Here is a 286,134-nt window from a genome sequence, read left to right on the forward strand (position 1 = left end):
AAGCTTGAGTTTACATCAGACAGACTTCAGACAATTTTATTCTTAACCAGATCCTGGTTATATACTGTAGGAAGACAATAGGTACGCATGCATATCCTGAGGGAACAAAGTTCTTATCTTTCAGTGTTCTTCCTTCGTACTTAAAATAACCATTTGGGGTAAACAAACATTCTCTTCCTCCTAGACTGTGTTACATAAATCAGATAACATAAAGCAGCTTACTGCCATGACCACCCTAATGCCATCTACTCCCAAGTAGTTCTGCAGGTCTTATGTTAATCCTGTCTGCTACAGGTGGGTCTTAATTAGTTTACTGGAGTCCTTAAAAGAGCCGATATAGAGAGTAGACACAGATGTTTTATAGACACAGACAGAAATACCCTGAGTGCTAAGCAAGGACTCACAGAAATAGCTATAACCTAGAGAGGACTGACAGAGAGAGCAGAGAGATGGAACCAGGCGACAGACTTTTGGAGATGCTAAGAGAAAAACCCAGAGTTGGCTCAGAGAAACTAAGTGAGGACCTACAGATGCTTAGAGAGAAAGCCACTGGAATCAGAGCCATTCAAAACCAGAAGCTGGGAGAGAAGGGCAGTAGATGTGGCCATGTGTCTTCCCATGTGACAGAGAAACATTGGCCTTTTCTTCAAGGTCACGTTATCTTTCTCTGGATGGTTAGTTTGGAAATTTTTATGGCCTTAGAACTGCAAACTTGCTATCCATCATCTGAGCCTTCATTGAGTTGTTATCTTTGCTGGTAGAGGGTCTTGTCTCAATGTTGATGCTGCTGATTGGCCTGGGTGGTGGTTGTTGAAGTTTGGGCTAGCTGTGGCCATTTCTGAAAATAAGACAACAATGAAGTTTTCTACATCGATTGACTCTTCCTTTCACAAGATTTCTCTGTAGCAAGCAATGCTGCTTGATTTCATTTACCCACAGTAGAACTTCTTTTGAAACTGGAGCCAATCTTCCCAAACACTGCTGCTGTTTTATCAATTAAGTTGCTGTAATATTCCAAATCTTTTGTTTCTATTTCAACAACATTCACAACATCTTCACCAGGAGTAAATTCTATCTCAAACTATTTTCTATATTGGATAGATGGAAATACTAATGGTCAATAAGAGGGAGGGGTAAGGGGTATGGTATGTATGAGTTTTTTCTTTTTTCCTTTTATTTCTTTTTCTTGAGTGATGCAAATGTTCTAAAAATGATCATGGTGATGAATATACAACTATGTGATGATATTGTGAGCCACGGATTGCACACCATGTATAGAATGTTTGTATGTTAAGAATGCTTGTGTTTGTATGTTGCTTTATCAATAAAAATATTTTTTTTAAAAAAGAAACCATTTTCTTTGCTCATCTGTAAGAAGAAACTCCTCATCTGTTCACATTTTATCATGAAATTGCAGCAATTCAGTCATGTCTTTAGGCTCTAGTGCTAATTTGAATTCTTGTGCTATTTCCACCACACCTGCAATTTCTTCCCCCACTGAAATCTTGAACCCTCAAAGTCACTATGAGGGTTGGAATCAATGTCTTCCAAACATGCTTTGATGTTGGTATTTTGGCCTCCTCTCATGAATCACAAATATTCTTAATGGCATCTAGAATGGCGAATCCTTTCCAGGAGATATTCAATTAACTATGCCCAGAGCCATCAGAAGGATCACTATCCATGGCAACTATAGCCTTATGAGATGTATTTCTTAAATAATAAGACATGAAACAAGAAATTACTCCTTGATCCATCGGTTTACAGAATGTATGTTGTGTTATCAGGTATGAAACCATCATTAATCTTGCTGTATATCTCCATCAGAGCTCTTTGGTTCCCAGGTACATTTGTCAATGAGTAGTAATATTTTGAAAGGAATATTTCATTTGAGCAGTAGGTCTCAACAGTGGGCTTAAAATATTCAGTAAACCATACTGTCAACAGATGTGTTGTCATCCAGGCTTTGTTGTTCCATTTAGAGAGCACAGGTAGAGTGGATTTAGCATACTTCTTAAGGGCCCTGGGATTTTCAGAGTAGTAAATGAGCATTGACAGTGACTTAAAGCCACCTGCTGCATTAGTGCCTAAAAGAGAGTTAGCTTATTGTTTGCAGCTTTGAAGCCAGATGTTGACTTCTCCTTTCTAGCTAGGAAAGTCCTAGATGGCTTCGTCTTTCCATAAGAGGCTGTTTCATCCACATTGAAAATCTCTTATCTAGTATGGATCAATGATCTTAGAGGGATTTTCTGGTAACTTGTTACAGCTCCTAGATCAGCACTTCCTTCTTCACCTTGTACTTTTATGTTATCGAAATGACTTCTTTCTTTAAATCTTATGACCTAACCTCTGCTAGCTTCCAATTTTTCTTTTGCAGTTTCTCTCAGTCTTCATAGAGTTGAAGAGAGTTAGGTCTTTGCTCTGGTTTAGGCTTTGGTTTAAAAGGAATGTTATGGCTGGTGTGATCTTTCCAGACCACTAAAACCTTCTCCTTATCAGCAATAAAGCTGTTTCCCTTTCCTATCAGTTCTGTGTTCAGTGGAGTGGCACTTTCAATTTCCTTCAAGAACTTTTCCTTTGTATGCACAACCTGGCTGTTTGGTGCAAAAGGCCTAGCTTTCAGGCCTTTTCTAGCATGCCTTCCTCACTAAGCTTAACTATTTCTAGCTTTTAATTTATAGGGAATGATGTATGACTCTCCCTTTCACTTGAATACTTAAGAGGTCATTGTAGGGTTATTGACTGGCCTAATTTCAATATTTTTATACCTCAGGGAATAGGGAGGCCTGAAGAGAGGGCAGTTAGAAAACACACAACATTTATTAAGTTTGCTCTCTTATATGGCATGGTTTGTGGTGCTGCTAACTATTACAATAGAAACATCAAAGAACATTCACTGATCACAGATCACCATAACAGATATGACAATGAAAAAGTTTGAAATGTCATGGGAATTACCAAACATGACACAGAGACATTAAGTGAGCACATGCTGTTGGAAAAATGGTATTGATAGACTTGCTCAAGGCAGGGTTGCCACAAACCTTCAATTTGTAAAAAAAAAAAAAAAAAGCAATATCTCTGAAGCACAATAAAGTGAAGCGCAATAAAATGAGGTTGCATTAATCCCCATTCCTGTGGGTTGTAAGTAGGAGTTCTTGAAGATGTTATAAGATGTGGCTAAGAGAATGAGGGTAGGTCTTAATCCACATTGCTGGAAGTTTTATAAAAAGAAGAAACCAGAAGCCAGAATTTAGAGAAGTAACAGAAAGAATTCAGAAGTCAGCAGAATGCAGAAAGCAGAAACAAGGAGAGAAAGGGATCTCCAGGTGATGGGGGGCAGAGATAGAAGCTAAAGACCACCAAAACTTTTGGCAAGACAGCACCAAAAAAAATGCTGCAGACTCTGAGAGAAAGCACGTCTTGCAATATTTTTATTTTGGACTGCTTCTAGCCTCAGAATTGTGACTTTAAAAATACTTGTTCTTTAAGCCAATCCATTGTCAATGCAGTCTGGCAAACTGAGACATCCATACAATAAAATATTAGTCAGTTATAAAAATGAATGAAGTTCTGATACATGCTACAGCATAGATGAACCTTGAAGACATCATCTTGTGTGAAATAAGCCAGACACAAAAGGACAAATACTGTTATGATTTCATTTTTATGCAATATCTAGAATAAGCAAGTTCACAGCAACAGAAAATAGATTAGAATTTATGAGGGGCTTTGCAGGGGAGAAGAACAGGGAATGGGGAGTTTATGCTGAATGGGTACAGAATGTCTGTTTGGGGTGATGGAAAAGTTTTGCTAGTGGATGATGGTGATGGTAGCAAAACACTGTGAAAGTAACTAACACCATTGAATTGTATACTTGAAAGTGGTTAAAATGGGAAGTTCTATGTTGCATATATGTTACTACAATAAAAATTTTTTAATGATTTTTATTTGTCCAGAAAGCCCTGAGAACAGAACTTTACAATATTAACTTAAAGCCTTACTGTCTCTATTTTCATAATAGTATGTCTTTAATGAAAGTGTGAAATAAAGCTCAGGGTTTGCCCATAATCCCACAACCCCTGATGTGCTATCCTCTTCTCCTGGCAGAGCTGAACTTCATTTCCCAGGGTCCCTGCAAATAGGAGTGGACTATGTGGCCAGGTCCTACCTCATAGATGTGCATCATGGCCTGGCCAGGCTGATGAAAAGTCACCCCATGCGGTCCTCCAAGATTTCCCTTTTGAAAGTCACTTGTGGAAGATGTCAGAGCTGTTGTGAGCCTGGCTCTCTTCTTATGTGACTGAATGGAGGAGTCTTGTCCCCTCTCCAGAACCACACATGGATGAACTTCTACAGAAGCTGAGCTGACATGTATTTGGGCATTAGCCATGGCAGTTAGCATATTCTAATGAACACGCCTGTAACACTGATCCATTAGAGCAGAGGCTGAAGTTTCTAGGCCAAATGGAAATCCATGAAATCCATGTATGGTCTCCTCAAGATTTTATGTTTTCTAGAACAATAAATATATGGATTAAAATTTTCCTGGATTTAAGATGCCATTCAATGCCAACAAAGGGTCAGCTAACAAGCAGCAGCCCAGGAGGCATCCTGGGGGTAGTCTGCAAGAGGTTACAGATAAACATGATCTATTATTACTGTGACCAAGTCAGGTAACTGATCCCCTTTAACAAAACTCCCTAAGTCCCACTTTAATTTATAACAGACACTGGGGATGTTTGGGGAGAGGAAGTTATCAATCTTGATCTTGCAACCAGAATCATCACAACTCTCCTCTTGCTTGTCTGCTTCAAATTTCATTTCATTTCTGGCTGTTTTAGTTTGTAAGCTACCAGAATGCACTATACCAGAAACAGAATGGCTTTTTAAAAAGGGGAAATTTATTAAGTTGCAAGTTTACAGTTTTAAGGCCATGAAAATGTTCAAATTAAGGCAAGCCTATAAAAATGTCCAAATTAGGGCATCCAGGGAAAGATACCTTGGTTCAAGAAAGTCCATGATGTTTGGGATTTCTCTCTAAGCTGGAAAGGCACATGGCAATAGCTGCTAGCTTCCTTTCCAGCCTCTGTCTATTTTGTTGGCGCTGGTGGTTCTGGTGTCTCTAAAGCTTTTTCCAAAATGGTGCCCTCTTAAAAGGCTTAAGTAAGCAAACCCATCTTGAATGGGTGGAAACACATCTCCATGGAAACCATCTAATCAAGAGTTATCACTCATAATTGGGTGGATCACATTTTCATGGAAACAATCAGAAAGATCCCACCCAGCAATATTGAATGAGGATTGAAGGACATGGCTTTTCTGGGGTACATAATAGCTTCAAACCTGCACACTGGCCATTCTAACCATGTCCAGGGAAGTGTGACATCTGAAAAGAAAGCTATTTTGGAAACCAAACAATTCACAGTTTTTAACATAAGCTAAAGTGATTTACTTGCAAGCACTAACTTCCTCCCTTAGGAAGACAAGTGAAACCCTTCTGTCCTTCTCAATAAACACCGACCGTTCACACCTCACTCATGGAGTGTTAGGTGTGTGAGGATTCCCTGTGCCTGCTTGACTCAGAAAACCTAATTTAAGCACAAGGGGGTGGAGTCTCAGAATCTCTGGCAGGAATGTGAGTGGCTCAGGAACAATTCCTGTTGAGACTCAGTAAGGCATTTTTGTCTCAGTGTCATGGCCCAGTGCAAGAGTGCGTGCTTCAGAAATGTTTGCTGGAGGAAATGACTCCTAATGAGAAGCTGCCAGCTAGAGGAGCCAGACGTACTTACTCGGCCCTTCAATGCTGTCTGATTTAAGCAAGTAACTTAACCTCTCTGTGCCTCCTATTCCTCTTCTGTACAATGATGAGTTGTTGTGAGGATTAAACAGTTAATTGATGTAAATAAGGTCATTATGACAGTGGCTGGCATTTAGTAAGGCTATCTAAGTGCTGCTATTGTTACTATGGCAATGATATTCATATTCTCCTTGAATATTGACTTTCAGAGTGCTGACATGATTCTTGAAGTCTTTTTCTTAACAATCTGAGAAGTAGAAAGTATAGAACAGTTACCACTTATTGTATTAGTCCTGGTTCTCCAGAGAAACAGAATCAAAAGGAGACATATACATGAAGAGACTTGATTTAAGGAATTGGCTCACAGGATTCTGGGGTTTGGCAAGTATGAATTCCATAGGACAGGCTGAATTCTCTTGGTCAGGGAAATTGCGGTAGGAGTGATTTTGTCCTTGAAGTTGGATTTCTGCTTTCTTGAGCCCTCAGTTCTTAGCCCTTAAGAACTCAGTTCTTAGCCCTTAAGGCCTCCTATTGATTGGATGAGGCCTACTCACACAATGGAATATGGTCTCCTTTCCTCAAGGTCAACTAATTGTACATGCTCATCCCACCTGCAAAATACCTCTACAGCAACATTAAGGTGGATATTTGACCAAACAACTGGGTACCACAATCCAGTCACATGAAAAATAACCCCCACACTTATCAAGATCATATTTTTTATGTACAAAAAGCATTTGATGTTTGAAAACCTTTATGTTTTTAAGACTATTTAACATATGGTCATGTACTTATTCTTTAAAGCTATTGCTTGGCAAATACCATGCTAAATACTGGGAAAGCAAGAGAATACAAGCCTAATCCATACTCTCTTTTTCTCTTGAGAGTTTGCAATTTAAACCCTGATGTTTAAAAACCATTCTTCCAGCCCCCCACATTCTCTGAAACCATGTTGACTCACTATTTTAAATCTTCAAACTTTCACAAGCTGACCCTTTCCTCTATAGCATTCTGTAGCCTTCTCACAAGGTACCAGGTCCTGTTTCCCATGAATTAAGAGATCAACTAGCACATAGTACATTTGTGTAAGAGTTGGTGGTTGTAGTTTTCCTTTTTTTAAAGATCAAACTTCTGGGTTAGTGACATTTGAAAGGATTACATCTACTTCTAACCTGTGTGCTATTTTGCATCCATTTCCTTTTTTCCTGTATAAAGTGCAAAAACAGAGGATGTTCCAACATGGTAGAGAGAAAGCGACTATGGGAGCTGCTCACCTGGAATGGGTGTAGGGGTGCGAGCTCCAGGAGGTGCCTCCAGCAGATTGGCGCTGCGTGGCCCGAGGCTCACCGCTCTCTGCTGGTCTGGGGAAGAGTACATTGTGTACACTAACCCTCCTCCCTGCTGGCCTGAATGCTGCAGCATCCTCCTCCACACAGACAGGGCACTCAGTGGCCCCTGTGAAGCATCCTGGACTGTCATTTGAGATGACCCTTATTTTCCATCCCAATTCTCTAGGAGGCCCTAGTTAGCTATGGATTTACCTTACTGGTTCTTTTGCTTTATTTTTATTATTTATTTGCATTTACCTTTAAAGTCTCTTTGCTGCTGTGGTTATTACAGTGAAGTATATCCCAGTCAGTAGTGATTGCTTTGATCCTGGAGGATAAGAAAAAGGATGGGTGGGGGGTGTTAGGTCAGGGGAATAAGGGAGGGCTCTATGGCTGGAATCATGAAGTCACTCCAGGATGAGAGGTGAACCATTACAATCAAGGTCCTTGCACAGCAAACAGCTATTCATGGACATCTAACCACCTGCTGCTCAACCTGCTAGCATAATAATCCTTTGTTTAATGTGCCACCCCTTTCATGTCATCACCTGACCCCTGCCCTTAAAAACTGCACTCGCCAAAGCCCATGCATGAACTCACCTCATCCCCTTTTGGGTTTGGTGAGCTCTGCCCAGGAGCACAGCCAATAAAGCACGCTCATTTGCAACCCTTTCGTCTGCTTTCCTTTCTCTCAATTACCTCAAATCTTAAAACCTTTCACCTTGGTGCCGAAACCTGGGAGAGGAGCACGGGTGCTGCCCACCCGGCCAGGGGCACCCCGGCTTCCTCTCACTTCTCCTCCACATTTCCAGAGACCAGGGATCCTTTGGCCTGCCACTACATCCATCACTCATTGGGTAAGTCCCTCCCCCTAGCTCAGCTGCCGGGTCTCACAGTTCCGAGAAGGAGAGAGCCTGTCCGCAACTTACGCTCCAAAAACTGTGAGTTCACGTCAGGCTCTCTCTCCCAAGGGCTGAGGTGAACAGGGACACCTGCAAGCCTCATACCCTTTTTCCGGGACTCAATAAGCTGTGGGGATGCCCTGCTTCTCGTTTCCCTCCCAAACTTGGGTCCAGGACCTGAATGGGACTTTAAACCTGTTCGTAAGAGCTTTAAGGACTCTCTCAGCATGTTGGGATGCTGATGCCCCTGGGGCAGTCCTTTGTTCATAGAACCATTCCTTTGTTCTGTGAGGCCTGTGCAGTTTTTAAGGGCAGGGGTCAGGTGATGACATGAAAGGGGTGGCACATTAAACAAAGGATTATTATGCTAGTGGGTTGAGCAGTGGGTGGTCAGATGTCTGTGAATAGCTGTTTGCTGTGCAAGGACCTTGAGTGTAACAGTTCAGTTCTCATCCTGAAGTGACTTCATGATTCCAGCTATAGAACCCTCCCTTATTCCCCCAACCTAACATTCCAGCCTTTTTGTGATAGTAAGGCATTGAGATCTTTCTAGATGCTTCCTGCTGCAGTGGGACAGCGTGGGACTATGGGCTGAAATTTTTAGGTTCAGGAGAGAGGAGAGGCTGGCTGCAGGAGTTTGGTGAGGTCGGTAGGAGGTGATGCAGAAGTATTTGGTTGACCGCTACTTGAGATAGCTCTCTTATGCGACCCCAGAGAAAGTTAAGGAGACAAGGAGCTAGGAGAAAAAAGAGACAAATTAAGATAATTGGACCTAGCAGTGGGAGAAGCCATGCTGCTAGTGGAGAGGAGAACCAGTTTAGAGCAGAGGAGGTTTCTTGTTTCCTGCGATTGAAATGTTCCTTTAGCTTGTTTAGGGTTTGAATATTTTGCTCTACCAGACCCGATTCATTGATGTAATAGCAACATTCTTCTTGGAGAAATATGCAGGTCCCTCCTTTTTTGGCTGTCAGCAGGTCTAAGGCCTGTCGATTTTGAAGAGTTACCTGAGCTAGTGAAGTGAGTTGGCATTGTAGAGATGAGAGAGATTTCACTGTTGACTCTAGAGTCACCTGTAGTCAAGTTTCAAAGTTTTGAGAGGTTAGAATATTGTGTCCTAGTGCCCCTCCTGCTGTGGCTGAGGCTGCGACTGAGGCAGTCAGGCTGATGCCTACTAGGATAGGAAGAAAGCAGCCCTTTTTGAGCGCGAGGGGGGTAGTAACCAAGCAAGCTCAGACTCCCCATAGAGAGTTAGTTGAGGCACAATAGTTACCAGGAAGCACGGTCCTGGGACAGTGGGGTTAAGGCACTTGATAAGAGTTTCATTACACCAGAAATATTGCCCTTCGGGGGCATGGGTGGTGTTGTAGATAGTGGCATTAGTTTGGCATTGGTTTTGAAGTTTGGCTTGTTTTACAGTAATGTGTGTGAGGTAGCAGGTTTTTAGGGGATAAGGAAGGTTTTCAGACTCAGGTTCCCACAGGGGGATTTTTTTTAGGATGGTGTGGCAGGAACTAGGGCTGTGTTGGTGTATTTGGTGTATCTGGGTGAGGTTTATAGGGACGGCTGCCAAGAGTGGCCTATTTAATGACGCACACAGGAAACAGCGGGATACTTCAGGAAATATTTGCATTTGGTTGAGGGATTGCAAGGTTTGTTGGAGGATTTGAAGCCATGTATGCGAGGTTGTTGTGGCGGAGGTTTGGGCAAGGTGATTGGAGAGGCTTTGCCCAGCTTGTACAATGTCGATAGACACCTGGGTAAAAGTAGCGTTAACAAGGACATATTCATGGCGTATTTCAATGGTGCCTATAGGGTATTGGGACCAGCTGCTGTAGTATAGTTTGCCTTGGACTCCTGCTACCCATTTCATGTCTCAGGGATCTACAATATTCATGTAAAATTGCTGGGAACTGATGTAAAAGGTACCCTTATGAGGTGCTTCATTGTGAGCATCGTGTATCCTGCATGACCAATAGGGGCATCCCCCATATATGATGTTATAGTTGTTCTGGTTACAATAGCTTTTGGTTTGGGCATATGGAAAGCAGGCATAAGGCCTTGGGCCCTTTTCAGCTGATTCTGAAGTAATAGGAATGGTTATAGGTTGGCTACAACCTGTTAACGGGCATTTTGCTGTGCCAATTACATGAGTGGTTGCTTTTACATTTTGGGTAAAGGTTTCCCTGATTTGGAATTCCCAGACATAGGATTTGCTTTCAGTGAGTGTTAGGAGGGTGAGTAGCACAAGTGATACGGACCCAAGTGGGCCCCAGAGGCTGGCAAGTGTAGGAGGGCTCATCCTGCTTATATAATGTGACCCGAGATAGGTGATGCCAAGAAGAGTTCCGCAATGGTTTTACCTACTGTAGGAGTGGTAGGGACCACTGTGTGGGGGCCAGTCCACCGTGGTTGGAGTGGTCCACGCTGCACCTGCTCAAGGAGTACCTCGTTCCCTGGTTGAAGGTTGTGGGGGGGGATTGGCAGGATCAGTTTCCCCTGGTTGTGGCAGGACTCAGTCAGCATGTTCCCACAGTAATTGCCTGATTAAAGAGAGATATGGCAGGTAAGAGCTTAAAGGAGGAGGCTGCACCGGCAACTGGTGATTAAGTAGGTATGGGCAGCTGTACAAAAGCTTGAAAGGACTTAGAAAAGTAGGTGCCCATGGGGTGGCCCATAGACGGGTGAGGGCTAGAGGAAGGAGGTCAACCCAGGATTGTCGTAGCTCAATGGCCAATTTGGTCCATTGAGTTTTGATAACACCGTTAGCTTGTTTTACCTTACCAGAAGATTGAGGTCAGTAAGGAACATGTAGCTTCCACTGAATTCCCAAGGCTGATGAGGTTTGTTGAACTACCTGAGAAATAAAAGCTGGGCCATTATCGGATTGGATGGAGGTAGGTAGTCGAAAAGTGGGGAATGATTTGTTTTAGAAGGATGTCTGCCACCACATCAGCAGTTTCCCGTGTAGTGGGGAAAGCTTCTATCCAGCCTGTTAAAGTGTCAACCATAGTTAGAAGGTATAGTAATTTCTTATGGGTGGGCATGTGTGTGAAATCAAGTTGCAGTCCTGTCCAGGAAGTGGCCCCTTAGCTGGTGAGTTGGGAAAGTAGGGCGCAACCCTCCCTGCGGACTTGTTATTTGGCAAGTGGGACAAGAGGAACAAACCAACGTTATGAGGTTAGTTAAGGACGGGTGGTGGAATAAAAGCTGGAGGAACCATGTGAGGGGTCTGGGTCTGATATGCAGTGATGAGTGTATCTGAGAAAGAATATCGTGAGCCTGCTTGGTTGGGAGAGCCACCTTGTTATTGAGGAAGATCCAACCTTCTGGTGTTGCAGAACCTCCTTGTGCGAGGAGGTCTGCACGTTCCCTGGAAGAGTAGGCCAGTTGGAGGGAAGGAAGAGTAAAGAAAAGAATTGGTGCTGGTAGGTTTGAAGTAGAGGAGTCTTTGGTTAGTTCCCGTGTGACTGCATCAGCCCAGTTGTTTCCGCGGGTGACATCGGAGTCATCTGTTTGGTGCCCCTTGCAGTGGATAATGGCCACTCGTGAGGGCAGCAGAAGGGCTTGAAGGAGGCATTGGATTAATTTAGCATTAATTACTGGTGAGCCCTTTGTGGTAAGGAATCCTTGCTCCCTCCAGATAGCTGAGTGGCAATGTGCTATTAAAAAAGCATATTTAGAATCTGTGTAAATATTAGCTGACTTGTGTTTAACTAAGTGTAAAGCTCTGGTTAGAGCAATTAGCTCAGCTTTTTGGGACGTGGTTCCCTCCGGGAGTCATATGGCCTCAAGTATTTCAGAGGGAGTGACTATAGCATATGAAACTCTGCGCCACCCCTGCTGGTTTATAACTGAACTGCCGTCTGTAAAAAGGGTAAGATCTGCCTCTGGCAGTGGTGTGTCTGAAAGACCCTGGCGTGGAGAGGCAAGCTCTTCCATGACTTCAGTGCAAAGGTGTGTGGGTTGGGGGAAGGGGTTTGACAAGGGCTCTTGAGGGAGAAGAGTGGTTGGGTTGAGACTAGGTGAGGTAGAGAGAGCAATGTCTGGGTTTTCCAGGAAAAGTAAATGAAATTCTTGGACATGAGAAGGAGTGAGCATAGACAGAGACTTATGGGATAAGAGGTCTTGCAGACAGTGGGGGGCAGAACTCTGAGAGGCTTACCCAGGATGAGTTTCAGAGCTCCACAGGTCAGGGTGGCCACTGCAGCTAATGCCCGGAGACAGGGAAGCCAGCCGTGGGCAGTAGGATCCATCTGTTTGGAGAGGTAAGTTATTGGAGTATAGGTTGGCCCCAGAGGTTGGGTTAGAACCCATCGCCATTCCCCGCTTTTCATCAGTAAATAGAATAAATGGTTTGTTAGAATTTGGGAAGGTAAGCGGACGTGATTGAAGTAAGGCATTGAGAAGGACCGAGAAGGCTTTGGATATGGCTGAGGGGTTGTCCAGTGGACCTGCAGGTGTTGCTTTGGCTGCATTGTAGAGGGGCTTTTCTAGAATGGAAAAATTAGGGACCCAGTGCTGGAAAAATCCCATGAAACCTAGAAAGGATAAAATTTGTTCAGCATTTTCCGGAGGCTGGAGTTCGCGGAGTGCTTGCTGCCTGTTGAGTGTGAGGTGTCGAGAGGTGGGAGTAAGGAGGAGGCCCAGATACGTAATGGGGGAACAGCAAAGTCGGGCCTTGGTTGGTGAAATCTGGTATCCTTTCTCCGCCAAGAAATTTAATAGGGTGGCCATGGCTTTTGTGGAGGCGTCTTTAGAAGGGCTGCAAATTAATAAGTCATCTACATATTGGAGAATAACACTGGGAGTTAGGTTGCATTGTGTTAGGTCTTTGGCTAAGGCTTGGCCAAAGATGTGGGGGCTATCGTGAAACCCCTGAGGCAATACTGTCCACGTTAGTTGCTGGGCAGCTAGAGAGTCTGGGTCTTCCCATGTAAAAGCGAATAGATTGTAACAGGCAGGGTCCAGAGGTATAGTAAAAAAAAGCATCATTGAGGTCCAGGACTGTGTAGTGAGCAGTGTGAGGAGGTATGTGTGAGAGAGGAGTATATGGGTTGGGGACCACCGGGTGGATAGGAGTAACAGCCTCATTAATCAGTCTGAGGTCCTGGACTAAACGGTAAGAACCATCAGGTTTTTTAACAGGTAAAATAGGAGTAATACATGGTGAATTAGTAGGTATAAGGAGTTTTTTCCCTTTGAGCTGGTTGATGATGGGTTGCAGTCCCCTTCGATGGGTTATGGAAATGGGGAATTGTGGCCGGGAGGGGAATGAGAACGGATTTTTTAGTCGGATGAGAACAGGTTTATGATGGGACGCTATGATAGGGGTGGAGGTATCCCACACTTTTGGGTTGACTAGGTGGGGTGGTAAGGGGTGAGTGGGAAGGATAGGGTCCTGGGCGTAGGTGGAGGCTACACACAGAGGCAGTAGTAGATTTGCAGGAGGAGTTTTTGTCGAGTGTAGTGATACCCCTAATTTGGTGAGACTATCCCGCCCCAGTAATGGGCTGGGGCAAGAAGGCATTACTAAGAAGGAATGTATAATAGGATGTCCCTCTATTAAACACATGAGTGGCTCAGTGGTTAAGGGGGGCAAAGGATGGCCATCTATGCCTGTAACCGTGACCCGGGAAGGATAAAGTTGACCTGAATAGGAGGGGAGGATGGAAAAGGTAGCTCCCGTGTCCATTAAAAAGGAGGTGGACTTACCCGCTACCTTGATTGTTACCCTGGGCTCCACATGGGTGATTGGGATCTCTGAGGCTGGGCGTCATCAGTCGTCGGTGGCCAAGCCCAGGACTGCCAGTGGTGGACTAGGGGTTGAAAGGACAGCCCCCTCCCCCTGCCATGGCCAGGCGCCGAGGGGCAGTCACTTTTCCAGTGTCCCTTTTTTCCAGAGAGGGTCCCTTGGGCGGTTGAGGATTGGGGCACTGGCGGGACCAGTGTCCATTGAGGCCACATTTGAAGCACTTTCCTAGCAGTGGATTAGTCATAGCTGGCTTCTTCTCCATTGCGGTAGGCTGCAGGGCTGCAATCAGGGATTGGGTTTGTAAGTTTGCCTTTCGGTGGTCTCGGGACTCTTTCTCTGCCCTCTCCAACTCATCATGTGTATTAAAAACTTTAAAGGCCAGGTTTACCAGGTCGCGAATAGGGGCCTGAGGACCGTCCTCAATTTTTCTAAGTTTGTGCCTTATGTCTGGGGCTGACTGGGATATAAAATGTGTGGCTAATACAGTCTTACCAGCCTCCGAGTCAGGGTCTAATCGGGTGTATTAAGAGAGGGCTTTTGTGAGTCGGTGTAGAAATGCTGCCGGGTTTTCCTCGGGATCTTGGGTGATTTCCCTCAGTTTATAGAAGTTTACTATTTTATGTGATGCTTTTTGCATACCCACTATGAGACAAGTAAGCATTTTATTCCACCTAGTTCACCCGTTTCTCCCTGCTGGAGTGTCAACCTGATATTCCCACCCTGCTTTTGATCTGGCACTGCTTCGGCTCCTACCGGCATGGTGTGGTCAGTATATGGACCTGATCAGCATGGGCACTGGCTACACTGAAAATATGGTCTCTTTCATCTGGGGTTAGGGAAGAAGAACAGATTATATGAATGTCATGCCAGGTTAGATCGTAGGCATTAGCTAGATATTGATATTCCTTAGTATAGGCGGTTGGGTCACTGGAGAATGAACCTAGCCATTTTTCAATATTAGAGAGGTCAGCTAGGGAGAAAGGGGTGTGTACTCGAACTAACCCCTCAGGTCCTGCAGCTTCCCATAGAGGACAGAGTAAAGAGTCCTTTGAGTGGGTATGAGAGCTTATAGGTGAGGAGGGCAAGGCTGTTGAGGACAGTGGGGGACTAGGTGGAGATGGGAGGGGAGGATAAGATGGTAGTGAGGGTGCAGGCGGAAAAGGAGATGGATAAGATGGCGGCTGGAGTGCCGTTGAGAAAGGCAGGGAAAGTGAGGGATAAGATGGTGGATGAAGTGTGGCTGGAGCAGAAGGAGGAAGTAAGGGACAAAATGGTGGCTGAGGCTCCGCTGGACTAGAAGAAGGAGGCAAGGGGCAAGATGGCATCTGAGGCACCCCTGGAGGGAGAGAGGGATAGAGTGAGGGAGGAGGGGATTGTGTGGAAGGATCTCGTGGAGACAGTTGTCGCTTGAAAAAGGATGAGTCAGGGGGTTCAGAAAAGGAGAAAATCTCATCAGAGGAGAGGGAGGGTTTGAGAGTTTCCTTGGATAGGAGAACCTGAGCCGTGGAGCAAGGAGTACAAAGAAAGGGACGGGAGCGCAGGAGAAAAAAAGCCTGGACATAAGGAATTTCGGCCCACTCGTCATTCTTTTAGCACAAATCACGGAGGTCTTTAAGGATCTTAAAATCAAAAGTCCCCCCCTCCCCCAGGCCAATGAGAACTGTTATCTAATTGGTATTGTGGTCAAGCCTTTTTACAAAAATAAGAAAGGCATTTTGGCCGGATGTCTGGAAGGAAATTTAGTGTGGATAAGTTTGCCAGTAGGCACCTTAGAGGAGTAAGGGGTTGGGTTTTAGAAGATTTATTGCCCTCAGATCTTAAAACCTTTCAGGGGGTGTCTTAGTTTGACAGGGCTGCTATGACAAATACCACACAACGGGTAGGCTTAAAGAGCAGGAATTGGTTGTCGCATGGTTTGAAGCCATTATGTACCCCATTATGTACCCATGTCCTTTAATCTTTCAATATTGCTGGGTGGTATCTTTCTGATTGTTTCCCTGGAGATGTGACCCACCCAATTGTGGGTGATAACTTTTTATTAGGTGGTTTCCATGGAAATGTGTCTCCAGCCATTCAAGGTGGGATTACTTACTGGAGCCCTTTAAGAGGGAACCATTTGGAAAAAGGTTTAGAGCAACCAGAGCCTACACAGCCAGAGACCTTTGGAGATGAAGGAAAATGCCCCTGGGGGAGCTTCATGAAACAAGAAGCCAGGAGAGGAAGCTAACAGATATCATCGTGTGTCCTCCCCACTGAGACAGAAACCTCGAACCTCATTGGCCTTTCTTGAGTCCAGGTGACCTCTTGTTGGTGCCTTAACTTGGACATTTTCTCAGCCTTAGAATTGTAAACTTGTGACTTATTAAATTTCCCTTTATAAAAGCCGTTCCATTTCTGGTAAACTGCCTTCTGGCCACTTACAAACTAACACAGGAGGCTAGAAAGTCCGACATCAGAGTCTCCAGACAGTCTGCTTTCTTCTGGGGTCCTTAGTGTTCCGCAATCCTCCATCACATGACAATCTCTCTCTCCTTATGTCTACTCCTTTGGCTTCCACTGGCTTCTATTTCTACTGATGACTGTGTCTGAATTCCCTCTGCTTATATAGACTCCTATCATATAAATTGAGGTCCTCCCTGATTCCATTTGGCCTCCCTTAAATAGGGCCTTGGAAGCATGCATTCACAGTTCATAATCATAATGCACACCTTAACCAGTAGTGACACCTTCAAAGGTCCTATTTACAAAAGAGTTCACTTCCACGGGTCTCAGAGTTAGGATTTGAACTTGTCTTTTGTGGAGGATATGATTTAATCCCAAAGGGGGGCATCTTAGTTTCCTGGGGCTATTGTAACAAAGTGCCAAAAGCTGGGTGGCTTGCAACGACAGAGGTTTATTGTCTCACAGTTTTCGAGGTTCCCCAAGGTGCTTGTCTGCACTCCATGTTATAACTGAATCTCTGCCTCTGTCACATGGCCCTCTCCCTGTCTGTCTGTTTTTCTGTGTCAACCTCTCCTCTGCTCTAAGGACTCCAGTCCTATTGGATTAAGATCTACCCTGATTCAGTTTGGACTCATCTTGACCAATAACATCTTCAAAGACCCTGTTTGCAAATATGGTCACATTAATAGGAACTGAGTTTGGGGTTTGGATATGTATTCATGGGGGGTGCGATTCAATCTGGAATGGGGAGTGTGGGAGGAGGCTGGACCATAGTTGAGAAGGGATGGTGAGAAGTCGTGCCAGCAGAGGGTGGCGAGGGAGGGGCAGGGCACCTGGAGAATGCACCTGTGGGGGTGGGTCACAAGGATATTAGGAAGAGGGACACATTTCGCAGACTTGCATCTTGGCTCAGGCTCTGGGACCAACCCAGCAACTGCATTCTGGGATCAAAAACTGCTGAAGGCTGCAGCTTCACCTCTCGGTGTGTTGAGTCTGGCTTGTCGCCTGCCCAGCCTGGCTGCTTTTCAAGGGAAAAATAGAGGATGTGACACAACAGGTAAATTAGCTTCTTACCCTGGTTCCCAGAAAGACTCCCCATTTATTGGCTCACTAGAATCGTGAATTTCCTAGACCTTTTCTTCTCTGAAATGATGACTGTGATTACTACTGCAGTGACAGTTTGGAATGTATCTTGAGGCTTATCTTCACTCATTATGCTCTGTCGCATTTCCAGTTTTCTGTTTAAAACCAGTTTTTGAGTTCATAAATGCTTAGGCAGCTGAAGGTCATCTTTGGAATATTTTAGAATTTTCTTTTTCTGTGGGCCAGGCAGCCAGGGCAGTGGAGGTTAATGCAATTTATTACTTATTCCACAGCTTATTGCTTTGCTCTCTGCACTGAATGTACTATGTGCACTTACTGTTCAGTTCATTTTCCAAGCTGGAGCGTGCTAGAATTGAGTCTGTTTTCCCAACAGTATGTATGCCATATACTGCAATAGATTTTCCTATGACCTTACATGTAGTAGCTAGAAAGAAATGCAATTCTCTACGTTCCCACAGTATTATGACTCCTAGAACTGACACAATTCTTCACCAAACGGTTTCGACAGACTCTACTCTTTTTTTTTCTTTACGTAATTAATTTTCTTGGAGGTATGATACATTTACTTATTTGTGCAATTAAGTAATTATATCCTGATCCCTTTATTGTTCTTTCAGCTAGGTGTTTTGACCTGTTCATAGAGATGCACTTTTTTCATATTTCAAAACAATTGGCAAATTGCCTTCTCTATTTCAAACTGTAGAATGAAATTCACTCTGGGGCTGAATAACCTGTGTCTATAGAAACTGACATATTTGATTAAGAACTGTGGGGAGAGTTGAGGATGATTCTGAGGTTTCGGTGGACAAAGCCCCATTTTAAAGGATATCTGAAGGAGTAGAAAAGAGCGGGAAAAGGCTGCAAAGAGAGGGCAGCAATCTGGGAATAGAGTTGCCACCCCCAAGAATCTGGAGCAGACTAGGTCCTCAACCATAGCTGCACAATGGAGTCACCCTGGAAGTTATATAAAACACCCACACCCAGCTAGAACCCCAGAGATTTTTATGTAATTGGTCTGGGGTGGGCCCAGCTCGGGTCTCGTATCTCCTGTGGCACGAAGAGCATAGACTGAAAGTCTAGGAGATTCTGCATTGATTTTAGAGGACTCAGTTCCCAAAGTTGCAGTATAATAAATAACTTGCATTTAGGGTGTGGGGCTTTGGGCCTCATCAAATCAGGCCAGAAGGGAGGGGGGCTATGGATTGAGTTCAACCACGTGGACACCGACTCCACCAATCACCCCCTACATAACGACATCCCAGAGAAACTTGGGGCACTCAGAGCTTCGGTGGGAAAACACGGTCCTGTACCAGGAAGGTGCCACTTCCCGACTCCAAATGGGGGGACATGGAAGTCTGCAACCAAGACCCTCTCATACCTCAGCCTATGTGTCTCTTCTTTCGGCTTTTTCTTATCTGTATCCTTTTACTGTAACAAAGCTATAATTACGTGTATCACAGTGAACTCCATGAGTCATTCTAGAGGGCTACTGTACCCTGGTGGGAACCCCCGAATTTGTAACCAGTTGATCAGTAGTGCGAGTAGCTTGGGGGCCCTGAACTTGTGATGGTGCCTGAAGGACAGTCTAATCCGAATTGTTGGACTCAGAATTGAGTTGCTCTTGGAAGTATTTGCAGCTCCTGCAGTCATTTACAATTGGTGCAAGAAGCTAGAGAATTGATTGCAGTCTATGTTAAAATAGAGAAGGGCAAAGGAAGAACTATCTTCATTAATAAAAGCAAAACTTGCACTTCCTAACTCGGAACTGGAATAGCAATCCTTGTGAGGGTTGGGTTCTCTCCCAATGCCCCAGGTCTCCCCATGCCGAGCAGAGTGGAAGAAGAGAGAGACTGTGTACCCACAACCCACCTCGGCTGAGTGTGGATTCACAGCCCAGCCCTAAAGACCCCGCTGCAGAACTGAGGTGAGGCTGGAATTTACAGGTGAGAGCTTACCAAAGACTGGGCCAACAGATAAAAGATAGGATCCCAGCTCCACCTTCTGTAAACCACAGGGTGGAGGTAGGGGGTCCTTTAGCTTCTCCTAGCTTGTGTTCCTTATCTTTCAAATGAGCATCCTAATTGAGATTGCAGATAGGTTATCATGCAGGATTGTGGGAAATTTAATAAGATATCAAAATGAAGTGCCTCACCCAAAATAGGTACCAGGGATGGGCAGCTTTCGGCTAGGTCTAACCTATCATGTACCTGGGTTATCTGCTCCCTGATGAGGCTTGCCCTGGGCCCCCCCTGTCCTAGTGGCAGGTTCACTTCCCCGAGGGTCCCATTGTGTGCTTGGTTCGGCCTGGGCATCTCTGCCAAGTCTAACCTGGAGGCACAGTCAGATCTTTACTCCCCCTTCCCACTAAAGTGGCAGCACCTGGGGAGTTGGTACTTCCAAGGATGACCTTCCAGTTTCTTCAGGTCACTGGCACTGGGAATGTCAGCCCCTTCACAGAAGCCCAGTCCTTTCTGCTGGAATGGAGCTGCGGTAACATCTCAGTACAATGCTTCAGCCCCCACAGTATTGAAGGTGCACATAGAAAGAGGGATGTTACCTATATAAAGAGTCTCCAGCCATTCTGCACCATCCATGGCAGGCAAACAGTACAGAGACCACCTGTCCCTTGTCAAGGTGGACACCATTCTGGATCCCTAGGGTCAGCTCTGTTTTCATGAAGCATCTCCAGAGGAGGAAATTTAACCCAGTATTGCATTGTTTTGTGCTCGAGGGCAATGCCCAATTACCTTTGCTCTTAATATCATTATTAAAGCTACAAGCCATTCATACATACAAAATGTGCCCTGCAGCCCAGTGCTTTGCAGAGGGTGGTTCTGAACCAGTGCCAGCTGGTAAATTGTCTATTGCTGGTCCACAGTAAGATAAGTGCTGAAATTGAGGGTCAGTGTTGAGGGGGTGTTATGGAATTCAGATGTTGCTGTGTGGCCAGTGGTATAGACTGGTTTTGCCAGACAGGTGTAGCCCAGTGTGCGTGCTATCAGGCTCACACGGAGAGCCAAAGGTGGCGAAAGCTGTAGATCCGTGTGTGTTGGTGTGCGCCAGCGGGCCAGGCCCTGGGACACAATAACCTGGGGAAAAACGGGTCCTTCCCCACATCCAGCCTTAGGTGACAGCCTTTAGCAGGCTTCCTGCTTTGTCAGCTCAGAAATCTCTGTAGAGATTCTGACTTGCTGGTGGCACAGCCACCTGGGGGTGGAGCTGGAATTACAATCTGATCTCACACTTGACTCCTCAGCCACTGTCTCATAAACAGGGGTGTAACCAAATACCTTGGTTCAAGAAGCTCAATATAGGAACAGGAAGCACTGATCAGAGATTCAGTTCATGGGAGAACTTGGGGGACAGTTGTTTCTGCTAAGGAACAAAGTAAGTGATGAGTGTGACTTCCTACTACTTAAAATAACCACCACCAGATTGGGTTCCTCTTGGAGAGAGGTGAGAGAGCTGCATTTTTGTCTATTTGTATCGAAAGTTCAAGAGAAAAACTAGGTAGGTAGCCAGAAGTGGACATGGTCTCATTCATTTACAAGTTTTTGGACACCCTCTGTGTGCTAAGTGCTGTACTTGTTCCTGGGGACAACAACTCTAGTGGATCAGCTCCTTTTCTCCAGGAGCTGACAATCCGGTGGCAGGTTCAGAAGGCCCGACAGACTCTGTCAATCAATAATGAGACACAGGTGCGGGGATTTCCTCATTCCATTTTAGGAACTGGAGAAACCCGAGGGGACAGCAAGATCCAGTCCCTGTCCTCATGAGGGAGGGGTATGTCCACGTCAACACTGCTGACGTCTCTCCTTAAACGACCATGAAGTGATGGGCTGCATGCCGAAAACCAAAAATACTGCGGGTAACCGATAGAATCCCAAAGAACAGAGTAAACATCTTCTCTGATGAAAACCAGACTTCAAATTACTTTTGATTGATCATTTTGCCTTATCAATCTTTCAGCAAATAAATATGGTGCCTTATCACCATATTTATTACTCAGGATATTTATATTCAGAATTGTGGGCCACAAGGCTATAACTGACAAAATTATCAAGGACGATTACCAGGTGTTATACAACTATTGTGACTTCTGGTCTTTAAGGGATAAAGGGAATTCACATCTGAGAGGATAAACATTACTATTTAATTCTGATTTCCCTGGTGTTCTAGTTTGCTAGCTACCGGAATGCAATATACCAGAAACAGAATGTCTTTTAAAAAGGGGAATTTAACAAGTTGCTAGTTTATAGCTTTAAGGCCGAGAAAAAGTCCCAATCAAAATAAGTCTATAGAAATGTCCAATCTGAGCTATCCAGGGAAAGATACCTTGGTTCAAGAAGGCTAATGGCATTCATTGTTTCTTTCTCAGCTGGAAGGGCACATGGTGAACACAGTGGCATCTTCTAGCTTTCTCTCCAGGCTCCTTGCTTCATGAAGTACCCCAGGAGACATTTTCCTTCTTCATCTCCAAAAGTTGCTGGCTGTGGACTCTCTGCTTTGTGGTTCCACAGCATTCTGAAGCTTTCTCCAAAATACTTCTCTTACAGGATTCCAGTAAACTAATCAAAACCCATTTAGAATAGGTGGAGACACATCTCCATCTAATCAGGTTTAATACCCACAGTTGATTGAGTCACATCTCCATGGAGATAATCTAATAAGGTTTCCAACCTACAGTACTGAATAGGGGTTAGAAAAACCATTGCTCCCACAAGATTGATTAGGATTAAAACATGGCTTTTCTAGGGTACATAAATCCTTTCAAACCTGCACACCTGGGATCTCTGATCGAGTCATCTCAGCTAATAAACTTTTGGATATAAAGGTCTTATTCACAGATGAGGGATATATATACTTTCTAGAAAACTTTCCCCCATATCAGCAAGCTATTAGAAAATGTCCCAACTAAGAAAACAACAGCTGTGAAAGAAAAGGGTATGGCCTAACTAACCTGCCCTTAGCAGGTAATACCTTAAGGTACAAACTCATCTCTTGCATTCTAGGACATACCCAGACCATTCAATTCACCAAAACTATTTATTGTTTTTGTTTTACCAGCATTTTATAAAACTTATCTGAACTGGTTAAAAATGAAAGCATTTGTCTTGTACAAATATATATTTATATACATACACAGAGAGATATGTTATAGTTGAGAAACATCTTTGGTTTTAGTGAATTTAAATAGTCTCTGGTGGCCTTGGGAATAAATCCATAATTACATTATTCTCAAATCTGTTGTCTTCAATTTTGGAATTCTGCAAAGGTAGTGTTTGTCAAGATTTGCACATAGAGCTGTAATTATTCAAACATTGAATTAAAAGTGTGTGTGTGTGTTTGTGTGTGTGTGTGTGTGTGTGGAGTGGGGAGGGAATTATGGTGATTACTTCAAATGTAAATTGTGCTCTGGGTAGAGCAAGTGGATTTATAGGAAGAGAAACTGTCACTGCTAGTCCAGCTCCTACTTGCAGAGTCACGTTGACTCATCTGGGTAGCTGAAGGCCAGCACACCTGCACGCAGACTGAATTCTCGCTGGCTAGTTTCTACAAGTTAAGACGCCTAAACCCTAAACTTCTTTTGAAATTTTTCTCAGTGCCTTCAGTTTTGAAGTTGTAAGTGAGAGCAGAGTTTAAGCACAGTCACAAGCATCTTAACTGCTGAGAAAAAAACTGACACAAGACATTCTCGAAAATAATTTCATGGACTTTTATAAACTTTAAAAAATTCTTCTAGAATGATTGAATTATCCAAAGACTCAAAGGAATCCCCACTGTCTGCCATCCTACTAGACTGCAGGCACCATTTTCAAAATAACTGGGATTGCTAGATCCCAGCCCCAGAATGAGGGTAGATATTTTATGTAGTTTTTCCTCCATTGACTACAATTTTAGTTGGTTTTGTTTTGCTTAAAATTCTCTGGATTAGTTCGGTTGGTTAAAGCTAGTGCTAGCTAATTTGGCTCTGGGCCAGATGTCTGCAGAGAGAAGCTTGATTCTGCGTGGGGGCCTCTCATTGAATCAATCTCATTGATTCCCTCCCTCCCTCCTCTTCTTCCTTGTGGACAGAGGCCCATTTCATTGAGAGTATGTGTTCAGAGCATGAGGATAAAGAGGATAACGATTAGCTGTCTCAGGCTGGTAGGGGTAGAGGCAATTTAGGTGGTGGTCTCCAGGGGCCAATTATGGTCACTCTAGTGCCCTTGTCCACAATAAGTTTGTGAGAATCTCACCTTCTAAATGACACACTCCTTCCACCAGGGCAGGTCTTCCAGCTTGAACCACTTCCCCTAAGGGTGGAGTCCCAGACCCTCTTTCACACCCCCCACCCCAACTACATTCTTACTTTTCACAGCGGAAGGCTTGCCCTGCTCTGAGAATGAGCTCCAAGCATTCAGCCCTCGGGAAAATCCCTACTCAGGCATGTGCAGGAAAACCCCAAATCTAGGAAACAAAGGCGAACCTTAGGTAGAATGAACCAGCACATAGTTGCCTGCAGAGCCCAAGATAGGGCAGGAGGCTCCTGGTTACTTCTTTATTTTTAGTGCCTCTGCGTTCCCACAGCCTCCAAGCTGGAATCCCAGACAAAATCTTCTCATGGTACAAAGTTTTCAGAGACCACTTAGCTATTTCATCTCTGAGAAATTTCCTTGAGTAGCTGCAAATTACTTATTTTATTTTCAAAGAGAAAAGATGAGATGACCTATCAGCCCACATTCATTTATTTTTTTAATTAAAAAAATGTAATGGTCATGAGAACTCCTACATGTATTTGAACAATTGCAGTATCTTCCGGTTTCTTCCATAGACATGCATCCTTATGGACAACGAAATGGATTAGGGTCTCCCTATAATTTGATACCATGCATCCACAGTTTCCTAACTTCCCTCCCCATCTCTTTGCCCCGAACCTTATAATAGGCGCATTCATTTGTAACCATCTGGGTTATATGGTTTTTTTTTCAAGTAAAGGTGGATTCATGCAGTTGCTTTCCTGAGTAAAAAGAGGCTGTTTGGAAGAGGTATTGACAGAGCGGAAAGCTGACTGTGCAGAGAAGGCAACACTAGAAATGTAAAGCTAGCAAACTGTCACAGATTCTTTCAGAGAACCCTTTACTCTCCTGGTGACCCCAAGTCTTTTGTCTTTTGTCATAACAGCATCGGAATGCTCTGCCTATGATGTAACATTCACTTTGGAAGGAAAGAAAAAGTGGCCTGAATACGATTCCTGAGGCGTGGTGACTACTGTTCACACAGAACCCTCCTAGTCAATTTTTCTCACAGTCCATGAGTGGCGAGGGCAGCAATTGTGGCAAGGATGGGAATGTGCGTTTGGGGCGGTGGGTGGGGCGGGGAGGACCTCTCCGCCCTCCAGGGAGGAGGGAGCAGAGGAATCTCCGGGAAGAACTATCTCCCCCCACCCCCGCACCCCCCTCATGCTGTCGTGTCGAGAGGACTGGCGGACACCGGGTGGAAAACCGCCGCTGCCCGGGACCCAGTAGGATCCTTCCACACGCGCCCACCTGCCTCTGCACGCACCTCCCGCGCGCCCTCTCTCTTCGCGAGGCAGGTGAGCCGAGGGTCCGCAGCGTCTACAGGGTGGTCATCCTCTCGTCTCTCCTCCCGTTTCCCCTCCACTCCCTCCTCTCCACGCCCCTCCCTCTCCTCTCCCCACTCCCTCTCCCCTTCCTCCTCCTCTTTCCCCTCCCTTTTCTCCTCCCTCCTCCTTTCCCTCCTCCTTCCCTATTTCCTTCCCTCCCCTACTCCTCCTGGTCCTCCCGCCAGTCCGGATCCTCGATCCCCCACCAGCCGCTGGCGCGCGCAGAAGGAGCAGGTGCGGCGGCCTCGCAGCCCGGCCGGGCGGGGTGGTAGCCCCGGCTGCGCTCCGGCCACCCTCCGGCCGGCAGCGCGGACATGTCGGTGGCGACCGGCAGCAATGGGGCCGGTGGAGCCGGCGGCGGCGGCGGGGGAGCACGAGTCTTCTTCCAGAGTCCCCGGGGTGGCCCAAATTCGAGCCCCGGCTCCCCGCGGGAGGACGCGGCTCCCGGGACCCCGGCGCCTGGGGCCGGGCCGGCTCCCCAGCAGCCGCCGCCGCGTCGCCACCCGCAGGGCAAGGTGACAGTGAAGTACGACCGCAAGGAGCTGCGGAAGCGGCTGGTGCTAGAGGAGTGGATCGTGGAGCAGCTGGGCCGGCTGTACGACTGCGAGGTACCGGGGGCCGGGGTTGGGGCGCCCTCGCCCTCTGCGCAAGGGGATTCCGGCGCACAGCCCTGTTCCGAGACCCGGAGGACTCACTGGGTGCCGGGCGTGCTCCCCTGGGTGCCATGTGGCGCCGGGCGCAGCGTTGGGGACGCGCTGCTGGGGCTAGAGCCGGGGCCCGGGGCGCGGCTGCTCGTGGGCAGCACGGTGCTTTCGCGGAGCGGGGTCGCCCTGGTTCTCCTGTTGCTGACCTAGGCAGGTCTCGGAGGGGCGGCGGCTGGGGAGCGGCAGCCAGCGGGCCCTGCACTCCCAGCTGGGATTTGGTAGCCCGAGGTTTTGGAGAAAGGCGAGGGGAGAGAGCCTGAAAGCTGCAGACAGGAGAAGAGTGTTTGGGGTGGGGTGTCTCAGAGACCCCCTTGGTTCCTTCAATGCCACATGGAAACCCTAAGATGAACACCTTCCGCTCTCCAGGCATCCAGACGTCTGTCCCCACAATTCGTCCTCGCATCACCAAGCAGCACACCTTGGGGCTTTGTAGAAAGCAGCTTTCTTTTCCCTCTCCACGCTCAGTTCTTCCGCGTCGAGCTCAGAATGAGAGTCTTGGCAACCCGGCGGGGTGCCTGGGGGAAGAAGGGAAGGGCCCTGGGAAGGGCGGACGGGGTGGGGGGTGCGCGGGATGAGCCGGATCCGCCGACTTCAGGCTGCGCTCTGGTATCCCTTCTGCGGCGTCAAGAGGACTTACCACAATTCAGAGCTGAGAATTTACACCAGTCTGACTTGATGGTGATGCCGTTGAGATCGAACATAAGCAGCAACTAAGGTATGCCAGAAAAATGAAGGAAGTCAAAATGATCTCCCACGAGAGTCTTCAATAACAGTACTTCTAAATGAAATATTCTCCTCTTAAAGGAGTAGATATAGAAAGGCTGGGCCTTTCCAAAGAATTAAGGATAAATTATTAAGGATGTGGCTTCTGAGTAAAAGCCAGGTCTGTGCCCATATAACTGCCATGCTTTTGTGTAAAAGAAAGGAAGCTAAGTGAACTAATTGGCTTTACCTACCAATGGTTTTCAATGTTAAAGGGATTATTTCTCTGTTTCACACATTTTATGGTCTCTTGTGAACAAACATTTTCTTTGACATTCTCATTGCACAGGGAAATAACGTTCTCTTTATTAACTACTGATGAATGATTGCGATATAATGAAGCTTGACTTCATGACTAATGGGCTTGTAAAATATATTGTTTCTCCAGCCCAGCTCTTCTAAAAGGCCAACTTAATTGCATAAATAAAAACTGGCAAAAATAGGACATGTTCATGGGATTTTTATAGGAAGTTGGTGAAACTCTTTAAGGAAGCACCATATTTGGTTGAGATGGGATTACTATTAGAGTACCCGTGGATGTGCTCGGTCTTGCCTGTCAGAATCCAATTAAGCAAGATTATGGTACTTATTTCATACTGGCCTTTATACTCCATTTTGAGATTGGAGAAGATTTGAGTTATTGGGAAGAGTACTGTTGAAATGAATGCTTCAGCATTGCTCATTTTATGGGAGACTGATTGTGTAGCTGAGGACACTAGAAAGAGTGTCAGCCCCTCTGCAGGTTGGCAAACCAGATATTTAAAAAATTCTTCAGAATAAATGGGAAAAAATGACGTTTGAATTTTCACTATATTGAATATGTAGGTTAAGTCCCTATTTTATAGGGTCAGTATGACCTTGAATCTTTTCCTTGTACTTTTTTTTCTCAGGTCATTAGACCTTCAACCCATAACAAACCCATCGAGATTTGGAAGAGAGATCGTGTGGTGAAATAATACGAGATGCTCTTTAAGTGCTGCCTGAATGTCCTTAAAATGTGTCAGGTTTTTCTCTTCAATAGTTTGTTCTGTTCTTTTAGGCTGAACAAATAGGGATCATTGAGAAGGCTGTTGGCAACTTGTAAGCAGATGGTTAATGTGCTGATAGCACCTTATCAATTAATAATAAAAAAAAAAATGGGGGATCAATAAATAAGTGGCAAATAGAGAAGTGTCTTTCTGATCTATTTCTCCGCTAAAACCAGGGTCTGGTTTTAGCTTTGAGTCCTCTTGGCTGCCAGCCTTTCCTTGCTGAGAGTTTTGAGTATTCAGCTTCTGGCTTGTAAATCTAGAAGGACCTACCCTGGTTTATGACTTTGTACTTTATGAACATGAAAATTAGGAAGTGCTCCTTTTACATTTAAATTTGGTAATGTTTTCCATTGTGTATCAGATGAAATTAGTTGCAGAAAACCAATTTGGCAAAGTTCCAACTTCAAGTGGCCCGGGACCTGAGTTCTTGGCTGAGTTGGGGGAGTCGATGGACACACACTTAATTCCAGAAGTTGTCTCTGGAAGGTCAGCAGTCAGATGACATGTCCTTTTCAGATTAGAAAATGATCATCTTCCAGAGGGGTATGTAACATGATATTTAAAATTAGAAAGGAGTGGGAAAGAAGAAATATGCAGAACAACTTCTTGGCTGTGGTCTTATCTAGAAGGTTGCAGCGCCCACCAGCTTTGTATGGAGAATGGTCTAATAATAGCTAACCCTCTGGAGTACTTATGATATGTCCCGGGTACTGTTTACACACTCTGCACGCACTGGTTCATTTAATCTTCACAATGTCCCTCTGAGAAGGGTGCTATTATTATCTCTGTTTTGTAGATAAGGAAACTGAGGCACAGAGAGATTGAGAGGCTTTGTCAAGCTCACGTGGCTGGTGAATGGCAGAGTGGGCTATGAATTCAGGTTGTGTAGCTCTGAGCCCACGGGCTAGTTACCATGCCCTGTAACTTTGCAGGGTCCCATGCACGAGAACAAATAGAAGACCATGTACTGTGTTTCTCTGTATTTAAAAGTTATGAATTGAACTAACAAGTGTTGATATAAAGTTGGCTCTGTCCACTTGTCTTGACAACCCTATCTTCATCAGGACCTGGAAAGCAGGGTATGCATTTAGAATCCTCAGACTTTCCAGCGTTCTGAACTGGAATGGGCAGGGAGAATCTGCCCTGTGCCCACTTTCATGAACACCCTGCTCCATCCATGTGCTACCTATAGGCCATCCACACCCTCCACTGCTCCTTACTCATCCCTCCAGCCTCAGGCTGCTTACACCAGTGGCCAGGACAGATCTGAGTGGGGCCTATTCATGCTCTGGAAATGGCTTGGTGGTTGATCAGGGAATTCTTGGGCCCTGGGAACCTGGAGCAGAGCCTAAAACGAGGTGGAGGTACCCATGTTCTGGAGGCAGGTCCACTTGTCCCCAGGGAATCTTCATGCCACTAGAGGAGGGTGGTGTGGTGAAGATGAGCCCGGGACTACAGCACCTCTTGCCTCACTGTACATCCTTTTGGATAAATGGATACATGTTTTTATTGGATTCTGAAATGATTAGTTATGGGTTTAGTTATCTTTCAATTTCTGCATCTCACAGGAATGCTTATATAGGTAGTGAGGTTTTCAGCTAGAAATTGTATTAAATGAGGTTTAATCTATGCCCACACTCAGGGATTCCTGTTTTAAGACATTTTCATATCTTTTCCGAACACTGATGCTTTTGAAGACATTTGAAATCTGACCATAGTGTCTACTTCTACAAGTGTTGCCAGGTTACCTACTGGGTAGGGCATATCAATTTTTCTAATCTTGCTTGGCATCAAGATAACATCTATACTTCCAGTTTTGCAATTTGGTTTGCTTTGGAAATGAAAGTATGTTGCTAGCCTCAGATGGTTGAAATGCCAGCAGCCCCCTAAGTACAAAGTGTGCACCTGGGGTTACTGCTGGGTGATCTGGAATGTTCACTGAGAAGGTCTTTGCTTTGCTTCAGCTGTCTGCTTTATAAAAAGTGATTTCTGTCATTTCATACCTTCTCAGTCTTCCCTGTTCCTCACTATCCCTATCCTGTAAAACAGTATTTTTAAAAGTTTTTTTTTAACGGTGACCCTCAGAAAGAAATATACTTTACCTGGCAGCCTGATGCCTCAGCATATGAAAACAGAGATTTGGAAAGCAATACTTCATATCTCAATAAAACTGTGTAGAAAAAGAAGCTTGCAGACCAGAGAGGGAAAGAGACAGAGCCAGAGACACAGAGGAAAGAAAGGAAGAAAGGAAGGATGCTCAATTCCAACAAACATGTCTGTGCTAATGTAATAAATTACATCACCAAAGTAAAAAAAATTTAATCTATTTAAAAAAACATAAAAGAAGCAATACTTATTTGTTGCTATATATGCTTAAGAAAAAATTATGAAAGTAATATAAAATATGACTTCATTAATATTTAGATACAATATTCCATTTATTTGCCAAAAATGCTGTTTGTGATTCTATAAACTGCTTTTAATGTGACCTGCAATTAAAAAAAAAAAACAAAACTGCTCGATAAAGGGAAAAGCCTAAACATAGGTAACAGGATTAGCTGACATTTGAGCACTGTAGTAACCACCTGCTGATAGCCTCTTTTTCTGGATGGGGGAAACTGAGACTCAAAGAAGTCTCAGCTGGCTGTGGCTGAGCAGGGCAGTGGCCAGAAAGTCAGGCACACCTTGACCACTGCTCCGTGCTGCTACCTGAGGCAGGACAGAGCCCAGCCCCTTCTGGGAACCCCCCAAATTGTCTGCTCCCCAGATGCAGCTGCTGTGAGTTTTTCCTTGACTGCATCCTGTGTAGGTGTATTACACCATCAGAGGGTTTGTCCTTGTACTGTTAAGTCCTCTTGTTTACAGCTCTGGTCCTTGTTTTCTATGTAGTTTCCCAATCTGCAATATCAAATGAGCATATTTTCCTTCTCTGTTCTTAGCTTGGGGGAAGCCAGAAACTGCTGCTCAGACCTCCTCTTGTGTATTGTTTGGTGGATCCTCATTTATTTGGTATTTGAGAACAGGCTTTTCATCAAAACCATGCTTCAAGTTTTTTCCTCTTTACAAACTCAGTCTATGGAGTATTAAGGAATAAAAATTTGAAAATTAAGGCTGTGGACAAAAGCACTGTAAATTACCAAAGACAAGAAAGCTGTACTTGGCACAGATCCCCTTGGGGACCTCTACAATACCCTCACAGACTCTCAAGGTCTGGGACATAATTTTGAAATAACATGTGATATGGAGTTTTTTTCCCACTCTGAATGCTTACACTTTAGTCTAAATGCAATTGGTGGATCCTGGAAAAAGCAAAACAAAAAAGGACATCAAAATACTGGGGGTAGGTACGAGGGTGGTTCAGTGGTAGAATTCTCGCCTGCCATGCGGAAGACCCAGGTTTGAGTTCCAGTCCATGCACTTCCCAAACAAACTAGCAAAAACAAACAAAATATTCAAGAAATGGTGCTGTAATAACAGGATATTCACATGGAAAAAGAATGAAATGTGATCCCGTCATACAGCATATGAAAAAAAATCTATGGCCATTAAAATTCCTTATCTGGATCTACTTCTGGTCAATGGGCTTCTCTCCAATTCCATCAGGGGCCTCTTCACCTGGGTGATTTGGGGTGCTGGTGGGTTGTGCAGAGTACACCTGCCTGCCCTGTGATCTGGCAAGGATGAGCTCAGTGAGCTTATAGCCACGAGCTTCTGAGGCCAACGAGAGCACCTGAACAGTAATTGTTTATCTGTCATCACCATCACCTAACTTAGACGTTATCATTGGTAGACCAATGATAAGGAAATTCAGAGCAGCAGAAGCTAGATGAGCCTGAATTTGTATCCTGGCCTCATCATTTAGTAGGTGCATAGATTAAGCAATTTCCTTAACCTCTCCAAGCCTCAGTTTCCCCATATGTTTAATGGAAATCATCCTCACTCTGTGCAGGGCTTTTGTGAGGACTCCCTGGGACATAGTGGGGTGCAGTCAGAGTAGTTTTGTGGCTGAAACCTACTATTAACTGCTGATTGTTCTCCATGATATGAGGAAAAGATGGTGAGAAAACAAGGCATTACATCTTCTTGGGGAAGGATGTATGAATACAGGCATACCTTGTTTTATTACACTTTGCAGAAATCGTGTGTTTTTACAGATTGAAGGTTTGTGACAACACTGACACATGCAAGTCTGTTGGCACTATTTTTCCAATAGCATGGTGCTTACTTGGTGTCTCCGTGACACATTTTGGTAAGTCTCATAATATTTCACACGTTTTTACTGTTATTATATCTGTTGTGGTGATATGTGGTCAGTGGTCTTTGATGTTACCATTGTAATTGTTTTGGGGTGCCACAAACCATGCCCATAAGATGGTAAACTTAATCAATAAATGTGTGTGGTCTGACTGCTCCACTGACAGGCCACTCCATCTCTCTCCCACTGCTTGGGCCTCCCTATTCCTTGAGATACAACAGTATTGAAGATAGGCCAACTAATAACCCTCCAGTGGCCTCTAAGTGTTCAAACAAAACCTGAACTTCTTGCACTTTAAATCGAAAGGTAGAAATGGTTAAGCTTCATGAGGAAGGCATGTTGGAAGCCAAGACAGGCCGGAAACTAGGTCTCTTGTACCAGTTAGCCGAGTTGTAAATGCAAAGGAGAAGTTCTCAACGGAAATTGAAAGTGCTACTCCAGTGCACACAGGAATGATGAGAAAGGGAAAACAGCCTTGTTGCTGATAAGGAGAAAGTTTTAGTGGTCTGATAGAAGATCAAACTAGCCACAGCATTCCCTTAAGGCAAGCCTAAGCCAGAGCAAGGTCCTAACTGTCTTCAATTCTATGAAGACTGAGAGAGGTGAAGAAGCTGTAGAAGAAAAGTTTGAAGCTAGCAGAGGTTGATTCATGAAGTTTAAGGAAAGAAGCCCTTCCTGTCACATAAAAGAGCAAGAAAAGAAGGCAAATGCTAATGTAGAGCTGGAGCAAGTTATCCAGAAGATCTAGGTAAGACAACTGATGAAGGTGGCTATACTAAATAATAGATTTTCAAGATGAAGCAGCCTTCTGTTGGAAGAAGATGCCGTTTAGGACTTTCCTTGCTAGAGAGAAGTTAATGCCTGGCTTTAAAGCTTCAAATGATGTGCTGACTCTTGTTAGGGACTGATACAGCTGGTGACTTTAAGTTGAAGCCAATGCTCATTTACCACTCTGAAAAACCTGCGGTCCTTAAGAAGTATGCTAAATCTAACCTGCCTGTGCTTTATAAATAGAACAACAAAGTCTGTATGACAGCACGTCTACTTACAACATGGTTTACTGACTATTTTAAGCCCACTGTTGAGACCTACTGCTCAGAAAAAAAGATTCCTCTCAGAATACTATTGCTCATTGGCAATGTACCTGGTCACCCAAGAACTCTGATAGAGATATACAATGAGATGAATGTTATTTTCATGCCTGCTAACAAAACATCCTTGCTGTATCCCATGGATCAAATATCAACTTTCAAGTCACAAGAAATGCATTTTATAAAGCTATATCTGTCATAGATAGTGATTCGTCTGATGGATCTGGGCAAAGTCAATTGAAAACCTTCTGGAAAGGATTCACCATTATAGACGCCATTAAGAACATTCATGATTCCTGGCAGGAGGTCAAAATATCAGTTTTAACAAGTGTTTGGAAGAAGTTGATTCCAATCCTCATGGCTGACTTTGAGGGGTTTAAGACTTCAATGGATGAAGTAACTGTAGATGTGGTGGAAACAGCAAGAGAATTTGAATTGAAGTGAAGCCAGGAGATGGGACTGAATTGCTGCAATTTCATGATAAAAGTTGAATGGCTGAGAAGTTGCTTCTTATGGATGAGCAAATAAAGTGGTTTCTCGAGATGAAATCTACTCCTGGTGAAGATGCTGTGAACACTGTTGAAATGAAAACAAAAGATTTAGAATATTACACCAATTTAGTTGATAAAGCAGCATCAGAGTTTGGGAGGATTGACTCCAGTTTTGAAAGTAGTTCTACTGAGGGTAAAATGCTATCAAGAAGATTGCATGCGACAGAGAAATCTTTCATAATAGAAGAGTCAGTTGATGCAGCAAATGTTGTTATTGTCTTATTTTAAGAAATGGCCACAGCACCCCAACCTTCAGCAACCACCACCCAGATCAGTCAGCACCACCAACATCAAGGGAAGATATCCCCCACCCCCCCACCCCCACTGGCAAAGAGATTATGACTTGCTGAAGGCTCAGATGATAGCATTTTTTTCTCAATAAAATATTCTAAAATTAAGGTATGTATATTGTGCTTTAGGCATAATGCTATTGCACATTTGCGAGATGACAGTATAGTGTAAACATAACTTTCATATGTACTGAGAAACCAAAAAATTCATGTGACTCACTTTTTTTGTGATGGTCACTAAATGAGCCTGCAGTGCCTTCAAGGTATGCCTGTATTTTGGAGTCAGAGGCATTGGTGTCTGTTTGAATTTGAATATGGGCAAATATTCTCTATTATTTTCCTTTTACTTAGAACATTCCCCATTCTAAAATGAGGAATTTCATTTTAGATGGATTTTCATATACAATTAGAAGAAAGGAATGGTCTTAATTTTCTTTGTAGATGTCCTCAGAAGAGCACATTTCTTTAACCATTAAGCATTTGTATGAATGAATGAATGGCTAAAGAAGGATTAATCTTCAGAAAGCCTTTTAAAAGTCATTGCATTAATATCATTGAATTCATTGGTATTTTTTTTATCATAGGAAACAAATTGATCTGTGGTTTTGTGACCATACTCCATATTATGTCCTTGTATCACCACTGTTTTGTTTCAACATTGTTGAAAAATACACCTACCTTCACTAATTGATTTTGTTATGTTTTCTTTTCTTTACTTTTTTGTGAAAAATAATGTATATACAAAAAAGCAATAAATTTCAAAGCACAACACAGCAACTAGAACAGGTTTCAGAGTTTGGTATGGGTTACGATTTCACAATTTTAGATTTTGACTTCAAGATACTGAAGACTAAAATAAATATCAATATAATGATTCATCACTCATACTCATTTGTTAAGCCCTAACTTCTCTGTATAACTCCACCAGCACCTTTAATCTTTCTCCCACTCTTTAGGGGTATTTGGGCTATGCCCATTCTAACTTTTTCATGTTGGAAGGGACTATCATGATATGGGATAGAGGGATGAAACTAGTTGATGTTCTGGAGAGGCTGGGCCCTCTACATTTCAGGACTTATCTGGTCCAGAGACCCACCTGGAGGTTGTAGGTTTCTGGAAAGTTACCCTAGTACATGAGAGCTTTGTAGAATCTTATGTAATGCCCTAGGAGTTCTTTAGGATTGGCAAGAATGGTTTTGGTTGGGGTTTGGCAAGTTATAGTAGGTTTCACTAATTGATTGGTGCAACCTACCAATCCATTGGATGTGGAAAATTCTTTTGCAGATGTTATCTTCCTAGATCTTCCACACACCCTCTTTTCCTTTGCTTGTCTGGTGCCCCCCCCCCCCCGCCCCCCTGGCTCCACCTGCTGCTCCCATCTCTGATACATATCTGCCCTGTGCGTCTTCTGTTTTCTCCCTATTTTGGAACCGACTGGCCCCATGGGGTGTGCCAGGCTTTATCTTGCCCTGCTTGTATCTCTCCTAGTGAAGTCATCTCTTTTGAGACAGAGGGAGGAATTAAGTCCAAGTTGTTTTGTTTGCATGCATGATTTTATTTTGCATTTTACATGCCTTGGCTGCTTCAAACCTTCATCAACTGTTATTTCAAGGGAATTTTCCTGTGATCTCCCCTATCCTACAGCAGCACCCTCCTGTTTGTCCCTCAGGGTCTGAAATTCTCCTGTCTCTTGGATTTCTTCCTCTTGCTCCAACTACCTGCAGGTCTCCTCCTCAGTAGTGCTGATGCCAGAGTTTGTCTTTTGGAGCCCCTACTCTGACTTCTCTGTTCTTTTCATTCCTGCTGGTGCTTTCTGGGTGTTATGATTGTTCCCAGGGCTTCAGCTGCCTCCAAAGCTGACAATTTCCAAAGCTGTGTTTTTAGCCCAGATCCGTGTTCTGAGTGCCAGGCGTACTCAGGCAGCTTTGAGATGAACAACTACCCTTAGTTGCCTCAGCGTCAACTGGTCTGGAAATGAACTTCGTCTTATTTATTTATTTATTTATTTAGGTGTATGGTCCGGGAGCTGAACCCGGGTCTCCCGCGTGGAAGGCGAGCATTCTACCACTGAACCACCCGTGCACCCCTTCCTTATTGTCTTTTGCAAACCTCTGCTCTTCCTGGATTCTCTCAGTGAATGGCAGGCTGCTAGCCACAGCTGTTGAGCCAGACTTGTTGGCACCCTTCCCTCTGCCTCTCCTTGCCTGCCACACCCAACCCACCTGCAGGCCTGATACGCCCACATCTCATAGCTGTGCAGTCTGCCACTGCTTTCCTCTGGTGCTTCCTGATTCACACCTGTATTGGCCCAATAGGCACTTTGATCTGGTGTCCCTAATTGACCACGGCTCCTTCTGCTTCCACCTCCACTGCCTCCACCACCACTATAATTGCTATGACCACGACTTCTACAGTTTCTACACTAATATACCTCTGAGTTGAGGGCCAGGTGGTCTATACATTTTATCTCAGACAGTCCTCAGAATCACTTCGAGAGGTGGCTGGTGTCGTCATCAGTTGATGGTGGAAGAAGAGGTTGTTACCTGTCCCTGTCCAAGGTCACCCTGATGGCAAACTCTTGCCCCTTGGCTGCATTTATTAAGCTCCCTCTGTGTGCCTCTCCCATGAGCTCCCCTCCATCCTCACAGTAACCCCACGGGGAGGTAAAGAGACCGAGGTGCCGAGAGCTTAAGCTGTGGTCAGTGCCCACAGACTCTCAGATGGTAGAGTCAGAATGGAGCTGCTGTCTGGCTCACTGCCTCCAGCCGCCACCCCAGAGTGAGCTCCTAAAACCCAGATCCATGTGGTCATTCTCTGCAGCCAGCCTTCAGGGCGGAGTGCAGTGCCACCTGCTTCTCCGGACATGGGTCAGGAGGGAAGCCCTTCGCACCTGCTTCTGCTTCCACCAGAACCCCTTCTGCCCCGGCGGCCCGCCCACCCCCCATCATTACTTGCCTCCTCCTACCTGTTTCAGGCTCACACTAGGGGGCGCCTCCTCTGGGAAGCTGCTTGGAGCCAGGCTGGTTGACAGGCCCGCCTGGCACGTGCGGTGTAATCCTCCATTTCCTCCCGGAGCTGCCGCGACCTGAGTGCAGGACCCCCCCCGTGCGTCCACGGTGACTGTGCTCAGGCGCCCACACCTGGTTGTCGGTCTGGTGACAAAGCCCCTGGCCCCAAAGGCAGCAGCAAAGGTCTTTCCTCCTCATGCTGTGCATTTCCAAACGATGGACGCCAAATTAACTGCATTCTTTCGATTTGACTTTGCTTGTATGTAAATCTGCGCTTTCGCCATTGACTCGAACTTACGGTTCTTCTTTTTGGTTATGAATTATATCCCTGCAATCCTTCGAGCCTGTGAACTGGAAGGAAGATGACATGAAATGAAGCACAGAGGCCTGGGTGCCGAGAGTCTGCATGGGAAACCTTCCCTTGTTCTTCTCTGTATTTTTACATTTTCAGTCTATACAAGAATACTATCTTATTTAAACAGAAATTGCCCATTTCTTTGGGAATGGAAATGCTAGCTTATACTGTGAAGCATCGAGTGCTTTTCCATCTGTAGATGAAATTTGGAGTGAGTGCCAGGTTCACACAGGTCTTAATGGAACAGGAATCGAAAGCCAGGATTCTCTGCTTCAAAGTTCTGGCCAATAAATACCTCCGGGTTTTTCATAGTCAGCGCTGGCATTTGGGAAATCTGTTCCACTGTATAAAAGCTTAGAGAATCCTAGGGAGAGACTAGGGTGTGTATTAGTCTCTAAATCAATCACTTTATAGGTTGGTTGGGGGGGGAATGATAAAGGACGGGACTTTTCCCTTTTGGAAACTGGAAGGAAGTGTGGAGGGCAGGAATAGTTAGTTATTCACTCACTCATTCAACAGATATTTACATAGCTCCAGAAAGGCGAATAAGAACCTTCATCTTTTTAAAACGTTTAAGAAAAAAAGTATGAGAATGAATGGAGCCTTCTCCACGGTAGAGAAGGGTCAGAAGTGTCCCTGTGACTGAGGACAGGGACTATGTCCCATTCAATAAATTCAGTAAATCCATTCAGTGCACAGTGTGGGCCAGGCTGGGTCTTAAGGACTGGGGATACAGCTGTGAACCGGCTAGGTTTGGTCCTTGCTTTTGTGGGTTTCAATTCTGAAATCTCCAGACAGTTCTTGGCATCTAGTGAATGCTCTATAAATATCCGTGCACATCTGAAGGATAAAGAATGCTCAAAAAATGGTTTATTTTAGCACCTATTAGAAGAGAGGGAAAAAAGGATAATTAAAGGATGCAGGTATGGGAAGGATTGGCCAAGAATAGGAGGTTTGGATCAGGGTTATTGGACATGTGGAGAGTAGGTGAATAAGAAATAGGCAGTTTGTCTTCAGTGCTTTATTTACCTTTTGTGCTGACATTGCAAACATTCCCCGCACCCGATTCTCTGCATACCTGTGGCTATGGAAGACGATATTCCCCGCCCCCCCCCATCCTTGAAGTTAGGGACAGCGTGCCTCCTCTGATGGCCAGTGATATGTGAGTGAAAGTGACAGGCCATTTCTCGACCAAAATATTTAATTATTGGTGCTCCATTTTTGAGTTTCCTTTTTCCCCTGCAGGAGTGAACCCCGAAAATGTGTGTAGAGATGGCAGTATCATAAGATTGTGTAACCTCTATCAGCCTGGAACCCTGAGGGGTTGGGATGCTCAGAGCCCTGTCAACCTGTGTGTACCATGTAGCAAAGGCACCTGGGATTTAGAGTTACTTCTTATGTATTATAACCTAACCTATCCTGACTGGTAACACCCTGCATACTCTGTCACATTTCCCTGTTTTTCTCCGACTGTTTAAATGTATGGTTGAGTACTGTGCCGATTTAAATCTGTTGTGGACCCCAGAAAAGCCAAGTTCTTTAATCCTCATTCAGTATTACTGAGTGGGATCTTTTTGATTATTCCCATGGAGCTGTGACCCACCCAGTTGTGGGTGGTAACTTTTGATTGGATGGTTTCCATGGAGATGTGTCTCCACCCATTCAAGGTGGGGTAGCTTACTGGAACCCTTTAATAGGGAACCATTTTGGAGAAAGCTTTAGCGCCACCTGAACCAACAGAGTCCACACAGCCAGAGACCTTTGGAGATGCAGAAGGAGAACACCCGGGGGATCCTTATGAAATGAGAAGCCAGGAGAGAAAGCTAGCAGACGTCGCCATGTGTGTTTCCAGCTGACAGAGGTGTTCTGGATCCATCAGCCTTTCTTGAACCAAGGTATCTTTCCTTGGATACCATAGTTTGGACAGTTTCATGGGCTTAGAACTGTAAACTTGCAATCTGATAAATTGATGTTTTTAAAAGCCGTTCTATTTCTGGTATATTGTATTCTGGCAGCTTACAAATTCTGTCACTTTTCCCTATTTTTCTCCTGCTGTTTAAATGTATGATTGAGTACCTCTTCTTTTACTCAAGCCTCTTTTCAGGGAAGGATGTGATAAATTCATTGGCGTATAATGTAAATCATTATACGCCAATGAATTTATCATATAATATAATTATCATTCTTTTTAATAGGAAATATAATTAAATTATATGATAATTAAATATCATATAATTTAATAATCTTTCATTTTAATAGGAAATAAGATCTTAAGTAATAGAAAGTAATCTCTTAACAGCTAGAATTCAGGAATTGGTAAACCAGGGCGAGATTTATGGGTTAGGGGATCTTTTTGGCTCTGTGAAGTCAGAATGGTCTGCCCTCTGTCTGATGACGTGGAAAGGGGCCTGGGTTGTGTAACTCAGGGCTAGTCTGGCTATTACTTACCGTCTATATGACCTTGGCAAGTCATATTCATGGTAGGGTTTTAATTTGGGGCGCTTTTTTCTCCTCTGAAAAAATGAGAGAGGTCTAAGACTTTTAAACTGTAACTGTCAGAGCTTCTATGGTAAAGCTGGCCTCCAGTTGGAGAATGTGAGATTTATAAAGAGAGCTTGAGACTGAAAGCAGAAATAGAAGTGTCTCTTTCTTTCAAGTTAAGCCTGAGACAAGAACTGCACTACCTCATGAACATGTCATTGAATTGACACAGCTAATTTCCTTTAGCTATAGTAGGAGTGTAGCCATCCTTCACTTGAGATGATAGCTCATGTATTTGTGACTTGGGGTGGGAATGTAAGGATCAGATTGAGAAGCTTTTTTTTTTAAAACACTACTCCTCCCCTTGCTTCCTACTCCACCCCCTAACTGTTGGCTTCCAAGTTTAATTGGAAATCCAACATTATAAAAACTCATAGACGCCCTTTCTGCTTTTTTTTTTTTGCATTTAATTAAAAAGTTTGAGAAGAGCTGGCATATTTGAACTAAAAATTTCAGTCAAATAATTTCTAATATTGGCCATTGAGGAACCTTTTCTGTTCTTATTATTTGCCCTTTATCTTGGCAGCTCGTAATTAACTAATGGTGTTATTTAATTTAACTTAAGAAAGGTTTGTGTTGAGATGTAAAATGAGCACTTGAGAGGGAAAATCACAGCTGCTTTAGAGAATTAAAAAAAAAAGTGTGAAGTGTACAAATTAGCCTGAGTAAGAGGCTGAATAAATCTGTGCTAAACAAATTAGTTTTCACTGGAGAATTTATTCCTGGATGTCACATTATAGTTAGTTTTAGAACTAACGTGACAGGATAGAAAAAAATACCAAGATTTTTCATAGATGGGTCTAGTGGGAAGTAGAAAGCAGAATATTTTGCTTTTTATAATATTTGCTTATTGTGTATAAGGATAGAATTGCAAAGTATGCCAGATAGTCTCATTCAATCCACACAAAAGCTGTGATGCAAATTGTTACCCCATTTTAAAGATGAGAAAATTGAGGCTCAGAAGATGTGCTGGTCTGAAAGGATTATGCACCCTAAAAAAAATCATGTTTTAATCCTGGTCCATCTTGTGGAGGCAGCCATTTCCTTTAATCCCTATCCAGCGCTGTAGGTTGGAAACTTGATTAGATTATCTCCACAGAGATGTGGGTATTAACCTTTGATTACAGGGAGATGTGACTCCACCCATTACAGGTGGGTCTTGATTAGTTTTCTAGACTCCTTTAAAAGAGGAAACATTTTGGAAAGAGCCAGGAGAACCACTAGAACCCATGTAGCCAGAGACCTTTGGAGATGAAGAAGGAAAATGCCTCGGGGGGCGCTTCATGAAACTAGAAGCCCAGAGAGAAAGCTAGCAGACATCACCATGTTCACCATGTGCCTTTCTAGTTGAGAGAGAAACCCTCAACATCTTCAGCCTTCTTGAGCCCAGGTATCTTTCTCTGATGCCTTAGGTTGAACATTTCTATAGCCTTGCTTTAATTTGGACATTTTTACAGCTTTAGAACTGTAAACTTACAATTTAATAAATTCCCCCTTTTAAAAGCCATTCTGTTTCTGGAATATTGCATTTTGGCAGCTTGTAAACTAGAACAGAGGACTTAGTAATATGTCCAGGTTTAAACAACGGAGAAGGAGAAGGAGAAGGAGAAGACGCAACTCTTGGAAACAGCAGTCTCAGCCTTTACATTGATTTCCTGGTCACTTCCAGCACTTGTATTTTAGCATGCCAACCAGTACCCTGGGCAAGCCTTTTCTGCTTCATTTATATGGTGCAATTTCAAATATACTTCATTGTAATTGAGCCATTTACAGTTTTAGGATATTTCTTAGATGAATCATTTACAGGATTCAGTTATTTCTTTAGAAAAATCCAAATCCATTAGTTCAAGAATGTATCTCAGTGGGTGTGCTATTTTTCCCTTGGATTGTGGTTGGTAAGGGGGTCCTTATGTTCTCCATCCATCTACTTAGATGGAATTGGCTCCAATTCAATCTCGTGGAGTTTGTGTTAGAAAGTGACTCTAAATAAGCTATAAGGAGACAGCGCACATTCTATCCTATGTGTTTGAAAGTACCAGGTATTAGCTTTGACATGATATGTATAGAGTAATAAAGCTTATTCTAAATAAGATTTGAAAAAGCCTTAAAACTTTTGCTTATGCCAAAGGATGTCTTTGTTCAAGTTTTAAGTTGCTGTGGCCATTCACTTGTTAATATCATTCCTCCTGTATTTCGTTTGGCAATAGTACAAACGAAGTAGCTGCTTCATTCGTTTCTATGAATATCAATTGAACCAAATCTGTGTCAAGCCAAGCAGGTAGGGTGCCCAGTTTTCGATTGGCAAAGATGGCTGTTATAATAAAATCTTGTGAGCTGATACTCTCCATAACAATACTAATTGGTCACCTGTTTTTTCTCATGTTTGGGTTGGGGTGTGGTTGCTTTATAACAAGTCAGAAGAAAATGAGTCATTGATTTGGTGCTGAATCATGATTATGCTTGCTATAATGAAACAGCCTACAAGTATTACAGCTGAAAAGATAACATGTATTGTCATTCTTAGATAAGTGGATTTGTCAAGCCAGAATATTCCATTTCTTCATCAAACCCAGATGGTTCAGTATGTATTCATCTTATACCAGGAGCAGTTTATATGGGTGGATGTTCAGATAAAGGAAACCTGTGTGTGTCTAGGTATACAGAGGAGCTGTCCCTTCAGCTGGCCTGAGGTGATATAAGCATTGAACTGACAGTGACACCTAAAACCTGACCCCCGTGCTAAACTTCTAAACTTCAGAGAGGGAGGGTGGGCTGCATTTGATGAGTGAACGTTCCCAAGGTTGAGTTAACTCATCATTCTAAAGAAAATGAGGCGCTAGGTTAATTATCACTGAATTGCAAAGTATGCCAGATAGTCTCATTCAATCCACACAAAAGTGAAGTTTTTCACTATAAATTGCCTACATAAAACAATTTCAAACTGTGAAGCAGGGTAAATAATGAAATACAGGTACTCTGAAACATTTAGTAAAATTAAATTGAGATTTACATGGTGATCGTTAGGACTAAGGCATTTGCTGCTCCCTGGACTGGGGATGAAAGATTGAGTGCTCTGCAGGGGGACAGTAGGCATGGGTGATGGCACCTTTTGGATCTCTTGCCCCTCTCAGGGAGTTCAGTCACTTGGATATCTTCCTTCTCCTGACCTCACTTTGAAAAATCAAAATAAATGGTAAAGTTCCTAAAGATGTTTTCGTGCTGGTTATAGGAAATAATTTGTCTCATTTCTGATCTTCTGGTGGTTGTGATCACAGATTCTTTAGAAGGTAAGGAGATCGGCCTCCCACTTCTCTGGGAGGGTGGTTGTGATGGATAGGTTCTGGCGTCAACTTGGTCAGGTGATGATGCCCAGGTCTGGTCAGGCGAGCACTGGCCTGACCGTTGCTGCAAGGATATTTTGTGGCTGGTTGATAAACCGGAAGGCTGGTGTATTAAATCATCAGCTGTATGCAGCTGTGGCTGACTGCATCTGAGATCAGCTAAGGCATGTCTCTTACAATGAGATAATCCAATCAGTTGAAGGCTTTTAAGGAAGAAGAGAGACTTTCACTCCTTCTTCAGCCAGCAAGCCTCTCCAGACCCTTCATTGGAGCCTTCAGCTTTACAGCCTGCCCTAAGGATTTTGGACTCTTCCATTGCACAGTTATGTGAGATGCATTCGTAAATCTCATATTTACAGATCTCTCCTGTGGTTCTGTTTCTTTAGAAAACCCTGACTTTAACACAGCAGGTGAACCCCTTTCCTGCCAGGAAAGATGGGACAGGATCCCTCTCAACCTCCACCTGTAATTCCAGAGGGGTATGAGCCAAGGTCATCACCCTTGGCTTACTTTAATTTCCCCTTTTATAGAATACATGCTTTTCAGGGATATTTTGAGGATTAATAACATTAAAAATCATGTAAGGAAAAGCCTAGGATATTTATGAAAGTACTGTTAGCAATGTCTATCTTTTTTTTTTGCCATCATTAATCTGTCTTGTAATACATATATTAAAATTAAAGGTGCATTCTTTGATACAAAAGGGAGCAGAGGCTTTATGAAGTTTTTGATTTTGAAGGTTTTAGGTGGGGTTTCTGGTTTGAGTACACATTGTGGTTACACACCAGATTTTATGAATATGGAATAATAAAGCCAGTACCTCAGAATGGACAATCTTCTTGTTAGGTTGCTTCAAGAGGATTACTTGGACACTACAAAAACATGAGCTACTCTTCACATTTGAGTTAAGTGGTGATAGATAACATGCATTCTGGATGAAAATCTTTTCCATGGGTGTATTAGGTAGGGTTCTCTAGAGAGACAGAATCAATAGGGAACACTTGCAAATATAAAATTTATAAAAGTGTCTCACGTGACTGCGGGAACACAGAGTTCAAAATCTGCAGGGCAGACTCTGAAGCCGACGATTCCAGGGGAGGGTCTGGATGAACTCCACAGGAGAGGCTTGCCAGACAAAGCAGGAAGAGAGCCTGTCTCTTCTGAATCCTCCTTAAAAGGCTTCCAGTGATTAGATTGAGCATCACTCATTTCAGAAGACACTCCCCTTGGCTGATTACAAATGGAACCAGCTGTGGATGCAGCTGATGTGATCATGATCTAATTCTATGAAATTTTCTTCATTGCAACAGACAGGCCAGCACTTGCCCAGACAGATAGGTACCACCACTTGGCCAAGCTGACACATGAACCTGGCCGTGACAATGGGATATCTTTTATATGGGTTTAGAAAAAAAGACTGTGAAGATGTGTAGTAAATAGTAATAGTGCTTTTCTGGTGTTATGGGTGATTTTTATTTCATCCATCTGCTTTGAACAATGAGCAGTATTATTTTTATTAAATAACTTGAAAGTTATTATTTTTAAATTTTATTTATTTAATTTTTTGGGGTGTATGGTCCAGGAAACGAGCCCTTGAAAGTTATTTTTAAAAGGGGTGGGCATGTGCCCCCTGCCCGTTGCTGTTCCTGGATGGAAGGCCCTCCTGTTGTTCAACCGTGTGAGCCCTCTCCTGTCACTGGGCTTTCCAGGATTAGAGCAACTTGGGTGGTCCTTTTGCCATCTTCTCTTATTGAAAAAGGCAGGCTTTTAAACTTTTAATTGTAAATAATTAAGAAAAAATAAGCCAGCATGTTTGTTCTTGTTTGTTTTCTTCCATTTTCAGGATAAGCCATGATAACACTTTTGGAAATTAGGGTTGGGGTCATCTTTTTGGGTGGAAAGGTGGTCTCTGAAGAGGGTGGTACTGCCATCTCATCATTCTGTGAGCAGGGGCTCAGACATGAGAGCAGGGGGGAAGTTAGCTAGGAAGAGGAGACTGCTTATACCCATGCTCTGGAGCCCTTTTCTACCCACTCAGGAACTTCCTTCTCCTGCATCTGCAGCTTCTCCTGTTTCTCAAGAGTCCCAGAGCTGTACACTTAAGATGTATGCATTTGATCATAGTAAATTATACCTCAACAGGCACATATACTGCAGTACACACAGAGACCCCTTTCCCTCTCCTTCTCTCTTCAGTCAGGTTCTACAGCGTCTTCATCGGCAGTCTTTGTCCCCATTTCCTCACTTCTGCTCACCTCTCAGCCTGCTGCTGCGTGGCTTGTCCCTCCTCTCCACTCACTCAGTCTGAAAGTTTTGTCCTATGTGCTCTCTCGTCAGTGCCTGTCTGCCTGCTGTCTTTCTGGAGCCACCCCATCCCTTACCTGTCCATCAGCCACCCCACTGCCTGTCCATCTGTCCCTCTCTCTAGTACTGATCCATCAGTACCTCCATCCACTTTTCTGCCAGGTGCATTTTTCTTTTTTAAATAAAACTGTTGTTTTAGATGGTTTTAGACTTATAGAAAAACTGAGAAGTTCATATGGAAAGTATTATCTTCATCCAGTTTTCCCAACCAATACTTTATTTTGATTTCCTTAGTTTTTGGCTAATGTTCATTTTCTGTCCTAGCTTCCTTTCCAGGATCCCATGTTACATTTACATGCCATGTCCCCTTAGGCTCTTCTTGGTTGTGGCAGGCTTAGAATCAGCCATTTCTCCAAGAAGCCCTAGTTCCTTTGGTCAGAGGATGGTATTAGAAACCAAAACCAGGCACTAGGTGTGCTCATTGCTATTGGGTTATTGTTGCTTCTAGGCCCTCTTAGCTAACAGAGCAAACAAATATGTGTGCGTGTATACTAACCTGTGCATATACACATATCTATAAGTATTTCTATCCATATACATTTGTGTTCACACCTTTTCACACTGATGTCTCCAACTCTAATCCTGTACCACATGGGCCATTCTAGCTTCCTTCTCTTTTTTTCTGTAACCTCCCACTCCAAGAATAGAAGCCTGATTCCTACCACCCCTATCATTTACTTAATTGTTCAATTTCAGTATACATGTGTGGTATCAGAGTTAACTCATACCCCTGAGGGAAACAACTTTGTCAATGGAATACAGTCCTTATGTGCAGTTTCTTTTGCCTTTAGTCTTGCCGTGTCCATTTACTTCCAGAGTTACTTATGTGAGTTTCTCTTCCCGATGTCCATCAGTGAGGTTATTTTGTACATATGAAATACAGATTACCTTGTCCAGTCTGAATTCCATCTTCAGATTCCCTGAACTCCTAAATGATTTTTGAAAACTTTCACACTTAAGGTTCACTCTCTGTTGTATATGATTCTGTGGGCTTTGGCAAATTCATAGTGTCATGTATCCACAATTACAATATCATCAGAATCATTTCACTGCCCTAAAAGTCCCCTGAACTTCACCTTTTCATCCCTTCTGCCCTTTCTCTAACCCCCTAGCAACCTTTTTATTGTTTCTATAGTATTGCTTTTTCAGATTGTTATATAATTGGAATCGTATAGTATGTCATCTTTTCAGACTGGCCTCTTTCACTTAGCAATATGCACATAAGACTTATCCAGGTCTTCTTGTGACTTGACTGCTCATTTCTTTTTTGTGGCGGAACACCACTCCCTCCATTGCATTGATATGTTACAGTTTGTTTATCCATTCACCTATTAATCTTGGCTGCTTCCTGTTTTTGGGTGATTATGGATAAAGCTATTATAAATACTTAATGCAGGTTTTTGTGCAGACGTTGGTTTTCAAATCATTTGGGTACATATGGCAGATACATCTTTTTTTTTTTTTTTTTTACATGGGCAGGCACCAGGAATCAAACCCAGGTCCTCGGGCATGGCAGGCAAGCATTCTTACCTGTTGAGCCACCGTGGCCTGCCCAGCAGATACATTTTGAGGTGCCAGCAATATAACAGTGAATCAGATAGGTGATGATTCCTTGTGCACTAAAAACCAACAAAAATGAATAAATAAAAATGGACTCAGCTCATGAGAAGTGATATGAAGAAATAAAATGGGCTAATCAGATAAAGAATGGGTGCCTGTGGCCAGGTTGGTGAGGCCAGGAAGGGCTTTCCTCAGGAAGTTCCTTTATTAGAACCCAGACCTGCAAGAGGAATTATGGAGCCTGATGTGGAAAGACTTGGGGAACAAGTTTCCTGGCCAGAGTTCAGTTAGTGCAAAGGCCCTGAGGCAAGATGGACCTTGGCATGGTCAAAGAACTAGGGACAGAAAGAATTGAGGTGAGGTCCATTGATGAGAATGAGCACTTTTCCTATTTTTTAAGCTTTATTACTGTACAATAAATTACAAACATTTGAAGTATACTGTTCTAGTTTGCTAGCTGCCAGAATGCAATATCCCAGAAATGGAATGACTTTTAACAAGGGGAATTTAATCAGATGCTAGTTTACAGTTCTAAGGCCGAGAAAATGTCCCAATTAAAACAAGTCTATAGAAATGTCCAATTTAAGGCATCCGGGGAAGGATACCTTGGTTCAAGAAGGCCTACGACGTTCAACGTTTCTCTTTCAGCTAGAAGGGCATATGGTGAACATGGCAGCATCTGTCGGCTTTCTCATGGCTCTACCAAAAAGGGCTCTCTCCAAAATGTTTCCTCTTTTAAAGGATTCCAGCAAGCAACTCCACCTTCAGTGGGTGAGACACACCTCCATGGAAATCATCTAATCAAGAATTACCACCCACAATTGGGTGGGTCACATCTTCATAGAAACAATCAAAATACTCCCACCCAGCAATACTGAATGAGGATCAAAGGGGATGGTTTTTCTGGGATCCACCACAGATTCAGACCAGCACATATACAATTTGATGAGCTTTGACAAATGTATACACCTGGGAAACATCACCATGATCAAGAGAATGATCATTACCCTCAAAGTTTATTCATTCCTTTATAATCCCTCCTTCCTACTCCTCCTTACCCCTGCTTTCTATCACTATATATCCGTTTGCATTTTCTAGAATTTTAAATAAGTGGAATCATGCAGCATGTATGCTTTCCTTTCTAGGATAATTAATATTAAAAAAAACCTTTTTATCAGAGGATATATCACACAAAGAACATAAATTCCAAGTGAACAGAATGATGAATTTTCTCAAATTGAACCCACCATGTAACTACCATCTGGCTCAAGAAATTGGAAGTTGCTAGCACTCCAAGAGACCTTTTCCCACCACTAGCCCCTCACCCTGTTCCCAGGCAACCTGATCAGTTTTGCCTTTATCAAAACTTTGATGCTGCATCCTTTGCTCAACATTAAGCGTCCATTGTTGTGTGCCATTGAGGCTTGTTCATTTTAGTTGCCATGTTAAATATACTACAATTTTTTTCAATCCTTCCACTTTTGATGGGCATTTGGGAGTGTTCCAGTTTTGAACTATTCTGAATTGAGTTGCTGTGAACATGATTGCATATGTCTTTTGGTGAACATATGTCTGCAATTCTATTGGGTTATATACATAGCATTGAAATTGCTGGGTTATAGGTTATGCCTGTATTCAGCTTCGGTAGATCTTCCCAGACAGTTTTCCAAGTAATTGTACCAATCAACATTTCCACCAGCTGAATGTGAAAGTCCATGTTGCTTAACATCTTCACCAACACTTGGCATTTTCTGTATTTTTCATCTTTGTCATCTGTAGTTTTAATTTTCATTTACCTGATGACTAATGAGGTTGAGGCCCCTTTTTATACATTTATTGGTCCATTGGGCAGCCTTTTTATGATGTGTCTGTTCAACTCTTTTTTTCCCATTTAAAATTTTTTGAGTTGTCTGTCTGTCTTTTTCTTATTGACTTATAAAGTTCCGTATACATCCTAGATATGAGTCCCTCATTAGACATATGGGTCGTAAGGACCTTTTCCCACTGTGGCCTCTCTTTTCTCTCTCTTAATGGTGTCTTTTGTTGAATGGAAATTCTTCATATAGTCCAGTTTACCCATTTTTTCCCCCTCTATGGTTATTGTATTTTGTGCCCGGTTTAAGAAATCTCTGCCGGCCAAGGAGATGTTCTAAGCTTTTGGATGCTTCATTATTTTACCTTTTATATTTAAATCTGAAATCCCTCTGAGATTGGCTTTTATATATGGTATAATGTAAGGGCCAAGATAATTTTTTTTTCCATTTGGACATCCAGTTGACTGAGCATGGTTCATTGAAAAGATTGCCCTCTCCCTCTTTGCCTTAATTACCATCTGCGGCCTAGTTTGTGAGCTGTTAGAGATTCTGGTGAGAGTGTTCCAGTGTTGGATGAGGCCTTCCAGTCTGGCTCATTGCCCCATCTCCATTGCCGGGGGCAGTGGCCATGCGGTGTAGGCTGCAGGTGGTAGGCCTTTAGAAAACACCAGCTGGCATGGCCAGGACTGAACTTGCCTAGAGGTGAATGTTTAAAATCCTTAGGTTGACCCTTCAAGAAAAGATACTAAGATTTTGTTTTAGAGGAGACTTTACTGGATTCAAGTTATATTCCTTCAATAGGCCTAAATGTGGGTTGGGCCAATCCTGTTGGCCAAATCCTAGGGATGGCTGATTGATTTCAGACGACTCAGTTGAGAATGCTGCATCTGTTCAACCTTGTGGTCAGCTACCACCCACCAAATAAATACTCTTTATGGACCTCCTGTGTGCCAGGTATAAGGCAGAACTGGCAAATGATGGGCTCCTTCTCAGAGTTTTATATTTCTAATTTTCATGTATTTGTTGTTTCCCTCTTTACAAGCTGAACACCCACTGCAAGAAGGATAATTTTAGAATTTTCTTCTATTTCTGGGGTAGATTTGTTGCTCTATTATAGTTGTTTAACCTTGTGTGACAGTATGGGTAAACAGGCAGCATGCTAAGAATTAGAGCCTTTATGCTGCTATCAGAATATTTTTAAACAAACGAAACTAATATATAATTAGTCACGGTTTCCCAGAGAAACAGAACTGTAAAATCCAAAGGATATATATATAGAGAGAGGGAGTAAATATTAAGAGATTTATTATAGGAATTGGCCCACATGACTGGGGATTGGCAAGATCAGATTCCATAGGGCAGGCTGCAAGTCGGAAACTCTGATGAAAGTAAAGTTGAATTCCCCAGGAGAAGCTGGCTGGCTGAAGGAGAGACAGATTCTTCTTCCTGACTGCTAAAATCCTCAGCTGTCCCTTCAAGACTTTTAACCTCTGGGAGGAGGAGACTCCCTTTAATTGCCAAAGGCCATCTTCTTTGTTGGACTTGGCTGCAATTAGCTCTGGAACCAATCAACTGATTATAGATGCAAATCCACCTGTGAAATACTCTCATCCTGACAATGAGAGAAGCACTTGTTTGACCAAACAGCTGGACAAACCACACCCTGGCCAAGCTGACACATGAAATTAACCATCACACCCTACAAAAGAAAATGTTTTATGTTTAAAAAAATGCTTTTTTAAGATTTTTCCTTCTAGCTGCTCCAGAACATTGGAGGCTAGAAGGAATATATACATTTTTATCATCACTCTTTTTCTTGTTTTGTGAAAAGTAACATATATACAAAAAAGCAATAAATTTTAAAGCACAGTGCAACAATTAGTTGTAGAACAGATTTCAGAGTTTGGTACGGGTTACAATTCTACAAGTTTTGGTTTTTACTTCTAGCTGCTCTAAGATACGGGAGACTAAAAAAAATATCAATTTAATGATTCAGCAGTCATACTCGTTTGTTAAACTCTACCTTTTCTGTATTACTTCACCATTACCTTTGATCTTTCTTCCATTCTTTAGGGGTATTTGGGTTATGCCCATTCTAACTTTTTCATGCTGGTAGGGTTGTCAGTAATAAGGGCTAGAGAGATGGAACTAGTCAATGTTCTAGAAAGGCTGACCCCTCTAAGTTTCAGGACTTATCTGGTCCAGGGACCCATCTGGAGATTGTAGGTTTCTGGAAACTTACCCTAGTGCATGGAACCTTTGTAGAATCTTATATATTGCCGTAGGTGTTCTTTAGGATTGGATGGAATGGTTTTGGTTGGGTTTGGCAAGTTATGATAGGTAGCAATGTCTACTGAAGCTTGTGTAAGAGTGACCTCCAGAGTAGCCTCTTGACTCTATTTGAACTCTCTTAGCCACTGACTCCTTATTTCTTACACTTTCTTACCCCCTTTTGGTCAGGATGGCATTGTTGACCCCATGGTGCCAGGGCCAGACTCATCCCTGGGAGTCATCTCCCACGTCACCAGGGAGACTTTCAACCCTGGATGTAATATCCCACGTAGGATTGAAAAAAATTTTGAAGCATGGTATTTCATGCGGTGACTTCAGCAAGCCATTGGGTACTTTCCTTGTTTTTAAAATTCAGTGCATGTGCACACCAGCGGACATGCCCAGAGGAATGGAGAGGCCTCTTGGGAGGTTGGTCTTGTGTGTCAGCTTGGCTTGTCCAGGAACCTGGTTCCCAGCGCTGCTGTGGCTCCTGTGACTGCCCAGTTCTGCAGAGCCTTTGGGGCTCCCCCCCAGGTTCTCGTAGCAGGGCCTCACTACTCCTTGCCTCCCGTCAGGAGGTGGATGAGAGGTAGCAGGAGTGGGCAGGTGCCCTCAGCGGGGGCAGCCGTTGGGCATTGGTGCCAGAAAGTGGGTCTCCCCTGCCAGCACCCCTTGCCTGCTGCCAGTTTCGTCTGCTCAGTCTACCTCAGAAGATGGAACCATGGAGCCTAGTCCTACCAGCTGGGCTTCAATGCAGTTGTCCTGTTCCCTATTCACTTGGTTTCTTTAGTCTGTTTCATCTGAATGTTTTATATATTCAGTGAAACCTCACCTATCTGGAGATCACTGATTTCCTCAACCTCAGTTATCTGAGGCTGAATCAATGAGAGTGAAGGCTCTAGAAGAAAACAGAACGGGGAACTTTGAGAAGCTATACACATCTCCTAGAGTTTTCTGGAGGGAGCCTGAGGCTTCCCCTTAGAGCTTGTTCATTCTCACTTTAGTCACAATTCTAACTGGCTTGGTTTTCTGACCTCTTACTTCCCGGTGATTTAAAAGCAACAGAGTAGGCTGCTAGTTATAAATACTGGGACAGCATCAAGAGGTGACAGCTGATGGCCTGACAGAAAGGAGGACGCAGAGTCTATTAAAAGCTCAGGAGACTGGAGCTGTTTCACCTGAGGCCAAAACGACATTATGTGTCGGTAGCATGGAGGGGCTCTCTGTAAGGTCGTGCAAGAGGACATCGGGTCATGGGAATTCCTGAGTTATTAGAAAATGGTAAATTATATTGGTGTTCTCTGCTTCAGGAAAAAAAGATTAACTGTTGGTTTACCTGAAATAATTTGCTTATGTAGAACTATTGTTTCCCTCAGGACACTAAATAAGTAAAACAATCTCTTCCCTTCTCTCTTCATCCCTTTTCTCCTCTCTGTTCCCCTTCTTCCTTTCTTCCTTCCTTTTCCTATTCCCTTCCTTCCCCCTGCCCCTTTTCCATACCCCCCTCTCCCTGACTCCCCTTCCTCCTTTCTCTTTCCCCTTTCCTTTCTCTCCTCTCCCAAAACAATACAGTTTCCCACTTTTCTTCTAAGGACACACCTATCCAATACAGTGCTGTTAAATGTGTAAAAATTCACTCATAGGGGGAGGAAACTTCTGCTCTGCAGCGTTTGCTGATTTCCCTGGTATATACTCCCGCCATGGTTGATTTCAGGCAACCAACATGTGGTCACTGAATGTAGAGCAGACTGGTAGTTCCTCCTCCACACAGATACAATAGAGGCAAATAACCTAGAGAGCACAAATGATAGTAAAATGTAGTAACATAATTAGAAAGTGACGAGTTTTTAGTCTTTATGACCTTAGTTTTTTTTTGCCGGGTGGCGGGGGTTGCACTTCGTTCTTTTCCCATGTGACTATCCCATTATCGCAGCACCATTTGTTAAATTTTTGTTTGTTTTTTACTTTCTTTGTTTGCTTGTTTGTTTGTGTTTTGGGGAAGTGTATGGACCAGAAATCAGACCCGGGTCTCCCACATGGCAGGTGAGAATTCTCCCACTGAGCTACGCTTGCACCAGCTGCCCCCTCACCCCCCCCATCTTAGTTTTTAATATAATTACTTTACTTGTATGGCTATGTAACTTACATTTTAACGATAGCTGTGTTTAACAGCTGGCTTGCAGAATTCCTGAAAATTGAATAGTCAGCTCTCATGAACTGCTGGTAGGAGACAGTCCGGCACGTCACTGGCACATGCGTAACATCTTAGAGCTGAGGAATGCTTTGCACCACCCTAAGCTCTCTGAGAGGACCCCAGAAGCTCACATTTAAAGAGACCTAGTGATCATCTTGTTCCCTTTCCCTCCTGACACATTCATCCCCTCTGCTGTCTGGTAAAATATTCCCAAGGCTTCTGTCACTCAGATATCTCGTGTCCCAGTACAAAATCCATGATTGTTGTCCATATTTGAAAGTCACGGGACTTTCTTCAAGCTCCAAACCAGGACTGGAATTTAATCTCTTTCTCCACTTCCTTTCTCCTTTTATTCTCTTGAGAATAACCTGGGTCTCTTGATTCCATAAATTAGCACATGACGCGTTTTATTTTTGTAGGGATTGAAAGACCACAAAACCATGTCATTAAGTGAAACCAACCAACGCTTATTAGCACTTTATGTGGTGGGTGTTTGGTACCCTATTTTTTGCTGAAGAATTTGGGTTCATCCTAAGTCACCTTTTTATAAAGGGACACGGGTTATGTGGTAATCTGACGTTCAGAATCAATGTTTAAGTTACTGTAGATGGGAAATATTTGATTCCCTCCAGCCAGTGAGACTAGAAGGCTCTCTAGTAGACGTCTCTAAGCCCTGGGCACTGGGTGGAGGTGACAAGATGTAAATCTGTGTTTGTGTGTGTGTGTTCATGCAGTAGATTGCACACTGCCTCCTGGACAAGACCCTGTGATATGGAGGGAAGGACACACTTGAAGAAAGAACAAGGCTGACCTGAGTCCAAAGCCCATTCCTGCTGCTCCCTGGTTGCTATTAGTCTTCATTTGAACCATTGAGAACCTCTGTTATGGATGATTGCTCTTTTCTTAAGAATCCTTGCTTTATGATGGGTCTCAAAATAGCTCCTAGGGATAAAGAGACTTCTTTGGGAATGCTATCTGATGCCTCTCCAGTGGGCAGAGTTACTTTAACAGGAGGCACCAGGTGTGGGGAGAGCAGTAACTGTGAGGGATGGGCTCAGGACAAGTAACCCATGGACAGGAGCGTAATAGGGGAGCCTGGAACCTCTATCGCCTGAGAGGCCAGATGGTCATGGTCTGGATCTGGCTTATAGGGTCTTGCTTACCCAGGCCACGGCTTGGGCATCCCCTTGGCTTTTTCATCAGCCTTAAGCTTTCTAAGACACTCAGTCAATTCATCTCTTTGGCTCCAACTGGTTCTTGCTTGGCTTCCCTTGTACCAGATGAATCATCCAAGAAGAAACTTTTTTAAATTTTGAAACAATTTCAGATTTGCAGAACAGTTGCAAAGACAGTAGTATATGCTCTTTAATCCTGCACCCAGCTTCCCCTGATGTTAACATCTTAAATAACCTGGTGCATTTATTAAAGCTAAGACATCAACACTGGTACAGTACAATTAGCTAAACTGCAGTCTTCATTCACAGTTTCCCACTAAGGTGCTTTTCTCTTTGGGGATTGAATCTAGGATTCCACGTTGCATTTCATGGAGTTTGGTTTGAAGCTTCTCTCATTTTCCACCATTCTTTGAGCCACTTGCCCAGTCTTCCCAGTGCTTCTACACTGGCCCTTCTTTTGTATTCCTAGGACAAGCTCTAGAAGCAGCCCCTTGCCCTTATGTGGGTTCTGGCATCCCAGCTTGGTGGTGGTTTCCTGCCTTCAAGTTTTCCACCTTGTGAGCTGTCCAGAGCTGCCAGGTGAACTGCATAAAAGTGGCTCTTCTCTGGCAGGCCACAGTGGCTCAGCAGGCAGAGTTCTTGCCTGTCATGCCAGAGACCCAGGCTCGATTCCCGGTGCCTGCCCATGCAAAAAAAAAAAAAAAAAAAAAAAAAAGTGGCTCTTCTCAGGTAGTTTCAATACCCCTTAATGAAACCTGAGTTCTCATCAGCCCTCCTTTCTAACCTTGGCACTATCTTGTCCCACTTTCCCTATTCTACAGGCAGGTGGATTTATGAGCAGTCCCCTTGAAGCTCCTAACATCCAGCAGCTTCTGACTCTGTGTCTGGAGCTCTGCTAAGCTCCTTCCATGCTTTATTTTGTTAGTATTCAAGCAAGTACCTGGCAGGGACACCAATTTAGGGAGCTGGGGCACAGCGAGGTTTTAAGTACCTGGGCCATGTTCATACCGACAGCACATGATGGAACAAGGATTCAGTTTGGGATGGTCTCACTGCAGACCTGGGGTTCTGAAGCATCCCACTCTCTTACCTCAGATTCAGGCTAGCCTGTGAGTTTTGCTCATGCCTGTCCCAATATCCCTCTTCCTCATACCCTCCCTCGCTCTCATTCAGAAGCCTTCCTATGCGTCCTCTAAGGTCCAACTCAAATCCCATCTCCATGACATCTTTCTTCTTTAAACTGAAAACAATCTCTGCATTTCCCCCAGCCCTCTCAGTATTTATAAGCCAATTACAAGTAAAGCCATAGCATCACTTGCCTTGCTCCCACCATGGATCGCCTGTGATGGTTAGGTTCACCTGTCAACTTGGCCAACTGATGGTCCGCAGTTGGTCTGGTCAAGCAAGCACTGGTCTAGCCATCACTACGAGGACATTTTGTGGACTTAAATCATCAGGCAGTGGATTGCATCTATGGCTGATTACATCTACAGTCAACTAAGGGGAGTATCTTCCACAATGAGAAATGTTTAATCCAATCAATTGAAGGCTTTAAGGGAGAGGTGAAGACTTCAGGAGTCAGAAGAGAGAACTTTTGTCTCTATTTCAGCCAGCCAGCCTCTGCTGGGGAATTCATGGAAGACCTTCATTGGAGTTACCAACACTATGGAATCTGGACTCATGCATCCCCACAGCTGCATAAGATCCTTTTATAAAATCTCATATTTACAGATATCTCCTATTGGTTCTGTTTCCCTAGAGAACCCTGACTAATGTACTGTCTGAGCTGTTGTTTCCCATCCCCCTTGGGGGGTTATTACGATTGGGGTGAGGAGGGCCTAGTAGGGCACTGTCAGTTAAGGGAGGAGGTTAAGGAAAAAGAGGTCATTGGAAGCCCCTAGCCAGCCCTCAAGGCAAGTTCCATCTCTACAGGGGTGCACATGGCTTCCTTGAGTTTTCAAGCTAGGAATTGCTCCTAAAACCAGGAATCCTAAAAATCAAGCTTGAGACAGGCCACCCAGACTGCATTTTGTCCCTAGCTTCCTTGTCACCTCCCTGTTGTCTTGTTTCTGGTTTTAAGGCAGTTTCTTTCAGAATAAGCTAAACATTTCCCCTTGATTGTGTGTCTTAGTGCTGAAGGACAGACAGGGCAGCAATGTCCTGTCTCTATGTAAGCTATCCTATTTCAATTCTGAATACTTTCAGGGCTCAGTCAACACGAGCACTTCCTTAGTTCATTTGAAGTAATTGCTCTCAGTCTCATTTACAATCTGCCTCTTTCTTCTGACGCTCTGGTGGATTGGGGTTGGGGTCTTCAGGACCAGCAGAGGTTTTATTACCATCAACCCCTTTTCAGATCATAGTGGTGAAATATTCTTTTAAATCACTGTTGAAAGTGAGACCTGAGAAGGGCATCCCCCCAACATCAGCACAGGATCAGGGTTTAGTTGAGGACTGGAAAAAGTGTCTTGAGCCAGGAGAGTCCTGTTTGCTGGTGGGGGAAGGGGGGGGCAAGGATGAGGAGGGCGTTTTCCACTGGAATGTGGGAAGAGAATCCTGCTTGGCCTTGCCCTGCGTGCCAGCCAGCCTGCTTCTTTCTTACTTCTGATGTCCCGTGTTCATGCTCCATGTCCTGTTGTCGCCTTCCCTTGTACCAGAAATCCTGATCTCCGTGTTTCCTCACTCAGTTCCTGGCAGATGTCTTGCTGGGTAGTCTTGCTGCAGATATTCTTGACATGATAGTCAAGACTGCACTCAAGCTGGTCCTAAAGTTCAGCATTGAGCTTTAGGACCAGCCTTGTGGCTGTTGAAAAGGAAAGTGCTTTGGTTTCAAGAGCGGCATCTTGACAATTCCAAAAGAACTGGTATACACCTGTAGATGTTGCCTTATGTGACAGGGTCTGGAGGAAGGAGGGAGAGAAGTGAAGCAGTGCTCTGGGCCCATCCATGGCCTCCTTACCTGCTGGAGCTTTGGGGCAAGTCTGGATTGGGCAGGCAAGAAGTGAGGACTCTTACCAGAGGCAGCCAAGGCCTGGAACCTGTCTGTTGACAGCAAAGGGTCATGCATAGAGCTTTCTTGGACCTGGCCATTGTAACCACTAGCATGTGTGAGGGCCCTACCATTTTATGGTAGGCATGCTGGACCTGTGGGTGCAAATGTGTGAGCTCTGGAATATGGTGTCCTTCTCTGGTGCTCGCCAATTCCCACTGCATCTCCTCACCCTTTTTGGAGACCACTTTGGGTTCAATTTCAGAGGGAGGAAGGGACTGGGTAGTGGAGAAAAAGTTATTCTAATTGTGCTGATTGGAACTGGATCAGAACCTCTGGGGCCAGATCTTCTTGTGGTCTGAAGTCCAGGGTCCAGGCAGTGAGCCTTTGCGTTCTGTGTTTTCCTCATTACTGTTGCACAAATCCTGTCCAGTCGCCCGTTGGTTAAGTATCATCTCTTGCTCAAATAAGAAAGCCTTCCCCAAATGACTGTTTTGTAATTATAGTCCCTGGAGGGCTTGGTATGGCTCTCTTCTACCACGGCCAGCCCTTCCTACCACCCACAGATGCTAGGGAGCCCTTGTGGGCTGAGGCTTGTAGTTGCGGTTTGTGCCTAGCTTGTGGTCATTTGCTTTGGCACTGTTTTGGTTTGTGAAAGCTGCTGGAATGCAATATACCAGAGGTGGGTTGGTTTCTTCAAAGGGGATTTGGTAGGTTACAGATGTGCAGTTCTATGGCATAAAAATGCCCAAACTAAGGCATCAGCAACAGGATACCTTCACTGAAGAAAGGTCTATGGCCTTCCACATGAGGAGGCACATGGTGATGTCTGCTGGGTCTTCTCTTTGGGCTTGGTTTCAAAATGGCTTTCTCAGCTCCTGTGGATCCTTCTGGCTTCTTTTGTGGGCATTTTCTTTCTAAACTCCTGTGGGTCCTTGCTAGTTTCTTCTGGGGCATTTCTTTCTCTGAGTTTTCTCCAAAATGTCTCTCCCTTAAAGAACACCAGCAAGCAGATTAAGACCCATCTTGAATGGGCAGGGTCATAACTCCATGGAAACAACCTAATCAAAAGGTCCCACCCAAGAATAGGTCTGCCCCCACTAGGCTGGATTAGGATAAAAGGACATGGTTTTTCAGGAGTATACAATAGTTTCAAACCAGCAAAGACATCATATCGGAAGGTTTGCAGTGGCGTCTCTCAGGCCCACCAGGGGTCTCTGGCAAGATCTCTGAACCTAACGGGGTTCAGCCCAGCCCGTTTGGGACTTGAGGAAACTCCAAGGGCAGGCAGGTGAGTCTGCCATGGGGCCTGTGTGGACAGCTGCCCACTGAGAGGAGCAAGGCCAGCTTGAGAACCTCGGGAGCCTCAGGGGTGCAATGGAGGGGAGGGGGTTACGGCAGGCAGGGAGTTCTCTTAATATGCAGGACCAGGTCTTGCCATTCAATTCTTCAATTTAATAAAGTCAGTATGGTTGATTTATTGACCTACTCAAAGTCTCTCAACCATAGACATGCACACTTTCTCTAAGCACAGTAATAATGCATTATCTTGATTGCTTTGTTTCCTCTTTCTTTTAAGGAATCATTAAAGATAACATTACTTCTGTCTTTCAGAATTATCATCCTGATACAAAATATTTCATCAGAATACAAAATATGCCACTGGTTATTTTAGTTTCTGGCTGCTTAAAGCAAATACCATATAGTGGATTGGCTTAAACTATGGGAATGTGTTTGCTTGCTTTGAGGCTAGGAGAAATCCAAATCGAGGTATCAGCAAGGTGATGCTTTCTCCCAGAAGACCGGCCGCTGATGGTCGTTGGTCGTTGGCTTTTCAGTCATGGCAATGCACATAGCCACACATAGCCATGTCTTCTCCTTTTTCTTCTGGGTTCCGTTGCCTGATAGCTTCTTGCCTCTCATGGCTTCTTCTGTGCCCAATTTCCTTTGCGTATAAGGACGTCAGCTACGATGGATTAAGGCCCACAACCTTGACTAATAACATCTTCAAAAGTCCTGTTTACAGACAGGTCCACACCCACAGGACCAGGGGTTAGAGCCTGGATATGCCTTTTTGAGGGACGTGATTCAATCCCCCAGCAGTAATTTTGTTACTCTAGGAAAAATAATCTAAGATGAAGAGATAGATAGCTTTGGTTTGTCTCTAATGTTGTCCAGGCCAGGGTGAGGAGATAAGGAGGCAACATCTAGGAATCCTCCTCTGATGCGGCTTCCAGATCTCACAGGTGATGAGTTTCCTCATCCACAGGGAAGGAGAAGTGCTGAGATCCACGTCTGTTTGGGGCGATTCGCACAACAGTTAGGTGCTGGAGACAGAGCCTGCTCTCCAGGAAAAGTCAGACACTGCACCGTTAGCTGCTCTCCAGACTCTCTCTGACACTAGGATTCCAGAAGTCCTTCTCAAATCTCTATTTTACTTCCTCAAATACGCCACCAACCCATTTCCTCCTGGTGGGAAGTGACCCCATGTGGTGTGTCTGTCGCAAGGTTAGAACCAGTGTCCGGGAGACAACCGGGAGGAAGGCATTTCTCCTCACTGTCAGGGATGGGGAAGAACTGCTGAGGAAGGGGGTCCAGAGACGTGAGTAGACTTCAGGAGTCTGCTCTTTAAAAAAAAAAAAATTTAACCTTTGCATGTTTATTCATAACTTGTTCCCACCTCTTAAAAAAAACTTTAAAAATGATGCTACAGGAGAAGCTGCAGCCGCAGCCTCAGCGCCTCCCAGAGGCTTGAGGCGGCTCCTGGCATCGCTCAGAGGGAGGGACTGAGCGAGCCGAGCCCGACGTGGGCAGCCAGCGGGAAGGGGCCCGCCATGAGTGCTCTAGCTCCCCGCCGCTCTCCAATGAACGGGGCTGCGCCTCCATGCATCCGTTTTGTTTTTCCTTTCTTTCTTTTCTCTCCCTGCTTCTCACCCCCTTCCCAGTCCCGTCCCGCCTTCTCCCTGTGGCGGCCCGCGTCTGTCAGTGTGCCAAGGCGAGAGCTGAGCGCAACGGCGTCCAACCCCAAGCAGGGGGATATTCTGCTTACGGAGCTTCAGGGGGATTCCCGAAGTCTTCCATTTTCTGAGAATGTGGGTGCTGGTCAAAAATTAGACTTTTCAGACACAATGGTGCAACAGAAATGGGATGATATCAAGGATCAAAACAAGAGAGAAATAAGGAAAGAACTGAAATCAAAGACGGAGCTGAAAATCTCAGGAAGGTCACAACAGATGAAAAAAGCTTGACTTCTGTAGATAACATTTTGAAAAAATTGACTTAAAAACTAGAAAAATTGCATCACAAGCTACAGGAACTAAATGCACATATTGTTGTAACAGAAAAGCACTTTCAGAAGCTCAAGCAAGATTTAATAAATCAAGTCAAAATTTGGACCTTTTAAAGTGTTTGGTAGAGCAAAGATTAAATGAACTTCCCAAGAATCATCCTGTGCTGGTTTGAAAGGATGTATGGACCCTAGAAAAGCCATGTTTTAATCAAAATCCCATTTTGTAAAGGCAGAATAATCCCTATTCAATGCTATATGCTTGAATCTGTAATTAGATCATCTTCCTGGAGATGTAACCCTATCAAGAGTTGTTGTTAAGCTGGACTAGGGGAGAAGTGTCTCCACCCATTTGAGTGGGTCTTGATTAGTTTATGAGGTCCTATAAAAGAGGAAACATTTTAGAGAATAAGAGAGATTCAGACAGAGATTCAGACAGAGATTTGGAGAGAGCAGAGAATGCTGCAGCACCATGAAGCAGAGAGTCCACGAGCCAGCGACCTTTGGAAATGAAGAAGGAAAATGACTCCTGGGGAGTTTCATGAGACCAGAAGCCAGGAGAGAAAGCTAGCAGATGACATCATGTTCACCATGTGCCCTTCCAGCTGAGAGAGAAGCCCTGACTGTGTTTACCATGTGCCTTCTCACTTGAGAGAGAAACCCTGAACTTCATCAGCCTTCTTGAATCAAAGTATCTTTCCCTGGATGCCTTTGATTGAACATTTCTATAGACTTGCTTAAATTGGGACACTTTCTAGGCCTTAGAACTGTAAACTAGCAACTTGTTAAATTCCCCTTTTTAAAAGCCATTCCATTTTTGGTATATTGCATTCCAGCAGCTAGCAAACTAGAACACACACCAAAAGCAGTATTATTATTGAGGAGCTTTCGTTCACTGAGTCACCAATGCTAAGTCCGCATCGAAGTATGATATCTACACAAAGCAGTATAGTACACTATCCAAACCAGCAACAGGTCCTTTGGGAGTTTGTCTTATGGGTTGTCAAGATATCCTAGAAAATGTCCCTGGATGGTCAAAAGTGACATCATTTGCACTACTTAGTTGGAGTCCAAGTGAAACCAGATCGTTCATGAGTGGAACAAGTAAATGTAAGAGTGGAGGTAGTTGAAATCTCCTAAAAGCCCATGACTTGCCTAATGATGTTTGTGCTGTTTTGAAGCTAGATAACACTGTGGTTGGTCAAACTCTCTGCAAACCCATTTCCAATCAGTCATGGGACCAGAAGTTTACACTGGAACTAGATGGGTCACGTGAATTGGAAATTTCAGTTTATTGGCATGATTGGCAATCTCTGTGTGCTGTAAAATTTCTAAGGCTAGAAGATTCTTTAGACAACGCCGTGGCATGTGTCTCTATTTGGAACCACAAGCATACTTTGTTTGCAGAGGTTACCTTTTTTAATCCAGTTATTGGAAGAAGACCAAAACTCCAAAGGCAAAAGAAAATTTTTTCGAAACAACAAGGCAAAACATTTCTCAGAGTTTCTCAAATGAATATTAATATTGCCACTTGGGGAAGGCTTCTGAGAAGAGCTATTCCTATAGTAAATCATTCTGGCACCTTCAGCCCTCCAGCTCCTTTATCTGCTGCAGTGCCAGTGGCTGTTGTACACATCCCTGAACTAGCACCTCCCACTAGTGATTCCACAGTAACTAAATTGAACTTTGATCTTGAACCTGAACCTCCTTCGGCCCCACTGTGTGCTTCTTCCCTTGGAGAAATAGATGAACCTCCTGAATTAAATTTTGGTTACACTGGGACAGGATTCAGAAACTGCTTTTGATATCCAGAATGACAGAAATAGTGTGCTTCCAACATCCCTATCTGAATAAGAGCCTGATGTTCCTCTGTCAGGCTAAGAATATAGTAGTATTTGAGAACTTGAGGATAGAAGATTGCAGCAAAGATTTCAATTTAATCTACAAGACTTCAGGTGTTGTGCTGTCTTGGGCAGACACCATTTTGGAAGGGTACTTTTGGCTGAATATAAACACACAAATGAAATGTTTGCTATAAAAGCCCTGAAGAAAGGAGATATTGTGGCTTGAAATGAGGTAGACAGTTTAATGTGCAGAAAAAGCATTTTTGAAACTGAATAGTGTAAGGCATCCCTTTTTGCATGTTTCCAAATCAAAGAGCATATTTGCTTTGTAATGGAATATGCTGCCGGTGGGGAACTAATGATACACATTAGGTATCATACTGATGTATTTTCTGAACCAAGAAATTTTTGGGATATAAAATGGAGTTCTGCGTTAAGGAACTTTTATTTTTGTTGAGAATACAAGTCATATGCAAATGAATTAAGCCCAGTGAAATGCAGGAATAAAATGCTACATTGCAGTACTCCAAAGCTGAGATTTTATGCTGCATGTGCAGTTCTTCGGTTGCAGTATTTACATGAACACAAAATGGTTTATAGAGACTTGAAATTGGATAATTTATTGCTAGATACAGAGGGTTTTGTGAAAATTGCTGATTTTGGTCTTTGCAAAGAAGGAATGGGATTTGGGGATAGAACAAGCACATATTGTGGCCCTCCTGAATTTCTTGCCCCTGAAGTATATAAACAGAAACATCCTATATGAGAACTGTAGATTGGTGGGCCTTGGTGTACGTGTATATATAAATATATGTTCGTTGTTGGTGAGTCTCCCTTTGCCGGTGATAATGAAGAGGAGGTTTTTGAAAGTATTGTAAATGGTGAAGTAAGATATCCAAGGTTTTTATCTACAGAAGCGATTAACATAATGAGAGGGCTGTTAAGAAGAAATCCTAAGTGGCGCCTGGGAACTGGTGAGAAAGATGCAGAAGATGTAAAAAAAACACCCATTTTATCGCCTAACTGATTGGAGTGATCTGATGGATAAAAAAGTAAAGCCACCATTTGTACCTACCATTAGAGGACGGGAAGATATCCGTAATTTTGGTGGTGAATTTACCTCAGAAGCACCTATTCTGACTCCACCTCGGGAACCAAGGATACTCTCAGAAGAGGAGCAAGAAATGTCCACTGAATTTGACTACGTTGCTGATTGGTGTTGTTACTAAACGCCGTGAAACAAGCAGACTGTCTTACAAGAAGACCCTCTAAAAACGGCAAACCTTATTGACTTTCGGTGCCCCCCATAACTTCAGAGGTTTTTTTTTGTTTTTTGTTTAACACATGCTTAAAAGTATTGTTTTAATACCGTCTTCAAAAGTGACTTCTGGATGTATTTTCCTTGTGAATCTGAGCACTGGAAACAATTTCGTGTATTTCAAACTGAATGAAACTTGTCGATGAAAAGGTCCATCACAAATGAGTACTTTGAATCAATAGTCTATTTTTTGAAAAAGAAAGAAAAGCACTAGTCTGCAGTACCTAGCTTTGCCATATGTCTGCCTTAAGTGGAAGAAAAGATCAATCAGTTAACTTCACTTAACTGTGTGTTACCAAAAAAACAAAAAACAAAAAACAAACAAACAAACAAACAAAACGGGTCTTGGAATGCTAATACTATTCACAGTGTGATTTTATTTGAATAAGGCAAATGCTCCTTTTTTTTTTTTTTAAAGAAATGACATTACAATGAAAAATGTAGTTGCAGTTTGAGCACATTTTGGGCTTGATTTTTTAAGAAACAGAATGAATTGATGCCTTATTTCATAATTTTCTATATTTTTTAGGAGAAAATGTTTTCACTGCCTTATTTTTACCAACGATGTGCTAGATCCTCATAGCTGACCAACAGAGCTACTCGCCAAACATTTTTTTTGTTTATAACAATTCAGAGACAAGCAGAAGCAGCTAAACATCAGCACTGACTTAAACTTTTAAAAACAAAAACTTCTGATCACCTGAACAAAGATACTATATTGCCTGAATGCATTCCCCAAAACTAGACTTGTGCATGCTCAGTCATGACTTCTTCCAAATTCAGTGACTTGATTACCCCCTTCTTTTGATATTTGTTCCTCGCTTTTCAACTTAGTTCATCTTGTTCTTGTGTCTTTTGTAGAAGGTAACTATGTCTTTGTTAAACCATAGGGATTATCATTGTATACATGCTGTGAGCGTATATATGTGCAAGTTGTAATGTATTCTTATTATTTAATTTCACCATTTCATCACTTTTTTACAGTGGCCAAGCAGGCACCTCAGACTCCAGCATTTATGTGAAGTGCATTTGTACATTTTAGGTCACTGGATCCAGATTTTATATTGGCAGTTTCTGAGGGTAAAAGCGATATATTGTAACAGAATGTATAAATATTTTTGATAAAAGTCTATATTTTATAAAAATTATTATAACATTAAAAACTGTACTTCAAGTCTTAAAAATAATTTGATTAAATATGTTTTACAAACTCTTCAGAGGGACTAATCATGGTTTTTTAAAAATACTTTTAAAGGACGGTCTTTTTGCCCACCATGACTTTCCACTTCCTGTGAGGTGCTTTTCTTTTTCCCCTCTCTAGCCCATGAATTCACCTGCTTTTCCTTAGTTCAGTAATAATATCTTTGATCCTGTGCTTAGCATGTTAGGGTCATCATACCTCAGGAATACCAATTCGTTAACTAACCATATTGAATTAATCATTTAATCACAATCTCTTAAAAATTGCTCAAGTTTATATCCTATGAGAAACATGAAAGCACGCTGATTTTAAGGAATTAGGCTGAAAACATTTATAAATATTTTAGCCTGGACAGCATATATTGGTGTATTTTCATCGTACTCTGAAGAAAAATTCAAATTGTTCAGAAAAGGGACTTCCGGAGAAGATGGCGGCTTAGTAAGACGCGCGGGTCTTAGTTCCTCCTCCAGAAAAGCAACTAAAGAAACAGAAACAATACGAAACAGCTCCCGGAGTCACGACAGAGACCAAAAAGACAGCGTACCCCATTCTGGAACAGCTGAACGGGCAGGGAGAATCTGCTGCGGTGAGCTACCCAAGGGGCGCGTGTTTTCCCGGCCGGGGCGGCTGGCGACTGGGGTCCCCTCCACGCACGTGGCTCCCCGGTCTGACTGGGAACGTTGGATAGCGGGGCCCTCCCGTCACGCTTGGCGTTTCGGGCCAGCTGGGAAATTAGGACCAGCACTCTCCCAAGCCGCGGCGGCCAGCGACCCCCACCTCCACGCGCGGTTTCCCGGGCCGACTGCGGTGCAGACAGACGAGCGCCACGAGCGCCACCTACTGGGCAGGAAAAGAAAAACAGAGCCCAGAGATTTCACAGAAAAAGCTTTCAACCAGCTGTGTAACACACCCAGGGAAATCTGATCAAATGCCCAGACACCAGCAGAAAATAATGGATGACGCTCGGAAAATTGAAGATATGGCCCAGTCAAAGGAACAAACCAATAGTTCAAATGAGATACAGGAGCTGAGACAACTAATGCTGAATATACGAACAGAAATGGAAATATTCTTCAAAAACCAAATCAATAAATTGAGGGAGGACATGAAGAAGACATGGGCTGAACAAAAAGAAGAAATAGAAAATCTGAAAAAACAAATCACAGAACTTATGGGAGTGAAGGACAAAGAAGAAAAAATGGAAAAAACAATGGATACCTACAATGGTAGATCTAAAGAGGCAGAAGCTACAATTAGTGAACTGGAGGATGGAACATCTGAATTCCAAAAAGAAACAGAAACTATAGGGAAAAGAATGGAAAAACTTGAGCAGGGGATCAGGGAACTGAATGACAATATGAAGCGCACAAGTATACGTGTTGTGGGTGTCCCAGAAGGAGAAGAGAAGGGAAAAGGAGGAGAAAAACTAATGGAAGAAATTATCACTGAAAATTTCCCAACTCTTATGAGAGACCTAAATTTACAGATCCAAGAAGTGCAGCGCACCCCAAAGAAAATAGACCCAAATAGGCGTTCTCCAAGACACTTACTAGTTAGAATGTCAGAGGTCAAAGAGAAAGAGAGGATCTTGAAAGCAGCAAGAGAAAAACAATCTGTCACATACAAGGGAAACCCAATAAGACTATGTGTAGATTTCTCAGCAGAAACCATGGAAGCTAGAAGACAGTGGGATGATATATTTAAATTACTAAAAGAGAAAAACTGCCAACCAAGACTCCTATATCCAGCAAAATTGTCCTTCAAAAATGAAGGAGAAATTAAAACATTTATAGACAAAAAGTCACTGAGAGAATTTGTGACCAAGAGACCAGCTCTGCAAGAAATACTAAAGGGAGCACTAGAGTCAGATACGAAAAGACAGAAGAGAGAGGTATGGAGTAAAGTGTAGAAAGAAGGAAAATCAGATATGATATATATAATACAAAAGCCAAAATGGTAGAGGAAAATATTATCCAAACAGTAATAATGCTAAAAGTTAATGAACTGTATTTCCCAATCAAAAGACATAGAATGGCAGAATGGATTACGACCCAGCAATACCACTGCTAAGTATCTACGCAAGGGACTTAAGGGCAAAGACACAGATGGACATTTGCACACCAGTGTTTATAGCAGCATTATCTACAATTGCAAAGAGATGGAAACAGCCAAAATGTTCATCAACAGACGAGTGGCTAAACAAACTGTGGCGTATACCTACGATGGAATATTATGCAGCTTTAAGACAGACTAAACTTATGAAGCATGTAATAACATGGATGGACCTAGAGAACATTATGCTGAGTGAGTCTAGCCCAAAACTAAAGGACAAATACTGTAAGGTCCCACTGATGTGAACCGACATTGGAGAATCAGCTTGGAATATATCATTGGTAACAGAGACCAGCAGGAGTTAGAAACAGGGTAAGATAATGGGTAATTGGAGCTGAAGGGATACAGACTGTGCATCAGGACTAGATACAAAAACTCAAAAATGGACAGCACAATAATACCTAAGTGTAATGTAACTATGTTGGAACACTGAATGAAGCTGCACCTGAAATATGGTTTTTTGTTTGTTTGTTTGTGTGTTTGTATCTTTTGTTTTTGTTTTTTTCTTTTTCCTTTATATATACATATATATATATTATTAGTATTATTATTTTAATTCTCTTCTCTATATTAACATTCTATATTTTTTTCTGCTGTTTTGCTAGTTCTTTTCCTAAATCGATGCAAATGTACTAAGAAATGATGATCATACATCTATGTGATGATACTAAGAATTACTGAGTGCATTTGTAGAATGGAATGATTTCTAAATGTTGTGTTAATTTCTTTTCTTTTTTTTGATTAATAAAAAAATTTAAAAAAAAAAAATTGTTCAGAAATAATCCATAGTACCTCTGAAGTTGATTATTACCCAAGATCTTAGGGGAAAAGTCTTATAGAAAGAGTGAGCAATATACTCTGCAAAATTATTTTAAAATTCCAGTTAACTTCCTTGGCAAAGGACAATAGACGAACTTAGCTTAATTGTCTGTTTTTAATTTAAACAGTATTAACAACAACATTAAAAAAATACTACATACTTTTGAGGTACAGTCTTCTCACCTGTTTTGGTTCTAAATATACACAGAAAGCAATGTCTAAAATAGGCTTTTAGCATTAAAAACTGATGTAGCATTTTGTATCTACACAGTGTATAGAATTTTTAAAATTGAAGTCAATACTGAAAAAACTAGAGGGCAGGAAATATTCACACAATTAAGCTGAAAGAAGCACTAATTTTTCTCTAGTGTTAAATATATATATATATTTTTAAATTCAGATTAAAATTTTAAACTACACTGTAAATATATTTTCTATTACTGTATGTGTAAGTGACTGTTCAACCACTTTGCAAGGAAATTAGGATATTTTAGATGGTACACTATGCAGTCAAATGAAATGTGCCTTTAACGGTCATTCTAAAAAAAAGTATTTTGCAGTCATAAATTTACCACAAATGCACAAATTAAAGTTTAAATAGACTGTAAATTTGTAAAAACAAAAGAAAACTTTTTTCCTGTACTAACATATATGCAACTCAAAATCTCTCACTTTAATCACTTTCAGATGTACAATTCAGGGTTGATAGTTACATTCTCAGTGCTATGCTGCCATCACCACCATCCATTACCCAAACTTTTTCTCACCCCAAACAGAAACTCTGCACCCATTTAGCAGTAACTCTCCCTTCCCCTCTCTCTCCCCCTACCTCTGGTGACCTGTACTCTGCTATCAGTCTCTGTGAGTTTGCTTATTCTAGGTATTTTGTGTAAGAGAGATCATACAGCACTTGTCATTTTGTGGCTGCCGATTTCATTCAGCCTGAGGTCTTCAAGTCTTAGGCTGTCTTTTTTAAAGGGAAACTAATTGCAGATTTGCCCTTCTGTAGATTCCAAATTCCCAACTCAGGTCTCAAGTAAAGTCTCTGTCTTTGGTTTGTGAACTATTTGTTAAGCAAAGCTGATAATATCGATGACCACCCACCTATATTTGTTAGATGAAATAACTTTTTTTTTAAAGTGTAACTGTGACACAATGGAAAAATGACATCCACATGTAGAATGAGTGAGAAAGACAAGGGTTTGGGTCCCAGATTTGCAACATGTCAACTGGGTGACTAAGGGCAAGGGTCTCAGCCTCTCTATTCTCTGCTTCCTCATCTGAAAAATGGGTATAGCAAAGGGATGTATGAGAATAAACCAAGATGATCCATGCAAAGCATTTCGCATAATGTCTGGTAGACAGTAAGCACTCAGTAAATGCCAACTATTGTATTTGGGATAGAATAACATAAGTCCATGTCTTGGCTTCAGCTCTAGCTGTGTGACCTTGCACAAATATCTCCCTGTCTTAGCCTCAGATTCTTCATCTGCTAAGTGGGGATATTAATTCCACCCACATGAAAGACTTGTGATAAAGGCAAAACCTGATCATGTTTAGGGAAGGTGTTTTTATGAAATATAAGGTGAAGTACTTTTATATTTCCTGAAGCATTGCATAAGGAACTTCACGCATGTAGATAAATATCATGAGATTCTGTTTGACTTCTATTGTTTTCTCTGATGTCAGAGTTGCCAGAGCAGATTTTTTCAAACTTTTATTGTGGTAACTTATATACAACATAGCATTTCCCATTTTAACCGTTTTCAAGTATGCAATTCAGTGGCATTAATTATAGTCACAGTGTTGTGTTACCGTTACCACCTTCCATTACCAACACTTTTCTACCACTCCACACAGAGGCTCTGCATCCGTTAAACAATAACTCCGCATTCCCTTGCCCCTGATAACCTGTGCTCTAGTTTCTGCTTCTGTGAAATTGCTTATTCTAGACATTTCATGGAGGTGAAATCAGGCAATGTTTATCTTGGTGTACCTAACTTATTTCACCCAACATGATATCTTCAAGGTTCATCCCTGTTACTGCATGTACTGGAACTTCATTCCTTTTCATGGCTGAGTAAATTCCACTGTATATATAAACCATATTTTGTTGCTCCATTCATCTCTTGATGGATGCTTGGATTCCCTCCACATTTTTGGCTATTGGGAGCAATGCCGAGATATTTTCAGTGTTTATTGAGGACCTTGCTGGGGCCTCTACAGAGGAAGCTGGTCCCTGAAAACAGCATTGTGCCGTGGAGAGTCACAGTGGGTGATGTCACAGTGATTCAGGACTATTGCAGAGCAGTGTGACTGGGGGAGAGTGAAGTGTGCAAGCCTCAACGTGTGCGAGCATGGAGGAAGCCTGCAAGCCTTGCTCGGAGTGATGTGTTCTTCCCGCTGGGCCATATTATCAGGTCTGAGAGGGCCCTGGATGGGAAAGGGAGATGACTCATTGCAAATCTGCATCATCGCTGGACAAATTAGTCAGCGTCCAAGTTCTACCACGGTGCGTCTGCAAAACGGGCACCACGTCAGGGTTACGAGGTGTGTTAGGGTGAGTTATGTGAAGAAATTGCAGCTTCTCCCTTAGGAAATAGTGGTCAGATTTAAATAATAGTAAGTGACATATTTTTAAAAAGAGAATTTAAGTAGAGCTGTCTTCAGAAGTGTAATCTTTATCCTGTTTACTTTAGTGCCCCAGAGCTTCCTGTGAGGCTGGAAGTTTATGAGATATTTTTGATGAGCAATGTCTATCCTGGTGTGGAATCCACCTCTTCTTGGGACTACTCCTCAAGGGTGCTTTGCAGGGAGGGTCAGTGGTGGACATTTCCTCTCCCTTTTGGCTTGATGAATCAGGTTGTCCTTAGAAGAAAAATTTTAATGATATGGTAGAAACATAAGAAAAAAAAAATCCAAGTCTTGAATATTTAACTGTTAGTTATCAATTCTATTTGCTGTCTGCCCAGGTATCCCACTTCATAAAAAGTGGTTTCTTGCACCTAATGATTTTCTTGCTGATGTCTTAATTAGGAAAAATCTCACACAGGAGCGAGCCTAGCCTTCTTGTTCCTAAACATAATAAGATGCTTTGTCCTTTGCTTTAATTGAGCTGATCTGGAGAGATAGACTATTGAGGTTGGCTTTGAGCTGTGAGAAACCTTCTCAGGTTTTGTGTCTCTTTGTTAAGATCTTTCATGAATGTGTGGCTGGATTTATTTGTGATTTGAGGTGGTAACAGGTGGCCAGGCTTTCTTTTTGCATTGCTTCTCTAATTTGATGTGAAATAGAATTATTTTTTGCAATAAACTGTTCGCAACAGTTGCTAGTTGAAGTGGGAAATTGGATGCGGTAGTGGGTAAGAATTAGCTTTTTGGAAATGCTGAGTTAGAGATTAGCACTAGAGCTAACTAGCTTGGGTGCAAGCAGTAATAAAGATAAATAAAATACAACCTTGTCATTTGACTAAATAAATTCAGCCATTTTCACTAAATTGGTTTGTGTGTCTTGCTCTTCAGCTTACAGAGGGTAACATAACTGTTTTAATTAGTGCAGTGGCTATAATCAGGAGTCCAAGGCTAGACCTGCAAGATTTGAATCTAGCTCCAGCACCCCCCAAGCTGTGTATTCTGGGCAAGTTACTCACCCTCTCTGCTCAACTATAAAATTGGATCACGATGACATGTGCCTACATTACTGGGTTGCTGTGAGGATTGAATGAGATAGTACATGTAGGGTGGCAGTTTTGTGCTTGGATCCAAGTGTGTATAATCCACAAATGCCCACTTAAGAAACATGTATTCAGTTGGTTTGCGGATTCTATCTTTCAGTGATTACTCTGGTAAATAAGACTTTTCGCAGTTGAAAGGGAGTGAATCTTAATGATTTTTTAAATGAATGCCTTTGGATTATTAGCAAACAATTCTGAATTCTGGCTAATGTTAGTTATAAATTTTACTTGAATTTAGCGTGAAATTATAAGACAGAAAATGAGTTGGAGAAATGGGCTTATAAATTTGACTGGGTCTCTGTACCTCACTAGAAAGAAAGTAGAATAAAAAATGAGATGTATTTTGTCTTAGAACTTCAGGGAAACACGGTGTTCAGAAAATGCTTCCAAAATGCACGTGCGTAATCATTATGGACCTGCTGCTTAACATCTTAATGTTGGTTCTCACCGAAGATACCAAACTGGGAAATTTCTTAAGATGAGTAAGTGAAACAGAACAGTTCCAGTGACTTATGTAGCATCTCATGCTGTGCGTTTATAAGTGTATTATTGTAAACATCTGAGAAAGCCAGAAGAGGCTTGCTGTTGGTGTAGTGTCTACTATTTGACTGTTCATGTATTTTTCGAGTTTTAGGAGGAGTCCCTTTGTGTACTGAGTGGCTCTTTTGGCCTGTGAAGGAGGATTTGTTGTGAAGACCTGGTGAGCAGTATTGGCAGGGTTAATATGCCACGCTCTTCTCTGATATCAATGGACTTAGAAGCTCATGTGTGGTTTTCTAATAACGCACCTGGAAGTGTATTGTGTGTCTGAGAGCACTTGATGCTCAGCTGTTGAAAGGTGTCCCGGGGAGTGGCTAAGACCACAGACCCCAGGTACAGACCGAACTGGGGGGTGTGTCTAGACTTGAATTTGGTGAGGAACCATTGAAAGATTGGGCATTAAGTGAGCTGGGCAGATGTGGACTTTAAAATGACCCTCCTTGGTTGTGTGAGGCGTGGTGGGCAGGGCCGAGATCAGGAGACGTGAAAGGAGGGCTTGCAGGGACCAGGCGGGCGGGCTCCGGTGCTTTCTCTAGGTAGAATAGACTTTGCCAATGGAGAGGGTGATTTGGGGCTATTAGCAAGCAGTTCTGGCTAATGTTAGTTAGAGATTTCACTTGAATTTAGCCCTGAAAGTATAAGGGCAGTTCCACTCAGGAAAGGCAGGTCCACTCGGGAAAGGAGAAGGGAGCGCAGAAGATTGGTTTGTGAAGAAAGATGGAAGCACGTGAGTGACGTTCTCATGGGGTATTTTAACAAACCTTTGTCCACCCGTTGGCTTCCTTTTCTCGGAGCCTCTTTGTTCTGGGTATAACTGAGCTCAGTCCTCCAGGGTCCAAGACAGTGATGCGTTTATAGTGTTCTAACTCCCTGTCTCCCCAGCCCCCACCCCAACCAGTTCCCTCCTCCCCACCCCCCACCCCCCCACCTTTCTTCAGGTATTTCTTTCCATTGACACAGTGCCCTTTCAGACAAGGTCATAACACAGTAGAGTAGATCTCTAGGTCTTTGATGATCAACTGGTATTCAAGTTCCTTTCTTTCATGGTCTCAGTTATTGGATTTGAGGGGGACTCTGGTCCCTTGATTGGGCAAGGAAGGCACCGTGGAGCCCTTGACTGAACTTGGCAAACATTCTGGTTCCCTATGGGAGACAGGGGACCTGCCCTGGTCTAATCTGTAGTATATGATCAAACCATCTAACCATCTTTAGCGTTGGAGGGATTTCTGGTGACAACTAAGCTCGTCCTTTTGATTATTTTAACATATTTTAGTAGGAATATTTTCTGACCTCAAATCTAGAGTTTCTCCCTTGTGGACCTTTTTAAACTTGTCTTCAGACAGGAAGAATGCTATGCCACCCAGCACACTTGTGGGTGGGGTTTGGAACCCTTGGGTACCTCGGCACAGACACACAATTTGGGATCCTGGCCCTGTCTGGTTCTATACTGAATCCAGCACTAGCACTCCCCACCCTCACCCCCTTCTCTGTATTTTTTGAACTGAGTCAGATCCACCTGTTCTGGATTGGGACCCTTTCATCCCCAGCACATAACCCCAGGAAGGTGCAGGCTGAGAGGACAGCGCTGTCCAGTGGCCTCCATTCCCAGCTGGCTTACCAGTGGGGGTGCAGGGAGGTGGAGAGTTGAGTTTTTCCCTATTTCCTCATTTGGAATAGTAGCTCCGTCGGGAGAGCCGTGAAAGCTATTGGCAAGTGTTGGGCACAGATGTACTCCATAGACGGCAGGCATTGCTATTTGGGGAGATAAAGGACTGTCTTATTCAATTTTGTAATTCTTGACAGGCACAGAACACTGCTTTGTGATAGAAGGCACTGCTGGAAGGCACTGCTTCACAGCAGATCTGTGGTTCAACAACTTGCTTTTGTATTGTTAATCGGTGGACCTAACAGTTTCTACCCTGGGGCTTTACTGACCCTGAGAGGTCGGTTGCTAAAATAAAGTCCAGTAACCCTGAACAAACCCCCTAATAATAGAATCACCCAGATGTGCTAAAGAATTTGAATCAGGCCAGTCTCTTCTCTAGCCTGTATCCACCATTTCCTTCTCAGCCTAGTAAGAGCTCAGATTTGTGAAGCACTTACTACAAGGTAGCTGTCCTGCTTGACAAAGCCTGTTAATCCTCTAAACAGCACAGGGACAAAGGGACAGTCATTACTGATTCCCATTTTATGAATGAGGAAATTGAAATGCAAGTTAGGACCTCAGCTGGTAAATGGCAGTGCTGGGGCCAAAACTCAGGTCTGCGTGACTCTCAGGACTGTTCTTACATACTGCGACTGCTTGAAGATAAGGTAATGGTGGGTTTGAGAAATGTTCCTTTGAGAGTAAATTTATTGAATGACAGCAGTGTGCAAAACATTTTTTTTGTTGTGTACTGTATGGTGGGGGTCACATTTCATTGTTTTTCCATGTGAGTATCCCTTTATTATAGCACCATTTGTTGAATTTTTGTTGTTTTTTCTTGTGTTTGTTTTGCTTGTTTGTTTTTTTGGGGAAGTGCATGGGCTGGGAATTGGCAGGTGAGAATTCTACCACTGAACTACCCTTGCACCCCTGCAAAGCAGTTTTTTGAGGTTCACTAGAAAAGAATCTATTTGAACGATGTTTAATGACACATCATCCCCAGCGTTGCTGTTCGTTGTCTTTGGGGAGAAAGAAAGTTAGCCAAACTTTGTCTTCTCTAGATTCAGGTTTGTTGATCTCTTCTAACAGATTTATTCATCCACTCACTCATTCTTACCAGGTTGCCTGTACTCTGTTAGATTCATGATAACGGGGTCTTGACGTTGCCCAGTGGTTATACTTATCTCTGGTCCCTTCACTCATTCTCTGAGATGACAAATTTGTACCATTCCTCTCTCCTCCACCTTCCAACTCCCTTTACCACCAGCCACATCTCTGCTGATGACCTAGTGTCCTGTCATCATTGAGACAGAGAGAAACGGTGAGGAGGGAATTTCTGCAAACGCCTACCCTCCTGCCACCCTCTGCGTCCCCCACTCTGCTCTCTCTGCCTCTGTGGTTGGAGTGTTCACATCCCAGGCAAAGCCAAACCCTCATACAGGTACCAGACTCCATCCCCTTCACCCACCTTGACAATTTCTCGTCACTCTCTTGCATCATAATAATTTCCTTCTCCACTGGATCATTCCTATTAGAATATTAAAAAATACTATTATTTGGTCATTATTTTTAAAAATCTAAAATCCTTTTTGACCCAGCTTCCCCCCCTATTTTGCACTCCCTTTCTCTTCTTTCTTTCAAAACCCCCAAGTGAAACTCTTTGAAAAACATTTTCTATATTCCTGAACTCCAAATGCAGTCCTAATGCCCCTTGGCTCTTGAGCTGATTCTTGAATTTTGTCCCCGGATACAACTCCAAAGCTGTTCTCTTTGGGTAGCAAGAGATTTCCATGTTGCTCAATCTAATGGCCAATTCTCATCTTGTTTGCAGGATTCGTCATAGTTGGTCACCCTCCTCATCCTTCAAACACTCACCTTCACTTGACTTCCCAGGTCCTCCAGTCCCCCGTGCAAGTTCTCCTACATTTCTAATTTCCATGTGCTAGAGACTGCAAGGATTAGCCTAGCCCTCAGACCTCTTCTCCTCCCTCATTCCATCTCCTCGGATTCTGAGTTAGTTTCATAGTTTTAAAGGCCATCCATACAGTGATGATTCCCAAATTAAAATATCTCCAGCCTGGATCCCTCCAGCAGACCTCATTCTTACATATCTAACTGCCTCCTTGGCTTTTCCACGTGTCAGCTCTACTTCAGTGTGTCCAGAGCCCAGTTACTGATCCTCAGCTCAGTCCTGTCCCAGCCCACTCCCATTCTGTCTGGACAGCTGTTGTTGATAGCAGCTTGCTCCTCATTTCCTTCAGCGCCTCCACTCCTATGATGTGACCCCAAGCCCCACCACCCCCCACCAGCCTTCTTGCCCTGACCCTCACCAACGCCTTCAGCAGACATTTATTGAATGCTTCATGTTGGCATGCTTCTCTTAGCTCCTTCTGTCTTCAAATCCCAAGAAAAATTTACTTGACTAATTCATAACCTTTATGAGGATTTGGGCATAGCTTTAATCAAGATCGATCTTTATATGGCAAATCCCTGTTTGTTTTATTTTTTGAGACTGTGTACAAAATGATACAGGAAACAGGATTTTAAGTGGTATATGGAACTTACCTAAGAGAACCAAATAATGTTCTACCATGATTTGTCTATGTATTAGTTTGTTAAGCTGCCAGAATGCAATATACCAGAAATGGAATGGTTTTAAAAGGGGAATTTAAGGACACTAAGAAAGCAAAAGTGTCCAAGTTAAGGCACCAATAAGAGGTTACTTTCACTCAAGAAAGGCCGGTGCCATCTAGAACATCTCTGTCAACTGGGAAGGCGCGGGGCTGGTGTCTGCTGGTCCTGGTTCCCGGTATGTTGCTTCCAGCTTCTGATGGCAGTGGTTTCCTCTCTAAGTGTCTGTGGGCCCTCATTCTGTTCCTCTGGGACACAACCCTGAGTTCTGGCTTGCTTAGCCTCTCATGGGAAGATACATGGCGATGTCTGCTGGGCTCTGCCCGTGCCTAGGCATCTGCTCTCCTGTGGGCACTCCAAGTATCTCCAAACATCTGTGTCTCTAAAGTAAGTGTTCCCTAAGCATCTGCTCTGAAGTCTCTCCAAAATATTTCCCCTTTTAAAGGACTCTAGAAAACTGATCAAGACCTACCTTGAATGGGTGGAGTCACATCTGTATCTAATCAAAGGGTCGCACCCATAATTGGGTGTGCCACATCTCTGTGGAGATAATCTAATAAAATGTTTCCACCCAACAATATTGAATCAGAACTGAAAGAAACGGCTGTCCCTACAAGATTGGATCTGGATGAAAACATGGCTTTTCACGATACATAATATTTTCAGACTGGTACAGCATGCCAATTATAAATTTTTCTTTTCCATGAATTAAAGGAAGAACTCTTAGACAGTATCCCATGCAACAATTAATTATCCTATAATGGTTTTTAAATGCTGCTTTAAAATCATGAAATGGCTTTTCATTTACAATACTTTACATTTCATTAAATCACATTGGCCTCTCCTCCTCATTCTGGAATTAGTAAGCTTTTCCTCTGTAGGAGGATAGCCACTCTAGTCTCACCTCATTTTTAGCACAAACAATTCTGGCATTTGTTACTCTGATAACACACCTTTCTTCACTCCCTGTCAAATGTAAAAGATTATCTTATAATTTGTTACACAATTTTTACCTATTTGTTCTGTCTGAACTGCTTGGCAGTATATATTTTTGCTGTTCTTTTAGCATCTCAATGAGTGGAACCAGAAGGCTGCTTGTTTGAATACTTATACACTTTGGATAAAGTTATTGACTTGGAATTTAACAATGAGGTTGAACCAGTTCATTAATATAATGATTGATCTAAGAGGCTCTCCATCTGGGATGAATGAAGATAAGAGTTATACATATAATGTATGTCCACTTTCCCACTGGACTTTCCTTATGTGCTTATCTAGAGCAGTTGTTATTTATAGCCTTTCTTATATAACTTGCCTGATAATCTTACAAATGGTCTTAAATTCTTGGGTAAATTTTAAGAGGAAGTGAAGTATCCTGTAATTATATGGATGATTTTATATTATTATATTAGTTATTACCTAATCTTTTTTTCCTTAAACATTTCATTTTGAAATGACTTCAAATTTATAGGACAGGTGCAAAAATAATACAAAACCCACATAGAGAACTCCAATCTGACTACCCAGTGCCCATATCCACCAATTTTAACATGTTGCCACATTTGCTGTATCATTTGATCTATCCATCCATCTATCAGACCATCTACCTGTCTACCTATTTATCTATCAATTTTCTTAACTTTTAAAACTGAGTTGTAGCCATCATACTCCTTGACCTTATAATTCATCCTTGAGCTACTCTTATTCTTAGCCTGAATATTCTATAAAATGTGTTAGTTTTAGGCCTGAATACTTTATTTGGGAGAGAACTTCAGTCTACTCACTCAATAAAAAACTTTGTTGTGTGTGCACGTGGTTTGGATACCATGCTATGTATGGGGGTGTGCCTGTTTGAAAGTATTATGCACCCCAGAAAAGCCATGTTTTAATCTTGATTCATTCTTGTTGGGGCAACCATTTCTTTTAATCCTGATTCAACAATGTAGGTTGGAAACTTTTGGTTAGATTATTTCCATGGAGCTGTGGCACACCCAATTGTGGGTATTAACTTTTGATTAGAGGGAGATGTGACTCTACCCTTTCCAGGTGGTCTTGATTAGTTTATTGGAATCCTTTAAAAGAGGAAACATTTTGGAGAGAGGGCCAGAAACGACAGAAACCCCAGAGCTGACAGAAACTTCAGAGCAGAGCTGACACAGATGCCAACTCTTGGAGAGCAGAGACACAGATGTTTGAGAGGCTTAGAGCCCAGCAGATGTCACCATGAGATGTTAAACCAACCAGAACCTGGAGAGAGCCAAGGGAAGCCAGGAGATGAAAGCCAGCCCCGGAGAAGCAAAGTGAGGAACCCCTGCAGGAAAAGAGGCTGAAAACAATGGAGCCCAGGAGCAACGAACCAGCAAGGGACCAGGGTGTCTTCCCACTGTCAGGGGAGTGCCAGATGCTTCAACCTTTCTTGAATTAAGTTATCTTTCCCTGGATGTCTTAGTTTGGTCATTTCCACAGGCTTAGAACTGTAAACTTGTAACTTATTAAACTCCCTTTCATAAAAAATCTTTGCAGTTGTGGTATACTGCATTCCAGCAGCTTGCAAACTAAAACAGAGGGTTACAGAAATAAGTAAAACACAAGTCCTTATCCTCCTGGAGCTTGTAGTTTTCTGGTTCAGACAACAGGTCTGTGTCTTGATGCAATTTAGTGTGTGGTGGCCACAGAAGCCCAGAGACACATGGTGCTGATGCAGTGTCAGCCATGGGCAGTGATAGCCTGGGTGGGCTCTTCCTCAGCCCCCGATGTCCTCAGGATGCCCAGAGTTGAGGTCTGGCAACTCCTGGTCATGGAGGCCTGGCTGCAGAGTCTGTCTCAGTGGGTAGAAGCGGGATGGTGCCTCTCCTGGGAGCTACTGCCGTAGTACACTTTCCCACCAAGGGGGCCTACAGAAGAAATCCTGAAAATACACTGTTCTGCCTGCTATGCGAGGAACTGGGTGGCTTTGACAGCTGAGAAGCTGGTAAGGATTTATGGTCATTGGTGCAAATGGGCAGCTGTAAATCTCCACCCTGACTGCCTTTATAGCAACTGAGGAAACCTCCTGGTATGGAGAGCCACTGGGACTCAAAATAAATCTGCTTTAAATGCATCACTCAACAGGCAATGACTGAGTGCCTGCGTGGTGTGAGGTGCTCCACTCCCCCTTCTTTTATGTCAATATATACCAGGAGGAGGAGTGAGGTGCAAGGTGGTTTTGAGTTTGCCATCCCCAAATCCGAATTGTTTCCTGCTCAGGAGTAAATAAAGATCTGGGGAAAGATTTGATCACCCGGACTCCTTTTTGGGAATAAAAATGTACATCAGCATAAAGGATTGACCTTCCTTATTGTTCTAGTTTGCTAACTGCTGGAATGCGATACCAGAAAAGGAATGGCTTTTAAAAAGGGGAATTTATTAAGTTGAAAGTTAATAAATGAAAATGTCCCACCTAAAGCAAGGCTATAGAAATGTCCAATCTAAGGCATCCGGGGAAAGAGTCCTTCGTTCCAGAAGGCTGATGAAGTTCAAGTTTTCTCTCTCAGCTGGAAAGGCACATGGCGAACATGGCAATGTCTGCTAGCTTTTTCTCCAGGCTTCTTGTTTCATGAAGCAACCCTAAGGCATTTTCCTTCTTCATCTCCAAAGGTCTCCGGCTGCTTGGGCTCTGGTAGTTCTTGTGGCTCTGCTGTTTCTGGTGGCTCTAAAAAGGGACTCTTTCCAAAATGCTTCCTCTTTTAAAGGATTCCCGTAAACTAATCAAGACCCTCCAGAGAAACAAAATAGGAGATTTCAAAATGACTGGAATTCCATTAGCTGCTCCTTGCTCCGAGCCTAAGAGACAAAGCTGTTATTGTAGAGGCAAAGCTTTCTCATACAGGGCTGGTGACATTTGTGAAAGAAAGATGAGAATTTCCCAGGGAGCAGGAAGGCCTGATGCTTTCCCGCTCCCCACTCCTGTGAGCATAAACTCCCACCCACCTCCACCGTCCACTACTCGCCTCAACCTATTCAGTTCCCTGACATGGAACCTTGGGTGAATTTCAAACTCCAGGCTTTGAAGAACTACAGAAGGGCTACGGAGCCGTCTTTCCCCTTGCCTCAAAGAGGAGATTTAGGGGGGCGTTTTTGTGGGAAAGGAAAAGTTTCAGTGGCACGGTTGAATCAGTTGACATTTAAAACATTGAACATTTTTATAGGAGAACAAGAATAACAGAATTACTGTGAAACTACAATTGAAAACCAATTAAGTTTCCAAAATCTAGGATTGCACACAACCTCTTCCATCTAGGTGCTTCTCAACCTCCCCTCGTGATGGCAGTGTTGTACTGACTTGCCTCTGGTGGGCAGCACCTCTCACCCCACCATCTTGGACCTTTACCCAACCAAGTCTTAAGAGGGGGGCTCTTTCTTCTCATCCTATGGTAATTTATCCAGCTCCAGTTTCCAGTCTGGGGAGCACTCCTTTCCCACTGCCGAACGGTGGGTGGGTGGGGCTGATGCAGTGAAGGATATCTTGGACCCTGCCACCACTCCCCTGCCACTAGGAAGGATGGTGGTGAACTGTGGCCCCTCAAGTGTGGGAGTGGCCGCTTCTGTAACAGGCCCAGAGAACTGCAATGTTGAACCAGCCGTCGCCACCATGTTTGCTATGGGTGAGGCCCAGGCCACTGTTAACGCATTCCCCCAAAATGTTGGGTTCTCCCCAACATAGCCTTCTCCAGCTCTTCATTGAAACCTAAGTCCATTCATATTTGTCCCCCTTTGAATGTCTTAAGATTGATGCTGTCCTCCACATTTCTACGGCACATCTTCCGTGTCTCCATTTCTGATTAAACAGTGTGCCAGAGATTGGCTGGTTTAAACAACAGAAATGTATTATCTCACAGTTCTAGAGGCAAGAAGTCTGAATCCAGGTGTTGGCAGGGCTGTGTTCCCTCTGATGTGTGCAGGGCAGAATCTGTTCTGCATTTCTCTCCTGGCTTCTGGTGGAGGCTTGCTGATAGTCTTTGGCATTCTCTGCTTCAGTCACCACATGGTGTATCCCCCTCTGTCTGTCTGCAGTGGCATTTCTTCCTATAAGGACGAGTCATATTAATCCATAAGGGCCCACCCTAATGCACTATGATGTCATCTTAACATGCCTAATTCCATCTGGAATGGCCCTATTTCCAAATAAGGTCACCTTCTGAGGTGCTGGGTATCAGGACTTCAACATATCTTTATGGGTGGGGGCACATTTAACCCTTAACACCGCCTTCCTAGTTGCTGGGGGCACCTAGCTACTCTGGATGTGCCTGGATGCCCGGAGCCAAGCAGTGGCCTGGAGGACGCCCGGCTGCCAGGCGCTCTGTGCCAAGGCCTCTACCATTCTCCGTGACTGCTCTGAAGTCACCAAGGACAAAGGGGAGGGTCTTTCCCAGCATGCTGCCTTCCAAAGGCCCAGAGCATGGTGGCTGGGACCATAATCTTTAGGGTCAGAGAGTCTGGGTTTGAACCTACACCCCGCTGGGTAAGATATTCAAACATTCCACCTGTAAACCAGAGATGCTGTCGACGCCCACCTTGGAGAAGGATTCATTCTTTAACTAGAAGAGGGATTGCCGAGGGCTTAGCTGGGGTCCAGGCTCTGTAGGAGGTGCAGCTGGAGGGGCTTATGGTTTGCAGAGGGAGACCTCATATGGGCCTTTGTAACTGCTTGTTTGAGGTGGCTGGTGCCCATGTCGGGGTGTGGGCTGGGGGCTGTCCTTGTCTTTGGGGAGCAGTTGCTGAGGAGAGAGAATGGGAGGAGCCCACCAGACCCGTGCAAAGGCCCTGTGGAGACCAAGTGGGGGCCACTGAGGGAGAGGAAGGGGCTAGCAAGGAAGACAGGGTGGCTGGAGCACTGAGAGAGAAGGGAGTACAGGGCTGACTGAGGCTGGAGAAGAAAAGCCCAGGACATAGCTGCAGAGCCTTGGATATGGGTTAGGAATTTTGGGTCTTAAGAGCAGTGGGAAGTTGCTGAAGAGTTTTAAGCAGGGGAATAATGGATCTGTGTTCTTAATGTTGCTTCACTGGCTGCAGAGTGGATATCAGATGGAGGCAGACAGGAAGGGATGTGTGGAAGCCAGCAAGGAGGACAGGTATCAGCTTGGGTAAAAGGTGACTTTGCTTAGACTGGGGTGTGAATGTGTGTGTAAGTGCCCATCAGGAGACGTTTAAACCGATAGGCTTGGAGATGAATTGGAGTGTAGGGATGAGGGCGACAGGAGTGGGGGCAGGGGCTGAGGCGTCCCTGGGCACTTGCCCTGTAGCAAGATGTAAATTTAGATGTAAATTGTCGTGATTGTTACAAAGCCCTATTCCTGTGGTCAGCCCGTTTCACACACCAGCTCTGGCCTCACTCCCTGAAACTCTGGAGTTCGTCCAAGGGCAGTTGGGTGACTTCTCAGGGTGACTTCACCCCACCATGTGTTCAGGGCCCAGCCTCTGACCCTCGAGGCAGCCACGCCCCAAGCCCAACCTCCTCTTGCCCTCCCAGAGGGCGTGCAGGAGGTGAAGGGGACCAGTCTTGTCCCTGTCTTGACCTCATGCAGCACATCACTGGGGGGATGGCTGGGCCTTCCTGCCTTGCTGGCCTCAAGTCTCCCCTTGTCTTTAGGAGTGCTCCTGCCTGCACCCCACTCTGGCACACAGCTGCGGCTTCCTGGGCCCTGCCCAGCTCCATCCCACTATCCTCAGACTGAGCTGCACCTCCCTGCTTAGATTTCTCAGGCTCTCATTTGCATTCTTGTCTGCCCTACAGTTGGCTTTTATTGTTGTCCTGTGGGCTTCCTTGGCCCAATCAGTCTCCATGGGGCAGAGCCAGCCTGGATGATGTAGTAGCTTTTCTCCTGCAGGGACAGGCCCCATGGCACCTTGCTTTAAGGACGGACCTTGTTCTGTACACTTGGGGCCTTTTTACTGATCCGCATGCTATAACAGGAACTGGCACCGCCATCCTCTCCCCTGCTGCCCCAGTCCAGGTGTGGAGGCCAGCAGGCCATATCAACTTGTCTCTTCTACTATGTCAGGGGAGCTGAGGCCTGGAAGGGAGGCCTTGCTGTCAATCAGCGCAGTGGTCATGGGGTGGGGACTTTTGTGCCCCTCAGCCAGGGCTGTAGGATGCTGTCTTCCTAATTTGTGCTATGGCTGTTCTGATTAGAATACCTTATTAAGTACAGCCACATGCTTCTTGTCACTTTGGCATTGTTAGCAACCAGCTGTGCAAGTTTAGTGTTCATAGGCAGCGCAAAGCATTCTCAGTCCTAGAAAGCTCTGCATCTGGGGGTCTCTGCTTGCATTTTTCTTTCCCTTTTTCCCTTTTAACCGTTGTGGTTTGGAACAATTTGGTGATGTGTTAAGGTTTTATTTGCGATTTTTAAGCACCAGGAGTGAAAGATTCCCTTTTATGTGAAACACATTTTGTAGGAGTCAGGGCCCCCAGTCAGCTTGGTGGACTGCTGTGTCAGTTTCCTACGGATTTCCTGTGATTAAGTAGACGCAGTTGCCATTTGACAGCTGTCATGCCCCGGGCAGCGCAGGCCGTGAAGAGCAGAGGTGAGGGGTGGACCTGGACCTGCCTCACCCACACTCCCTCCCCAGGGCACCCACTGCTGGCTCGGCCGGTGTGCGTGGGCGGTCAGAGCTATGCTGGCTCAGTTCCCTTTCTGCTCACCCAAACCCTGGCATCTTCTACCCCAGAAGCAGGTAGCCCAAGGTACCATTTGAGACCAAGGGCTGGACAAGTCCCTTCGTTTTTGCCTACTCTGAGCCCTTCTCCACCGCCACCTGGAGAGCTGCACCTGTCCAGGAAACAAATGGGCTTGAAGCAGGGTTTTAGGAAGGGGAGAGTCTTGGGGTGTGAAAGAGGTCTTACCCCACCATTCCAGCCTGATCACCCCGCAGAGGAGGGGGTATCCGAGAAGGACCGACCTGGGTTTGGGTGGCAAAGAGAAGCAGGTTTTAGGTCTAAATGAGCTTCTCCTCAGCTGGCTACAGGCTGCCCTGCTGCTTTCCCACTGCAGCAATGGGGGCTACCCTTACCCCCTGTCCACCCCATTTCCCCTGCCGCATCACATCAACCTGCTGTACCTGGCAGTAGGTGTGCATGTGGGACCTGCATCTTGCCAGGTGCTTTAGCCTCAGCCACCCTACTTCCGGGCAGTGCTTTAGGTCTACCCATTTGCCTTTCAAGGTTAGTTCAGTGGAGATCCCTAAGTGGGCTTGTCTATAAGAGCAGGACATAGATTGCGCTGCTGCCCTCATCCAGGCTGGGTTGTCTCATGCCAGGTTATTTCTGTGGCCTCCGACATGGTCCTGGAGTCCGTTCTTCCCAAAGCAGACAAGGTGATCCTTCTAAAGGTAAAACCAAGCAGGTCAAAGCCCTAGAGGCATTTCTCTCCCTCACGGGACCAGTCAGAGTCTTTGCAGGGGCCGTTGAATCTCACATCCTTTGCTTCCCCTCCTCAGCCCCACGATGTGACCCTGAGCTCTGTGCACCTTCTCAGACATACCTGGACACCTGCCAACCCACCCTCCTGTTGGTACCCAGGCACCAAAGTGCTCCTGCCCTCACCTTTTTTGTGTATTTTACTTGAATTCTCTCTCACCAAGTCCTACACTGACCACCCAATCTCAAATCCCAGCCCTCCCACCTCCTGTCCCTCTCTCCTCTTTAATATTTCTCAAAAACGTGCATCCTCATTTGCTACACCATCTTTGCAATCATTCACCACTGTCCTTCCCTGTCAGGGCTGACCTCTGCGAGAGCGAACAATTTGCAGTTTGTTGGTGTTGTCCACCCACTGTCTCTGGTGTCCAGAACAGTTCTGGCAAGGAGGAGGCATAGTATTATACTGTGTGGATATTTCTGGGGCCGAATTATAGGATGATCAAATGTGACCAGTGATGGGAGCCTCTGCGTCTCTGAGCCAGTCTTCATTTGTGGTGTTGACTCCTAGACAGCAGGTCTCACCTGGGACACTGCATGGGCACAGGGGGTTTATTGTAAGTACCAAAGTGCTGAGGAAAGTTTGGGAGTTATTAAAACATTAAAGGTGTTTATAAAATGTTGGAGAATTGAGTCATGTCCCCCACAAAGACATGTTCAAGCCTTCATCCATGTTCCTGTGGGTGTGAACCCCGTTTGTTAATAGGGACCTTTGAAGAGGTTGTTATTAGTTAAGGTGTAGACTCATTTGTGAGTAGGGTCTTTGAAGCTCCCATTGGAAGAGGCCAAACTGAAGCAGGGTGGACCTTACTCCATGTGACTGGAGTCCTTCTAAACAGAGGAGACTGAGATGCTGGCAGTCCATAGGAGGCAGGAGGCAGAGGAAGCAGGGGGACAGACACAAGGGGAGGGAGAAGGAGATTGCCGTGTCATAGAGACTTGCTGGCATGGTACAGACAGGAAGAAAGCAAGCTCTGCTGGTACCTTGATGTGGGACTTCTGGCTTCCAAATCCATGAGACAATACATTCTTGTTCCAACCCATTGTGTGGTATCTGTCATAGTAACTTTGGCAAACTGAGACACAAGACAATGTCACTCTTGCTCACTTGTGCTGTGAAGTGTTTTCTAAAGTAGTGGGAGAGAAGTGGCATTGGGGATGGGCTGCAGGGCACATGTCCTGTGCTTTTCTCCCCTTTGCTGCAGCTGTAATTCCTGTATGCTCTGAGTGTTCCAGAAATGACCCTTAGCTGTGGGGTGCATGGAACAAAGACAGATCAGGGTCTCTCTCTCCAGTGGCAAGAAAGGTGGCTTCTGTAGACACCATTTAACACATTTCAGTCAGGCCATCTGGATATTTTTAAAGAAGGCATTTGGGGAGTGTTGGGAATTGAATCATATCCCCCACAAGCCATGTTCAAGCCCTAACTCCCAGCCCTATGGGTGTGAACCCATCTGGAAATAGGACCTTTGAAGATGTTACTGGTTAGGATGAGGCCAAATTCAGTCAGGGTCGGGGCCTGTTCTAGTTTGCTAGCTGCCAGAATGTGATACACCAGAAACAGAATGGTTTTTTAAAAGGGGAATTTATTACTTTGCAAGTTTACAGTTCTAAGGCCATGAAAATGTCCAAACTAAGGCAAGACTATGAAAATGTCCAACCTAAGGCATCCAGGGAAAGATATCTTAGTTCAAGGAGGCCTATGATATTTAAGGTTCCTCTCTCAACTGGAAAGGCACATGGTGAACATGGCAACGTCTGTTAGCTTTCTCTCCAGGCTTTTTGTTTCATGAAGCTCCCCCATGGGGCATTTTCCTTCTACATCTCCAAAGGTCTCTGGCTGTGTGGGCTCTCGTGGCTCTTTCCAAAATGCTTCCCTCTTAACGGGCACCAATAAGCAAACCCCACTTTGAATGGGTGGAGACACATCTCCATGGAAACCATCTAATCAAAAGTTACCACCCACAATTGAGTGGGTCACATCTCCATGGAAACAATCAAAAAGTTCCCACCCAGCAATGCTGAATAAGGGTTAAAGAACTTGGCTTTTCTGGGGTACATGACAAATTCAAACTGTGATAGGGCCTTAATTCAATTAGATGGAGTCCTTTGAAGCAGAGGAAATTTAATTTGGATGCAGTATTAGGAGACAGATTGGGAGAGAGATGGCCATGTGACAGAGGCAGAGACTGAGCTATGGGTTTCCTGCCAACCTCTAACTAAGGACTTCAGAGAAAGCCTGATCCTGCCAACTGCTTAATGTTGGACTTCTAGCCTCCCAAACCGTGAGACCCTAAATTCCTGAGGTTTAAGTGAAACCAGTGTGTGATATTAGTTATAGCAGCCCTGGTGCACTAAGACAGCAAGTTTTACTGTTTGGCTCTGAGCAAGCTTCAGCCACAGGGGTTATTTGACTTTTAAAACAAGTGTGCTTTAGGGAAATAGTCATAGGGCAGGCTCAAGCCATTTGCCAAGGTTCTGTTTACCCCATTTTAGTTCCCTGAGGCCAACATAGAGGCTGCCCTCCCTGAGCCCCATCCCATGGCTCAGATGCCTGTGCAGATGTGGCAGCCAGGCCTCGGACTCTGTGCTCTTTATTACTTATGGGTTGGCTCCTGCTCTTCTTGCTCAGCTTTCCCATCCTATAAGCCTCCATGGTCTTTATTCTTTACTTCTCAATGTCTCACAGCCCCCTCCCCAGTTTGGACTTTAGTACCTGCCCCTGGCCTTAATTTTACACGGAGATAACTTTCTCAGCTCAGTCCTTTGTGTTGCTGGAACATACCTTCTTGAACATGGAAGGTAACTATTTTAAGACTTAAGATCCAATGTGTCTCAAGAGGTCTATGTTTCCCCCTAATTCTTGATTGAGTGGGGAGGATGTAGGTGTTGAGGTTGGAAATCCTTTCTCTCAGGATTTTGGAATCGCTGCTTCCTGGGTCTCCGTCCAGCTCTCCATGTTGCTGTTGGAAGTCTGATGCCACTGGATCCTCCTCTGTGGGTCGATCTGCTTTCCTTCTGGAAGCCACCAGGATCTTCCCTTCATCCCCTGCATGCTGTTATTTCAGAGTGATGTGTGTTGGTTGCTCTAGTTTGCTAGCTGCCAGAATGCAACACACTAGAGATGGATTGACTTTTAATAAAAGGGGATTTATTTCATTAGTTCTTCAGAGGAAAGGCACATAACTTTCATCTGAGGTTCTTTCTTATGTGGGAAGGCACAGGGTGATCTCTGCTGGCCTTCTCTCCAGGTCTCTGGGTTCCAACAACTTTCCCCAGGGTGATTCCTTTCTGCATCTCCAAAGGCTTGGGTTGAGCTGCGAGTGCTGAGATGAAGTATGCTGAGCTGCTTGGGCTGTGCTGGATTGAGCTCTCTCATTTAAAACCAGCCAGTTAAGTCAAACATCATTCATTGCAGCAGGCACACCTCCTAGCCAACTGCGGAGGTGATCAACAACAGATGAAGTTCACACACCATTGATTCACGTCCACAGCAACAGAACTAGGTGCTTTCACGTGGCCAAGTTGACAACTGAATCTAACTACCACATTGGGGTAGGCTGGGCCCTTCTGTAAGTGGAAAAAAATTTCTTACAGATGTCAGGGCTGTTTAAACTTTCAATAATATGACGTTATTTAAATAATTAGCTCTTAAAATCAGAAATAAACTCCTTATGTTTATGGTTTTTCCAGTTATAAAATCAAATGAAAATTGCCAACTAAACATTAACCTCACAACAAATGTAACTCAAATTCACAAAGTTAATTTACAGTGATGGTTGACGTCATTCTTTTTGCAGCAGGAACAAGGAATGGATTGCTGCAGCTCACTGTCTTTAGAGGAATGTCTTTTGGTTCTCTTGGTGTGAACAAGTCATTTATAGATTGAATCTGCCCTTTGGCTTTTTTCTCATTTGCCCAAGATGGTTAGTGTAGTTCTTGGTAGACAAAGAGCTGGTTATGGCACAACTTGGTTATAGGATGGTCATCAGAACATTCTTTCAGTACGCTTACTTATAGAAAGTTTCTTGCATTGCCATTTAAATGAAAATGTGGAATTTAGGCATTTTCATAGAGAGCTCGCGTGACCCCCAAAGACTTGGTTTGCTCTATCATTTTTATGCAAATCCTGTGCCAACTTTCCCAAGCAAGCACATGCAAAAGCAAGATATCAGAGGCTTTGACTGTTCTTCCAGTGAATTTTCTGGCAGGTCATGACAGGCTGGTGTTTGCACTTCCACCGCTGTTCTCTCCTCCCTCCCCTGTGTTCTTCCTCCAGCTGCCACAATCTTTGCAGCATTTAATCCTGCGGTACTTTGCCACTCCTATTTTGACATAGACACCACTGTCACTGCTACTGCTCATTCAGGGAGCTGTTAAGGTGGACATCATGGAGCTCAAAAACCACTCAAGTGCTTAGTGTGAGCATGCCTACCCATCTCTCACCACATGTGTGTGAGTTTGTGTGTGTGGGAAGGATGATCCTTTGTACGTTTTAAAAGCTGACAACAACACTTGGTAGGGGTCACAATGTATAAAGATACTTTTCTCCTTGTTAGAAGTGTATGTGTATGTGTGTGTGCGCGTGAGTGTGTATGTACGTGAGTGAATGTGTGGTGGCTGTGAATGTGAATTTTGAGTGTGTATGATTGTATGTGAGTATGTGTGTAGGTGTATGAGTATATATATATGTGTTTGTGAGTGTGTATATGTGTGTGAGTTATATGCATGTATGAGCATGTGTATGTATGTGTGTGAGTATGCATGTAGTGGGTATGCATGTATGTGAATGTGTATGTGAGCATGTGTGGGTGTGAGAGTTGTATGAGTGTGTGTATGTGTATGCATTTTCCCTCAGGGCCAGCAGTGTTGGTGGACTCTGCCTTGCTGTCATCCCTGCATGCTGGTAGGACCCTGTGTCCCTAGTCTGTTTGAGCTCTGGGCTGTTGCAGACTTGGCTGTGAGTGCCATTTCCCCTGCATGGCTGTGCTTCTATCACTAGCCCTTGCATCACACACCTATATGGTGGTGTGGTGGCGGGGAGAGGAGAGGGAATCCTGCTGCTGTGGCACTGGCATTGGCTCAAGTCTGGATACTGGCTGGTTTGTGAAATGTCTTCAAGAGCCTGGGTAGGCTCCTTGTTATCACCATATTTTTCCAAAGCCATTGGCATTTGAAATCTGAATCTTTTCTTTACCAGTTCCTTCTCTTTCATCCAATATCTCCAACTTCCATCTGCTCTTCACTCCCTACTTCTTACTGTTTTTTGCATCTTCTCTTCTTTCTTGCCACAACTTGCACTTCAGCCCCATTACATCCCACTTGGACAAGGGTGACCATCCTCTGCCTTCTGCCCTCCTCCCTTTGGCCCTGGGTCTGTGGCTGGGCTGACCCTCCCTCTCTCATTTCCTTCCCTTACTCCAGAGCCTTCAGTGGCTACTGTCTCTTCAGACAAGCCAAAATCGGCATCCTGAGGGCTGGTGGATTTTGTTTGGCCTGTACAGTATGTTAAGGAATTATTTGCCAAGTTAAAAAATTGGGCTATTTTTACATTGAAATCTATATTTTTACCTTTTTTTTTCAGAGATTCTGGCAGTACTAAGCATGTATTCTTAAAAGTCAGCCAGGATGCTGGCTGTTGCCGTTCCCTGGCATGTGTTTTCTCTAGTTTGCCACACTCTTCATCACTCTTTATTGCGCCATGGCCTGCTGTTCTCTTATGTCTGTCCCCATCTGACCTGTAAAGCATTAGTATTTGCAGTCCTGAGCTGGCTGCCTGCCAGGCCCAGGACCCTTCTACATCTGCTATTTGGACCAGCACCTTGTATTTTTGTCACTTATGTACCATTTTGCCCCCCTGTGAATGCTTTCCTCCCCCGCCTCTAAACCTGTCCATATCCTACCTGTCATTCCTCAAGGCCAGCTGACTCACCCCTCTGTGCGATGGATGCTCTCCACCTGCCCAGGTGGAAGTCTTTTCTTCTCCTAGATTACTAAAGCACGTGGGGGTCTGTTTTAGTTTTCCAGGCTGCCATGACAATTACCACATAATAGGTTGACTTGAACAACAAGAATATATTGGTTCACAGTTTGGAGTCTACAAGAAGTCTTGCACGCATTGACAAAGCCATGCTTTCTTCATGAAGACTAGTGTTCTGGTGTTGGAATCCTTGGGTTTCCTTGACTTTCATCTCTGCCTCCCGTCTCATCATGATCTTTCTCCTTGTTTCTGCTCTTCTCGTTTCTTCTGACTTTCAGTTCCTCTCTGTGGTCTTCTCCAACTCTTGGCTTCTGGTTTCTTCTCTGTAAGCCTACCAGTAATATGGATTAAGACGCAACCTCATTCAGTTGGGCCACTCTTTAACTGAAAATAACATAACGAGCAGTCACATTTACAATGGGTTCAGCATCCAGAGACATGGATTAAGATTAAGAGTTTACCTATGTTGGGTGTACTTAATTCAATTCACCACCATCTCTCTTATTTTATGCTGCTGTGTGTCATGGCTGTGTATTGGAGCTGGGCTGAGCCTGAAAGCCCCTCACTAGGTACCCACTGGAGGCCTCTGACCAAATGTGGAATGTACTATTTGCTGACATACTCCAGGGACTCTGAAGACTTCATCAACAGAGCCACTTTGGATGATGTGTCTCTCTTGTGCAAAAATACCAAAACACAATTAACCTCTGACCCACTTTTATGGTCTGGGTGCGTATTTTCTTTCTTGTCATTTGAGCCATCACCAAGGTTATTCTGTGATGCTGCACACAGGAGAGTGAGCCAAGTAGAACTTCAGTTGGATTGAGAATGTCTCCACACTCCTCATTAAGCATGTTAAATATCATAGATAGATAGGATTCTAGACCAGATACTAGATATGTTTTGTTTACTTGGACTTTCCATACCTACCCTCATTGCCCATGTCTGTGTCCCTCCCACCTGAGACTTTGCTCCAGCTGCACCAGCATTCAGAGCAGCCAGCTCCATGCACCTGGCCTGCATGCTAAGTTCAGGCTCTTTCCATGCCCTGAGCAATTGTGGACTTCAGGTCACCCAACAATAAAAGGGTCCAGGCCTGCATTCTGATGGGACCCTTGGAGACTTAACCAGAGCTTGTGCTTGTGAGTTAACCGCTGTATTGAATTGTAGGGAGATCCCAGGGGTCTCACAATGTACACAGGATGATGGGAAAGAATGGTCTTGATCATTATGGATGGGAAGTGCCAGGGGTTGGCAGAAACTGCCTATGTCTAATGAGTGTTGTTATTATTAATCAGTAGATATTTATTTGGCACTGTCCACTTGGAGAACTAAGGCCAGGGTTTCCACACATGCCTTTGGGAAGTGGTAGGGACTCAAGCTCCTGTGCATTTTTTTTTTTACTTCTGTCAAGTTCTTTTGAGAAGAGAGGATGTTTTGTTTCCCAACTTCTGGGCCAGAGGTGAGTGGACTCCAGAGTGTCAGTATCCAAAAGAGCCTCCTGGGGTGCACAGGTGGTTCAGTGATAGAATACTAGCCTTCCATGAAGGAGACCCTGGACCATGCACCTAAAAAGGCAGCCCAAAAGAACCTCCTGCAATGAGGGATGTGTTCTGTGTCCAGGACAATGGCCTCTAGCTACTTATGGCTATTACTGAGCACTTGAAATGTGGCTAAATTTTTGGCCAGGGGAGTACCTGACCTGGGGGCTGAATGTATACTTTCCTTTAATTTTAATGAATTTAAATTTAGATACCACATACGGTTCTCATATTGCACAGCACAGATCTTGAAGGTTAGTGGAAATGGGCCGGATGTCGTGGTTGGCCACATTCACCAGTGATGGGAGAATTGAGGACACCCCTCATGGAGGGGCCTGCTCAGCCACACAAGTGAACACCTGCTCAGCCAAGCCCAGCAGGGTATGGAAGCTGAGTAGTTTGTAGGGAAACCTCACGCTGTCTTATGCTGATGCGGTCATCACTTATTGTTCTTTCATTCCCTCTGAGAGCTGCAGACACCAGGCTCCCATAGCCGTGTGATTCCTCAAGCAGGTTCTGATTCCTGCTTCCTCTGCTTGATGGTCTACTCCAGAAACCATGACACCAATATGTGCCCGTATCTGCGCAAAGTATAAATACTGATTGCAAGTGTCTGGGCTTTTTGGGGGGAGGCTAGGGATATATTAAGGGGACACTATCAACTACCATCCAAATGGGAACTTGTGGGTATCTCTGATTTTTGTTGAACACAGTCAGCTGAATTGGCCTCCAGGGTTATCAGGAGAGCTGTCCTGTGCTGTGGACGAAGCAAATCACTCTCAGGCCGCATTTAAGGAGCACACATGCATACACATGGCCCTTTTTCAGTGGCCACTTACCATTGACCTGAGGATCATCTATTGTCATTTGTCTACACCCTGACTTCCCAGCAGCCATCCCTGCATTCCTGTTGATAGGCCATTCGTTACTGAGCTTATTTGTTGGTGCTTTCTTCTATGGAAGCTTTGCCTTGGAAGCTGAGCAGCCTGCTGTGTTTGGCTCTGTAAGTGATCCCCCACCCCCAACACCTCCAGTGTTCATTTCAATGTGATTTCAAATATACACACACAATTAGGAGGTCAGACAGGGGTGTGTCAGGGCTTGTTGGGGGGTGAGGCAGCAGCAAGTAAGTGCCTGGTCCTCACAAAGGGAAGCAGCAGGCATGTTTGGAGCAGTTTCCCACATTCTGACCGTGAGGTGTAGCCTTGGGGTCCCCTCTGCATCCACATCCCTGAGCGAGGCCGCACTTGTACCCACATGCCTGCCCTGCCGTAAGAGGGCTGGAACGTGGCATCCCATTTTAGACAGCTGCTCTGTGCCAGTCCGGAGAGGGACGGGCTGGATACCATGTAGGATGAAGTCTAGGAAGGAGGGAAAGCCTGAGCTCCTAGGGCAGGGCAGACACCTGCAAGTGTCTCCATGGCGAATACACATCCCATGCCATCCAGCTTTCCCAAGGATCCTGGGGAGCCAGAGGCTCTTGTTTTAATTTCAGTCCTTTCACCATTCACCAGCAAGAAGCAGTGGTTCCCTGTTCTGAATCTTTAGAACTTTCTAAGGAGAGACTGGTTTCATCTTTTGTTATTATTACTATTTTAACACTTTTGACCCTAATAAGTCTAAGGATGTTAGGATCACAGCCCTAGTGTAGTTTCAGTTTGCCTTCTGTTTTACCTGAGCTTTCCCACATTAATTGCATATCTTGTGGTATTGTAGAAATAATCATCAGTGCTTGGGGGTGTTAGTTGCATGCCAGGTACTGTTTTAAGATTGTGGTATTGATGAACTGACTTCATTTGCATACCAACCTTGTGAAGTAATTACTATTCACTGCCCCATTATCAGGTGAAGACAGGGACCAGAGAGCCTACAAGTCCAGCCAATGGGCATACAGCGAGTAGGAGCCAGTGCCAGGCAGGACATGGAGCCAGGCTGTCTGGCCCCAGAGCCCATGCCCCTGCTTATTTAAACAGCTTATTTCTATAGTATCAACTTCCTTTACTAGGTAAATGATCATCAAGGTCAAATATGACAATTATGTTGAAGAATACATAACTGTTCTCCCATCAGGTATAATCTAAAACCAATCACATGGATTACAGTGGATGATAAGTGGGTTACCCCACCTAATCCTGTGCAAAGGATTTAAACACAGATTCCCTAGGGGAGCAGGAATAAATCTCTGGGAATCAGGGGAGGTTGTTTTTGGAGCAGGTGTTCCTGAGGGTAGTGGTTTGTGTTCTTTAGGTTTGAGGCAGGAAACAAAAGGCCAAGAACTATTGCTTTAACAAGTGCATTTTACCAGGAAGGAAGTTGTCAGAAAGTCAGCCTAGTACAGAGAGATGAGACTCATAGCTGCGTGAAGTGGGAAGCTCAGGTAAACCCAGGTGTGGCCTTGAGTAGGTTCTGCAGGTGCTGCCCAGCCTTCTTGTGGTGAGAAAGTTGGGTGCAGAAACTCCTGGTAGAAGGTAGATGCAAACCTACAGGGCACCCCTAGGTGCTGCTGTGTCTTAAATGTTCTGAGAGGCGTGGAGAAGACCTGGTGACAGCAGAGATGAGGACACCAAGATCTATTTTGTATTTGAAGTGCAGATTCCAAATCAGGGAGGTCCTGCACCCAACCCCCTTTCGATTTTCTTGCCTTCTTTTCTGATTGGATGTTTTTGCAGGAATATTAAACTTGGCTCAAATGGGCTGAAGCAATAAAGGATTTACTGGCTCACAGGTAGATGGGCTTCTGCAGGGTTTGACCCTGTGACTTGATGATGTTATTCAGGACCCCATTTTCTCAATTTCTTCCTATGCTGCATGCCTCAAAATCAGACTCATCCTAAACTCTGCTTCCCTCCATGGTTGCAAGATGGCTTCTGGCAATTTCCAGGGCTCCATCCTTCTTCAGCCTGCCATCAATCAGAGGGAATGAGGCAGGTGCTTCTGAGGACAGAGCTTCTTGTCCTGAAGTCCCACTGGTCCCAGATGAATCCTGTGGCCCCTGCTGGGTCAATAACTGGGCTGAGGTGATGCTGATGTGTAGGCTTTGTCTTGGTGTCCTGCTATGGAAGCCCTGGTGGTCCCTGGGCTGTGAGGAGGACATGGACTCTGAATAAAGATTTGAGTGTTCCCCAGGGAGGCAGGAAACTGCATCACATGCTATTCTTCCCATGATCTGCCAGTCACCCATTATCTACTATCAGTGCACTTTTCTGCTAGAAAGCAGAAAATTGTCATTTTTGAAACATCATTACTTCTTACTGCTGTTGTAAACCTCTTTTGCTCCGCCTTCCTTCTCCCTTTCCTTCTAACCCTCCCTCCTTCCTCCTTTCCTTCCACCTCTCCCTCCTTCTTTCCCCTCTCTCCTTCACTGTTCCCTTCTCCCCTCCTTCTTCTTTCCCCTCCCACCTCCCTTTCCTTCCTCTCTTCCTCTTCTTTACACTCTCTCCTTCTTTCCATTCATCTCCCTTCCCCCGTTCTTCTTCTCCTTTCTCACCTTTTCCCCTTTCTCTCTTCCTCCTATCTCCTCCTTTCTCTCCTGTTCTCCCTCCTCTTCTTCCAGTCTCTTCTTTCCACCTCTGTACCTTGTCTTTCCATCTCAATTGATGAGCTAGTCATTGAGTTAACTCAACTAAATTAGTTCAGTAATATTTAATTTCTCACTAAATAAAATACCTTCGTTCCCCTTGCCCCCAACCCCCCAGGAAGAAGAAATGCCAGATGTTGAAATTGACATTGATGATCTTCTTGATGCAGCCAGTGATGAAGAGAGAGCTTTAAAGTTACAGGTAAGCTGCTTCCACCATCTATGGCCTTTTGATGATGGAGGCGCTCCTGCACTTGGGCTCCAGAGCTTGGCGTGAATTGCTTCTGCCCCATGGCATGTTGGCACCAGGACACAGGCAGTGGGAGTTTGCAGAGAGGAGAGCAGTGGGTGCTAAATGTTCACTTTCATGAACCATGTCTCTGATGAGGCAGTTCGTGCCTCCAATCAGTTCCCAAAGACCTTATGAACGTGATTTCCTCCAGCCTCAGCTTCTTGGGAGAGAGAGCTTGCTCTGCCCCCAAAGGAAGATCCATTCTCCAGAGAATGAAGTGACACATTGTATGTCAAGGAGAGGGACCACACCAGACCAGGGCTCTGGTCTCCCAGTTTCAGATTGTATCATACATGAAATGAACTTCTATGTAAGTGTGTTTATAACATCATTCTATTTGATAAAATATCTTCCATTAGAGGGCCCTCCCCTTAGAGCATTCTAGTGCATTAATGGATGTTGAGATGTTTAATGATTCCTTAGTCTAGAGCAATGAAATATTTATTTCCCTTTCCAGAGGAGGTCAAATCTATAATTTTCAAATCTGCATTTGAGAGTTTCAAAAGCCAATTTACCTTTGGCCTGCTATAGTTCTTAATGTCCCCTGATAATTACTGTGAATGACTACTGGCTATCACCAATGGCAAAGGCTCACTAAAGGCAATCACAGAGGACATTTTAGTGTATTAATGGATTTAATGTGTCAATAATTGCTAGTTTCCTCTGAGCGGTGAACAGTTTCAGTTTAAGGGTTATTTTTTGTTTTGTATATTTAATTGGGAGACAATAGCATTCTAGTTATAAAAGTTGGGGAAAAAAAAGCTAATCAGATACAGCAGGCTCCAATTCTATAGAAAGTGCAATGACATAAAATAATCTTTTGGAAATTTAGAATTCGAAAGCGACTTTAGTTATCTTCAGGGTACACAGAAGAGGAGGACACTGAAGTCTACAGAGGTCATGCCCCAAGTTGGCTTGGTGCTGGACAGAAGCCAGACCCCTTCTCTCTCCATGTCCAGCATGATTGTCCATCTTTTGAACAGTGGCTCAATGCTAAGTCTTTCCAGTTTACGATTAAGCAAATTGACAACCAAAAGGAAAGGGATGTGTGTATATATGTATGTTTTTGTAAAGAGGAGTAAGGGTTGTTGGCCAGATGTGTGGGCTGAAAACTGTTTGCATCTCTCTGGATAGTATTCAGTAAATGAAAGGAAAACTGGGGTGGGGCAATTGGTCCCTGTTGAAGGCTACTGCTGACTTTGAGCTTCTGTCATTAGTTCATTTCTTTCTGCAAACAACAACCTACTTGATAACTCAATATCCCTGGCTTTCCTTATGAGAACCTCTTTTCTTAACTGAGTATTTATAACTCGGCCAAGGGGCAGATTTTGTTTTCAATGCTACAGTAATACAAAAAATAAATTTTTTCCAATTCAGAAAAATTTCCACATAGGTTGTGTGTGTGTGTATGTGTGTGTGTGTGTGTGTGTGTGTGTGTGTGTGTGAAGAACAAGGCATTCCTTCATGTTAAGGGTATAAAGTTTTGTATCTTTAGATGACCAACCGGTGCTATAATAAAAAGGTGTAATTCTAGATAGTATGAAATCTTGATTTACCATGATGAAAATAATTCTCTAGAGATGAACTGATTTTAATTTCACTTTAAAAATTATATTGTATTTTTAAATAGTAAAACTGACCTTCTGTGTTTTTAATTCTAGGAAGCCCTTGTAGATTGCTACAAACCAACTGAGGTAAACAAATTGCTTTACTTAATTGCCACGTTTGAATTGTTTTTATTAAATCAGTTTTTCTATATTTTTTTAGCGAAGTCACAATAGTGGGTTTGATTATGTGTATACAAAGCAGTAATTCTATTATTCATAAATGCATATATTTGAATAGTAATAAACTGATTATTTCTGAGCCTAAACATGATGGGTTCAGGAAGACTTAAAACTAATAGAATTGGGGTGGGCCGCGGTGGCTCAGCGGGCAAAGTGCTTGCCTGCTATGCCGGAGGACCTCGGTTCGATTCCCGGCCCCAGCCCATGTAACAAAAACGGAGAAACAGAATACAATAAAACAAGAAAATGTTTAAAAATGTTTCCCTTTCTTCCTTCCTTCCTTCCTTCTATCCTTCCTTCCTTCTCTCTGTCTTTCCTTTAAAAAAAAAAAAAAAAAAAAAACTAATAGAATTGGCGGTATTGCTTTCCTCTATGTAAAAGCCAGATTTCAAAAGTAATAGTGGGAAGGTTTGGATTTTTTTTTTTTTGCAGGGGCAGGCACCAGGAATTGAATCTGGGTCTCTGGCATGGCTGGAGAGAATTTTGCCTGCTGAGCCACCAAGGCCCGCCTGGTTTGGAATATTTTAATAAAAATTTTAGGTTTATAACTGAGAGTAGGTATGTATTTTTAAAAAGCTTAAAGGCAGGTCACTGTTTTGTAAAAACTACCTTTATTGGGAGAAGAAATTTTGTGCTTGGTTTGGATATTTGTCAATGTATAAACAATAGTGTAAAACAGAACAGATAATGTTCCAATTAGACCAAAGCTTTTCATGTAGACTCCAAAGAACAAAAACACAAACTGCAGAAATTAAGGTTTTGATCGGATATGAAAATATTTGCCAAAGAAGTATTTTCAGTTTGGATCTGTGTTAACTCAGAGAATTCGGAAGACCTACAACGTTTTTGGGAATCTATTTGTAACATCAGTGCAATAGTGGTAGGGTTCAGATTTTTGAGGATGGGTGATTACAGAGTAGGAGGAAAGCATGCATTTACAAGAGTATAGGAGATTTCAATGATAAAAGTGTCTTAGGAGATCAGTTTCTTATTTGAGCTTTATTCTTATACCCTCCAGTTTTCCTTCATGTTGTATGCATCTTGTAGTCAAAGAGATTTCAAATTTAAATTTTAGTTATTAAAATATTTATTTTTAATCAACATAAATACATGCTTAAAGTTTTGAAAACCATAGTTTTTAAGTTTCTAGCTTCATTCAGTTCTTGGCAGAGAAGATAGACCGTGTGATTTCAATCTTTTAAAACTTATTCAGTTTTTTTGTGATCTAAACATATTGTCTCCTCTAGAGAATGATCCATGTGTACTTGAGATGAATATGTATCCTGCTGCGGTTGGATGAAGTGGTCCACATTTGTCTGTTGCGTATAGTTGGTTTGTAGTTTCCACTATCTTCTTTCTATGAGTTTTATGGTTTTAGCTTTTGTATTTAGGTCATTGATCCACTTTGAGTTAATTCTGTATATAGTATGAAGTAGGGCTCCAATTTCATTCTTTTGTACGTGGCTATTATACTGTCTTCTGTTTAATACTGAAGGGCCCTTTCTCTGTGGTCATTGTTTGACTTTAGTTTGTTTCTTGGGTGTAATTTATTCTCTTTGAGGACATTGATCGTTTTGTGTTCCTATTTCCATGATCATTTTGCTCTCTGAATTTTCTCTTTTCCTTAATCTCACCTTTTCTCTGTCTGTTTTGGTCTGTCTTTGCTGAGTTTTGTCAGGGTACCCAGGTTTGAGTGTGAGGAGCTGGTAAGCTGACTGGAATCTCCTTGTGAGCATCATTTGTCTATTGGTGGGACTCATTGTAGAATAGTAAGGTTGAAGGCAAGATTTTTCATCTTGTTGGGGGTACTCAAAAGTCAGATCTTCTTTCCTTAAGAGATTCCATTTTCTTTTTCTTTTTCAGAGGTTAACACTCTAATCTCCTGCCTGAGGGTTGATGTCTAACTTCAGGCTTTCTGGAAGCAGTGAGGGGAAGGGGGACAGGAGTTCTCACCATTTCACTCTTTGGGGAATAGGGCATTTTATTTATAGGTAGTTGAGGAATTAAAATAAGTTAAGATATTATATATTTGGAGAATGGCTTTGAGTTGTTGTCAAAGGTAAGACAAGGATAAAAGTCAGTGAAGTGATAGACTATGCAATGGATAAGCATGTTTGGGTGGAGGGAGGTTGTTTCTGTGAGAAGACATGGACAGGTAGATGTAGATACACCATTTAATCAATTTGTCATTCCTTTTCTCTTCAGTTCTCCTCCCAGGTGGAAAAATTTGTGTTTTGCTTATTTAGGTGGAAAAAGTTGGACGTGTAGTTTCTCTTCTGGTTGGCTTCCAAAGCAGTCAGTAGTAGGAAGGTACTTCCATTTTCTCTTGAAATGAGCCCCGTTCTCCCCTCCCAGGTTTTGCAACACTCCAGGAGCAAACTATCTACACATACTTAACATCCATGTGGTCAAGGGAAAATGAGGGGGTCTTGTCCCCTGAAACAAAAATATTCCTCATCTGGACTCTCTAGGAAGGCTGTTGAGATGAAAGGGTATACTGATTGAATATTGAACTTCAGATTTCCAAAGGAAGAATGAAATAAAATGCTCTGGAGTTTACAAGTGAACATCTCTGTGCTCTTTTTTAGTTCATGGATCCTTGGAATGGAAATGCTGTAAAATGCTGAGGAATTTCCATTGAGTTCACCTATCCATTAAAGGATCATTTCAGAAAAGCCTAGAAAACTTTGACTTTGAGCTTATATAGTTAAAGGAACCACATGTTTACTGGTACCTGGATTGTCATGATAAAAACCACAGGGTTGGGTGGTGCAGTGGTGCTCAGTGGCAGAAGTCTCGCCTGCCATGCCAGAGACCTGGGTTCAATTCCCAGAGCCTGCCCATATGAAAAACAAAAACAAACAAACAAAAAGACCACAGGGCCATAATTCACTTTGCACTAATGTGCATTATATTTTTGCACTACTCACAATCCTCCTTTGAAGTCAAGAGGTTTTGGGGAACTTGCCCAAGATCTCCCTGAGGTGAGGAGGGAACGATTTTCTGACTCCTGATCTGGGTTCTTTGTTTCCATCATGCTCATCTTCCTAAGCTACTGGATTTAGCAAGAGACTGCGACCTAAAGGAGTTTGTCCTGTCTGAACTAAATGCCTAACAATTGCTGTTCTTTTTAAGTAGTCTCCTGTGGAGGTGCTATTTTTTGATCAAAAGAATTTTCCATGCACTTGTTATGCCCTTTCGAAGTCCTGTAAAGGAGACATCTCTGCTGACTTGGACATGCGTATTTATAGGCTCTCATTGCAGTCAGGCTGAACGGTGGGGAGAATATGGTCTTAGAGTCGGGGTCCTATGCCAGTGCTGTCACTAGCCATGGGAGTCCAGAAAGTTTTCCTAACTTTACTGAGCCTCCGTTTCCTTCTCTATCAAACGGAGGTAACAATAACCAGCTCCAAAAGCTTTTGTAAAGATTATTTGCAATGAGGATGTCAGTGACAGTAACAATCATAATAAAAGTTAAATAATTGTTAATGTGCTTAATCTATGCTAGGCACTTGTAATCACGTTACACAATGAACTCATTCAATATTCACAGCAAAGCTGTGAGATTGATGCTCTTGTTATCAGTTGAGGCATAAAAAAGCTATGCAATTTACTGAAGGCCAGTTGATGAGTGGAGAAGTCAGAGTACATACAAAAGCACATAATATAAAGCTTGACACAGAGTAGGTCGTTGACATCTTTGTTGAATCTGAGTCTATAGGAGAGGATGCTTTTCCATATTAAGCTCAGTATTTGCGATATGCCCAAATTCACCAATAATGACATCCTTGAATGATTAAATGAAGAATAGACTGTAAAAAATCTGCTAATTTCCCAGAAGTGACACTGTTCTTGGTTCTTTACCTGCTGTCATGTGCTTTGGATCCTTGGTTTCATCCTATCTGGTTCTTCAGTTAATAAAGAAGGGACTTGAGTTTCCTCCTTTTGACTCACATTCCCGAACTGCAAACTCTTATAGTGTACATTTCCCTGACTCAGACCTTTCAAACCACAGCAGCCTTAGCTGATATAATTGTGGTTCACACACCAGGGCATTGGTGATTGATGAGTAAGAGCTGTGTTTTCATTTTCTTTCCACCGAATAAATGCCATTTCTGATATAGCTGATATTAAAATAGAGCTGACTTCAGGGTAGAGAAAGGGATGTTACCTTCTATACAATGCAAGAAGAAAAGGAATCATTTTAGTTTGGACATCATTTGTATTGGAGTGATGAGTAGTCATAGCCTAGTGGACATGGTAAAAATTAGAGTGGGGGTCTTGGGGCCACTGGCCAGCTGTGGTTCTACCACGTTCATTGGGCTGGGCTGTTTTATTGACAGTTGACAGAACCAGTCCTTAGGCAGTGAAGTGGAGGGGGTGGGAGGGGCCTAGGAACCAGTGCAAGGAATGTAATTCAGAAGAAGAGATGCTCTGGAGGGGTTTGGACTGAGGGCTGGTGTTTGTTAACCCCACATTTGCCCTTTTATCTCTTTGGAAATCCTTAAATGAGTTCTTTTCCTAATTCTCACTCTTAATTTGCATGGTTCTCAAATCTTTAGATCACTTAGGAGGGCCTGCATTGTACTGGGATGATGGAAAGAAAGTGGGCTTGAGGATCAACTGGCTGTTAAATAATATATCTCAATAAAATTGCATTAAAAAAATCTTAGTTCATAATTGAAGGTGTCCGTGCCATTGTGCACTGATAAACATCAGGATTTTCTTTCCATGCATTTATTTTGTTGTGAAATAGAGCTTGTGATCTTATCCAACAATTTAAAAATAAAAAATCAGAGTTTCACATGTGCCCTGGTCCGCCCAGGATGACTTCTTGGTCTGAGTAGGTGGGGAGGTGTGTTTGCCACCCAGTGACATGCCCAATACAGAGTGTGGTAGCTTCACAGTGGGCTGGGAAGGGGCTGTCTTATGCTGGTTTGTAAATGGATAGCGACCTGTGTCTTCCTGTGTTGGGAAGGCAGAATCCCCTTCTGCAAGGTGTCATGGCAACTGTGTGTCCTTTTACTGAGGAGTTTTGTTGAGGCTGTTGTCAGCTCTCCCTGCTCACATCAGATTTCCATCCATTTAGCCTTTGAACCCATGATTTTGAATTATTGCTCAATTTATGTACGTGCGTGGATATTCACAGTCCCCGACGGTGGAAAGAAAGTGCAAACTGGCTATTTACAACATGGAAAAGCTCTGCGGATGCTTGGAAGAGACACAGCTTAGAATTTTACTATAGTCTGTATTGATTTGTTCAGCAAATGTTTGTTGGACATCTATGTGCCTAATATTGGGACTGAGAGAAAGCAGTTAACTTCTGTATCCATTTCTAAAACAATCTCTGTTCTGGTCCAGGACAAGGCCACATTTACCAGTGGGTGAGAATTTAAATGCTCACAGAATATGAGAATAGTAAGCAAAACACAGAAGCACAGACTGTCAGTTTAGTCAATGATTCTTGAAGCTATGAACCAGCTTGTTGACAAAATGTGATTTAGGGGAGCAGTACTGACTAGAGAAGATAGAAGAAGCAGCCAGCCTTTTAGTTTAATGTATCTGGGCATCCACAGACAGGGTAACCTCCTTCTCATGTCAAACCCTTGTCATCTGGCTTCCCGTGGGCTTCCCCCCCCCGCCCCCCAAAAAATGAGACTGCAATCCTGGGTTGGTCTGGCCTGGGGAATAGAGCTGGAGTGCTAGATCAGTGAACCGAAAGACAGCTTTTTTTTTTTTTTTAACTTTTAAAACTATGTAATATAACATACATGCAAAGCAAAGAAAAAAAAAGCAATGGTTTTCAAAGCACTCTTCCACAAGTAGTTACAGGACAGATCCCAGAGTTTGTCATGGGCTGCCATACGATCCTCCCAGATTTTTCCTTTTAGCTGCTCCAGAATATAGGAGGCTAGAAGGAATAAATATATATTTTTTTATCATCACAATGGACTTTTTTCTTTTTTTTGTGAAAAATAACATATATACAAAAAAGCAATAATTTCAAAGCACATCACAGCAATTAGTTGTAGAACAGATTTTAGAATTTGGTATGGGTTACAGTTCCACAATTTTAGGTTTTTACTTCTAGCTGCTCTACGATACTAGAGACTAAAAGAAATATCAATTTAATGATTCAGGAATCATATTCGTTTGTTAAACCTTACCTTCTCTGCATACCTCCACCTTCACCTTTGATCTTCCTGTCCCACTGGAAGACACCTGTTGCCTTCAGAACAATGTTCCTGAGTAGTGGAAGAGTTGGGAAGCTTCCCAGGAACCACCGGAAGCATGCAAGTGCATTCTAGTGGTTGTAGCCTCTGATCCCGGAAGCCTCATGTTCTGGCAGGACGAGGCAGCTGAGCCATAAGGGAAGCTGATTTACTTACCAGGAACCCCTGGGGACATTAAGTTAGGCCAAAAAGTTTTTGGCTCTGATATGCCAGCTGTGATCACATTTCCACTGCGGCTCTTTATGCACTGGGCCCCACCTGCCCAGAGTGAGAGAGGAAGGAGGGAGTGGAGCTGCATTTTGGGCCCTCATTTGAGTCTAAATCCTGCCTGGCTCTGAAATCTCGTGCGATGAGGGCACAAACTCCACTCTAATATTTATAAAGCTGAGTAAGATTTCCTTTGCTGAGAAAGGTGGGCCCAGAAATGCTAGGTAAGCTTGCCAAAAATAGGCCGTCATGGAGCAAAACTCAGCATTTATTCCCTGCCCTTTGTTCTAAGCTCCTAGAGGCAGAAAGACAGTGATGCTGCTGATGTTGGCAACAGTGATGGTGGAAGAAGGATGATGAAGAGGAAGAAAGAGGGGCTGGGAGAGGAAGAGTCATGTGGGTCATGCTTTTGAATGCTTCCTCTCTCTAGGAATTAATGATTATTAATTTTATAAAAAGACACAGGCTATAAAGTACAATGTAGGCATTTGTGAATGATGGATTGTGATTTTATGGCCCTTTCTTTTTTCAAGAAATTCAGAATGAATGATCATGTGTTAAAAGTTGACCAACCCTACATTAAAAACATCTCAGGCTCATCTCATGTTGAAACTTACCTGAACAGAAGAATAGGATATCATTTAAAGACATGTTGGCACATGACTTTCGGATTTTTCTGAAAGGTCACAACCCGAAACAAACTAAAAGATGATTAGAAATGGGTTTCCTTTATTTGGTCAAGATTCAAGTCTTTGTAACCAATGATATTCTCTCTTGTTGGTAAGAAACTTTGGTGAAAGTAGCTCACCTTCTGTGGCAGTTGTAAAATGGGAGATTATGATTTTGCTGAGTTTGCTCCATTTATTATTTACCATGTCTGGCTTATTTATATGGGTCTTATTTGACCATTGTCTGGATTGGAAGTGTACAGATTGTGAGAAACCTGTTAACCAGTGAGGGAAGAATGAAATGTGTGTAAGACCGAATTTGATGAGGGCAAATGAACCCTTCTGCTGTATATGAATAAAAGTTAGAATTTGCATAAAAAATTAATTCGTCTAAGAGCAGTTGTCTGAATGTCTGAAACAGATTAATGGGGCTGCTCTCACCACCAGAACAAATGAATCTTTAAAGGTGGATAGTCTGGAAAATAAATCAACAACATCATATCAGTGGTTTTAAGTAAAAGGAGGGGGAGAAAACACAAACTTGGATGCAGTTATGCCCTTCAGGACTTAATGCTGGCAGATGTCAATATGATAACAACAGTTACAAGCCTTTCTCCATACAGACTCATAAGCCACTTTTTGGCTAACAAAAAATGGAAGGAGACTGATGCGCCCATCAGCAAAGCTGGGTAAAGACAAATAAATCTCCTCCCTCCAAAAGTGCATTAAGGCAGGCAATAGTGACTCAGTGGCAGAGTTCTTGTCTGCCATGCCGGAGACCTGGGTTCAATCCCCGGTGCCTGCCCATTAAAAAAAAAAAAAAGAAAAGAAAAATTCAGTTAAAAGTATTTCAGAGGGGAGCGAGGATGGTGCTTGTTGTCTGCTCTCAATGCCTGTGAGGTGACCACAGGAGGCAGATCTCAGTGTCACGTCCCAAGGGGAGGTCATCAGGGTTGAATCACCGCTGGTCTGGGTGGGCTCCCGTGGGACCTGGATATTCAGGGTGATAAAGGTTTACGGTGTGATTCTCGAAATGCCAACTTGGTTCTTTGGGTCATTTGGAGCATTTTCCAGGTGTTGCCATCATCTCTTTAAAGGGGCATGTGTCCCGCCCATCCTTCTGTTCTACCCTCCCATCTAAACTTGGGTGGATCTGGAAATTCTCCTCTCCCTCCACCCGTGCACCCCTGGTGGGATTCCTGCCTTGCTGGCTGACCACCTGGTTTTCTGGAAGAAGCGTCTATATGGCTACTTAAACACAGAGGTGAACTTGCTATCCTGAGGCCGTGAGAACTGAGGCCGTGAGACCTGGGGCTGGGGGCAGATGGCATCTATGAATGTGTGTTTTTTTGTTATTGCTCATGGGTAGGCCCCGGGAAAATGTGCATTTTTAAGGAAGAGACTGACACAGTGATGGGGCGTGTGTGTCAAAGAGGAGATGAGCCTGAGGACTCACGCAACCCACTGTGGTTCCCGGAGGGATGAGGACCCCGACAATCCCAGACTTGGGAATCCCTACCTGCTGTTCCTCTCTTCGCCTCTCCCCCCTGCACCCCCCTTTCCCTTCCTCCCAGTGTCCCCCCGATTGCAGGCCACTTGAGGGGTGGATGCTGTGTTTTGGAAAAGCAGGTTCACCTGTGGAATCTGCCGGGCACCCTGTTGGAGCTCGCCTGACTTACAGAATTCCTGTGGTTGGGGAAACCATTTGCTGAACAGCAATATGTTAAGCCTTTCTTTTAAAAACCCCTTTGTCAGCAAACAATTCTAATTCAAGGATACTGCAGAGTATCCATTTACTTTTACTTATCCTTTCACATGACTTGAAATACTTAAAAGAATCACCTAAGTGTAATTTTTACACCAATCAGTGGTTGCAGTTCTCTTGTGGTTTCTCTTCTTCCCCCTTTCCAGCGGACCTGTTGTGCCATAAGTGGTGCCTTGTCATCAATGAGCATAACAGATTAATTATGCTGAATGACTAGGGAAGGGTACCAGGTGCCTGGCTAGGGTGATAATTACAAAGCGTGTGTCCATCTGCCACCCCTTGGCACAGGCTGGAGCGGGCATGGGGGGATGGAGGCTGAGAACCGTGGGCACTGTGGAGCCCAGGAGGGTCGGGTGGGGGCAAGGAGGAACAGGGGGTCTAGGAGGGATGGGGGGAGGGCCACTGAGGACCACAGGGACCAGGAGAAACCAGGTGGGCCAGGGTGTGGGGTGGGAGCACCAAGCAGACTGAAGTCGCTGTGACTCCACGTCCCTGTGATGGTGCCACACGCCTGGGCGAAGAGGCCTTCTGTCCTCACGGCTGCTGCCAGGCCCCTCGGAAATGTGCTCGTGCATTTCTGTGGGGAAAAGAAGAGAAGAAAAAGATGAAGTATAAGTCTTGGCCTTCTTTCTTTCACAGAAGTCTGTCATAAATTAGGTGGCTGTCTGTTCTATAAGGTCAATTTCCAGTCAAGCTCACTGGAAATATATTTTCTTTTCTTTCTCTTGCCACTTTAATCTCTCTCTCTCTGTTTCTCCTCTCCATCCCTTTGTCTGTCTGTCTGTCTCTTTCTCTCAGGTCCCTTCTTCCACAGTTGCCGGGGCCAGCTGACACTCATATGGCTGTTTTTCCTCATCCATTTGACATCCAAAGATTCAAGTGCCCCCTCTCTCTGGTTCTTCACTTTTATGCCCATTGCATGTGCATATTCTCTTACTTTGCTAATGTTTCCTTAGCACGTCTCGTGTATTAAGTCCTGTGCTAGGAAAACAAAGACAAGCCTCCTGCAGTCAAGTGGGGGTGATACATGTGCACACAGATTATTATTTTGCATGCTTTTTAACTATATGAGTAATATTTTGCAAGTTTTCTTCTTCAGCTTGCTTATTTCAGCCAATATTAGATTTCTGAGCTTTATCTATGTTAACACAAGGCTTAATTCGTTCATTTTTGTTGCTGTGTAACATTCCTTTGTTTTAATATACCATTATATACACACACACACAGTATACACAGTCTTCTGTTCATCCTCAGGCTGTCCTCAGTTTTTCGTTATTACAAATAATGCTGCAATAACTATTCTTGTCCTGTTGCTTTGTGCATAGTTACAAGAGTTTCTCCAAGGAATATAACTAAAAATGGAATTGCTGTTCAAAATGTTTGTCCCTGTGGCATGCACACCAGCAGAATGTAAGATTTCCCTTGTTGCCTCTCATCTCCATACCTGGATTAAATTTTGCCAATCTGATCGTTTCTCATTATTTTAATACACATTTTCCTGACTGCTAGTGAGGTTCAGTGTCTTTTTTTTGTCTGTAAGCTTATTGGTTGTTCATATTACCTTCTTTGGGAATTACCCATTTGAATTCTTTGTCCATTTTTCTTTTTGGTTGTTGGTGTTTTTCTTGTTGATTTGTAAGAGTTCTTTATGTATTCTGGATAATAGTCCCTTGACCATCATGTAGGTTGTAAAGAAGTTTTTACTTTAAGTTGAAGTCAGATTTAAAAATGACAACTTCCATGCTTTGTACTTTTTAGAAATAAATATTATTAAGAAATATTTTACTACCCCAGTGCTTTATATTTTGTTCTGAAATATAAATTTCTATTGTATTTCTTTCTTATTTCTTATTTTTATTTTCATTTTGTTTTTTTCTTTTTTTTATTGACTATTTGATTGAAATTGCATTAAATTTATAGATTAATCTGGAGATAAATGCTATCTCTCCAAATGATGGTACGATCAGGATGCAGATAAGGGAATTGTGAATTCCTGAGGGATCAGGGCAGGTGTGAGGAAGCAATAGGTTACAAAGAGTAAACTCTTGTTCATTTTGAGACTGAGGTGACTGAGGAACACCCCTTGGGAGACCTCTGGTAGCCCCAAGAAATGCAATCCCGGATCTCAGGGGTAAGGCTAGAGCTGAAGATGAGATTTGAGAGTCATTGGTTTGAGGGGAAAGCTAGATGAGAGAAAGTGCCTCAAAGAGGCTTGGGGACAGAGTGTTGGAGAATGCCAGCACTTTATTGGGGTGTGGGAGTGGGTGAAAGGGACAAGGGGAGGGAGGAGGGGAGGCCAAGCACTAGAATGGCTAAACTGAGAAAACCTGACAATACCAAGTGTTGATGAGGATATGAAACGCCTGAAATTCTCATACCCTGCTGGCAGGAATGTAAACTGATGCAACCACTTTAGAAAACTGGTAGTTTTATTTGAAAAGTAAACATGTACCTAACAAATAACCCAACCATTGCATTGATAAGCAATGACTCCAAGGAAACACATGCAAAAATATGTCCACACAAATATTTGTATGGGGTATGTTCATAGCAGTTTTGTTCACAATAGTATACACCAGAAAAGCCATGTTCTTTAACCCTGATTCAGTATTGCTAGGTGGGATCTTTTGATTAAGTTGTTTCCATGGAGATGTAACCCAGACAATTGTGGGTGGTAACTTTTTTTTTTTTTTTTTTGCATGGGCAGGCATTGGGAATTGAACCCGGGTCTCCAGCTTAGCAGGTGAGAACTCTGCCAGTGAGCTACTATGGCCCGCCTTGGGTGATAACTTTTGATTAGGTGATTTCCATACAGGTGCAGCTCCACCCATTTAGGTGGGTTTGCTTGCTGGAGTCCTTTAAGAGGGAAACATTTTGGAAAGAGCCCACACAGCCAGAGACCTTTGGAGATGAAGAAAGAAAACGCCCCCTGGGAAGCCTTTTGAAATGAGAGGCCCGGAGAGAAAGCTGGCAGAGGTTGCTATGTGCCTTCCCAGCTGACAGAGGTGTTCTGATCAGCTTTTCTTGAACTAGTGTATCTTTATCTGGATGCCTTAGTTTGGACATTTTTATAGCCTTAGAACTGTAACCTTACAATTTAATAAATTCTCTTTTAAAGAGCCATTCCATTTCTGACATACTGCATCCTGACAGCTTGAACAAACTAAAACACCATTCAAATGTCCATTAAAAGATGAGTGGATAAATAATTTGTGGTGTAACTACAAAATGGATAAATACTCAGCCATATATAGGACCAAACTACTGATATGCACAGTGACACTGATGAGTCTCAGAAATACAGAGTAAAAAAAGTCAGGCTAAAGGGAGTACATAATGAATGGTTTCATTTGTATAAAATGCAAACAAATTTATAGTGACAGAAACTGGGGACTGGGGACAGAGGGAGAATGAGCTGTAAAGGAAGGTGAGAAATCTTCTGGGGGTCTGGGGGATGTTCTCCATCTTGTATGTATAGAGTTTTATGTGTGTAAGCAATTGTCAAAACTCATCTGTCTTAGTCTGTTACGGTTGCTATTAACAAATACCACACTCCACTTAGCTTAAACAGCAGGAAGTTACTGGCTCACAGTTGTGGAAGCCAGAAATCCAAAATCAAGATGTCAGCAAAGTCATGCTTTCTCCAAAGTCTGTGGCATTCTGGTGTGTTAGTTCTCCATTACGTGAAGATCTTTCTCTCTGGCTTCTCCTACTTCTGATTTCTACTTCTCTGTCTGATTTCCTTTCATTATAGGGACTTCAGCTATATTGGATTAAGGCTCACCCTTATTCACTTTGGCCACACTTAACTCATAATGACATCTTCAAAGGTCCTACTTACAAGTGGGTCCACATTCACAGAACTGGGGTTAGGGCTCGAGTATGTGTTTTGGGAGAACGTGATTCAATCCCCATGATCATTGATTGATACACTTTAAGTTGATGCAGTTTATTATTAATAAATTATTCCTTAATAAAGTTGATGACTCAAAAAGGAAAGAAGGAAGGCAGGAATCCTTAGCAGTGTCGAGTGCAGAGGCCTGGGTAAGGGCAGTGGCATGACCGCGAGACCCTCAGTGGTATGGGGGTGGGGGCTGGAGTGGTTGGGTGGGGTCTAGGGTACAGTGAGTGTCATCTCTTCTTCTCCCTCCCCTCTTTTCTCTCTCCTCCTTTGTTTTTTTGCATGGGCAGGCACCAGAAATTAAACCCGAGTCTCCAGCATGGCAGGTGAGAATTCTGCCATTGAATCACCTTTGCCTGCCCCTCTCCTCCTCTTTTTCTTCTCTCTTTTTTTTTTTTTTTTTTTTTTTAATATTTGTAACTTAGCTAGAGTGAGAGGCTGCTTACTTAAGGCTCTTGAGTAATTTTGTGTCTTGGAATTTTTGTGTCTTGGGGATGATGCCATGTACGGAAGTGGAGGGAAAGGTTCATGCCCTGGGAAATGGTCTCCTGAGTCCACCTGTAGAGCACAGCCCTTAGAATAGTGATCATCCTTCCCTCACACTGAAAATTCTAAGGATTTCTATATGTGTCACACACATTTCAAGTCAGTTTAGTCTTGTTTTGAATTAGACTAAGGTTACCTGGGCTGGTCACATAGTAAAAAAGATTTCTTACCTTGAACAACATGGTAAAGAGAGAAGACATTGTACCACCCATCCCAGGGTCGTGATTCCAGGTGACCTAGATCTTTAGGTAAATATAGGGTTTGAATCCCGATGTGATCTCTCAGTAGCTGTGTGACCTTGGAGGAACCTGTAAACCTCTCTGAGCCTCTTTCACAAAACAGTTGTAATGATGAAATGAGATATTATGTCAAAATGTCCAGACTGCTGGCCACACAAACGATGCCCAATGAGTATTAGCTGGATGTGAGCTTCAGACAGGCCCTCACAGAGAACCTGGTACTGTCCTAAGCAAAATAGAAATGGTTATGCTAGGGGTAAAAATAATCCCAGGTGAGTTAGTGATACAAAAAGGTGAATGCAGAGCTTTCTCACATGCAAAAATAGGGTCCAGGGGTGAATTTGGGGGAAGGGGCCCAGGATCATTTAGAAAGGTGTTTATTGAAGAGATGACTGCTGTTTTAAGGGATAATAGTTTGATGAAGGGAAAGGCAAAGTCCTTGTTTGTGGTGTGATAGAGACCATGTTCAAAGGCCTGTAGGAGTTGAAGTGGGAGAAGGAAGAACTAAAGGAGATGGGAGGTGGCAGTGGTTGTTATTGTTGGTCAGGAGAGGGGTGTTGAAAAATGTCCCTAAAGGAATGCGTTGAAGTCCACTTCATGTGCTTCATGCTGTAAAGGGCAAATGCACTCACTGGCAGCCCTCAGAGAGGGGAAGATAGGCAGCGAAAGTGGCTCTTCAGTGGCTGGTCTTGGCGGTTGCTGCAACTGAACTTGTGGGGAGCAGAGGTCGAAGTCGGTGTCCAATAAGGAATATGCTGTAGGACTTTGACTCTTGACAAGGCAGGACCTGGAAAGGCTTGTGGAGGTGATCTCAGCAATCAGAACCTCTGCTGTCTGAGGCTGGGGGAGCCGATGAACACAGAGTGAGGAGCGCCTGCAGGGCAGGGTCACTGGCAGCTTCCCGAGGAAGCTCACTGTGCTGCTCCGGCCTGTACTGGCACCCTGACCTGAGCGCACATGGCCTGAGGGGCGTCTGCAACTGCCTTCTCATCTGCCCTGATTATTGAACCTTTCCTCAGAGTGGTGGGGGAGATGGGGTACATTTTTTCTTGGTGTAATCAGAGTAGCATGTTCTTGATTTGAATTTGTGCCTCCTATAAATGTTGCTTTGGTAAAGTTCAGGGCACTTGCAGTGTTGATGATGACAGTGGTAGCGACAGTGATGACGGTGATGGTGTTGGCGGGGAATCGGGGGACGGTGGTGATGCTGGTGGTAATGGTGGTGATGGTGACGATGGTGATGATGATGATGATAGCAGCAAATGCTTGCACAGCACTTATTATGGTAAAAACACTTTCCTAGGCACGTTACAAATATTCATTCATTTACTCATTTAATCCTTACAGCAAATCAGAGGATGGGTGTTGGTACTGTCAGTCCCACTTTACAGATGAAAAATGAAGCATGGAGAAAATAATTAACCCTTAAGTGGTGGAGCAAGGGTTGAGCCCAGGCTGTGTGGCTGGCTCGAGTCTGTGCCCTTTAACCATGCGACTGCCCTTCTCCTTCCTGTGTGCTCTCAGTCGCTCCTGCCGTAGAGGAGCAGATCCCTATGAATTGTTTGGCACTGGTTTCAAAGGGTTACCTATGTTTGTAATCCAGAGTCTTGACTTGTCTTCTCTCTCGCTGCCTCCTGGATCATAGAGTTCGCAGGACACAGGGCCCAGCTTTCTCTCTGGGTGTAGGTACAGGCAGCAATTTATTCAGCTGACATCCAGCCCAGGCACATGCAGGACCAAGCAGAGCCCAGCTCATGACAGACCACAGTGGACACAGTTGTAGGCGGCAGAGACAAAGAGGAAGACCTGGGATTCCTTAGGTTGCATTCTGGGAAGCCTTTAGGAAAAAGCTGCTGCAGCGATCTAAAAAAATAGATGCTGCTTGTCTTGAAATCATGTCCAGGTAAAATGGGTATGTTTGCCTTTTAAAAAGTATGACAGTCAACTGAAATAGTATATCAAACATTAGGAAACTGGTGGAGAGGTGCTCAGCTAATAAAAAGTTTACCTTTTATGAGAGCACAGGAGGGAGTTCTTGGGTAGAGGGCTGGGGAGTAGGGAGGGAGGGCGGGGAGTGGAAAGGAGGCACGATGGGAGGTAGACCATCTTGTAAGTTGTCAAGGTGCTCCTGGAGCCATGAGTTCCTTTTGGCCTGTCATCCATTGCTTGAGACAGTGGAGAGAGGTAAGAGCCATTCCTAGCCTAGCACCGTGTCCCCTGCAGAGCCATCCTCAGCCCTGGGTGGGCAGTGTGCTACCCTTCTATCTGCAGGATGCCCATGACACCCCAGCACTGCAGCTTGGGCCTTACTTTGATGGGCTGGTCTCTGGTCTTCCTTTCTGGTTGGCCTGGGAACACCTTTAAAGCCAGGCCTCTCTGCCTTCTTCCTCTCTGTATCTCAGTATTCGCAGTGGAGCCTGGTACATAGTGGGGGCTCTGGATGTAATTCTTGAATTCAGTTGGAATCAAGACCCCTCAATTCAAAGATTTACTTTGTAGTTTTGGACACTTAACTTGCAATAGACCAGAAGGTCTGGCTTTCTGATCTGTAAAGTAGAGATGATAAAACCTTGTACATTGGATTTAGCATGATAATATGTAAAGAGGCTACCCCAAGAAAGTCGTGAATGCATGTTCATTGTCTTCTCTTCCACGAGGTGAAGCATAACCAGGCCAACTCCCAGTCTGGAACCTATATACACCGGGGAGTTCTTTATGAACCCTCATCTACCTTTCTAACTAGAGCTAGAAAGTAAAAAAGGTGCTGAGAAGGCCCTTCTGGAGTGTCTCAAAAAGTTATGTCTTTTGTGGTTAGGGAGCTGCCTTCAGTAACTTATCATGCTTCACTTGGAAATCCCTCAGCTGGTGACTCAGGCATTCATTCTTTCTTGGGCACATGCACTTCCCGTGTCAGTTAAGTGGGAGGGAGGCTGTAGGGGCAGCTGGTGCAGCCCCTGCCCTGCTGGCCATCCCTGAAAAGGCCCCGGGCGAATCACTGAACCTCTGTCGTTGAGCTCCATTTCCTGTCTGTGAAGAGGCCATGAGACAGAATCTACCACAGAATGCGCACAAGGGTTTAGAAAAATTCCCGCACACAGTGAAAGATCAGTAAATGTGCTAGTTATTATTACTAAGGTCGGTGATGGCAATGAATGAGGGAAATCAATGGGTGGGAGCCAAAGAGGGAGGAACTTGAGCCTAAGCTACTTCTGCAATAAACCCTGACCTGCCCTCTGCCTGCTTCCCAAATTGTGCCTCCACAACAACTAAATAATAAAGTTTGCAATTCCCTGCACACACCCTATTACTCCATGCTTCTGGATCTTTGCTCATATTGCTTCTCTCTCTCTCCCTCTCTCCTCACTCCCCTGTGAGCTTCTCTTTGCACCCTCAGCACCCTGCATATTAGGGATTTTAAACTCAGGCACCCACTGACATCTGGGGGGGCCAGCAGGTAATTTAAGGGGGTTAAATAGATAGGTGCTATGGTAGGGAGTGATGGGGCCTATGGCCAGTGTGCCTGATCTGAGAAGAACAGCTACTATGCAGCAACAGTGGATTAGCTGCCCTGGGAGAATGTGGATCTAAGGTTGCCAAACCTTTCATTTCTTTTTAAGTGAAGCTGGGTATCTGGACCTCCATGGAAAATGTTTGTAGAGGGTCCTTGCCAAATATTCTGCAAGGAGCTAATCAGCACATGCCAGAGTAAGAACCAACCAAAATGATTAGAAGTGACACTCACAGAGGACCAGGAATACAGCCTGGTCTCACCAGCTAGGAGGGAAAGCCTCAAAATTCACAGTTATTAGATGGAGTCCTCAGAATTGTCTTACTTCAGATTGGGGAATGATTAGCCCTAGACTGAAGGCTGTCCTGGTAATGCCTAAGAAATCTTGAAAACAAGACTTGGACAATCAAACTGTTTCCAAGTAATTTAACTTTGCCCCACCCTCCAAAAAAAAAATCAGGAATGCTGTTTTAGTTTGCTAGCTGCCGGAATGCAATATACCAGAAACGGAATGGCTTTTAACAAGGGGAATTTAATGAGTTGCTAGTTTACAGTTCTAAGGCTGAGAAATGCCCCAATTAAAACAAGTCTATAGAAATGTCCAATCAAAGGCATCCATGGAAAGATACCTTGGTTCAGGAAGGCCGATGAAGTTCAGGGTTTCTCTCTCAAGTGAGACGGCACATGGCAAACACAGGGCTTCTCTCTCTGTTGGAAGGGCACGTGGTGAATACGGCGTCATCTGCTAGCTCTCTCTCCTGGCTTCTGGCTTCATGAAGCTCCCTGGGAGGCATTTTCCTTCTTCATTTGCAAAGGTCGCTGGCTGGTGGTCTCTCTGCTTTTTAGTGTTGCAGCATTCTCTGCTCTCTCCGAATCTCTCATTCTGCTTTTATAGGACTTCAGAAACTAATCAAGACCCACTCAAATGGGTGGAGACATGTCATCCCCTTATCCAGTTTAACAACCACTCTTGACTAAATCACATAATCCAGGGAGATAATCTCATTACAGTTTCAAACATATGGTATTGAATAGAGATTATTCTACCTTTATGAAATGGGATTTATATTAAAACATGGCTTTTCTTAGGGGGCATACTTCCTTTCAAACCAGCACAAATGCTCATTGGAGTATAAAGATACACTCCACCCAACTAAGCTAAAATTCAGTGTCTGGCATCCAATTGAAAATGATCATGAAAAAAAAAGCAGGAAAATACAACCCATAATGTGGAGAGCAACCAATCAAAACCAACTAAAAATTGACACAAATATTAGAATTAGCAGACAAGGACATTAGAAGTTACTAAACTATATTCCATATATTCAAAGCTGGAGGAAAAATTGAATATGCTAAGAACAGACATGGGTGATATAACAAAGACCAAAACTGAGCTTCTAGAAATGACAACCAGAGTCTGAAATGAAAAAACATGCTATTCTAGTTTGCTAGCTGCTGGAATGCAATACACCAAAACGGAATGGCTTTTAAAAGGGGTAGTTTAATGAGTGGCTAGTTTACAGTTCTAAGGCCAAGAAAATGTCTCAATTAAAACAAGCCTATAGAAATGTCCAATCAAAGGCATCCAGGGAAAGATACCTTGGTTCAAGAAGGCCGATGAAGTTCAGGGTTTCTCTTTCAAGTGAGACGGCACATGGCAAACACAATCAGAGCTTCTCTCTCAGCTGGAAGGGCACATGGCAAATATGGCGTCATCTGCTAGCTTTCTCTTCTGGCTTCTTATTTCATGAAGCTTCCCAGGAGGCGTTTTCCTTCTTCATCTCCAAAGGTCACTGGCTGGTGGACTCTCTGCTTTGTGGTGCTGCAGCATTCTCTGCTCTCTCTAAGTCTCTTATTCTCTAAAATATTTATTTCACTGTAAGCTGTGAGGAGAAACCAGGCTGCAGTTTCCACATTTAATTTGGAGATCTCTTCTGCTAAATATCCAAGTTCATGGCTTTTAAAATTTGCTTTCCAGCCAAAGCCACTAGTCAATTTTGCCAGATTATCTGTCATTTTAAAACAAGGCTCGCTTTTCTTCCAATCTACAATAACATGTACCTCATCTCTGTCTAAAGCCTGGTCAGAGGTATCTTTAGAGTCCACATTTCTACCAACAGTCTCTTCAAAGCATTCTAGGCCTTCCCTATCAAGCTTCTCACAACTCCTCCAGATTCTTCCCTTTATCCACTTAAAAAGCTGTTCAACGTGTTTGGTATTTGTGAACTGCAGCAGCACCTCACTCTCCGGTACCAAAATCTGTTCTAATTTGCTGGCTGCCAGAATGCAACACACCAGAGACGGATTGGCTTTTAATAAAAGGGGATTTATTTTGTTAGTTCTTCAGAGGAAAGGCAGCTAACTTTCCACTGAGGTTCTTCCTTTGTGGGAAGGCACAGGGTGGTCTCTGCTGGTCTTCTCTCCAGGCCCCTTGGTTCCAACAACTTTCCCCGGGGTGACTTCTTTCTGCATCTCCAAAGGCCTGGGCTGAGCTGCGAGTGCTGAGATGAGGAATGCTGAGCTGCTTAGCTGTGCTACGTTGCACTTTCTTATTTAAGCACCAGCCAACTAAGTCAAACGTCATTCATAGCAGCAGGCACACCTCCTAGCCGACTGCAGATGTAAATCAGCAACAGATGAGGTTCACCTTCCATTGGCTCATGTCCACAGCAACAGAACTAGGTGTCTTCATCTGGGCAAGTTGACAACGGAATCTAACTACCACACATGCCCTGGATGGGATTAATGTCAGATTACTTGTAAAAGAAAAGATTAGAGAACTTAAAGATGTAGCCTTAGAAGTTATTCAAAATGAGAAAGATACATTGAGGAAAAAGACTGAAAAGTTTGAACAGGATATCTGAGAGTTATGAGATAACTCAAGTGGCCCAATACATGTGCAATTAGAACCATCAAAGAAGAGAAGAACGATAGGAAAACTATTTGAAAACATAATCACCAAAACTTTTCCAAATTTGACAAAAACTATAAACCCACAGATCTGATGAGCAGAACAAAACCAAAGAACAAGAAAAATGAAGTAAATTCATTCTCTGTATAGCAGCCAGGGGCATCTTTCAAAACCATGAATCCGGTACTGTTGTTCCCTACTGAAGAGCTTGCTGTGGTTTCCATTGCAACAGGAATGCATTGTCATCACCTTAGTATGACCACAAGTCCTGGGGACCTGGGCCTGCATCGTTTCCACCACACTCAGCATCGCTTCCACCATACCCAGCCTGGCCATTCTGCACCAGGAATGTCCACTCCCTTGTTTGGTTTCTGCAGGACCTTTGCACATATGCCGCGACCTAGAGCCAGAAGGCCTCCTTCAAACTGGCCTCTCTTTGTTAATGCAGGTCTCAACTCAGATATCATGTCCTTAAAGAAGCAGCCATTTTCTATTGTTGGGGATTGAGTCATGTCCCCTATGAACAATATGCTCAAGTCCTAACCCCAGTCCTGTGGGTGAACCCTTGTGTACAGAGGACCTTGGAAAATGTTGTTATTGGTTAAGGTGTGATCTCTGAAGATCCTATTTGGAGGAAGCCAAATTGAATCAGACTGGGCCTTACTCCATATAACTGGAGTCCCTCTAAGCAGAGGAAATTCTGTTGCGGTCAGTCAGCGGAAGCTGAAGTCAGAGGAAACCAGAGGAGCAAACAGTTTTGATTGATTGCTCTCCTCTTTATGGGTTGTATTTTCCTGCTTTTTTTTTCTCATGATCAGTCATTTTCAGTTGGATGCCAGACACTGAATTTTAGCTTAGTTGGGTGGAGAGAGAGCTCCATGTTAACAGAGAATTGCTGGAATGCTGCAGACTCCAGGAGAGTGCAAGTCCTGCTGATACCTTGATTTTGCACTTCTAGCCTCTAAAACCATGAGACAAAAAATTCCTGTTCTTTAAGCCAACCCAGTGCATGGCATTTTTCATAGCAGCCCTAGCAAACTAAGACACCTGTTTAGTCCAAATCAGCTCCCAGCCCAAGTCTGAGTCATCTGCTTTGGAAATAAATGAGATATGTTGGTAGTTACAAATATAGAGAGTATTTTTGTGTAATATGAACTAATAGCAATCAAAATATTCAATTAGAAATCCCTGAGGCTTCTTTAAGAATCATCTGTCATCAATAGATGATTATAGAAAATTGGTATTGAAATGTTAATGAACAATTTGATTTTAAATTCATAGGATTTAAAATATGTATGATATGGTAAAGTATAAAATGATAGTAGACAGCCATAAAATTTCAAATTGGAGTTTTTCATTCATTTTAATATATCACAGACACAAGACAAACTATCTCATTTATTTAACATTCAATGAGATTTATGCACATCACGATCAATTTTCAGAGAACATTTGAATTTGGCTTTAAATTACAAAACTACTTTTGTCTTGAAAAAAGGTTTGTAGCTCAGGAAATATTATTCCTTGTGTAATTTTAGCCTTTACTTTAAAGATGATCTTTGTGAAAACTGTTTTATTAAAATAGTGCAGAAAAATTACCAAAGTTATCAACAAGATCCAACCTTTGTTTTTTTCTTCTTTAAAAAGAAGGAAATCTACATTCAGATGCTGAAACTCTTTGCAGGAGTCCTTTGAGTAAGAGATTCCCAAACCAACATTGAAGCTGTGTACACAGAATACAATGTATTGTCTAAACCACATCATAAGACGGCAATAAGAAACACACTTAACTTTGCAAAAACAATATTAATGGAAAACATGGCATTTATTCATCCCAGAAAATTATTTAAATTAGATAAAATAGACAATGTTCAGAAAATTGAAATAGGACCTCAATTTACTTCGTAAGTATTTTTCCTTCTGTCCATGTTCAGAGATGGTAGTGATTAAAATGCAACCCAAGTTGCAAAGATTTATGCACTCAGATGTCAGTGGTGGCATTGTTTAGAGTTTTGAAAAGCCCAGGACCATCCAAAGAACTGGTGATGGGGGGAATTAATCCATATAACCATTCCTATTAATTTTTAGGAAGAATATTTACTATTCTTGGGAAAAAGCTTCTGATACAGTACTAAGTGATAAAAAAAAGATACATTTCCACAGTATGAACTTAATTAGGTGGAACAATATCCATTGAAGGAAATGTAATAGTGTTTAAATCTGAGGAGTACATTGTTAATGGTGTGTATTTTCCAAGTTTTTTTTTTTTTTTTAGAAAAAGCACATACTACATTTATGTAGCAAAAAGATTAAAAAAAAAAAAAGAAATCGGGTGCCTAATACACTTTTAAATATTTAATTTTATTATATCTTAGAGCAGAGATCATTTTGTCTGGGAACTCAGACTGTGAGGGTTGTAGTTGGCTGGGGGGTGTTTTCAGGTTTCCAGAAGGCCTTAATGGGGAGGAGATTTTCCTGGTTGTTTTGCTCCTGGGTGGTCTCTGGTGCTTACCCTGGCCTCTTACTCACTGGCTGTCACTTCTGATCAGAAAGTCTGACCAGAAGTGAACTTCGACAAATACAAAATAGGAAGATGAGTTAATTAGTTAATAAGTGTGACTTGCTTGGTAGACAAACATTTTAAAACATGAGGCAACAATGAAAGATTCCTGATGGTTTAAAGTGGGAACCATTCCAGATTTTATTCTTGTTTTTTTTTTGTCATTATTTTAGTAGGTCTCGCCGAGCTTTACCTTTTTGTCTTTCTTTCTCTCTCGCTTTCTATTTATTTATATAAACTTTTTATTTTGAAATAATTTCAAATTTACAGGACAGTTGCAAAAATAATTTAAAACCTGTACAGAGAACTCCAACATACCCCCTCCTGGTACCCTGACCCGCCAACTTGAAACATTTTGCCACATTTGCCATTCTGTTTATCTGTCATCCATCCATCCATCCATCCATCCATCCATCCATCCATCTCCAGCATTACTTTCAAAATGAAAGTGGAATAGAACAGTAGATATGAGAGTTTATTGCATGTAGTAAGTATTTGTTCTTTAAGTTTTTATTTCTGGTCTGTGTTTGTGTGTGCTGAATTAGACTATAAAATACTTTTCTTTTTAACTATGGTTTTCAGTAAAAAAAAAAAAAAAGTCAAAATACTTTTATTGTGCTCTAGACTGGTGGTTCTCTTAATGGGGTCCCTGGACCAGCAACAGCGGCATTGAGACTTGTTAGAAATGCAAATTCTCAGGCCCTACCCCACACCTACTAAGTAAGAAACCCAGGGGTCATGGCCAGCAATCCGTGTTTTACCAAGTCCCCCATGTGGTTTGATACACACTCATATTTGAGAACCACTGGTATAGGTTTGCTTCTCCAAATGTGGTCTGGGGCACACTTGGCATCATCTGGAAGCTTGTTGGAAACAGAATCTCAGAGCCCAACTCAGACAAACTGAATCAAAATCTACATTTAACAAGATCCCTAGGTGATTTGTTTGCACTTATTAAAGATCCAAACCACATATGCCTTCAGGGGCCCAATAGATAAATGAGAGGAGGATGCCTGTTTTCTCCCTAAAGAGAGTACAGCAGTGAAAAGGTACTGTGATGTGACGTCTAAGCACTTTTCATTTGTTTAAAAATGCCCTGTAGTCCCACCAACCCTAGAGAATGCCTAGGGCATTATATAAGGGCATTAGATAAGATTCTACAAAGGTTCCATGCACTAGGGTAACTCTCCCAAACCTACAACCTCCAGATGGGTCCTGGGCCAGCTAAGTCCTGAAATGCAGAGGGGTCAGCCTCTCCAGAACATCAACTAGTTCCATCCCCCTATCCCATATTATCGACAGCCCCTTCCAACATGAAAAAGTTGGAATGGCCATAGCCCAAATAACCCTAAAGAGTGGGAGAATGATCAAAGGTGATGGTGGAGTTATACAGAGAAGGTAGGGCTAACAAATGAGTATGACTACTAATCATTATACTGATATTTACTTTAGCCTCCAGCACCTTAGAGAAACTTGAAATAAAAACCCAGAAGTTTGTAACCCATACCAAACTCTGAATCTCTTCTACAACTTGTCGTTGCAATGTACTTTGAAAATGTATTGCTTTTATGTATATATGTTATTAAAAAAAAAGGAGTATAACAGAGAAGACAGGATTTAACAAATGAATATGACTGCCGAATCATTATATTGATACTGCTTTTGGTCTCTAGTGTCTTGGAGCAGCTGGAAGAAAAAACAAAAGATCGTGAAACTGTAACCCATACCGAACTTTAAAATCAGTTCTATAATTACTTGCTAAAATGTACTTGGAAATGTATTGCTTTTTTGTATATATATTATATTTCAAAATGAAAAAAAAAACATTAATTAAAAAGTCCTGTATAGTCCCTGTTGGCATTCTCACCTTCCACCAAATCTGTCTGTGGAAGCCTGTTACTTTAAACAAATTTTAAAGTAAACGCTAATTTTTACACGTGGCTCTCTCATCTTACCTTCTTCTGCTGTCTCTTAGGAATTCATCAAAGAGCTGCTTTCTCGGATAAGAGGCATGAGGAAACTGAGCCCTCCGCAGAAAAAGAGCATATGATTGCAGCACACAGTGCATCTACCCCAGAGGTGAAGAGAGGTCCTGGGATTTGGACCACAGGAAGACAGTTATTGAAGATGCTGTCCTTTGAACAACTTCTTTTGGGGGTGGGGATTCTATTAGATGTTTATTCAAGAGTGTTCCTTTTTTGTCTTTAAGGTTTTTTTTTTTTAAGTGTAATAATATTTTTAATAGCAAAGATACCAGGTCTCTGGCTACAGCCAACCCAGAATTATCAAACCAGGTCCGTGTCCAAGGATGGCCGTGCCAGGCAGAGTTTTCTACCACGATTCGGATGTTTTGCACCTCACGATACAGGGAAGACCATTTTCTTACAACTTGTTTACTGATACTCTTCCTTAAGTTGTACATCTGACTCGGATGTCAAATTTCTTGTACGTGTATATATCTACACACCATTCGGTTACAATTGGATGTGAGTTTTATTTCACAATGATGGAATAAATTTGTGGTCATCCTTCATCCTTTGAAGGTCGCAGCACGTGTGTTTCCAAGAGGCCACTGGTATTCTCGGCGTGAGTGCTGCCAACCTTCAAATTTCACTTTCTGCACCAAAGTGGGAAAAAAAAAATCCAGTGTATCCGTTATTTTAATGAGCTACACTACAAAACTGTTGAGTCGGTCAAGGGCTTAATTTATGGACTTCATATTATTTCATTGATTGGGATGCTTTGCCAGGTCATGTATTCATTGCCTCATTTGTGGTATTTTAAAGTTTTTTTTATTTGAAGAACTGATAGGATTTCTAAAGAAACGCCCATCTTTTCCTGAGTGATATTTTGCAGTGGAAAAAGGAAGCACAGTGTAGCAATTAATTATCTGCCTTCAACCACATACTGTGTATTCTTTCTTCATGAAAGCAGATCGAAAGGAAGTTAGCAGATGGGGTATTTTCCTCCATAGACGTGGATTCTGGTTGCTTCTGTGCCTGGGCAGCAGCAGACCAGAGGGCTGACTTGAGAGCTGGAGCAGGTGGGGGTGGAAAGAGGGGTGGGGACACAGCGTCCATCTGCCAAACCAGAAGGTCTCCCTCACCTTCTCTCAAGTTGGTTGCTTCTCGGGAGCCATGGCTTCTTTGGATGCATGGAGACTGCATTTCTGGCTTCTCTCACTGGGATGTGGTGAGGACCCCGGGGCCCCCATCATCCCTGGCCCTCATTTACACCCCCTACCCCATGCTTGGAGCTAAGCCTGGGCACCTGCCCTGCCCATCTCCATTAGATACCAGCTCCTACGAGAAGGATCAAAATTCAGCTGGGGTGTAGGTGGGGTAGAAGGTAAGAGCGGAAACTTTCGCTCCCCTCCAGAGGCCCACTACCCCCACGGAAGCCCCACCAACTGTAAGATGTCTCTAGGTTGGCCCTGAGAGGACAAGGCTCAGGCATTTTTTTTTTTTTTATCAAGGGTGCTCTGAATATTTTATTTTTAAAAAGAACTATGTTTGTGAATTTTACGTATACTGGCAAGCTTTGGAAAATGTATTTAATTTTGTAATGTTTACCAATGATTTCTTTACAAGCTATTTACTCAAATAAATGGAGCTGCTTGCAACTCTGCCAGCACATATGCCTTTTTTCTGCATGCAAAGCCTGTTGATACTGTCGTTTTATCTGGTCACACCCTCTGTGGATAAGGATGGTAAGCCCCTGTCACTACCTTTCATTATAGGGTATTTGCAGGTAGCTAATCCTGGTCCACAGCTGATGTCTTTCCTTGATGAGATGGTGAAAGCCAAGTACCGCTGACACAGTCCTGGGCTCAGGAGGGAGCTGGAGGCAAGCCTGGCTTCTACTCCCTAACTTTCCTCACCTATTTAAATTCCCTTTACCCATTTGATTTAAATCCTCAAGAAGATTTAAAAGTTATAAAACATTCCAGTTATTGCATTTATATGTATCATATAAATACAGAAAAATAAAGAATTTGCAGGATTTCTACTTGGCTTGCCCAGGCCAAGTTCTGGTTTTGGGGTGAAGTAAGAATTCATTTTTTCCAGAGGCCTCTGGTCCCACCAGTAACTCACTCCTTACTTTCTGCCTCCCTCGGGGCCTGGCACCCCCTGAGACCCCTGTGTGCTTGAACCAGAGGCCTGTACCATACCTGGACCCCTACCCCCATCTCTCCCCAAGCCTGTCCTTGGTTACTGAGCTTACCCTCAGCTAATGCCTCCCAGAGTTGTTTCTTCTTAAGATTACCTTGCCTGGGTTCCTCTGTGTTCTAGTTCATAAGCTGCCAGAATGCAATATACCAGAAATGGGGTGGCTTTTAAAAAGGGGTATTTATTAAGTTGCAAGTTTATAGTTCTAAGACCATGAAAATGTCCAAATTAAGGCATCCAGGGAAAATTACCTTGGTTCAAGAAGGCCAATGACGCTCAGGGTTTCTCTCTCAGCTGGAAAGGCACATGGTGACATCTGCCAGCTTTCTCTCCAGGCTTCTTCATGGCTTCCCTGAGGCTCTGTCTGTTCTGGTGGTTCTGTAGGTTGTGGTGGCTCTGAAGCTTTTTCTAAAATGGTTCCCTCTTAAAGGGCTCCAGTAAGCAACCCCACCTTGAATGAGTGGAGACACATCTTCATGGACGCCATCTAACAAAAGGTTACCACCCACAGTTGGCTGGGTCACATCTCCATGGAAACAATTGAAAAGCTCCCACCCAGCAATATTGGATAAAGGATTAAAGGACATGGCTTTTCTGGGGTACGTAATAGCTTCAAAGCGGCACACTCTATCTTTGAATTGGCTCACGTCCAGTCTTACCTCCTCTCTGGACCGTTCTCCACCCAGGAGTCAGATGGTCTTTCTAGAAGGCAGCTCTGATCACTCCACCTTCTGCTGAAGCCCAAACACCTTAGCATGCCAGTGAGGAACTATTCCCTGCTTCTCTTGCCTCAGCTTTTGGCCTTGCACTAACATCCAGTCCCACTGAAATCCGTGGAGTTTCTGGAATGTTCTCTGTATTTTCCCCTCTGGGGTTTTGCAAAAGTTATTGCCTCCACCTGGAGCACTTTCTCCACCAGCAAGGTCTGTGGGAGAGCTGGACTGGCTAACTCCTAGAGAGGCCCAGCATGCTAAGTGCCCACATATCACTCCTGTCACCCACTTGCTTGTCTCTTCCAGTAAATTCCAAATGAGGTTGGGGCTGGGTCTTGCAAACCAAGTCCCTGGTTCTGTGCTTCACTGACCAAAGGGCTCAATATATGCTTGTGGACTGAGTGAATGTGATGAAAGATTGTTAAAAAAAAAATGCTATTTTCTTCGCAGATTAGAACAGTGGTTCTTAGACCTGAATGTACATTGAATCACCTGGGAAGCTTCACAGACAACTGAAGCCTGAGCCGCAGGTCAGATCAGTTCAATCAGAGCTACTCGGGGTGGGTGGGATCTGTTTTTCAAGGTCCCAAAAATGGGAATCAGGGGCCCAGGGCACTGGTCTGTGACCTCCTCTCCCACATTTCTACTGTCATAGAAGGGGGCATCATCACAGAAGGGGGAGTCATTAGGGAAGGGAGTGTCATCACTGAAGGGGGTCATCGCAGAAGAAGGTGTCATCGCAGAAGGGGGTGTCGTCACGGAAAGGGGTGTCATCACGAAGGAGGCAGTGCCGTCATGGAAGGGGGCACATTAACCATTTTTCCTTTGATTTTCCGCCAGAGGGGAGAAGAGTCCAGACGGGTCTCAGCCTGCAGGAAGGGACCCCAAGTGTCCAGCTCCCTGTTTGGGGATCCCTTAAGCACTGGGGAATGGGGTCTCAGCCTTGTGGCATGCCATCTTCGACCACAGTCCTACTCACGGTTGCTGTTTATCTGTCACTAGGCTAGTGCTTACATGATTTCACTCATTCAATCCTGACGTTAATCTTAGGAGGTGGCTGTATTACCCCCATTTTACAGATGAGGAAATAACCTCAGGGGGTTAAGCCACTTGCTTGAGGTCAGGCTGAGATTCAATGACAGGCTGAGATTCAAACCCAGGCCCTCGACCACTAGGCTGTACAGCCTCATATCGATGGCTACCCATGGTCCCGCTCAGATATGGGACTGTGTGCGCTGCCCGAGCTGGTGGGAAGCTTTGTGCCTGGAGGGCCTTAGCCAAAGACTGCACTGCCCTGCTGCCACCCTCCCTCTCCAGGCTCCTCCTGGCTTTCCCCCGGACATAAAGCGCCAGTGCTTGGACTCGGCATCTGAGCATGGGGTGTCCATGCTGGGCCGGCAAAAAGAGCTGTGCTGGGTAAGATGGTTTTTGATTCCCAGAGCACATGACATCTGCTATTCACTGACTACCTTAAGTCCCCATAAAAGGCCGTGTGCTGTGCAGAACTGGCTCATCAGCCATAGAGGAGTGTGCAATTAGAGAAGACATGGGGTGGAGTACATGAGTTCTTGGAGCAGAGACTGTGGTTAAATAAGGGGCACTGGTTGAGAGGGCAGCTGCAGAGCTCGAGCCAGGAAAAGAGGAGGAGATCTTCAGGAGAAGGTCCTTTCCCTTCGAATGGTACAAGGAGACTCCAGAGAGAGCACTGCCGACCCCCGTTCTCCCACCTGCTAGGATGGGTGGGGGCTGTCAGCCCGTTTGTTGCCCCTCCAGTGCTGCTCAGACAGGCGCTCGCCCAGCCCTTCTTTGGGCCGGCAGCTTGGGGAAATTCGCCACCACCTCCCCATGTTTGATTCTGAGTTAAAGATCCTGGGGCCTCCCTCTGCTTCTTGGTCGCCCTCCCTAGGATCCAGCCCTTTAGTGTTTTTTAATTTGCCTGTGAAACATGGGGTACCTTCTCACAGTTTTTTCTGCCTGAGAAAGAACTGTGCAGCCTCTGTGGCATGCCCCACTACCTAGAAACAAATGCTGGAAATGCTTCCTTTTTCAAAAGCATTCTTATGTGGTTGTGGATGCTAAATGGCCCCCTTTTTTTGACTCTGGTGTATCTGGTCTGGGGATGAATTGTTTTTGTAAACTCGATTGTTTTCCACCTCTCTTGGCTCTGTGGGTGTCCCCACCATCCCACACCAAACTACCATATCAGTAGGGTCCTGGTATTAGAACAGCCACAAACGAGAGCCTGGGAGTCTGGTTCAGCAGTGCTTTCACTGGGTCAACTGGATAAAGAAGGCCGTATGTGTCTCTGGTACAGCTTCAGCTCCAGGCTCTTCAGACGGGTATTAAATGAAGCCAGCTAGGTTTGGACTCGCCTTGCTCTGGTGGGTGCTAGACAGTCCCGGGAAGCAGATGGGGTGAAGAAAAGTGTGCTTTTAACATAGTTCCCATGTGGACTTGATTGTATTTATATGCACTTTTAAAATTCAGTCTCCGTGGGTCTTACATTTCTGCACATCTTGTAAGCAGAGGCACTGACAGCCTTTGTTCCTGATATTCATTTCAAGGATATTTGTGTGGTAAACAGCTTTGGCAGGTAGAGGTACTGTCTCTCTCTGGAGCAAAGAGCGGGCAGGCTTAAGCCCAATATAAATGATTTGGCTTTCTTAAGCTCAAGGTCGCTCTCTGGTAATGCAGCCCACAGCATGCACAGGTATTATCTGGGCCTTTTTGCAACACTCTATGGGAATTGTGACTTGAGAAATGGACACCAAAAAAACGTGATCACTTTCACTACTGCTGTCATGACTAATACATGAGTAATAAATTGTTATTTGTTTCTTGGCAGGAGTCCCTGGTTTTCTGCCAGCATCCATGAAAACATTGCAGCTGCCGTTTTAAACTTGTTAACTTAAAAACAGGGTAACATCTCAGACCCCGCACAATGCTTGACCCGTGGTCAGCCTTCTTGGTCTCTTTCAATACGGCTATATTCGTTTGTTAAGCTGCTGGAATGCAATATAACAGAAATGGAATGGTGTTTAAAAAGGAAATTTAATAAGTTACAAGTTTACAGTTCTAACGCCAAGAAAATGTCCAAGCTAAGGCACTGAAAAGAGTTTGCCTTCAGTCAAGAAAGGCTGATGCCATCTAGAACACCTCTGTCAGTTGGGTAGTCACGTGGCTGGTATCCCCTGTCCCTTGCTCCTGGGCTCCATGGCTTTCAGCCTCTGTTTCCTGTGGGAGTTCCTCACTTGGCAACTGTGGGTCTTTACTTAGCTCTTCCAGGACACAACTCTGGGTTCTGTCTTGCTTAGCATCTTATGGGAAGACACGTGGTGATGTCTGTTGGGACCTGCATCTCCAAATGTCTGAGTCTCATGTTGGCTTTGTCAGCTCTGAAGTAACTTTTCTCCAAGCATCTGCATTTGCATTTCCAAATGTCTGTGTCTGTGTCTGCATCTGAGTTTTCTCCAAAATACTTTCCCTTTTAAAGGACTTGAATAAACTAATCAAGACCTACTTTGAATGGTGAACTCACATCTCCATCTAATCAAAAGGTCACATCCACGGTTGGGTGTGTCAAATCTCCATGGAGATAATCTAATCAAAAGTTTCCCCCCTACAATATTGAATTAGGACTAAAAGAAACAGCTGCCCCCACAAGATTGGATCAAGGTTAAAACATGGCTTTTCTGGGGCATATATAGTTTCAGACTGGCACAGTCACTCGATATCATTCTTGTTATTAATAGATATTGTGTTTAGATCCCAATTTGATTAATTGCTTTCACATACATAAGGGAGTACCATTTAAGAGAGTTTATGCCTGGGAATGGTGGTTCTGTGGGTAGAATATACTGTCACAGAAACCACTTTCTCTCCTCTTCCTTGTTAGCAACATGAGGGGAATGCTGTGTGATGAGAATCAGGGAAGAGGCTGATGGAAGAAAGATCCATTGTACGAAGGATTTACAGTAAAATGACATCCTCTAGTGAGGATAAGAAGACCAGAAAAGGGCAGCTCCTGCCTCTTATCCTTTTCTTTAAAATATGTGCTTTAATATTGAGTCGCACATAATCACTTGCTATTTTGGAGTTCCTGTATTAAACTCCAAGAAAAAGAATTTTGTGACCTTATGATATTTGCAGAATTATGGTGTACCCCATGGTTACTAAAACCAAAAATAGAAAATGAACTCACGCATGATCTGATGCCACCAGGTCAGTCCTTGTCAAGTTGAAGAAACAACACATAAAAAAAAAAGTGGTGACCAACCACCCCTCCTGGGTCACACGGTGCTTGGGGTGAATGATTTACCTTTGGACTTCCTATTGTTAGGAGCAGAAAATTGCTCCCTTAGTGCTGATTATATGTGTGTGTGTGTATATATATGTATATAATGTATATATAACATTTTTATTGTAAAATATATACACAAAGCAATGAAAAAAAAAGCAACAATTTTCGAAGCATACTTCAACAAGTAGTTACAGAACAGACCTCAGAGTTTGTCATGGGCTACCATTCCACCATCTCAGATTTTTCCTTCTAGATGCTCCAAAACACTAGAGGCTAGGAAGAATGTCGGTGTAGTGATTCAGCAGCCATACTCATTTGTTAAATCCTGTATTCTCTGTTATACCTCCTCTTTCTCCTTTAATCCTTCTCCCAACCTATAGGGATCTTTGGGCAATGCCCCTTCTGGCATTTTCATGTTGAGAAGGGGTGTCCACACTAAAGAATAGGAGGATGAAATTAAGTGAGAATCCTGGAGATGCTGGTCCCTCTGAGTTTCAGGATTTATCTGACCTAGGAACCCTTCAAGAAGTATATGTTCCAGAAAGATAAACCTAGTGTGTGAAACCTTTATAGAGTCCAGTTTGAGCCCTAGGTATTCTTAAGAGTCAAAAGGAGTGATGTTGATTGGGACTTAGCAAACCATGGCAATTAGCACTATCTAATTGAAGCTTATGTAAGTGTAGCCTCCAGAATAGCCTCTTGACTCTATTCAATCTCTCTTAGCCACTGATGCCTTATTTTATTACACATTTTCCCCCTTTTGGTCCATAAGGCATTGTCTATCCCACGGTGCTAGAGTCAGACTTATCCTGGGGAGTTATGCCCCACATTGTCAAGGAGACTTTCACCTCTGGATGTCATGTCCCACATAGGGGTGAGGGTAATGGTCTTCCTTGCAGAGAGTTGGGCTTAGAAAAGAGAGAGGTTACATCAGAGCAACAAAGAGGTTTCCTAGAAGCAACTCTTAGGCCTTGTTATAAGTAGTCTTAGCTTCTCCACTACAAAGTAAGTTTCACAAGGGCAAGCCTCAAAATCAAGGGTTTGGAGACTTCCGGAGAAGATGATGGCTTAGTAAGACACGCGGATCTTAGTTTCTCCTCCACGACAGCTACTAGGGGAGTAGAAACGATACAGAACAGCTCCCAAAGCCACGACAGAGATAAAAAAGACAGCGTACCCCATCCTGGAATGGCTGGCTGGCTGAGAGAACCCGCTCTGGTGAGATCGCCGAGGGGCGCGGGCTTCACCGGGCGGGGCGGCAAGCGGCCGGAGTCACTCCCTTCCCCCTTCCTGGGCTGGCTGGGAGAATTGGACAGGCGGTCCCCTCAAACCGCAGTGGCTGGCGCCCACACCACGCGTGGCCCCCGGACCAACTGAGAGAATTGGATCGGAAATCCACAGGCTGCGGAGAACGGCGACGGCGGGGGGGAGGCCCTTCCAAACCCGTGACTCCCGGGGAACGTGCACTCTCCCGGGTGGGCCGCTGTGGCTGGCGCCCTCCTGCCAAGCTTGGCGCCCTGGGCCGACTAGGAAATTCGGACGGGCGCTTTCCCGGGCTGCGGCGGCCAGCGACCCTCCCTGCGTTTGGACCCCGGGCTGGCTGGCACTCTTCCAAGCCGCTTCGGCTAGCGAACCTCCTGGACGGCGAGAGTTTTCCAAAGTTAAAGGACCCACAGCACCTTTTACTAGTGGGACCTGCAGACAAACGTGTGCCACGAGCGCCACCTACTGGGCAGGATAAGAAAAACAGAACCCAGAGATTTCACAGAAAAATCTTACAACCTTGTTCGGTCCGACACCCAGGGAAATCTGACTAAATGCCCAGACGCCAGCAGCAGAAGATAACTGTCCACGCTCAGAAGATTGAGAATATGGCCCAGTCAAAGGAATAAACCAATAGTTCAAATGAGATACAAGAGCTGAAACAACTAATGCTGAATATACGAACAGAAATGGAAAACCTCTTCAAAAATGAAATCGATAAATTGAGGGAGGACATGAAGAGGACATGGGCTGAACATAAAGAAGAAATAGAAAAACTGAAAAAACAAATCACAGAACTTATGGAAGTGAAGGATAAAGTAGAAAAGATGGAAAAAACAATGGATACCTACAATGATAGATTTAAAGAGACAGAAGATAGAATTAGTGATTTGGAGGATGGAACATCTGAATTCCAAAAAGAAACAGAAACTATAGGGAAAAGAATGGAAAAATTTGAACAGGGTATCAGGGAACTCAAGGACAATATGAACCGCACAAATATACGTGTTGTGGGTGTCCCAGAAGGAGAAGAGAAGGGAAAAGGAGGAGAAAAACTAATGGGAGAAATTATCACTGAAAATTTCCCAACTCTTATGAAAGACCTAAAATTACAGATCCAAGAAGTGCAGCGCACCCCAAAGAGATTAGACCCAAATAGGCGTTCTCCAAGACACTTACTAGTTAGAATGTCAGAGGTCAAAGAGAAAGAGAGGATCTTGAAAGCAGCAAGAGAAAAACAATCCATCACATACAAGGGAAACCCAATAAGACTATGTGTAGATTTCTCAGCAGAAACCATGGAAGCTAGAAGACAGTGGGATGATATATTTAAATTACTAAAAGAGAAAAACTGCCAACCAAGACTCCTATATCCAGCAAAATTATCCTTCAAAAATGAGGGAGAAATTAAAACATTCTCAGACAAAAAGTCACTGAGAGAATTTGTGACCAAGAGACCAGCTCTGCAAGAAATACTAAAGGGAGCAATAGAGTCAGATACAAAAAGACAGAAGAGAGAGGTATGGAGAAGAGTGTAGAAAGAAGGAAAATCAGATATGATATATATAATACAAAAGGCAAAATGTTAGAGGAAAATATTATCCAAACAGTAATAACACTAAATGTCAATGGACTGAATTTCCCAATCAAAAGACATAGATTGGCAGAATGGATTAAAAAACAGGATCCTTCTATATGCTGTCTACAGGAAACACATCTTAGACCCAAAGATAAACATAGGTTGAAAGTGAAAGGTTGGGAAAAGATATTTCATGCAAATAACAACCAGAAAAGAGCAGGAGTGGCTACACTAATATCCAACAAATTAGACTTCAAATGTAAAGCAGTTAAAAGAGACAAAGAAGGACACTATATACTATTAAAAGGAACAATTAAGCAAGAAGACATAACAATCATAAATATTTACGCACCGAACCAGAATGCCCCAAAATACGTGAGGAATACACTGCAAACACTGAAAAGGGAAATAGACTCATATACCATAATAGTTGGAGACTTCAATTCACCACTCTCATCAATGGACAAGAACATCTAGACAGAGAATCAATAAAGAAATAGAGAATCTGAATATTACTATAAAGGAGCTAGACTTAACAGACATTTATAGGACATTACATCCCACAACAGCAGGATACACTTTTTTCTCAAGTGCTCATGGATCATTCTCAAAGATAGACCATATGCTGGGTCACAAAGCAAGTCTTAACAAATTTAAAAAGATTGAAATCATACGCAACACTTTCTCGGATCATAAAGGAATGAAGTTGGAAATCAATAATAGGCGGAGTGCCAGAAAATTCACAAATACGTGGAGGCTCAACAACACACTCTTAAACAACGACTGGGTCAAAGAAGAAATTGCTAGAGAAATTAGCAAATACCTCGAGGCGAATGAAAATGAAAACACAACATATCAAAACTTATGGGATGCAGCAAAGGCAGTGCTAAGAGGGAAATTTATTGCCCTAAATGCCTATATCAGAAAAGAAGAAAAGGCAAAAATTCAGGAATTAACTATCCATTTGGAAGAACTGGAGAAAGAACAGCAAACTAATCCCAAAGCAAGCAAAAGGAAAGAAATAACAAAGATTAGAGCAGAAATAAATGAAATGGAAAACATGAAAACAATAGAGAAAATCAATAAGGCCAGAAATTGGTTCTATGAGAAAATCAATAAGATTGATGGGCCCTTAGCAAGATTGACAAAAAGAAGAAGAGAGAGGATGCAAATAAATAAGATCAGAAATGGAAGAGGAGACATAACTACTGACCTCACAGAAATAAAGGAGGTAATAACAGGATACTATGAACAACTTTACGCTAATAAATACAACAATTTAGAGGAAATGGACGGGTTCCTGGAAAGACATGAACAACCAACTCTGACTCAAGAAGACATAGATGACCTCAACAAACCAATCACAAGTAAAGAAATTGAATCAGTCATTCAAAAGCTTCCTAAAAAGAAAAGTCCAGGACCAGACGGCTTCACATGTGAATTCTATCAAACATTCCAGAAAGAATTAGTACCAACTCTCCTCAAACTCTTCAAAAAAATCGAAGTGGAGGGAAAACTACCTAATTCATTCTATGAAGCCAACATCACCCTCATACCAAAACCAGGCAAAGATATTACAAAAAAAGAAAACTACAGGCCAATCTCTCTAATGAATATAGATGCAAAAATTCTCAATAAAATTCTAGCAAATCGTATCCAACAACACATTAAAAGAATTATACATCATGACCAAGTAGGATTCATCCCAGGTATGCAAGGATGGTTCAACATAAGAAAATCAATTAATGTAATACACCATATCAACAAATCAAAGCAGAAAATCATATGATCATCTCAATTGATGCAGAGAAGGCATTTGACAAGATTCAACATCCTTTCCTGTTGAAAACACTTCAAAGGATAGGAATACAAGGGAACTTCCTTAAAATGATAGAGGGAATATATGAAAAACCCACAGCTAATATCATCCTCAATGGGGAAAAATTGAAAACTTTCCCCCTAAGATCAGGAACAAGACAAGGATGTCCATTATCACCACTATTATTCAACACTGTGTTGGAGGTTCTAGCCAGATCAATTAGACAAGAAAAAGAAATACAAGGCATCAAAATATGAAAGGAAGAAGTAAAACTATCACTGTTTGCAGACGATATGATACTATACGTCGAAAACCCGGAAAAATCCACAACAAAACTACTAGAGCTAATAAATGAGTACAGCAAAGTAGCAGGTTACAAGGTCAACATTCAAAAATCTGTAGCATTTCTATACACTAGCAATGAACAAGCGGAGGGGGAAATCAAAAAACGAATCCCATTTACAATTGCAACTAAAAGAATAAAATACCTAGGAATAAATTTAACTAAAGAGACAAAAGACCTATATAAAGAAAACTACAAAAAACTGCTAAAAGAAATCACAGAAGACCTAAATAGATGGAAGAGCATACCGTGTTCATGGACTGGAAGACTAAATATAGTTAAGATGTCAATCCTACCTAAATTGATTTACAGATTCAATGCAATACCAATCAAAATCCCAACAACTTATTTTTCAGAAATAGAAAAACCAATAACCAAATTTATCTGGAAGGGCAGGTTGCCCCGAATTGCTAAAAACATCTTGAGGAAAAAAAACGAAGCTGGAGGTCTTGCACTGCCTGACTTTAAGGCATATTATGAAGCCACAATGGTCAAAACAGCATGGTATTGGCATAAAGATAGATATATCGACCAATGGAATCGAATAGAGTGCTCAGATTTAGACCCTCTCATCTATGGACATTTCATCTTTGATAAGGCAGTCAAGCCAACTCACCTGGGACAGAACAGTCTCTTCAACAAATGGTGCCTAGAGAACTGAATATCCATATGCAAAAGAATGAAAGAAGACCCATATCTCACACCCTACACAAAAGTTAACTCAAAATGGATCAAAGATCTAAACATTAGGTCTAAGACCATAAAACAGTTAGAGGAAAATGTAGGGAGATATCTTATGAATCTTACAATTGGAGGCAGTTTTATGGACCTTAAACCTAAAGCAAGAGCACTGAAGAAGGAAATAAATAAATGGGAACTCCTCAAAATTAAACACTTTTGTGCATCAAAGAACTTCATCAAGAAAGTAGAAAGACAGCCTACACAATGGGAGACAATATTTGGAAACGACATATCAGATAAAGGTCTAGTATCCAGAATTTATAATGAGATTGTTCAACTCAACAACAAAAAGACAGCCAACCCAATTACAAAATGGGAAAAAGACTTGAATAGACACCTCTCAGAGGAGGAAATACAAATGGCCAAAAGGCACATGAAGAGATGCTCAATGTCCCTGGCCATTAGAGAAATGCAAATCAAAACCACAATGAGATATCATCTCACACCCACCAGAATGGCCATTATCAACAAAACAGAAAATGACAAGTGCTGGAGAGGATGCGGAGAAAGAGGCACACTTATCCACTGTTGGTGGGACTGTCAAATGGTGCAACCACTGTGGAAGGCAGTTTGGCAGTTCCTCAAAAAGGTGAATATAGAATTGCCATATGACCCAGCAATACCATTGCTGGGAATCTACTCAAAGGAATTAAGGGCAAAAACTCAAACGGACATTTGCACACCAATGTTTATAGCAGCGTTATTTACAATTGCAAAGAGATGGAAACAGCCAAAATGTCCATCAACAGAAGAGTGGCTAAACAAACTGTGGTATATACATACGATGGAATATTATGCAGCTTTAAGGCAGGATAAACTTATGAAGCATGTAATAACATGGATGGACCTAGAGAACATTATGCTGAGTGAGTCTAGCCAGAAACTAAAAGACAAACACTATATGGTCCCAATGATGTGAATTGACACTCGAGAATAAACTTGGAATATGTCATTGGTAACAGAGTTCAGCAGGAGTTAGAAACAGGGTAAGATAATGGGTAATTGGAGCTGATGGGATAAGGACTGTGCAATAGGGCTAGATACAAAAACTCAAAAATGGACAGCACAATAATACCTAATTGTAAAGTAATCATGTTAAAACACTGAATGAAGCTGCATCCGAGCTATAGGTTTTTGTTTTGTTTTGTTTTGTTTTGTTTTGTTCTTACTATTATTACTTTTATTTTTTTTCTCTATATTAACATTCTATATCTTTTTCGGTTATATTGCTAGTTCTTCTAAACCGATGCAAATGTACTAAGAAACGATGATCATGCATCTATGTGATAATGTTAAGAATTACTGATTGCATATGTAGAATGGTATGATTTCTAAAAAAAAAAAAAATGGACAGCACAATACTACCTAATTGTAATGTAATTATGTTAAAACACTGAATGAAGCTGCATCTGAGCTATAGTTGTTTTTTTTTCTTATATATTTTTGTATTTTTTATTTTTATTTTTATTTTTTCTCTATATTATCATTTTATTTCTTTTTCTGTTGTCTTGCTATTTCTTTTTCTAAATCGATGCATATGTACTAAGAAATGATGATCATACATCTATGTGATGATATTAAGAATTACTGATTGCATATGTAGAATGGAATGATTTCTAAATGTTGTGTTAGTTAATTTTTTTTAATTAATAAAAAAAAAAAATCAAGGGTTTGTCCTATTTTCTTGGGAGTCCCAATGGTTCAGAGAGTACCCAGGGTTTACCAAATGGTGGCTGTTCTAGTTTGCTAGCTGCCAGAATACAATATACCAGAAATGGAACGGCTTTTAAAAGAGGGAATTTAATGAGTTGCTAGTGTATAGTTCTAAGGCCATGCAAATGTCCCAGTTAAAACAAGTCCATAGAAATGTCCAGTCAAAGGCATCCGGGGAAAGGTACCTTGGTTCAAGAAGACCAGTGAAGTTCAGGGTTTCTCTCTCAAGTGAGAAGGCACATGGTGAACACAGTCATGGCTTCTCCCTTGGCTGGAGGGGCACATGGCAAGCACAGTGTCATCTGCTAGCTTTCTCTCCTGGCTTCCTGTTTCATGAAGCTCGCTGGGAGGCGTCTTCCTTCTTCATCTTCAAAGCACTGGCTGGTGGACTCTGCTTCGTGGTGCTGCAGCATTCTCTGCTCTCTCTGAATCACCTTCATTCTCCAAAATGTTTTCTCTTTTATAAGATGCCAGAAACTTATCAAGACCCACCCAAATGGGTGGAGACATGCCATTATCTAATCCAGTTTAACAACCACTCTTGATGAAATCACATCTCCAGGGAGATGATCTGATTACAGTTTCAAACACACAGTATTGAATAGGGATTATTCTACCTTTATGAATGGATTTTGATTAAAACATGGCTTTTCTAGAGTACATACATCTTTTCAGACCAGCACATTCCACCATCTGGACCCTAAAAAAGACATTTTTTTCCCATATACAAAATACATTAATTCCACCATAATACCAGAAATCCTTAAACCATTTCAGTAACAATACAAATGAAATACAAAGTCAGAAACAATACAAAGTCCTATCAAAGTTAGTTATAGGCATGGTCTGTTCTAAGGCAAGGTTTTCCTCTGGCTCTGGACCTATAAAAGCTCGAAACAAATTATTTGCTGCCAACACGCAAAGGAGAACCAGTCATGGGATACAGATACGCATTTCCACAGGGAGGAAGGAACACAGGGGTCACAGGAACCATATAGTTCCAAAAACCCACAGGGCAAAGTCCATTAGATTTCAAGGTCTGAGAGTCATTTATCTTAGGGGGTTTAGAAAGCAGCAGTCCCACTCTTTCCAAGGGACTATGCAGAGGCCTACCTCTCTCCAAATGCAACCTTGGGGGACATTGGGGAGACCACCTTTTTCTCGGCTCCACCCTCTACAAACACTGGGGCCACCATATCTGGGACAAACACTCATCCCCTCCATGTGGTGGCAGCCAGGCTCTCCCCAAACCCCAAGGAATGTGCTTCACCCTCTCCAAGGCCTGAGGCCACATGACTTCCACTGCAAGGAGGTGGAAGGTCCATCCTCTGCCTTTGGGGCAAACTCACCCTCTCCACGGGCTTGGGTGTGTCTGCTCTCCTGGCCTGAGGCTTCTTGACTTCAGACCTCAGCCTCCATGGTTTTGCCTCTGAAGTTATTTTTCCTCCAATGTGTCCCTTCTCTGAACCCCCCAGTCCAGACTGGCAGTGGCTCTGTTTATACAGGTCCCACAGCACTCTCGTTGGCTTTCTATGCCATAGCCTTGGATCGTGCCCATCAGACATAAGGAATTTTCACAAATCCTTCCTGGATAACTCCATGTCTGATCCTGGCTTTCTCTGAAATGGCTGACTGGTTCCACATTTGGCCAAGACCTCATGTGGGGCACTATTCTCTGGGGTCTCCCTTCCTGGATCCCAGAATTTTCTGGGACATCAATTTCTGGTTTCTTTGTACCCAAGAGTTCAGCTTTTAGCTTATCTCTCTCCTGTCGCATTTCACTATAAGCTATGAAGAGAAACCAGGCTGCACTTTCCACATTTAATTTGGAGATCTCTTCTGCTAAATATCCAAGTTCATGACTTTTAAAATCTGCCTTCCAGCCAAAGCCACTAGTCAATTTTGCCAGATTATCTGCCATTTTACAACAAGGCTTGTCTTCCTTCCAGTCTATAATAACACATGCCTCATTTCTGTCTAGAGCCTAGTCAGAGGCATCTTTAGAGTCCGCATTTCTACCAAGAGTCTCTTCAAAGCATTCCAGGCCTTCTCTGGAACTGCAGCAGCACCCCACTTCTCAGGTACCAAAATCTGTTCTGGTTTGCTAGCTGCCAGAATGCAACACACCAGAGATGGATTCGCTTTTAATAAAAGGGGATTTATTTCATTAGTTCTTCAGAGGAAAGGCAGCTCACTTTCAACTGAGGTTCTTTCTTACACGGAAGGCGCAGGGTGATCTCTGCTGGCCTTCTCTCCAGGCCCCTTGTTTCCAACAACTTTCCCCTGGGTGATTCCTTTCTGCATCTTCAAAGGCCTGGGCTGAGCTGCGAGTGCTGAGATGAAGTATGCTGAGCTGCTTGGGCCATGCTATATTGAGCTCTCTCATTTAAGCACCAGCCAACTAAATCAAATACCATTCATTGCATTAGGCACACCTCCTAGCCGACTGCAGATGTAATCAGCAACAGATGAGGTTCATGTACCATTGGCTCATGTCCACAGCAACAGAACTAGGTGCCTTCACCTGGCCAAGTTGACAACTGACTGTAACTACCACAGTGGGTTTACCACCCCCCCACTGCTGTCTTTGGACTCTCATGGGACTCTATCATACTTTTTAATTATCAGCCCACCATAGTCTAGGGATGTATCCTGGTATTACATTAGGCTATATAGAATAAAAGTCCTCGTTACTGTTCTGGACTCTGGGAGTTTGGGTTGTGTAAATGAGCTATCCAGACAGGTTGATTTAGATTGCATGAAAATTTAGGTTCTAGACTTAATAAACCTCTCTGCCTTTGGTCTCATACAGTAGGTGAAGATCTAGAGTACACACATTATCATCTTTTACCTTGCATTCTAATTTACTTTAGACCCAGCCAGAATGGCTTTGTTTTAAACACTATAGTTTGAGGCCTGATCTCTTTTTCAATGACTTTAACTGGTATTATATATAGCTATACTAACTTTCAGGGCTGCAGCACTTCACTCTGGGTCTTGGCTGTCACAGAGTTACTCAAAGGTCCATGGAACACCAGCTAATACACATACAGCTCAGCATCTCAGAGCCTAGAAATACATTAAAACTTCAAACTGTGAGTCTGCTGTAGGGGCTCACAATCTAGGCTCCAATTCTCTTGTAAGTATTTTCTGAGAGAGACATTAGTTTATTTGTTCTTTTGTTTCTTGCTTATTTTGCACAACACATTATCCCCAAGGTTTATTCAGTTCATTGTGTTCTTCAGCTCTCTGTGTTCTCTTGATGTTCTTCCTTTTTGAAGCTGCACCATTTTCCATCATATCAATGTATCACCATTCGCCATTGTGCTTCTCAGTCATTGTATCTGTCAGCTCCCTCTATCGATTGGGTTTTATGGAAAATGTCCAAAATAAACAAATCATGTCTTGTAGTATCTTCCTTTGGTTTTACAATCAGCAGCACTCTTAACTTTAGACAATTTACATTGGTCCATAATGATAAAGAACTGACAAATACAATGTCACCTGCTATCAAATCAAAACTACTCCTTATCCCTTGTCCCTCTCCCCTATTTAGTTGCCCCTGGTAGTGCCGTGGCACTGTTGACATCATTCTGTTAACTACTGGCCATGGCATGCCTTTTAGTTTCCCCTATGTCCTTCTACTATTGACTCCTTGTCCATTATCGAACCATTGAAATGGTTCTCATGTGAGAACTTATTTATAATTGCAGATTTGTTCAGTGGGATACATGGCACTATACATTCCTTTTCAATCATAGTCACCTTCAATATGTCAAAGTCATGTATAAACCTGCTTAGTTACATCACTTCTATCCATTCCCTTGCATTTAGATTCAATCTCTTTGGGTAGCCTTTGCTCCATCTCTACCTTTTGTGTACCTCTAGGTCTGCTATATTCTACATTGTAACCTCTGAGATTGCCTTTACCAGAGTCATAATAGCAAAACCATACAGTATCTATCCTTTTGCGTCTGATTTATTTCACTCAGCATTATGTCCCCAAGCTTCATCTACATTGTCTCATGCTTTGTTTGGTACCTTATTTCATCTTACTATTGCACAATATTCCAACACATGTATATACCATATTTTGTTAATCCACTCATCTGTCAATAGGGACTTGGACTGTTTCCTTCTTTTGGCGATTGTGAATAGTGCTGCTGTGAACATTGATGTGTAAGTGTCTGTTTGTGTCCCTTCCTTCAGCTCTTCTGGGTATATACCGAGTATTGGTATTGCTGGATCACAGGGCAACTCAATATTTAGTTTTCTGCTAAGTAGCCAAACTGTCTTCCACAGTGGCTGCACTATTATACATTCTCACCATCAGTGCACAATAAGTGTTCCAATTTTTCCATATCCTCTCCAACATTCGTAGTTTTCTGTTTGTTTAATAACAGCCACTGGTGCTGATTTTATTTTTAAAAAGGGGAGACTACTGACTCAAATCTCCTTTCTCATGGCTCATGGATAAAGGGACAAATAAGTTTGACTTTTTTTTTTTTTAACTTTCGTTCTAGCACTTAGCCCAGTACCTTGCTTGTTTCAACTATAATCCCTGCACGGGGGCCCATATGCACCATCTATAGTACAGGCTTGTATCCCCCTAACGGAATATCCCCAAACCCCAGAGAATCACCACTTTTCTGAAATCGGTGATGGGTGAGGAGTCAAACAAAACCTCTCAAACAATTTGTAGCTTATAGTATAAATTTTTTTTTCCTGAATCTTTTGTTCTGTTTCAAGTATTTGGGCTCCTCTTAGATCTGGACACTTCCTGGCTATGTCTTTAATTGAGGAGCTCTTAACATTATAGTTCCTGTGAGCTGAAGGGGTTCTCAAGACCTTTGAAACTGCATGGGAGACTGTGTGAGTGAGTGTGTGTGTTTGTGTATGTGTGTGAGTGTACATATTACATTGTTGTGTGAATGTGAGTGATATGTGTGACTGTGAGAGAATGAGTGTGAGTGCAAGTGTTCGTGAGTGCATGAGTGTGATTGTGTACGTGATGTTTTGTGAGAGTGTGTTATGTATGTGGGTGAGCGTGCATGTGACTGTAAGAGAATGAGTGTGAATGTGAGTTTGTGAGTGTGTGAGTGTGTGTGTATGCTGAGAAATTGCATGCCAGAGAGGCAGAGTTCCAGAAAAAAGAGACACAGTGTGTAGCAGCAAGAAGAAGAGCAGAGAAATGGGTTCTTTTGGGTGAGGAGAGGTTGCCCGGGGTCACCAGGTCTTCTAGGTGCTGCGACGAGGACAGGTGGAGAACCAGGGCCCAAACCTCAGGCACAGCCCACCGAGGATAGCAGCCATGCAGGAAGCCAGGGCTGCTTGGTACCCAGACGTCATCAGTTCCAAGCTCTGCCCCTCATCCTTAGACTCAGACCTCACCCTGGCTGAGACCAGATTCCCTGTTCTCCTTCCTCCCACTCTGTACCTACATGCTCCACTCTGCTGGCGCCCTTCCACAGGTGACAGCGTCTCCCCGGGATGCTGCCCCAGGAGCAAGCAGCAGTCCGCCTGCTGTGGTGGGGAGCCGCGGGCATGGTTGTTCCATGAGCTGGGCTCCAGGTCTCTCTCTTCCTCTGCTTTTTAGTGACTTCCTGGGAATTCTCATGATTTTCAGCCACTGGAGCAAACTTACCTACAACATACTCAGTTTCTCATGTTGACTTCAACTTTGACTAGCCAGTGCTGACAAGTTCCTTGGAGAAATGTCTCTTCTTACCCCATCCCCCTCACATCATCTTGCTTAAGATAGCAAACAGACAAAAGGGTGAGACAAGCAAGTGAATCCTGGTGCACAATACAGAACAAGGAAGAAAGGTCTACACTTTGTCAACCTGTCCCTTGGGGAAAATGAGGAAGACAAGGGTAAGGATACTGCCTTGTCCCTTGATAAACCACCGTTTTGTGCATTCTTTGGTTGTTTCATAGCTGTTCAAAGAAGCAAAGTGATTGCATTGTATTTGGGGTGGAAGTTTGAAATTCTATGAAGTATTTTATAACTTCAAGGAGGAAGTAAGCCCTTAAGTGCTGCTTTTGCTCATATTTTATCATGAGTCTCATCTAATCTAAAGCACTGCTACTTAATCTATGATTTTTATATGCAGGAAACACTAAAAAGAATTGAAATCGCACGTTCAATGTTAAGAACAGACACTGCCCTTGCTTAAGTAGTGTGCATTCTCCTACGACCTGAGGGTAACAGTATGATTGATCAATCAGAAGCCTTTTTTTTTAAGGAACTCCAGAGCCCAAAGGCAGAAATTCTTCAAGACTGAAGTTCCCATTTTGTTGTCAACAAGTATAAAACTTAAAATTCAGTCAATTATGATTGTCCAGGGAAAACCAAGCAGAGAGGAAGAGGCCTTAAAATCGAAACCAGTCATAAATCCTACCACCTCCCTCAGATAGCTACTTCATTACTTTTTTCTGTTGTCAGAGATTTAGGGGAAAATCTTTGGGGGTTATTCAGTGATAATTGGGAAGGTAAATGTTAATGTCTGTTTTGGGATTAGGAAAGAAGATTTTACGACTAGCTGTTCAGATACTTGGATCGAACTGCCTGAGCTTGGACGTTTCACTGGTTTCCCACCCAGTGTTTCATAAAAGCTCTTAAATGATCTGCAATTGTCAGAGGGGACAGTCTCCTCAGCAAGGTAGGTGACTGCACTTTAGATTTTAAAATAACGCTGTTGTACATTTTAAATTGGGGCCCTGGGGCCAATTAAAGCGCCGCTGGTTTTAAAATTAAAGACGCCCATAGGAAACCAGCTGCAGCTACTGTGTGTGCTGGAATTAGCAGCCCTAAGGAGAGCTCGCTGCTCTCCTTCCCCGACCTCATTCGTGTCTGAAATCCCACAATCAAACATCGTTCTTCTTCAAGTTACTCAGCACTTCATTCTAGAACAGCTTTAAGCTTGAATCATTTTTGTCCCTGCCAATTTTCTTTGTTTCCCTTTTTTTTTTTTTTTTTTTTTGCGTGGGCAGGCACTGGGAAGCGAACTCCAGTCCCCTGCATGGCAGGTGAAAACTGCCTGCTGAGCCACCTTTGCACGGACCCCGGTCAACTTTTTTATTGAAGGAAACTGTCTCTGGGTATCTGAGACTGGGGCTAATCCGAGATGGGGGAGGGGAATCCTAACAGCAGCCGTTTGGGCGGGCGGGACGAGACTGTTTACAAGAGCTCTTCCTGGGGTTACCTCTTACAGCAGCCCAGTGAAGGCCAGCGGTCAGCGGAATGTGCCATTGACAATCAGGAATGGGCTGGAAAAGGTGCAGCTTTGCCCAACGACAGAGCAGGGCGGACACATGCACTGGAGCCATTCTTCCCGAGTCCAACGTGCAACTACCCATTGAAGTGTGACTTGTGAATATCCTGTGATTCAGCAGCTAGACTTTCTATGAATGTAGGTAATGCTTGTACAAGTGTACAAGTATATCCATGAAAGGTTCTTCTAGTGAAAAGAGCTGTTAATAATATCAAAAAAAGAGGAAAACAGCCTGTGCTCATCAATGGAAAGTTAGGTGGTTTTAAAAAGAGTGAGTAACCAACATTGTGTAATATTAAGGGAGAAAAAGAAATTGCAGGGGAGGATTTAATGTAGTACCATTTTGGGGAAGCATTTATATATGATGACATACATTCCAAAAATAGTCTGAAACAGTATCGTCAGCATCCTCTTTGTGACACCAGACTCTGGGGGGTGGGAGACACATGTTGCTAATTTCAGAGGAGAAATCCTAGGATGTAAACCTTCTCTGTGGTTTGCAGTGTGTTGGGGCCAACAGAAGCTTGACTCACAGAACAGGCCCTGATGGAGCCACAGTTACTTGCAAGGAGAAGTGGATGCAGGGAGATGGTCTGCATGTGCCCATCTCATGCTGGAGGCAAAAAAAAACCCCTGTTCCCTGCCTCCCAGGAACAGACATAGCAGTGGGGTTGACCAGATGCCCCATACAACACATGCACTTAGTTAACAGTTCCCAGGAATGTCACACGTGCTTGGGGCACAAGGGGAAGGAATGTGCCAGCCAATCTCTACCTGTTATGGAATTTGATTTGTTCAAGACACCCCAAGCAGGGAGTCAGCCCACATTCATTCACCCATCCTAGGCTTGGGACAAATCCGGTCCCAAGCATCAGGTTCACTTGTGGGTCACAGGGAGAGGCAACAGCTCCGACCATCCCCTTCCTCAAATGCTCGCCCTAACAGTCATGGCAGGTATCCTGGGCTGAGAAGGTGGGGTTGGGAGTCGGGGAGGCCATTCGTTGCCTGTTACATTTCTGTTATTATTTGAGATTTTCTTATAATAAGCATGTTTTCACTCCTGTCATCAGGAAACAAAGTTTAAAACACAAGTGGAATATCCACTAAGGAAGGAATGCATGGCCTGGGGCTGTGGACCTGCTAACCTGCCCCACATCATGGCAGGGCCATGTGCTGGGGCCCCAGGAGGTTTCCAAAGGCCCCAGCAGAGAAGGTTCGGCTAGAATCTTGTTCCTGTAGGAGAAAAGGCTAACCCAAGCCTAAATCCACAAAGGATGGCCACAGGGAACGTGATAAAAAGCAAGGCAAAATAGTCAGACTCCAGCAGGAAGGCTGGTAAGAAATACCCCTAAAGACAAGTTTGAAGAATAGGGGAGGGAGGATCTGTTCTGGAAAATATTTTAAGAAAGGGCCAAGTTAATTTTTTCTCTTCAGAATCGTTCAAAATAGTCATGCAAGAGCGGACACAGGGTAGCCTGTGTCCCTTTTCTTCTGAGCCTTATAGCTGCAATCCAGCCTCGGTGGGCTCCATCCGTACAGAAGCCCTTTCCTTGTTTGCACGGCTTCATTTAGGGAGGTGGCATCATCCCCAGCCCTCCTGAGCAGGGGATGCTGATCGTGACATCTTCCATCAAGTGCCTATGATGGCAGGGGTCAACCCAGTCCCCAAACAAGGGATGGGTGTCTCTTGGTATTAATGATAAAAATAACAAAACCAACTATGCGGTGAGGAAGCCCCATGCTAGGTGTTGGAGGAAGGAGTCCTTGATTCTGGTACATCACTCAGACATTTCATGGAAAACTTCATGCATTGCAAATGTGGCAGAGAAATGTCTCATTCAGAATACTGAGGGGCTGTGAGGCCGAAGTTTGCAAGTGGCAGGGGCAGGGTGGTCTTCATTGTGATTTCCTGTGGATCTTGGGTGGGCTATGGGAGGTTGATATCATGGAAAGGACACTTGGGTCTGTGCCAAAGCACAGCCTGTGCAGGTGATTTAACCTGTCTGGGCTTCCGTCTGCTGATCTGTAAGAGTAGCAATACCTGTCCTGGCTAGCTCACAGGGTAGAAGGGATCGACTGAGCAATTTGTATAAGAATGTGTAGCAAGGAATAAACCTGTACAGAAGCTAGGTGGTAGGTTTATGGTGCGAGGGAATAAATAAATAGGTGAATAGAGCAAACGGACTTGACGTCCGAGCCCTGCCTTGGAGTCCAGATCTGCAGTTCTCTTTCCATTTGATTTCCAGTGTGGCTTTGTGTATCTGCCCCTTGCCTTCTTCATCTATAAAATGGGAGTAATAACAAGGTTATTGTTATTAGAGCCCGTAGGCTTGGGTGTGCAAGCCTCTTGCACATAGCGCCTTAATGCTGTTATCTAATAAGGAAAGCACTATGTGTACTTGTTTAGGATAATTTCCTTGCTCATTTTCAGTTTAAAAGTAATGACCATGGCCTTCTAGGCCCTTGCTTTTTATCCTGCCTCTTCCTTCTTGGTCCTTTCCACCATTCACCGGGCCCTGCTGACCCAGGCGAGCTGAGTGGGGTGGACAGCACAGGGTAGGTCTGTGCATCCACTATTAGGAGTCTCTAGAAGCAGGATGGAGCACCTGCACCGCAGGGACACCGTGTCCCAGGGTTTTCAAACTCTTGAACTCCATAATTAGAAGCTTGGAAGACCTGGAATAAAATAGCATTTGTTCTTTGTTGTCTGATTTTAGTATTGAAATGTTGTTTGTATCAATTGTCCTTGGGGTGATATTTGGCTGAGCAAGGAAGGGTTGGCAGTTAAGGAAGAATTTCTTGGTGGGCTGCATTCATAAGTGGGAAAATGACCCTCTCTGTGTAAGATTCAAAGAGGAAGTCCATTTAAAGAGGCACATATTTTACAAGTGTTGCTCAGAGCCAATGCTTTTTGGCTCTGGGCCGATGCTTTTTGACTCAAGGACAAAGCTATAGAGATCACTTTTAATTAAACCTGCAGTCAGTCCCTCTGGGGCTTTTTGCTGCTTTCTTATCTCACATTACATACTCCAGTTAGCAGGAGCCGCCTCCTGCCCTCAGGCTTCCTTTGCAGCCTGTCCCTCTCCGGGAGCGCTGGTCTGTTTGCTTCACTCTGGATTTTCATTGTGTGAGCCAGCAACACCTCTGAAACCACGTATCTCTGACCCACTGGCTATCATGCCAGGTTGCTCCAAATATGTCTCCACCTATCCATAGTACCTTTTTTTTTTTTTTAATACATGGGCAGGCACTGGGAATTGAACCCAGGTCTCCGGCATGGCAGGTGAGAATTCTGCCACTGAGCCACCATCGCACTGCCCAGCACATAATACTTTAATAAAGATGTTGGCGAGCACTTGCTGCTGCCCCCAGAAAGAATCTCATGGAGGGAAGTGATGTTCCTTCCTCAGGCCAAAAGAACCGAGGTCTGAAAGGATTTCCAGGTGCAGAGGTGGGGTGCTGGCCCTTCCTCTAACATGACCAGAAAGAGGGCACAGACTTCCCGTGAAATCTCTCATTTTCACCATTTTAAGTGTACAATTACAGTCTCAAAGTTGTGCTACCATCACCACCATCCATTACTAAAATATTTATCCCTCCCTCCCCAACAGAAACGCTGCACCCATTAAGCAATAACTCCCCATTCCTCCCTGCCCCTGGTAACTTGTAATCTACTTTCTGTCTTCATAAATTAGCTTATTCTAAATATCTCTTATGAGTAGAATGGTACAATATTTGTCCTTTGTGTCTGACTTATTTCACTTAATAGAATGTTTTCAAAGTTCTTCCATGCTTCCATGTACATAACTTCATTCCTTTTTAATACCGAATAATCTATTTTAATACATTCACCAACTGATGGGTGATTTTATTAATCTTCTCTTGATAAAATAATCACTGAAAAGAGAGCCAGAAAATGTGGAGTTTCTTTCTTATGAGCCACGTATTACCCCTAAGACTTAGGCTTCTTGGAATTTCTATAAATCACTTGTAATAATTAAAAATATATTATAATAAAATATTTCTGGCATACAGAAATATCTAGGGTATAATACTGAAATATCTATATTTCCTTGTCTATTTATCTATTCATCATTAAGTTTAGGAAATGAAGCATTGAAGCCCTCTTCATACCTCACCTAAAACCATAAACCCTAACCTGAATTTCATGTTTACCTTTTCCACATGTGTCTTTATACCTTTACTGTTTATGTCAGATCCATAAACAACACCATTATAAACTGTGCTTTTGTTCCTGGACTGACTGTAATAATGGAAGAGAAAAGGTCCAAGAGGATGTTACTGAGGCAGATGAAAAAAAATCAAAATATAGACTGAAAGCCTTATTTAATGCTTAAATTCTTAAACTTCATAACTGCACTTCAGGTGATTACATAAATGAATCTCCTTTTTCTTAGGAAATGGACATGGAAGTATTAATTGTTTAAGGAGTGTGATGTATACAACCTACTCTCAAATGTTTAGAAAATAGATAAATAGATAGACAATGGATAATGGATGGACAGGTGGATGGAGAGACTGATACTACAAATGCGGCAACATTAAAAGTTGGTGGAACTGAATACTGTTTTTAAAACCTTACACAGATAGTATCATCTATCTACAACTTGCTCTTTACAGGTGACGATTTCCTGTGCTAATAATTGTGCTTTGCTTTATGTATTCTAAGGGTTGTGTCTCTTCTCTTGGATGGACATATAGGTTGCCTAACCTTCAGCAGCTCCCCAGGATGCAGCCATACAAGGCCTGCCTTGTGGGCAGACAGGCCCCTGTCCGTCTGGGTGGGACTTTTCTTCAGACCTTGCTTCCCTAACTTCCTTAGGGTGAGCCTCCCAGGAACATTGTTATAGAGTCACACCCCTGAGCGCACTTCCAGCCAGCTCTGCAAGAGGGTCTGGTTTAGCAGTCACTGCCGGGAACCCGAGGGCCAGCAGGCAGTTTGGGAAACTTCTAGAGTCCCTCAGCAAACTTTTTCTGTAAAGGGGCAGATCATAAATATTTTAAGCTTTGCAGTTTACAACCTGCCTCTGTCCCTTCTTCCTCTTCTCCTCCTCTACCTCTTCTCTTCTCCTTCCTGCCAGCCTCTCATTGGATGGCAGCTACAGATACGTGTACTGTCTGGTGGATGCTAATGAAGGCTTTTGACTTTTATGATTATCTAGAAGAAAAATACATCTGGAGAATGGAAGTATCCTGGAAGAGAAAGAAACCACAAAAATAGTGATGTCTTGAGTGAATGGGTATGAAAACCAACATTTGTACAGCTTTCAGAAAATGAGGAACTCCCAGGCAGGGGCAGTGAGGCTTTGGGACAAGCTTGCAACTGTTTCGCTTGACACTTTTAAGTTAGCATTACATGATTAGAGGAATAAGTCTGTTTGGTTTAGATTAAAAGAGAAAGCATTTTGTTCTCAGAACTCATGCATTGATTTGGATAAAATCTAGCATCCTGGAAGGTGAAGGGAGATCCTAAATGGCCCTGCAGCCCTGCCACCCTGCAGGTGTGCTGACCTTTGGCTTCTCTAAAGATGTGCAGGGATCGGCTGGAAAATCTTCCAAGTGATGGTGACCCCTGAGCACCCTGGAAAGTCACAAGGAGCTCAGCAGAATCAGCAGTGTTGGTCCCAGTTGTGCACACACAGTGAGATGGCTGGAACCAGCACCAGACATGCTAAAAGGGCCACTGTGGGACAGTTTGCAGCTGGCTTCAGCCGTTCCCTATGATGCTGCCTCCTGTGGGCAGCGTTCAGCTCTGGGTCCTCTGGTCTTCTGTGCTCCCAGCCTAACTCTACCTTGCCCATTTCTGCTCACCTGCAAGGGGGCAGCAGCGAGGATGTCCCTTTTTCCAGGTGGTACTGCACCTGTCTTGGCAACTGGCTGCAGGTCCCTGGATGGCCAGTTTCAGATGCAGTGGTGGCCAGGTGGTCCCCTTCCTCCTCTCCAGTCACACAGTAGCACAGTGACTTGCTCAGCCGGTGCCTAGACACAGCTCTGTATAGCCATGTTCTCTGCAGAGTGAGAGTTGCCAGTGCTGCCCACGCATTCTGGTCACGTGACTGTGAAGGAGCTTGCATGGCTGATAGAAAGTGCCGCTCTGCTCCGTCTCCATGCCAACCGTGAGCTGACAGCAACGGGCGTCCTGGACCGTCCTCTTTGGTCCTCACGAGCCCCGAGCAAGGACAGCCCGGGAAAGCGGCAATCGATCATCTCCTTAAACGACTCACAGTGACCTTGGTGTCTGCTGGTCTTTACTCATCTCCTTGGCAGCTGTGAGTCCTCTTTGCTTTGTCCCCCATTGAAGCCAGTTTTGAAAACACTGAAAGAGAAAGGAAATGGTAGCTATCATCTGCAAGAAATACACCCTGGGAATTTAATAACTGAAATGACTGTGGCATTGCATTGTTTAAAAAGTACTTTCACCTGCATCAATTCTATGAAGTAGGCGAAGTGAGTATTGTTTAAAGAATTTTTTTTTTCATTGTCTCTTTATAGATGAGGAATTTACAGCTTGAAGAGAATTTCTGGAGTTCCCAGAGCTGGGATTTGGTGGATTTGGGACTCAGACCCAAATCTTCAACTCATAATGTTGAGATCTTTCAACGTGACTATGTTATGGAAATCTCCCTGGTATAAATGTTAATTTTGTGGTGGTTAGAGCTAAGAATGAGCAGGGGGTGAAGGTGGAACTGGAGATGTATGTAGCAATGTCTGTGTGTCCTCTAGGCTGTGTGCTCTCGAAGGCTGGGTCTGAGTCACATTCAGCTTTGTACCCCTGGCACCCAGCACGAGGCTTGCGTGGGATAGGCCGTCGGTGAACACACATGAGCCCAGGAGTAAGGCTGTGAGGTTCCTGGCCTTCCCAGCCCTAGGAGGTGAGCACTGAAGCTGGCTGCTTGGGCTCGAATCCCAGCCCCCCACTTACTAGCTGTGCCACTTCAGCCAAGTAACTAAATCTTTCTGTGCCCCATTTTCCTCATTTGAAAAATGAGGGTGATAATAGTGTCTATGACCTAGGTTTGTGGTGTGGATTAAATGAATTAGTGCACGTGAAGGCTCTAACTTGGTGCCTGGCATGTAGAAATACCCAGGAAATATTAGCTATTATTTTGATTATTACTTACACATAGACTCTAAATTCTTTTGTCTCTGAGCTCTACGTGTTTCACGTGGAGCCAGTCTAGACTTCTTCCTCAAACAGTGCCCACTGGCTAATACTGTTGTTGCTGGGCTGGAGGCAAGCTAGGAACTATAGACCTTCTATCACTGCTGTTAGCAATGCAGGGGTTTGTAACCCAAATCTGGAGGGCTGGGTAGGGGGGCACCTGCTCGTATTGGCCTGGTTGCGGCCTTCCCCAGTGAAAAACCCCAGCAAAGGGCCTGGAATCCAATGCATTATAACTCTCTCTCTCTTTCTCTCTCTCTTTCTCTCTCTCTCTCACACACACACACTGCTCATGTTGGATGGATTGCAATGTCTTTGGTCATGAGCTGAGCCTGGGATCAGATCTTTCCTTCAAGGGAAAGATGACATTACCTGATGCTGTTTTCTTGCACTGGATGCTGTGTCTCCTGAAGGGAAAATCAGATGCTCCAGAATGTGTTTTCTAGCGGTTCTCCTCCTTTTCAGAGTAATAGGCCAAATTAACATAACACTGTAAGTGTAATTAGCAGTGCAGGGTGTGAATATAGATGAAAGGGGAAGTCAATCCCCTTTGCCACTAGAATGAAAGCTGGAGAAAATCCTTGCGTCTATATGACATAGTGAAACTTCTTGTGGACGATTAATTGTATGAATATAAAAAACTAGAACAAAGGTACGTCACTATTACATGGTGTTAATAATAGGGCGGTATATGAGGAAAATACAGTTAATGCAAACTAAGGGCTATAATTAACAGTTACAGTGTAATATTCTTTCATCATTTGCAACAAAGGTGCTATATAATGCCAAGCATCGATAATAGGGGGGCATAAGGGGATGGGATTTTAAATTTTTTCAAAACAATGAGAATGTTCTGAAACTGTGGTGGTGAATGCACAGCTCTGATTATTCCAAGAGCCATTGATTGGATACTTTGGCTGGATTGTGTGGTCTGTGAATTAAACTGTTAAAAAAAAATAGAAGTACAGCTTACTATTTGACACTGGAATTTGTAGCTTTGTGATATTCTGGAACATTTCATTTCATTCAGTTCAACAAATACTTATCAAGGGCCTACTATGTACTTGGCTATTTTTAGCATATTTAGCTTCTGCAAAATATCATGATGACAATGTATTATTTTTCACGTAGAAGATGCTTACAGGTTAAGCAAACCAGAATCTGTAGAGAGCCAAGGGAAGCCAAGAGATGAAAGCCAGTCCTGGAGAAGCGAAGTGAGGAACCCCACAGGAACAGAGACTGAAAGCAACGGAGCCCAGGAGCAATGGTCCAGCAGATGCCAGCCATGTAACTACCCACTGATAGAGGTGTTTCTTGAGTGAAGGTAACCTCTTGTTGCTGCCTTAATTTAGACGCTTTCACTTCCTTAGAACTGTAAATTGTAACTTATTAAATTCCCTGTATAAAAGCCATTCCAATTCTGGTATATGACATTCAGGCAGCTTACAAACTAATATAGGAAGTCACACTGGTATCATCTGGGATGATCGAAATGCTTCCAAATGAGGATGGAAAACTATTCCAGCCTGGGCACAAGGTATGAGAAATAATACGGACAAAGACAGAGGTGAGAAATCATTAGAAGACAAACCTGGCTGGAATGAAAGGTGGTGGGGAGGGGAAAGGGGACAGCCTGAGAAAGAAGAGGGGCTTTAGGAGAAACCCTGGGCGTTTTATAGCAGATGTTACATTTACAGGACACGGAATCCCACTTTCAAAGACTCATCCAAGTCTTGGCCTTGGTCCCCAGAACTTTATTTAGATCTCAAGTTATGGCACTTAACAGGTTGCGTTGTAATGTATCCATTTGTGATCATTTTTATATTGATCCAAACGTAATTATCATCAACTAACTGTAAGTTCTCAAAGGAAAAGAACATCAGATGGTCTATGGTTCATAGGAGATGCTCAATCTTGGATGAATTGAAGCCTATATTCTCAGCAAGAAACGCGGGGCCTGACATACAGAGGTATTCAGCACATCTTTGCAGAGAGACAGGGTTCAGTGGCAGATAAGAGAATCCGCCATAGCTATTTTAAGTAGAAAAGGATTTAATGCTTACAAAATTGTTGGAAGGCCAAAAGGAGCAGAGCTCTAGGCTGAGCATCCAAAAACTGACTCAGAAAAACACCACTGCAAGACAGACTTGCCAAGGGAACTTCATGAATCTGGGGAATCAATAAGCCAAAAGTGGTTAAATGGGCAATGTTATGTTGTGTATATGTTACCATAATAGAAAATTTCAAAAACTTGCAAAAATCTCAATGCTAGAAGTTGATAAGAGGGAAAATTATTATTAGGGCTCCAGCGTCCCACCCCTTAGCCATAATCCCAGGGTCAGGATGTTACCAGAGCAAATGGCTGCAGGAAAATGCTGCCTCAGCTGTGATCTGGGGATCCAAAGCCACCACCAGACCTGCCTGGCTACAAAGCTACACGAAGACTAGGAGCCCTGCCACCTCCCCATTGAACTTTGCTCCTAATCCAAGGCTGCATGTGTGCATTTGGTTGGCCCATCACCATCCCATAGAGAGCTCCAGCTAAAAGAGAGTCTTGGAAATTCACCTTTTATCTTTCTTTTAAAAAACACTTTGCAATTTAAGAAGACACTTGGAAGAAGAAAGAGCTACCGAGCTGCTTTATCTGCTATCCCAACACATGTCCATGAAATATTTGTTTGCTTGGTATATGTCCTCCAAACTGAACGCTGGCATGCTGCAACATAGAGGGAACTTGAAGACATCATTCTGAGTGAAATGTGCTCTAGCCATACAACGGATACAAAGAAATGAAGTTCTGATCCATGTCATCACATGGAAGAACCTTGAAGACATCACATTGAGTAAAGTAAGTCAGATGCAAAAAGACAAATATTGTATGATCATCCTTACATGAAATAATTAGAATGTCCAGTCTCATAGAGTCAGAAGCTAGAATACAGGTGACAAGGGCAGGGGCATGGAGAATTAATGTTTAATGCATACAGTTTTCCATTTGGGCTAATGGAAAAATTTTGGTACTGATGGTAGCACAACACCGTGAACATAATTAACACCTCTGAGTGGTATGTTTGAAAAGTGGTTAAAATGGGCAATGTTATGTTGTATACGTGTTACCATAACAGAAAATTTCAACAACTTGCAAAAATCTCAATGCTAGAAGTTGGTAAGAGGGAAAATGATTATTAGCTTCTTATTTTAAGCATACATGATTTGATATATTTTCCTAGAAAGATCCAAATATTTATCCTTTTCCCAGCCCCTATCTGTGCTCAGGACAACTATGGTTTAGGGAAATGATTTGCTAAACCCAGCTGGGGCAAGTCCCAGGAATGTTGCCAGTAACGACCACTTTTCTGAGCCAGAGACGTAGGTACAGATAGGGCAGGGGCAGGCCATTCAGCAACCTTTCTTCCCCTTCAAATCGTGCTTCCCTACCCATTGTCTGAGACGAGAAGGTGGAGGGTGGCCTTCAGAAAAGCTGAGGTGCCCAAGCATCTAAAGAGGTTTCTGGACGCCTGCGTGCTGCAGGTTTTATCAGTGTGGCTGGGGGATTCTTTCCCTGCCTTTGCTTTCAAGATCTGACTGCAAGGCCCAGTGGACTTCAGGCATGTTCCTGAGGGAGGGCAGCTCTGCCCACATGGAAGACGTCTTGACACTGAATCCAGCTGCTGGATTCCTAGAATGATGTCACCGTGCTGCACCCCCACCCTCAGCCAAGCGTCGGCCCCACAGTGCAGGCTAATTCATTTGCACTGCGTAGCCAGAAAGTGTCTCTTCTTTCCCATGACAAAGGTAAGAAACGCTTGTCAAAGAATGCTGGAAAATATATCCAAGTGGAAAGAAAGGAAGATCTGATCTATACTTGTGTCACCATACAGAAACAATCACTGTAATATTTTGGCATTTTTTCCTGCTTTCTGTTTTTTTCCCCCTAAAGTCACTGGTTTTATTAAAACAAAAAACAATTGAACGAGTGAGTGAATACATCTCCATAGCTCCTTGACATGCAGTCTGTCAGGAACCCCCAGGGATACCCCACCACTTTTCCACCTGATTTCCATACTCGGTGCAAGAGTTTCTCTCTCTCTCTCTCTCTCTCCTTTTTTTTTTTTTTTTTAGCTAGCAGAGCCTGGTATAATAATAGCCCATTTTGTTAGCCTGTCTGTCATGGTGATGGGCCACTTTTGGCCCTCATTATCTGTAGGATATGAAGACAGCCCCAGACCCTTCTTCAGAAAACAAGGAGACTGCTTGGTACACATAAAGGGCCTAGTGGGCGAGGGGTGTGGGGGACTGCACTGAATTAAGAGGGGCTTTTTGTTCTCAGAAAAAAGGCCTGGATAAAGGCGGTGCTAAACATACAGCATCTCCATACCCCCTGACATATGTTCTGACGCTGCTATTCCAGCACACAGAAAGCTAGCATAAGTTTTTCTTTCCCTTTTCCTGGTGGAAACGATAGGATGGGGCCTGCCCGTCTAACCTGCTGTCACCCTCACTTTGGAAAAACGAGTTTCTTGAGCATTGCTGCCAATAAATGTTCCTGGGTTTTCAGCAGGTCTGGACTAGCTCAACCCATCGCAGGTGAGCACCCAGCAGACCTGGCCTAGACCAGGCTAAGCAACCAAACCTCATGGTGCCTGGGGCGGGGGTTTGGGTTTGAGGTTAAGTAGAGCCTCATGCATCTTCCAGAGTCACACTCGGGCAGCTTAAAGGGGCAAAGGGGTCTGAAATGATGGTCTTGGGGACAAAACGCTTCCTTCTGCTGCAGCTGTGTGGGTGATCTGAAACAAATGGCCTTCCTCAGAGAGATTTTCACTGAACAATGCAATTAAAGTGAATGTGCACAGTTGATGGGGAAATGGTGCCTCCACTCTTTCCATTCGCCTTTCTCCTTCTCTCCACTGCCTGCTGCCCTGTGCATTTCCTTTTATTGCTGACAAATCAGAAGCATTAGAACACAGCTAGAGCTGAAAGACCTAAACCTGGAAGGAAAGCAAGCTGAGGGCAGAGTGGTCTGTTGGTGGAGGCTCTTTGAACAGAGTGGCATGTGAGCCTTCCCCTCCCCGACAGGAAACATTTTCTGAAAGACTTTTTTTCAGAGCAGCAGCACAACCTTCCCTCTGTTCCTGAGCTGGCAATCGATGAGCCTTGTATTGATAATTTGGTTTTCCACTCAGCTAAAAAGCAAGCGTAACTGACCAGTGGCTTCCCCAAAACAAGTGCATGGAAAGCACTTGCCCTCAAAACCAGCTGGTTAAAGAGTGTGCCATCAAAAAAGGTTGCTGTGGGATAATTTCGGTGCTTCTCAGCCTTTTCCACATCGTGGTGTGCAGAATCAAAGATCCTCGGGTGGCCAGGGGAGGACACGCCGGCTGCCGAGGGCATGGCCTCTGCACACCTGTGCCCCTCTGGGGCTGCATCCAGGTGAGCTCCGAGCTATGGGAACCAGCTTCCACAGACCACCCAGGGGCAGAGGGAGAAAGTGCTCAGCACACAACTGCTCGGCATTCTTCTAGAGATCAATGTCTCTGTGACTGGTTCTTCCCTCGCCCCCCTCGCCCTTCATTGATGGATGGATTGATTCACTCATTCTCCCATTATTCAGATTCTGGCCTCAGTGATCACACTTTCAGCTCTAGGAGGAAGAGGAGGTGACAATCATAAGTTTGGATAAAAGGTACAGAGATGGAAGTATAACCAGAGTGCATATTTATTGAAATTTCTAAGGCAGTTTTCTCAAATGTTTGGAGGGTGTTGGATTCACCCGGGCCCTTTTTACAGATGTAGACTCTTGAATCAGGCTCTCAGGAATCTGCATTTTCCCAAGCTCCAGGCCACTCAGGAAACCAGCTCAAAATAACATGCCCCTTCCTCCCTCCCAACCCCTCCCTCTCTCCTACCCTTCCTTCCCTCCCATGTGAGCTGAATACTAGAGTGCTTAGAGTCAGTATTTCAGGGAACCATATGATGCTTTCCTCTGACTCTCTTCTGTTGAGATTTAGGCACCAAATAAACATTTCTAAACTTTCCGTTTCCTAAAGAGCAACCAATTTCAAAGCCATGCTTTTAAAGGGGGAAAGAGTTTTTCTCAAGCTCTGGTGTCTCTGCTCTCCCCAGGATTAATTGGAGGGGGTTGGAGACCAGGGCTGCCCAAGGGGCTGGCACGAATGTTCAGAAAATGTGTGTGTGTTTGGAGGGGGGGACAAGATAAGGCTGTGCGTGGAGAAGCCATGGGTCTTTCTGTGCATGAAGAAGCCACTGCAGAACTTAAAGGACAAAGGACTTTGACCTTGACCAATACCTTAGGGTAAGAGCTAGAAGAAGAAAACCAGTGCCTTGTTTACACGTGTCTGGGCTCTCCCGGCCTCTGTCCCTTTCTCTGGAGAATGTGCCTACCTCTTCCCATCTGCCTGGAAGCTCAGTGCTAACCAAAGTGTGCACATGCTCGCTTCCTCCTTTTCTCTGGCTTCCCTTTGGGCAGCACCTGTGGTTGTCTTTGAGGTGGCGGTTAATTCACATGTCCACTTGGCTAGGTGGCTAGGTACCCTGATTATTCCTGAGAGAGTTTAATCCCTAAACTCTCCAGATGTTTCTATTAGACTCGTTCCAGCACACTGCCAGTAAGGGGTACCTTAGAAAGTACTGGGCTCCCTCCCTGCCCACCCACCTCCACCTCTACCCCAGCCCCCTAGTCTAAAGGAAGGGCAGGTGCATTTATAGACCCATGGGATGCTATTTGCCAGAAGAAACCTTAGAGATTCTCTAATCCACACGGGCCTCATTTTTTTCAGAGGTGGGACCACTCACTTCATGAACGAATGAAGTGACTTAACTTTATGAGGATTGTAGTTATTCCAGTAAAGTGATGACAGTGTATTTTGGGGAAAAGAAACTAGTAAAAACAAACCGAAGAACAACGATTGCTATGCATCTCCATTCTAGGGAAGGGATACCAGTTGTCTTTTAGACAAGGAAACTTTTTTCATTGAGAAAGACGAGTCTCCCTCACTTTAAACGGGATTTCATGATAACCTTCTTGTGGAGACTTTCCAAATGATGAGAAGAAGTAGAAATTAAAACAGATCTCATTTTTAGACTGGTGAAAGGAGTGGGTTATTTTTAATCCAAGAAGGGGATACGTTAATTGCCTGGGTGCAAGAGGTTTAAAAAAAACAACATTTTTCTGCTTTACACATAGTGGGATTTGGGGGCTAGAAATGCATAGCCTGGAGGAGAGGAAGCAATTGGTAGGTGTGTGAAGATGACTGAAAGGTCAGGGGTCCCTATGAATGCCCGCAGGCAGGGGCCCCAAGGGGAAGGAAAGCCCAGGAGAAAATCTCCATGTTGGTATGGCTGGGGATCTCCAGGTGTCTAAGGTAATGTCTGAGACATGGTTTCAGGGTGTTGCCTGAACTATGCTGTAATTCTCCCTCCATCATCCTGTCATTGAAACATCTCTCCACACCTTAGTCCTGTGTTGGTGGTGCTTTTGGGATTGAGGGAACAGGGTAGAGAGGGTGAAGTGGTGTCGCCTGAGGATGGAGAGGTCAGTGGAAAAGTAGGAAGAGAGGGAACGTGGGAAGAGGGGAGGGAGAGGGAAGAAGGGAGGTGAAAGAGAGAGTGAGAGAAGGTGAAGGAAGGAGGAATGGAGAGAAGGAGAAAGAAACAACAGGAGGGAGAGAGAGGCAGGGAGGGAAAGGAGTGAGGGGACATCACAAGGGACGCCATCCCTTGAGACTCATAGGAGACATGGGACTCTGAGCGTCATAAAGAAGGTAAGAAGGGCTCAAGCTATTTTTCTTGCCTGTTAAAGGAAAGGATGACCCCCAAGAAGAAAGACTTGGGAACAGACACCCCAGTAGCGGACACTTGGATTACATTCCATTTTCTACGAAATGGAAGAGTTCATGTCACATCACATACATTCCTGCCACGTGGAAACCTCGGGTCCTGATGGATGCCTCCCGGGAGCCTGATGGCTCCTTGTCACGCAGAGCCAGCTGTTCTGTGAACACCATTACAATGCTCCCCAGAGAGGTAAACTACAAGTACTCCATCACAAACCAGACAGGTTCACAATAGCCAGGGCCAAATGTTCAATGTATGTCAGGGGAGAGCTGAGGGCCTCCCAGCCCTTCTCAGCTTTCGTACTCTGAGGTTCTCTGGGAAGACAGGGGCCCAAAACCGGTTTTGTGCAGTGATGAATAAAATGGGATGGCTGGGTGTCAGCTGGCCTGCCAAATCTGGCAGCTGGCAGGGAAGGAATGGAGAACTTCCAGGGAACTGGCTCAATTTGCATGTGTAATGTGCTCATATATGCCAGCTGCATATAGAGTGTATAATATCCATGAAAGAAACTCAGATACAGGCCCTTTCTCAGGCAGCACAAGCAAGATAGAGCTCCCAGTGTCCCACTGGGGGATCTCAGCAGTGGGGGACGCACATGTGAGGGTGAAGGAAGTCATCCCCAAGGTCAGGGCCCCACCCGAAGCTCAGCCAGGAAGGGTGGTTGCTTGGCAATGGTAGAGCCGTCCTGTCCTCCTGTTCACTCTTAACATTGTGTTAAGATGTCATACACACACACACGCACACACACACACACACACACACTTTTTTTTTCTTCCCTGGTCAGTCATTTTTCACCTGATTTCACCCGAGAGTGTTGGGAAACCAACGTGCCTCATTTTAGCCCTCATAAGGAGGCTGACCTCGTAAGAGCCTTCCTCAAGGAGGAACTGAGCCCTGAGGTGCTTAGCCCCATGCTGCTCCAGTGGCTGGCTGCACTCATGCATTTGCCAACTCCGAATGTGGGCAAAATGTCTGACAACGGCTCACAGCTAAGAGAGGGGAATGATATGGCCCGAGTGCCTGCAGAAGCAGCAGATGATTCATCTATTGCTTTCTGCAGTTATTCCTACCACAGGCTACCCTGATGCTTTAGAAAATCAGGCATTGGCTTCAACTCATCCTGGCTCTATCTATGACCTCACACTCCCAGCCTTTGCAGGAAATGAACTCCCACCTGCCTCAGGTATTCTGCTGTTCTGAGACTTGGTGAGAGGGTGAAAGAAAACCTCCTGGATTATGAGCTCCTTGAGAATGGGACTAACACGTTTTAATCTCTATGTACCTCATAGGCATGTAGCACTGAGCTTTTTATATATTAAGTGCTCAAAAAATGTACATTGGGTTTAGTAATGAGCAGCAGTTCAATTTCTGCTGGGTAGTGCAGCACCTGACAGCTCCCATTACATCACGCCGTTTTGTTTGGATAGTAAAGGAAAGGGTGACCCCAGAAGAAAGGCTTGGAAATGAACATGTCAACAGTCAACATTGGATTACATTATCAAATGTTTTCCATGAAATGGAAGAGTTGAAACCATTGCACACTTGTGAGTGTTCATGCTCCCCCAGTGCATTCCTGCCTATGGAATGCTGAAAAGGGCCAAATTGGAGTCCACGTCCCTGGAAGCTTCAAGTGCTATGGAAAAGAATATTCACTGACGGTTAGGTCAGACAGTCTCAGGACTACATGAGGCCTCAAAATTTTCTGAGGAAGAGGTGCTTTTCATCTCCCTGAAGCTTTGAGCTTTTGGGGTTGGGGAAGGAAGCCATACTGCTGACTGCTGGACTTTTCCTGCCAAGATGAGAGCAAGGAAGGAAGAAGATCCTATAGGAAGCATGTGACTTGAAACTGAGTGGGCAAGGCTGAAATTGATGACAGACCCTAAACCATCCCTGAGGGACTCTTTTTTTAAAAATTAAAAAAAAAAATGACAAGAAAGAAACACAAACATTCTTAAATATGATCATTCCATTCTACATATATAATCAGTAATTCACAATATCATCACATAGTTGCATATTCATGATCATGATCATTTCTTAGAACATTTGTATCAGTTCAGAAAAAGAAATAAAAAGACACCAGAAAAAGAAATAAAACGAAAACAGAAAAAAAAATTATACATGCCATGCCCCTTACCCCTCCCTTTCTTTGATCACTAGCATTTCAAACTAAATTTATTTTAACATTTTCCCCCTATTATTTATTTTTATTCCATATGTTCTACTCGTCTGTTGACAAGGTAGATAAAAGGAGCATCGGACACAAGGTTTTCATGATCACACAGTCACATTGTGAAAGCTATATCATTATACAATCATCTTCAAGAAACATGGCTACTGGAACACAGCGCTACATTTTCAGGCAGTTCCCTCCGGCCTCTCCATTAAATCTTGACTAACAAGGTGATATCTATTTAATGCGTAAGAATAACCTTCAGGATAACCTCTCAACTCTGTTTGGAGTCTCTCAGCCATTGACACTTTGTCTCATTTCACTCTTCCCCCTTTTGGTTGAGAAGGTTTTCCCTGAGGGACTCTTACCTTTTAATTTGTATTCCGGGGCATAGGATCTAACAACTTTAAAATGTTTGTTTTTCTTTGTTTTAAATTATCATCACTTTCTCCTGCCAGATCTGAGCCATAAAAAAAAATAAAAGTGGACATTTGTCCTTTTATCTAAATGCATCTCGTGTCTGAGTCTTGTGAAAAGTCTGTCCTGAATGAACCTAGAAGAGAAGCAAAGAAGCCATTTATCTTCTTTTCCAGGGTGGGAGAGCTGCACCTTGGGGCCCAGCATCCCAGAGCAACCTGGGCTGGGTCGAATGTGAGCCTCTGACAACTGAACCTGAGTCCTTGACTTTGTTCACTCTGACGAGAAGAGTAGATTTCTCTGGGTTATTTGATTTATTTTTAATTTTTTGTCTTTTGGGATGATGGTGGCAGTAGTTGTCAATTCTACTAGCTTGAGGAATGATGGCTCTTCTAACGTTCTCTCTGGTTAATCTAAGCAATGAGCATCAGAGAAACTTAGGTAAAAATGAGGTGTAAAGCACATTTCACTGCTATTTTTTCAAAAAAGGTTGACAGTAGCAACTCTAAATTTATGAAAGCTGAAGCTAATGAAGGACTGACATGTCTTCTTGTAAACACCAAAAGTTGATCCTTTAAAATTACTTAGGAACATTCTAGGTGGCTTTCCAGAGAAAAAATGGGGGTAATAACTACATGGAAGGGAAGTAACTAATCTAGTTTTTGAATAACAAGCATTGATTCTACATATGTAAGGAGATTTAGCAGTTACCTGACAAATAGGTAAATAAGCTGATGCACATTTAGAGATAGGACTCAGTCTATTTGATCCTAACTGGGTTCCAAATAAATGCTGAAATCATGATTTTTTTATATCCATATTTAAAAATATGTATATTTTTATTGCGAAATCTTCACACACATACATTCCATTCATGGTGTACAATCAATGGCTCACAATATTACCGCATAGTTGTGTATTCATTGCCATGATAATTTTTAGAAACTTGCATCATTCCAGTAAATGAATTAAAAAGAAAAAACTCATACATACTATACACCCTATCCCTCCCTCTCATTGCACTAGTATTTCCATCTACTCAATTTATTTTATCCATTGTCCCCCCTATTATTTATTTATTTATTTTGAAAAATATTTTGTTGACAAATCTTATCAACAAACATTCCATACACGGTGTACAATCAGTGGCTCATAATGTCATCACATAGTTGTGTATCCATTACCATGATCATTTTTTAGATCATTTGCATCACTCCAGAAAAAGAAATAAAAAGAAAAAACTCACACATACCGTATCCCTTATCCTTCCCTGTCATTGAATCGCATTTCCATCTACTCAATTTATTTTAACTTTTATCCCCCCTATTATTTATTTATTTTATCTATATTTTTTTACTCATCTGTCCACACCCTGGATAAAAGGAGCATCAGACACAAGATTTTCACAATCACACAGTCACATTGTAAAAGCTATACCTTTAAAGAATTGTCTTCAAGAATCAAGGCTCCTGGAACATAGCTCAACAGTTTCAGGTACTTACTTCTAGCCACTCCAATACACCATAAACTAAAAAGGGATATCTATGTAATGTATAAAAATAACCTCCAGGATAACTTCTTGATCTATTTGAAATCTCTCAGCCACTGAAACTATTTTTTTCTCATTTCTCTCTTCCCCCTTTTGGTCAAGAAGGCTTTCTCAATTCCTTGAAGCTGGGTCCTGACTCATCCCAGGATTTCCATCCCATGTTGTCACAGAGATTTACACCCCTGTGAGTCACACCCAATGTAGGAGGGAAAGCAATGAATTCACCTGCTGAGTTGGCTTAGAGAGAAAGGCCACATGTAAGCAACAAAAGAGGTTTTCTGGGGGTGACTCTTAGGCCTAATTTTAAGTAGACTTAGCCTATCCTTTGCAGGAATAAGTCTCATAGAGGTGAACCCCAAGATTGAGGGCTCAGCCTATTGATTTGGTTGTCCCCCCTGCTTGTGAGATATCAGAAATTCTCCAAATGGAGAAGTTGAATATTTCCTCTTTTCTCCCCATTCCTGCAAGGAGACTTTGAAAATATTCACTCTTCAAATTACAGTGAATATTTATACAATGTCCCAATTACTCTGGGATTTATCGGGTCACCACACTAACCTGGACAAGCCAACAAAATCTCATGCCCTATTCAAGATTCCATGTACTTATGGTGTTAACTAAACGGGCCATACAAGTTAAATTAGGAAATGCACTACTCAAAACATAAATTTTGCACCCAATAAACATCTCTTCTTTTAGTCTCAGATAGAAGTTGAAGCTTTAAAATATGGACGATATCATCTTTTACCCTGTATTCTAATATACCTTAGTCCTTTCCAGATCAGCTTCATTCATACCTCTACTCAAAGCCCAATCACTTTCTCAACTTTTTAAACAGTTCCTGATGGGGTACTGCTGACTTTCATAGCTTCAGAGCTTTAACTCTGAGTCTCAGGTGTCAAATAAATACCCGAAGTTTCTGGGAATGACCACGTTATCTCAGAATTTAAAATTAACAGTTACACCTCCTGAATATATGTGACTGCTATAAGAGCTTACAATCTAGGACCCTTTACGATAAGCCCCAACCTGAATAACCCATGCTCTCAACTTTAGTTCACTGAGTTTTTATATTATAGTTAGTCCATATGATTGAGGCATGATAATATTTGTCTTTTTGTTCCTGACATTTCATTCAATATACAGTCCTTAACTAGGACTGTACTAGGCATTTACTTAGTTGCACACCTCATAACTTCATTTCTTCTTGTGGCCACTCAGTAGTCCATTGTATGTGTACACCACAGTTCCCCCTTCTATTCCTCAGTCGTTGCACCCTTAGGCCACCTCCATTCATTGTGGTTCTGAAACACTGATACCATGAACACCAGTGTGCAAATGTCCATTCGTGTTCCCACACTCTGTTCCTCCAGGTATATACTGGTCAATGGGGTTGCAAGATCATATGGCAACCCCTAGCCTCCTGTGGAACCACCACACTGCCCTCCAAGGGGCTGCACCTCTCATTTACCTACCGACCGTGAATAGGTACATCTCTTTCTCCGCTTTTTCTCTAGCACTTGTTTCTCTGTTCATTTTTAAACAGTTTTACTCACACATCATACAATCCAACCTAAGTGTATAGATGTCACCACAATAATCTAAATGGAGACATTTTGTTTTGTTCCACAAAGAGTCCATTATTTCCACATTTTAAAATATACCCATTACAAGTGTTTAAAAATACACTCAGCATCATGGTGGCATAGTAAATAAATGATCATAAAAATAACAATCTCCTGTAACTTCATAAAAGTTAGTGACTTTACAAAGACATGGCTATGTTGGTGAGGGTTTAAAAGAAAGAACTTACAGACGCAGTTGGGAGGGGGTGTGGAATGCACATTACTTCAATCGCTTTGGAAAATACTTGGGCACTCTTTACTGCAGTTGAAGAGAAATATACTTGTGATCCTAAGTATATACCCTACAGAAATGGTGCCTGTGAACAAAGAGATATGGAGAAGGTTGTTAATAGTGTCATCATCTAGAAATAGCCCATTTGTCCATCATCTGCAGAATGGATAAGTGATAAATGATGGTACATTAATACAGCGGAAGAATCCCATATGTCAGTTAAAATAAATCAACCACCGTTACATCCAGAAAAGATGAGTTAATCTCACAAACGTAGTAGCAAGCATGGGAAGCCAGATACAAAAGAAAACATACAGAAGTTTCACATTTTTATCCAGTTCAAAAACAGGCAAACTTGAGTTTAGAAATCAAGATGGTGGCTGCCTGTGGTGGTGGGGAGGACAGGGGAAACACTGGGAAGGGAGGGCTAGAGTGCTGATTTTCTATTTTTTCACCTGTTGATGTTCCGTGGCTGTTGGTTTGGTGTTAGTCTATTGAGATATACATCTATAGTTTGTGTACTTTCCTACATGTGTTACAGTTCACAATAAAAAGATTTAGAGCACAACATTTGCATGCTTCTGTGAAGTGCCCTCTCTGGTGCTTGCTGAGGGGGTTCCTTGGGCTCCACTCATGGCCTCAATTGACAGTTCTCTCAAAAGTTTCCAATTATTAAACTATTAATAATAGTGGCCAATTGGGTTTCTCTGACAACTTGAAATGTAGCCCCTGGCAAACTTAATTTATATCTCATGAAGTTACTCTGGGTTACAGATCAGACTTTTTTGAGGTTCGTTTGTATAAATCAATTCACTAAAGCCCAAGTTCCCATGGAATACATAAAATCCTGTTTCTGCAAGTAAAAACTTGAGAATCGGGGCCACGGCTCCCCAGCGGTGATGGAGGTAGCCCACGCTGCCTCAACAAACTCAGGAGGCACCAGGGATATTTTTAAGTGTTGAGGGAAAGCAGTGAGAATTTGTCAGGCTCCAAGTGAACTACTAGTTCAAGGTGGGTCACAGTTTCAACATTAGATTTTGCTTTATTTCTGTTGGAGACATCAATGCTTTGCAAAACTGGGTTTTCAATGGTTGTGTGAAAATCAGCGTGGGATGGAGAGTGAGGGTGGCCATGACCCTCAGATTCCAGGTTTGAGAAGCTCCCAGCAGGTACACACATCCCATTAGTGAGTTCTTGTGGTTATATAAGAATGAAAGAAACTCATTTTTTCTTTCAATTTGTGGGTTATTTTGCAAGATACCACTAAATTGTTAGGACTTAAATATTTATTAAGGTGATTGGACCTAACAATGAATAAATAGAACTATTAGATACTTCTTTTACCGAGGGGTGTCAAGATAAAGACACTAGGGTTCCATGAGCCAAGCAGATATGGGAACTCTAGTTTAGGGTGACTCTGAAGGTATGGCCATCCCAGTAAGCCCCATTTGAAACTGGCCAAAGATCTTTCCTATGATTTAAAAAAAAAAAAAATTCACTGCTGGCCTCTAGCTACAGAAGAAAGAGCCCCAGGTTTAAAGCCACAAGGCCCAGGTTTAATGTTGTGTTCTGTCACTTTAGCTGTGTGATCTAGTGAGAATCACGTATCTCTTTTGAGCCCATTCCCTCATCTGTGAATGAGACTGCATAGAGGTTTCACCTATGCTGCAGGATTGCTACGAAGATCAAATACATATAACGCTGATGTTGTGAACGGTAGATCACTCTACCTACGTTATTGCTATTAGAAGTAATAATGGTCCTTGCTTCAGAAGGTCTCTGTGTTTCTGTGCACTTTTCTTTACACTGTGACCACTTTTTCTGTTGCAGAATTTTTCTTCATGGTCATAGATAATAGCACCTGCATCAGTTTGTGTCCTGGCAGGGAGAGATGGCACCTTCATCACAGAAACTGGACCGAGGTCGAAAAGGGCCATCGAACAGGTCTGGGTAAGGTTGAGGGAACCCCCACAGAGGAAAGTCCCATGGAGCAGCTGTGGCAGGAATCTTTTGCCCAGGGCTCCCCTGAACTGAGTGGGGCCCTGGCCTTGGTTTAATGCTCTGCTGTGGCCATCCTGAAATTACTAATTTTAGAACAATGTTGTAGCAATCTGCTCTGACTGCCTCTAGGTCTGAGGACCTGGGAGGAAGTGGGGTTCCTGGAACTCTTGAGGGCTCCTGGCTGGCAGAAGTCTGCTCACCGGGACTGGGGTCTAAGAATGTAGCTTCCTGTGCAGGAGGGGGGTGGCTAAATCCCCTAGCTCTCCCCCAGCACCCTCTGAGTTCCTGCCAGTGCCTCCCACTGGTTGAACTGCCCCAGCATCTGTTGATTCTTGAATTCAGCCTCTCCTGGCCCAGAACAGGGGAGTGAACAGCAGATGGTGGGTCTGGAGGGGCAAATGGAGAATGAACATTCACTGTGAATGGAATATATGAGATTTTTGCCTTCAAGTGGCCCCTGCAGAGTGTTAGTCTCACTCTGCCTCTCCAAATTACATCCATCCTTTGGGACCCAGTATGAGTTGTACTTTTCCCATCAAGTTTACTGATCTCCTCCTATCCACTTGTATCACATATCTACTTTGATCCCAAAGACTCAAATAATGATAAACTATGCATTATTATTTTATTATAAAGAATTAGTCACATTTATTCCTATTATGAATCTATCTAGATATATTCATTCATAAAGGACCATCTGAGAAACGGAAAGGAGGGACATGATCCCACTGGAGTTGATTGTGGTTATTATGGCGCCATATGTGCTTATGCTCTTGGCAGGGGGGTGGGATCCCGACCATGTGACTCACATGGCCAATGGGACATCAACATATGGGTGCCGGTTTGAAGCTATTATGTTCCCCAGAAAAGCCACGTTTTAATCCTGATCCAATCTTGTGGAGGCAGCTGTTTCTTTTAATCCTAATCCAATACTATAGGGTGGAAGCTTTTGATTAGATTATCTACACAGAGATGTCATATGCCCAATTGTGGGTGCAGCCTTTTGATCAGATGGAGATATGATTCCATCCATTCAAAGTAGGGCTTGATTAGTTTACTAGAGTCCTTTAAAAGAGGAAAGATTTTGGAGAGAGGTCAGAACTGACACAGAGCTGATGTAGATGTTTGGAGATTGAAACTTAGCCCAGGTGCTAAGCAAGGATTCATAGAAATAGCCAGAATCTGAAGAGAAGAAATCTCTGATCCTGGTAGATGTAAGCTAAGAAATAAAACTCGCGATTTTGTCCCGGAGCAGCTAAGTGAATGTCCACAGATGTTTAGAGAGGAAATCACAGGAAAAAGAGGCTGAAAGCAATGGAGCCCAGGAGCATGGGACCAGCAGATGCAGCCACGTGCCTTCCCAGCTGACAGAGGCATTCCAGACCCATCAGCCTTTCTTGAATAAAAGTATATTCCTCTGGATGCCTTAGTTTGGATATTTTTATAGGCTTAGAACTTTAAACTTGCAACTTTTTAAATTCCCTTTTTAAAAGCCACTCCATTTCTGGTGTATTGTATTCCAGCAGCTTACAAACTAATATAACACATGACCTAAGCAGAAGCCAGAAAGGAACTAGCACCATAGGGTCCTGCCCTCTCTTGCTGCAAGGAACCCTCTGCTACCATGTGAACAGGCTGGGCTGATCTATTGGAGAATGAGAAGTCCCAGCCATCCTGGCCATCCCAACCATTCCAGCCTTCCCAGCTAAGAGGGAGGCCATCCTACAGTATCAGCAACTTATGGAAAGTAGAGTCCAATTTCTTGTTCTGGTCTTAGGGGACAGATGAACTGTCCCATGGCACTCTTGCAGGGGAAGGGCTCAGGGCTCAGGTAGGACTCTCAGAAGAGGTCCCCTAAGAGCTGAGCCTCGAAGCAGACCACAGGCAGGAGGTGCCTTCCTGGGTGGTGGAAGAGTTGGGCAAAAGCTCAGAGTTAGAGAGTTGGGGTTTGAAGACCTAAGGAGGTGAAGGACTGCTGGGGTGGGGGTGGGGGTGGCACAAAGGGAAGGTTACCCTGAAATCATGATGTGAGCTCAACCTCCCACATCCATCAGCACAGAGAGTACCACACATTCAGACAAGTGTATGTCAACTGGTTGCTTAGATGTGTGGTTTTACTTTTCAGGTTTTTATTACTTTGTTGTTTCTCACCTTTTATAGTGTGAGCATGGACTTGTTTACAGGCAGTGCAGGCAGGGCCTTTGGGAGCAAGTCCAAGGCTCTGTGAAAAAACACTGGGGGACCTCCCAGGCAGAGCAGACATATACCAGGCCCCCTGCACACCCCTGAGCTAGACAATTTGTTCTCATGTCCTTCCATCCTCCTTGGCCTTGTGAGAATTCAAAGCAAGTTGAGATGAGAGTTAGCTTCTGACAGCCAGTTATTGAGCTGGTTTCTCTCTCTCTTTCTTTCTGAAGTTTTCTGTGGTTCCCAGGAAACCCTGGGAACACAGATTGTGGGGCATGTCTTTTCCCCAGCTTTGCTCTTTACCACAACCACAAGAGGCCACACAGCGTGATGCCTGCTTCTCGGGCAGAGTCTCGCCCAGTGGCCAGTGCGGACAGTATGACAGTGATTGGACTGTACCCTCAAGGATGTATCCCCAACGTCATACCCCAAGCCCACTGAAAAGCCTTCATTCACCCTAAATATTGCTTTCGCTGTTGTCACTTAACCAGTTCCATCATAATCCAACACAATTCACACTTTCCTCTGTGAGAAAGGGAAAAAAAGTGTTTCCTTTCTTTATGGAAATCCTGAAGAGAGTAATTTCCTGAGCTTTTCCCCTGACATGTTGCAAGAATTCTTGTCTTGATGTGACTGTACTTTTCTTTTCTTTGTTTAAGCGAATTGTGATCTGCTTAGTGGGGCAGCTGACAGTGAGGTGGAGAAGAAATGACCACAGTTCTGGGAGGGATGGTGAAGGGCTGTGACTTCTGTTTTAGACCATGTTTTTTTGTTTGTTTGTTGTCTATCAGTTGCAAATGTCTGCGCTGTCAATTTTAAACTGATGACAGCTGAGGTCAGGAGCAAGAATACTCTTGCCAGGGGCTGTGCTCAGACCCTCAAGGACTGCCCTGGGATTTAGCTTTACTAAAAGGTTAAGTACTGAATGATGGCGTACCCTGCCCCCCTGCCCCGGCAAAGGCTCCTCTGAGTGGCAGAACTATTTTAGATGTCACTGAAGGAATTAGCATCAGTAGGAACATTCCCAGGCAGCACCCAAGACCAAGCTTTGGGATTTGGACTCTAAGTCTCTTTAAAGTTGAACCAGTGTGTTTGTTACATAGTGCCGTGTAACAAAATTAGCTTCAATGTAGTAGCTTGAAACAACAGGCATTCATGATCTAATGCAGTTTCTGTGGGTCGGGGTCTGGGAGGGGCTCAGCTTGGAGGTTGTGGCTCAGGGTCTCTCATTCAGTTGAGGTCAAGTTGTCTACTGAAGCTGTGGGCGTCCAAAGGCTTGATGGGGACTGGAGGATCCACTTCGAGGAGGGCTCCCTCACTTGGCTGTTGGCAGGAGGCCTCAGTGCTTTGCTGTGTGTTGGATGGAGGTCTTACCTCCTTGCCACAAAGAACATAAAGCAAACACATTATGCAAGAAAATCTAAATGACTACACGAATAATCTAAGGGATAGGGATGATTTCCTAACCAAAACTGGAAATTCAGAATTCATTAAAAAAAAAAAAGTAAGTCTATTTCTAAAATTTGAAGTGAATAAAAATATTTGGTGGCAAAATACAGTGCAAATCAGCAAGCAGAACATTTGGGAGGAAATGATATGCAATGCAAAGGACAAGATATTTATACAAAGAGATCTAGCAAATTGACCAGGAAGGAAATGTGAATGATTATAGGTGAAAAGCAACCTATTAAAATAAAAATGATCATACCCTGTGATCTGACATTCCCACTCTGGGGAATCTATCTTATAAATATAATAGTATCAGGAAGTAAAGATATATATACAAGGATATTTACTGAGCTTTGTTCAACCTGGCAAAGCTAAACAAAACAAAAAACTTTGAGACATGTCTGAGCATGTACTGTATGACAAAAAATGTCAAACCCTCATGTAACTGTTTCAGTGTATATTATTAATATTCTCTTATTAGAAATGAGAAACCCAAGACTCAGAAAAGTTAAACAGAAACTCAAGACTCAGAAGTTTGGCAATTTTCCAAGACTACACAGCTAGTAAATAACAGATGAAAATGATAAAAAGAATAACATCAAGAGTTTTAAAAAAGATAACTAAAAACTGAAGATAAAAGCAAAAGCTAACCAGCAAGACAGATAAAAATAAAGAACCAAGAAATTAGAAGGGTTAGAGAAAATGAGATTCAAAGATTTTTAAAAAAAGAATATTAAAAAAAGAGGAAAAAGGACATAAATTGAGAGTTATAATACTTTTTTTTTTTTAAGGCACAGTAGTTAAGACAAGAGAACCAAGGGGTTAAAAAGCATGGCCATGGGTGGGCCACGGTTGACTCAGCAGGCAGAGTTCTCACCTGCCATGCCGGAGACCAGGGTTTGCTACCCAGTTCCTGCCCATGCAAAAAATAGGAAATGTTACAAGTCAAAAGTTTCAAGTTTGAAAAACAACACACTTCAGGCTGGGCCTTACCCACTCCCAGGGCGCTGGGAGACGCAGCAATCCTGGGCAAGGAGTCAGCTGTTTCTGCATCGAGGACCATGGACTGGGCTGGCAGCTCCTGGACTCGAGGCTGACCCGTGTGCTAGCCCCTCCCCACCCATGCCCTGGTGTTCCTCCAACTAACCAGCGTTCTGCCCTGGCTCCCTGCATCTCTCCTCCTCCCCACTGGAACCTATGTCTTGGCTACCTCACTCATTTCCTGAGAAGACCTTCTTGGGAGCTGGGCCTATCACTTGTTGGACCCAGCATCAATCTGCACAGAGCTCCTTGAACTATAACTCTTCCCCCAGCTTTATGAGAACCATTCTTTCTTAGGAGCTCCCAAAGTTGCATCTTCTCAACCCCTTAGCATGGATTCCCTGGACTCTACTGCCCCCATTGTATTCGGTTTTGAATTGCTTGCCTTTTCCCCAGATCAAGGTGCACTATTGGGGCAAGGGTGAAGGGAAGATGTCATATGATATTTCAAATGCAAAATTAATACAAGGAGTAAAAGAATTAGATAATTCACCAAAATAGATTTTGGCAGGGGTCTTTAAATCAGGAAATCCATAGCAATAATGGGGCTTTGTTATACAAATACAGCCTTCCAAGCTGAGGTGGCCCTAAACCATCTTGTCAAAGGACAGAGCATGTCCCAAGGCATGCTGTGTTAAAAACAAAGAGTAAAGGAGGTTGAAGGCTGGCCTAGGGAGTGAGCAGGGAAACCCAGGAGGTCTCTACGAGGGAAGACAAGATGAATTCAGGTTGAAATACCAACAGTCTCAGCAGCTAAGCCACCATCCTTCTGGGAACAAAGCAGCCTCAGTTAGGAGACTGAGCATGCAGCTCAGGAACAGTGTTTTCCATTTGATGGAGGTATCATCAGAGTAAGGAAAGGCCTACAGCTCCAGGGATGAGAGCTTGAGAATGACATGGTTCTACCAGGCACAATGAATCACGGACAGAGCATCTTAGTCACATGAGACAGACCATTGCTCATAGAGCAAAAGAACTGTATGTATAGCAGGTTTTCTTTTCATTTTCTATCAAGTCCAGCATACTTTCAATATTCTAGTATTCATAATCTAGACATAACGCCCATGTGCTCTGGAGTAACACCAGCCTAAAGTCCCAGTCTGAAGACATTAGTGACGTTTCTCCTAGTAAGAGTGTAGGGATGATTCTTACCCAGTGACGCCATCTTATAGGTAAGAAATCAAGGTTTTAGGAAGCTGACTCATGTCCTCCAGGTCACTAAGTTAGAAAATGGGCAGATCTGCTACTGGAACTCATACATTCTGACCTGTAGGCCTGTGCTCTTTCCATTGCACTGTTGGAAGTACATAGGCACGGTTTTATAAGGCAGTGTACTCCCTTGTTGCAATATGCCTAGGGTAAGTTGAGGGCTCACCCACTCAGCTGAGACACAATTAGAAGCATCCTTTTCTCCAAAGGCCTAAGGACAAGGAAATGGAAAGGGGTTGTTTAGGCTGCTAATAGATCTGGTGACATTCAAGTCCCCCCTACCTCTATGGCAGGGTCACATAGAAGCCTGCTACCCACTGCAAACCTTCCTGTGGGTAAATATCTGTATGGAAAGTCTGTGGCTCAGGGCATCTGTGGCTTTGACAGTTGCCCTAGTCTTGGAGGTGAGCCTTCTTTAACTCCTGTAAGGGAGATAGTCCATGAATACTCAGAAGGGAGATGGTCCATGTATACTGAGAAGGGAGATAGTCCATTGTGATGGTTTGAAAGGATGTATGTCCCCTAGAAAAGCCATGTTTCAATCTAAATCCCATTTCATAAAAGCAGAATAATCCCTATTCAATACTGAATGTTTGAAACTGTAATCAGATCATCTCCAAGGAGATGTGATTTAATCAAGAGTGGTTGTTAAGCTGGATTAAGTGACAACATGTCTCCACCCATTTGAGTGGGTCTTGATAAGTTTCTGGAGTCCTATAGAAGAGAAAACATTTTGGAGAAAAAAAAGAGATTCAGAGAGAGCAGAGCAGAACGATATAGCCACGAGAAGCAGAGTTCACCAGCCAGCGACCTTTAGAGATGGAGAAAGAAAATGCCTCCTGGGGAGCCTCATGAAACAGGAAGCCAGGAGAAGAAGCTAGCAGATGACGCCGTGTTCGTCATGTGCCCTTCCAGATGAGAGAGGAACCCTGACTGTGTTCACCATGTGCCTTTCTAGATGAGAAAGAAGCTGTGACTGTGCTCGCCATGTGCCCTTCCACTTGAGAGAGAAACCCTGAACTTCATCGGCCTTCTTGAGCCAACGTATCTTTCCCTGGATGCCTTAGATTGGACATTTCTATAGACTTGTTTAATTGGGACATTTTCTCAGCCTTAGAATTGTAAACTAGCAACTTATTAAATTTCCCTTTTAAAAGCCATTCCGTTTCTGGTATATTGCATTCTGGCAGCTAGCAAACTAGAACATCCATGCACACTGAGAAGGTAGATAGTCCATGCACACTGAGAAGGGAGTTAGTCCGGGTACACTTGGAAGGGAGATAGTCCATGGACACTATTCTGTTCCTGCAGAACAAGGGGCCCCAGGCAACTGCAGACCATCGAGAAGGGCCCAGTGCTGTGAGGAGAGCCATATTCTTATTTTCTCTGGCCTTCAAAGCTGGCATGTGGGCTAAAGTCGGGGCCACAGGCTGTTTCCCAAGGAAGATGTGTTGATGGAATTCACTGACTTATTAGTGTCAGCTTCAGAATCACATTAAGATGTATTAATATCAAATCAGGCTCAACAGTGAATAATATGTATCAGCAACTTGTTTTTTTGAGGCCTCAGCTGGGAGCACAGAAGCTACACAAAACCAAGCATTTACAAAAATGAACCATTCGCAAGCAGCACTTGCTTCTCAGTGTTGCTGATGTGTCAGGGCCCCGGGAGGTCTGAGAAAGACAGAAACAAGTTGATTAAATGGCAGCAGGCTGAGGGGTCCTCCAGGCCTGGCTCAGGTTAGAGGTGGCTTGTCCCCCAGATCCCAGGCACACCTCACTTTTCATCCTCAAACTGATATGCCTTATGAACAGCTATATGAGAGCATCTTTGATATGTGACACTGATTCACTTTCCATCCACTCCCCATAGGTGTGGGTAGGAGGATTTAATGCTCTTTCACCCCACCTGTCCATTCCTCCCTCCCTATAGGTGCTGGCAGCTGCTCCTGGGTAGTAGGAGATGAACTGGCATAGATCAGCCACTTTGGAAGCTCCAGGGATAAAGAATAAAAGCAAGCCATAGCAGGTTTAATGTGAAGAAGTTTGGGTTTCACCCAGACACAGGAAAGTCAGTGGAATTCGAGCAGTTAGGAAGTGTTGAGTCTGCAATTAGTGATGGCAGTTCTGTCTGATTTGACAGGCAGGACATGCTAAATTTAGCATGTTGCTTTATTGGTGCTTCCCAGTAGTATGCCATGGACACAGCATGCTAAGCAGATTGCCTGGCACCACGGCCTTAGGTTGGAGACTGGAAAACAATGGGAGCTGGTCAGCAGTTGCCTGGACTGATGGAGGCCGGTCAGACAGAGCATGGGGGTGAGGGGTGGGGGCTCCTACCTTCTTGATATCAGCCCTGCCTGTATGTGTAAAAGCAAGAACATGACACACAGGAAGTTGGGCTATTTCTGAAAGGTTAGTATTACAATGAAGTGCAGCTTGAATAACTAACAATGGATCTTTCTATCTCAAGTTAAACAAATGTCAGACTTCTGGAAGAAGACAGTACAGAGAATGGGTCAGCAAATTGTGCCCACTGGCCTGTGTTGATTTCCCAAATCAGGGTTTATTGGGACCCAGCCACACCCACTAGTTTACCAATTATCTGCAGCTTTCTGGCTGCAGTGGCAGAGTTGACCAGTGTGCACAAATCCTAAAATATTTACCCTTTTCAAAAAAAGCTTTTTGGCTGTACTCTAGATCAGCAGTCCCTGGATCAGCTCTTTTCATAATTCCGAAACCTAATGGAGTGTGTCCATTTACAGCTGAAAGGACCCCAGTCCAACTAGAGCAGGCACACAAGCTGGTGGGTACAACCTAGTCTGGCCTGCACACATGTTTGGGCAGCGCAGTTGTGTTTTACCAAAACAAACCACATTTTCAAATTTGGGGATTTCACATGAAATGTCAGATTTTTAGCTCCTCTTGAAAGACATTGGGCTCCATTCCAGCTGGTCCCTGCAGACAGAGCAGAGCCTGAGGGGCCTTCTTTAGAGAGGCACTTCCTGTCCTCTGCCATGGTCCCTGCCCCTCTCTACGGCTTCCTGCGCTAAGACAGAGTGACCGTTATTATCTGTCATCCTTCTTACCCTGCTGGCTTTTCACCATTCGAGGCTTTTTATATTTAAACTGCCTGTCAACACATGGGTCTGTGACCCCAAACTAAAATCAAGGTCCTTTGCTTTGGGTTTTATTTCTCTCAGCACTGTAAAGTGCTGGTTGTATCGGGCTGATCAGAAGCTCTTTCTATTACTTGCATTGACAAGTTGTCTGGAAAAAAATAATAAAAGTGATAATTCATAATGAAAAGATGGGGGGCCATTGTTCTAAAACAATTGAAAATCCAAAATGCGTTGTCTTGTATAAATAGAGTTATCTTTCTTAATAACTTTCAGGGACTAGTAGTCTGTGAACTGCAGGAGGACAGGGGTGGGGACTTGGAATGTTTCTCCTTGCCAGGTGGCTCCATCCAACTTGCCAACATTTTCTCCCAGGGATTGCTCTGGGTGAGTGTTTCCCACAGCTACGTCATTGAATCATCGCAAGAAGCGGCGTGGGGCGTGTTAAAGATGCATCTTCCTGGATCCACCCCAATCGCTGGAGTCAGAATCTGTGAGGGGCACGGGAAATACCTATCATTAATAAACACCCCCAGTAATTCTCATTCCTGCTACATTTTGACAACTCTATTTGCCTTCTTAGCTCCAAGGATGAAGGCCCATGGAAGTTTGAGGCTCCCAATTCAGTGGGTAACTAAAAAGATGATATTTAAACTTATGTAGCTGGCATGATGCAAAGGCTTTTGGGCAGAATTTTAATTGTCTTCATCACAGAAGCCACACCTGAGGAAATGGAGCCAGAAAAAAAGGTTCCTGAAGTGGGCAGTGTTGGCCCCAGCCAGGCTTGGGGAACACTGTGTGAGACACACTGAGCCGGCCCTCCCTTCCCCTTTGGCAGGTATGTCAAGCAGCACCATTAGCATTTTCTTCAAATGCAAAGTGACCTGGGCAAATGGAAAGTACAGCTCTCCTTCTGAAGGCTTGGCTATCTCTACTTGGAATCTGTGCATAAAGTTAGACTCTTAGTTTCTTCTTAAGAAACATTACTGAGGCTCACCCTGAAGACATCAGTCTTGGTGTCCATTTCACCACCCACCTTGCTAATATTAGAGTTTCTGGATTGGTCTCACAGGCCCCATGATTTATATATTTAATTTCCAGATAGCGACCCTCATGTGGGTCATTAAGAACTACAGTTTTCTTCTAAAAAGTCTCTACTCCTGGTTGGTTGACTCAGAATTTTCTTATTTACAGCTGACATCGAAAACAGCAGGTATGAACTCTTTTTATTGGAGGGAAGGGCGTACGGATTTCTCCCAGCCTTGATCTTGATCTACTCCCTCAAGGCCATACGTACAAATTCTTATTTTCTTCATCAATTTTAACTTGGACTTTTTTGTTTTTATCTTTCATTCCTCTTCCTCCTCAATTTCATCTTGTTCTCTGATGTCTTCCTTCCCAGGAACCCCTGCTATAGTGACTCTTTGGTCACATGCCTACCCCTGCAACAATTGCTGAGGCTAAGAGGATGTATGCTAATTAGTTTAAGCCACTCAGGGACATTCTGGGAACTTGGGGGTGGTGTCAATTCTCCCACATGACTAGGAAGAAGGGTGCCATGGATCCCCAACAAGATGTTGGGGTGATACCGGACAAAGGCGGTGGATCCTTTTGCCCATGCACTCAAATGAACCAGTTCTTGAGACACTAGGGTGTCAGAGAGATAAACTTTATTATTAGGTGTGTAGCAGGAGATCAGATGGCCTATCAGCCCAAAAATCTGACTCCCAAACTGCGGTCATTTTGATAGTTTTAGAGCATTAAAAGATAGGGAAATTTTAGGATAATGAGCACAATGGCCCCAGATGATGTGAGTAGAGGTGATGTGGTTATTGAGCATGTGCAGACTGATTGCATGCTTGTCACAGAATGTGTATAAGGAAATGGCGACCTCAATATTGGGTGTGATATTCAGTATTATAATAGCTCATAGGTGATTTCTAGGTTAAAGTCTAAGCTACTGCACATGTCAGGCAGGCCCATTTTTGGTATCTACGGTTATCAAGATAACTTTGGACTTGGGGTGGGTTAGTTCTGGGCTGCCCCAGGACCCTTCATTAATAAGTATTAGGGGCTGTCTTTAGTGATTACAAACTCTGAAGTCGAAGAAACTGGGTAACTGGGTACAAATGCAGATTAGTCACAAGGTTTTTACAGACACAGGGGCACAAGATAAAGGCTGTACAACCATTATCAGAGATCAAGGCAGCTGGATTACAATTCAAAGATTTCAGATATTTCTCTTTGTCTAATATACGAGAAAGTGAAAAGGAACATCTACACAATAATTCACTAATCAAAACCATCTTTTAAATTTCTTGTTTACAGTAGTGTTAGAAAAGGGGCCAAGATATGTGCTGGGAGAACAGCCAGCAAATGATCCTGCAGCACCCTTCATTTGTCCATAACCCCTTGGCAACTGCACTCAGCATGGGTGGTTTCATAAGCTTTTATGCCATCCCCCCTCGGGGGTGAAAACCTGGATATATGTGTTGTACTTCTGTGTCCCCAGGACTAGGAACAAGACATGTGCTCAGGATGGGGTCTTTTTATTTTTTTTGGTGCATGGGCTGGGAATCGAACCCGGGTCTCCCACATGGAAGGTAAGTATTCCACCACTGAACCATCCAAGCATCCCCAGGGACAGGGTCTTATGGTTGATGTTTACAGATCCCTTGGCGTTGCTCACTTTCAGATGATGCCCCTGGGTTGCTCCCAGGGGCTTTGGATGCCCTTCTGGATGGAGTTGAGTGAGGATGGCTAGAGGAAGCATGGTCAGAAGCAGCAATCTGGGTCCTTGAAGCTGTTGCTGGTCTCTTCCTGGCCATGTCTGGGGAATGGGGTCTCTATTCATCTCCCACATAAGAACACTAGTGTGTTCCGGCATTGTGGGAACTAACGGAGAAAGTGACCCTGAGTCTGGTTCTTGATGTGACATTTACAAAAGGACATGGGTGGATATAAAAATAAAAAACCGACAAAGAGCTAGATCTCTTTTTCCCAGTGATAAAATTGCCTGGGCCGAGAATCTAACAGAAAGAGACAGGTGAAAGGCAGTAGTCAAAATTAGCTTTCCACCCCATTCTCTGGAAGCAATCTGGCATTTAGCTGGAAGCAATGACTGTGAAAGAGAAACGAAATGTCAGGGCTTTCCTCACGGGTGGGTCTGGTCAGCCAGCACAGATGGCACCCCCACCATGCAGCAAGCTTTAAATACTTCAAAGGGGCTTTTGTTGACTTAAACTATGGAATAATGTACACAATGGAATATAGGATAGCTGATAACATACTATGTGGAAATGTCAATTATCATGGACACAGTATTTGAAAAAGTGTAAGTTAAAAAAAGGTAACTCAAAATTATCATGGGCACACTAATTATATATATTATAGCTCCATAAAACATGCAAATATTAAAAAGTGTTTGGAGTAAAGTAAATACAGTTTATTAGGTTGTGTTCTTTCGTACAGTGCCTTAGTTCATAATTAAGTTTAAAGGATTTTGGTAGAACTCTCTTCTCTGGAATGAGTGATGTGTTTTCAGGAATGAATTCTGCTTATTCCAACCCAGTTGGTTGTGGACAGTGGTTTTAGTCTAAGGTCTGGACTGAATGTGTAAGGGGAAGGTGAAAGGTATTTATGGCTAACTGCTGAACAGAGCAGTAACTGGGTTTCCTTCAAAAGCACATCAAAGCTCACAATTATCCCCCTGAAGTTGTGCTAACCTAGAAACTTCTAAACTTGTGATAGCAACTCAGAGTGGTTGCACACAGATTAATGTCCCTGGGCATCAAACAGTAATTGCACATTTGTGGGCCTGCTGTTCACCCTTTAGTTAACATGTGATGCCAAGCCTTGTGCTAGAAGCTGTAGTAGGGCTTGCACAGGTGTATGGGATATGGCCCCTGTCATTAGAACACTTGTCATCTCACGAGAGAGAGGACCATAATGCATTAAGCAGTTGCGAAAAATACATAGTGGGTTTCAAGATTGGAAACCACCAAGAAAAAAAGGGTATTGAAACTGAATAAGAGAGAAATTAATGAATGCTGGAGCACTCAAGGAAGACTCCTGGGAGAGGTAGCAATACTACTAGGTCTTGAAGTGTGCTTATGATCTAGATCTTTACATTAAAAAAAGATAGCCATTTGTGCCAGTTTAAAGCTATCACGTACCCCAGAAAAGCCATGTCCTTTAATCCTCACCCAGTATTGTTGGGTAGAATCTTTTTGATTTTTTCCATGGAGATATGACCCACCCAATTGTGGGTGGTACTTTGGATTACATGGTTTCCATGGAGATGTACCTCCACCCATTCAAGGTGAGTTTGCTTACTGGAGCCCTTTAAGTGGGAACCAGTTTGAAAAAGCTTTAGAGTCACCAAAACTGACAGAGCAACCAGAATCAACAGAGCCCACACAGCCAGAGACCTTTGGAGATGAAGAAGGAAAATGCTCCTAGGGGAGCTTCCTGAAACAAGAAGCCAGGAAAGAAAGCTAGCAGACCTCTCATGTGTTTTTCCAGCTGAGAGAGAAACCCTGAACATCATCAGCCTTCTTGAACCAAGTTATCTTTCCCTGGATGCCTTAATTTGGATATTTTCATGGCTTTGCCTTAATTTGGACATTTTCACTGCCTTAGAACTCTAAACTTGCAACTTAATTATGCTTTAAAAAAAATTCCATTTCTGATATATCACATTCTGGCAGCTTTTGCAACCTAAAACCATTTTATTCATAATCACCAAAAGTTGGAAGCAGTCAAGGTGCCGTTTGAAATAGGTAAATGGACAAGAGAACTTTGGTATAGCCTTACAATGGAAGATTATTCAGCAACAAAAAACAAATGAGCCTCTCAAGCCACAAAAGACATGGAGGAAGTGTAAATGCACATTGCAAAGTGAAGGCAGCCAGCCTGAAAAGGCTATATACTGTATGATTCCAAATAAATGACATTCTGGAAAAAGCAAAATAAGAGATACAGTAATGTGATCAGTAGTTGCCAGGGGCACAGAGGGAAGAGGGGAAGGATGAATAGGTGAACCAGTTTTCTGGCTGCCAAAGCAAATACCATGCAGTGGGTTGGCTTAAATAATGAGAATTTATTGGCTCATTCTTTTGAGCTAGGAGAAATCCAAATCAAGGCATCATCAAGGCAATGCTTTCTCCCAGGAGACTGTGGTATTCTGGGACTGGCTGCCAGTGATCCTTTGTCCTGGGTTCCTCTGTACATGACAATGCACCCGGTGGCCTCTCCCTTCTCTGCCAGGCTCCTCTGACCTTCACTGCTTGGTGGGTGTGTTTGTGTGGGTAGAGTATAGAGGAAATTAGGGAGGAGGTAGATTCTGGGAGGACCTCAGGAGCCAGATGCTCAAGAACTTAGGTTTGATTCAATAGGGAAGAGGAGGCACAGAAGGCTCTCGAGAAGTGGAGAGGCAGAACAAAGGTGTTATTTGGGGAATACTAATTGGGCTGTTTAGGGTTTTGGGATTAGAGGTAGAGATAAGGTTCAGAGGAAGCACCAGAAGAAATTTTCATTGATGAAGGCAAATCTGAGTGTCAGTGGGAGTAGGCAGGAGGACAGAGCCAGACAAAACCACACAAAAAAACTGAACTCACCCACAGAAGACACCAAGGTCTGAATGGAGTAACTGAGCATCCCTCATGGCCTCGTGTGAGTCATCCCATCTTGGTCTCTCTTTCTTGACTTGTGGAATTAGATTACCACTTGCCTTGTCTCCTTCAAAAGATTACTGAGGGAAGCAGATAAAGAAATTTGGAAAACATTTGCAAAATGTAAAGAATTATATGCTGTGCTATAAAACAGGTTCTCTATCAGATGAGGTCAGATTTTCTGCCTAGATCTAAAATGGTTTTAGATTGCATTCTTTTGAACCTCTATCAAAGCTTTAAAATTATCTCCTTCCTCTGAATACCATTTTGCTTCTGCCACTGTACTACTCTCCCTTGTACTTAGATTCTTCTACCATGGAATTGTAAACCTCAAGCCAGGTTTGTAAGATGAATATAAAATAAGAAAGAATGGACTCTGAACAGGCTCTGGAGAGTTATGAACTTTAGACCTTAGATTTTCTTTATGACATCACATTAGCTACTAATTTACTTAATAATGGCAAAAATGTCTTGATGCTTTGGGCTCACTTCTGGGCCATCAGATTTGTTACAGATAACGGGGGCTGCTGGGCAAGTGATTGTTGCCCAAGTGAGATGTTAGAGTCCATCTAAGCTATTGGAACTGTTGCCAAGCTTGGCTGACTTTGACCACAGACAGTCAGACTCAGTGTATTGGAATGCAATTAAATTAAGGTTTAACTGAAAATTGCATCTTGTGGTTGAGTGAAATGTTATAAGGGCAGGGAAGTTGACACTAGAAGCTTGTTTGCAGTAAAAATAGATGATTCTATTTTGGATGTGTAGTATTTAAAGTGATGAGAAGATATGGCTGGGCAATGATTCCATGGACAATTGCAGATACAGGAGTAGAACTTGGGTGACAGGGAAGTACTAAAGAGAAAGATTTGAGAGTCATCTGCAAATAAGCTAAGCAGTAGAAAAAATGAGCCTGGAAGACACATTCAGGGGATATTACGGTTGGAGAATATCTAAGGACAAGGGATTGAGTCCTGGGCGAAATTCCGAGCTAGGGTTCAGAAGACAGAGATGTTAAATGCCTCCTCTGACCTCTAACAGCTTGCCATCTTCTTGGAGAAGTGAGACTCATAGAAAATGAGAGCTTGCCAAGTGATCGGTCCTGTAAAGACCCCACTTCCAAATGTGGGCTCTGTGGACCATCAGTGCTATAAATGGTCAGGGAAGGGAGAGGTGTCATGAGCTGTAGCAGCTGTGGAAGGCTCCCTGGGAAGTAGGCAAGCTCAGCCTAGAGAAGCAGCCCCACGGATTCTGCAACTTTGGTATATTTGGGGAGTCCTGAAACTCAGTGATACGAATGCAGAATTGTGGGTGGTCCCATCACCAAAGGAAGAACTCCTACCTGTACTCCACCACCAGCCTGAGCTACTTCTACAACAGTAATGCTTTTTCGTTCCTCCCCAAATACTCCTTCCTCCAGTTCATCCTGCATATATCCTGACCCCAAAACCTATACCAAGATTGTCTGACCCCTTCTCTCTCACTCTCACTGTGCTGCCTTCTCAGGGCACCCTAGCTGATCTCTCCTTCTTTAGAATTCTAATAACTTGGTTTTCTTTACCACTAATTTGAAACATTAGATTTATTCCTTCCTACTGCTACTCATTGTTTATATGCTTGGCCTGTTCCCCAGTAGAGTTATGCATCCCCTGCCTTGCAATAATGTTAGAAGCTTCAGGGGAAGTGTTTATACGAGTCTTTGAGCTCTTATGGTGACCCTGGGACTTGGCCCAACCTTGGCTCAAGCAGTTTAAAGACTCTCCCTTGGAACTCTTGGTTGCTGGCTGGCTGCAACGCGTCTACAAAGTAGAGCACATTATCACTGCTCAGCTCTGTGACCCACCTGGGGCCACCCAAATAGAACATATCGGCAACCCGAGCTTTTTTTTTTAAAATGAACATTTTATTTTGAAATACTTTCAAACTTACAGGACAGTTGCAAATATAATATAAGTTTCATACAGAAAGCTCCAACATACCCCCTTTCCAGATATCCAGATCAATCAACATTTTGCCACATTTGACCAATCTTCCTTCTTTCCTTGCTTATTCCCTCCTCCCCTCCCTCTTACTTCTTTCCTTTTTTCATTATCTATATGTCAATCTATATCTATCATCTATCTTTTCATCTATATATGGAATCTATCGATCATGTACCTATTTATCTGTCTGTCCACTTGTACATCCATCTATTTTCTAAACATCTGAGAGGCTGTGTACATCATGCTCCTTGAACACTTAATATTTCCATGTACATTTCTTAAAAACAAGGATATTCATTTATGTAATCACCAAAAGTGCAGCTTTTCAAGATTAGGAAATTTAATATTGATAGAAACCTTACAGTCTGTTGTAGTTTCTTAGGCTGCTCAAAGCAAATACCATGAAAATAGGTCAGGTTAAATAATAGGAATTTATTACCTTACAGTTTTGAGGCTGGGAAGATGTCCAAATCAAGGTATTATCAAGGCAATATTTTCTCCCCAAGACTGTGGCATTCTGGGGCTGGCTGCTGGCGACCCTTGGCCCTTAGCTTGTCACACGGTAAGGCACATGGTGGTGTCTGCTGGTCTCTGCCTTCTCTTCCAGGGTTAATTTCAGCCTCTTGCCTCTGTGGTTTTTTCTCTCTTTGTCTGAATTTCACTCAGTAAAATTAAAGGGCTCAGTAATAAGATTAAGACCCATCCTGATTGAGGTGGGCGGGGTCCCACCTTAACTGAAGTAGCATCATCAAAAGGTTCTACTTACAATGGGTTCACACCCACAAGAATGGACTAAATTTAAGAACATGTGTTTCTGGGGTACATATAGCCTCAAACCACCACACAGACTTTATCCCAACCTTTTCATTTGTTCCAATAATGTCCTTTGGGGTCTTTTCTCCAGTTCAGATTCATCATTTTCACCATGTTCTTCAAACTGTTTTTTGATGCTTTTGTGTGTTTAGGCAGCATTTCAGCTCTGTAAGCATTCCACATTACATTTTATCCACCCCTGGGCTTGGGAAACTACGTGAGCTGGGGGTGGAGATGGGGGTGCATTTTGGGCTTGACTCCACAGCCAAAGGGTGCTAGAATAGAGTGGCAGGAGAGCTCTGTGTTAAGGCATGTGGACCCTGGGGCCAGAGGCTCTGATCCTGTTCAGCTGCTTCTCAGCTGTGGATAATTTGTCTCAATCCTTTGTGCTTCTGCTTCCTCCTGAGGCTATCCATGTTACCACCTCATCTGGTTGTCATGAGGACTATGTAGGTTTTCCCATTTAGGGTTTTGGAACACAGCCTGACACAAAACAAGTATTTCATATGGAAAATAAGCTGAAAAGCACAGGAGGCAGTAGATGTGGGAAATTACCTGTAGGGCTTTCGGGCTAGGAGAATTCAAGTTCAGTTCTTTCAAATACTCTGAGATGCCTGGTACACATTGGCTGTGCTTGTTGTTACTGTAATTCTGGTGTGCTGCCTGGAAAATCTAATGATGTGCTCTCTTGAGGAAGGCGTCCCAGAACTGGGTTTCTCTGGGGTCCTCTCTCTAGGACAAGGGGCTTTAATGAGACCCCATAAGTGGCAGCAGCTCCCTGGTCCACCCTACACATGCATGGCACCTGTAGGCCCTCAACAAATGGCCATCAAATGAAGAGAGCTAGAGTGAACCTATTTGGTACTTGGGCAGAATTTTGATTTCTGTAAGGACTTAAATGGGATTTTAGAAGGTCTTCCTCACAAATGAGTCCACACCCTAATGGACAACACATTTTCAACGGGTCTTATTTACAAATAGGGTCACCCCTACGGGAAGATGAAGAATATGCTTTTTCTTGGGGAGCATGATTCAATCCACCACAGTGTGGCTTCTGGACCCCGACCAGACAAGCTCTCCACAAACGCAAAATGCATTCACTCCATCCCAACACCCCCAAAGCCTTTAGCATTTCAGTAACAACTCTTAAGTGCATCAAAATCAGTTATGGATGTAGTCTGTACTGGGGCAAAATTCCTGTGAAATGTAGAAAGCAAGTTATTTGTTTCCAAAATGCTATGGTGGGATAGGCATAGGATAGATGCCCCCATTCCAGAAGGGAGAAATTAGAAGGAAAATAGGGGTCATGGATCCCAAGGAAGTCTGAAACCCAGCAGGGCAAGCTCCATTGGGTCTCAAGGTCCGAGGGGCACCCATGGTGTGTGATCTGTTCTCTTGGCCTGCTGGGGTGGCAGTTGTACCCTTTCTAAGTGATTGGACCATGGCCAGGTTCTCCCCCAACCCTGGGGTGTAGACCCTACTCTCTCCCAGGAGGTGGAGGGAGGCTACGCCTTCCAGAAGACAGTCTCCCTTGTGCTTCCTAAGATATGTTTAAGTGGATTGACAAAACCATTTGACAAATGCAGTGTGTCAATCAAATCAGACTCTAGATGTAACCTACAGTGCAATGGTTCCACATTTAGCCTAGAACAAGAAGCGAGGGGCATGGGCTAAATTAAAGCAGCAGGGAGCCTGGCCATACCCTAGTGGAACACTCACTGCTTTGATGAACTGACTGCAAACACAGATCTGTTTCGGTTTCCAGTCAGCAGGGGCTTCTCCGTGCCCACTTAGTGAGTCCTGGGGCAGAGCATGTGGAGCTGGAAGGCTTGGCAAGACGAAATGGGGCTCCGGGTACATGACGTATGCTACTTCCACCCATGCGTGGGCTGGAATATCTTGAAAACGTCCTGATTTTTAGGAGTAGGAGCGGCGTGGGGCCTCTGCCTGTGGTGAAGAGATGGCATGGTTGCAACATGAAAACTCAGAACTGACATCCAGAGAAAACACATATGGTATTGTGCTCCTTAAAATGACCAAAGTCAGCAAAGATGTGAAAACAAGTTAGTTTACCATTTCAGGGTTTATATCTCATGCTCCTGTGTTCAACAGAATTTCGGAAAAATAGAAAAAACTGAAATTCTGAGGGAATTCAATGATTCGTCCGAGGTCACACACTTCATAGCAAAATCTTGATTAGAGCCCAGGTTTTCTCATTTCTGTTCAACTCCCGGACTCTCTGAAATTTCCACTCTATTTTTTGTTTTTTTTGGCCTAGATCTTATTAATGGACACTGTTTCCAAGATATTTTTAGTTTTGTTATTTTGTTAGGAAGTGACAGCCAACTGGAACATTCCCCTCCCCCAAATCCTTAAAGCATACTGTCACCATCCACTCCATTGCTTAAGCCATAAACCTCTTTTGAGCTACTCTTTCTCTTCCTTCCCCAACCCCCCAACATCTAATCGATTGGCGGTCCTATTTGCTCTGCTTTTAAAATACATTTCAAAGCCTTCTATTTATTTAATCTCCACTGATACTGCCCCATTCCAAGCCCCAAATATCTCCCGCTTGGTTGGCTACAAAAACTTCTCACCCCTTCTCTATGCTGGATCCAGAATGGTTTTTTTTTTGTATTCTGTATGACAGGGTCACACTTCATTATTTTCCCATGTGAGTATCCGGTTTATTGCAACACCATTTGTTGAATTTTTTGTTCCTTTGTGGTTTTTTTGGGGGGGGGGAAGTTCCCCGGGCAGGGAAGCAAACCTGGGTCTCCCGCATGGGAGGCAAGAATGCTACCACTGAACTACCCTTGTACCCCCAAGAATGATCTTTAAAAATAAAATAAAACTTTTTATTTTGAAATAATTGTAGATTTACAGGAAGTTGGAAAAAAAAAAGAGTTGAGGAAGGTCCTAGGCACCCTCACCCAGCCCCTCTCAGGGTTAACATCTCAGCAGACACTGGTGCAAAATTACAACCAGGAAACTGGCTTTGGTGCACTCCACAGAGCGTATCAGACTCCATCATGTTTTCATGTATCTGTGTGCGTGTGTGTTTGTAGGTCTACGCAATTTTATTGCATGTACAGATTCATGTAACCATTGCTGCAACCAAGAGAAAGAGTTTTTAAAACCATCAATTGGTCATGTTATTTACCTGCCGTGACCTTCTGCACTGCTCCATGTGCTTGGTCATGTCCTGTCTGTTCTTCCAGGACTGCATCTCCTCGGCTTTGTCCATGGTTCTCTCCTTAGAATGGCCAGCAGCCGGCAATCCTGGGGACCCATGAACGTCAGGGTCAGAGTTATGTCTAAATGACAAGCGTCAAGAGTGCAACTCTGGAGGCTGATTTTTTTTTTTTTTTTAAAGGAAAGACAGAGAGAAGGAAGGAAGGATAGAAGGAAGGAAGGAAGGAAGGAAGAAAGGGAAACATCTTTTAAACATTTTCTTGTTTTTATTGTATTCTGTTTCTCCGTTTTTGTTACATGGGCTGGGGCCGGGAATCGAACCGAGGTCCTCCGGCATAGCAGGCAAGCACTTTGCCCGCTGAGCCACCGCGGCCCGCCCTGGAGGCTGATTTTTTGATGGGGAAAGAATTGCATAGTTATATATGTACAGAAAACCTCCTCTTTTAGAAAGGTTAACTGCATACCAGTATTACCTTAGCAATATAAAGATGTAACACTTATTATTTTATTATTTTAAGTCTGAATCCAATTCTTTTTGAGATGCTGAAATGAAAACTGAACTTTCTGTTCTCTTTCTTTTTGGTAACTTTCTGTTACCGAAACCACTCTTTTGGTAAATGTTTTAGATAGGTCTGTTTCTTTTTCTGTGTTCTTTTTTGTATTCTTAAGAGGAGTTCAAACCCATCTCTCCTATATTAAGAGTAAATGTTACAAATGATGTGCTGCTGCACTAACTAGGGATGTGTCTGCTTGTGTTATAGTTTGTGCTGCCTGGATGTGGCTGCCTGTTTTTCCAGCCATGACATGGCACCAATTCCATGAGAGAGGGCTTTGTGACTAATGGTAATTTCTAGGTTTAATCCCACATGTACAGCTGCAGTGTAACTCTGAGTTAAGCAAACATACTGAAAACAGATAATCTAGATTCTGTTGCTAATTCGTTCTTTCATTGAACATCCATCCATTACCTGACAATGGGTCAGGCATAATGTTGGAGACTGGAAACACAGAGATAAAAGATGTGTACCTTTTGGCCATCTAGAAACTTCCAGGGTCAGCAGGGAGTGTAGCGAAATGGACAGGCAGTCACAGTACAATGTGAAGGCTGCTGTGGTTGGTGACTGGTTACGCAATCAGGGCCCACAGATTTTGGTTCCAGTGAAACCAGCTGAGAAGGGGAAAATGGAAAGAGTTGTGAGAAGGATGGAGGCCACTTCCTCTGTTGGTCCTTGAATAAAAATCAAAGCTGGGGTGCATGGGTGGTTCCGTGGTAGAATGCTCGCCTTTCATGCAGGAGACCCAGGTTCAATTCCCAGACCATACCACACACTGCCCCAAAAAAGAAAATCAAAGCTGGCAACCAAGAGCTCTGGGACAGGTGTGGTCTCCTGAAACTGCTGCAGGAGGGCACACCTTCCTCTTTGCAAGCCTATAGCAGCAGGTGTAACCAGGTGACGAGGTGCCCTTGCTCCCCCATCTTCCCAGCCATCCTGCGTGGGGCACTCGGTTGCCCAGTAACCTCCTCCAATAAACTCCAGGATGTACAGCCACCAGGGCAGGCCCAAGAAGCACTTCCTGGCAGACAGCACCATGTTCATCTCTTACTCTACTGGCCAAGTCCCACCCGATGAAGCAGCTTTGCTCTGCAATATCTTTGTTATCCCCAGTTTTTATTAAGACATATTCCACAATTTCCTGATTTTTAATTATAATAAAAAAAGTTCTTTTCACGGGATTTAAAAAATGTTTGAATTGTGGTAACACAGAGACAACATATACACAACTTAAAGTATACCATTCAATGGTATTAATTACAGTCATGATGCGGTGTTGCCATCACCTCCATCCATCACTAAAACTTTGCCAACACCCTAAACAGACACCCTGGACCCATTAGGCAATACCCCCCACCCCCCATTACTCACATCTGCTTCTGGTAACCTGTAATCTTCTTTCTGTCTCCATGAATTTGCATGTTGTCCTTTGAGGTCTTCAGTGGATTTTCTAAATTAGAAAAATAGTACATATTTGCCACTATTCCTGTCTGAAAGGAGACCATGAGTAGAAGAGGTGAAGTCCTCGTAGGCTCTGTAGGGCTGTTCTCCCAGGGTCTGTGATTCTAGTGAAGATAAAATCTGATTACTTGCAGCAAATACTCTCTGGGTCAGGAGCTGCTTGCCTTTATCCCTTTCAGGTGCTTGGATGCACCATATGGCAAGTGCATCCAAGGACTGCTCAGGACTCAGGGGTGTGTTTGCTTTCTTCAAGCATTTTGGAAAGAATGGAGTACATGGTAGGGCTAAGAGGGGGTAAGGGAGTGGAGGCAACTGGGCGTGGCTTCAGCCCTGCACCTGCCCGTGGGGCCCAGGCACGATTCCCAATCTCTCTGAGCATAGGTGTCCTCATCTGTAAAATGGGGGCCCTTCCAGTGCCTGATTCAGGGGAAATTTTGAGGATTCGGGAAGATCCCACATGTAGCCCAGGCAGTGGCATGTGGAATCTCTTTAAAAATGTCAGCTAGAGTCATTATGGTTCACCTACTGATCTCAAATGTGAACAAAACATAAAGTGGTGACAAGGAAATGTTGAAGTGATGCCTTCTCTCACCACATCTCCACCTCGGGCTCCAGGGGCTCTGCCTATGCCCTGTTCCCAATGTCCAAACCTCTGCACCCCTGCAGTCTCCTGGCTACAGAGCCTCCCTCGCAACCGTCTCTGTAGGTGTAGAGACGTGCTGAAAGATGAGTGAGTGAGAATGTGCACTCACCTCCAGAACAGCTGAGGCAGGAACGAGTGAGCCAACTCAGAGGCAGGTGGATCTTCTCGGCATCTTGGTTTCCTTCATGGGAATGTCCTCTGGATAGAGCCTAGGGGGACCTTGCGGTAAATTTGCCATATAATCATGAAAATTCTAAATCAAGTGTGGCAGAGAGAACCAGAAGATAAGTCCAGTGCTGGTAAGAAGCTTGGGGAGAAAGATGAGGGATGGCCAAGCCAAGGGGATCCCCTGACAGAACTGCCCCAGGCTCCAGCCAGTGCACTCACCAAGCAGCCAGGTCCTAGACCAGGACATCAGCTGTAGGACCAGGGAGGGTTCCAGGCTCTAGGGCCTGGACCTTGACCTTCTGTTTCCTCAGGGCTGTTCTGCTACAGTGAAAGGTGTGGGTCAATCCTGGCATCTTTGTGAGAACCCAGCTCTGTTTTGCTTTGGACCATTCCCCTTGCATAGAAAGTGAAGCAGTCTGGCAACCTCAGCTTCTGTATGAAGGACATGGTGGTTGGGGTTTTGTACCTCAGGAAAACATGTTCTTAACATGCTTACGTGTGTGAACCCATTATAAATTGGGATCTTTTGATGAGGTTGCTTCAGTTGTGGTCCACTTGAATCAGGATGGGTCATAGTCCTCTTACTAGAGGGCTCACAGACAAAGTGACAGAGAGGGAAGCCACGGGAGCAGCCAGAAGCTGGACGTCGATGGAATCTGAAAGAGAAAGGAGAAGATGCTCCCATTTACAGTGACATGTGTTGGTAAAGTCAAGGAACCTCAAAGATTGCTGCCAGCCAGAATATACTGACCCTAGGAGAAAAGAGGCCTTTTAGTCTTTGAAACCATGAGCCAATAAGTTCCCATTGTTAAGCAATCCATTTCATGGTAGTTGTCTAAAGAGCTGAGAACATAAAATAAAGGACATCTTTGGTACTTAGTTCTTTATTTCCACATTTCCAATTCCCCCAGGCGTAGAACTGCACCCCCTTTCCCTTTCTACCCCTGCAGGCCAACATCTATTCATGATAAAAACTCAGCAAACTAGGAATAGAGGGAAACTTCTTCAACTTGATAGAGAACATCTACATTAAACCTACCACCAACATCATTCCTCATGGTGAGAGACTAGATGCTTTCCCCCAAGATCAGAAATGATGCATGAATGTCCCTTCTCCCCACGCCTATTCATTGTTATCCTGGAAGCCTGAGCTAATGCAATAAGACAAGAAAAGGATGTAAAAGGTGCACACTGAAAGCACAGCCCCTGTCTTCGAGATGTACCTACATCACACGGCTGAAGGTGGGTAGCATGGGACTCACTTGACTTTTGACTGCTCAGTCTATATATTTTCACTCCTCCAGGATGCTAAGGGTCCAAGGCCTGAGGGCCACCTACCTTCAGTAGATCCAGAGCGCCACAGACCCAAGGGGAGGACCTAGGAAGTTAGAAAGGATAAAATCATGGCAAGGTTCAGTTGCTATGATGTGACTGTCATTGGCTACAAAGCCTCCAGGGCTTTCCAGATAATTACACTTCCAAGGTTCGCATTTTATTTTATTTAAAACTTTGGTATAGAAAGTGTGGCTGTGTAGGTAGCATCTAATAAGATCATGTAGGGTCATCTGCTTTAATAGGGAGTTCTATAACAGACAAATAAAAGACACATTTCAACATTTCTTGTAAATGTTGCCTCCACCTTAGTTTGGTCCTGATTATACCACCTGCCCCACCTAGTGATTACCTCCCTTAATTGCATGTTCAGGGTTTTGGTGGGGCCTCTTGGAAACTGAATCTACAAATCTAAACATTTTGACATATAAATGCTTCAGAAGAATAACAACTGCCATTGAATGGAAAATCTTTCTCACTCTGGTATCCTGGCAACTTAACACTGGCATTTCACTCCTGGCTGTTTTTGAACTTGTGAGAAAGATTGCTTTCTGGCTTAGGAAGTTTTAGTGAGTTGATTTAAAAAGATGAGAGGAGAATCTTTTTCATATTTTTCTACCATGTTTTGATGGACCAAACTCACAACAACTACAAAGTGAGAGATAATAAAAACTAATAAAATGTAAATAGTTTGAAGGAAACAACCATTTCTGAGGGTGCTAAATCCTAAGTAGCACAAAAAGTCAAATGTACTGCTCCAATGAGTATGAAATAGATGAATTTTTATGACCCACTATATATTAGCCTATATTCTCATGATCAAGATCAATTTTTTTTTAATTAAAAAAAGAATTAACAAAACAATTAGAAATCATTCCATTCTACATGTACAATCAGTAATTCTTAATAACATCACATAGTTGCATATTCATCATTTCTTAGTACATTTGCATCGATTTAGAAAAAGAAATAAAAAGACAACAGAATAAGAATTAAAACATTAATAGAAAGAAAAAAAAAAAAACAAAAAACCTATACCTCACATGCAGCTTCATTCAGTGTTTTAACATAATTGCATTACAATTGGGTAGTATTGTGCTGTCCATTTCTGAGTTTTTATATCCAGTCCCGTTGTACAGTCTGTATCCCTTCAGCTCCAATTACCCCTTCTCTTTTTTTTTTTATTAACGGAAAGAAAGAAATTAACCCAACATTTAGAAATCATACCATTCTACATATGCAATCAGTAATTCTTAACATCATCACATAGATGCATGATCATCATTTCTTAGTACATTTGCATCGGTTTAGAAAAACTAGCAACATAACCGAAAAAGATATAGAATGTTAATATAGAGACAAAAATAAAAGTAATAATAGTAAAGTCAAAACAAAACAAAACAAAACAAAACAAAAACCTATAGCTCAGACGCAGCTTCATTCAGTGTTTTAACAAGATTACTTTACAATTAGGTATTATTGTGTTGTCCATTTTTGAGTTTTTGTATCTAGTCCTGTTGCACAGTCTGTATCCCTTCAACTCCAATTGCCCATTATCTTACCCTGTTTCTACCTCCTGCTGGACTCTGTTACCAATGACATATTCCAAATTTATTCTTGAATGTCTGTTCACATCAGTGGGACCATACAGTATTTGTCCTTTAGTTTTTGGCTAGACTCACTCAGCATAATGTTCTCTAGGTCCATCCATGTTATTACATGCTTCATAAGTTTATCCTGTCTTAAAGCTGCATAGTATTCCATTGTATGTATATACCACAGTTTGTTTAGCCACTCTTCTGTTGATGGAGATTTCGGCTGTTTCCATCTCTTTGCAATTGTAAATAACGCTGCTATAAACATTGGTGTGCAAATGTCCGTTTGTGTCTTTGCCCTTAAGTCCTTTGAGTAGATTCCCAGCAATGGTATTGCTGGGTCGTATGGCAATTCTATATTCAGCTTTTTGAGGAACCACCAAACTGCCTTCCACAGTGGTTGCACCATTTGACATTCCCACCAACAGTGGATAAGTGTGCCTCTTTCTCCGCATCCTCTCCAGCACTTGTCATTTTCTGTTTTGTTGATAATGGCCATTCTGGTGGGTGTGAGATGATATCTCATTGTGGTTTTGATTTGCATTTCTCTAATGGCCAGGGACATTGAGCATCTCTTCATGTGCCTTTTGGCCATTTGTATTTCCTCTTCTGATAGGTGTCTGTTCAAGTCTTTTTCCCATTTTGTAATTGGGTTGGCTGTCTTTTTGTTGTTGAGATGAACAATCTCTTTATAAATTCTGGATACTAGACCTTTATCTGATATATCATTTCCAAATATTGTCGCCCATTGTGAAGGCTGTCTTTCTACTTTCTTGATGAAGTTCTTTGATGCACAAAAGTGTTTAATTTTGAGGAGCTCTCATTTATTTATTTCCTTCTTCAGTGCTCTTGCTTTAGGTTTAAGGTCCATAAAACCGCCTCCAGTTGTAAGATCCATAAGATATCTCCCAACATTTTCCTCTAACTGTTTTATGGTCTTAGACCTAATGTTTAGATCTTTGATCCATTTTGAGTTAACTTTTGTATAGGGTGTGAGAGATGGGTCTTCTTTCATTCTTTTGCATATGGATATCCAGTTCTCTAGGCACCATTTATTGAAGAGACTGCTCTGTCCCAGGTGAGTTGGCTTGACTGCCTTTTCAAAGATCAAATGTCCATAGATGAGAGGGTCTATATCTGAGCACTCTATTCGATTCCATTGGTCGATATATCTATCTTTATGCCAATACCATGCTGTTTTGACCACTGTGGCTTCATAATATGCCTTAAAGTCCGGCATCGCTAGACCTCCAGCTTTGTTTTTTTTCCTCAAGATGTTTTTAGCAATTCGGGGCACACTGCCCTTCCAGATAAATTTGCTTATTGGTTTTTCTATTTCTGAAAAATAAGTTGTTGGGATTTTGATTGGTATTGCATTGAATCTGTAAATCAATTTAGGTAGGATTGACATCTTAACTATATTTAGTCTTCCAATCCATGAACACGGTATGCCCTTCCATCTGTTTAGATCTTCTGTGATTTCTTTTAACAGTTTTTTATAGTTTTCTTTATATAGGTTTTTTGTCTCTTTAGTTAAATTTATTCCTAGGTATTTTATTCTTTTAGTTGCAATTGTAAATGGGATTCGTTTCTTGATTTCCCCCTCAGCTTGTTCATTACTAGTGTATAGAAATGCTACAGATTTTTGAATGTTGATCTTGTAACCTGCTACTTTGCTGTACTCATTTATTAGCTCTAGTAGTTTTGTTGTGGATTTTTCCGGGTTTTCGACGTATAGTATCATATCGTCTGCAAACAGTGATAGTTTTACTTCTTCCTTTCATATTTTGATGCCTTGTATTTCTTTTTCTTGTCTAATTGCTCTGGCTAGAACCTCCAACACAATGTTGAATAATAGTGGTGATGGTGGACATCCTTGTCTTGTTCCTGATCTTAGGGGGAAAGTTTTCAATTTTTCCCCATTGAGGATGATATTAGCTGTGGGTTTTTCATATATTCCCTCTATCATTTTAAGGAAGTTCCCTTGTATTCCTATCTTTTGAAGTGTTTTCAACAGGAAAGGATGTTGAATCTTGTCAAATGCCTTCTCTGGATCAATTGAGATGATCATGTGATTTTTCTGCTTTGATTTGTTGATATGGTATATTACATTAATTGATTTTCTTATGTTGAACCATCCTTGCATACCTGGGATGAATCCTACTTGGTCATGATGTATAATTCTTTTAATGTGTTGTTGGATACAATTTGCTAGAATTTTATTGAGGATTTTTGCATCTATATTCATTAGAGAGATTGGTCTGTAGTTTTCTTTTTTTGTAACATCTTTGCCTGGTTTTGGTATGAGGGTGATGTTGGCTTCATAGAATGAATTAGGTAGTTTTCCCTCCGCTTCGATTTTTTTGAAGAGTTTGAGGAGAATTGGTACTAATTCTTTCTGGAACGTTTGGTAGAATTCACATGTGAAGCCATCTGGTCCTGAACTTTTCTTTTTAGGAAGCTTTTGAATGCCTAATTCAATTTCTTTACTTGTGATTGGTTTGTTGAGGTCATCTATGTCTTCTTGAGTCAAAGTTGGTTGTTCATGTCTTTCCAGGAACCCGTCCATTTCATCTAAATTGTTGTATTTATTAGCATAAAGTTGTTCATAGTATCCTGTTATTACCTCCTTTATTTCTGTGAGGTCAGTAGTTATGTCTCCTCTTCCATTTCTGATCTTACTTATTTGCATCCTCTCTCTTCTTCTTTTTGTCAATCTTGATAAGGGCCCATCAATCTTATTGATTTTCTCATAGAACTAACTTCTGGTCTTATTGATTTTCTCTATTGTTTTCATGTTTTCCATTTCATTTATTTCTGCTCTGATCTTTGTTATTTCTTTCCTTTTGCTTGCTTTGGGATTAGTTTGCTGTTCTTTCTCCAGTTCTTCCAAGTGAACAGTTAATTCCTGCATTTTTGCCTTTTCTTCTTTTCTGATATAGGCATTTAGGGCAATAAATTTCCCTCTTAGCACTGCCTTTGCTGCATCCCATAAGTTTTGATATGTTGTGTTTTCATTTTCATTTGCCTCGAGGTATTTACTAATTTCTCTTGCAATTTCTTCTTTGACCCACTCGTGTTTAAGAGTGTGTTGTTGAGCCTCCACGTATTTGTGAATTTTCTGGCACTCCGCCTATTATTGATTTCCAACTTCATTCCTTTATGATCCGAGAAAGTATTGTGTATGATTTCAATCTTTTTAAATTTGTTAAGACTTGCTTTGTGACCCAGCATATGGTCTATCTTTGAGAATGATTCATGAGCACTTGAGAAAAAGGTGTATCCTGCTGTTGTGGGATGTAATGTCCTATAAATGTCTGTTAAGTCTAGCTCCTTTATAATAATATTCAGATTCTCTCTTTCTTTATTGATCCTCTGTCTAGATGTTCTGTCCATTGATGAGAGTGGGGAATTGAAGTCTCCAACTATTATGGTATTTGTGTCTATTTCCTTTTTCAGTGTTTGCAGTGTATTCCTCACGTATTTTGGGGCATTCTGGTTCGGTGCGTAAATATTTATGATTGTTATGTCTTCTTGTTTAATTGTTCCTTTTATTAGTATATAGTGTCCTTCTTTGTCTCTTTTAACTGTTTTACATTTGAAGTCTAACTTGTTGGATATTAGCATAGCCATTCCTGCTATTTTCTGGTTGTTATTTGCATGAAATATCTTTTCCCAACCTTTCACTTTCAACCTATGTTTATCTTTGGGTCTAAGATGTGTTTCCTGTAGACAGCATATAGAAGGATCCTGTTTTTTTAATCCATTCTGCCATTCTATGTCTTTTGATTGGGGAATTCAGTCCATTAACATTTAGTGTTATTATTGTTTGGATAATATTTTCCTCTACCATTTTGCCTTTTGTATTATATATATCATATCTGACTTTCCTTCTTTCTACACTCTTCTCCATACCTCTCTCTTCTGTCTTTTCGGTTCTGACTCTAGTGCTCCCTTTAGTATTTCTTGCAGAGCTGGTCTCTTGGTCACAAATTCTCTCAGTGACTTTTTGTCTGAGAATGTTTTAATTTCTCCCTCATTTTTGAAGGACAATTTTGCTGGATATAGGAGTCTTGGTTGGCAGTTTTTCTCTTTTAGTAATTTCAATATATCATCCCACTGTCTTCTAGCCTCCATGGTTTCTGCTGAGAAATCTACACATAGTCTTATTGGGTTTCCCTTGTATGTGATGGATTGTTTTTCTCTTGCTGCTTTCAAGATCCTCTCTTTCTCTTTGACCTCTGACATTCTAACTAGTAAGTGTCTTGGGGAACGCCTATTTGGGTCTAATCTCTTTGGGGTGCGCTGCACTTCTTGGATCTGTAATTTTAGGTCTTTCATAAGAGTTGGGAAATTTTCAGTGAAAATTTCTTCCATTAGTTTTTCTCCTCCTTTTCCCTTCTCTTCTTCTGGGACACCCACAACACGTATATTTGTGCGGTTCATATTGCCCTTGAGTTCCCTGATACCCTGTTCAAATTTTTCCATTCTCTTCCCGATAGTTTCTGTTTGTTTTTGGAATTCAGATGTTCCATCCTCCAAATCACTAATTCTATCTTCTGTCTCTTTGAATCTATCATTGTAGGTATCCATTGTTTTTTCTATCTTTTCTACTTTGTCCTTCACTTCCATAAGTTCTGTGATTTGTTTTTTCAGTTTTTCTATTTCTTCTTTATGTTCAGCCCATGTCTTCTTCATATCCTCCCTCAATTTATCGATTTCATTTTTGAAGAGGTTTTCCATTTCTGTTCGTATATTCAGCATTAGTTGTCTCAGCTCCTGTATCTCATTTGAACTATTGGTTTGTTCCTTTGACTGGGCCATATTTTCAATTATTTGAGCATGATCCGTTATCTTCTGTTGGCGTCTGCGCATTTAGACAGATTTCCCTGGGTATTGGATCCAAAAGTTTGGAAGATTTTTCCGTGAAATTTTATGGGTTCTGTTTTTCTTATCCTGCCCAGTAGGTGGCGCTCGTGGCACACGTTTGTCTGCGGGTCCCACCAGTAAAAGGTGCTGTGGGACCTTTAACTTTGGAAAACTCTCGCCGTCCGGGAGGTTCGCTAGCCGAAGCGGCTTGGAAGGGTTCGAGCTGGCCTGGGGTCCGAATGCGGGGAGGGTTGCTGGCCGCCGCAGCCCGGGAAAGTACCCGTCTGAATTTCCTAGTCGCCCAGGCGACAAGCGTGGCGGGAGGGCGCCAGCGGGAGCGGCCCGCCCGGGAGAGTGCACGTTCCCGGGGAGTCACGGGTTTGGAAGGGGCCTCCCCCACCCGTCACCGTTCTCCGTGGCCTGGGGATTTCCGATCTAATTCTCTCAGTTGGTCCGGGGGGCTGCGCGTGGTGTGGGCGCCAGCCGCCGCGGTTTCAGGGGACCGCCTCTCCAATTCTCCCAGCCGGCCCGGGAAGGGGGAAGGGAGTGACTCCGGCCGCTTGCCGCCCCGCCCGGTGAAGCCCGCGCGCCTCGGCAATCTCACCCGAGCGGCTTCTCTCAGCCAGCCAGCTGTTCCAGGATGGGGTACGCTGTCTTTTTTATCTCTGTTGTGGCTTTGGGCGCTGTTCTGTATCGTTTCTACTCCCCTAGTAGCTATCCTGGAGAAGAAACTAAGATCCGCGCATCTTACTAAGCCGCCATCTTCTCCGGAAGTCAAGATCAATTTATTAAGTACCTTTTGTATGTAGTATGAGGCACTAGGCAAAGTGAGCGGAGACTGTCTTGACTCTGGAGGTTTAAAGTAGCAATATCCTTGTGAAAAGCTACCATTATTCCAAGAGGGGGAGAAATAAACAAACAGGAAAACCATCAGTTTGTTTTTAGGAAGAAGTAGAGAGGATAACAGGTCAAATGTCAGTGGTGGTGCCAGGGGTCAGGGGTAGGTGGCGGAGGGGCTTTAGCCATCCCCCTAATAATTTAACCATCTCCTCCTGCCTTTATAGGATGTGGACATTTGACATTTTCTATGCAAAAGCAGCTTCAAGCTCCCCATTTTCCAACCAGATTGGTACCCCTAACTCTCTCCTATAGACATTTTAAAGCCACCACCTCTAAATTTCCAGCTTATCGTCACTTCTAGGAGTCAGCCCAAATCTCCTAAGTTCTAGTTCAGTGGTGTCTTTTACTCTCCAAAAGTGTTGATCACTAATAATTATGAATTAGTATCTGGTTGGAGGGCCAAGAACTTTCTGGCAGGTGGCCACCACCTTTAGAAGGTAGCTATCAGCAGAGGTGAATAAGCTCTTTGAGTTTGTTATTGGACAAAGCAGGCCACTCATCATGTTGAACCCCATGATAAACAGGATTCTATCTCCTTGAACTGAAAACTGTATGCAATTTATAATTCTTGTTCCCATGACCCTTAAGACTGTCAAGCTAAAGCAAGGTGAAAAAATATTCAAGGTGAAAGGTGGGAATGCGTAATTCATAGTTATAAGAGACTTAGTAAAAAGAAAAGAAGAAATTAGGGGTTGGTTGGCTAATGGTAGCACGCACAGAATTATTCAATAGTAAATCCAAACTTTGGCAAGAAGTCGCTGAATGCAGCCTTCTAAGAGGAGCCAAAAATGGATGATTCAAAGATAGGTAACTTCCCACATTTCCCCTTTCAGTGAGAAATATATATCTCAGTGATTGATAGTAGTTACAAAAGCTAAGTCATATGGATCTCAAACAGAGAAGTGTAAGGAGTTGGGGAAAATGGAGGTAGTGTAGCACATTTGTTCTTTCAGCCATATACAGTAGAGTGTCTACTGCATGCCAGGTACAGTACAAGGCAAAGGTGGTAATAAAAGGGTCAAAGCCAGACAGTCTCTAAGTTCATGGAGCTTATAGCCTTGAGGGGAAGGTAGGCTCGTGAATGCTAAGTGTCACCTGGGATGAGGACTAGCAGGAGGGGTACTCTGTGCAATGAGAGACTTGAGAAGGGGCCAAAGAGGCCCAGAAAGTCTTCTTGAAGAAGCCGAGAAGTTTATTATATAAAGAGTGTATGATAGTAAGAATCTTTGAGATAGAGAGAGCAGCATGTGCAAAGGCCCTGCGGTAGAAGTGACCTTTGCGGCTTCAGAGAAGAGACGGGAGTGGTGTAGGGTCTGCGGGATGCAAGACTCTGAGGACCATGTCGGGGAATGAAGGGATAATATATTGTATTCCTTCTCGCTCCCCTTTAAACAACTAGAAAGGACTCTTGTTCATCCTTCAGGAGATGGGAGTGATGTCAAAAAGCAGAAATAGCTAGCAAGATTATTCCTGGCTTTGGTTTCTGTGGTAGTTAGATTCAGGTGTCAGCTTGGCTAGGGGAAAGTGCCTAGTTCTACTGCTGTGGACATGAGCCAATGGCATGTGAACCTCATCTGTTGCTGATTCTATCTGCAGTCGGCTAGGAGGCGTGCCTGCTGCAATGAATGATGTTTGATTTAATTGGCTGGTGCTTAAATGAGAGAGCTCAACGTAGCACAGCCCAAGCAGCTCAGCATACCTCATCTTAGCACTCGCAGTTCAGCCCAGGCCTTTGGAGATGCAGAAAGGAATCACCTCGGGGAAAGCTGTTGGAACCCAGAGGCCCGGAGAGAAGGCCAGTAGAGATCACCCTGTGCCTTCCCATGTAAGAAAGAACCTCAGTTAAAAGTTCGCTGCCTTTCTTCTGAAGAATTAATGAAATGCATCCCCTTTTATTAAAAGCCAATCCATCCCTGGTGTGTTGCATTCAGGCAGCTAGCAAACTAGAACAGTTTCCAAAAGCCTAAAAAATATTAGGGTAATGCAAGGGACTCTGAGATCACTAAAATGCTTAGAGAAGTGTCGTAAGACCAAGAAAGCCTTCCTCTCTCAAACTAGGGAAGATTTCCTTGGAGTCAAGGAAGAAAGAGGCAGATGAGGGAAAGAGATGGGATGATGGGCATGGAGGATTCAGTCTAGAGGGACCCTGCTCTTTGCTTTTCCTGCAGACCCAGAGATGGGGGTTCCTGAATGGCCCAGGACAGTCCCAAGGCAGGGCCCTGGAGCAGCAGTAATAGCCACTGAACCTGGAAAGCCAGGGAGACCCATGTGGTCACAATGAGGGGCATCCCAGTGGTGCCAGAGGACCTGTGAGGATCTCTTTGGACCCTCTTCACAAGTCCTGAGTGAGGTCCGGCCAACCCAGTCCCAGGGAAGGTGGGTGGGGCATGTGAAATGTGCAAAATAATGGGGCTTCAGTTACCACAAATGCTGCTGAGAGACAGAGAGAGAGAGAGAGAAAAGAAGAAGAAGAAAAAGGAGGAGAAGGAGGAGCAGGAGGAGGAGCCAGAGAGAAATTTATACAGATATGTCTATAGAGACACAGAATCCTTTTGGAGCCATAAGCAGAAACACTTGGCTGTAGCTGTCTTTGGGGAGTGGACATGTGACAAGGAGGTAAACATACTCTTAACTGTTTGGCTCTATGTCATTTTGAATTTTGTGCGTCAGGAACCTCTTACCTATTTTCAAAAATGTGATGAACGTGCAGAACTCCGATTCCAGATGGCCCCTAATATCCACCTTCTTTGATCCTACAGGGGGTCTCGGCTTACTGGGCATTTTCTCTGAAAAGTTTTCCTTGAACTCCTGATCTGCCTGAGTGTCTCCTGAACGCTGCGCCATCTGTTCTGTGTTGCAATTGGCTGCCTGCCTCGTGCCGGGTGTGAGCTCTGAGAGCCTGGAGGGCTGGCTCCCTTTCCACCCCCCTCTGTCTCCTGGGCTTAGTGTGGAGGGTGGCACATGGTTGGCATTTAATAAATTAAAAGAAGTACGTGGCTGTGATGGCTAGTTTCTGGTGTCAATTTGACCAAGTGATGATGCCCACTTGTCTGGTCAAGCTAGCATTGACCTGATCATTGCTGCAAGGACATTTCATGGCTGATTAATAAAACTGAAGGCTGGTGTATTAAAGCATCATCAGTTGATTGAATCTGTGGCTGATTACATCTGCAATCAACTAAGGCCTAGCTGCCGCAATGAGATAAACCAATCAGTTGAAAGTTTTTAAAGAAGAGAGACTCTTTCACTGCTTCTTCAGACAGTGAGCCCCTCCTGTGGAGGTCATCTAGACCCTTCATTGGAGCCACCAGCTTCACAGCCTGCCCTATGGATTCTGAGCTCTTCCATTCCCAGGGTTGTGTGAGACACCCATATAAATCTCATATTTACAGGTCTCTCCTGTTCTGTTTCTTTAGAATAGCCACTAATAGTGGCTATTCAAAATGAAACATGAAGGATGAGGGGTTTTTCAGGTAGATGATGTACAGAGAAGCACTCTAGAAGCAGGACAAACGATTCCCCAGGCCGTGTGGAGCTGGCAGGGCTGGGGACAGGATGTGTGGGCCAGCATCCCAGGAAGATGCTAGATGTGCAGACAGAGGCCAGGTCACAAAGCGACTGGGAAGTTATACTGAAAGGTTTGGGCTTTACTTTGAAAGCAATAGGGAGTCTTTGAGAGATTTTCAACTGGGGCATTAGGGGGCCAAATCCACACAAGGTGGCGGAAGGATGGACTAGGGTTTCATTTACTTGAGTAGAAGGAACATCAGCCAAAGATGAACTTAGAGCCTCACACAACAAGCCAGGGAGGAGTTAGTGAATTTCCACCTTCTCCTTGGGTACCTCCACTTGAATGTACCACTGTTGCATCAGGTTCAGGACATCAGCTCATCAAGACATGGGACAGGGTGAGAGACAGAGATTGGGAGTTAAAACCATGGCAGTAGGATGGGTTTCCCAAGGTGAAAAGACATGGCCAGAACCCTAGCTACGAACACCACCTGGGACAGACAGACACCCGCTTTAGAAGGTGGCTTTCTAAAGTTAATGGAAACATCTCGAGATGGAGACCATACTTTTTGCCTAACATGATTAAAGGTATTTTTTTTACGTCAACAGTGTTCTTGATGTAAGGAATCATGAAATTAATGATAACCTTTCATATATATTTATGGGGAAAATATACTGATGAATTGCTGCATTTTCTGTGGGCTTTTCTATTTTCTTTAGCAGTTAAAAAAAAAAAGACTGAGAATGCAGCATCATCATCAAGGTACAGAAGTTGCGTTAGTCTGCGTCTGAAAGTGTGAGACTATTAGATGCTAAATATTTCCCACCCTCCCTCACCCACTGTTTAATGCCTTGTTGTATCTTTGTACTGATGCTCGTCTGTAAGCAGACTCAACTTCTTTCAATAGAACATGTGATATGAAACCTAAATAAATACGAATATTATTTAAACTTTTTTTTAAAAGTTCAGTAGGAGACAATTCCTGAAACATTCTAACAGGCGAATGAGTTTATTCCTGGCAATGGTGGGTGATATTGGAAGCATTCATTGACTTGTGTAGAATTCCTGCTCCGGTTACAGTGGTATTTCCCCAATGAATACCAGAGTCTGTCTCAGATTCTTGAAGAGGCAAGGGATTCTTGTGCATATTCATTCTTTCTCATTTCTAAATCTAAACTTCTATCTAAAGCTATGGTATATGTTATGTGTTTAATTTTTTTTAGTCCCATTTAATTATACAGTTTTCAAATTTTCCAGTTAAAACAGAATACAAGAATGAAAACATTGTTGGCACCAAGGGGGACCGGGGCAGAAAACATGACACTGCCTTTTAGAGAAGGTCCTGGAATTTTGGGTCCACATTCTGAGAGGGACACTTCATGGCTCTGGAATTAGCAACAGTGATATCAGAGTGGCTCAATAAATAGTTATTGGCTGACCAATTGATGATGTTTGCTGAGAAGATTAATTAACCTTCCTTGGACTTCGGATAACTTTATTATTATTGTTATTATTATTACAGTTGACCTTTATTTCGGATGTAGCCTCTGGAGTTATGTGCAAGTGATCTGAAAAATTCACGATATGTAGCAACTTACAGATTGACTATGGTTAGGGATTGGGGGTGCTTTTAGACTGGTTTGCAGGAGGAGCAAGTCTCTTAGTGAATCAGCTTGGCTAACTGCCCAGCACCTCCACCTCTAAACTACTTGGCTCTCCTCTACTTATTGCCTCATTTGCAGTGGCCCTCATTAAAGATCTGAAAAGACCACTTAATGTTTTTCTGTTAACACACTTCATCAAAGAAATCATAGTCTATAGTGGACAATGTTATTTGGAATTGCTCAAGTGTCAAGGTCCCACTGTTGTGCCTTTCAATGATACAGAGATGCGGGACCCCTAAGTTCCCTCTATCACCAGCAGTGTCCTCCTGGCTGTGCACAGCACTAGAATGCATTTTCACCTTCTACCCAGACACACACAAACATGAAAATTCTTACCCAACTTCAGAAACTGTGCTTGAAAGTCCAGGCTGCATCCAGAATCCATGAAAAAAGTAAGGTTGCTTCTTGTTTAGATCCATGCAATATTGTGGAATCTTGATGACAGCAAGGACTTTGCTGAGTCCTTTTGTTTTCTAGTGTTTCTGACAATCACTTCCTCTAACAAGCCCAACTAAATGGAACAACTTCAAAAAATGTTAAACAGGGCACACAATTTATGTGCAATGACATGTTAATTATTTTTGAGAATTTAAATACTAATTTGATGGACATGTGTGAGGTATAAACAAAATAGAAGTCTCTGGACAAATCCAATAGGCAATTTTTTCTTTCAAAAAAAAAATGGACGTCTCAATGTGGAGGCGAGGTCAGTACCTGAGAATAAAAATATAAACAACTCTGTAAGTTAACATAGCTCTGGTTTTCCGTTTGTTTTGGGGCTCCAAGGAGGTGTAGAAAAGTGAGGGAGGCTGAGTTTGCTGTGTGAGATATTGGGTTTCATGGAAAAATGTTTTAAAAGAAGTAGTTACCCTGCTAAATATTTAAAAATAATGAATATTCTTCATTCATTCTTCTATTCTTTCAAAATACACTGAGTGTCTGGATGGAAGGCCCCGTGCTAGATGACACCTTTTTTTTTTTCCTTAAGAACATTTAATCAATTCTCAGCCTGCAAGCACTGGAATGAAAGATGACACAAATAATAATGCTTATTTATTATTTCACAATACCTGTGAAAATGGAAAACACCGTTATAACTATCTTACAGGGAGAAAAACTACAATTGAAGGGAGAGAGTTAATATCTTATGGTAATGTCCTTTCCCTTACATTTTGTGCTAAGATGTGAGTCTGGTGAAAAAGATGAACAATAAACGTGCACTTATGCACTCCTCTGACCCCTGCTAGTGAGGGGTGGGGCACGCTGAAGAGGGGAGCTTGGAGGGAGTGGGAGAAGAGAGAGGGGCAGAAGAATGGATGGAGCCAATTCTGATGTGTCCCCACTGCTCCAACAGCCTGACATTCTCAACCTGTGTCAAACTCTGCACACTATGGTATTAAGAAAAAAAGACCCAAGGTTTTAGTGTATATATATATATATATATTATTTTTTTTTTTTTGGCATGGGCAGGCTCCGTGAATTGAACCTGGGTCTCCAACATGGCAGGCGAGAATTTTGCCACTGAGCCACCATTGCACCGCCCTAGTATATATTTATTCACATGTCCCTGGCAGGAACCTGGGAACCCTGGACCTGCTCTCCTGTCTGGGGAGGAAAAACAGTGTCTCCCCTTTGTAGACACACCTGCTGCTGGTAGAAGACTTGCTCTACGTACTTGAGCTTCATAACCACTCTGTGAGGCAGGAAGGTAGGAAAGGTTTTACCCTTCTCATTCCATGGAAAAAAGAGGATTGGAGAGACTTGGCCATCTGACCCAAGGTCAGATGGCCAAGAAGCGATGGAGCGGGAATGTGAGCCCAGGTCCTCTGACCCCAGGGCTAAGCTCCCTTGGCTCCCACAATCTGTGTAAATTGGAGAGTGTGAGGTTATGTTTACCCCGAGGATGCCTTATATATAGGCAGGAGGACTGACTGCCCATTTTTAACTCTTACTGATTCCCAGCAAGTATTTTTTAAGGTATGGACATTAAGAATACAGGTTAATAATTTCCAGTGAGATTTCATTTTATTTGCTAGTGAAATCTCATTTCATTTTATTTTTTTCACTGGGCAACTAGCAAAATCCCTCATCCCTCCCCCCCACCCCTCCACACCCCACCTCAACCTCTTTAAATAACCTGTGCTGCCTAAACCCAGAGCTGAACTCTGGCTTTGTCTAAAGATAAGCACTGCTAGAGAGCTGCCCATCTAATTCCCATATGGCAGGAATCTCTGCTGTTTCTTGCAGAACAATGGTTAACTTCACCTGCACTTCCCTCTGGAGAAAACTGTCGTCTCAGAATGTGAGCTGCGAGAAGGTTTTATAGAACGCGAATTCTGACGTGGTGGCGACTTTCGATTTTATGCCACCTTCCAATTTCCCTTGGTAACCTTCCTTCTGGTAGTTTGATCCAGTAATGGAACTTTTCCAGGTGAGAGATGAGATCCGGCTTTCCTAATAGTGCTTTGATTCCTGTGATAAGTCCCCAAAAGGGAGAAACAAAGAAGGAGGTAAATTTGCATCCCATAAGCTCCAACTCAAATCCACACAAGGAAATGGATTTGTTCAGGGCAGAGCAGTTGCCGCCGCCCCCACCACCTCCCCAGAGTCCCTGTAACTCTGCTACTCCGCTCTCTGCTCAGCCATGCTCTCCTCAAGCCTGCTTTTAGCTTCATGCTGTTACCCCCTTGCTTTACTGCAGGGCAGGGGAATTGAAGTTAATGCTCTATTAGTCATAAGACAATTCAGTTCCATCAGGCTTGTTGAAACACCCTCTGATTCAACTTTCTCTTCCTGAAATGTGCTGGGTGAGTGCTCCTGGTCCTTTCTCTGTTGGCTTTTATAAGGTTACGCTCTGTAGAAATGAGGGAAGACCCCTCTTCTGCCCCTTTCCCCGCTCATGTAAGGCTGGAGGGAAAAGCACAAACGGCATCCTTTGAGGAGCCTTGTCTTGTGAGTTCCCTGCCTCCAATGACAAACGGGTGGCTGGAGAAACTCCTGTGAGAGTCTGAGCTTTAAAGGCTTTTCTCTGAAACATGATCTGAGTGTTTCATTTCTTCCTCAGGTTTCCGGTTGGAAACCTGAATGTAGAATGATATAAGTAGTTCATCAGATAACCTATCCTGACGAAAAGAAAGAGAAGGTTAGGATTAGAAACTATTTGCCTTAGACTAATTTAAGGAACAGTAATAATTTAAATAATATTAATTTAGAATAAATTAAGTGATTCTGGGTCAGTGTGTGTCAAACTGTGTACCTTCTCAGACCACCAGGCTTATACGTAAATTGGGACCCTTAAGAGGGAAGGAGGGTGCAAGGGTGCTTCAGTGGTAGAATTCTTCCCTGCCATGCAGGAGACCTGGGTTCGATTCCTGGCCCATGCATTTCTCCCCCACCCCATGCTCTCCCTCCCACCCCACATTCAACCTGCAAAAAAAAAAATTAACAAATGGTGCTGCAATAACGGGATAGTCACATGCAAAAAGAAGGAAATGTGACCCCCACCACACAGCATACCGAAAAAAAAGAAGGAAGGGATGTAGAACAACTTCCTGGCTGTATCCAGAGATTGCTTTTCTAGGAGAGTACTGCAGAGCTAGTATGCTTGCGCCTCTGGCTTGCTAGCTCAGGAGTTCTCTTCACCTTGAACAATGCCTCACCTGGCTCCCTGTCCTTTGGCCTCCAACACTTTTCTTCCCGTCCTCCATTTCCTGGAGGACCATGGAGCTCACTGCCCACATTTTAAGCAAAGGGGCACAATTGTGTGTGTTTTGCTTTCTCAAACTGCAACAGGACCCTCCGTGGGACGTGCTGCCATCTTGCAGTGGGGCTCATCTGCCCCTGGCAGATTTCTTTTTTTTTTTTTTTTAACATTTGCAACTGCCAAGAGTGATGCTGTTTCAAAGCAAAACCATCCAAGCCAGGGCACCTCACCCATCACCACCTCTGGTATTCGCAGTGGTCTTCCTAAGATCAGATTGTGTCCTGTTTTACTTTTTCTGCCCTGACTTCTTCTCCCTAGAATCTCTGACCTGCTGGCTTTGCTGTGACATCACGCTCCCTTTATCCTTCCACCTACTCGTCCTTCCTTCTCAGCCATCTGTCCTGGCCTTTCTTTGTTCCCCTAACCCGTAAAAGTCAATCCGCCTCTCAGCTTGGTCTGCCTAGTCGCCAAGACCAGTGGCTTTCAAACTTTGCGGTAAGAAATTCACTTTTCATCTTGAATCAACATACACATGCAAGTATATTTTCAACTACACTGTGCCATGAAACAATGTTTACCCTTACAGAGCACTACACACTCAACGTCCTATTTTAGATCAGAAGAGCATCAGGCACAAGGTTTTCACAATCACATAGTCACATTGCAAAAGCTTTATCATTATACAATCGTCTTCAAGAAACATGGCTACCGGAACACAGTTCTACAGTTTCAGGTACTTCCCTCTAGCCGCTTCAATACCCTACAAACCAAAAAGGGGATATCTATATAATGTGTGAGAATAACCTCTCAACTCTGTCAGAAATCTCTCAGCCACTGACACTTACTCTGTCTCATTGTCTCATTTCTCTCTTCTTCCTTTTGAATGAGAAGGTTTTCTCAATCCCTTGATGCTGAGTCCCAGCTCATCGTAAGATTTCTGTCCCACATTGCCAGGGAGTTTTACACCCCTGGGAGTCATGTCCCATGTAGAGAGGGGGAGGGCAGTGACTTCACTTGCCATGTCAGCTGAGAGAGAGAGAGAGGCCATATCTGAGCAACAAAAGAGGTTTTCTGGGGGTGACTCTTAGGCCTAATTTTAAGTAGGTTTAGCCCATCCTTTGGAGGGATAAGTTTCATATGAAGAAACCCCAAGATCGAGGGCTTGGCCTATTGATTTGGTTGTCCCCACTGCTTGCTAAAAATATCAGGAATTCTCCAAAGGGGAAGTTGAATTTTTCCCCCATTCTCCCCATTCCCCCAAGGGGACATTGCAAATACTTTATTCATTGTTCAGTTCACTCTGGGATTTACCTGGACAGACCAACAAAATCTCATGCCCTGTTCAAGCTCAACCATGTCCTTATGGTGTCAATTAAACTGTCCATACAAGATAAATTAGAAAATTCACTAGTCAAAATATAAATTTTGTACCAAATAAACATTTCTTGCTTTAGTCTCACACAGAAGTTGAAGTTTTAAAATATGAATGGCCATCTATTTTCAACACCCTGCAATACTGACATTCCTTTGTTCTTTTTCATGCAAAAACATTTTTTAATTTGTACATTTAGTCACTATCATTGTATTCTCTCGGCATTCCTAGATTACACCATCTCAGTCTTTATTGTCTATCTTTCCTTCTGGCTTCATACATGCCCCCCACCCTTTTCCCTCTATCATTCTCACATCGTTTCATTCAGTGTACTTATATTCTTGTGCTACAATCAGGTAGTACATCCATTTCTGAATTTTTACAATCAGTCGTTCAATGTCCTATTTGATTTTATTTGATTCTATTTGAATCTTGGCTATTTCATTTAAAAATATTGTCCATGACCATGAACTGATTTTCATGACTGATGGATGGGTTGCCAATTGCCTTTTGAGAACAGTGACCTAAATTAAAGCGAAAACCTCTTCAGTGGGTTCTCTGCTTCTACTCTTACCTCTCCCCAATCTATTTTCCACATGGCAGAGAATGATTTTTTTTTAAAAAAAAAACCATAAATTACTTCCCCTCTTTCAAGTACTTAAAACCCTTCAGGGTTTATCATCCCATTTAAAATAAACCCAAACTCCTTATCCTGACTCCTGTAGTAGATTGAATTATGTACTCCAATTTAGACAGGTTCTTAACCTTAATCCATGTTGCTATGGGTGCAACTCAGTGTAAAGAGAATGTCTCACAATGCTATTTTAGTTAAGGTGGTGCAACTGAGTGAGGGTGGGTCTTAATCCAGATTACCAGAGGCCTTAAAAGAACTGGAACCTGAAAGGCAATGAAACTCTGGAAAAGAAAGGAGCGGACATCTTCATATGATGGGAAAATCACGGAATCCCAAGGAGTGCTGGCAGCCAGCACCAGAGTGTTACAGCCTGTGGAGAGAAAGGAAGCTGTGCCAAAATCTTGATTTTTGACTCCTTCTATCCTCAAAATCGTAAGCCAATATATTTCTGTTCTTTAAGCCCCTAGAGTGGTATTTTTCATACCAGCCCGGGAACATAAGACACCTCCTTATCCTCATCCTGGCTCCTATAAGGAAAGTCCTTGGTCATCTTTCCAGCTTTCTCTCCCACCACCTGGGTGGCTCTGCTCCAGCATTAGCAGCCTCTTCCCTTTACAGATGACTGCTGGGCCTTGACTCTGAGTTCCTTGGTACTTTTTTATTCCGTTCAGTTCTTGGCCTTAGATTGAAGGCCCTGACTATCCCATCCCTGCCCTGTCACTGTTGGACTTTATATCCTCTGAGTGCTTATTATTGCCAGAAGTGATTTGTTTGCCTGCTTGTTTGCTCTCTAGCTGTCCTACTGGAATAGAAGCTCCCAGAAGGGAACTATCCAGACTGAGAGCTGGAGATTGCTATTCAGGCCTCCATTAGGCAGACCTGTCAGGATCAACACTGGGGAAAGGACTAGGCAGAGGGAGAAGTTGGGTCGAGATGCCATCCTGGCAGATGCCGCAGCCCATCCTGCAGGGAATTTGGAAGTTGGATGACCCTTCAGAACAGTCCAAATTTGGGCTAGAAGGCAGGGCCTTGGCAGAGCTTGGTAATTGGATGCTGGCTGCCCAAGAGGGGCCTGAGGTTGGGTGAGACTTCAGGCAGGCAGGACACAGTAAGGATGACCACTAGGACAAGTGAAGGAGACTTAACACCCCATCTACCGTGGAAACTTTCAGAGTTCTCACAAACACATCCCAGCATGGAGGACGAGGCTCAAAATTAGTTTTTGTTTTGGTGGCTGTCATTCTCTGACATTCCCCCACCTCCACCCCAGCTCCCTAATGGGAAGGTTCCATCATCAGCCTCTGATAATTTGATTCTCTCCTACAAAATGGCATTTTCCCTTCAGTGTGGGCCTAGTCCCCTATCACTCGCCAGCAGATGCCCCCACCTCCTTATTTGGGCCACATCCTAGGATTCCTTGCCCAGCAGCCAAGATTGGACAGCACTTCTCCCTCCTCAACCTCCATCAGAGGCCCTCAGGTAGCCAATTTCTTGTGTTGCCAGCATATGTCATTGTGGCTCTAAGGGCAAAAATGACCTCAGCCCATTCTGATAAAAAAAAAAGTGGTCAATATGGGATTTGCTTTCACTAACTTCTGATTGCCCATGATATTTAATAATAATAATATTATGATAGAAAGATGACGATACTGGTATTGATGACTGATGATGGGCAGGTCACCTATGACATTTGAAAGACTTAAGTAAATGAAGGAACAGCCAGCACTTTGCCTTATAGTAAAGGCAATCACTATTGGCCCAGCATGGCTGTCAGATTAGAGGTCAGGTAGTTAAGACACAAAGGAAGTAAGAGATGTGGCCCTTGTGTTCAAGTAGTGTGCAGTCTAATCGAGGAGATCTCTTTCTTCTTTTTCTATATAATAATAATAACTATATATTTTAGGGTTTTATGTCAGGAACTGCACTGGGCACTTGAAAGAGATTAACACAGCCAATCTCCACAGTAACCCTATGGGGTAGGTATCATTATTAACCCATTTTTCAGTAGAGGAAACTGAGGCACAAGGGGTAAGTAACTCACTTAAGGTCATGCCCCTGACCTAAGTGTGTGCACTCACTATTACAACTTAAGTCCCCAGAACACCACTAAAGGAATTTGATGTATTCAGGGTCTATCCCTAGTATTTAAAATATAAATGAAGATTACATTATTATGGCCAAAAATTTTTAAATGTTGAAAAATATAGAGAAAAACTTTAAAAACCAAGTACCACCCAAGAATCACCAGTATTAATATTTCGATGCCATTCCTAAGTTTTTTCTATGCATATTTCTAATATTTATATATACATAGGGCATATTTTAAAATTTGGTGTTATGGACTATTTTGTATACAAAATTTTGTGAGTTAATTTCTTATACTTAACATTATTTTCAATTTAATGCGCTTCCTTTATATAATTTCCATGTTAATAAATATCTTTCAAAACAGCATTTTAATTTGCTTTTTTTATTATTCTGCCGTAATTTGTTTAATCACTCTCTTATTATTACTCTTTGCTGTTGCTATCAACTTCATCCTATCAAAAATAGTGCTGAAATGAATGTTTTTGTTAAAAAGCTACTTTTGTATGGTGCTTTGAAGCTGTTATGTACCCCAGAAAAGGCCATGCTCTTTTAAACTTTTTTTTGCATGGGCAGCCACCGGGAATCGAACCCAGGTCTCTGGCATGGCAGGTGAGAACTCTGTCAATGAAGCACCATCGCACTGCCCTGTCATGTTCTTTTAATCCATTCCTGTGGGTGCAGACCTGTTATAGGTGGAATCTTTTGATTGGGTTATTTCAATTGAGATGGTGGATCTTAGCTCCCTTATTGGCATCCATTATAAGAGGATAAAGGATGCAGAGAAAGCCAAGAGAGCAGAGAGAAGCCCCAGAGAAGCTGAGAGAGGAACGACTGAGACCAGAAGTGAAAACTGCAAAACCCAGGAGAGAAGGGCCAGCAGATGCCACCCCATGTGTCTCCCCATGTGAAAGAGGTGTCCCAGATGCCAGTGGCCTTTCTTCAGAGAAGGTGTCGTCCTGTTGATGTCTTGATCTGGACATTTTCACAGCCTTAGAACTGTAAATTTGTAAGCTAATAAATCCCCATTGTAAAAGCCAAAGCTTTTTTGCATTCCAGCAGCTTTAGCAAATAGGAGCACTTTCTTTAGAGTAGATTCCTGAAAAAGAAATTTCTGATTTATAATTACTCTTCAAAATGTATTTAGTGAGAGTGATGTTGTCAAAATGGTAATGTAAGATATCCTCTGAAAAAGCCACCACAGAGAATCAGTGAATAAAAGGACAAAACCCACTTGCTTAGAACCCTGGGAGGAAGTACAGACAGGAGAAGTTCTCCACAAATGCTGAATTGAAGAAAAAGAAAAATATCAGGTAGGATATTTCGTCAGAACAACCAGTCCATTTCCCACCCCCTCTTTTGGACCCATGCAGCGTAAGAGTTGAGCAGAGGCAGCGGTCCTGACCCTTCCCTCAGTGGACACAGACTATAGAGAGAACCACTGCCAGCAGCAAGTCAGAGCCCCAGGCATGTCCAAGCACAGGGACCCAAGTCCATGGACCTAGGGCAGAACACTGTGCAAGTTGGGCTGCATACAAAAGGGCCCCCGGGGGAAAATTGATACCACTACAGAATTGTTGTAAGAGGTTCATTCACTCCATCCACTCACTCACTCACTCAATCTGTTGGCTGAACAATTTAAATGCAAAACAAACACTTTTCTGAAGTGACTCACCTTACTGGATTGACCCCATCTGGCTCCATGGGGCAGGATACTCTAATGGGAAAGAAATCGGAGGCAGAAAAGAAAAAGGAGGGGTGTGACAGTGGTTTAAACAGAAATGCTGTAAGTCAGGATGGGTCACAGAACTGAAAAGTGTAAAGAAAAAAGAGCACTGAGTAATGGAGAGAATTTAAACAAATCATAGGAGCTGGGAAGAAAATTTTGCATGAAAACAGAACAAATTGTGATTACAGGATAATAAACAGAGGAAAGGGAAGTTTCTCCTCTAAGTAAAATCATTGCACAAAAACTACAGTCTTAAAAATTGTGCTGCATATCCAGGGTAAGAATTAGATGAAAAAGAGCTGAGAAAATCTGAACAGTTAAACACAGAATAAGTTGGACCAAGCATCAAAGAAGAGACTTCACACAAAACCAATCAACAATAAAACCCTACACAAGAGGGAGAAACTGACCTTCAGAGTTAACTCATCAAGGTAATCAGATGCTCAGACATTGGCCTAAAATTACAAGCCATATTAAGACACGGGGAGATATGGCTCAGTCAAGGGGGAAAATTAAAATTTCAGAGGTGACTCAGCATTTGGAACAACAATCAAAGATGTTCAAATAAATCTCCTAAATCAGTTCAAGGAGATGAAGGAAAATAAGGATAAAAAGCTAAAGGATATTAAGAAGACAATGTGTGAGCATAAAGAAGAATCTGAAAGTATAAAAAGAAACATAACAGAAGTTAGGAGGTGAAAGTCACAATAATAGAGATTTAAAATATACTGCAGGCATACAACGGCAGATTTGAACATGCAGAAGAAAGAATCTGTGGACTTCCTGATAGGCAATTGAACTCATACAGAAAAACAGATGGAGAAAAGAAAAGAAAAAATTGAACTGTGTTTCAGGGATTTGAATGACAGCATGAAGTGCCCAAATATGTGTCATGGGTATTCCATAAGGAGAAGAGAAGGGAAAAGGAGTAGAAAGAATATTTGAGGTAATAATGGCAAAAATTTCCCAACTTTTGTGAAAGACATAAATGTACATGTCTAAGAAGTACAATGTACTCCAAACAGAATGAATCCTAATAAACTTACTCTAAGACATGTGCAATCAGTATGTCAAATGCCAAAGGCAGAATTCTGAAAGCAGCAAGAGAATAGTGATACATCACATACAAGGGATCCTCAATAAGACTGAGTTATGATTTCACATTAGAAACCATGGATACGAGAAGGCAGTGGTATGACATACTTAAGTTAGTGAAAGTGAAAAACTGCCAGCCAAAAACTCTTTGTCTAGCAAAAGTGTCTTTCAAAAACGAGGGCCAGATGAAGATATTCACAGATAAACAGAAATTGAGAGAGTTCATCAAACAAAGGATCTGCCCTACAGGAATTAATAAAGGGGGTTCTGCAAGTTGGAAGGAAAAGGCAGGAGGAGTGGATTGGAATAATGTGAAGAAATGAAGATTATTTGTAAGAGTAACTAAAAGGATAAATGCAAAACCTAGTAGTACTGTATCCTCAATATACAACTCTACTCTTTAATTCCTATAAGAGTCAGAATATAATTGAACAAGTAAAAGATATATTTCCTGACAATGAAATAAAATGAAATAGAAAATAATGCAAAATAACATGAAACACTAAAATGCTAAGGTGGAACGAAAACAACATGAGGAGGTGAAACAGAGGGATATGGGAGCATAGAATGCTTATCCTCGTGAAGCTAAGTTGGTCTATTTTCAAATTAATAGGTTACAGATGTAAGTTGTGTAATATAAATCCCAGGCTAACCACAAAGAAAGTATTTATAATATATACAGAAACAGAAATGAGAAAGGGATCAGTCAGATACATCACAAAAGATCAACTATACAGAAAGGGACGCTGCAATAAAGGAAAAGAGAGACAAAACAAAGATATGACATATAAAAATCAAAGGACCCACGATGAACTATTATGCAGACATAAGACAAATGAGGTCCTGAAGCATATGATAACATGGTGAACCTAGAGGACATAATGCTGAGTGAAATAAGCCAGACACAAAAGGATAGATACAGAATGATTTTACTATTACGACTCTGGAAAAGTGAGCAAACTCCAAATCACGCAGCTCAGGAGGAAAATCTGTACCCATATATTGCCATGAACTAGGTGTTGCATCTCTGCAGCCAGAGTATGCAAATGACTTCACAAGCAATGGCTTCCAGTGTTTCACATTTTTAACATTGACCATTTATAGTAGAGGTTCTATAAAACAGAAAAAAATAATAAAAAATTAACTGATAAGTTCATATTGATATTTTCAGTAGGATTATGGGGTGACAGAGGGTCACTTAAAATGAGGACAGAAAAAAAAATAAAGCTAACCCTGCAGGGTAGGTGTCAGCATCCCCATTTGGTTGATGAGGACACTGAGCCTTAAAAGACAAACAAACAAACAAAACCAGCGGACAAAATGGTTGAAGTAAGTACTTTATAGTAGTGACACTGAATATTAATGGATTAAATACCCCAATCAAAAGACACAAATTAGAAGAACAGATATAAAAGCATGATACAATTATATGATTTTTACAAAAGACTCATTTTCGATCCAAAGACACAAATAGGTTGAAAGTGAAAGGATGGAAAAAAATATTCTTTGCAAATGTAATAGCCAAAAAAGAGTTCAGGTGGCTGTACTAACATAGGACAAAATAGACTTTAAGCCTGTTAAAAGAGACAGAGAAGGGCGCTATATATTAATAAATGAACAATTCACCCAGAAGAAATAACAATCATAAATATTTAGGCATGTAACTACTGTGCCCCCAAATACATAAGGCAAACACTGGTAAAACTGAAGGGTGAGAGGGACATCTTTACAATAATGGTCAGAGGCTTCAATATATGATTCTCATCAATAGATAGAATGCCTTGACAGAGGGTCAATAAAGAAGTAAAGCACGTAAATAATATGATAAATGAACCAGACCTAACAGGCATATACAGAACATTGCACCCTAAAACAGTAAGATATGTATTATTTTCAAGTACATATGGATCATATACCAGGATAGATCACATGCTGTGTCACAATATGTCTCAATACATTTAAAAATGAAGTTATACAAAGCATCTTCTCTGACCATAATGAAATAAAGCTGGAAATCAACAGCAGGTGGAGAACTGGAAAATCCACAAATATATGGAAGTTAAATAACACACCCTGAAACCATCAATGAGTTAAAGAAGAAATCAGTAAATATCTTGAGATGAAGACACAAGAACCCGGCATATCAAAACTTAATGTCATGTAGCAAATGCAGTGCTGACAGAGAAATTTATAGTCCTAAATACTTTCATTAAAAAAGAAGAAAGAGCTAAAATCAAAGACTTTACTGCATACCTGGAGGAACTAGGAAAAAGAACAGAAAATTAACCCCAAAGCAATCAGAAGGAAAGAAATAAAATAGATTTGAGCAGTAATAAATCAAAGTGAGAATAAAAAAGGTAACAGAGAGATTTAACAAAACCAAAAGTTGGTTCTTTGAATAGATCAATAAAATTGACAAACCTTTAGCTAGACTGCCAAAGGAAAACGAAGATGCGAATAAATAAAATCAGCAGTGAGGGGGGGAGGGAGCATTACTACTGACTCCACAGAAATAAAAGATTGAAGAGGAGGGAGCACTATCTACCTCATTCTATGAAGCCAACATCACCCTAATGCCAAGGCCAGATAAAGATACTACAAGAAAAGAAGATTACCGACCAATTTCTCTTATGAATACAGGTGTAATACTCTTCAGCAAAATACTTGCAAATCAAATCCTATGGCACATTAAAGCAATTGGACACCATTATCAAGTGGTTTTTACCCCAGGTATACAAGGATGGGTCAACAAAAGAAAATTAAATAATATAATATATCACATTAGCAGAAGGAAGGGAAAACCCCTACACAATCATTTCAACTGATGCAGAAAAAGCATTTGACAACATCTAGCATTCTTTCTTGATAAAAACACTTAGGAAAATAGGAATAGAAGGAAACTTCCTTAACATTACTTAGGGCATATATGAAAAGCTCACAGCTAACAAACTCAGTGGTGAGACTGAAAGGATTCCCTGTTAAGATCTGGAACAAAACAAGGATGCCCACAGTCACCATTGTACTGGAAGTTTTAGCCAAGACAGTCAGGCAGGAAAAAGAAATAAAAGGCATCCAAACTGGACAGGAAGAAACAAAACTTTCACTATTTGTAGACGGCATGATCTTATATAAAGAAAGTCTCGAAAAATCAATAACAAAGCTACTAGAGCTAATATATGCATTCAGCAAAGTGGCAATGTACAAGGTTAACATGCAAAATCAGTAGTATTTCTATATGCTAGTAATAATCAATCTGAGGAGGAAATTAAGAAAAAATTCTATTTATCATATCAACCAAAAGAATCAAGTGCTTAGGAACAAATTTAACCAAAGGGGGTGTGCACGGGTTATTCATGGTAGAATGCCCATCTGCCATGTGGGAGACCCAGATTCAATTCCTGGCCCATGCACCTAAAAAAAACAATTAACCAAAGACGTAAAGGATATATACCTGGAAAACTAGCAAAAACCTTTGCTAAAAGAAATCAAAGATCTAATAAATGGAAGGACATTCCATGCTCATGAATTAGAAGACCAAATATTGTTAAGATGTCAATTCTACCCAGAATGATTTACAGATTCAACCCAATCCTAATAAAAATTCCAACAGCTTACTTTGCAGAGATGGAAAAGACAATTAGCAAATTTACTTGGAAGGATAAGAAGATTGAAGTTGGAGGACTCACATTTCCTGACTTTAAAGCTTATTGCAAAACTACAGTGGTCAATACAGCATTGTATTGGTACTAGGAAAGATATATTGACCAATGGAATTGAATTGAGCATTCAAAAATAGGCCCTTACAGCTATAGTAAATCGATTTTTTGACATTCAACTGGGAAAGAATAGTTTCTTCAACAAACAGTGCTGAGGGAACTGGACATCATACATGCAAAAGAATGAAAAAGAACCCCTATCTCACATCATATACAAAAATTAACTCAAAATGGATCAAAGACACAAATATAAAAACCAGTACTATAATAGAAATGTGGGGAAGCATCTTCAGGACCTTGTGTTAAGCAATGATTTCTTAGACTTTACACTCAAAGTATAAGCAACCAAAGTAAAAGTAGATGAATGGGCCCTCATCAAAGTTAAAAACTTTTGTTCATCAAAGGTTTGTCATAAAAGAAAAAGCCACCCTACTCAATGAAAGAAAATATTTGGAAGCCACATGTCTGATAAGGGTTTACTATTCAGAATATATAGAGAAATTCTACAAATTCACAATAAAAGACAAAAAACCTAATTTAAAAATGGGCAAAAGACTTGAACAGACATCTCTTCAAAGAGGATATGCAAATAGCTAAAAAACACGTGTAAAGATGCTCAACATCATTAGCTATTAAGGAAACACAAATCAAAACCACAATGACATGCCATTTCAGATGCACTAGAATAACTACTATTAAAAAAAACCCAGAAAACTATAAGTGTTGAAGAGGATGTGGAGAAATAGGAATACTCTGCTGTTGTTTGGCAATGTAAAATGGTGCAGCCACTATGGAAGATAATTGGGCAGTTCCTCAGGAAACTGAAGATAGAATTATCCCAGTAATCTCACTACTAGGATTATGCAGAAGAAAGCAGGGGCTTAAACAGGTATTTGTACACCAATGTTCATAGCAGCATTATTCACAGTAACCAAAAAATGGAAGGAACTCAAGTGTCCATCACCAATGAATGGGTAAACAAAATGTGGTTTATACATATGACCAAACATTATTCAGCTGTAAAAAAAAAAAAATGAAGTCCTGATGCAGGTGATAACATGTATGAAATTTGGGGACATAATGCTGAGTGAAATAAGCCAGACACAAAAGGACAAATATCGTATGACCTCACTGATCTGAACTAATTATAATAAGCAAATTCATAGAGTTAGAATCTAGAACATAGGTGACCAGGGGATAAACTGGGGTAGAGAATGGGGAGCTGATGCTTAATTTGCACAGAATTTCTATCTAGGTTGATTTAAAGTTTTGGAAATGGATGGTGGTGATGGTGCACATTATTGTGAGTGTAATTAGTGGCACTGAATTATATATGTGAATGTGGGAAACTTTAAGTCGTACGTGCTACTAGAATAAAAATTAAAAGGTAAAACATAGGACTGTGTAACCCAGTGACCCCTATTGTAGACAGTGGACTATAGTTAACAGTACATATATCAGAGTGTTCTTTTATGAGTTATAACACATATATAACACTAGTCCAAGGGTTAATACTAGGGTGATATGGTAGTTTGAAACTGTATGTACCCCAGACAAGCTTATTTTCAAAGTTAATCCATTACTGTAGAAGTAGACCATTTGTAAGTAGGATATTTTGATGAAGCTACTTCAGTTAAGGTATGTTCTAGTTTGCTAGCTGCCAGAATGCAAAATACCAGAAACAGAATGGCTTTTAAAAAGGGGAATTTAATAAGTTGCTAGTTTACAGTTCTAAGGCCAAGAAAATGTCCCAATTAAAACAAGTCTATGGAAATGTCCAATCAAAGGCATCCATCCAGGGAAAGATACTTTGGTTCAAGAAGGCCGATGAAGTTCAGGGTTTCTCTCTCAAGTGAGAAGGCACATGGTGAACACAGTCAGGGCTTCTCTCTCAGTTGGAAGGGCACATGGCAAACATGGCATGATCTGCTAGTTTTCTCTCCTGGCTTCCGGTTTCATGAAGCTCCCCGGGAGGCGTTTTCCTTCTTCCTCTCTAAAGGTCGCTGGCTCGTGGACTCTCTGCTTCATGGTGCTGCAGCATTCTCTGCTCTCTCTGAATCTCTCATTCTCCAAAATGTTTCCTCTTTTATAGGACTTCAGAAAACCAATCAAGACCTACCCAAATGGGTGGAGACACATCTCCCCTAATGCCGCTTAACAACCACCTTGATTGGGTTACATCTCCAGGGAGATGATCTAATTACATATTCAAACATACAGTATTGAATAAGGATTATTCTGCCTTTACGAAACGGGATTTTGATTAAAACATGGCTTTTCTAGGTTCCATACATCCTTTCAAACCAACACAAGGTATGACTCACCTCAATCAGAATGGGTTTTAATCCTCTTACTGGAATACTTAAAAAATGAGATGAATACAGAAAGAGAGAGAAAGCCATGGAAACAGGAAGCCAAAATCAACAAAACCCAGAAGAGGAGGAAGAGACCAGCAGAAGTTACCACGCGCCTTGACAATATGACAGGGAATCCAGAATCGCCAGCAGCCATTCTTCAGGAAAAAAGCATTATCTTGGCAATGCCTTGATTTGGACATATTCATGGCCTCTTAATAAATTCCCATGTTAGAAGCCAACCTGCTTTAAGCAGCCTAGGAAATGAAAACAGATGGTATATAGGGGAAAATATACCTAATGTAAACTATGGACTATAACTAATAGTACAGCTTTAATATTCTTGCATCTATTGTAACAAAGGGACACACTAATGCAAAGTACCAGTCATGGGGGATAAATGAGAATACTATGATTTTACGTGATTTTTCTGTAAACCTACAACTTCTCTAATTAAAAAATATATTTGAAAAGTAGGAGTCATTAATAATCTTATGTAACCTTGGTAGAAAATATTTATGAAATGGAGTCAATAAAAAGGGGTCTTTTGTGCCAGAAACTCCATATTGTCACTCAGTTATCCTCACTCAGTTATCCCTTTTCTATTCCTTCCCTTGCGTTTTGGCTTGTTAATGCTGCTGGAAATGCAACAACCAGAAATCGGTTGGCTTTTATAAAGGGAATTTTATATTTTATATCTCCAAAGGTCTGTCTGTGTTGGCACTGAAGGTTTTTCTGCAATGGTTCCTGTTTAAAGGACTCTGGTAAGTAACCCACCTTGAAGGGTGCAGCACATCTCCATGGAAACCACCTAATCAAAAGGTCCCACCCACAACTGGGTGGGTCACATCTCCATGGAAACAACTTAATCAAAAAAGATCTCACCCAACAATATTGAATCAAGATTTAAAAACATGGCTTTTCTGGGGTATACAACAGTTTCAAACAAGCACACCTGGTCATGAAATCAAGGCCCTCAGAGTAGAAACTGCGGTTCCAACCTACTCTGCAACTGGCTGTGAACATCTGGAAGGACATGCAAGCAGAAGTGTCACAATGCAAATTTAAGTGACTTTTACAAATAAAAGTACCTGCATATAAAAAAGGATAATTGGTGAACATTGGGAAATTTCTTTACGTAAAAGCTGTATCAGTTTACATGTCCCAGATGTTCATGAAATGAGAATGGCTATGTTACCTCACTCTTGTCAAACTTGACTATCATATTTTAGTGTGGTTTGTTGAGGGAGGTGGGGGGGTCTGGCTAGGCTGGTGTACTAATTTAGTAAACTAAGCACTAATTTTTATTTCTTTAACTTTTGAGTTCGAACTTTTTTTTTTTTTTTTGCCTGGGCAGGCACCGGGAAGCGAACCCAGGTCTCCGGCATGGCAGGTGAGAACTCTGCCACTGAGCCACCATTGCGCTGCCCAAGTTTGAACATTTTATGTGGTGTACTGACTAGCATACTTCTCTTGTGCTAATTTTCTAGTGCTGTCTTTGGGCCTTTTTGCTGTTATTTAGATCTCAACGGTTTCCTTATATCAATTTCTATAAATGTTTAATACATTAAGCATAATAGCCTTTCTTTGTCATATTCATTATAACTGTTCTGATTTATCTTTCATTTTGTGTATGATAGTTTTGATATATGGACTTTTACATTTATATCAAATATTCATTGATGTTTTTTTCTCTTATTCTTACACATACAAGTAGTTTTGTTCAGGTTGCTGTGGCAGGAACTTTGCCCATGATGTGGTCCCCAAAGTGGAAGATCAGCTCCAGCTTAGCTCCTCTACCTCCCTTGCAGTCCTGCCTCAGTGGTGTGTCAATAGCCTCTTACTGCTGGGGTCCAATCCCCCAGTGTAGCCTTCCTGACCAGGTAACAGCCAGATGGTTCTGCTGCCCCAGGCATGAGCTAGTGGCTCCATGCTCTCCTCTGTGAAGAAATGGATCAATGGAGACTTTTATACATTGCTAATGGGAGGGCAGATTGATACAACACTTTGGAAAAGAGTTTGGCATTTATTTTGTGAATTTGAATGTTTGCATACTGTGTTAGTTAGATTCAGTTGTCAACTTGGCCAGGTGAGCATACCTAGTTTTATTGCTGTGGACACAAGCCAATGTTTTGTTGCTGCGGACACAAGCCAATGGTACGTGAACCTCATCTGTTGCTTATTACATCTGCAGTCAGCTAGGAGGCGTGTCTGCTGCAATGAGTGACATTTGACTTAATTGGCTGGTGCTTAAATGAGAGAGCGCAATGTAGCACAGCCTAGCAGCTCGGCATTCCTCATCTCAGCACTGGTAGCTCAGCCCAGGCCTTTGGAGATGCAGAAAGAAGTCACCCCGGGAAATTGGAACCCAGGGGCCTGGAGAGAAGACCAGCAGAGACCATCCTGTGCCTTCCACGTAAGAAAGAACCTCAGTGGAAAGTTAGCTGCCTTTCCTCTGAAGAACCAACAAAATAAATCCCCTTTTATTAAAAACCAATCTGTCTCTGGTATGTTGCATTCCGGCAGCTAGCAAACCGGAACAGCATACCCTATGACCAATTATTGTAGCTTAATATATTAATAGGCTTCCTGATATTTGATTATCCAGTATCCCTTGGATAAATATTACTTGACTGTAAAAGATTTATTTTAAATACACCAATAAATTCAATTTGCCAATTTGTTCTAAAACGTATCTATTTTATATTTCTGTAAGAGTCATTTATTTTTGTCTGTTATCTTTGTTGGGTTTTGTTAAACACGGTTTTGCTAAATCAATTGGGCAGCTTTTCATGCTTCTATATACTCTGGAATATTTTTATTTAGCCTGGTTAGTATCTGTTCTTTGAATATTTGAGAAGTTCACCATCTCAGCTTGGATACTTTTATTTATTTTTTTTTACCATAAAATCATTTTATAATACTTTAAATTTCTGTAGTCACTGTGGTAGTTAGGTGTCAACTCGGTCAGGTGATGATGCCCAGTTGTTCTGTTTCTGTGGACTTAGGTCACCAGTATGTGAAATTCATCTATGGGTGATTGCATTTGAGGTCAGCTAAGGGGAATGCCTTCCACAATGAGGAATAAGGTTTAATTTATTTACCTGGAGGCTTAAAAAAGAGAGGTCAGAAGAGAGCTCAGCAGCTCAGCATACCTCATCTCAGCACTCACAGCTCAGCCCAGATGTTTGGAGATGTAGAAAGGAATCACCCCAGGGCAGACCTTTGGAAACTGGAAGCCAGGAGAGAGAGCCAGCAGATGTCCCTGTGTGCCTTTCGTGTAACAGAGGAACTCTGATGAACATTAGCTGCCTTTCCTCTGAAGAACTATAAATTTTCTTAAAAAGTGTTTTTATTGTCAATCCTTAACAAGCAAACATATAAACATTCCTAACATACAAACCTCTTAATCCTCCCTCTCATTGACCATCAGTATTTCAATCTACTCAATTTATTTAAACCTTTGTTCCCCCTATTACTCGTTTATTTTTTATCCACATTTTATGCATCTGTCCATACCCTAGATAAAAGGAGCTTCAGACACATGGTGAAGAACTATAAATTTTTAGCGACATAAATCCCCTTATTAAAAGCTGATCCATCTCTGGTGTGTTGCATCCTGGCAACGTTAGCAAACTAAAACAGTCACTGAATTTCTTAGTCAGTTTTGAAATTTTGTTTGCTTCTCCCCCAAATTGTCCATTTATCAAGATTTAAAAAAAATTATTTATATTGAATTGTGTAAATTATGATGTAATGTAAAACATACTTTCTAATACTATTAGATATGGTCTTAGTTTCAATTTGTTAAATTATGTTTTCTTAATTATATATACTAACACTCATTTTATTCTTTTTCCAGTAATGAATCAGCTTTATTATTTATTTAATAAATAAATAATTTAATTATTTGATTTATAGAGAAGTATTTAAAATTAAAATATAAGGATTTAAAAGCAACTATGATGTTAATTAGGGGAAAAAATTTCAGGAAAACTAGTCAATTATGCTGTACAATGCTGTCCTTGAGAATTAGATCACATGAATTCTGGGCAACCAAGAGGGTTTATGTTTCTTAAATTAACCTATTTATCAGTGACATTAAAAAGAATAGTATGCAGTCAGCTTTAGGCTTAGTTTCTTAAGTGGGTGGATTAATTATTCATAAAACAGAAGTATCATCACTTATTTAACATATTAATGGGTGGAGTAACAGCCCTACTGAGCATTATTAATGATACTTTAAAAGCCATCATTTTGCAGAAAAGCACTGGATAACTTTCTTTGCCTCAGAAATACTCTTCTATCTTAATATTTCCAAAGAAAATTGTGTTAAATGTCAATCATTTCACAGTGTAGATAAGGTATAATGGTATATGATTAACATAATTATTCATCATATTCACAGGGCACTATTAGGAAATCATCTAGACACTTGTATTTCCCATCTATCTGTGATTAAAATCCTTTATGAGCAATTATTTATAATTTTATGGCAGTCTTTAGCTAATTAGCAATGTACCTAAAATAATAGGATTTGGGGATTGGATGGGTCATTATATGGAACTTATATTTTTTAAAGATTAGGAAATTGAAGCCCAGAGACAATGCCACCTTCCCATGATCACACCCCCAGTTAATAGTAATTTTGCAGGATTTAGTCTTGTGATTTCTGGTTCTAGACTCTTGTTTCTTTGGCTTTTTGAATTAGAGAAGAGTTTGAAATAATTCTCGGTGAGAAAAAGAAAATAATAAATCCTTCAGTTTGTCATGAGATCCTGTTTTCAGCAGCAGCCTGATTGACTGTCCTATGTATAAGGAATCACCCAGAGTCACAAGACCTGGTGGCAGAGACAAGTCTTGAATCTCATTCTTTTGACCTTAGGTTTCAGGGTTTGTTTCATGAGACCTTGTGCCTCCTGCTACTCAAATGGTGGTCCTTGGTACAATGGCACCAATATCACCTGGGAGCCTGCCAAGAATACAAACCATCAGACCCCACTCCAGATCTTCTGAGTCAGAATCTGCAGTTTAGCAAGATCCTTAGGGGATGCCCATGGGAATTCGAGAAATGCTGGAATAAATGTATAGAGAGAGCATTACACATCACACACACTTGTGGTGAGGAATGGCTTCCTAGCAGCTGTGAACTTGAATTTGGTCTTTGGAGAGTGGGTAGGATTAGCAGAGGGGTGGCAGAAGGACATATGGACATGCCATTGGAAATGCCCAGCCAGACTTTGATTACTTGAAGTCAGGGATTTAGAGCTAGGTCAGAAGAAGAGCAAAATCTTAGCACCGTTTGTGTGAAGATAGTGGTTTTGAGAAGAGAGGATCAAGTGTCTCTAGGAAGAAAACTGCAGAGATCAAAGCTAAGAATGTGAGACAGACAGTTGTGGGCTGAATGATGGTCCCCAAAGAAATCAGGTCCTAATCTCTGGAAACTGTGAGTATGTTATGTTACATGACAAAAGGGAATTAAGGTTGCAAATGGAATTAAGGCATTGTTATGGATTATCTGGGTGGGCCCAATGTAATCACAAGGGCCCTCAAAAGTAAAGGAAGTGTAGCATTTTGGATGTAATTAACAGCACTGAAATACATACCTGAATGTGACTAAAAGGGAGAATGTTAGATTGTAAATATGGCAAAAGAACAAATTTTTAAAAATCATGTGACTGCACCACACAAACAGTGAACCTTGAGTTAAACCATGGACTATATGGTTAACTTTTTTTTTTTCTTATTTTGCATGGGCAGGCACTGGGAATAGAACCTGGGTCTCTGGCATGGCAGGCGAAAACTCTACCTGCTGAGCCACCATGGCCCACCCCCACGGACTATATGGTTAATAGTACAATTATAAAAATATGCTATCATCAATCATAACAAATGTTCCACACCAATGCAGGGTGTTAATAATTGGATGCTATATAAGAACTCTATATTTTATGCATGACTGTTCTATAAACCCACAACCTTTCTGATAAAGGAAAAAATAGAGTAAATTATAAAGTGTACATATCTATATATGTGTGTGTATATATATATATATGTATACATATATGTTTGTATAATCACCAGCAAGACATTTCTACTTGAATGCCATAAATATTGCAAATACAACATGTTCAAAACTGAACTCATAGATTTCTTACCATGAAAAAGAGACAGAAAGCAAAAATAAAAACAAAGTATACCCTTCCCTTAAAAAAAAAAAAAAAAAGAAGTAGTTGATCAAGATGCGGTGTAAGACACTCCAGGGATCCATTCCTCCACAGATCTTTGGGCAAATAGCAGTAAGTGGCAAAGCCATCTTCTTCAGAGTTCCAGAAAACCAGTTTAAGGGCTGCAGCAACTGGGTGAGTGACAGATAATGAAAATGCAACTTAAAAAATGGTGGGACCGCCACCTACCACCCCCACTAGTACCCACCACTGCTCAAAAACCCAAATCCCCATGAAACCTTAAAAAAATGGTGGGAGAAGCTTGCGGTGCCCTTCCTGGCCCCTCCTCCATCCCTTTCCTGGCACTGTGTGGAGCTGCAATCCCGTTGTGCGTCCTGGCCCTGTACTCGAGGGAACTGAGTAATCCCTTTGTGCAAAACGTATAGGTCGGTGCCACTCTAGTGGTGGATAGACTGAAGACTGAAGCAGGACACTCATCTTGTGTCACCCTCCCGCAACTTGCCCTGCAAGCAGAAGCAGCTTGTAAATAGCCAAAGCAGTATAAGAAACAATTAAATCAAAGCACCCTGGGGCAAAGGATTACGGGCTTTACGTACAATATAGCATCTGAGGGTGGGGGTGGGGGCAAAGTCTGTTTCAAAGGTAGTAGAGGGGTCATTCTAATTTCTGTAAATGGGGAACTTCTAAAGCCACAAGTGCATGTCCACGCTCAGAAATGACAGAGAGAGACCCTTACTTTCATCTCAGGCTCATTCTTGATAGGAGAGCTCAACTTTAACAGTGAATCCTCAATTGAAATACACAAGCAGTGAACCCTAAGTTAAATGATGGACTTTAATTAATAGTACAATTATAAACCTGTGCTATCATAAGTTGTTACAAATTTTCCACACCAATGTAAGGTGTTAGTGGTGGGCTGGTATATAGGAATTCTGGTATAAAGGAATTTGTGATTGTGCTATACACCTACAACTTGTCTAATTAAAAAAAAGAATGCCAAAAAAAGAGGGGAGGCATGCCCCCAAGGATTATGAAGGCCATGGTTTGGGGAAAGGAGCAGGAACTGATGCTTCAAGCTCTACAAAGAGGTGAGAAGGCACAAAAGAAAATGGTGCAGACACTTCTGAATCACACCCTTTATTTTGGTTTATCTTTGAGGCACTTGATTCTGTTGACACTCTCTATGTTAGAAATATATATTTTTTAAGAACAGATGCTGGATTTTGTCGAATGTCTTTTCTGCATCAATTGAGATGATCATGCATTTGTTTTCCTTCATTGTGTTAATGCGGTATATTACATTAATTGATTTTCTTATGTTGAACCAACCTTGTATTTCAGGGATAAATTACACTTGATCATAATGTATAATTCTTTTAATATGCTTTTGGATTAGGTTGGCTAGTATTTTTTTTGAGGATTTTTTACATCTATATTTATAAAGGATATTGGTCTTTAGTTTTCATTTCTTGTGATATTTATCTGGCTTTGGTATGAAAGTGATGACAACCTTGTAGATCAATTTTTTGGAAGAATTTGAGCAGAATTAGAGTTAAGTTTCCTTGGAATGTTTGGTGGACTTCCCCTGTGAAGCTTTCTGGTCCTGGGCTTGTCTTTGATTTTTCTCTGATTTGAAGTCTTCCTACTTTTTTAATGTAAGCATTTAGAAGTATAAATTTTCCTCTCTGCACTCCTTTTGCTGAAATTTGCTGTAAGTTTTGGTATGTTGTATTTTCATTCACCTCCGGATATTTCCTAATTTCACGTGTGATTTTCTCTTTAACCTACTGGTTATTTAAGAGTATATTGTTTAATTTACACATATTTATCAGTTTTACCTGACTCCTGCTGTTATTGATTTCTAGCTTCATTGCATTGTGGTCAGAGATGTAATTTGTATGATTTCGATATTTTTAAATTTATTGAGATGTGTTTTGTGACCTAACATAGTTTATACCGGGGAATGATTCATGTGCACTTGAGAAGAATGTGAATTCTGTTTTCATTGGGTGCAGGGTCCTATATGTCATTAGGTCTAGTTGGTTTAGTGTATCATTCAAGTCCTGTATTTCCTTAGTGACCTTCTGACTAGATGCTCCATCTATTATTATTATCATTTTTTTTGTATGCTGTATGGTGGGGTCACATTTCATTCTTTTTCCATGTGAGTAGCCCGTTATTGTAGCACTATTTGTTGAGCTTTGCTTTTGTTGGTTTCTTTGTTTTGTTTGTTTGGGAAGTGCATGGGCCAGGAATCGAACCTAGGTCTCCCACATGGCAGGCAAGAATTCTACCACTGAACTATCCTTGCGCCCCCTCCATCTATTATTGAGCGTGGTGTGTTAAAATCTCCTACTATTAATGTAGAACCATCGATTTCTCCCTGCAAATCTGTAAATATTTGCTTCATATATTTTGTGGCTCTGCTGTAAGGTACAAATATATATTTAATATTGTTAAATCTACCTGTTAAGCATAAATTATATTTTATCAGTATCTTTGTCCTTTGGAATAGTTTTTTTTTTTTTTTAACTTAAAGTCTGTCTTATCTGATAATAGCACAGCGATCTAAGCTCTCCTTTGGTTACTACTTGTCTGATATATATTTTTTCCATCCTTTTATCCTCAACCTACTTGTGCCTTTGACTTTGACTTTAAGGTGAATCTTTTACAGACAGCATATAGGTGGGTCATGCTTTTTTAATCTGTTCTGCCAATATCTTCTTTCTGAATGGAGAGTTTAATTCATTTACATTTAAAGTCGTTAATGAGAATGTAAGACTTTCTTCTGCCAAAGCATGCCAAAAAAGTCATATTTTTCTTCCTCCTTTCCATTAATTCTACTGTTGCTTTTATTTGCTTTTTTGTATGTTGTACCATATTGAGTGCCTTCTCATTTCTATCTGGATGTGTTTTTCATCTATTATTCTCGTGGTCACCACTAAAAATATCCTAAGTAGATAACAATCATCTCTGTTTTGATAACAAAATAGTTATTTCAGACAGTTCTTGCCTGTTTAATCATTGTTTTGGTGGGATGACTGAGTCCTGGAGCTCTCTAGTTTGCCATCATCCCTAGAAGTCTCTTGGCATTTTTAAAATCCACATTCTCTACCCTTATTCAAATCACTACTCTTCTTACCTACCCCTTAAGGATGACCCATCATGATCAGCTCAATGAGAACAAAAGCCAGAAAGAGTTGTTTTTAGCCTAACAACCTGGATATCATCTTGGAATAGGGGAGAGGACATTGAGGCAAAATAGAGTTGAGAATCTCAGTAAACATCCTGCCACACTGAGATTTAAAAATTTTTTTTTTAGTTTTTGTTTTTCTTTATTAGAGAAGTGGTACATTACATAACAATCAGGCATAAAATACAGAATTCCCACCTACCACCCCACTGTTAGCACCTTGCTTTGGTGTGGAATATTTGTTATAATCGATGAAAGCACATTTTTATATTACTATTAACTGTAGTCCATGGTTTAACTTAGTACTTAACTTTAACCACTGCTATAGTTCCATGGGTTTCAAAAAATTTATTCTATACACTGAGATATTTTGAGGTGGTGAGAAGGGTAGAGGACATGTTTCTATCAAATGGTCAGTCTTCTGTAGAAAGTGAATACGGCAGAGGCTGGATGAATGAACACGGGGGCTCAAACAAGCTGATGAAGTGCAGGAAGAGATGCAGCAGTGAAGTTAAGTTCATGCATGTGTGCTTGGCACAGTTGGCTCAGCTCCATGAGATTCCATCAACTCTTAAAGCTTGGGAACCAGGAGATGAAGAGGATAATAGGGTCTAAGGAGGGGCCCACATCTAAGTGAGCGCCTCTGGAGATCAGATCTGGCTAGAACTCATGTCACTGGGAAGGGGCATTGACTGAAGATGCGAAGAACCTCCTGTTATCAGGGATAGGAATGCATGGCGGGGTGGGGGGAGTTCCATCTATTTTGCATGCCCATGTTTGCAACTTCTCACCACTGTAAACCATTCATTATTTATGCCACCAGGAAAGTTAAATCCCAAATATTTTCATGGTAACAATGGCTAGCTGATCCTCCAAATTCATGCTTCCTTTCTATAGTTTAGAACAGTCCCCAGGAAGAGGTTATTCTGATGAAAAGTACATTTTCTGGCCCTTGCTTTCATGTTCAGCCATGTGACTGAGTCTGGACAAAGAAAGATAGGCTGAATAATTCTCATCCTGTCCACAGGGCCCTCCTGTGCAGTACTCCTCCATGCTTCTGCCACTGATCCTGATTCTGGGTAGCCTTGGAAGCTGCACATCAAAGATGGCAGAGCCTCCATCACCTTGGTTCTTAAATGAGTCCTGTTAGGTCGGGGGAATAAGGGAGGGCTCTATGGCTGGAATCATGAAGTCACTCCAGGACGAGAGGTGAACCGTTAAATCAAGGTCCTTGTGCAGCAAACATCTATTCACGGACATCTAACCACCTGCTGCTCAACCCTCTAGCATAATAATCCTTTGTTTAATGTGCTGCCCCTTTCATGTCATCACCTGACCCCTGCCCTTAAAAACTGCACTCGCCAAAGCCAGTGCGTGAACGCACCTCATTTCCTTTTGTGTTCGGTGAGCTCTGCTTGGGAGCGCAGCCAATAAAGCACGCTCATTTGCAATCCTTTCGTCTACTTTCCTTTCTCTCAATTACCTCTTATCTTAAAACCTTTCAATTCCCCTGTGTGCTGACATGGGACTTCCTTGTATCCCTGGAAGCAAACAATGAACCTCCTTTGTATAATGTTACTGAAAAGTGGGTTTGTTTGTTATAATCAGTAGCACTGTCTAAATGTCTTAAAGTAAGAAAAATTAAAATAGGAAACCTTTGGACTTCTCCAGAGTCAAGAGTTGGATATAGACAAATAATGTGGGCAAACAAAAAATGGGTCTAGTTTTCCAACATTTTTATTGAGCAATCTCAAAGCCAGCCAGCCAGATTAGCTATTAATGGGCCTCCAACCTCAGGCTTCCAAATTAAAACTGATGCCAAGCAAGTTGGCTGGGTAAACATAGGGCAATAAACATATGTGGTTACTCCTGCTCTTCATACTTCACAGTTTGAGAAACTAAAAACCTGCAAATCTCTATGACATTTATCAATGTTTCACAGTTAGGGTATCCTCAGCAGAAATAGACTGAAGTATCTTTACTTCCATTTTACCTGGCACCTCTTTACATGCCAAGAAACCAGTGCCTTTAATGAAGAACAACCTTGTTTGGTAAAAATTATGCCTCAAAGGAGTTATGTCATCAATATAGCAATGTAAACTGCTACTGATAACCTCTTCCCAGAGATTCAGCAAAAAATAAGAAAATTCTCACTTATTCAGAACTCTGGAGAAAGGTGTAGACTGAATAAGGATCCCACAAACACTGAATCGAAGAAAGAGAAAAAATCAAGTAGGTAACTCCTGTTCCAGACTGGCCTGTCCTCTCCTCTCTCCCTCGCTCAGTCCCACATACCTTGGGAATTGTGCAGAAGCAGCAACCAGGATCTTTCCCACCTCCCACCCGGGACACAGACTATAAATCTCTCATAGCAGTAAGACAGATCCCCACCTATGTTTGGACACAGAGACCCATAGCAGAACTTAAGCCATGGAGGACAGTAGAATACAAAAGGGCAGAAGGAGGAAATTTCCAAAATGGAAGACTAGGGAGGAACTGCAAAGTGCTCCCTAAAAGCAGCAAAAAGCCAGGCAGAAGATGTCAAAATCAACTGTTTGGGGGCCTGGGAAAATAGGGGAGGGCATTTCAAGGTGGAAGTCAGTGAGGGACCAAGAGGCTGAGAAAACATGGAGAGAGGCTGCTTCCAGTGGTGCCCATTCCCCACCCCTGAGAGGAATAGCATAGGGTGGCCTGACTGGGACAGCTGGGGGAATCCTTGACTGCAAGTAAAGCGGTGAATATACAAACCAAATTTAACCAAAATTTAGCTGGTGAAGTGAGTACAAGGATCCCATAGTTTCAGCCCTTCCCAGATAATGTCTGGGTGCCAGGAGATAATCAGCTTCTGAGTTTGATTAAGTCACCAAACATCTTCTTGGCAGGCCAGAAAGTGCAGGAGAATTACAGGGTTGTCCAGAGCCCCTCCAGACCCTATCCCGGGTCCATTAGAGCTGGTCTACACTCCCTACCTGGGAACCTGGCCCTGTTTTGGCCAAGAAATATGGATGACCCAACTGTCAAACCAGTGCCATAAAATGTTTGCTGGTTGGTAAAAAGCAGAGCACTCCTGAGATAGCTGTTGGCTGGGGAAATTGAACCTGTCAGTCCCCCATTCTGAGGGCTTTTCATGTGGGACCCTGGAAATCACCAGACACATTGTGCCCACAGGCAGGGTCTCAACCAAGATGCACAATGCTCATCCTTACCCTCCAGAGGTGGTGGCTTCCAGCACACAGGGAGAACTGTGGTATTGACTAGGTTGTTGCCTGGTTGGGTCCCAGCTCAGCAAGCTGCTGCAGTTGGGACGAGATGGGGCTGTGGGGAAGAGGTGGCCCAAGGGAGCCATCTTCTGAGAAGATAGGAAAAGTGCAGTCTGGCAAACTGTTTTTCTGCTAGACCCCTAAAAGGAGGTCTGAATAGGGTCGCAACTCCTGTGTGAGGCCCCAGCCCTGGTCTGGCTGAGAATAATGGACAGACAAAGTACCAAAGCAGGTATTCAATGCAGACCCAAGCAACTACAAAATCTTAGGTGAGTGAGGGAAATCAACTTTCCAAATAACCTTATCAATATTATCAAATATAAAGAAACCAGTAAAAAAAAATCACAAAGCACAGGAAGATGCAAGAAGATAAGGCCAAGCCAAATGACCAAATAAAAAGCCAGAAGAGACAGAATTTGGAGCAATGAATCAAAGATCTTCAAAAAATCTTCTAAGTACCTTCATTGGGTTGGCTAAAGACATAAAGATATTAAGAAGACACTAAAAGAGCATAAAGAAGAATTTGAAAGAATAAACAGAAATGAAAGATACAGTGGATCAAATTAAAAATATACTAGAGAAACACAACAGCAAATCCAAAGTGACAGAAGAAAAAATAAGCAAACTGGAGGACAGGGCAATTGAATTCAAATGTACAAAAGAAAAATTCATGGAAAAAATGAAAATTTTTGAAGGTGATCTCAGGGAAATGATTGACAACATGAAGTGCATAAATATAAGAATCATTGGTATTCCAGAAGGAAAAGAGAATACTAAAGGGCTAGGAAGATTATGGGAGGGGATAATTGGGGAAAACTTCCCAACCTTTATAAAAGACATAAATATATAAATCAAAGAAGTCCAATGAACTCCAAATAAAATAAATCAAATAGACCCACTCCAAGACATATACTAATCAGACTGTCAAATGCTGAAGAGAAGGAGAGAGACCTGAAAACAGCAAGAGAAAAGCAATTCACCACATACAAGGGAAGCCACGTAAGACTAAGAGCTGACTACTCAATGGACACCTTGGAGATGAGCTGGCAGTCATACAATATATTTACAATTCTAAAGGAAAAAAATTTCCAGCCAAGAATTCTTTATCCAGCAAAGCAGTCTTTCAAAGGTGAGGGAGAGTTTTAAACAACAGACCAGCTCTACAAGAAATAGAAAGGAGTTCTGTTGGCTGAAAAAAAAAATACAGGAGAAAGAGGTCTGGAGAAAGGCACAGAACTAAAGAGTATTGTAAGGGTATCTTAAAGGATAAAAAGAGAGAGAGAAAAAACATATATGACAAGTAAAAAATGAAGGACAAGATGGTTGAATCAAAAAGTGACTTTACAGTAATAACTTTGAACGTTAACAGATTAAACTCCCCAATTAAAAGACGCAGATTGGCAGAATGGATTTAAAAATATGACCCATCTATATGCTGTTTACAAGAGACTCATGTTAGACACAAAGATACAAATAAGTTGAAAGTTAAAGGATAGAACAAGATAGTCTATGCAAGTAGAAAGCAAAAAAAAAAAAAAAGTGGGGTAGTTATACTAATATTAGACAAAATAGAATTTAAACGCAAAGATGTCATAAGAGACAAGGAAGGATACTATATACTAATAAAAGGAGCAATTCACCAAGAAGAAATAACAATCATAAATGTTTATGCACCCAAGCAAGGTGCGCCAAAGTACCTGAGGCAAAAACTGACACAACTGAAGGGAGCAATTAACATTTCTACAATAACAGGGGGTACTTCAATACAGTGCTTTCTTCTATAGATAGAACAGCCAGACAGAGGAATAAAGAAATAGAGAACTTAAACAATATGTTAAATGAATTATACCTAACAGACATATATAGATTGTTGCACCCCAAAACATAAAGATATACATTCTTCTCAAGTGCTCCTGAAACACCCTCTAGAATACATCATATGCTGGGGCACAAAACAGGTCTTAATAATTTTAAAAAGATAGAAATTATTCAAAGCACTTTCTCTGATCATAATGGAATGAAGCTGGAAATCAATAACTACCAAAGAACCAGAACTTTCACAAATATATGGAGGCTAAATAACACACTTTTAAACTATCGGTGGCTCAAAGAAGAAATTGAAAAAAAATTGGTAAATATCTGGAGACAAATGAAAACAAGAATACAGCATATCAAAACCTATGGGATGTAGCAAAGGCAGTACTGAGAAGACAATTTATAGATCTAAATGCCTACATTAAAAAGGAAGAAAGAGCTTAAATCAAAGACCTAACTGAAGACTGAAGAAACTAGAGAAAGAGCACAAACTAAGCTTAAGGCAAGTAGAAGAAAAGAAATAATAAAGATTAAATTGGAAATGAATGAAGTAGCGAACAACAACAAAAACAAAAAAAATAGAGAGAATCAACAGAACCAAAAGTTGGTTCTTTGTGAAGATGAACAAGATTGACAAACCCTTAGTTAGACGAATGAAGTAAAAAAAGAGTGATGATGTAAATAAATAAAATCAGAAATGGAAAGGGGATTATTAACATGGACCCCAAATAAGTAAAAAAAAAAAAAAAAGAAGCATACTATGAACAACTGTATGTCAACAAACTAGAAAACTGAGATGAAATGGACAATTTCCTAGAAACATATGAACAACCTATACTAACTCAAGAAAAAATAGAAGACCTCCACAAACCAACACAAGTAAAGAGATTCAGTTCAAAATCTCCCTACAAAGAAAAGTCCAGGGCCAGATGTCTTTGCAGGGGAATTTTACCAAACATTCCAAGAACTAACACCATTCCTGCTCAAACTCTTCCAAAAATTTTGAAGAAAAGGAAATACCCCTAACTCAATCTATGAAGCAAAAATCACTCTAATATCAAAACCTGATAAAGATACTACAAGAAAAGAAAATTACACACCGGTCTCTCTAATGAATTTAGATGCAAAAATTCCCAACAAAATACTTGCAAATTGACTCTAATGGCATATTAAAACAATTATACACCATGAAAATGCAAAGGTGGTTCAACACAAGGAAATCAATGTAATACAATGTTTTAACAAATTGAAAGGGAAAAATCATATGATTATCTTGATTGATGTAGAAAAGGCATTTGACAAAATCCAGCATCATTCAATGATAAAAAGTACTTTAAAAAGTAGGTATCAAAGGAACCGTCCTCAACATGATAAAGGGCATATATGAAAATCCACAGCCAGCATTGTACTTAATGGTGAAAGACTGAAAGATTGGGAAAGAGATGAGGGTGCACACTATTACCACTGCTATTCAACATTGTGTTAGAAGTTCTAGCTGGAGCAATTAGGCAAGAAAAAGAAATAAAACACATCCAAATCAGGAAGGAAGAAGTAAAATTTTCATTATTTGCAGATGACATGATCCTATATTTGGAAAATCCCAAGAAATCTAGGCCAGTTATTTGAGCTCATAAACAAGTTCAGCAAAATGGTGGGATACAAGATTAACATGCAGAAATAGGTAGGATTTCTATGTACTAATAATGACCTAACTGAGGAGGCAATTAAGAAAAAAAATTCTATTCACAATAGCAAATAAAAGAATCAAGTATCTAGGAATAAATGCAACCAAGGAAGTATACAGAAAACTACTGAACATTGCTAAAAGAAATCAAAGAAACCTACATAGGTGGAAAGACATCCCATGTTTATGGATAAGAAATCTAAATGTCATTAAAATGTCAATTCTACCCAAATTGTTCTACAGATTCAATGCAACACCAATCAAAATTCCAACAACCTACTTTTCAGACATGAAAAGTTGGTTGTTACATTTATTTGGAAGGAAAAGGGGCCTCAAATAGCCAAAAGCATCTTAAAAAAAAGAAGGATGAAATGGGAGGACTTACACATCTTGACTTTAAAGCTTATTATAAAGCTGCAATGGTCAAAACAGCATGGTATTGGCATAGAGATAGACATATTGCTCAATGGAATCTAATTGAGAGTTTGGAACTAGACCTTCAGATCTATGGTCAAATGATTTTGACAAGGCCTGAATCCACTGAACAGAGACAGAACAGACTAAATAAATAGTGCTGGGAGTACTGGATTTATCTATATCCAAAAGAATGAAAAAGGACCCCTACCTCAATTAACTCAAAGTGGATAAAAGAACTAAATATAAGAGCCAGTTATACAAAACTCCTAGAAGAAAATATAGGGAAATATCTTCAAGACCCAGTGATAAGAGGTAGTTTCATAGACCTTACATCTAAGGCACAAGGAATGATAGAAAAAAATAGATGAGAACTTCTCAAGATTAAACATTTCTGTGCTTCAAAGGATTTTGTCAAATAGGTGAAGATGTAGCCAACTCAATGGAAAAGGATATTTGGCAGCCATATTTCTGATAAAGGTTTGATATCCAGGATATACAGAGAAATCCTACAACTCGACAATAAAAAGACAAACAGCCCAGTTATGAAATGGGCAAAAGACATGAGACATTTTTCCAAAAAGGATATACAAATGACTAAAAAACCATATGAAAAGATGTTCATCTTCATTAGCTATTAGGGAAATGCAAATCAAAACCACAATGAGCTATCTCACACATATGACAATGACCACTATTAAACAAACATGAAACTGCAAATGTTGGAGAGGATGAGGAGAAATTGGAACACTGAGTCACAGCTGGTGGGGATTTATAATGGTACAGCAAGTTTGGCAGTTCCTCAGAAAACTAAATATTGAGTTGCTCTATGACCCAGCAATTCCACTACTTGGTATATACCCAGAAGATCTGACAGCACAGAACAAGAGCAGACATTTGCACACTGATATTCTTAGCAACATTATTCACAATTGCCAAAAGATGGAAACAATCCAAGAATCCATGAACAGATAAGTGGATAAACAAAATGTCGTATATACATGCAATGGAATATTATGCAGCAGTAAGAAAGAATGAGGTCTTGAAGCATATGACAACATGAATGAAACTTGAGGACTTAACGCTGAGTGAAATAAGTCAGACTTAAAAGGACACTATTATGAACTAACTAGAACATGTAAACTCAGAGTCTTAAAAGATAGAATATAGGGTGCCTAAAGATACAAACTCAGAGACTCAAAATATAGAACACAGGGTAACTAAAGATAGATAGAAGCTAAAGAAGGGGGAGAGGTTACCTAATACGTACAAAATTGTTAATGAAGTTGATCTTAAATGTTAGGGAATGGATAGAGGTGATGGTAGCTTGCTATTGGGATTATAAGCAATAGTAACATTGTAGTTGAATTTTATTGAAAGTGGTTGTTTAAAGTCATGTATGAAATACCTTCTTGCATGAATTACTACAAGTGTAAAAGAATAATGGAGCGGTATATGGGGAAAATACCTACGTATTGCAAACTATGGACTATAGTTAACAGTAATATTTTAATATTCTTTCATTAACAGTAATAAATTTACTACACCACTGCTATGAGTCAACAATGAGGGTGGACAAGGAATATGGGAAGATTTTGGTTTTATTTTTTATTGTTATTTCTGTTTGGGAGTAATGAAAATGTTCTACAATTGATCATGGGGATGTATGCAAAACTATATGATGATACTGTGAGTCAGAGATTGTATATTTTAGAGGGTTTGGTTTGTGTGTGAATATATCTCAATGAAAAACTTATGCCTCATAATTAATTCTTAGCGATAAATAAGATTGAGAAACAATCATTATTATGGGAATAATGATTTTTTTTATTTGTAGAAAAGTAATAATGAATCTGTATAGAAAGCAATACAGTATTGGTAAGTGTTACATAATATTGTCCTGAAAGGTGCTATTTTTCCATTAAAAATGAAAAACATTAGTGACTAATATTACCACAGTTTTTGTCCTCTTGTCTAGATTGCATGCTATTTTGTATGTGGCTTAGCCCATTCATATAAAGGCACTGTTTTCAAAAGGATTCAGTGGCCAGAAAATTACTGACCTTCCTTTGTGTGTGTGAACCGCAACCCAATCCAGTGACCTGGAGCAGCCCCATTTGAGTATCACGTTGGTGAGGTAAATCCCACTTGAGATGACCCCCAGTCTCAGAATTGATGTTTTGTTAGGGGCAAAGACAGTCTCACTTGGTCAGTCATGTTCCTGAACAATCCCTGAGTTTGAGGTCAGCATTTTCATTCCTGAGGGCCCTTTCTGGTGAAGAGTTTCTCCTTCAGGAAGTGCATGGCTGGAGTCCTACTCCAGTGCTCACTGGAGTATGGAGAATAGAAAGACTGTTGAATCCCAAATTCTTTCCCCAGGGAGAGTAAGGAGGGAGGTAAAGTAAGAAGTAAAATATGATGGTTTGCTTGGAGGGTTTGGGATGTCTGTAATCCCCCTGTTTGGACCTTTTCACTTCCACCATCGTGTAATTCTATGGAACAATCCTTCTTTCCAGGCCCACAGCTTCCTCCCAGGATCAGATCCCTGCTGCTGTTATCTAAACTACTGGGTAGTCCTATAGCTTCCTGTTCTAGTTTGCTAGCTGCCGGAATGCAACACACCAGAGACGGATTGGCTTTTAATAAAAGGGGATTTATTTCATTAGTTCTTCAGAGGAAAGGCACCTAACTTTTAACTGAGGTTCTTTCTTACATGGGAAGGCACAGGGTGATCTCTGCTGGCCTTCTCTCCAGGCTCTGGGTTTCAACAACCTTCCCTGGGGTGATTCCTTTCTGCATCTCCAAAGGCCTGGGCTGAGCTTCAAGTGCTGTTATGAGGTATGCTGAGTTGCTTGGGCTGTGCTAGGTAGGAGCTCTCTCATTTAAGCATCAGCCAATTAAATCAAGCATCATTCACTGCAGCAGGCACACCTCCTAGCCGACTGCAGATGTAATCAGCAACAGATGAGGTTCACATGCCCTTGGCTCATGTCCACAGCAACAGGAATAGAACTAGATATCTTCACCTGGCCAAGTTGACACCTGAATCTAACTTTCACACTTTTTTTCCTGGCCACAGCCTCTATGGGCACCTGAATTCACAACCAGATTAATCTTCCTCAACATTCATTTTTGTTTTAATTGAGAAATCTTCCCACATACACATTCTATACATGGTGTATAGTCAATGACTCACAATATCATCACATAGTTGTGTCTGCATCACCGAGATCATTTTTTAGAACATTTGCATCACTCCAGAAAAAGAAATAAAAAGAAAAAAGAAAAAAAGTCATATATACCATACACCTTACCCCTCCCTCTTATTGACCACTAGTGTTTCCATCTACCCACTCAATATAGTTTTTAAAACATCACTTCCATCCTTAAAACTTTGAATTTCTATTTACTGGGAGTTTATCATGGGCAAGATACTGTGTCTTTTCAAGACATCATGTATAAAAAGCTTCAATAAATGTTTAGAATATTTGGTTCTTCTGGACTGTGCTTAGGATTAGAGACTCAGAATTCAGGGTGAAAAAGGCAATGTGAGGTAAGAAACTTTTCTTAAGCTGATCCTTGAGATTTAGCCTATACCAGAATCTCCTGTAGAGATTACTGGAACACAGTGCCTTGAGCTCATCCTGTGGTCTCTGATTCCATGCTCCTGGGGTGAGGCCTGAGGATATGCATTTCTGTCAAACTCCCAGGTGATGTTGAGGCTACTGGTTCGGGACCACACTTGGAGTGCCCTGCTCTAACTCATTTGCTGTGTCCTAGTTCTCTATCTTCTCTCTCCAAGACAGTGGGGTTTCTTATGAAGTGCCTCTTCTTGTGGAATAGATGGCATAATGTAGATAAGGGCTCAATACAGTGCTGGCTCAGAGCCACACATGCTGTATATCAGCAGGATACACCTCTCTGGGCAATTTGGTATATAACAAATTCTCTTTAATTAGTGAGTGTGGATTGTGTCTAGTTGAGACCAACTAGGTTTCAAAACTTTTGTGGATTCCTCGTGGTTTTCCATCTTCACACTTGAACTGAGATAAGATTTGCAGTGTAACATAGGCCCATCCTATTTCAAGCCTTCAACCTGAAAACTTGATGGTAATGCTTGACAACAGTTTGCTTACGTGAACCACTACAACTGTCGGGGATCCTCAAAGTCTTTCTGGAAAGCTCACTTTCAAACTCATTTGGCTTTTCCTGCAAATACACGTAGGGGTGTTAGGAAGGCCATGTGGGAAAATGAGGGGTTTGATTAGATTTAACATCAACCTGAAAAGTTAAAAACTCACGTATGTCTCGAAAAAATGTGTTTTCTAAAGGAGCACGCCTCAAAATATTGTCTGCAAGCTGGATGCCAATGCAGCTCTTGGTTACCAGTCCATAGTGAGATAAATGATATGCACTGGAATTATAATCAGGAAAATTAGCCGTATCACTGCACTGTTAGGTTCAGCTGACCTTCCCTTCCTTCCTTCCTCCCTCTTTTCCTCCCTCCTTCCCTCCTTTCTCTCTCTCTTTCAACTTTTTTGTGTAATGCAGCAGTGTGTTGATTATATTCTGGCATAAGCTCCTCACTGGATGAGTACTTTGAGTAATACTATCCTAAAAGACAGAGAGTTCATCAAGACTCAGCAAAAATGAAATTAAAAAAGAAAAGAATAAAAACCAAGAGAAATTGGGGAAAAAAATGCCAAACCCAAACCAAACCAAATAAAATAAAATAAATAGATGAACAAGAAACAAGACTCATTAGAAGCTGCATATCCGCCATGAACTTTGTCCCATCTCAGACTGGATCAGGGACTCTGTGGACACTATTGTGGCACTCATCACACTGCATGGCAACAGACTTTTAAAAATAATTATTTATTTAGTATCTATATTTCAGCTATGAGTATAGGGCAGTTTAGTTGTCAAAAATGCAAATGATATATTCACAAATAAGGAAGAAAATGAGTTACCTGAGATACACATACACATTCCCCCTCTACCTCCTATCTCACCCTGAGTCTCTAAAGCCACAGGAGAATGTCCCAAGAGGCTTTGGATCTCTCAAAAGAGGCATAGAGATTGGTTAACAATGGGGCAGCAGACCAGAAAGGCCCTGCGGTTTGATCTTGGAGGACACAGGAGAAATGGAGAAACTGAGGCTGTACCCATGGGGATGAGCTGAAGGCAGCTGCCAGCTTTAGCTCCAAAGGAAGCCAGCAAGAAGGGGGCGGGTGCCCAGTCCCAGATGCCTCTTGCTAATGCCAGGACACTGTGGGAATTTAGGGAAAGAGAAGGGCCAAAGAGGCCCTTTAGGGAAATGAAATGGTTAAATGGACACTGATTCTGAAGGAAATAATAAAAATAAATAAGTGGCATAAAAGTAAATCACCCTAAAAAAAAATACAAAAAGGCAAGTCACCCTCCACTGCGCCTGTCCTTAGCATTTGCTCCCCTCTCTTAACTGGACGAGGAAAAATGTGTTGGGAAAACAATGACCAGAAGTCATCCGTCTGGTCCCTCTGAACCCACACAAGCTCTGCTTCTATAGTAGACACCAGTCTGAAACCATGATATTATCAGAAGCTGTCATCATAAAGCTTGGTGGCGACTATGAAGCATTTTGCTGTCTTGGTTTTTGGATGAGGGGAAGCCCTGGCTGTGGAGACTGTTTTGGTTGTAAAGGTCCACAAAGACTCACTGGGTCCAGCTTGGGTGGGTACAGCAGGAATCCTTATGGCGTGGAAGGGGAATGATCTTGAGGACATCTAAGAACAGGAGCCCTGGAAAGGCCACTCTTAGCTGAGACAAGCCCTGCATGGCACATTCGGTATTAGAATGGGAGCTTGGGCGTCTTCCATTATTACCTTCTTTGGCTCCTTCCACTGTCTGGTCCTCTCATCTTTAGCTGGTAACAACTGCCAAATTCTTTTCTCTGTGCTGTCTCTATTTTATTTTTTTTAATTAAAAAAAATTTTTTTTAGGTTGCGTGGTCTAGGAATTGAATCCAGGACTCCTGCACGGAAGGTGAGCATTCTACTACTGAACATTTAACATTTCTTTTCTGCCGTCCTCCCATGGAAAGCCACAACCTCTCCCTCCCTTAAGCCGTTCCCCAACCAGGCTATCAGCTCCATGTTCTCAGGAGTTTCTCACCTACCACAGGCTCCCTCAGCTCCTCACATCTGCGCCCCTCATTATTCTTCTCACCCCAGTGTTGGGTGAGCTTCTTTTTCCCCCAAACATACCCTGGAGGACCTCTTTTTCATCCACAGCTTTAGTTATCACTCCTGTGCTATAGACTTCCAAATGTGTATGTGTGGTCTGACCTTTTCCTTTAAGCTCTAGAACTGTAGATCCTACTCCTTAGTTGACATTTCCATGTGGATGGCTGAAAGATGCCTCCCTCTGCTGTGTAAAGAGCTGGACCTGTGATTCCTCCCTCTCCCACTCCCAGCACCCCAAGAGCTGCTTCTCTACCATTGGCACCAATCCATCTTGAACTGCAAGCTGAAACACTAGACATCACCACTGACACTTATTTTAGTGTCTTTCTCACCCTCCATGTCAAATTCATCAGCAAGCTCTGTGGACTGAACCGTCCAAATATGTAGTGAGTTCATTGCTGTCTGCACTTTCACCATGAGCTAGGTCAGGCTGGCAATCATTTTCTACCTAAACTGAGATGGTAATTTTCCAACTGGTACTTCTGTTTTTGCCCTTACCTGATCCTTCTCTCTAATGCAGTGGTCTTTTCTAACCATTAGAGACATATTTCACGGGAATAAAATGCACAGGGCTCTGGGTACAGCTTGCCTGGCCTTGGGCATGTGTGCTGCTTCATTTTCCTCATTCAAGCGTTGTAGGTAATAATGGACTTTTAGTATGGAGCTGTTGGAAGGTATATAGGAACTGAGGACATAACATGCTCAGAAGAGAATCTGGAACCTCATGGTAAGCTCTTGATAATGCCAGCTGCTGTTGATCCATAGTCCCATCCCAATGTCCCATTCTTATTAGGGTAAAGACAAAATTATCCACACCCTACACAGAATGATATGATCTAGCACCCACCTTCCTTTTTGCTATCCCCAAAGACTGACCACCCAATCCATGGAGGTGCTGGCTCCTTCTAGGGATCAGGCTTTGCTTACACAATCACCCCTGCTTTCAGTGCTCCTTCTCCTTCTGCTTAAGTGACTCCTACCCAGAGTTCCGACGTGAGCTCCATCATTCCTTCCACTGGAAAACTTACAAGTAGGCTGAATCTTCCTCTCGCTGCTCTTTAACATTTCTTATGAAAGTGGGGATGTGACATGAATTTGAGACTTGATCTTGTTTGTGTCCTCTTTAACCTGTGGCCCTGTGAAGCAGGTACTGTGTCTGCTCTGCCCATTATTTTGCGCCTAGTATTGAAAGCAAATCCTCTCACATGGTTTCTCAAAAATATACACTGAATGAAGGAGGGAATGAATGATCATCTTGTCCTTCTTTCTCTGCCCTGAGCTAAGCAATCCAGGACAAGAGTCTTCTTTTCCCACTGTAGGTCACCAAATATGATGAAAAGCTACCATCCGGCATAGTTGTTCTTATAGTCCTTAGGTCCTAGGGTTCTCGATGGTCACAGAATCCCCAAAGATTCATTTTGAAGGGCTTGTGGTCTGAAAGTGGAGAGATTCAGGCCACACCTAATTAAGCCACTGTACCTCCTGGGTAATTGGTTCTCTATCCTGAGATGGAGGGTTTCCCACCCTGTCCGTCCCCCACTGGCCTGTCATCAATCCCATCCCTCCCATTTGCTTCAGGTTTGATTCCATTGCTGACACTGGCATGATTTGGGTTTTGTGGTTATGGGAGCAGAAGATTGCATTGATTTTTTGAGAGAAAGGAGACACTTGGACTGAGACTTGGCCAGACCTGGATTCTCATATCCAACAGCCCCTCCACTCTGCATCTCTCTCAGAGGCTGTGGCATTGATCCTCAGGGACCTTGCTTCTCTCTGTACATTTGTTCTGCTTCTCTCATGCTACTGGGTGGTGCATTTATTCTGTATATTTAGTGGAATGTAAAGACTAGCATGGCCATAGCATGGGCTGCTGCCTCTGTGAGGACAGGCTGTGCTGGGCTCCGTGTGGATGGGATCATGTGAAAGCAGACATGGCACGTTGATGCCTTTTCGGCAGGAGGGGAATCTCCTCATGAAATGCTGTGAACATGGCAAGCAGAGCTACCACATTTCAAGCTTCTCATACCACTTCTAGTTCTTCTAGAATAAACTTTGCCTTCAATTTTTTACACAGATCTTTGGAATTAGAACCAGTACAAGACACATTAAAAAATTAGCTGTCTATTAACTATTTTTAGAGTCATCAAAAATGACTATTAAAATATATTTTGATTTTTGAATAGGTAATAATTTCATAATGGTTAAAATTTTTAAAATTATGAAGTACTATACAATGAAAGTTCTATTTCTCTCATCCTTATTCCCCAACTACCTGGTTAGCATTTGTGATGGTTTGAAACTCTTGTGTACCCCAGAAAAGGCATGCTTTTTCAATCCATTCCTGTGGGGCAAGCCTACTGAGGGTGCGACCTTTTGGTTAGGTTATTTCAATTGAGATGTGACCCAGTCCATTCAAGGCGAGTCCTAATCTTTTACTGGAGCGCTTTATGAGAGGATAAAAGACAAGAAAAGGGAGAGAGCTCAGAGGGAAATGCACAGAGGAGCTGAGAGAGAATGCCGCTGGAATCAGAAACTGAAAGCAATGGAACCTGGGAGCAAAGGATCAGCAGATGCCAGCCATGTGCCTTCCCATGTGATAGAAAAACCCTGAATGCCAGCAGCCTTTCCACTTGATGCCTTAGTTTGAATATTTTCATAGGCTTAGAACTGTAAATTTGTAAATGAATAAACCCCATTGTAAAAGCCAGTCCAGTTTTGGTATATTGCATCCTGGCAGCTTTAGCAAACCAAAATACCACACCTCTCCAAAACAGGTAACCAAGTTTTATTTTCCTTTGAAATATGGACTCATAAGAAGTTACAAAGCTAGTACAAAGAAGTCCCAATACAGCCACTTAAAAATTTTTATAGTATATTAAATTGAAGGAATATTATTAATATACAACACACACTCATATAGTATTTCCATTCTGTTTTACTGAAATGGAATCACACTATGCATACTTTGTACCTTGCTAAAAAAGTAATATCTCTAGTTAGCAAGGTATTAAGTAGGTAATTAATCAAGCTGTCTTTTTAACTAGACACTTCGTGTCACTTTTCCTGGACCTAAGTTTTTTTCCTCTAATGCAAAACATGAGAATTTCTTTACTCCATATGTTGGCTCAAATTTCCAGGTTTCATTAAAATAATAATGATAATAATAAAAACTAGCCTTAGGGTTATGTTTCACAAGCATGCTGTTTTAAAATGCAGATTACCATGCCTCTTGACTGAAAATGTCTTTCCCCAGCTCTGAGTTGGTACCTGGAAATGCGTTCTTTACAAAACAAGTTCTCCAGGTTATACTGAGCTTCTGGCAAGTTGAAGACACAGCTCTCAGAGAAAAGCTACTGCCTAACACTATATTGATCGATAGGAAATGTTCAAAAGTGAACTGTACTCGGGAAGGATAAACCCACAGCACACACCCCACGGCTCTGTGATCTTTGCTCTTTTGCTAAGTCCTCACCGGGCTGGGAGGTTCTGCACTTCATCCCTTCCCCCTGGCACACCCCTCAGCCCTTCTTTCACCCCCGGAAGTTCCTGTTCTGGTCTCTGTTTAAACACCTGGGTGAGAAGTGCGTGCTCGCACCGGTTTGGACTCTGCACCATGCTGTGTCTGACCCCTATCCTGGTGGCAGTCATCTGCATCTTGGTGGGGTGGATCTTTAAAAATGCTGACAACAGCAGAGAGAGAAGGAAGGGAGAGCCTGGAGCCGGGGCCCAGTCCCGTCCCTGGGTGGACGAAGATTTAAAGGATGACACCAGTCTCCACCACCAGGGAGAAGGTAAAGACGCGCGGCGCTGTGTGGCTTCGGCATTCAGCATTTTTATCGGTGCAGGTTGATGGCCCGGCTTATGGGGAGAAAGATGCATGGGCAAGTCAGGCCCAACCTCACCTTGAATGGTGCAAAGGGATTCGTGTTTGACAAAGACAGACTGTTCCTCTCAGGTGGGCAGTTGGCATCTGCTGGCATCTGCTGGCACAAACCCACCTTGGTTCCAGGATTCTTATCGTAAAAGCTGTTCAAGGGTAGGCGTTTCTCCCTGGCTCCAGTCCTGGGGTGACTTTTTAAATCCTTCTGAAGATTCACACTGGGCTGGCAGAGGGTCGGGGTAAGAAGTTGTTTCTTAATTTTAAAAAATTGTTTTTATTAGGGCAGTTGTAGGTTTCCAGAAAAATCATGTAGAAAGTAGTTAGATTTCCCTTTACTCTCCTCCTCACATGCACAGATATCCCTATTATTAACATTTTGCATGTGAAGATTTCCCTATTTATTAGCATTTTGCATTAGTGTGTTTTTGTTACAATTGATGACATGATAGTATAATAATTCCTCTGTTAACTTTAGCCCACATTACAGTTTGCTTTTGTGTTGTACAGGTTTGAATGTTGGTCTTCCATCCTGTCACTTTGCTGAATTCATTTATTAGCCCTGGCGTCTTTGTTGTGGATTTTCCAGGATCCTCTGTGTATAGGATCATGCCATCTGCCAATAGGGAAATTTTTACTTCTTCATTTCCAATTTGGACGCCTTTTATTTCTTTCTCAAAGAGAAAGCCTCAGGTTGTCCTATTGGAACAAGTGAAATTCCAACACAAAAGTTCTCTAGTCAGTACCAGATTCATGGAAGTTTTAGGGGAGGTGGCAGCGGACTTTTCTACCTTGAGTGTCACTGGCCATCCAAAAGCTTTCATGCTAACTGAAATTTTAATTAAATGTCCCAGGTTGTCCATTTCAGCAAAGAAAGCCTTTTTTTAACTTACGTGGGTGTCACCTGTGCATAAAAATGTTCCCACAAGCTTGGGGAATGACAGATTGTTATATACCCATGGTAATAAGTAGCTGTCAGAACCATTTTTGAATCTAGTCAGGGGGTCAATGGCAATTCAGTAAGCACGCTTAACAAGCCAACTATCCACGTCAGCCTCTTGCTTCTGACAGTCAGCCAGTCAGGACGGATGCACTCCAAGGTCAGTGCCCCCTCGTGCCAACCCATCAACGACTGTCCCAGCCCTTACACTGCTCCTCCAAATAGGGTCAACCCATTCACACCTCTGAAAGCCCACTAGTTGCTGAGGTCCAGGCTTTCCCACCAAGAGCTCACCTATGTGGGTTAGCAGGAGCTACTACTGATAAATATTCAGGAATTGTCTGGGTCATGTGCTAAATCATCTGGAGTTTGAAATCAGGCCACAATGGAAGACTTTATACTACTGAAATGGACAAGTGTTCTAAATCTGGGATTTAAAAAATTTCCTCCCCGGGAGCGCTGGTTTATCAGCACAGCATTCCAAAATCTCTATATAAGGTCAGCATTTTGCTGCTCTGGGAGGGAATGCACTTTGCCAGCATTGTTTTTCTTTTTTGTACTAATAATTAATAGTAAGTGTGTCACCCTTGGGCACACCCACTGATTAATTTTTTTGACTAGCTAATTTAAAATGTTGGTTTGGCAGAACCTCTGTAAGATTGCAGGCTTCTGGGATGCAAGACAGGTACATTTAGATGAGGGAATGTTAGGAAAGGGGAAGGAGTTGAATGAAGTCATTGCCCTTGGGTTCAAGCCTGAGTGGGTCCCACTGGGGGAGACTTAAAATCAGCCTGGCGATACCCCAAAGAGATGAAGAGGCTCAGAAAACAAACTCTATCACCCTTACTCTATTGCTGCAGGATAGCATTGCTTGCTCTAGCCAATGTCTTTGCATTAGCCTCCCAGCCCCAACCCTACTGCAGATAGGAGTGGATGACTGATATCCCCAGTGGGATCAGTGCTTTAGAGTCCAAACTCAAGTGCCAGATAAATGAGTCCAGGCATGGGCTCACTCCAATAGAAGGGCATCGAAGCGCTGACCAGAGGTCTTCTTCCTAGAAGGTCACACCCACCCGCCTGCTCCCCTGGAAATGTAGTCCTGGCCTAAGCAGGGAGCAGAGTTATGCTGAGGTTGTAGAAAATGGGATGTCCTTCAGGCAGCTCCTCAGCCCTGAAGTTGCTTCTTCACCTTCAGAGTGTGTCTACTGGGATAGCTGCCTCACCCGCCTGCATGGACATGGCTCCTCAAGGGCCCTGACATGCTGAAGAGAGGAAGGAGGATGAGGTGTGCAAGTAGATCTTACTCATTCGTAATTTGAATCATTTGAGGCCCATTTGCAAAGATTTTGAAATCAAACCACCACCACAACAAAGTAACTTATTTAGAGAAACAGCTGGAAAAATACCTTCATGCTAAATCAGGCCACAAGACTTTATACTACAGATGTGGTTAGGAGTGTTTGACCGGTAAACCTGATTATGGAGCAATTTAGAGATTCTTTGGCATCACAGCAAAGAAAAAGAGTGAGTGTTCTTGGCATCAAGAGCAACCCCCGGTTCCCCCCCGCCCCCCGCCCCATCTACGGTAGAGGTAGGAGATGAAAGGTTTGCTACGGAGGCTGTGCTCCTTCCTCTGGGTAAGAGCCTTACTCCTTGAGGCACTCAGGGGCTCAGTGGCAGAAGCAAAGTGGTACATTTGCTCACTACCCTGCTTTGCCTGTCCCCAAACCCAGGAGATGGTAGGAACAGCAACCCCACTGGGCCCTGCTCCTAGAGGAAAGAAAGCAGCCTTTGAAGCAGATCCTTTCAGTCCCATCCAACCAGAGGCAGAGGATAGCTGATTTGCCCTGGCCAGAGAGAATGACCAGCACTGATAAGATCCGTGCAACAACATGCCTCATTCTGCTAGATCAGGAGAACCTGCTTTGGACTTTAGAAACTGCAGAAACTGCTGAGTGAGCACCAAGGCTACCTTTGGCTTGTATGAATGTTGAAGAGATTTGAAGAGTTAGGAATCTCTCTTTAAAACAAGTAAAATAAACCTTTAATGCATTTGCTCACATCCACTTATGAACTACAGAAGTTGTCAGACTTAATTATAAGTGGTGTAGAAAGCATCCTTGGCATTGAAAGACTTTTACTGACATGGTTGAGAAAGTTTCAGGACTATCCTGTGGCATTCATGATATCTGGCTTAGTTTAGAATTGATTGCTAGAAAGCTGATAGGAGCTCATTGCTACACCCCCAGGACACCTACTTCCTTTTGATTCGGTGAATGGGCCTTCTAATTGAATGTGTGCCATCCAGACCAGGACTGCCCTTGTCAGTGAGTATAGAATTTTCCTCACTGAGAGCTAGGAGCAAACAGTGTTGCCTGCTAATCTTGTTTGGGACTTTCTTAGCCCCAGTGGCTCTCCCCCTCCTTCCTGACATACCTTGGAATGAAGCATGTGGGAGTAAGTGTCGAGAAGTTCACTTCTCTACCTGATTCCACCTGATCCCACCTCAAGAATGTGCAGGTCCCTCAAGGTCAACTCAGAACTTCTTACTGTCTTTGCGCTGTTCCTGTTGGGCATTCTCATTTCTATGTGGGGATCCCATATTAGCCTCCCACCTTCTGAACTCTGACATTCACTCTCATACTTGACCTTTCCACTTGGATGGCTTAGAGGCACCTCCAGTGTGACACATTAACGATTCCTTCTCCTCCTTCCTGTGTGTTTCTCAGGCCTCCTCATTTGAGCAGATAGTCCATCATCTCCCACTTTCTTCTTTTCCCTTCCACTGGATCTGACACCAAAGGTACTTCCTATAAGCATCCTACACACTAGGTCTCAGAGTCTGCTTCCTAGAGGTCCCAACTAGAGGCATGTAGGGAGCGCATGTATTCAACTTCACTAGATAATGCTGAGTTTTAAAGTCTGTGGATTGGTGTCTTTTACCAATTTTGGAAGCATTTCAGCCATTATCTATTTAAAATATTACCTCTGTCCCATTCTCTCTTTCTGCTCTGCTTCCAGGACTCCAATTAAATGGTTAGACTTTTCCTCTGTACCCCCTGTTGTCTTTTACTTTCTCTTCCACATTTTCTCTCTTTTTATCTTCATGCTACATTTTGGATCCGTAAGAAAAAGCTAAATAACTACTTATTAATTTACTCTTCGGCTATGTCTACTATTGTGTTAAACCTATTAAATATTTAATTTAGGCTATTACAGAATTTTTTCTCTTCAAATTTGCTATGCCACTTAATCCTGCCAAAATTGTCAAGCTTATCTTTTATTTCTTTGAACATAATGAGTATAGTTGACTTATGGTCTGTATCTGATAATCCCAATAGCTCAAGTCTTTGTGGGTATGTTTCTGTTGCCTGAGGTTTCCATGGTGTTAGTTCATGACCTCGTTTCCTTGAATGTATTCTTATCTTTCATTGTATGTTGGATAGTCTTTTGCAAAAAAAAAAAAAAGTTCTTGTGAAAACTCTTTTGGGTCTAAGATACTGGTACTTATTTCCAAGAAGAATTCACTCTTATACCTACCAGTTGCATAACAGATACTCTAACAATCTGGGATGACTTTAATCTAAGGTCGAGGCCTGTGGTTTCTTGAGTCATTATTAACTTAGGCTGCACCTACATACCAGGTCTGATTTACTTACATTCTACCCCTCACTATGGGCACAGCCCTTCGGGTTCCCAGCTTAAAGTATAGGGGTGATCAGATGGTTTTGACTTTTGTTGTCATCATCTTGTCTCACCTCAGCCTCATAGTCATTTTTTGGTAGTTGGAAAATGCTCTCAGTACATTTGGAGTGCTGGGCTTCCTTTGAAGGTATTCTCACCTTCACCTATTTTTGACTGTGATTACTTGTGTCTTTCTAGCTCTATAATGCTTAGAAGAAGATGGTTTTGCCTGGGCAGGCACTAGGAATTGGACTTGGGTCTCTGGCATGGCAGGCAAGAATTCTGCCACTGAGCCACTGTCGTGCCACCCTAAAATATATTTTATTAAGAATCTTTAGCCTTCTTTATCTTAGCAGGTTGGTCCAATTTACCTAGCTAACCTTTATGGAAGTCAGTGGAAATCCTCACTAGATACAGCAATCACAATTACAACCATGGTCACAACCATGTCATCAGTCACCCTTGCCATCAAAGTGGATTTGTATCCACTCAAGGAAGAAAGTCACAAGTCACTACTTTCTCTCATGCAGTTCAAGGCATAGGATATACATCAGATTAGGCAGACATTCATTGGGTTTAGGGATGGGGTTGCCAATAAAGAAGAAATGTGACAGCATTGTATTCAGTTTTCTAAAGACATTTTAGGTGGTTCAATAGTGGCTCAGGTAATACATATACATGTGCACATGGGTAAATTTTAGTGGTTTGAAGAAAATCACATTCATTACTTTAGTAAAGTGAGTGCTGGATATTTCCAGAAATATTATGATTGCATGCTTATCTGTTCACATCTAAGAAGGAGTTACCTCCTATGATGATATGGAGTCTCTGCACCACTTCCCAGGGTGAGGAATATTAGCACAGGTTTAGTAAACCTTCAGTTGTGGTGTAAAAGAATCACCTACTCCTGGCTCAAGATCTTTCTGATATTTTCAGTGTCCATTTGCTAGGCAGACTTCTTTGTGAAGCTTTATTTACCTGATTTGAAGTTTCCTGAAAAATCCAACTCATAACAATTCATTCTGATTTGATTTACCCAGGTCTGCTTTCTCTATTAATTTCCTTTTGGTTACTTTTGCCCCCTAGATTCTAGGAGCTAATGTAGTTCAATAACCATGAGATGCTAAAGACCAGCAAAGAATATGTGTCTATCTGTCTGTCTGTCTGTCTGTCTGTCTATCTATCTATCTATCTATCTATCTATCTATCTACCTATCTATATTCCCCCAAACATTCTCCTCTCTCAGTAATTTTAACTGATTGAAGACAGCATCTCGGAATTTATTTCTTTTGAAATCTCTGTAGTTCACTTTCCAGTCTCTGTAATTAAGACTAAATGAAAGTCTACCTATGGGCTAGAGAACCAAGAAAACACTCAGCATTATTATGTGTTTTGAATATATAGTAGACAGTTGTGGGAATATTGGAATGAGGCATCTGGGGATTCAGCAGTAAAGTCTATGAACCCTTATTTGCAAAGTGTATTGAGAACTTCACAATGTTATTTAACCTTCTAAAATATGATCATTGAGTCTGCCCTAGGTAAGGATTTTAGTTCACCAGACATATCTTCCTTTGTTTCTGCCAGATCTGTGGGTTCATTTCTTTCCTCCTCAGTTTTACTATTTTTAGCTTCAACTATTAAATTCTCTATTGCAACTTTATTTTTTCGTGAGATCTTGATTTGCAGATAATGTGAACTTCCGGAGCTTTCTGTTTTCTTTTTCATTCCTGATATTTATTTTTGTGTTCTTTTTCCCTTGATCAGTCTTTTGAAGGGTTTATCAATTTATTCAATCTTTATGAAGAACTGATTTGGGATTTAATCTTCCTCTTTATTGGATGTTGTTGTCTTTTTCATCAATATGCTTATATTTAACATTTATTTCTTATTGCTAACTTTGACTTTATTTGGCTATTCTTTTCTCCCTTCATGAAATTTATGTTTAATTCATTAATTTTAGGGGTTTAATATTTTCTAATATATGCATTTACGGTTCTAGATTTTCCCCTCAATATAATACTTTATCATTATTGTGTATATTTTTAACAGTTAATATTTTCATATCGTTCATTTTGAAATGCTTTTTAATCTCCAAAGCCATTTACTTTGACTTATAGGTTAAGAAGTGTATTTATTAATTTTCAAACATATGGGGATTTTTTTCAGAGTTATCTTTTTATTACTGATTTCTAGCTTAATTGCATTGTAGTTACAGATTACTGTATGGTTTCAATTACTTACAATTTATTGAGAATTATTTTCCAGGGCCAATGAATGGGCAATTTTCATAAGTATTTTGGGTGTGCTTAAAAAGAATGTGCTGTCTACAGTTTGGTACAGTTGTTTGGTGCAGTGCTTTACATATGCCCATTTCATTACCTTTGTCATTTGCCTTGTTCAAATCCTCTGTGTCTTTACTGATTTCTCTGTCACTTCAGAAACAAGTATATTAAAATCTACTATGATTGTGGATTTTCAAATTTCTTCTTGAAAGTCTGTCTTGAGGTCTTACAATATAAGTGCATGCACATTTAAAATTGTCTTCCCAGTTTATATAAATAATAAATAATAAATAAATTAAACATTTTATTATTATAACGTAATAGTTTTTATCATCAATAATGCTTTCTGCCTTACATCTGATGTTAATATAGTTATGTTATGCATGCTATAACCTTTCCGTCCTTTTCTTTAAACCTTTCTCTATGGTTTTGTTTTAGACATGTCTTATATAAATAATATATTTGGACTCTAAAGAAAATGATTGGCCTTTAGCAGGAATATTCAGTCCATTTATATCAATGTGATTACTCCAATCGCTGTCAATAATTCAGTTATCATTCGTACTGTTGCCTTTCAGAAGACCATCTTTTTTCTCTGGCTGCTTTTAAGATTCCATATTTAGTTATAAAAGATGCAAGTTTCTTTTTATTATACTGCTTGGAATTTACTAGGTTTTTTGAATCTATGGACTTTGTATTTTTTCATCAGTCCAGGAAAGTTCTCCACTACCATCTGCTCAGATATTGCCTCTGCCACATTCTCTTTCTCATCTGCTTTTGGAACTAGGGACGAATGAACATTAGGCATTCTCTCTCTATTCTGTTTTTCTTGCTTTTTCTTATATGTTTTGCATCTTATGGGCTCTCTTTGCTCTACCCTGGATACTTTCTTTGGACTTGTCCTCCAGTTCATTCATTCTTTCTTTAGGTATATCTAATCTGCTGTTAAATCCATTCATTAGGTCTTAATTCTATTATTTTATTTTTTAATTCTAGAGGTTCTCTTTTCTCATATTTGCTATGTCACTATTTCTTCTTCTCTGTTCTTTACTGATTTATTAAGCTTGTATTTTTTCCCCTCTAAACTTAGTTTTCATGATTGTTTTATCTCCTGATCTCCATGATTCCAATATTTGAAGAGGTTAGGCATCTGATTCTATTTTACAAATTTGATTCTGCTGTTTCTTATTCAAAGTGTTTTTATTTTCTTTTGTGCTGGATTGTGTATGCTGGTTGCTAGTGATTGAACTGAAAATTATTAACTAATTATTGTATGCACCTGGGGTAATTTGGTTTTAAACAAAACTCACTTATGCCAAGTTCAAATTTGAGGTTTCGAGGACTTACCAAAATGGTATAAATCCTGGCTGCAAGACTATTTGGGTACTTATTTACTTCTGATTCACCCTTGCCCTGAGGCTGTAGCTCTCCGGGGTCTCAGCTTATTGTGGAAGGGTCTCTCCTGGACTTCTTATTGTGTGTGGGCCTGGGCTTTGACTTTTGTCCCCCTTGATCCCTGAGGATATAATATGGGAAATTAAAATTTCTAGGGATTGGCAAATATAATCAGGGCAAATGCAGCTTCTGTTTTGTCTGTTTTTACCTCTGTGGGTTCACATTTCTCCCTTCAGTTTCAGCCTGGGATTTTTTAACTGGGTTAACTGCACTTCCGTGACTTTAAAAAGACATTAAAGTATACTTTGTTCAGGAATCTTAGTGGGTTTTCAGCTGGTGGGAGATTGTTTCAAATACCCTAGTCTACAATTAACAGAAATTTAAATTCCTGATCTTTTTATGGGTAAATTTTCCTCTGTTTCTTGATTTATAACCTAGTCAAGTTTATAAGAAGTCTATATAATATATAGATATTGTATATAATATAAATTATGTATTATATTATTTATTATATAGTATGTAATATACAGATGTATCTTCTTTCTTGTCCTGTGTCAGTTTCTTTGGTCTCATAACCTTACAACTTTTCTGAGAACTTTATTTCCGTCTATTAGCGGTTATCTAATGACCAAATGAGAACATCAAATTACTCCCTTTCTTGTTCTGATTTGTAGATGCTGACGAATGGCAAGAGTCAGAAGAAAACATTGAACATATCCCATTCTCCCACACCCGGTACTCTGAGAAGGAAATGGCTAAGAGGTCCCAGGAGTTTTATGAACTTCTCAATAAAAGGCGATCTATCAGGTTCCTAAGTAATGAGCAAGTCCCAATGGAAGTCATTGATAATGTCATCAGAGCAGCAGGTTTGTAACTACACAGTGAGTCTGTGAGGGACTCAACTGAAGTCAGCTGATGTGACAGTACTGTAGAGATATTGAAGTTCCAACGTGGTAAATAAATCTAGAATGATATGTTTACCTGGCAGGTCTAATCCAGACATTGACTTATTCCCAGAAGCATAATGATTTCCGCTTTCTAAATTTTGATGCTTCCAATCTTGCTGAGAGCAGATGTGACAATAGTTCAAAACCTCTGAAAGTAGTTTCTGAACACACTGGCCCCAGTTGGAAGAGAAGTCATCATCTTTCTTTCCCCTCTACTTAACACACACACACTCACACATTACACACATATACACACATATACACTCACACATATGCGCACACATTCACATATTCACTTGCCCAAACATACATAGTTCTCTTTTTTCAAACAAGTCTTCTTTTCTTGTGATTACACACCATGAGGCTCTAGTACAGAATTTTAATTAAGCAGCAGAATTTTCCCATATGAATTAAGTAAACCAAAGCAAGGAAACCTATTTTCAATGTAAATTAATATCTCCACAGAAGAAACCAAAATGAGAGTTACAGAGAAAGGGGAGGAAATATAAGAGAAAGTCCTCATTTGAGAGTCTTCTCAGACTGGAGTCTTATACCTATAAAAATCTTCTTTAACTTCATTTGCAGAAATTATTGCGTGCCCATTGAGAATTCGTAGTCCAATTAAAAGGAAGCAAGAATAAAGCATTTCATTTCAGCTAAGACTCCAAATGCAGTAGATTGTTGAGATGTTTAGATAAATTTTAGAAAATATTAGAGAGATTCACAATTACTTCCTCTGTTTAGAGATTAAATATTTAGTGAACAAATAACATGGGCACAAAGTGAACTGGAACCACTCTGTTCAGAAATTGGTGCGTCATATTTAGCTTTTGCTTTGCATTTTAGAAGCCAGTCATGCCTTCCTAGTTTGGGGACTGGTGAGGGCAACTAGAACTCTGTCAAGAGCTGGCAGACCTGATGCCCTCTAGGCCAAGATCATGCCATTAAATTACCTCCTTGGGAATGGTGGGCCATTTCTAGGACCGAGGGTGACACCAGGTCGGAACCTGGCCCAGGAATCTTAAAGGGAGCTTGAGATTTTTGGGCGCCAGTCACTGGAACCTGATCGAGGTATAGGCTGAGGGTTCCTGAAGCCCAGGGTAGTTGTGCCCAGGGTAAAGGGTTTTCTTGTGTCCCCAAAAAGACCCTAAACTTGAAGTTGCCCATAGGGCCACACCCAGAGCTTTGATTCAGGTACTAAACAATTGATAGTTCTGTTGCTTTTGAGTAGTGTTTTTAAGTTTTATGATTTAAATTTTGCTATTTCCAAGAAGCTTCATGACTTTATCCTTTCTCAAGAATGTTAATACAAATGACATTTTGGTGAATTGTGGCTGTCAGAATGGCCCCTTGGTGTTCCCTTCATGTTTGTGGTACAGTTATCTAGAGAGAGCATGTCCCGGATTGTTAGAAAGTGGTGACGAATCCTAACAGCCCTGGAATGACTGGTCTCCACCCCTGTTGGTTCAGAGATACCTGAAGTGTTGTTGAACCAAATGGAAGCCACAGCAGTGTGTCCAAATCACTACCACGCACTTTGTTTTCTAGATTCTCTAACTTCAGTTTGAGCAAGGTTGACTAACTGCACTTACTCTTAGCTAACATTCTCTCATCTTCCTACAGTTCTAATGTTCTGATTTCAATTTAATGGGGGACAGGAACAGCCCCGAGTGGAGCCCATACAGAGCCGTGGACTTTTGTGGTTGTGAAGGACCCAGACATGAAGCATAAGATTCGGGAGATCATTGAGGAAGAAGAAGAAATCAACTATAAAAAAAGAATGGGGCACAAATGGGTTACAGACCTGAAGAAACTGAGGTACAGCAGGCAGTGGAATCAGGGATGTTGGGTTTTAAAAACTGAAATAACTATGACCCCAGTTTCTCAGTTTTGCTTGAAGCATGAACGCATTTGCTTCTGCCTCTAAGGGGGAACCCCTGGGTGCACCCCTGCATTGCCTGGAGCCACAAGTATGGTGGGATTGTAGGACTGCAGGCTGGAATCAGATCTGCATTCTGGTCTGAGTTCTGGTTTTCCAATTGCAAGACCTTGGATGTATTATTTAATCTATGTAAGTGTCTGCCTAACCTAAAGTGATAAAAAGTTGGGGTCAGGATTAAGTTAAAGGCAAAGAATAGGGTCTCCAAAGCCAGGCTGTTGGGTTCAAATCAGAAGTTTCCAATTTATCAACCCCTTTGTGTCTCAGCTTCCTCATCTGCAAAATGAGAATAACTCTAGCGTCTTCTTCATTATGAGATTTAGGATGAGTTGTGGCATGTGGAACCATGATGGTTCTTAGCACCATCTGAGTATTTGGTAAACGAATAGTCCCGGACTCAAATAATTCCCTAGTAAAGACAACCTTGGGGAATTACTTTACTTTACTTTCCCCCCATCTGGAAGGTTAAGATTGTGAAATGCTTACAGGGTCTTGAGTGAAGCCAATTTCATTTTGTTAAAGCACTCAGGTCTTCCAAATGCTTTTACTGAGCAGGTTGTGGTTTTAGTGGAAAAGGTGTGTTCACGGGCTTCCTGGTCACCAGGCCAGAAGTAGAGTGAAATTCAGGGAAATCAGTTAGTTTACTGTGGCACCTTGGAGTGTGAGGGCATATACAGTAAAGGGTTTCACTCTTTTTCACATGTTCTAGTTTGCTAATTGCCGGAATGCAACACACCAGAGACGGACTGGTTTTTAATAAAAGGGGGTTTATTTTTTGGTTCTTCAGAGGAAAGGCAGCTAACTTTCCACTGAGGTTCTTTCTTACGTGGAAGGCACAGGATGGTCTCTGCTGGTCTTCTCTCCAGGCCCCTGGGTTCCAACAACTTTCCCCGGGGTGACTTCTTTCTGCATCTCCAAAGGCCTGGGCTGAGCTGCGAGTGCTGAGATGAGGAATGCTGAGCTGCTTAGGCTGTGCTACATTGTGCTCTCTCATTTAAGCACCAGCCAATTAAGTCAAACGTCACTCATGGCAGCAGACACGCCTCCTAGCCGACTGCAGATGTAATTGGCAACAGATGAGGTTCACGTACCATTGGCTTATGTCCGCAGCAACAAGACTAGGTACGCTCACCTGGCCAAGCTGACAACTGAATCTAACTAACACAGCATGCAACTAACTTTGCTTAGTTGAGCCCTCCCCACCCTTCCTTCATAATATCTCAGAAGGGAATCCATAACTTCCCAGTCCTTTTTGTAATTAAAATAGTCCCTTTCAGTTTCTCTTAATGCAACCTGCTATTTTATAGCATTAAGATGTGAGGTAGAGACCCTGCCACCACCACCGCCACCTCCAGCAAGAGGCAGAATCTTCCTTACAGACACAGAAGTGATGTCCTGCCCTTCCAAGGTCTCTTATGCTGAGGGTGAAGGAGAGTGGCACTGGTCTTTACATCCCACCCCCACCCCATTTTTAATTTTTTACAGAAAAGAAAGTCAATTTTACTGAATGAAAAGGCTAGAACTAAAGAAATGAGCAAATACACCAAAAACATACACACGGCAGCACTATATAGTGGCTCACAAAAGGTAAAAGCAGTGGTAAGAGACCATTCAACACAGTTTGTCAATTTAAAGGGGGAAAAAAATCACATACACACACACACACACACACCTACACATGCATTCACCAAAATAAAACAAAATCCTAGACTTAGAATGCAGAGGTCTCTGGATCCCAGCTGGAGGCCTTTAGTGACCAGTCTTGGGGGCACCAGCCTCGCCCCCATCCCCAAGAAAGGACAAGGATAGCCCAGTCTTGGAGGGAGAGAGGGGGTCTTCTCGCTGAGCAGTTGGAGTGGAGAAGGTGGCTTCCTGGCCCTGCTCCTGTTTCACTTATTTGGCCCCCAAGGCAATTTCCTCCTACGATCTTTAAGCCCTCTCAAAAATGATTATCTTATCAGGTTGTAACTTATTACCGTGCCCTGGACCAAGTACAGGATATTAATAATGAATGTATACGTTGTATTGCATATTCGTGGGGAAAATGGGATGGATCAGTCAAGTTTATTTTCTGAACTTAGAGAGACATGGTATTCTGGGTGTGCCATTACCCTCTCTCTCCCCCACTGAAGGCAGAATTAGTTGTCTCCCATCCATGTGCCCCATCCCCTACAATTTCCCTTCCTTTTCTCCATCACCATCATCCATCTACCTATAATCTTCATTGAACCTCAGGTCGTCTTTGCCCCTCACTGGTCCACTCCTGTACCAACTCTACTAAGTCTAAAGTCGATCCTTCTCCGTTTCTCTTGTACTGTCCCTTCCTTTCCAGCCCACCCTCCTGCCTGGACATGGCTTTTCTCTCTCGTCTGTCCTCCTTGTGGCCTGGCCTTCCTACACCAGCACCCTTCTTTCAGACACGTAGTCAGGGGATGCTCAGAAGCCTGTGACAACTCTCCATTCCCTACCAAAGCAAGTCCAGGTCCCTGCAAGGCCTTTGTGTGACAACCAGCCAATCCATGCCCACCGTGCTACTGGTCATTCAGCCGGCCGGGTTTCTGGAAATTCTCTGGCCATCCATGCATCCTGCTGCCCAGCTCTGCCTTTGCTCATTCCTTCTCTTTGCCTGGGATGCTCTCCCCAGTCCCCTTCTCCTCCTGGCCTTTGGTGCCCAGCCTGAAGGAGGTCACCCTGGGGAATCTCTTTCCTATCTTCGTATTAAAAATGAACATTTCATTTTGGGGTGGGGGGGGGGCTCCGAGTGCTCTTGGCTTATAGTTCTTTCAGAGCACTTAATGGGTTTTAGTTTATAGCCCTTTGGGTTATAGTTCCCATCGTTCAATCCCTCAGCATTTCCTATGCCTTGCCATCCTAGCCCTTATTAATGCAGGTTTGTTGAACAGAATGGCAGAAAAGATGAACAAGACATAAGAAAGAAACAAAACCCAAACCTGCTCTTTTTCAGTTGAAACCTAAAAGACAAATGATTTTTTTTATTTTAATGTAAATAAGGTGAGATCAGAACTCATTAGAAAGCGAATATTCTCCAGAATCTCTTTTTCTTTCCCCCCCAGAACCAACTGGATTAAAGAGTACTTGGACACGGCCCCTGTTTTGATTCTCATTTTCAAACAAGTACATGGTTTTGCTGCAAATGGCAAGAAAAAGGTTCACTACTACAATGAAATCAGCGTTTCCATTGCTTGTGGCATCCTCCTGGCTGCCTTGCAGGTACCTCACCTCCCACCAGACCCCAGGAGAGAAAGGCAGCCTTGTTCAACTATTTCCTTGGAGTTTCTGATTCAGGGACATTTGGGAATTATTTATTCAAAGTTGAATTCCTAAGTAGGGTCTATCTATTGGGAAAACTGACTCTGGAGAAATGTGTTGGTGAGTAGGATAGTTTGACAAGCCAGAATTCTTCCAGATGTTCATTTCCAATGTTATTTCAAAGTCAGGAAAACTGCCATCGCTCTGGCCTTCACAGGTATCAAAATGAAGCCTCAAGAGTCTGGGGAGAGACCAGTGTGAAGAACTTTAGAGCCTGGCAGTCACAGGGCCTGATATTCTCGTAGTTTTGAGCAGACACATTATTAAAGAGCGTCAGGAAGACTCTGTCCCAGGCTTCTTAGAAAGAGCTGGGCTGGCGATGCACTGCATTAGAAAGGCATCCATGTGTTTCCAACTGCAGTGGCTAGGGCAGTGCTCAGCATGAGATGGAGGAGACTTGAGGTCTGCCTTTCACCCTTGTCAATTCATTTGTGCTTACTGAGCTCCTTCATGTGGCAGATCCTGGAATCGCTTCATAAACCATATATTTTGGTGGGGAGCATAGCCAGGGTAGGGCCATGGAGAGAGGAAACAAACACTTAAAATAAATAAAGCAAGCCAGATTATAACAGCCAGTGATCAAACTTTCGAGGGCCAAGTGATTCCAAAAAAATGTGTACTACTTCACTGTCTCAAAGAAAAATACATATGCTGAAGAAAATATCTTACAAAATAATACATACGAGGAATGTGTTTCAGATGACAAGAAGAATTGCTGTAAAGGAGTTGACATTTTCTTTCATTCCTGAATCTGTAAGCAGATGAATAAAGGAATCCCTGCTGGGCTGGATCATAGGGCACTGCTCTCCATTTGCGGTCCGTGAAAGCAGGTTTGGTCCTGGAGGAGCTCCGAGCTCAGCGTTTCTGTGCTTTCCAAGCCAGCAATCTTTCCAGCTTTCCCGTTGAGTTTGCTGCCCCCTAGCTTTCCAGAAGGCATGATTCAGAGTGTAGGTCAGGATTTATGAGGAAGGAAGGAGAAATCTTCAGGAAACCATTTCTGGACAGTTTGCATGGCGTTTGGACCTGCAGAGCTTGCCATATACGACTCTTTGAGGCAGCTCTGGAATGTCCTTTTTGGTCCCAGTTTAGCCGTGGTAATCGGATTGGAAATGCATGGGGGGTGGGGACAGCAGAAGTGGGGAAGCATCTGGAATCCACATTTGTCTAGCAAATTCACTGCTTTTCCTTACATGTTTATTATTTGGAGGGACCTGGGGAGAGGTTGATGGGTTTTCTCCCTCTGTGCACTAGGTTTCTCTTGGCCACAGTGCTTTCTAGTATTGGACATGGGTATTTTCAGCTTGGCAGGACGTTCTGCCACCATTGTTGGACTATGAGCTTAAGGCACCCCCTGTTGGTTTTGTCATTCCATTGGTACAGTTGGGCTCCCCAAATCTCTTCCCATGAAATAGTCATTCCTATTTCTTAAGCATCAATGAAAAATAAGACTAGTGTTTTTTTTTTCCCGTTGCTTGGTAAAAAAGGTGGGGTGTGGGGAGGTTGAGGCGTGCAGGTGAGATTCAGGCAGCCTCTCTGCTCTCCAGCTTCAGGGAGATGCTGGGGTTGGAAGTCTTGAAGGGAGAGAACGTCCCCAGCCTGGAAGGTGGCTTGTGCCTTTAAGTGTTTTCCTTTCCTCTCCTGTTTCAGAATGCAGGTCTGGTCACTGTCACCACCACCCCTCTCAACTGTGGCCCCCGACTGAGGGTGCTCCTGGGCCGCCCCACAAATGAAAAACTGCTGATGCTGCTCCCCGTGGGGTACCCCAGCCAAGAGGCCACCGTGCCGGACCTAAAGCGGAAACCCCTGGATCAGATCATGGTGACCGTGTAGATGGGAGACCGTCAGAGGGAGCCGCTGGGAACTGCCGCCCTGACCCCTCTCCCGCGCTTACTGGGCCCCCAGATTTATTGCTGCTTTTCCTATAGGTGTAGAGTCTGTAGCCCTCAGGGGCAGCCACTTTCTCTAGCACTCAGGGCCGCCTCAGGCCTGTTTTTGATAGACAGTGTGATTAAAACACACATGGTAAGACAACAACGGGCAGTTCTCTTTAGTGGCTTATAGACTCTGGAAATGCATTCGAGCCCGAGTAAGAACAGGCCCCAGCTTTTAAGCTTTACAAAACTTCCAGAAAATCACTGGTGCATCTTCTCTGTTTTTGGGGGTGGGGGGGTGGGTGCATGGACTGGGAATCGAACCCTGGTCTCCCAGGTGGAAAGCGAGCATTCTACCACTGAACCACCCATACACCCTCTTTTTCTCTTTTACCTTTTCACAATTTGTATAGCGTGGAAAGAATAGACAGACAATTGAATGTAGCTCCAAGAACTCAGCTATGTGAGGATTCTTGAATTTAAGTTGAGACTAATCAAACAGTCCACTTTCTGATTTCTGGTGGCTTTTAGACAAAGGATGTGCTTTTGAGATATTCCCTTTTACTCATTTTGGATATTCTGTCAGATTTAAATGATTTGTCCCCAGATCAGAACAGTGGGAACTGCAGGAGGGACAGGCTTGACAAGCCTCTGAACATAATAAGATGATTAGGTGAATATCCCTGTGCAGGGCTGGCCCCCACCAGTGCCTGGCAGCTGATTGTTTAAATTCATGCATTTTGTGAGCCAGGTGTTAAAAATGTATAGCTTGAAATCTCCTTTGGTGGGGGGCATTTACAGGGCAGAAATCAGAAAACACTACATATCAGGGCTTTTTCTTCTTTTTGAGAGAACCGTTTGCCAGACCCAGTGATGACTGAGTTCCCTTTCTTTCCTACCTGCCCCCCCCAAACATGCACACCCCTTTTCTCCAGATGGCCATCAAGCTGTTTGGAGCTGGTGGGACCACAGCTACCAGACCTAGTCCATCGCCCACCACCTTCCAGAAGGACTGGGTCCACATGCTTGTTCTAATGGCACAGATAATTTTTTAGCATGCAACTCTGCTAACTTATCTGTTCAAATCCTCTCTTCTGTTCTATTTTTACACTCTGTTCCCTCAGGGAAATCTCTCCTGCTTCTTTCCATTCCGCTGGGTGTGACACAGCTCAGCCATGGCCCTGGGAGAACGTAAGAGCTGGTGTCAGACTTGGAACAGAGAAAAGGGAGACCTTGCTTCCCATTAAAATACAATAAGAAGTTTAAAGGACCAACACCTTTAGCCTCTGATGTCCTTTGGAGTCTCTAGAAGGTTCTTCTAGAGTTCCCAAGATCTTGTGGCCACATCTTCACTGTTCTCTAAACCTGCTTTGCCCCAAGTCCAAGCATTTTAATAAATACAAATTTTCTTCCATACATTTTATTACTAGTTTTTTTTTTTAAAATACTCGTATTCTGCTAGGTGCCCAGCCTGTCCTCTTTGTTGTACATGAGCAGTGTTTTAACTACACTGTGGCTTTGTTAGACATTTGGGGGCTAGAATGAGGCTCTAACTGCTGCATTTAACATTGTTTTTACAGGAAAAAGATACCTAGAGTTCTAAAAATCGATTAATAGACATACTTTGGCATCACAGTGCAAAGAAGATAAAGTTCTATTTATGAACCTCCCTTCTATTTCTCATGGCCAAATGCTGTGTGAGCTCAGGAAGCCCCTTCCTGGGGAGGGCCGAGATGTGAAGAGAATCTTGCCTCCTCCGAAGGGTCTCGCCCAGTCTCATAGAGGGGAGATGGGGGTTAGGTGGAGAGGGACATTGGCTAGTCGAGGGTAGGAGTGTCACTCAAGTACACAGAGCTGCTTGAGCACAAAGAAGTCATGGCTGCTGTGTGAGACCAAAAAGCTCTGCTGCTTCTCCCCGGGTCTCTACCCAGAAACGTGGCTCTGATTTTTCATAGATTCTGAACAAAGGTACAAAAGCACAGATCCCCTAAGCAGTCTAGCAGACTCTCTTTGGGGATGGAATTCAATCTAAGTCTAGACTGCACAGGCTGCACTGACCTGCAGTCAAGTTTTTCTTCTGGTATCACCAGCTGGTGGCTGTGGAAAAGTTAATGCCCATAAGCCTGAGCTTCTGCACTGTAAAGGAGGATGAATATAGTACTTAGGTCAGCGTTGTTGTGGGATTAACTGGGAGTACCCTCGTAAAGGCTCATGAGGGGTGCTTGTGGAGTGTTTGTTGTTTCTGTTTGTTCTCAACCATTTCTATGCTTAGTATTAATTACTATGTGCAGTGCACATTTGGCCAAAAAAATAAAATGACATCCTTTAAGAGTCTTATCCTTAAAGTACCAAATCATCTTAAAATGTAAAAGAAATGTATCTGCTCTTTCCACATGCACCTGGGCAGAAGATTTAGATGCATCTGGAGGGGAGTCCACTGAGGTCTATTTAATGAGTGATGAAGTGGTTCCTTGGAAGTCTCATTTGCAGGAATGAGAGATTTGGGGAACAAATACGATGGAATGACAATTGATCTTCATCAGCAGATGGGCGAATCTGAATGTGGCCCAGCATCTGCTCCTCAGAGAGTCAGGTTTATGTACTCTCACTAAAGTTCCTGGAGAGAGGGAGCTAAGAGCAAACCAAAACGACTGCTCTCCTGTGCTCTCTGTTGTCTGTGGAAAGCCTAGCCACTTAACTCTGTCACTTGGTGCAGAGTTTCAATCAAAGAAACATCAGATATTTTTGCTTACCCAACAATAACTGTTTAACAATCAGTATATTTACTGCCTTCTTTTGGGAATGCATCAGAATTTAAAACCCTCTTTTCCACCTCTCTCTCTTTCTAAATATCTATCTAACCCATGTACTAAGACTGTGTCTTCCCTACTTGTTAAACATCTCAAATTTCTGCCTCGACTTACCCTCCACAGATTTTCTTGTCTCCCTAGCTCTTTTCTGCTTTCTGTATTCTTTTTTTTCTCTCTCTCTCTCCATCTAGTATTTTCACCCTTTTCAGCCCTCCCCATTACATTATTTTTATGCTGCCAGTAAGGGCCTAATGATAGGCAGGTCAGGGAGGTGAGGAGATGGGCCTGTCTATGAGACAATGGAGGCAGTGAAGGCACAGGTCCTATTTTGACTTTTCTATGTGTTTGAAATTCTTCAAAGTAAAAATTTTGAAGGGAACAAAAAAGAAACATTCATAATCAAATCCAAATGGAAATGCCACCAGTAAATAATTTTTTTTTTCCCCAGTCACATGAACAATGTCTAAAATTGTCCCCTGAATCCATCATGAAGTTTGGAGATTTATACCAATCAAAATAAGATTGATCAAAGTTATTTCATTGGATTCTCTTGGAATGTCCCCCAACTAGATATTTTCAAGGTATGAAAATGGGAGCCTTAGGAAAAATAAAGTCAGAGGCTCCATTTGTTCATAGGGAGCCTATCTAGTAGTCAAAGAGGGTGCTGAGTATTGAATCATCTCCCAGGTCTCCAGGTATCAGCAGTGTTCCCTTATAATTTGTCTGACGTGGAAGCAATTATAGTGTAATGTTTTACTCCACACTTTTGCACTACTAAGAAAAGTTCTACAACAATGGTTGCTCCAGCTCTGCTGTTGTGGTGCCCCTTACCCTCCACCCAAATCTAGCTTCTTCTTAGAGTGGTGGGTCACCAGGGAATAGGAGATGGGAATGGTGAGGTCACCCCTGGCTGGGCATGGAGAGAATGGGCCAGTGCATCTGGGGTCAGTTGAGACCAGATTGCACTCCGTTTGGTGGCCCTTGGGAGCCTCAGCTAACAAACAGGATGCCCTGGGGCAGGGTCGGGGGAGAACAGCTTGTGAAGCAGAGATCCCACTGGGTTAGAGATGGTTGTTCTGATGAAATGTGTTATGCCGTAATCCCATTTGGGAAACTTCTAAAAAATCACAAGGAAGAACAATGGAATGTGTCATTGTCATGACTTTGGGGTCGTAGAGCAGAACCCAGTGATAAAGATTAGAACATTGACATGAATATGTCTTTAGAGCAAGATGGAAGTGTGTTAGTGTGGCTGCAAGGGGCCAAGTCAGTGCAGAAGTCAATAAGGTAATAAAGGAAATTAGTTGAGCAGGCTGGAACAGCCAACTGCCTTCTACTTTAACAATAAATAAAATAATGAGTAATGGAAATCAAGGTTCTAAAATCAAACCTCTCTGAAAGGAGCAGACTTGGAGTCAGTCCCCTGCTGTCATAGTAACCACAGAAAGAGCTCAGGGTACCCACTTTGTAGCTCTGGAGTCCTCTTTCTGATTCTGGCTCAACTTATCTGAGAGGCCGAGGTTGGACCTCCCCACTGTAGCTGGGTCGTGAGTTGTTGACCCATAACTCTGACTCCCATGAAGTAGTAAATCTGTTCCCTTGTTGAGTGACTTTCCAAATCTGGGAATGTGGCTAATTAAATAGAGAGATGATGAAGTAAATCAAATCCATACTATTGATTTAAGTATTTAGTATTTATTCATCTTAAGTATAGGAATAACATTGTATATGTTTTTTATTCACTTGACTTAACTATTAAAAAAAAACAACTTGTGATTCCAAGTTAAAACGTGAAATTGACTTTAGGCTTGTGATTTTAGGTTGAAAGGCATAAGAAAATTTGACTAAGCTCAGTAATAGCATTAGAATATTCAAAGACCTTGAGATTCACACTGTCTATAAGGTTAAATTTCTAGATTTAGAAGAGATATTTAAGTATATGAGAATGTGCTGGCTTAATTGATTGTGAACTTGTCATATCAATTATTTGAAATGTTAAAATAGAAAATCAACTGTCATAAATTTACATATAATAGTCTAAAATGTATAAGAGATTTTAGTGAACAAAGCTTGTATATGAGATTGATGGCTTAAAAGAGTTTAGCCTATTCAACTTGAGTTAATCAAACATTAACCAAAGCTCCTGCTTCCAGGAGTGATTCATTTTATTTGAATTTACCAGATTTAGAAATAGAATAACAAAATGTATATATCAGGAAAGAATGTTTTTTAACAGAAAGTAAGACATAAAAATTCAACTGTGGTAGTTTAAACATATAGGACTTTATTTCCACTCTCCCCCAACCCCCGTGAGATGTTTGGAGGCAGACATTCAGATACAGGTCCTTTGGTTGAAATCAAAGCCAAAGTCTAAATGTCTCTGTTGGCTTTTCTTCATAATCACAGGATGCTACTCTAGCTCCATCAATCACAACCATAATCCAGCAGGAAAAAGGGGGAAGGGAAAGTAGGAGATCCTTTTCCAGGACCCCCACATGGATTAACATTAATTTTAAATCAAAGGAGCTGTGAAGAATCTTGTCTTTGTACAAAACCCTTCCTCTTACATCAGATAATTTACATTGGCAGGGAAAGTTTCCACCAGTCTGGTAGGTAGAGCTATTTACCAGCAGTTTAGAGGGCAAACTGGGAAACTTTACACAGAATCTACTTATTGATCTAGGAAATATTAGAGTAACATATAGGCTTAGCAATATGTTCTTTATGTATCTACATAATAAATATATAACATATATTTATATATTATTACATGTATACATATATATCTATATGTATCTACACAATAAATAAATAGCATATATTTATATACAATATTAATGTATTGTATTCATGGCTACATATTTTAGTATATGTTTGATAGCAAATTATATAATTTTTGCATTTTATGATACACAATTTAAACATTTGAAAATTTTTAATTACAATAATTTAATTTCAATTAAAATGTTAACATTTTCTTATTTCCTTAACTATTCTTCAAACACATGACTGTTAATGCCTGCATAATATTACACCAAATAATTATACCATTATTTCTTTAATAAATTTTATATTATCAGAAATTTAGATCATTTTCAATTTTGGGAAATTGTAAATAATTTTTCAGTAAACATCTTTATTTAAAAATCAGATGTGCATTTCTGATTACTTTAACCTTCATCTTTTAGCTCAAAATGATTGATTAGTTAATAGGGCCTAGAGAAAACATGAGTCATGAAAGTTAAAGGAGAATCTGTATGATTCGGGGATATGGGGAAGGACAGGACATTTGAGGACCCTGGACAGGTTGCGCAGCACAAGAGATACTGTGGGAGCCCTGGACTTTTGGAGATTTGGGGAGAAGGAAGAATAGGGTGAGGGAAACATCGAGTCCCTGGGTACTAGTGGAGGGTGGGAGGAAGTAGGTAAGAGGGGGCAAGAGCTCTGCCAAAATCCCACTTCTAGGTCTATGCCCCCAGGCACTGAAAGCAGGGACTCAGATATTTGTAAATCAATGTTCATAATGGCATTATTCACAATTGCCAAAAGCAAGAAACAACCCAAGTGTCCACCAACAGAATGGATAAAGAAAATGTGGTATATCCATACAATGCAATATTAGTCAGCTGTAAAAAGCAGTGAACCTTAAATGACATATTGAGTAAAATAGGCCCCACACAAAAGGATACACATTATATATCACTGATATAATTAGAATAAGCAAACTCATAGAGTCAGAAACTAGAATACAGGTTAGCAGGGATCAGGGTGGAAGTGGGGAATGGGAGTTTGTAATTGCAATTGTGAAGTTAGGAATAAACAAATGGTTATGATTATTAAATCAATATACAGATATTTCCTTTTATTTTCTAAATGTATTAAAATAGACAGAGGAAAACCCCCTGAAATCTCTGAACTGAAATCCAGCTGCCTTGATCTCTGATGATTGCACAGCTTTTATCTTGTGCTCCTGTGACTGTAAGACCTTCTGACTAAACCTCATTTGTACCCATTTTGTCCAAAGATCCACCTGATCTTTGATGATTGTATAACCTTTACCTTGTGCCCTTGTGATTATAATAGCCTTGTGAGTAACATTCAATTATACCCATTTATTCAGTTTTTTGACTTTAGAATTTGTAATCACTAAAGACAGCCCCTAATGTTTATTAATGAAGGGTCCTGGGTCAACCCAGAACTAACCCACCCTAAGTCCAAAGTTATCTTGATAACTGAGACTGGATCTAATCAAAATGTGCACACCTGACATGCACAGTAGCTTAGACTTTAACCTATAAGACACCTATACATCATGACAATACTAAAAATCATGACAACCATATTCAGGCCACCACTTTCTTACATATGTCCTGTGACTAAGTATGTAATCAATCTGTGCATGCTCAATAACTAGACCACCTTTAGTTACATCATCTGGGGCCGCTGTACTCATTATCCTGAAACCTGCCCATTGTCTTAATGCTATAATACTATCAAAATTACCACAGTATGGGGAGACAGATTTTGGGCCAATAGGCTATCTGATCTGCTTTGTGTCTAGTAATAAAGTTTTTCCTCTCTTCGAAACTCCTGTGTCTCAAGAATTGGTCATTTGAATGCATTAGGCAAAAGAATCCACTGTCTCTGTCCAGTGACATAATTGGTACAGAATTTCTGTTTGGGGTGATGGAAAAGTTTTGGTAATGGGTGGTGTTGATGGCATCACAACATTGTGAATGTAATTAACACCAAATTATATGAGTGAATGTGGCTAAAAGGGGAAATTTTAGGTTGTATATATGATACTAGAATAGAAATAAAAAACAAAGGACTGTACAACGCAAACATTGAATTGTAATGCAAATTATGGACTGTAATTATTAGTGTAATTTAATAATATTACTAGTGAAATAATGAAATAATAGTATTATTTCATTAATTGTGACAAAGTTACCATACTCAGATAAGGTGTTAATAACGAGGGGGAGGAGTATATAGAAACTCTGTGTTTTCTGCATGATTTTTCTGTAAACTAACAACTTCTCTAATATATATTTATGTGTGTGTGTGTATTTATATATATTTACATAAAAAATCTGTTCCTTTAAAAGGGCTTCAATCTATGTCCTCCATCACAAGCCAAGGGAAGGACAAGGCCCTAGGAAGGTTATCATTGCAGCTTCTTAAAGGTACAACCTCCACAGAAGTCTTCCCACTGTATAGAGGCCAGCAAGGAGCATAACAATGGCTGCCACCAGGAACAGCAGGGATCACCAACAAAAGCATAATCGTATAGGCACTGGATGGAACAAGAGAAGAGAGCAAGGTTAGCTTCAGTCATAAGTCTCGGTCCTCCATAGCAAGCAGGTCTCCATCAGGGGCTGACACAGAGAGACGGTCTGCATGCACCCTTTTTGTGCTGCAAAGGAAGGACTTCACTCCCTCCTTGCCGGGAACAGATAGAGCAGCAGGGTTGACCAGATGCTAGGCAATGAATAGACTTAGCTAAGCAGTTTCTGGAAATGTCAACATGTGCTCAGGACAAAGGGGACAGAATGTGTTGACACACCACTTTCTACTGTGGGATTTATGTCAAGATATTCCAGGAAGGGAGCCAGCCTACAATCCCATTTTATCCTAGAAGCCAAGACAATACATCCAGTCCTAAGCATAGGGTTCATTCATGGGTCAAGAGAAAGGGGGCCATGTCCCCTTCCACAAGGAAGGTTGTGGAAGCTTCTGTGATAGGGTACCTCAGCAGCCTCACCTCCTAACTCTCCCTGCCTCATAACAGCGTTTCATGCTGGGTGATTTGTCTTCTCATTTAGCATGATCTTCTGCTCATCTTTCCATTCCTACCCTTTACTTCATCTCACCCCTCCCATAATTTGACCCCGTTTTCTGCAAACAGTCCTTTGAGATTCAACTTAGGGGCCCCCTACAGTAGAAAAAAAAAGCAACTAAGTGCAAAAAAAAAAAAAGGGTGTTAATGGAATAATTGTTACGGATTTTTAGATTTTATACCAAAAGCACAAGCAACAAAAGAAAAAATAGATAAAATGTACCCATCAAACTTTTTAAAAACATTTTTTATTTTAAAATATAACGTGTATACAAAACAAAAAAAGAAAAAGCAATAATTTTCAAATCACACTTCAACAAGTCGTTATAGAACAGATCCCGGTTTGTCATGGGTTACCATTTCACCATCTCAGATTCTTCCTTCTAGCCTCTTGACTCCATTTATCTCTCTTAGCCATGGATGCCTCTTTTATTATACTTCTTTTCCCCCTTTTGGTCACGAAGACATTGTTGATTCCACAGTGCCAGAGCCAGACTCATCCCTGGGAGTCAGTCACACCCCACATTGTCAGGGAGACTTTCACCCCTGAAAGTCATGTCTCACATAGAGGGTAGAACAATGATTTTCCATGCAGAGTTGGGCTTAGGGAGAGAGAGGCCGCATTTGGGAGACAAAAGAGGTTTCCTGGAAGCAACTCTTAGGCCTCGTTACAGGTAGTCTTAGCTTCTCCATGGCAGAAATAAATTTTATAAGGGCAAGCCCCAAAATCAGCATCCCCAGTGATTGAGAGGTTAAGGTGCTTCCAAGATGGGAAAGTTCAATAGTTCAACATATATTTTTTCACTTCAGATCCTCAAGGGACTTTACCAATACTTTTAAATTATCAGCCCACCATAGTCTGAGATATATTCTGATATTACATTAAGTTATACAGAATTATAAGGCCTCATCTCCATTCTGGACTCCAGGAGTTTGGGTTGCTTAAATGAGCTATCCAAACAGATTTGTTTAGATTATGTATTACAGAATATTTAGTTTCTACACATAATAAACCTCTCTGCCTTTGATCTCATATAGTAGGTGAAGGTCTAGAGTACATGCACTATTATCTTTTATCCTATATTCTGATTTACCTTAAACCCCACCAGATTGGCTTAATTTTTAGCTCTAATTGAGGCCTAATCTCTTTTTCAATTACTGATATTATATATAGCTATGCTAATTTTCAGGGCTGTAGCAGTTCATTTCTGGGTTTTATGTCACAGAGTTACTCAAAGTTCAAGGGAAATATCAGCTAATACACATATAACTCAGTGTCTCAGAATCTAGAAATACAATTTACACTTCAGACTAAGGGTGGCTGCTATAAGGCTTACAACCTAGGTTCCAATTTTCTTGTATTTTCTGAAAGAGACCTTAGTGTATTTGCGCTTTTGTTTTCGGCTTATTTTGCATAAAACATTGTCCCCAAGGTTGATTCAATTCATTGCATGCCTTTTGACATCCTTCCTTTTTGTATCTGCACCATATTCCATCATATAAATATATCAGAGTTAATTATTCTGTTTCTAAGTCATTATACTCTGGTTCCCTCCATCTCTTGTGCATCATGGATAATGTCCAAAATAAATAAATCCTATCTTACATTATATTTACTTAGTTGTACAATCAGCAGCACTCACAATTTTAAGATAATTTTCATTGGTCCATAATGACAAAGAACTGGCAAACACAATGTAATCAACTATCAAACCAAAACTACCGCTTATCACTTGTCCCCCCGCCCCCCCAATTAGTTGCCCCTGGTAGTGCTGTGGTACTCTTGATGTCTTCCTGTTAACTACTGACCACAGTATGCATTTTCAGTTTTCCCCCATGTGCCTCTACTATTGACTTTTTGTCCAAAATCAAACTTTTGCAATAGTTCAGTGAGAACTTATTTATAATTGTAGATTTAATCAGTGGGATACATGGTACAATACATGTCCTTTCAATCATATTCACCTTCAATATGGCAACGTTACTTATAACCCCACTAATTACCTCACTTCTATCTGTTCCCTTGCATTCAGGAGTCCATTGGGTAGCCTTTCCCCTGTCTCCAGCTTTTGGGTCTATATTCTACAGTTCAGCCTCTGAGATTACCTTTACCAGTCATTAATAGTGAAATCATACAGAATCTGTCCTTTTGTGTCTGGCTAATTTCACTCCACATTATGTCCTCAAGTTCCATCCATACAGTCACATGCTTATTACAGGACCTCATTTCACCTTATTGCTGCAATATATTTTGTTTATTCATTTATCTTTTGATGGGGACTTGGATAGTTTCCATCTTTTGGCAATTGTGAATAATGCCACTATGAACCTTGGTATGCAAATGTCTGTGTCGCTGCTTTCAGCTCTTCTGGCTATATATCGAGTATTGTATTGCTGGGTCATAAGCCAACTCAATATTTGGTTTTCTGAGGAATTGCCAACCTATTTTCCAAAGCTGCTGCACCATTATGCATTCCCACCAATGGTGAATATGTGTCCCAATTTCTCCACATCCTCTCCAATATTTACAGTTCCCTATTTGTTTAATAGCAGGCATTTAAAAAAATTTATTTATTAATTAAAAAAGATTTAACAAACCAAATAAAACATCAACATATATAATCAGTAATTCACAATATCATCACTTAGTTACATATTCATCATTTCTTAGAACATTTGCATCAATTCAGAAAAAGAAATAAAAAGACAACAGAAAAAGAAATAAAATGAAAACAGAAAAGAAAAAAAAAGGATTATACCTACCATACCCCTTACCCCTTGCTTTCATTGATCACTAGCATTTCAAACTAAATTTATTTATTTTTATTCCATATGTTCTACTCGTCTGTTGACAAGGTAGATAAAAGGAGCATCGGACACAAGGTTTTCATGATCACACAGTCACATTGTGAAAGCTATGTCATTATTCAATCATCTTCAAGAAACATGGCTACTGGAATACAGCGCTACATTTTCAGGCAGTTCCCTCTGGCCTCTCCATTACATCTTGACTAACAAGGAGATATCTATTTAATGCGTAAGAATAACCTTCAGGATAACCTCTCAACTCTGGAATCTCTCAGCCACTGCCACTTTGTCTCATTTCACTCTTCCCCCTTTTGGTTGAGAAGGTTTTCTCAATCCCTTGCTGCTAAGTCTCAGCTCATTCTAGGGTTTTTCTCAATCTCTTGATGCTGAGTCTTAGCTCATTCTAGGATTTCTGTCCCACGTTGCCAGGAAGGTTCACACCCCTGGGAGTCATGTCCCACGTAGACAGGGGGAGGGTGGTGAGTTTGCTTGTTGTGTTGGCTGGAGATAGAGGCCACATCTGAGCAACAAAAGAGGCTCTCTTGAGGGTGACTCTTAGGCCTAAATTTTAAGTAGACTTGACCTATCCTTTGTGGGGTTAAGTTTCATATGAACAAACCCCAAGACTGGGGGCTCTGTGTATAGCTTTGGTTGTCCACACTGCTTGTGAGAATATCAAGAATTCAACTTGGGGAAGTTGAATTTCTCCCTGTTCTCACCATTCTCCAAAGGGGACTTTGCAAATACTTTTCCACTCACTGATTGAATCACTCTGGGATTCATTGGGGCATCACTCTGGACAAACCAACAAAATCTCATGTCCTACCTGAGATTCCAAGTACTTATGGTGTTCAATCAAACTGTCTACATAAGTTATATTAGGAAATGCACTAGTCAAAATATAAATTTTGTACCAAATAAACATTTTTAATAGCAGGCATTCTTATAGGTATCAAGTGATATCTCATTGTCATCTTGATTTACATTTCCCTTACAGCTAATGAAAAAGAGCATCTCTTCATGTACTTTTCAGCCATCTGTACTCTGCTCTTCAGAAAAGTGTCTATTCATATGCCCATTTTATAATTGGTTTTTGTTCTTTTCTTGTTTAGCTGTATAATTTCTTTATATACACGGATATCAAACCTTTATCTGATATGTGGTTTCCAAATACTTTCTCTGATCGAGTTGGCTGCCTCTTGAACTTTTTGACAAACTCCTTTGAAGCATGGAAGCTCTTGGTCTTAAGGAGTTCCCATTTATATAATTTTCTTTTGCTGCTTGTGCTTTAAGTGTAAAGTTTAAGAACATACCTCCTATTACTAGATCTTGAAGATGTTTCCCTGCATTTTCTTCTAGAAAATTTAAGGTACTGGCTCTTACATTTAGGTCTTTAATTCATTTTGAGTTAATTTTTGTATAGTGTGTAAGGTAGAGGTCCTCTTTCTGTCTTTTGGCTATTGTGTTCCAATTCTCCCAAGCCCATTTATTGAAAAGACTATTCTGTACCAGTTTAGTGGATTTGAGGGCCTTATCAAAGATCAATTGCCCATATATTTAGTGGTCTATCTCCACACTCTCAATTCAATTCATTTGGTTGATACTTCTATCTTTGTGCCAGTATCATGCTGCTTGACCACCATGACTTTATAGTAAGCTTTAAGGTCAGAAAGTGATAGTTCTCCCACTTTGCTTTTCTTTTTTTAGGCTATCTTTAGCTATTTGGGGTATCTTTCCCTTCCAAATAAATTTGATAATCGGCTTTTCCAAGTCTTCAAAGTAGGTTGTTGGGATTTTGATTAGTATTGAATTGAATCTGTAGATCAATTTGGGTAGGGTTGACATCTTAATAGCATTCAACCTTCCTATCCATGATAATGGAATGGCTTTCCATCTATTTAGGTCATTTACAGATATCTCTTAGCAATGTAGTGTAGTTTTCTGTGTACAAGTTCTTAACATCCCTGGTTAGGCTTCTTCCTAGATACCTGATTTTTTGGTTGCTATTTTGAATGGAATTTTTTCCTTATTTGTCTCCTCAGATAGATCATTGCATGGGTATAGAAACGTTGCTGATTTTTGTACATTAATCTTGTATCCCATCACTATGCAGAATTTGTTTATAGCTCAAGTAGCTTTGTCATAGATTCATCAGGACTTTCCAAGTACATGTCATCTGCAAATAATGAAAGTTTTACTTCTTCCTTTCCTCTTTGGATGCCATTTATTTCTTTCTCCTGTCTGATCACTCCAGCTAGGACTTCTAGTACAATGTTAAATAATGGTGGTGACAATGGGCATCCTTATCTCATTCCTGATCTTAGGGGGAAAACTTCCAAGTCCCTCACCATTATGTCTGATTCTGGCTATGGTTTTTTCATATATGCCCTTTGTCACATTGAGGAATTTTTCTTTAATTCCTACCTTTTGAAGTGTTTTTATTAGGAAAGGATGCTGAATTTTGTTGAATGCTTTTTCAGCATCAATTGATATGATCATGTGATTTTTTCCCTTTGATTTGTTAATGTGCTGTATTACATTGATTGCTTTTCTTGTGTTGTACTACCCTTGCATTCCTAGTATAAACCCTACTTGGTCGTGATGTATAATCCTTTTAATGTGTCATTAGATACAATTTGCTAGTATTTTGTTGAGAATTTTCCCAACAATGTTCATTAGGAAGATTAGTCTGTAGTTTTCCTTTCTTGTAGCATCTTTATCCGGTTTTGGTATTATAATGATGTTAACTTCATAAAGTGAGTTAGGTAGTGCTCCTTTCTCCTGAATATTTTGGAGGAATTTGAGCTGTATTGGTGTTAGTTCTTTTTTGAAATGTTTAATAAAATTCCCCTGTGAAGCTGTTTGGTGTTGGGCTTTTCTTTGTGGGAAGATTTTTGATGACTGATTGACTCTCTTGTACTTGGTTTGTTGAGATCTTCTATTTCTCTTAAGTCAATAAGCCTGTTTACGTGTTTCTAGGAACTTGTCCATTTCATCAGAGTTGCTAGTTTGTTAGATACAGTTGTTCATAGTATCCCGTTATGATTTTTTAAAGTTTCTTCAGGGTTCATGGTAACGACACCCCCTCTCATTTCTGATTTTGTTTCTTTGCATTCTCTCTCATTTTTTCTTTGTTAGTCTAGTTAGGGGTCCATCAACTTTGCTGATTTTCTCAAAGAACCAACATCTCATTTTGTTGATTTTTTCTATTATTATTATTGCTTCCCCATTTGTTTATTTCTGCTTTAATCTTTGTTATTTTTCTCCTTTTATTTGCTTTGGAGTTAGTTTTCTGCTCTTTCTCTAAATTCTCCAGGTGAGCAGTTACATCCTTAATTTTTGCTCATTTTTGTTTTTTAATATAGGCATTTAGGACAATAAATTACCCTCTCAGCACTATGTTTTCTGCATCCCATAACTTCTAATATGTTGTATTTTCATTATCATTCATCTGCTGATATTTATCAATTTCTCTAGCAATTTCTTTTTTTATCCCCTGATTATTTAAGAGTGTATTGTTTAATCTCCATATATTTGTAAAAGTTCTGGTTCTTTGGTGGTTATTAATTTCCAGCTTCATTCCACCATGGTCAGAGAAAGTAGTTTGGATAATATTAATCTTATTAAATTCTATTTGGAGTTCGTTAGTCCTCTTTGATTTGTGTATTTATTTCTTTTATAAGGGTTGCAAAATTTTCTTCAATTATATCTTCTTCTTTGCTCCTCCTTCTTCTGGGACACCAATGATTCTTTTATTTATGTGCCTCTTTTTGTCCATCATTTCTCCAAGATCCAGTTCCATTTTTTCATCTTTCTTGCCATTTGTTCTTTTGTGCACTCTGACTCAATTGTTCTTCTAGCTCAATTATTCTCCCTTCTGCTTCTTCTAATCTTCTATTGTGTGTCCCTAGTATACTTCTACTTCGGTCTGCTGTTTCTTACATCTCTGTGAGATCTGTTATTTTTCTAATTAATCTTTTGAATTCTTTATGCTCTTCTAGTGTCTTTCTGTTAGTCTTTATTTCTTTATAAATAACCTTGAGTAGTTGTTCCATATTCTGTGTCCTCTCTGGAGTTTTGATTTGGTCATTTGGCTGGGTCATTTTTGTTTGGATCTTTGCATGCTTTGTGATTTTCTGTTGTGTTTGGGCCATTTGATTATCTTAGTAAAGTTCTGCCAAGTTGGTTTCCTTCACTCGTCTAAAGTTTTGTATGTACTTGATTTTGCATTGAAGGTTTCCTTTTGCACTTGGTTTGTCAATAACACACCCCCCCCCCCCCAAACCAAGGCCTGGATCTCAAGTAGGGGGTACAATTCTACTTGAAGGTCAATTATTAATAGGGAGTGGTGCATGGATACTTTAGTGGCAGCACACCTCCCTGCCACATGGGAGACCCAGGCTTGATTCCCAGCCCGTGCACCCACCCTCCCAAATAATAATAAATTATAATAAAAATATGAAAAAAACACACACTTCAATAGTAGTAGGACCCAAAGTTAGAAGGTGACACTCAAAAATACATTGGGAATTAACAAAGACTGGTGCCCACAGAAAGGAGAGAAAATTAAAATAAAATAAAAATTGAAAGTCTATAATGCCTTGAGTAGGGCATGAGATTTTCTAGGTTTGTCCACAATGATGCCCCGATAAATTCCAGAGTGATTTGAACAGTGAAAAAAAAAAGGTATTTCCAAAGTCCCCTTCCCCAAGTGGAGAATTCTTGATATTCTCACAAGCAGTGGGGACAACCAGAAAAAAAAAGTCAATAAAAATATAAATATATTAAATATATAAATAAAAACAACAGTACTATTACTACTAATATATATATATATATATATGTTACAAAAAGAAGAAAAAATATGAAAAAAAGGAAAAGAACCTAGGGGTCAGTTTAGAAGAACACTGTAAGTACATGGAATCTTGAATAGGGCATGAGATTTTGTTGATTTGTCTAGGTTGGTGTGATACCCAAATAAATCCCCGAGTGATTTGGACAGTGAATACAAGCATATTTGAAAATTCCCCTTGGGGGATGGGGAGAAAGGGGGAAATATTCAACTTCCTTATTTGGAAAATTTCTGATATTCTCACAAGCAGTGAGGACAACCAAATCAATAAGCCGTCAGTCTTGGGATTCACCCCTATGAAACTTATTCTGGCAAAGGATGGACTAAGCCTACTTAAAATTAGGCCTTAAAGTCACCCCCAGAGAACCTCTTCTGTTGCTCAGATGTGGCCTCTCTCTCTCTCTCTAAGCTGATGTGGCAAGTCACCTCACTGTCCCCCACCCCACCCCTACATGGAGCATGACTCCCAGAGGTGAAAATCTCCCTGGCAACATAAGACAGAAATTCTGGGATGACCTTGGACATGGCATCAAGAGATTGAGAAAATCTTCTTAAATAAAAGGGGGAAGAGCTAAATGAGACAAAATAAAGAGTCAGTGGCTGAGAGATTTCAAACAGTTGTGAAGTTATCCTGGAGTTTATTCTTATGCATTATGTTGATATTCCTTTTTAGTTTATGGTGTTGGCTGGAGGGAAGCATCTGAAACTGTTGAATTGTGTTCCAGTAGCCTTAATGCTTGAAGACAGTTGTATAACAATATACTTTTTACAATGTGACTATGTGATTGTGAAGACCTTCTGGATCAATGAAAGGGAGGAGTAAGGGGTAGGGGAATCTATGAGTTCTTCTTTTTTCTTTTTCTTTTTCTTTTTCTGGAGTGATGCAAATGTTCAAAAAATGAACATGGTGAAGAATTCACAACTATGTGATGATATTGTGGGCCACTGCTTGTATAATATGGCTGGACTGTATGTGTGTGGATATTTCTCAATAAAAATAAAAGTGATGCTATAGACTCATTTAGAAAAGAAAACACAGCTTCTGTCTGCTTCTCACAAGTGCTTGCTTTTGGAAGCCACCTAAGAGAGGCTACAGGTAGATTTTCTGGCTGAGAGTCCCAGGTGAGCTCTTAGCTGATGGCCAGACAAGTGAGTGAGGGAGCCTTTGAGATGACTCCTGCTCTAGCCACCACTCAACTATGCAAGGACCATCTAGCAAAGCTCAGTCAACCCCCAGAACCAGGGGAGATGACAATAAAAATATTTTTATTAGTTTAAGCATTGAGTTTTGGGGGTGATTTGGTTTTTTTCTTTTTAAAAATAGTTTTTATTGACAAATCTTCACACACATACATTCCATATATGGTATACAATCAATGCCTCACAATATCATCACATAGTTGTGTATTCATCAACATGTTCATTTTTAGAACATTTGCATCACTCCAAAAAAGGAAATTAAAGGAAAAAATAAGAACTCACACATCCTATACCCCTAACTTCTCCCTCTCATTGACCCACAGTATTTCAATCTACCCCTTATCTCCCTTATTATTTATTTATTCTTTATCCACATTTTTTACACGTGTCCATATGGGATTAAAGGAATAGCAGAACAAGGTTGTCACAAACACACAGTCACACTGTAAAAGCTTTATAGCCATACAGTCTTCTTCAAGAATCAAGGCTACTGGAACATTGTTCAACAGTTTCAGGTACTTCCTTCTAGCCACTACAACACACCATAAACTAAAAAGGGATATCTATGTAATGTGTAAGAATAACCTCCAGGATAACCTCTTGACTCTGTTTGAAATCTCTCAGCCACTGAGTATTTTGTCTCATTTCTTTCTTCTCCCTTTTGGTCAATAAGGCTTTCTCATTCCTATAACACCAAGTCCCAGCTCATCCCGGAAGTCATGTCCCACATTGCTAGTTCTAAGGCCATGAAAATGTTCAAATTAAAACATGGCTATGAAAATGTCCAATCTAAGGCAACTAGAGAAAGATACCTTGGTTCAAGAAGGCTGATGATGTTCAGGGTTTCTCTCTCTCAACTTGAAAGGAACATGGCGAACATGGTGATGTCTGCTAGCTTTCTCTCCAGGCGGCTTGTTTCATGAAGCTTCCCTAGGGGCATTTTCCTTCTTCCTCTCCAAAGTTCTCTGCCTGCATGGGCTCTCATGGCTCTTTCCAAAATGGTTCCCTCTTAAAGGGGTCAAAAAGTTACCATCTGATCAAGTTACCATCCACAGTTGGGTGGGTCACATGTCCATGGATAATCAAAAAGCTTCCACCCAGCAATATTGAATGAGGATAAAAGGGCATGGTTTTTCTGGGGTATTCCACAGATTCAAACCAGCACAGATGGTTTCCATGGAACTGTGTCTCACCCACTAAAGGTTGGTTTTCTTACTGCAGCCTTTAAGATGGAACCATTTCAAAGGAACTTTAGAGCCACCAGAGCAAACAGAGCCCATGCATCCAGAGACCTTTGGTGCAGAAGGAAAATGCCTCCGAGAAGCGTTATGAGATGAGTGAAAGCTAGCAGACATCCCCATGTGCCTCTCCAACTGAGAGAAATCCCAAGCATCACCAGCCTTCTTGAACCAGGGTATCATTCCCTAGATGCCTTAATATGGACATTCTTCTAGCCTTACATTAATGTGGACATTTTCATGGACCCAGAACTTAATAAACTCCCCTCTTTAAAAGGCATCCTGTTTCTGATATATCACATTCCAACAGCTTACAAACCAAAGACAAAGATCCTGACAAGGATCCTGCTCCCACGATGGAGAACTATTAGAGAGAAGCTATCAAGAAAGGAGAGAAGATGCCAAAATTTAGATGAGAATTGGCTCTGGGAGGAAAACAACTTTAGAATCATTAATCCTAAGGCTTCAGAGGAGATAGTGGGGCCTATTAGGAGATAAAGTTAATGGTTTACTTTTGACCAGATTTCTCCTTGACTCAAGGAGGGGAAATTACAAACAGATCACATTGCATTCCTTTGATTTTATTATTTCCTCGGAGGAACTGTACATAAAAGCTAATCAGGAAGAAAACAATGCAATAAAAACATTGGCATAGCTCTTGGCCATTTATACAGTTTTTTAATGTGCTCTCTTCCAATTCTCGCAGTTCTCTATTTTGCAGACTAGCAAACTGAGGTTCAGAGCATTAAGGGCTTCCCAGGGTGGGAGGTGATGGTGCAAGCTTGTTGGTACTAGATTCAGAGCTCCTGTCCCTCCAGCACCAATCCTCCTTCCCTCCCCAACTCTCCTCCTCTCCCCAATTGCCACTCCTCCCTCCTTCAACCCCCCTACACATCCTGAGGAAAGAACTTCACCAGATAAAGCAGAAGCAGGAGCAATGGCCCCAAGGCACAGGGAATGATAGAAATGGGTTGGTGAGCAAGTCTTCAGGAGGAGCCTCTGGGCCAAAGTACTGAAAGCAAGAAAATCCAGTAAGACACCTTTCACACAGCACATACTGGGTGCCAGCCCTGAGTGACATGGTGAGACAGAGCCAGTGGCAGAGACAGGACAGGTGCATGAGTAATGAATGATTACCACGTCAAGTGACAGATACAATGACAGGAGCGCATTCAGGGAAGAAAGTTCATTCTGAGGAAGGATTATGGGGCAGGGGAAGGAGCTGTGGATTCCAAAATGCTGCACACAGGAACACTGTTTTCAAGGATAAATAGGGGTCTTTTGGGGAAGAAAGTATGGGGAGATGGTACCGAGCCCCAGAAAAGAGCTTGTGTAAAGGACAAAGGCTTGAAACATCATGATGTGTTCAGGGCAATTACAAGTATTTCAGTATTACTGTTCAGAGGGCAAGAGAGGAGGGACACAAGGCTGACTATCAGGCAGCTGGGACTTGGGGGACCTGTGGCGCTGTGTGAATGGCTGGGACTTTGGAAACCCCTGAAGGCCAGCACCTGATTATAATGAAATCTTTCTGCCTGCCGAGGGCAGAGGAGGTGGGTAAGGAATCCTCCTGAAAGCACTAATTACAGCCTGAGATGCTGAGCCCTGAACGGGGGAAGCAGCGGTGGGGAAACGGTAGGGGCAGGTCCGGAGATTTGGAGACAAAACAGGACAGTATTTCATCCCATATCCGGGAAGACAGAGAGCTCGTGGTTTAGACCGAGCACTAAAGCATTAAAGGAGATGGAACTAAAGAAAGTGTGTGGCATCTGCTGCTCTGTAAGCCAGAGGCTCAAGGGCAAGCAAGGAGGTACTAGTTAGATATAAAACAGCAGGTTGTAGCGTGCTAACGGGTAAAACGCCAGGATAAGGCTGCCACGGGGATCTGGGCGCTCCAGCGCTTAGAGATCTCTGAGAGGAGAGACCACCCCAGCGCTTCTTGGTTCATCCACCTGCTTCGGTGTTCCCCTGCTCCCGCCGCCCTGCGCGTGGACTTCCCTGCGGCGCCCATTAGAGCTCCTTTGTGGCCGCAAGCTGTTCCTGCAGGTTGGTGCTGCAAAGACAGGAGCCAGCCTGAGGCTGAGTCACAGTTACTGTCCCTTTATCACACCAGGAATAGCTTGTTGCTCACTCACTGGCAGTCAGTCGGGCCCTGAGGGGGCAGCCGCCACTACAGCTGAGGTCCTCCAAAGGTGTGAATAACTGATACTGTTTCTCTCTCTAGTTTTAGCCATTCTGGTGGCTCTTTTTTGTTTTTGTTTTTACTGTGAAAAATAACATATCCACAAAAAAAGAGATAAAATCTCAAATGTACACCACAACAATTAGCTATAGAGTAGATCTCAGAGTTAGGTATGAATTACAGTTCTCTGGTGGCTCTTTTTTTTTCTTAAACTTTTTTTATTGTATAGTGCAACATATATACAAAGCAAAGAAATAAAAAAGCAATAGTTTTCAAAGCACTCTTCAACAAGCAGTTACAGTACAGATTCCAGTTTGTCATGGGCTACTATATAATTCTCTCGTATTTTTCCTTCTAGCTGTTTCAGAATATAGGAGGAGGCAAGAAGGCTTAAATATTTTTTATCATCACAATTGACTTACTTCCTTTTTTTGTGAAAAATAACATGTATGCAAAAAAAAGCTATAGATTTCAATTCGTTGTAGAACATATTTCAGACTTTGACATGGGTTACAACTCCATAATTTTAGGTTTTTACTTCTAGCTGTTCTAAAATACTGGAGACTAAAAGAGATATCAATTTAATGATAGCATTCATATTCATTTGTTAAATCTTATTTTCT

General features: G+C 42.3%; 2 protein-coding genes and 2 pseudogenes across 4 annotated transcripts; all 4 read left to right on the top strand.

The window, feature by feature from the left end:
* Window positions 1-20,628: 20,628 nt before the first annotated feature.
* On the top strand, window positions 20,629-124,204 carry PPP1R14C (protein phosphatase 1 regulatory inhibitor subunit 14C). 3 transcript variants are annotated; one of them, XM_077149242.1, is made up of 5 exons: window positions 20,629-20,715; window positions 24,493-24,904; window positions 96,034-96,117; window positions 97,869-97,901; window positions 122,508-124,204. In XM_077149242.1, exons 2-5 carry the CDS (start codon window positions 24,653-24,655, stop codon window positions 122,580-122,582), a joined length of 444 nt encoding a protein of 147 aa, XP_077005357.1. In that variant the 5' UTR covers window positions 20,629-20,715; window positions 24,493-24,652; the 3' UTR covers window positions 122,583-124,204. The 3 variants fall into 3 exon arrangements, with proteins under 3 accessions (XP_077005357.1, XP_077005358.1, XP_077005356.1); XM_077149243.1 differs by lacking the exons at window positions 20,629-20,715; window positions 24,493-24,904 and adding exons at window positions 25,075-25,542; window positions 109,575-109,610 and having other exon boundaries at window positions 122,508-122,604; XM_077149241.1 differs by lacking the exons at window positions 20,629-20,715; window positions 24,493-24,904 and adding an exon at window positions 25,089-25,542 and having other exon boundaries at window positions 122,508-124,203.
* LOC143654316 (serine/threonine-protein kinase N2 pseudogene) lies at window positions 59,718-62,321 on the top strand (annotated as a pseudogene).
* Window positions 62,867-65,283, top strand: LOC143674013 (serine/threonine-protein kinase N2 pseudogene; annotated as a pseudogene).
* A 123,627-nt stretch (window positions 124,205-247,831) lies between the features above and the next one.
* On the top strand, window positions 247,832-265,995 carry IYD (iodotyrosine deiodinase). The gene is made up of 5 exons (XM_077149244.1): window positions 247,832-248,101; window positions 257,167-257,358; window positions 259,098-259,257; window positions 262,453-262,609; window positions 264,356-265,995. The coding sequence occupies exons 1-5, from the start codon at window positions 247,924-247,926 to the stop codon at window positions 264,536-264,538; spliced, it is 870 nt and encodes a 289-aa protein (XP_077005359.1). The 5' UTR covers window positions 247,832-247,923; the 3' UTR covers window positions 264,539-265,995.
* The last annotated feature ends 20,139 nt before the right edge of the window (window positions 265,996-286,134 follow it).

The sequence above is a fragment of the Tamandua tetradactyla genome, chromosome 2 (genome assembly GCF_023851605.1).
Source record: "Tamandua tetradactyla isolate mTamTet1 chromosome 2, mTamTet1.pri, whole genome shotgun sequence".
NCBI lineage: Eukaryota > Metazoa > Chordata > Mammalia > Pilosa > Myrmecophagidae > Tamandua > Tamandua tetradactyla.

Excerpts from the sequence above, each read along its gene's own strand:
- PPP1R14C (XM_077149241.1), top strand. The coding sequence starts at position 25,249 with ATGTCGGTGGCGACCGGCAGCAATGGGGCCGGTGGAGCCGGCGGCGGC. Across the intron at positions 25,543-96,033 it reads GCCGGCTGTACGACTGCGAG|GAAGAAGAAATGCCAGATGT; the intron begins GTACCGGGGGCC and ends CCAACCCCCCAG. Across the intron at positions 97,902-122,507 it reads ATTGCTACAAACCAACTGAG|GAATTCATCAAAGAGCTGCT; the intron begins GTAAACAAATTG and ends GCTGTCTCTTAG.
- IYD (XM_077149244.1), top strand. The coding sequence starts at position 247,924 with ATGCTGTGTCTGACCCCTATCCTGGTGGCAGTCATCTGCATCTTGGTG. Across the intron at positions 248,102-257,166 it reads TCTCCACCACCAGGGAGAAG|ATGCTGACGAATGGCAAGAG; the intron begins GTAAAGACGCGC and ends TCTGATTTGTAG. Across the intron at positions 259,258-262,452 it reads ACAGACCTGAAGAAACTGAG|AACCAACTGGATTAAAGAGT; the intron begins GTACAGCAGGCA and ends TTTCCCCCCCAG.